Consider the following 287,826-nt stretch of genomic DNA (forward strand, 5'->3'; position numbering starts at 1 on the left):
AGTTCTTACTGCTCCTTGCAGTGCATGCTGCCATTCCGGTTACGGGCCTGCGCTCTGCACACTGGCCCATCCATCACCTGTCTGAAAACCTGAAGTCTCCATCCATTTTCATCTACTGCCACTAATACCAGAAGGCAGCTGCTGCACACACCCGTGTCCTGATCTGATCTCACTAGTCCCACTAAAATATGTCTCTCTCCAGTTACCTTTAGTGACTTACCCTATGACAAGTTTCACTTGTGTTTCCTACAAGTCCTCAGATGAAAGCTTCTGGCAACTTGGGTGTACCACCATGCTTAAATGTTGCAGGGTGGGCTGACAGTGAACTGGCCAATGTAAAAGAACCCAGCAAAATGACAGATACGTGGAGGAGCCCCATTTAAACAGCAGTTGACTATTAGCCTTCGGCATCTGGAGGCTCATATTTTAATGAATACTAGCACTACAGGCATTCCTGAATATGTCTGCCCATACATTGATTCCAGATGTTTTTATTGTATTTAACCTTGTCTTAATCCCAGTCAAAAGGCTGAATAACTGTTATCTGTAAGGGCTGGGAAATTGAGGAACCACAATGGAGCACAGAGAACGTTTCAGACAGAGACTGTCACATCAGTTCAGCACAAGCAGTTGTAGCAACCTTAAAAAGATAAGGTTTAAAAAGAAATGCCAGCTCTGGTTTGATCCAAGTGAAACCAGATGACAGCATTTCTCCTCTTTGGGCCCATTTTTCCAAGCTTAATACCTACAAATTCACATTCTCCATTTCCATCTCACAATCAGATACAAACGGGGACTTTCTTGTGATGGTTGTCAATGTTTTATTATAGAGTCTTATCAATAAATTACTTCTCTGAAAATCAATTTTTCAGAACTAAAATCTAATCTGGCAGGGTTCAATAAGTAACAAGACGAACTCAGCCATGCAAACAAAATATTACTAAGTTACTTTAATAAAATTTTATCACAACAACCTCAAAAAGAATAGCGAGCCCTGGAGACTTAGACAGTTAATCTTGGATTTTTATTAATATTTTGGATTCTTTTTGTTAGGCCCTAGCCTTTGGTACATAGCTGTCTTCATCTGGATGCTAGAACAGGACAGATCTTTGGGTGCCTTTATGCTTGTGATTGTCTTATTTTATAGCACTGTAATAAAAATAGCACCATCAGCGTTCAGTGCTCACCACAGTGCATTTAAGCAACTGGTCATTGCGCTGAAACAGAACTCCTGGAGAAATTGAGCTTACTCCTAGAGAGTAATTGCTCACAAAAGGTCTAGCTCCCAAGTCTTTTCAGTATGTGCCATTCATTTTCTGTTCAGCACCCCTTATGATGTTTATTAAAGTAACTTTATTGGGTTATGTTGCACACAACAGGACATTCAGAATTCCATCTTGACCTTCACAGCAATATCTAATACTGCCTGGAAGATAACCAACAAACATTTTCTTTGTATATACAATCAGTATTCTGAGCTTGCAGCTACTTGCTGACAAACGCTTACCAGTTTCAGATACATACAAGGAAACCTAAGAACATTGAAACATTTGAAAATAAGCATTACTGTATTTTTAATGCATTCTGGATTGTTTAGTTCAACTTATTAATTACTCTTGATTTCCAGGGCTTAATTACACACAATTTTTACAAAAGCAACATCATGTCTTAACATTAATTAAACATAACATTTAAGATTATTTTTTATTGTGCAAAACTTAAGCAATAAGTCTTGTTAGTACAGTAAGATGAAAAAGCAAGGGATATTTAAAATAATATTCACATTCAGTGCACAATTTTTATCCCTACTTCCACCTTTTGCTGTGGAATCTAGAGTTCCCATCAGTAAGTGCTATCTGAAAATACCAATAGTTCATTTCATCTTTTGTTATTTGAAGGAGACTCTGAATCTATTTTTACATTAGGCTTTTACACACAGTTAAAACAGCCGTTTCAGTTGATCAATACAAATTAACACACTGAAAAGGGCGAAAAAATACATACCGAAGGCATCCACCTAAATGGTGGCATGACTGATAATTTATAGCTTATATTAAAAAATATAACTGATATTCTGATTTTGGATTTTGAACTCAAGATTTTAGCAATTAACCAAAAATTTTCTTTAAAAATTCTGGCATCTGCTAATTGAAAAAGTAATTTAATTTAATAGTTAATTTTAATTAAAATCCTTAGCTTGTTAGATATTAAGTGCTACCAGTCAAAGCAGTCACAAGACTGTTTGATGTTTACATAGCACGATATAGATAAATATCTCCTTCAGAGAGAGATTATGTTCGGCTGGGAACATAATCGGAGTATTTCCTGAATATTTTAGGTATTTTTGCTTTCTACATCATAAATATGTGCAACAATTCCTTAATTTGAGGAAAAAATGCAGAGAATTCCACTCAAGTTTAAAGACGGTGCAATCATTAATTCAAATTCTCTATGTATAAAAGTATCAAGAACTCTTCAGTAGTCAATTTAATATTCAAAAGAAGATCAATAGTTTTACGTAAACTTGTTAAAAAACAAGCCACCACATAATCTGGCTTTAAAGTGACAATGTATTTTGCTTAATATGATTTATAAGAATGTGAAGAACTAATTTCATACTACGATTTCAAAAAGATGCAGAGACTGGATTATCTCTGATATTGAAATACTCAGTTAAAATATATAATTATATAAAGAATCTCCAAAACATATAATTTGTTACAGTGGTATTGTTCATTCCAGTAATTATCCTTCCTATAAGGAGGCTACATGTTAACGAAAATACATTAACCTGTGGGAGTTCCCAATTAGAGAACATCAGTATTCTCCTTCTGCCTCTCCTCCACCCTAAACTGACTAAAAAGCAGACTAGGTTTTCTACCTAAAAAAAAGGGAATTACGCTCCAGATGGTCATTCCCTAGCCCTAATCAAAATCCTGTCAACTTATCTACAATTGTTAGGTTTAGGCTAGTGACAAATCTTCCAGTAAAGTGTTAAAAATAGATGGAGTAACTAACAAGCCATCTTCTGTATTTTAGATCACTGAAATCTACACATCAAAATATTTATGGAAGCATGAGTGCTGGTGACATCATTAACTCTTACAAACTGAGCCTTTCATAAAAGTTGCACAGATGGAAAAAGATGCCTTGAGATAAATGGAAATAAAATCCAACTGAAGAAAGATTTCCTAATATTGAGCCCCACTTCCTTACAAACACACATATTTCAGTGACAGACACTGCTCATTATTTTGGCCCAGTGCCTCTCCAAAAATCAGCTTCATAAGCTGTTTGCTATATCTTCAATAAAGAAAAAAATCCACACCCTCTTAAAAAATGGTATATGGAGTTCTGGATTCCAAAATTAAAATGCATAAGCATTTTCATATTCTTGCTATGAAATATCAACTAAAAATATGAATGCTTATAAAGAAACAAAATTGCATTTTATACATTGTATCTATATCGATACAGTTCTCTGTGTTAGTGGAGAATTCAGCATCTTTAGAAGTTCAACACGTGCAAAATTCAATTACATTTTGAAGAAAATTCCAGTCTAAAAAGTTGTATGTAATTACATGTATGACAGGCCAATAATCTAAAGACCAATCTCAAACAAAGCTGTACAAAGTTTGCTTCACATCTCCCTATTACCCCCTCAAAAAAGGCACTAAGTGGTTTAAGTGTGCAAATGGCTCTTAGAAGAAAGTGTGTAAACAGAGCCTGTTCCAGTAGCTCTGCATTCTTTAATGATTTCCTATAGTGTATTGCTATTAAATGCTATTTACAGTACGATTTGCTAAAGAACAGAAGACAGTCAGTCCACAGAATCACAGATATCCTTCACTTTCTGATTGAAGTCTTCAGGTTGATCAGCATACACATAATGGCCTGCACCAAGGATAGCCTAGAGGAAAAAAGGTGAAGACACAAGTCAAAAATCACAGGAACGTAATAAACAAATAAATAAATACTGGGATATGTGAAGAACCTGACTTTTACACGTTAACTACTTGACACATTATTACTTGAAAAGACAAATTTCAAAACTGAAACTGATCTCTTGCACCCAGCCTGTGCTAATGCAGTTAGTGCAATTGCTGCCAGGAGGTGGTATCATGCAGCCACAAAGGACTGTAAATGTAAGGAAAAACAAAAGCTTGTTTCATCTGATGAAGGCACTTCGCTACACAGGAAAAGAGGGAAAAACTACCACTTATTCAACTGCACACCTTGTTGAAAAAAAAACACCATTTTTTTTGTCACTGGGGTGACAGTCACTGGAAAGCAAACTTAGGAGAATGTGCTTTACACAAACTTCCGATTCATCTTCATCCCCTTCCTTCTCCACTCATATAGTTCTGCCAGGCTGCTCTTTAGTTCTGTAAGTGTTTTCATTACAGAGAGCATCAAACCATTTGTATTCTCTTATTATAAAAATGATATGGAAGAGACTAAAGAAGGTACTAGGATAAATGATTAAGAATTCAGAAGCTTAAATTGCTGGGGATTTTCTTGTGGAAGCAGATTTCAGCCCTCTGAATTAACAACTGTGTTAAGCAGGGACAAGTAAAATTCAAATGATGTGATTTCTGGGGGGAAAACCCCACATTTGTGACCTATATTATTTCACAGCCACTATGTAACAAAATTAAGGGTTTAAATAACCACACACAGGGCAATTACCCTTTTTCTAAAATTTATCATTCTGTGTCAAAACTGGTACAAGCAAGCCATCACCATAGTGTACAGCAAAGGTACTTGACCTATTTTCTTTCCATTTTATAATCAGGTTAATTTGTATTTAAATCTATTCTCCCCCTCCCCCCATTAAAATACTCCCTCTTAAATCTCTAATTGAAGCCCAGAAAAGTACAGCTATGTTATTGTGTTGAGAAACCCCACAAAGTAAAAATTAATTAGAAATAAACACACAAATGAAACCCCAGAACTTCTGTGGATGGCACTGCCAGTCCATATCTCAGCCTCAGACTCATGAGAACCCTTTCCCTCCTACATTTTTTTTAAATGTCCCTATAATTTCTATCACTCCAATTTACCTTTTAGAATCCTACTTGGCTTGACAAAATTTTAACCTGGAAATAAACTTTTCCACAATCCCTTCTAAAAGTCACTGACCAGAATGGAAAAATCTGCCTGCATGGTAAATGCTTATCCTAGCAATATATCGTACACTTCTTAACGGTGACTTTTTGTTACAACTTTGTCTCAGGTTAAGCAGTTAAGTGACACTTTCAGTCTGGATGTCAACATTTATGAAATGTATTTGTGGTCTTTAAACACATGTAAACAGTTCAGTAACAATGTATTTTCTTTGAGTTCCAGCTCTGATGTCAGCTATATCAAGATTATAAAATCTCATTTGAATGACTTGTCACAGTATACCATCAACATCACATACTACACACTTCTGTCCAGATAGATCTAGACATCAATAAAACGACAGCTGGTGTATTCACATATTTTAGCACCTCGTAGCATTGTAACATATATGCATATTCAATTATCATGGCTGACTGATGTGACAATGCATGAAGAATACTTTTAAATTATTTTTTTTTTTATGGAAATCAACAAAAAATGCAGTGTGCACATTCGCATCAGGATGCAAGTACACATATTTTAAATGATAACGCCATACCTCTGAACAAGAATGTATTAGCTAGGAAGACGTTAAGTATTTTTTTAATGACTTAAAGATGCTTACAAGAACCTAAGAGAGTGGTTTGTACCTGGTGCTTATCAGAGAAACAAAAGCATTATAGACAGATTAGAACAGTTTATGACAGCCTCCTCACTATGTCATACATACGTGCAAGTATCAAGACTGCTGTGGTTTAAAACACAGAGGAAAACCTCAGATACTTACAGTGACCACAAACCTATTTGTGTTAGCATACTGTAGAGCAGATTATTTTGTAGAGCAGAAGAATGACCTTGCCCAAAGATCTAATTCAGCTTCTAGTGCTACAGTAAGTTTCCTTCTTACTCTGGGAACTCAATAATCTTTTGTCTAGGTTTTCTCTGATCTAACACTTGTCATCTCTCCCTCTGTTACAGAAATCACAAGTTATTACCCCAGGCTTTAAATCAAAGGGACAGCATTTCCACAGTTGGTATAAAACCCATATATACCATTTAAACCAATCCACACAAAGAAATAACTGATTTAAAAGCCAACTTACTATTGTCTTCACATATGAATTTGGTCTCAGAGACTGGATAGTGCTGCCAGAATTGCCATCTATACATGAACGCGCTCCATAGACCACAGTGATAGGAATGTCTTGATCCATTTGCGGAATCCGTTGCAGCATTGGCCTTTTTGCCCATCCGTAAGGAATAGTCATGTTCTTGAAAGCTGTTTCCCCACTTTAAGTCATTCAAAAGGATAAAAACAATTACATTTCCATTGGATCTGACTGTTCTCTAAATCAGAGTATCTGTGCATTTTGGTCCCACAAAGTGCAATAGTACATGAGGCTGGAATTTTTTACTATTAAGAAAAATAAATTTTCAAGGCTTGCATGTAATTTTCAACAGAAAGAGCCTATGTTTTTACAGTACTGGTGATAACACAAGAATGAAATGTCTTATTTTTAAAGTTTATTAAGAAATTCTTTACAAATTAAAACTCCTGTAACAATTTTTTAATTAAAAAATTAGTTCCCAAACTCACTCAGAATTACCACACAGTTAGTTTAGAAGAAATATATAATTAGGATAGCTTTTACATTTATAATTTCTGGAATTAAGAAAAAGTGCAATGCTACCTTTTTCTTCAATTAATACAACAAATGTTATGATTTTTTTTAAAAAGCATGCACACTGTTGCCATGGCCATTGGAGGGAGTAACAGACTCTCAGTACATGAAAGAGACTTCAAAACTCACACTGGGAAACTCATACTCACCTGGGTGACTGTACATTGCAGTGATAGATATATTCAGCCACAGTGTTATCATCAAACATTGATGAATATTTTCGCTTGAAATCTGGTCTTAAACGCTGAACAAGGCTTAATCCTGTTAAAACAGAAAACACTATTAGAGGAGGAATTAGTATAGATGACTTTAGCAGATTGCCTAATGCTTTTCATTACAATCCTCCAAAGGCGTTCCTTGGAACTTGTGGCTAAACTTGATGGCTTCCTAAACCAATGTTTTTGTTTCACCACTTGTATGTCTTAGGAAAACATGATGGCATTACAGCAAACAAGAATGAAACATGAATAATCTAAAGGATTTTATGCTGCACCAGAAAAGGAGTAATTCAATCCCTCTGAATATATATGGGGAACATTTGAGAAGGGCCACTGCAGCAATAGAAGAGACATGCAAAGGGGACGAGCAAAAGGACTGAGCAGCGTATCTTCTTGCCACCGGTTTAGTTTCACATGATATCAACACTGTCTTTCTTGCTCTGGCAGCACTGGGTAGGCCAAAAGCATCCCACCTTTCAGAACCAGAAGGCACTGCTGAAAAAGTTGGGCTGTTTTTCTTCCTTAGACATAAGTCTGTGCAATCCTTTCACAAAACAGTCATCTTCTGAAGCTAGTTCATCTAACTAGTATTTAGTGGAGAGAACAGAATTCTATACTGAAAAACAGGTGTAGAAATCTTGACACTGAGTACAAGATACAGGAACTGCTGTAGGTTAAGAGATTTAACCTGTGAAAGCTATTGTCCCTATGCTCTCTTAACAGCCATAATGGAGAAGCAGGTCCCTTCAGGAACCAGTTCAGCCTTTTTAAAGTTAAGATCCTATTCTGACTCACTTCTTCCAGGAAGAAGCCTCTTCAAGTTGACCAGATGGATCTTTGAGACAAGAGCCTCACCAAAGACTAAGTCTAAGAATACTATTCATCCCTGAAGAGCTAGGCTCGCAGTTTACCACTTGGGTTTATCAAATGAAAATACTGTTGTTAATGTGCCATTATGATGATGTCACTTCTTCCCACCTGTCTCTGGACAAAGGCGTGGTACTATTTATGTAGACCTTGCCACACTGATCTATGCTTTTCTAACCTTGAGATCAGACTATTGCAACACACCTTTAAGTATGCTTTAAACCAATTTAGAAAACTAGTACAGTGCAAGAGAAAATAATTCCATTATAAAACAGCGATTTCAGTCCTGAAGCGATGAAGATTTTGCAAACATTCTGCAATTTACTCTGCTGCTTGTATTTTCTCTATAGAGAGTTCAGTTGCTGGACCTCTATCTTTTTCTATCTGTCTGGGGAGTAAGAGTACCTGGAAAAAGAGATTATGCGTCTTCCCCTGCTATCAGCATAGAGGCGACAGCATCCCCATTTCCAATCACTAGTACTGACAACAGTGTTGACATTACAGGGATGTTTCAGTTATTGCTGAGTAGTGCTTGCACAGAGTCAAGGCCTTTTCCACTTCTTACCCTACCCCACTCGTGAGCAGGCTTGGGCTGCACAAGAAGTTGGGCAGGGACACAGCTGGGACAGACCCCCAACGGACCAAACGGATAATCCATCCCATATGACCTCATGCTCAGCATACAAAGCTGGGGGAAGAAGGAAGAAGGGGGGCGACATTCAGAGTGATGGTGTTTGTCTTCCCAAGTCACCGTTCCACATGATGGAGCCCTGCTTTCCTGGAGATGGCTGAACACCTGCCTGTTGATGGGAAGTAGTGAATGAGTTCCTTGTTTTGCTTTGCATGTGCACACCACTTTTGCTTTATTTATCAATTGTCTTTATCTCAAGCCACGAGTTTTCTCACTTTTACCCTTCTGATTCTCTCCCCCATCACACCAGGGCAACTGAGCAAGCGGCTGTGTGGTGCTTCGTTGCTGGCTGGGGTTAAACCATGACAATGCTAAAAGAAATACTAACACTGAGGACTGTGAGTTCCACAAGAGGGGTGCGATCACAGTGACATTACTGTTGTCCTGAGGAATTTTTAGGCATTCAGCTCTAGGAATGAAATTCAGAAATCCAACCTAATCACTGAAGCTCCTATACTGTTGAGCCTCCTGGGTGACTGCTCCAGTTAAGTGAAGGAAAAGTTACAAATCAACTACCTGGAAACTACTCAAAGAAAAAGATGTCTCTTGATTCTGCCTCCCTCCCAGGTTTAAGTATCTGCCTGCGGGTCTTGTTAGGCATCCATGTGATACCATCATGATAGCCCAAAGAACCTGGCTCACATTTAAGTGCCTAACTCATACCTTTGGCCAAGAGCAATTGACTTTATAGTGAGGATCAGGCAGCTATGCCTACCCAGCAGCTTAAGCACATGTGCACGTAGAAGGAAACCTAGGTTTGGTTCAGTGCCTTCATCAGGTTGGGTTTGATGTCTACCTTGCAGCACAGTGTTTAACTTACCCTTCTCTAAGAACTATGCATTGTCAAGAACTGTGCATTAAGTTGATTATGGAAAACTTTTTCAACACGTGGAATGAGAAATGGATGAAAAATTTTGAAAAGCAGTGCCCTCCACAGCACCCTATAAGTGAGGCTAGGTTGGGGATACCTTGCCAAGACAAGGTCTGTTTCTGCAACATGGTTTTGACTGCACTTCCTTGCTAAGGGAGACAACTTCAGCTTTGAACTCTTCCACATGGATTGATTTATGCATGCATTTGTTCTTGGATAAAAGGCATTAAATCAGTGCTTAACACTCAATATGCTCCAGGATATTTTGTTAACCAAATTAGCATTTTACTTTAAAAAAAAAAAAAAAAAATCTGTTCATACAAAACATGTTGCTTGTCCGAAAAGCTAATTTTGTCACACTCCTGAAGACAATCAAATAGATCAGCATATTAAAATATATATTCTATAGAAAGATATTTAGGAAATGGACATGCTTTAAATGTAAACGAAGCCTACAAATGTCACTAGTTTATTTTCAGATTGAATACTAAAAATGATGAAGAGATGAGTTAATTTTAACGTGTGAGAGGCCTGAAGGATATCTTTTTTGAAGCCTCTCCAGCAGATACTCCTGTAGTAGTGAGTGTAACACACAGATAACTTCTTTCCCCTCTAGAAGGAATACATATGATGAATTGATGAGTTGATCACACCCTTCTCCCCACTCCCCACATAAACTAAAACTGCAGTATTTTTGGTCATCCCTACCTAACCTAGTGTTAGGGTACATACAGTTTTATCTAACATCTCATCAGTGTTGTTGAAGAAATGCAGAAACATGAAGGACAGAATGCCACTGTAACACAGGACACCAATGAGACCCACAAAATTTTCTATAGTAGTAAGAAAATGTCTAATGGAAAGAACCCAGTTTCAATGTAACTCCTCTAAACTCAGGCCAAAGACAAATGAGTTTATGAGAGACTGCCTTCTAATGTTAATCAAATTCGGAAATCCTGTTTGGCCATCAAATTGCAGTTGAAGGGAAACTAAATGGACTGTGACTGCAGGCAACCAGAAAAAAATCTTTTCACATTCATGCCTCTGTCAGGCTTCCCCAACAGATGTCCACATCATCTGACTCACTATAATTGTAGTTTACAATAGTATAATGTAGCTTGCTATAAACTATGATACCAGTATTTCTAACAGAAAGAACTTGCCCTCTTGTGCTAAAGAGTTCAAATCCTCTCACCTTCTCCTCCAACTTTTCTCTGTGGGTGATATGGGCTTGCAACAAAGCTTATCTTAACGGGGTATCTGCCCCATGGTTATGTTTAACAAAAACAGAAATGGTATTTAAGAGCAGCTAAAACTCACCAAAGGGTCCTGCTATCCTCAGTCCAGCTAATGGATTAAATGGACTCAATATAGCTCCCAGTGCTTTGATCCAGATTGGAATTGGTCTCTCATGTTCAGCATTGTCAGGCCTCTCTGGAAAACCCCATGGCTCCACTAAGATAAGATGTTTAACCCTGTTGGCAAAAAAGGTTCAGAGGTTTAGACTACATCAATTTTTCTTCGACTGAGTATGGTGGAAATATGCTATCTCTGGACTATGCAACCTGGTTTAGTCATTTATATCATAGTGACTTATTACCTGGTTTCTGATTCATCAATGGTTTTGCTTTCAGTTGCTAATTAGGGATAGATTGAATTGCAACTAATCATGCATATGAAAACCAGAAACTCAGAAGCTTATGTCATTAAAAGAAACTTACTGTTCAACAGATACCCACTGTCACACACATATGAGATAAAGGCCAGTCTTGTTTTTATTTTTAAAAACTGCCTCATATATATGCTCAGTCAATATTATTTGCAGGAGCAGTTTAATTTGAGAGAAAATAAGATAACTGCATGTTTCATTTAAATAAACTTGCTAAAAGTCTTTCTTTTCAAGTAATCTAAGATCTCTGTTGTAAGAAGAGATGCAATTTACCTGAAAAATCATCAAAGTAAAATTTGAACTGAGAGAGGCAGAGAAAAATTAGCAGATGTTTTCTAAATTTATTGATTTTAGGTCATGAAATAAACATCAGATATACAATTTATAAAACTATTACTCAAAGGAACCTCAGCACAGAGAGTATAGTAGGAGTCTCCAGCAGATGCAACTATCAATCAGTTCATGCTGCGAGTCCCCCTCAAATAAAAAAAAAAAAAAAAAAAAATCTATTTCATCTTGGTAGACTGGAATCGTACATTTCTGTTTAATCCCATAATAACACCTACTCTAACTGTCCTAGATACTTCCAATTTCTGAAAAAGTGACTGTTAACCACAGTTTTGCATGTTTAAGGTGATTTTCCATGCAAGCTTCATCTTCTTTACTTTCTTCTTCATGACTTTCTTCTCTTTCAAAACCATGAGACTAAATATTTTATACAGCAGAGTTCTTAGCAACTAAAATGATGTCAGAGGTGATTCCGAAGGCTATTTCTGGATTATAATCAGTTGAGAAACCAAAAATCTGTGCTTGAAATGAGGGGTTGAAAAGGATTAAGCTGACAAAGATGTTCCTTGGCTGTCAGCTCAGCCATGAGTGCATTTGCACACAGCTGCAAACACCAACGGTAAGAGAGGACTGGGTAGAATTTAACTACACAAACCAAGCAGGAGAGATTACAGGCTAAGGATTGCAAGCAATGAAGAGCCGTTCGGGACAGCCACGCATTCTGTGCACAAACTAGGGCATTAAACATAATACAGCAAACACATGTGCAGAGTTAGCTTTTTTTCATGTTCTCTTTCTTAATACTTTCTTTCCTATTTGGCATTTCTCCTTTTGGTAATCAAGCCTACAACATAATCCAGGATAACAGGAAGTTGACCATGAGAATCACTTCAAAAGCAGTAGTCCAGAAGTTGCAGTATTTGAAAATTATGACCCACCACCACCCGGAAATATTCTAAATGAGAATCTTTTTGGACTAGTAGCCTCAGTTGTCCCATGAATTACTTTGGTGCGACATAATAAATTAACAGATCATCTAAGCTTGGAGAAAGAGATCTACTTTCCTCACAATATGTATCCAGAATCTCTTAAGCCTCTAATGCATTGTTAGATAATCTGGCTGAAAGCCGTGCTATATTTATCACTTGATTCAATGTGGTCTTAATATCCTACCAGTCAATTCGCTAATTTGATGGTGTTAGTTTTATTTCCGAGAAACATTAGTAATGTGACAGCACAAACTGAAACACCCCTAAACTAATTAACCTCAATATAAGCACAGTGAGGCATGAAAACAAAGTGTCACTTCCAACATAAATCAGCAGGGGGCAGAAACAATATCCCATCACACAGGGATAGAAACAGCACCATTTACAGATACTTCAGAAAAAGGGGTAAGGAATTTGTAAGTGATCCCTGCAAGAAACTAACTACAGTTAGCTAGAAGTTGTTTTATGCCCAAAAGGACACTAGAGCAGAGAGCTGCATTTCTTCATTGCAATTCTGGATTTAGACACACACCTACTTTCACACATCACTTTCAGCTGCACATACCAGCTGTCGTCCACTTGGAAAGAAAGAGGCAAAGTGTTTTAGGAAAAAATAATGTATGAATTCATTTCAAAATCTCCAAATGAGAGACAAATAAATGTATATGGTATAAATTGGTGTGAATATAGAAGAATAAGATATGTTTTGTATAATACAGAATCTGCCATATGATGTGGAAAGCTAAACTTACATTCACAATTTTACACAGGAGTCCACTATGACTATCTAAACAAAAGCAATGTAATTTCTTGATACAGAATAACCTCACTTGGTGGAATCCTAGCTCACCAGAGGCTATATAACCACACTATATATATATAAAAAAAGGAGACAAATTATTAGTTTAAGGGAAAGAACAATGGATTAGCTGTTGGCCACAATGCAGTGGAGAAAATGCTGATGAAATACAATTACAGGACTGCTACAGCTGGGTTGTTTTGCAAAGAAGAAATATGAAATGGCATGCAGACAATTTAAATGAAACTTTCTAAATAATTTTTACATCATCATGCTGGCACCAGGCTGACTGCTAGCATATTGGCATAAATTACCTAGGGGAATTATATTCAGAAGTTTCAATGTTATCCATAATAATGGGAAGTTTGGCAGAAACAGGCCTATTTTCCTGTCACAAATGTATTTTTGATCAGAAATATCACAAAACATTCATCCATAAATACAATCTTTGCTATTTATGCCAAAGTGGTACTGAGCAAAACCAAAGAGGTACAGAAAAGTACATAGAAAACCATGTTTACCGTATCTAGTTATTTCTATTCACCTGGAAATAAACCATACAATTAATACTTTGGGCTTAAAATTTAGTCTTAAGTTTCTTTAAATCAGCATGGTCATTTACTTAAAGTTAATTTATGAAGAGCCTGATTAAATAAAATATGTTAAAATCACTACCCAAATACAGGAAATTCCTTCATTCTTTTATTTTCACATACCTTGATGGGTATTTTAATGAGTAAGCAGCAGCCAGGAATCCACCTAGGTTGTGTCCAAGTAAAATCATTTTTTCTAATCCCACCTCCTTTCTCCATTCTTCTATGGATTCCACAAACTGATTTTCTGCTTCCTGAGCATCAGTGTCGAAGTGTGGTCTACTGCTGTGTCCAAATCCCAAGAGGTCAAAAGCATGAACGGTCCTGTTCTCACAGAGATCTTCAAAATTGAGAGCCCACAGTCCAACACCTCCTCCAAATCCATGCAGAAGAACAAGTGGAGTTTTATGTGAAAGGTCCGGAGAGAATGTCAGGGTCCATATTTTATTTCCATTAGATATATACACATATCGTTTACTGTATGTGCTTGCAATACCTGAAGAAAGAGTTGGAAAAAAAATTATGTTACTAGACATGCCTGATAAAATATGAAGTACATTATGTGCAAACCACTGTTTTAAATAGGAGTTCCCTTTCAAAGGAGGGAGCCTACAATCAAATATCTAAATAAGGGAGCAATGAAAATCTAATTATAAACTTGTTTATTTCTTCACAGTGTAATGGCCATATTAAAAAACTTCTTTCATTATATTTAATGTAAATTTATAGAAGATCTAGTTGTATGTATAAATCTTATTAAAAACCAGACTTACATTTTAGCATTTTGTCCTCAGCCTCTTTAAGGTGTAGCAGTGATGTGGGACACCAGGCAGGAAGCCAGCTGAATAACCATCCTAACCTACAACAACAATGCAGAATAAAAATTTCCTGAGAAATACAGTGAGTTTTTGCACTGTCGGATGCTTTGAAGACATTTCTTTTGCTGCTCTTCATAAAAGAACCCATACAAACTACAGAATATGTAGGACAGGAGTGCGCAGTGATAGGGAATTCCCTTTCTCCCGACTTTTATAAAGCGGTGTCCTGATCGGGGGCAGTCTTCAAACAGCATGCTGTTGCTCCACTGTGTCTTCCTTATCAATGAGTGTACTGCTAGAGCAGGTTTCTTCTGAGAACCTGGAGACATTAGCCTACACACTGACCTGACAAACCTGGTAGCATATATAACAGAATCATTGGGATTTCCAGTCTCCTCTCAAGTTCCCTTGGAAATCTGCCTGCACACACATTACCCTGCATGAACCTACTGCTTCCAAAAAAGCAATAAACTGTGTGCTCGCCAGCCTAACCTGAACTGACTCATATCCTAGATAAATATAAAACTGAAAAATAAGCAGGTTTATTCTAACAAAGCAAAACCCTAGAGCCTGCATTACCAACTTAGAAACAAAGTCCCAGAGGAAAACAAACCAGCAATTTCAACAGAAGCTGCTTTTCCAGCTGTCAATTACTATCTCAGTAGTACTAGCTTGACTGTGAGAGCAGGGAGAATGACTCAGCTAGCAGCATTGACTCATGGACAGTGCTTCAAAGGACACAGCACTTGGATACAGCTCTTCCTGGGTGCTAATTTATCCCTTGTTTTCAAGAAGTAATCCTCTTTTTCACTCCCTCACTTGTTTCTGAAGTGGCTCAGTCTATCAGTGTAAGGCTGCTACTGTAGGACCCCAGACCATTCCTTATAGGGAAGAGGGTAAGGTCATCAAATTCACAATCAGCTGTCTTCAGCACTTTTTTTTATGCTGAAATGCTTTCCAGTGTGTTAGAGCATTTTCAGGACTGAATGCCGCAAGTATTAGTTGTACAAAAATTAATGTTAAAAGACTATAAGGTTACTAATGTTCGTTTTTTTCAGTGTATGCAACACATTGATAACAAATTACAGATATGCCACCCTGAGTTCTTATTCCAAAAGACCTTCTCCCCACCTTTTTAAGGGGCTGAGCTACTCCAGCTGCATAGCTACTTAAATTTATGGTACAACATGGAAGGTTTTCTGGGGATGCACACTGCAATCTAAGCAGCACTGTTCAGATTCATAGACACATATTAGGGGATAACAAGAAAAAAATCCCCAAACCACACATGATCAAAACGGATTAATCAACCAATCACCCATGCCCACTGCTATTCAGTATTATTTACTCCTCTGAGAAACACGCTGATGTCTGGCTGTTCTGTAAATAACCTTCCTAAACCACCAGACCGTGGGAATTGTTATAATGGTGCATTGAGGGACTGGGAAGGGATGGTTTTATGTCCTTCCATGCCATGTCCTCATGCAATCTAAGAAATTAAGGAACTCAGCATCTTAGAGGAATGGCCATCCAACTGGTTTGCTTCCACATTAATCTATGCATTTATTTAAAAGTAAGATTTTGAAGAGGTTAAAGCTGGCACCAGCCAAAAGCAATTTCACCAGCAAGTAACTGAAATCTGAGTTTAACAATATCACTAGTTGTGTCCAATGTTATGAATTAGTCTGGTAAATTATTAAACAATAGCTATGTTGCCACCTTTCTGAGCCAAACCTTCTGCTAGTTTTATGCTTAACTAGGCACTGTCATTCATAACTCATAGGTCAGCGGCACAGAACCCAATCATTATGTCTACTAAGCCAAAACTATATGAAAACTTTCCTCTTGGCAAAACCACTGATTTAGCAAAGAAACTTCTTTCAAGATTTTTTTTTTTTACAGAAATGTACAGCTGCAACATGTTAACATTAAGACAGTGCAAAGATATGACCACAATGAAATAAAAAAGAAATCTACAGTTCACAGTCCCAGCATTTTATTTCCCAGTCTTAGGGAGACACCTGGATACTCAGGAAAAATATTTAGAAAACTGTATCAGAACGGGAAAGTTGTAACATAGATGTTCACTCTTTCTTTTGTTAGTTATCAGTACTGTTTATAAATACTGAGATTTTCATTCAGAAGAGACATTACATTACACACAGCTTGATAAATACAGTCAGCAAGCTGAAATGCTTAAAATAAAAATTATGTTTGCAATTCAGTCATTCTGTACTTGCTGAACTAGAAGAACAAGTAAAGAAGCTTTCTGTCAAAAAAAGCAATCACTTTCTAGAAAAGTTATTTTAGAAAGAAAATATTTAGTTACTATATTCAACTTAATCCTTTGGTTTTCCCCCCACTCCTTCCAAAGATGGTTTACCACATTGCTAGATGCTTCCCACATGTGCACAACAAACTATTTAACCTATTTGAATCATTTCTGCGACAGCTTTGGAAGACTGGAGAGTGGCTGTATCATTTCTTTTGTACATCTGTGCTAAACGTGTCTTCTTGCACACAAGAATGTCAATTGCTTACATGGCCTATCATTTTTATTTCTGTGATATCAAGTTAAAAGAGCTACGTAATGTCAAAAACAAAGCAATGGACCTTTCAAGAGAGTGTGCTCGCCAGAAATAGAGATAAAATATGAAAGAAAACTAAAGATTCCAGCAGTAGCTTCACACTGTGAGCAACCTGCTGCCAGAAGAGACAGACCACACTCTGCTCTCATCACCCACCACTTCCCAGACACTGCTTCCATCCATACAGGCTCTTTAGGAAGGACAGGCAGGGGAGACGAGGAGGGGCTGTTGCCCTCTATGTCACTGACCAGCTGGGGTGCATGGAGCTCTGCCTGGGGATGAATGAGGAGCCAAACGAGCTTATGGGTCAGGACTAAAGGTAAGGCAGGGACAGTTATAGTGGGGGTCTGCTACAGGCCACCCGACCAGGAAAACCAAGCGGGTGAGGCCCTCTATAGACAGATAGGAGCAGCCTCACATTCACAAGCCCTGGTCCTCATGGGGGACTTAAAAAACCCCCTATCTGTTGGAGGGACAACGCAGCAATGCATACGCAATCCAGGAGGTTCCTGGGGATGGCCTTTAAGGTCCCTTCCAACCCAAACCATTCTATGATCCTTCTTTTTACAAAAAGAAAACTTAAATGTGGAATCTGAGTAGTTAAGAAAGCTATTTGGCTTACATGCTTGCTATATCAAAAAGTATGAAATAAATCTGGCAACTGACAACCCCAAATTCTATCTCTTTTACACTGATCGTACATATGGGAATTACAGGTGAAATTACGAAGGCATATGACTAGTGAAATTTAACCTCTATTTGTCTGTGGCCATGTAGTAACATAAACGACTGTGCACATCCATGCTAAAAGAAGCAATAATCAGCAGGGCAGAGCATGCCATAGGATGCTCCCTTGCATCTTCTATTTGGGGTCAGTTACACTTTCCACAGCCACCTGAAAAATTCTGAAGCACTGGAGGCCAGAAAATCTGAGGCCAGCAGATGGGGAGCTGTTGACCTGCTGGGCATTCAGAGAAATCACTCTCTCTGCCAGCTGACCTCCACACTTCTTGTAACATGTCTAGAGCAGGAGACCAGAAGCTAAGAGAAAGCCCCAGAGACACCCACTGAATGGCATTAGAAATTGAGAAAGTCACAGTGTTTGTATGAGCCTGGACGATTAGTGGGACCATCAGTAGCCTATGCTGATGACTAATAAATAATGAAAACAAAAGGGACAGAGACATAAACATCTGACAACATGGAGGTGCAGCTGCTATGCACAGGGGCCAAGCTGTCCACCAGGACCTAACACATTGGCTGGTTGAAGTGTCCTGTTTCCCTGGGTCCAAGCATAAGGAAGAATAAAAATAAATAAATTATTACTATCTTTGGCCATCTAAGGAGTAAAGAATAGTTGAATATTGTATAAAATGTAGCTAAGGATAATACTGCTTTTCCTTAGCTGCTTGAATAATCTGAATCAAGAACTTGCTGTCACAGCACAGTTTAAATTGCCTGAGGCTAACTTTCAAAAGAACTGAGAATCAAGTAGAGGCAGAGGCATAGCGAACCTGACCCACCCATCCACCTCCTCTAATTAGGTCAAATTGGATGAAGAACATGGCAAATAGGTAACTCTAGTACTACCATTCTGTGAGTTAGATTAATCCTCTTTAGCTTGGTAAAATTGATTACATGCAAGACAACTGATGGATCTGTAGCCGGTTACAAATTTGACATACACCACAAAAAGCTCATGAAAGCTCAGACAATAACTGAAAAATTGAAAACATCTCTTGTAACACTGAAGTATGCACTCAAACAGCATAAGTCTTATCTACCATATAAGGATGTTCAACAAATGTTCAGCAGAAGTTGCTTATAACTATAGGAGTTAAAGATATACATACATGGAGCTCATTATCTCACTTTCCAAGCTTACAAAATCATAGAATAGTCTGGGTTGGAAGAGATCTTAAAGACCACCCAGTTCCAGCCCTCTGCCATGGGAAGGGACACCTTCCACTAGCCCAGGTTGCTCAAAGCCCCGTCCAACCTGGCCTTGAACACTGCCAGGGAGGGGGCAGCCACAGCATCTCTGGGAAACCTGTGCCAGGGCCTCACCACCCTCACAGTAGAGAATTTCTTCCTGATACCTAATCTAAATCTACCATCTTTCAGTTTAAAACCATTACCCATTGTCCTATCACTATGTGCCCTTATAAAAAGTCCCTCTTCAGCTTTCGTCTAGGCCCCCTTTAAATACTGGAAGGCCACTGTAAGGTTTCCCCAGAGCCTTCCCTTCTCCAGGCTGAATGACCCCAACTCTCTCAGCCTGTCCTCATAAGGGAGGTGCTCCAGCCCCCTGATCATCTTTGTTGCCTCCTCTGGACCTGCTCAAGCAGGTCCATGTCCTTCTTATGTTGGGGGACCCAGAGCTGAACACAGTACTGCAGGTGGGGTCTCACGAGAGTGGAGTAGATGGGGAGAATCCCCTCCCTCCACCTGCTGGCGACACTTCTCTTGATGCTGTCTGGGACATGGTTGGCTTTCTGGGCTGCGAGCGCACATTGCTGGTTCATACTTAGTCTTCCATCCACTACCACTCCCATGTCCTTCTCCCCAGGGCTGCTCTCAATCCACTTATTGCCCAGCCTGTATTTGTGCTTGGGATTGCCCTGACCCATGTGCAGGACCTTGCACCTGGCCTTGCTGAGCTCCATGAGGTTTGCATGATCCCACCTCTCTAGCCTGTCCAGGTCCCTCTGGATGGCACATCCCTTCCTCCAGCCTGTCGACCACCCCACACAGCTTGGTGTTGTCGAGAGACTTGCTGAGGGTGCCCTCAATCCCACTGTCCATGTCCCCGACAAAGATGTTAAACAGCACCGGTCCCAACACTGACCCCTGAGGAACAACATTTGTCACTGCTCTCCACCTGGACATCAAGTCATTGACCACAACTCTTTGAGTGCGACCATACAGCCAATTCCTTATCCACCAAGCTGTCTATCTGTCAAATCCATGTCTCTCCAATTTAAAGACAAGGATGTCTAGTGGGACAGTGTCAACAGCTCTCTACAATTCCAGTTGCTCTTCCCTTACCCACCAACACTGTAAGCTCACCACAGAAGGCCAGGAAATTTATCAGGTACGATCTGTCCTCAGTAAAGCCATGTTGGCCACCACCAGTCACCTCCTTATTTCCCATGTGCTCTAGCATAGTTTCCAGGAGGATGTGCTCCATGATCTTACCAGGCACAGAGGTGAGACTGACTGGCCTGTAGTTCCCTGGATCTTCTTTTTTTTTTCCCTTTTTAAAAATAGGGGTTACGTTTCCCCTTTTCCAGTCAACAGGGTCTTTGCTGGACTGCCATGACTTCTCAAATAGGATGGATAGTGGCTTGGCCACTTCATCCACCAGTGCCCTCAGGACCCACAGCAAGAATTACTGCTTCTTCATTATCATTTACCAGCAACAATACCATTACAAAAAACCAACTATTTAAGTAAAGGGAAATGTTTTTCTTTCCAGCATTCACTATATCCTACTTTGTTCTCTATTTACTCCCAGGAGAATTTTGAATGTACGTTAACAAATCACTGGGAAAAAATACTTTGGAGAAAATTGCGAAGTAGTTTGTGGAAGAACAAGAAAACATATTTCTAAAACTCTAGTAAATTGAAAAGTAAACTTGAAAAGATACAGAAGTGGCAACTATTTTCAACTCAAGAAAGTTTTAAGATTATGATATATTGGAACTGCATATGTCTGAATCAAATTTGATAACATTTTTCTGTTTGGCAACACAATATTAAATGACCAAGTGTTAAGAAATATAAAATGCGAAAGGTAGTACCACTAAAATTAGGATGTCACTTAATCACTGTGGATTTAATTTTATGAACAGGTTTGAGTTCTCTATACGGTTCCAGACAAGTCAGTGGTCTCTTTAGCATTTTAACTAATGTAATAATTTAAAATCCAATAAAATTACACATTCAAGCTTGGTACTAGTTTAATGCAGAAATCTTGCTATGAGAGGGAAAGTTGGGGTGGAGAAAGTTTTAATTTAAAGAAGTAAATAAAATATATTCTTAAAGACCAAGATAAATGCTCCCTGTCTGTTCAAAGACTATGTAAGCATATAATGGTGAGATTTTATTAATTACAAAATGAAGTAAAAACTACAAAGCAAAGCACATTTAATTGAAAATGACAGAATGCATTACTGATTAGCATGAAAGAGGACTCAAATTTCCTAATTAAACTGGGAATGTTTAGGAAATTAAAAAAAATGTTTATTATGTGAAAGCAACACACTCTGCATGTAACTGAGAGCAAGATGCAGAAAATAAATATATATTAGACTCAAACCTCTGACAGAAGTACATGACTGCAGTTAATATTCTGTGTTAGCCTGTTAAGTCAAGGAAAGCCAATTTTTAAAATAAGAAAGATAAAACACACAGAGAAGTCCACGTGTTAGTCCAACTCTGAGAAGCACCCTACTTCTGCATTTTTATTCCTGCTGGAGCCAGTCTGCAGTAAATTGGGTGATGTAATGCCTGAATCTCAGGCCATCTTCACTACCAGCAGGTCAGGTCAGATCAGATCAGATCTAAGAGGTTACTCTTCCCTCCATTTTGCCAATTCAACTATTTAGCAGCTGCTCTCTCCATCAGATACGTGAAATGATTCAGCTTTAAAAGAAACCATGTTTTGAACAGGATAATTATGGAGACCCAGCCACAAAGAAGTCAAACAGTTAACCGGCAGACCTATTGGGCTTACAAGGTGGAAAAAAAAAGAAAGGACTAGTGAGGCAAGGTGGAAGATGTCAAGCTTTAAGTCAGAGCTGTCACTGACAGACAGTAACATATAATCATGACCTCAGTCAGTCTGAATTTAACTGGACAGGGATGTCTCAGAAACAAGGCTCAGGATATGGTTTCATGAGAACTGTAAGAGCATAAACAATTTTAGGAGTCCTTGTAGTCCTTCATTCCTGTCCCCAAAGTGCAGCATGTTCCTTGGTGCTTCAGTTTTCTGAGAATAATGAATACAGTCAGAATCATTCAAGTATACAGAATCTATGTACAGTAACTGTTATTGCAAAGGCTGTATATCCAGGGGTAGAGTTGCTGTATGTACAGTAGAAGTCAGATTTAGTAACAACAACAACAATTTGAACAAAATGTTCCTAGGACAAAAATCAGGCTCTGGCAGTCACAGACAAACATCAGGAGAAGAAAAATATTCCATGTTCCACTTCATGACCATTACATGAAAAGACCAAAAGTGTTGTAATCCTCAGGAAAAGACCATGAAGAGCACATTAAAGAGGTAAGACCCCAAACTAAAAATTAGGAATATGGTATGGGAACGTAAAACCTTTAGCAAATGTCTGTTTACCATTTTCATGAGGGGCCAAAAAAATGTATGAAATTGCTGTGAATGGGTTAAAAAGAAAACCAATTTTTTTCCCCAGATGACATTATAATCCTGCCTATAAAGTTCTGTTTGGATGAGTTTCGAGCCAAGATGTTCCATGCAATGAGATGTTGTAAAACTCTTGGATACTTCAGTAACATTAAAATAGAATGTTTTGAAAACCTCTGCATAATATTTCTAGGAAGTGTAATGTACATCAGCCCCATTCCAACAAAAAGCCTGACAGGTTGTTGCAGAATATTGCCACACTAGGGCAGAGGTAAAACCAATGCATTCCTCATGTACTTACTGCATCTTGAACTCTGTATTCAGAACATTCAACATCAGAATTAATGTAAAAATTCAGAAGCAAATTTTGTTACTGTCTATATTAACACCGCTACACAGGACTATCGCTTATCAAAATTAACCTGAGAATGTAAATAATGAATGTGAATCCATAACCAGTGAGCATTTTTTGGCTGTTTTAGTGATACTGAAGTTTACCATGTTATTTGAATTCATTTGAGCAACCTGAGCATTCAGGCAGTGGAGATGACCTACAATTTTGCTTCCTCTCATGTTGAACCTCAGCTTTTGGTACGCCTTGCTGTGTACCTTGCATTACTGTGGCCCCCTCCCAATTTTCTTCTCTGTTCCCCAGTACTGCCTTTCATTTTTTTAAATTCATGTGTATTGTTTTTATACATTTTTGTAATTTCTTCCATCCTCTTCCTAGCTATACCCAAAGGTGTCTGTTTCAGGGCATGTGCTTTTCCAGTACATATCACAATAATGAAGTTTATCCCTCGACTGCCACCCAAGCCTGACACCTGTAACACTCATACTGCTTACAAAGTAACTGTGTTAGCACCCAATGCAAGAAACCATCAAGCATGATGTGTGCAATAACGAAGAAACCGTGCGTGTGGTCATACAGCTATTACTTATTCCTATTACTATTCACTGCTATATAGGTTCCAAATCTACAAACAATGGCTGTGTCCTTCAATACGCCACAGTCAGGTTAAAGGCAGGCCACAATTATACTACAGACCTGAGAACTTTTAATTCTAATAAGCTTTCAGAAACACTGTTCCTCCCTAACTCACACCACACTCTCTAACATATAGGCATTTCCCCTTAAAATATTTATGGTCCACTAACTGCCAATAGTAACCAGCTAAGCAAGCCCTCCGTTATTTCATTCTATCTCTTCTAAGGACCTGTTATTTTATATTTTGATTTAAAAGCTAAAAATCAAACACAATCTACATAAAAGTCATACTAGCAACTACAGACCAAGTATGGAAGAATACAGAAATAAAGATGTAGATGCAGAGGAGATGAAAGGGGGGAGCTGCACAGTCCCACTAAAACTACTCAACCTTGTGACAGAGACCACGTATCTAACACACAGGTTAGGTACCACTAAGAACCTACATCCCTCTGCCTCTAAACTCACATCTGAGAGAACTTGGCATTGCCAAGCTGTTAAGTGTTTTTACAAACAACACCTTGCACACTGCATTAAGAATTTATGAAGAAAAGCATAATTAAAGAAAAATAAAATTTCCTCTTGATACCCTTCAGATGTTACATAACTTTCTACTGCTTTCATTTTATTCATCCACCTAGTGATGCACTTCTGCTGCCCTTCAGGCATTGCATAACTTCAACCTCACTGAAACCTTATTTGTCAGCCTTCTCATACCTACCATGACAGAAGCCCACATTTCATACTGTCCCCGAGTTCCATCAAACAGGACAAGAACAAAACACACAAGTAACAGGCACCTCTCATAAGTCTGCACCACTGCCCATCCACACTCCACCTTGCTTATCTTTTGTTTATATTCCACAGTGTCTTATGCACAATTCAGATCACAACTTAAACAGGAGATGGATGTTTTCATTTTGCCATAAGGAGCCATATAAGAACATAGATATAAGACTATCTAAAGTACATGATTATTTCCCTTAGCTCCAAACACACTATACACAAACCACACTCATATTCAAGTGTAAATACACAATGAAAATGGGTTGTTTTACTGCAGATCATTAGAACAGCATCTACACTGTGTTCCTTTATCACCGTCACCTATGGTGACTAACAGTTACCTATGTCAAACTTCAGGAACTGGTATTCAACGTTCTGGGTTACCTAGTCTCATTTCCACTTCCTGGAAAACCTAAGAAACGCACAACCCTTTACATAAGAGACTGTTTTGTGTACATGCCTAACCTACAAATACTTGAGATGTCAAGGAAGTGTAAGTAGTCTTAAAAATAGTTAAGAAGTTAAATGGGTCTAAAAAGCCATTGCATCAAGTGTCCCCTTATGGAAAGTTATGATATAATTAATAAGCCTTTAGTGTCAATATGACACTTACTAAATGTAATAAAAAAAAAAATCTGCAATAGTCTGCTAGCAACCCACATTTTTTTTTTCCTCATTGCCATACCCTTCTATTCCTCCCTTCAACATATGAGCAGACTTTCTCAATGGCAATAGGTGCTCTTGCATCTTTTGTTACAGAATGCATTTTGACACCTGTATCTTCCCCTTCATTCTGTTGTCTCCTATGATCCTCATTCAGAGCACCTTCCTCCTCTAACTTTCCTCACCATGTTTTTTTGGTGTCACTTAAAATCCTCCTCTTTTACCCTCTTAACCTTATTCCAGACTGACCTCCTTCCCTTACACAGCTTCACTGACTCATAATCTCTCTTCTCCAGTGACCTCTCTCCTGCTGCCTCCTGCTGTTCAACTTCTCATCTGGATCTTTCAGAGCCAATGCAAATGCAGACACTCACCTTTCCTCCCATGCCCTCTCCTCTCTGTCTGTCCATATAAATCATGTACAAAAACCTATCCTGAAAGAACGTCAGAGCTGCAAGTAAACACTCAAAGGTTATGAAACATGAGAATCAACATTTCCTCAAGAAGCAATCTTAATAAATTGCTATGTAAGAGAGAAAAGACACTTTAATAGTTTATCAGTTGACAAAGTTGTTCAGATTCTCCCATAAAAGTTCAGAAAAGTCAGGGATCCTCCTGGAACAGATACTAGGTAGTATAGAGGGGTAGGTCTCTATCTGGGCCTACCAGCCCCCTAGCAGGCTCTGAAAAACTTTGAATATACCCAAATGCAAGGCAACACGGGCTAAAGTTTGCATTGCCCAATGACCGACAGTCACCAATATTATGGCAACCCCTCAGCTAGTCGCCTCTCTGGATTTATGACTCCACTTTAACTCCCACTGGGGCTACAACCTTTCCTCACTCACAGGTACCCTAATCTGACTTTGACAACTTCTGTAGCGGAGTCTTTGCTTGATACTTGGAAAGTTTCAACCTGACCCACACAATTAGTAGCAGACTTTCTAATGCTGCCTCTTTAACCTGCCTTACCCCCCACCAGTAACTTCCTAAATGTAAATTAAAAGCTACTAAATAATTACTGTCCTCCTCCCCCTGCTTCTCATATTTTTCTTTAAAGACTTGAGCCAGATGGCTGATAAATCTAGTCAGATTTTTTTAATGGGGGATTCCTGTCATAGCACATGACTTGGTCAGATAATCAGTGAAAGACAGCAAGATCTTCTACAGGATGGAGTGAAAACTCTCTGGTCAGACACTGGAAGTGTTTGTTCTCTAGTGACAGTATCTGTAAAAATGTATGTCTACTGCATACACAAAGCACACATAGCATGGGATCACCTGCAAGCCCCAGCAGTGGCGGTGGAAACCACGCATCTGAATACTGCTTCACTGAAAGCAGCAACCAGTGTTACCACAGGTCACTGGAAAGGAGCAACTGAGAGGATGTCCTGCTGCTCAAAGAGAGGGTGAGACCTTCCTACTGCTCACTGGAACATATTGATGTGGTCTTTCCTCCTATTGACTAATATAAGAAGTTTCAGAAAGAGTGGAGAAGACCTCTCAGCCTAGACCTGTGGTATTCAAACCTCTGGATGTTTCCTAAGGCAGTCTCCCTTAGGAACCATGAAGAACTACAAGAACTAAAGAATTATCTGAAAAATATCACAAATGCATTTGTTGAATTATTAATTAAATGTATGGGATGCCCTAATTTTACTTTGTTTGTTTTTAAACTGTGAAAGACAGTCCAGGGGCCTCACTGTCACCTCATGAACAGATCCTGATGAAGGCTGTGGTCAATTCTGTCATCTAATTTCCCTCTAAACTGAGGGAGCTTGAAGAGTTGTGGGTAAATGTATAAATGGGTCTACCTGAAATGTAAAAATCCCTTTCACAAAGGTAAGTACATCACATATAACCATGGAGGACCAGTGTGAAATGGGTGAAGCAAATGAAAAAAAATTAACAAACAGGAAAGTCTTCTCTAATCTCTGTGCTAAGCCTAGAATACCCATAAGCAAGGGGATCCAAAGAGTAGTCAAAAACAAGTAAAAAGAGCTGAACAGATCATCTGCTATATACTCACATTTTTTTTTACCTTTTTCTATAGTGTTTGCCTATGGTTGCCAGCCAGGAAAAGCTGAACATTACTGTTCTGTCTCCTATACTGTTTTATCAAGCCTCTCACAGGGATATTTAGATGAGATTTTTCCTTGTCCAGGGACAGGGCCATGACCATCTTTCTCCTGCCACTGGAACGAGAAGATAGCACCTATTATATTTTGCCATCTTTCCCCTCTCTCCCTTGAGATTATGTTTGGGGAAAAGAAAGATCTTCCTGATCAGCACAGACTTTCCCTTTCCAAATTATACAAGGACAGAAAACCTGTTTGAAACAATCCAATAAATGCCTGAAAACTTGATCATACCTATACTTTCAGATGAGCGCACAAACGTAATGTAAAAGGCATTAAGCACTGAAGCCATGAATGACACAACCCTGCCAGTGAAAAAGACAGAATCAGAAAAGAGGAAGGAAACATCCTTTAACCTTTTCCCACATGTGCTTGCCACACTGCACTTGTGTCTCACTCGCTCTTTAAAAATGCAAGTAGTAGAATCAAGCCCTGCTGTCGCCTGTGCTATAGGAAAGGCCCTTAGTCTCCTTCCACAAAGTAAGCAGCACCTTGCTTTCAGCAGTCTATCCACACTTTGCTTTAAAATCCGGATGATGTAACAAGCAAAAAAATCAAGCAAAAATTTCGAGTGTTCCTTCATGCTGTAATATTATGCTTTAACATACCACTATGATATCCCTGTGAATTGACCTTGTCACAGGCAGACATAGGCTCTATTACTCCTAATAAACTATTCCTCTTTTATCAGTCAAACATCTCACTTCAAAATTATAAAAAGAATTCCGCAATACAAACAAGCTTGAAGGATAATACAAAAATACTTGTGATTATTGGTGTTGTGGTGTATGTTTTTACCTATTACTCCAAGCCATTATTTTGTGAGACTACAGGCCACTTACAAGCAATCTGATGTAGGCTTGTAAATGCAGATCCCTTTAAATTTTTTTTTTTTAAATGAAAGCTATTCCACTTATCTCAGAGGGGGAAAACCCAGCATTCTGGTTTGGGGATTTTTTCCATATATATACACATGCATTTAGTAGCTGCTATTGCTAGTTACATTACAAGACATAAGCAGTCCTGCTGAATCCAGAGCAAGTGTAGGTGAATTCAACACTGGTAAAAGGCTTATGCTAGGCTGTTTGCCTCACAGGAAGAAGTCTACATCTAAAATTTATGCAGTGAAGGTCCAAGGCTGCGAAGAGGTTTGGAAATTGTTAGCTGAGAACTAACATTTCAACGCTCATGTAATTTATGAATTAATGGAAAAGAAGGATGAGATTTTGTTCTTAGAAGTTTTTAGTGAATTGAGGGGGCTTACTCTGAAAGCTTTCACATCAAATGGCCTGATTGTTCAGAAGGGGGACACTGACAACGTCCTGAAAATCAACCCCCTTTAAAAGTTATCCAGCTGAGTAAACCATGATGAGGAACTTGCCATAATCCGTTAAAAAATTTAGCCTGTGATTCCTAACACGATGTCCAGATCATCTAGTGTTATGATCTTGCAGTCCTGACAGTCTACTGAAGTTGAGGGCGCTTGGCACCGTCTCAGCAGCACTCAGCACTCTGTGTGATCAAACTAGTCAGCTAATAAGAGTTCAGGCTACGCACTGAATGAACATAGAAACAAAACAGGTTGAGGCACAGCTATTTTAAGACTCTTAGTTAGAAAACGCACTAATCGTCAACAAGAGGCTTTGCAAATGATGTATATTTTATGTATGTGAATGGGTCAGAAAGAACACAGAACCAAGAAAGGGACTGTAGTTTCAAATGGGTAATGTTGCAGAAGGGGCGGGGGGAGAGTTTATTTTGAAAAGCTATTTTAAGTTTGAGGAAAGGACGAGAGCACAGAGTTACAGAGTAGACAAAACTGCGCAGTGCTTTGAAAGGGAAACCTTTGAAGTTTATACTTGAAAAGAGAATGCTGTGTATATACGGTGATAAAGGCATAACAGGGAGTTTGGAAAAGATGGACTGAGCTGCAAAATACATAAGATGGAATACCAAAGCCAGAAGTTAGAAAAAGGACTAAAAAGTGAACAAGACTGAGAATGCAGGTAGCTTTGAAAGAGAACAAAACACACACATAACACGACAACATGCAAATAGTAACTTCCTTGATATGCATAAATGCACAACATGATTTTCATGCTAGTAGCTAAAGAATTTAAACTGGAATTTCTCAAAATAACACAAGACGTAACTATGAGAGAAGGGAGATGGAGGAGAAAAGGCAAGAAAAGAGCTTTTGAGGGCCAGGCAATCAGCAACGAGATACTCACCTGACGTTTAAAGGATGGAGAAACTGGAAAAATTCCTGTAAACAGTGCCTACAAAGCACACTTACATATCCCATGGAGGGGATAAAGCACATGTATGACTAGAGCACAGCCAGCTATCTTCTGATTGTGACTGTTTGTTTGTAGTTTTTTTTTACTAGAACCATAAAATATGATGGAACAAACTGGGAGGTAAGTGACCAGCAGATATATTAAGTATGTCTGGTGAGCAGACTCAAGGATAGGATGACTGTATTATTCTATAGAGGGATAGAGGAGGGCAGACAATATAGGTGAGGGCAATGGAAGGGTATAAGGACAGGTCTGTACTGGAAGCTGAAGTGTACAAGGGGAAATATATACTGAAAGACAGGGTATGAGAAGGCACAGACGAGTAAAGAATATGTGAAATGGAAGAAGAGCTGACCACTCTTCACAACTTCATTATTATGGAACTATTTGAATGTACACAGACAAAAGACGCTAGTGTGGAACTACATAATTTCAGGCAGAATAGACATAATGAAGACATGTACTGACACTGTCAGTAGTTACAAACAAGTATTAGGGATGTACGATAAGAACAGGGGCAGGATAACTTATGCCAGAAGAGTTATTTTGGAAGATGTGAATGCCTTGGGATAGCGAAAGGAAAGGTTAGCAGGGATAGCTGGAGATGAGGGAGGCACACAGTACTAGAAAAGGGAGAAGTTAGAGAATACATGTTTGTAACTGAAAGATGTGCTCTCATTTCCTACTTGCATCAAGCATTACACAGAAGAATGATGAAACAGCTGCAGAGAGGCTGACAAGCCTTCCTGTCTGTTCTACATCTAAGCGAACATACAGAATAGACGGAATGAGGACGCAGGGTATTTGTGTATACACAGAAGCACGGGGCGACAGTACATACAGACGCGTGCACGCTGGGCTCTGGGGTGCCAAGGAGCGGTGGGTGACAAGAGTGCGTCCACACGCCAGAGTAAAGAGAACGAAGTGTACGCGCACATGTGGGCAGGTGTGCGATTACGGCGGCGGGGCCGGGGACCGCGCAGCTCCCGAGCCTGCGGCGAAGGGCAGGGCCCGGGGTCGCACGGCGCTGCTGCCAACGCCTCCCGGGAGCGGGAGCAAGGCCCGGCAGAAGGCGCTCTGCGCGGCACCACAACATGGCAGGCGGCCCACAGAGCACACGGGAGGCGATGCGGGAGCGCAGAGGACAGGCGGGGCGGGGAGGCCGCAGCCCACCGCGGCCTCGACCCCCGCGCCGAGGGACCGGCCTCCGCTGGCAGGGGCGGTGGCGAGACAGGCCAGCGGCGGGAGGGGGCGGGCAAGACAAAGCCCGTAGCGGCGGGGTACGGCCGGGACGCCCCTAGGGGCTCCCTCCCCCCACCGAGGAGCACCTGCGGGGGGGACGAGGCTCCCCGCGGGCCCGTTCCACTCACCCTTCGCTGGAGGTCTCCTCCTCGGCCATGGCGGCGGCGCGGCGGCCGGGAGCCGGCAGCGGAGGAGCGGCCGCGGCGGCGGCGGCCGGCAACGCAGCGAGGGACAGCGCGACGGCGGCGGCACCGGCCATCACGGGCTCCTCCTCCTCCCACCCCCCGCCTGCCCGCCCGTCGCCTGCGTCATCCCCGCGGCGGCCGCCCACAGCGTTGAGCGGGGCGGCCGCCGGCGGCCAGCGCGGGCCCCGGTGCCAACAGACCTCGGCGGGGCGGGGCGGCCCCGCGCGCCCCCGCGCGGCCGTTGCGGGTGGCGCGGGCGGGGTGGGGGCCGCGGTCGCCTGGGTCGGCGGCTGCGGCGTCGTCTGGGCGCGGGTCGGGGTCCCCCTCGGCGGGGAGGGCTCGGGTCCGGTTCCCGGGCGCTTCCCAGCCGGCAGCGGCCTTGCCGCAGCACGGATGCCGTTTGTAGGCCCCGTGTCGCCCCGCCTGATCCCGAGACAGCGGCCCAGGCCGGGAGCGCCCGCCCGTGAAGGGCAGCGGCTTGCCGGGCGGGCAGAGGGCGAAGCCTCGCCGGGGTTCGCGTTCTGTGGTGCTCGGCCGGGTCAGCCCCGAGGCTCAGCGCCTCTGCGCTGAGACCGGCGTCTGGGGCACGGGCGCGTACGCGTCTACCGCGGAGTGTGGTTCCCGCTGCCGTGTGAGGTACGGCCCAGCACCGGGCCGTTATCGCGGAGGGGGCAGCGAACGCCCGCGCCAGCACGCAGCTGATAAGTAAAGCGGGAGAAGTAGCAGAACCCAAACAAAAGGCTCGGCCTTTGCACAAACAGCGGGAGTTTGCCAGCTCGCTTAGCAGGGCCCGCAGAGGTGGCAGCTATGGTAGTTAGCACTGGGTTTTCAGGTTGGTAGTTTGCGTTTGTTTTTACGTATAAGAAGCAAATGAGAAGCTCTGGAGGGAACTTAAATATCATCTGTCCTCGAAACGATTACCAGCAGAATGCCTATGTGATTTTCATTTTCAAGTGTTTTGAAAGACTTAAAGTGCAGACATGCTTGTGGGTAGGAGAATGCTGGGGGAAAGGGATGCGCTTGTTTTAGACAGCATTTAGCCTTAGTATAGGTTGCATTATTATTCAGCTGTGTAAGAACAGCATTCCTACTGAACAATCAACAAACAATTGAAATAAAGCAGCAAGGTGCAGTGAGTGGAAGGGGTGGCAAGAAGTTTAAGTCTTGTGTTTCTTCTGATGTGTGCCATTGAGCTGAAGCACTTTAGACAAACAGATGGAAGATGGATTACTGTTTCTTTTGGTTTCTGAAATCCTTTGATAAAAGGCATAAGGTTAATTTGGTAATAGCTGAAATTATTCTCAGCTAAAACCATTCTGCAATTTTAACAACAGGGATTGCGTAATCTCAACAATGTCAGATAAAGTTTGTTTGGCTGTGTCACAACGGTTTGGCAATCTGACATTGTTTATTTTTTCTTACTGCTCGGAAAGATTTTATTTACGAGAAATGTGAATATCGATAAGTGCAGAAGTATATGATCACTGGCAAACATTGGTAACGATGCTCTCTAGAATATGCAAACAGCCTGAAACAATAGCTCTGAATGCTAGGATTTTTTTCTTCTTAATTTCAATTGAATAGTAAGTTTAAAACCTCATAAACAAGATTTACTCCCTACTCATGGAACATGCAAGTGTTCAGACACCATTATATCTGTGATTTTAAATCAGTCGTGTTCACACAAGCACTAATTGGTTACACTTGTTTAAGAATAAATATACCAAAAGCCTGCTCCCACTTAGCAGCCCTTCTTTCTCTTACTGAGAAATGACTCAGTTTCTTTAGAGCTGATTTGATTATGTGGATAAATCAGGTATACTTCTGTGTATGAAGAAATGCCTGCGATAATGCTGATAGAAGAAAGAGGGTCATGTGTCGGTTGACTGATGTTGCAGTGTAAATGAGCGAAGGACAGCTGTATTATAATAAGCAAATAGTTCAGACGAGTTTTTCTATTTTTGTATTTCAGAGAAATTTCTGGATGCTGCAGATGTCTCTGACTAAGGGAATGGTCCCTGCCACTGTTTAATCTCTCACTTCTCTGGGGTTTTTTAGTGGGACTTGTATCTCACCCTCTTTATTGAATTAGTTTAATGTCATTCTCTTTAATAATAGGTATGTTACCCAATGTTGCTATTATAAACCAGAATATTATTTTCAGATCCCATTGTCTAACGTAGATAAGGTCAAAATAGAAAGACTTTCCTCTCTCACAGTGATAAAATAGTTAAAAAAACCAACAGATGGCCACTTGCATTGTCGTTATCCTTACAGCTTCCTTTTAGTATACTTTTTTCAGGGCAAACATCTTTTCCTGCTAGCATCAGAAGCAGCAAGTTCCCTTTGCTGGGAGAAGAAAAGCAATCCAGTTGACCTCACAGATCCCCCTTGTCCTGGACTAACATTAAAACAAATCAATCTCCATGCTAGAGAAAGACTTCAGATGACGTTACAGAAGTTTGATGGTAAGCCACCTTGCTTACTCTGGATTTCACATAATAACTTGGAGACTCTCTATGTTAGAAGCTTGTTGACAGTAACTGTCATTGCTTTTAGCTGTTTAACATTTGGGTTGTACTATTGTCAGAATTTCTGTATTATTTGTATTATGCTCGTGATCCTACTCAATCCAACGGAAGTAGCTACTTGTCAGCTAGAGCTTGTGATTTAATAACGCATGAAAAGAGAGCGATAGTGTTTATCACCCACATTTATAGTGACACCCTTAGTAAGTTGCTTCTCCAAACTGCATCACAAATAGCTTGCTAAAATCATTCTGAGCAAAAACCATAGGGAAGGTTGACCTGACCAAGCATGTACAGACTGAGGGGAAAAGGTTGTTTATGCTTGTTATTTATATGAAAGTGATGAAAAAGGCAGCTTGATGAAAGTAACATCTTGTAGTATGCCTATGCTGGTTTGGTAGCAACAACAAAGATGGCACCCCAGCTCATGAGCAAAGGTGCTCACACCAGTTGCATCCTTGTGGTGTTTCAGCAAGCATGACTTGACTACCATACAGATGCTGTAGGCCCTTAGTCGCTTGCTTCCACAGATGCTCCTCCTCTTGAGTTTCTACTCTACACATGCTTTGTCTTTTAGTTCAGGCATAACTTCCACCTGAAAATTTGAGCCTTGCCCTGGTTGAAAAGGAGAGCCACCTTATTTTGACATTTTGTGGGGACTCAGGATAACAGGGAAAAAGCAGAATAAAATTGATTTCTGCAAATGAACCTGTTCATGATGGCAAGAGGACTTTGAAGCTGTCAGAGGATGTTCCTTGGAGTTCCTATCCATGTCTTGCTGTCACTGGAGGACTGCCACGCTGCTTGGGGAGAAGCCTAACTTTTGTCAGCTGTCTCAGGGATGGGAGCTGCAGGTGTTGGAGCTAGCTGTGGCTAAACCTAAGCGGAAGCTCGAAGGGGGCTGGAGGACTGAAGATTTACACAGCTTTCAGGCTGTGTACGTGAGGAAATTTGCCCAGAGTCCTATTGTCTGTGTTTCTCTGGGAAGAGCTCTTGTTGCTGAGGTGGGGGAGGAATCTGGACATCGACTGAGTCTCTGCTGCTTGGTTCTGGACCTCAGTATTATGGATGTCTGGCAGCTGGTTGTTTCAGCCTTGGATAAGTCAGTGGAGAAAGGAAAAGTCATAACCAGATCAGTCTTTGGTAGTCTGGAGACTCATATTACTGGGCACTCTAAGACCCCAGTGGCCTACAGGAGCACTGCAGCCCACAGGCAGCTTGCTCAATTTATTTGTCTTAAGGCTTTGCAGACTGTCTAGTGCTCTCCTGCAAACTGGAGTGGCGTTTTGAGACCAATGGCAGCATGCTTGGTATGTTCCTAGTGGGACTGCTCCACGTTATCCTGTTTCCTAGGCATGCATGTGTGTGTGGGAAAAGGAGTTTAAAATCAGTGTAGGTTGAACAGGAAGCATTCAACTACTTTGAGGTCTTCCTTCATGTTAATTTTGCCAACATCTTCCAACCAACATGTCTGTGCCTCTGGTGAGCGTAAGGAGGCTATTTCTACAGATACCCAGATTTCTGGAAGCTGTGAGGGATGTTGGTGACATGGGAGACCCTCCTTGAAGCAAGGCTAGTGTTTTGCCATGGTCCTTCTGCCTGAGGCCTACCCTGCATAGGGAAATAATCTGTTGCAGCTTCTTGACCTTTCACATTCTTGCTGTGCGGGATGGCAACCTTTCTTGTGCCCCTTTCAAGACTCATGTCTGATCCTGCTCTAGGAGTGGGCTGGCTGTGGACTGGGAAACCTATGACACTGTGGCCATGACTGTGAGGGGACTGAGTCCTGGAGGGAATGGCTGGGGCAAACTAGAGTCTTTGTGAGCCTGGCGCTTGAACAAAAGAGGTGCAGCTGAGGAGAGTTGTAAGAAAAGTTTTGTTGATTACTTCACCAGGGTCATGTCATGTAAGCTGAGTAAATAGTCCTGACTGAGTTGCTGTTTACAACATCTCAGAGTGGGTTTGCATTCAGAGCCCCTATAGCACTATTTTGAAATCGTGCCTACAGCAGTTGTGGTAGGAAGTTGAGTAACGGTGTGCAAGAGTCAGCTATGGGGAGGCCAAGAGAAGTGCTTCAAGAAGCGAATGAACTCCAAAGAGGGGTGCCTAGATACATCTTTATTAATATATCAGTATCGGCAACAGCTGAGGCCATGACAGGCTGTGTTGCTAGCCAGAACTTCCATCTTGTCATACTTGGCTATTCCAGAGTATGTGACTCACATGTGATTAACCTGAAATTCCCTCCCAGATACAGGAGTGGCTGGGGAGAGACAAGGTCTCATGTTTTCAGGTGGGTGGAAGGGTGCTCCCATCAAGGGTACTGTGACTGTGTCTGCCTGGGTCACAGGCGCTAGCTGTGAGAACCCATGCCGATGAGACATTCAGCAGCATGAGACAGGGCGGGGAAACTAAGCAGTGTCCCTGTGCCACAACCTTCTGTTTTCTCTTCCTCAGCTGTGAATGTGGATACCTACATGAAGACACAAGCTGGAGACAGGTGAGCCTTCCAGGCTTTCTGGAGAACTCCACGCAGAGCAGTGAGGCTATTCAAGTTTTGATTACAACCAGTAAGAACCAACTAGCCGAAAAGGTCAGGGTAAACATTAGACGAGACTGTCCATGAAATAGCAGAGTGAGCTAGTGATCTGCAGGACCAGAACAAGGAGTAGGATCAACATGAACGCCATGAAAGTCAGGAAGGCAACCTTCAATGAACTTGGAGAAGAGGAAGGCAGGGCTCCCCTGGGAAGGTTGTATGAGAGGTAAATGGCAAAGAAAGAGTGAATTCGCAGGAGCTTCTAATATTAAGAGTACAGATACAGGTTTTCCTTGTGAAGTCAGCAACTGTAGTTAGGAAGCCAGCTTGGCTAAATCACTCAAACTGAAGAAACAAACCTATAGGGAAGGAGAAAGCAGGTTAGGCTATTAAGGCTGAGAATAAAAGTATATTGGAAGCATGTAGGGACAAAATCAGAAAGACACAAGCATGAAATGAAATGCAGCTAGCAAGCAAAATAAAAACCCCCACATCACTGTAGAAGCCCACTAATTGTTTGAAGTAGGAAGGTCTCTGACTGTAAAGTGGGAAAACTAAAAGGTGTCAAGAAGTCAGTACCTTCTAGACTTCCCTACAGAAGATCAGTAAAATAAGAAAACTAATACATTATTCTCAGTTAAGAAAAGAGTAGAATATTTAAGTCAGGTATTTTCAAATGGACCTCAAGTCTCTATTTAACCTCATCCTAGTGTATTTAAAGATCTTGCTAACAGAATCTCAGTGTCAATAATCAATGTCTGAGAAGTTATGGATGTTTGGTAGGACAGAGGGAGGCTGTAAAGTGACAGGCATGGTGGAAGGGAGGGAGGAGAAAAAGAGAAGGTATGAAATTATTGATTAAGCAAACTAATTTCAATACATAGTGAAAAATATATTTGTACCTCCCTGAAGAATAACATAGGAATGAGTAACTGTCAGCAAGAAATCACATCTCAAAAATCTGATTGCCTTTACAACAACAAGATGTATCTTATGGATAGAGAAGAGCTATAGATGCAGTATGTCTTGATTTTCAAGTAACTTTTTATGTGATTCCCGTAATCAAATTAATAAAGTGTGTTCTACGTTGATCTGCAGTTGGGTACGCACAAAGCTTGTTGAAAAAACAGAGTTATGGGTGGTTCTCTATCAAATTGGAAATGTGTATCAAATTGGATTGCACAGATCCAGAATCTGGTGATCTGGATGAATGCTTATAAAGGGGAAAATGTTTATTGAATTCACATATGTACCAGGCTGGGAAGAAGTAAGTATGGTGGAGGACAGGGACAGAATAAAAAACTATCTTCAATTAGAAATACGAAAAAAATGGGAAGCCTGTCAACCAAAACAGCTGTAGACCTAGGCAACAATAGTCAACTGGTAGGGAAAACTGGTTAGGTAGCAGTTTTGTACAATAGTAACTTGGGCTTTGAGTGGTCACAGACTGGGTGTGAGTCAACTGCGGCTTGTTATTGCAAAAAAAGATAAATGTACTGCTGGGATGTATTATGAAGATTAGAGTTTGCAAGACTTGGCAAGGAATTCTGCTTTGCTTAGCAGTTGTAAAGCAAGTTTTGGATGTTGCACATGAAGAAGGATGTGGACCACCTGGAGAGCAACTAGAATGTCAAGGGGCCTAGAGGAAACAGTGAATTATTTCAGATTGGCTAATTGGGGAAGAATAAGAATGACAACAGTCCACAAATACGTGAGAAGTTACCTATGAGATGGGAATAACCTGTTTTCCGTGTCCATCGGGGCAGAAATTGCAACCAGCTTATTTTAAGTTAAGCATTAGGACAAACATTTTTCAAGGGCAGATGTACTAGAAAAGAGATTGCCAGTGGTTTGGTCAGGGTCTGTCATTGGGTTGTTCAAGAACAGGCTATCTACATATCCTCCCTAAATAGAAGTTTAGTAGGTGTAGCGGGGCTGCCTGGAGGCAGGGAGGTTGTCAGTATGACTTTCTGAGGGCCTTTCAGCCCTATGTTTCTATTGTTGCTAATGTCATAGAATCATAGAATGGTTTGGTTTGGAAGGGACCTTTAAAGATCATCTAGTCCAACCACCCTGCAGTCAGCAGGGGCATCTTTCACTAGATCAGATAGCTTAAAGCCCCATCCATCCTGGCCTTGAACACTTCTAATGATGGGGCATTGCTTCTCTGGGCAACTTGTTCCAATGTCTCACCATCCTCATTGTAAAAAATTTCTTCCTTGTATCAAATCTAAATCTACCCTTTTTCACTTTGAAACCGTTGCCCCCTGTCCTATCACTACAGGCTCTGGTAAAAAGTGGATCCTGTCTGCCAGTACACCCATTGTCCCATCTCATGTCCTGGAGTCCATGCCACTGATACTAGTTAAAGGTTTCAGCCCCCAAAAATCCTCTCATAATCCTGCTCCTAGTTAAGTTAATTTACTGATGAAACACAGTGCAACTTCTCAGGTGTAATCCTGATCTCATCCTAACCCTATTGCTTTTAAACAATGTGCAATGTTTTGGAGTTTTCATAAACCTACATCTCTTTTTTTAACTGTAAGACTTACGTTGTAATCACAACTGGTCAACATTCCCCAAATATCTGCCATGGGTAAATACAGGAAGTGTCTTATGGGTATTTTACTTGCTATCTGGTAAGCTTTGAAACTGAGTCTTTCCAGTCATTACTCTTGAGAAATAATTTCCTACTGCTGGCTTTATTTGTTAAAAAAATATGATTGTTAATACTTCTCTAGACTTGAAATAAAAGAATAAATTCTTAATGTTTTCAACCAGATTCATAAAATAGTTTTCCAGCCATGTTGAGTTTAGTTATTTATGTATACAACAGGAGTAAAGAATAATGAACTTTACTTGTGAAATCTTTTGCTTTGTGTGTGTGAAGAGAAAATTGAAAGGAATATTTAAAGTCAGTAACCATGTTTGGTTACAATTTTTTAATTGTTGTTTCTTTTGAGAAAAATTGTTCTTTTGTTCTTTTTTTTTTTATAATAAATCGTTAGGGCTCAGTAAGGCAAAACATATTTGTTATTTGTACTGATTCTAGCTGGTAGAAAATAGTAGCAGTAAGTAGTAGTAGAGTAGAAAATACTTCTCTCCTAGGAGTCTGGCCTTTTTAACATAAAGATTGCTTTTGTAAGGCAATGTCAAGATGAGTAACTGCTTAAACTTAGGGTAAAAGTACTTTTTTTTTTTTTCTTCCACTTCGAAGCCTCTGTTGCTGGCCAGATTCAGCCTTGCAAGGTGTTTTTTTTAATTAGGGAATGCAGTGACAGAGAACCCAGTTATGTCTGTGGTGCACTATTTTTATTTACAAGAAATGTACACAAAATCCTATCTATCTGAAAAGAGGAAGAATCAAACACCACCACACAGATTGTCTCCTTACAGTTTGTTCTTTTGACTTTCCTTTGGTGACATGCAGCTGTTGCTTCTCTTGCTCTCTGTGACTTGTTTTCTGTTTGCTTGCTGGGTGCTGATGACACACAGATACACCCTGTCCTTCCAAACCACAGTCAACCTTTGCATTTGCATTCAAACCACAGTGCTATCCTTTATACCACTTATCTTAGTTCCTACCCCAGCCTTGTCATGCTTGTCTGGATTTCAGACAGTTTGTTTTACTGAGTCAGTTACTGATAAATAAAGGCAAATTTAGCATGGTTAGATAATTCTGTTCTACCCACTGTTTTCAGCAGTGCCCACAGAGCAAAGTCAATGGCTACTCTCAGAAATAGCAAAACTACAGGATGAAGTTATATTAAAAGTTAAATATGTATTTATGTAATCTTAGTGTTCAAAGTGCTGTGGTATATGGCACCATGTATACTGCGTTTGTGTCTCTGTCTTCTGGATGAAAATACACTATCATTTCTGAGGGAAAAGGGCTCTTTCTCCCACTGGTATTTCCCACAGGACTTCAGGAGAGGGCTGGCTTTGGAAGTGCTGCTTCCCATAGCACCAGAATGGTGCTGAACTGTCGCTGTGAGAGGCAGGGACGCCCAGAGCACAGCTCCTGCTGGGTCTTTAAGCTAAGTAGGAGGAAAGGACAAGAGACCCTGCTGCTCATGGAGGCAGCCCTTCCCTTCCCTGGATGCTGTGAATCTCTTAGTTCCAGCTGAGGTCCTAATTCAGCTGTCCTGCAGCTACTATCTATCGTGGCTGCGTGATCTGCCTCTGTGTTGGGCTGGGAGCTCACGGCGTTCAGAGCTTGGCCAGAGGCGGGAAAACCTGCAGTTTGGCAGTGGAAGAAATGGCTCCTGTGAATGGCAGAGTTGGTGCATCTGAAGTGGCAGAAACTCCACTTTTACAACAAATGCCATCCATGAGCATTCAAGGATTTAACAAGACAGTCTCTGAAATGGAGTAAAAATCTTTTAGGAGGAAGAGAGTACACTTTTTTTCCCTAACTGGCTGCAGAACAGAGTTATTCTTTCAGTGTTACCACATCTGCGCCTCAGGACAGCTAGCCATCACTCACGCCTCCTGGTAAGCTCCTCGGTGAACAAGTTCTTCAGCTGAACTGATTAGATCCAGATGGGATGCCAACAGTAGCTGTGGTCACACCTTGTCATTAAATCAAGCATATGATTCTGTGTGATGTAGGGGAGTTTTGTCATTGACCTAATTAGGATCAAAAGCACATCCTAATGGCTGCCTGCAAGACCCTGTAAAAGTTTTGCCATTGTACTTTTGTACCAACTGCTTAACACATCATGACTCCCATCTGCATGTGCACAGAGACCAAATCAACTAGAGCTCTTATCAAGCTTCTGGGGTAAAGCTGATCAAAAATAAAATACCGAACCAAAATCTGTTTTGAGTTATTTTATATTTCATACAAATTTAACTCCATTAATTGTCATGGAATTTCTCTTCAGTTGCACTGTTGGAACCAAGTGCAGAGCTTTTGCTTCAGTTGCCTCCCAGCTTCAGAAAATGTTCTGATCAGGAATCTTTTAATTTCTTTCATTTTTCTTGATGTTGAAGTTATTTCACTAACCCTTCTTTATCTTTGCTGCTGAATATACATTTGATTACTAAATTTAGTGCTTCTCTTCACATGACCTATTTCTTTTGAGTCTTAATGCTGTTGCTTGGATACGCTTCTGTCTTCTAAGTGAGGCACTTGGTTTCATCTTGCTTTTTTCTATGCTTTGGTCGATGCAAATTGATTGTTACTGAATATTTTTTCAGGTATTTAAATGTATTTGGTTTATCTGGCACCTTGCTTTCAGCAGAACTTTTGTCTTTGCAGGTCTGTGGTTTTATGTGTAGTATATCCTGTGTAACATTGAATAGCTTGCTATTCTTGCTTTTCTTTATAATCAATTACAAAAATGACACCACTATGCCAAGTAAAGGCCAATCACTACATAACTTATGGGAATACTAAGATTTATAGATAAATTTCCTTTTTTTATGTGTACTGTAGCTGCAAGTTAATTCCTGGAGCACCTTACACAAATTTATCTTTTTGTTTTAGTCCTGGGCTCGTAAAAGTATACAACAGGAATAAAATAAAGCATTTCAGTTTGAGCTGAAGTATTCTTACTCCTGTATGGAGTTTTGCTTATACCATTTTGAAATAGATATAGTAGACTAGAAAAAGAAAAAATTGAAGGAAGGGCAGCAGAGAATAGTTACCATGTGTGGAGAAGGTAAATAGGTTCAAATTCTTGGTTTAGAGGAGTGATGATGGAACGCAGCACAAGTAAAACCTTTAAAGCAATGGATGGTGTGGAAAGGTGAACAAGAAGAAAGCATTCACATAACCTCACAATACAAGAATTAGGAGCATCCTGTGAATCATAACAGATGAAAAAAAAATCAGAAGGAAGTAGGTTTTTATGTGACAGAAATAGTGGAATGTGATGCTGTTGGAGACTGAGGAGGCAGTACTAAAGGGAATAGGTAGGGTGATGGAAGGTGTCTGCTGGTTGCCATTGAAGATAGTGGCCAGATACAGACCCCGTCTCAATCCTTTGGTCACTGTGTGCTGGAAGCTGAAAAAGTATACAAGAAGAAGGTTCAGAGTGTGTTGCTAGATTTTTGTACGGGTTGTATTCTGATTTATATAATGTGCTGTCTGGCTTATGCTGCTGTATCTTCACTGCTACTTGTAACTATGCTAACTGGATTAAAGATAGCACATGTATACCTCCCTATGCTCCAGGCACATCTTGACTTTTCTGTGTGGGGTGTTTTGGACGTGTAGAGCAATTTCGAGAAGAAAGGGGATACTTCTGAAGTTTACCCTTGTCAAAACATTCCATATGTTCACTGGTATGTCGCTAAGTAATCACACTGACGTGCGTGTTTAATACTGTGTATTTTATTTGTAGGCACACCCAAGGTTTCGTTATGGTTTGTACTGCTGGAGAAATAATAGAAATCAAAGAGATAGAATTCTGTGAAGAGGGCAGTAATTGATGGTGATGTGTTGTGGAAACACATGCCTGAAATAAGTACTTGGACATCCCATTTATTAAGACTATTACCAAATGTTACTTTTATGAAGATGTTACTGTAGGCTGCATGAAAGAAAATGAATGCATATGCTTGTTAACAGTCAAAATGAGAATAACATATATAGTCATGCTCTTGATGGGTAACTTCTAGTGTAATTGTTGGCTTTTGAGGCTGATGCAGAATGCTGCTCTCAAGAAAAACAATGAAGTGCCCACCTAACTAGAGAAGCAAAAAGCTAAATAAGCTGCTTACACATAGCTGTCTAGTACCATTTTAGTTGTTGTGTGATATATCTCTCCTGTCCTCCAGCTGTTGCTTCTGAAAGCTGCAGATCTATCATCAGTCTTGTGGTGTATCTGCCAGCCCTCTGCAGATATCTTTGATACCCAGGGGTGTGTCAGGTCGCACTGGATGGCACAGAGATGCAGATATCTCTGTGAGTGGCAGCTGAAAGGTCACCCAGGGGAGTCTCGCTGACACTCCTTCAGGTAACAGAAGTGTGGAGGAACCTATCTGGGGAATCAATTCCTTACCTAGGTGTCTCAGAGCACTGATGTACAGCCCCCAGAAGATAGAAGTTTATACTTCAGTTACATGAGCTGAACTTAGTGGAGTTAATACAAATAAGTAACATTAAAAATCATGTATATGTGAGTTATGCAATAGCAGCTTGGTTCCACACGTATGCAGTACAGTACTGGGTACCTTACTTTGATTTTTACTTGATTTTGGTATCTAGTATGGAAGAAACTTTAATAAAGGTCAGTTAAATGCTAAGGTACTTTTTCTTTTGGTCTTTTAAGGAATTATAATTTCTTTACCATTTTGCTCCTTGTTCAGATGGTGTTGGAATTGTCCTATACCAAACATGTATATTTAAAATAGCAAATACATGTATATGGCTTTTGAAATTAAAAAACCTAATTGGTGAACTAGCTTTATTACCCCCTTTATCCATCAGAGAGTTGAATAATGACACATAGTGAATAAATCAACAATTAAACGTAACTACCCTATGACAAACAAATACCAAAAAAAATAACAAAACAACGATTACAGGCTTAGATAAAATCAAGGTATATATTAATATCTAGAATAATCTGAAAAAATTACATCAATCAAAAATCATTAAAACAATCTTACACAAATAGTACTACATCTTACTGTAAGAGCTTTGCATTTTTTAAATCAATGTTAACATTTTTGGCAAACTTACATTGTTTTTCTTTAGTATTTATCACACAACATTATTTTGGTCATACAACAAGGTACATTGAGACCTCCTGAAAGACCATTTAATTAAATGAGTCCCAGCTGTTGTCTGCTGTTGAATTTCACCTTTTAATCTTAAAGTCCTCTTTAAAACTGTCAGAAAGGGATGTGTGTTTGATTACTTTGCTAATGATTAAGGAAAAAATCCAATGTATCTGATAACTCAATATTGCTTCTTATTAACAGTTGCCTAAGCAACGGATATGGAAAACCTAAGTGTATTCCCAACACGTCTTCTGGCTAGGTGATGCTGATATCTATAGTCTTAACAGCATGCTATGTCAGCGTTGCCAAGTGGATCATTACCTCCAGTGTGAGGTACTGTAATTACATCATCTAATACTGTCAGCATTTATCCTAATTCTGCCATTTACCAATCTCCCTGTTTTTAAGAATGTTAACTGCCCAGAATGTTTTAGATTGGAGTATTTCAAACCTAGGTTAGTGTGAATTTCAAACTTCTCTGATTTGATAAAGCTCTGCAGCTGCGTATGTTCTCAGTGGTTTCAGAGTAGACAACTGCATTAAGCAGGAACAGGCCCAGAATAGCCTGTTCTACCAGTTGTTGCATACATCCATATTTCCAGATACACAAAGATTGTAATTTCCAGCAGCTGCTACCTATCTGGCATATGAACTATCTCTCCAAACACCGTTGCCATATAGCACTAAGGGCAGCCTTTCAGCCCTCACCACCAGCCACTTGTAAGGGCCTGAGGGGAGTGTCTTGACTGTGTGTGTTACTTGTGTGCTTACACAGGTGTGTGAATGCTACCTGTGGACACCTGAAACCATCTCACTTAGTCTGGAGGTGGGATTTCAATTCAGACAAGCTGGCTCAGCTGGGATGCAAGACCAGCCCTGCTTCTCACTCTCACTTTTGTTAGTAAGCTGCCAGCTTCAGAGTGACAACATAAATGAGTGCTGACAGTCACCCAGTATTTCCCAGCATTTCCAGAGTGACCAGAAGAACAGACAAGTTCTCTTACAGTTAAATGAGAAAGAATCATAGATACTGTTGCAGGTGTGGATTTAATAAAACAATAGAGGATTTAATCCTCCCACACCTCAGCATTAGCCTTCACCACCTAGTTCCCTGCTGTCATAGAGGGAACTGGTGCTATTAGTATAGTGCCGAGGCTCCTCTCAGAGTCTGCAGTCCCATGCGACTGGGAAGAAGCTGTGGCTGTCTCTAACAGCCAAGAAAGGTACGTCTCTGCCTGCGCCGCTGGTCCACGCTCTTGTGTGTCTCAGCCCAGGGGGCCTGCCTACCTTACGTGACCTCTGGGGGAGTGTGTTCTTGCCACGTTGTCCCATATGGCCAAGGTGTGCACCTCCAGTGCGTGGCCCTGCGCGGAAGAGAGAAGCCTTCATCCATTCCAATGCTGCGGTAACATAGAAAGCTTTATGTTCCCATGAGTTCTAGGCCCTCACATGCAATACTAGTAGGACTCATTGCAACTCACATACAGCTTTAAATACACCCACTCACACCCAGGCTGGACTAACTGAGATTGTCTGTCTGTACCCAAACACCTGTCACTCTCATTAAATCTGGAGTGAACACAGACTCTTAGTTATATAACGTAATACCAAAACACAATTTTATTTTTCCTGAAAAAAGAAATAAACCCCTAACGGAACTTGCATTCTATACTCTGTTTTCAGTACATGACTTCACATCCCCCAGGAAAATGATATTTAGGGGCAATATTAATTGTTAATCTTTACTTGATTTTCACTTGACTTGACACTTGGTACTAAGAATGGAGAATCCTTTTTTAATTTAATGTTTTGCTTAGCTTATTTCACTGTGGTACTAGCATGAAGCAGCAGTCCCTTCTGTGGCTTAAAATGGGGCAAATACTACACTCTTCTGCCATTCCATCTTGACAAACACTAGACATCTGCTTTAGAAGGAACTAAATGAGGAGAACAGAAATAGGATTCCTGTTTTCTACCACATTGCATTTCTAATTGCTGATTGGAGATGATTGTCACTAAAATAAAGACTTTTTAAAATTAGGTTTGATACATCTGAGTGTGCAAATCAGATTATTGAATTATACACTACAGAAATAAAAGACAAATTCAATGACCTTGATAAAATCAAAGTTTTTCTGTACAGATTTATAGTACTAAATTTTAAGTTAACCCCTTCCTACTAATAAAGATAATATACTAGTCTCTAATTAGTTAGAATTTGCAGAAAATTTATTTAATTTTACAAACATTACATCTCGGGGATTTCTGAATGTATATTTATAGCCGACAGGTCAGGTTAAACATTTTTTCAGTTTTACTCAGAGTGGCTCATGTTCCCTTGAACTGTTGGAATATACCATGTATCTTTCTTACTCCATGCTCTGAACATTTGATGGCAGCACTGGGACCCATGGGGACTCAGATGGTGAAAAACAGCACCAGACTTTGCATTCAAGGAACAACTAGATACCAAAAGCACATGTTGAACTAGATCAGCATGTGCAGTCTTCTAACAACAGTATATTCACTCCTCCTTGTTCTGTCAGTACTTTGCTTGCTGGCCCTGTAGAAGAGATCACAGCAAAAGTCTTTCTCTTTTGACTTCTCCAATTTTTCTTTAATAGCTAGTATCACTTTAGTGATTGATTTACATTGTTTCAGTGATTATTTCAAATGGTACTTTTTTCATTATTTCAATATTTTGTTCTTGGTGGTGTTGGTTTCTGAGGGGACAAGTTCCATAATTTTGCAAAGTCCAGTATCACATTTATATTTTGCTCAAAAATTTAAGAGTGGTTTATTCAATGCTTGCAACTTTTATTTCTGTTTTGGAGTCTTGGATGAGTAGACACCTGTATGCATCTGTTGGGGGTGATCTGAAAAAGAAGGAGAAGCTGTGTTTCTGAGTATGTAGATGTAGTATGTAAACTAGACTGACATCAGTAATAATGACAAGTTTGGGCCCTTAGAAATAGTGCTTAACAGAAATAGGATATCTGTAGTTTAACAGATTTAACTAGTTTTGTCATTTTCCAAGCAATGGTGAGAACAGTCAGATGAACAGATGTACAGTTCAGGGGATAGTAAGTAAACAAAGAAATTGTAGGCAGACTTGCAAATGTACCATACAATACAACAGTGTATGAAAGGAAAACAGATCTCAGAGTCTTTTGATTTAAAACTGCTGGGCAGCTGTCAAATCTATGATTGTTTTGCCAGCAGTATGCCAGTGCTACAGCCCTTGCCTAACTGTATAAGCCAATGTATTTCCTTAGAGAAATCAATTTATGACGGTTTGAAGAATCAGCTAGAAAGACTTACACAACTCATCTTTTCATAATCAAGAGCTCCATAAAAGACCAGTCCCCCAGTTATGCTTCAAGTTACTTAAAACTGAAGAGTAAAAGGGACGGTTTGAAGTAAAGATGTGGTATCTACATTTTACATAGCTACTTTTGTGAAGTTGTCTATAAGAACACATGAAATATTTCATGAAGCATGGGCACATCTGATGTAGTTTGGAATAGCTGATAGTATTCCTGCTCTCTGGGTTTGGTTTGCCTTAAAGCCTCATGCTGTGGTTGTCCAGCAGCTGAACAGCAGCTGAATTCAGGCACAAGGGGTGAAACAACTGGAACCATTAACTGCACCAGCCCTCCTACGACCATTCCTGTTCATAATTCAGAGCCCTCAGAGTCGGGCTGTAAGGAGATTTATCACGTTGTTATCTCTGGTGAGTGTTACTTTGAAGGTAGTGGCTGGAAGGACTTTTAATGAATACTAAATTCCTGAACTGATCTCTCCCAGACCTTGATTAAGCTCTTTTTGCTATGATCATAATTTAGCAGCCTAGTTAAGAGTTAGCATAATCTTCCTTCAGTTCCTAAATCCAGGCAGAAATATTATTAAAACAGCTATTTGAAAAATCCAGTCTACTGAAATGCTGCATCAGATGGTGCAGTCAGGGACCTCTGTGAGGCACAGCCCCAGTCATAGCACCATGGCTACTGATGAATCCAGTTTCTGCACGTTTTTTTAGAACATGTTAAATTTTACTATCTAATAACTCATAGCAATTGACCAGTTGACTGCGCAGTGCTGTTTCTAGCTATGGACTAACAAATAAACCAAGTATGTTCTGCCAAGGTGGAATGAACTTTGAATCTTAGAATCATAGAATCGTTTAGGTTGGAAAAGACCTTTAAGATCATCATGTCCAACTTCTAACCTAATACTGCCAAGTCCTATGAAACCCTGTCCCTAAGTGCCACATCTACACGTTTTTTAAGTACCTTCAGGGATGGTGACTCAACCACTTCCCTGGGCAGCCTGTTCCAGTGCTTGACAAACCTTTCAGTGAAGAAATGTTTCCTAATATCCAATCTAAACCTCCCCTGGTGCAACTTGAGGCCATTTTCTCTCGTCATATCCCTTGTTACTTGGGAGAAGGGACCAACACCCACCTCGCTACAACCTCCTTTCAGGTGGTTGTAGAGAGCCATAAGGTCTCCCCTCAGCCTCCTTTTCTCCAGGCTGAACAACCACCATTCCCTCAGCTGCTCCTCATAAAATTTGTGCTCTCGACCCTTCACCAGCTTCGTTGCCCTTTTTAAGACACACTCCAGCACATCACTGTCTTTCTGGTAGTGACGGGCCCAACACTGAGCATGGTATTTGAGGTGTAGCCTCACCAGCGATGAGTACAGGGGGAAAATCACTTCCCCAGCCCTGCTGGCCTCACTGTTTCTGATACAAGCCAGGATGCTATTGGCCTGGACGACTTTTAATTCACTTTCCTTCAATTCATGTAGAAATGATGTTTAACATCTTATGCTGATGTTTTACCTTTTACCTTCTCCTTCTGGGTAATAATTTGAGAGTGGTTTCTCTCACCTCTTTCAGGCTTAGGCAGGCTAATCTTTTTATGCTGTTTCCATTTTAATTGACAGAACAGGGTTTTCTGTTCTTTGATGACCTAATTTGGAAATAGGTACCTAAGATAAAGTAGATGTTTCTAATCAGCTAGACACAGTGTGAAATAGAAGAGATATGTCTTCCTTGTACATTACATATTAAAATTGATCAGCTTCATCACTCAGGGTTTATGAATCAAAGCTTCCACACTTTGACCCTAACAATTTTCACTTATGTGAAAATTCCTGGCAGGATGTAAAAATTGTGCCAGATGTGACTCAAAAAAATAATTTCCCCTTCATCTGCAGGAAGGTAAAAACATTTTAGTAATGTTTATTACAGTGTTGGAAAGATCCTGTATAATCTGACCAACCACCGCTGAAGATGGGAGAATGTCACTGTATTTTACTCTGACAAATACATCAATTTAAATGTAATTGCTAAAATGTTAATGTAATTACCGTGTTAGCCTTAAACTTTAGGTGTCCGATCATCCACTTTACACTCAAACCGATATGTCCTTAGCTTGTGAATATAAAGTATATTTTACTGTTAATTGCTTCTTACTTTTACGAAAACAGGTAAATCTTAAGAGAATGATTGCTACTATGTGTGACTTCAGCTCAGAGCCAATATTAATCTCATTTACACCACTATATAATGTAGGGTTGTCACACCATACCTGTGTCTGTGTGCATTTGAATTAATAAGGTTTAATGTATGGAAATGTGCTTACCTTGTGCCAGCTCTTGATCTTATCTAGCCTTTCTCTGAGTTTATTTAAATCACTCAAATAGAACAAAGCAAAACCAGCCGAAAGGGTGTAGTTTTCTGGGGAGCTGGTAAACTGAATGGGCTCAGGGAAGGGTCTGGCGAATGCCATAGTTAGTGCAAGTATGGGGCAGACTCTTAGAGCAATGAGGGCACAGGGAGGAGGAAATGGTTATGGTGGACTGGGAGTGAGATCTCACCCTTTTAGTAGCAGTGAAATGCTGGATGGGCTCAGGTAGCCATTGGATTATACCCAGAATGCGAGCAGAGTTTCAACCAGGTGTAAAAGAGAATTTCACTTCACAGTAGGTTAATGGCTTGTTAATTTAGCTAAGTACTGTGGTAGTTATTAGTCCAGGGAGAAGAGGGTTAACCACAGAATAAAAAAATACTCTGCTCTTAAATTTTGATGGATTCTTTTTTGTCTCTCTCTTTCCCCTCGGCCCCCTGCCTTACTACAGCTCTTCCATTATACTCTGGCTACAGTCTGCATTATGACTGACAGAGACAGACCATGAAAATGCTATAATCAGCTAACAGAATCACAGGACTGGACTACAGTCACAAACGGATATGAGCTTGGGATTTATATTTAGCTATAGTGATAGTGCAGTTTGCAATTTAGGGTGGGTATACCTGATCCATCTTTAAATTAGCTAATCCTCCTAATGGAAAATTTCTAGTCACTACAACACTGTGCTTGGCACAAGCTAATTTACTTTCTGCCATTGTGGTGAGACTGTGTCAGCTGCCCTAGCAGTGTATGTGTATGCAGGTTACTTTTTAGATGCATCCACCATCTATTTATGAATTCTATTTTTCTTCTGTGAACATGGGATTATGTGCTAACCTTTATACGTGGCTAGCAAAACACGAACCTTTTAGAAATGGAGTTAACAGTTAAGGATTCATTGCATAGCAAGAATGTGACACCTAGTGGATAGATGACATTGAGGAAATGTGACAGTCCCATCAAGGAATATTGACATTAAATGACCCTATCCAGTAGAACAATTAATTTGATTATCAGAGAAGACATTGATCTTGAATGACTCTTTGTACCAGGCCCAGGTAATTGGATAATGGCATGTCCCCACTGAAAGCTCAGAAGTGAAGAGGGTGTCAGAGATTGTTTTAAAAGGATTTTTTGTAAACCACTAGCAGAATGGTTTACATTCTGTCTAAAAGACAGAGACCAAAGCCCATGAGGACTTTGTGGATACTTACAAGATACATCATAACTGGAGACTTCCAACATGCGAAAGACAAGAATAAAGTGTGTCTAAAACCCCCTTTTGTTAAACTCATGTCTCTGTTCTTGCCATATTATCTCTTCAGGAAGTGGGAGTTCTCACAGTCAGAGATACTCAGTGGTGAATAACTTGTTATTCACTGCTGTTCAGACACCATTTAAAAAGTCTGACTGATACATTCTGCCCAAACTAGCTGATACAGACTGCCTCTGTCTGCTACTCCCCACTGCATTCTGTAGTACCTGAATTTCAAGTATTCACATATCTCCATTTTCCTGTGTGCCCTAGACCCTCACTGCTTCACTGGCTATAAATAATAGAAAAACTTATCACCAGAAAGTGCTATCTTATAGTGGGTGCGGAATACAAATCAACTGTAAACTGTAAAATTTACAAATCTTAAATCTGTGTGTATTTCCAAATATGCTGAAAAGTGCATGTTGAATAATAGCCATATGCTGGAGGAAGGATGATACCCTCTGGCAGTTACTGTATAGGGTCTATACATTAGCTCTAAAACCTCTCTACACTGGGGGCTTTTTCCTGCAGTCAGTCCCTGACTCCAGTGGATAAGCCAAAACGAAGTTGCTTTGTAGCCAGCTGGTTTGCACCAGTCTCATTTACCTGGTGAACTGTTATGAATCCACTCGTAGTGGCTCCGAGCCATTTGCTGTTAAGCAGTGTGGTGTGTGGTGTGTGCCTGCTTGATGCAAACCACAGAGGCCAACGCTGTGCCACTCCTAACCAGTGCCTTTCAAAGTGTGAGGGACGGTTTCTGTAATCGCTCTAGATCTGTCTGCACTGTTCACATCTATAGGTTGACCTAATTTGCAAGAAAACCTGAAGGCTGTAATATCATCCAAACCAAAAAATATTCTGGGGACCTGGTTTAAAACATACACAAACCCAGCCGGGCTTTGCTTTCTAGCTTCTTCTGCTGCCGTCCCTCCTCTGCAGTCGCACTTTGCTCTTCTCGGCTACAAATGGATGCGTGGAATTATTTTCTCTACAAAAATCTCAGTATCAGAATGTAAACGTGGCCTCTTTTGCCTGTAGAAAACGATATTTAGAAGTAAAACTAACGCAGCTGAAGTGCAGGGCTTTTAGCTCGAGCTCCAGAAGGAGGTTTGGCCTGACAGGAGACCGCACAGGAACGGTGCAAAAGAAAAGGAGGGTGAAGCGAGAGCTCACGCTCCGTGCGAGTGTTGATATAACACTGTAATAAGAGTGTCTTCAAAGCATTATGGCTCACGGGACAGAGGGGGCGGGGCCGACAACCGCCACCGCCGGGAGGCCCCAGCCGCGGCCAAGACCCGGGGCCTCGCCTCAGAGCTCCCGCGCTTGCCCCGTGAGCACGAGGACGGGGCGGGGTAGCGCCGCCTTCGGCCAATGGGAGGAGGGGAGCCGCCGGCGGCGGGCGGGGCCTCGGGGCCAGGGGCGTGGCCAGCGGCAGCGGCGGCATGTTGGGCCGCCCCGGCGCCCCTCCCGCCAGCGCCGGCCGCCTGCGGCCGCCTCCCGCCTCCCGCCCTGCCCTGCGGATGTGGAGCCGGCAGCCGGCGGTGAGTGGGGAGGGGGCTCTCGCTGCCTGCGCCGCCGCCGCGAGGGGAGGGGCCTCCCTCCTGCCCGCCCACCCCGGCCTTCCCCGCCGTGGCTCGGGGCCAGCGCCGAGCCGCCCCTAATCGCTCCGGCACGCTCGCCCGGCGGCGTTTACGGGAGCTGGGAGGATGCCGGGCCCGGGGGCTCTGGGCCCGTCGCGGTGCCCGTCGCAGCTGTAGGCACCCCTCTTCCCCCATCCCCCCGCCGCTTCGGGCGGCGCTCGGGCGCCGACCCCGGTGGGCTGCGGGCGGCGGCGGGGAGAGGGCAGGGGCGCGGCCGCTGGCGGAGGGCGGCCTGGCGGGAGGGAGTGAGTCACCGGCCGCGCCGGCGGGGGGGGCCGGCCCGGCCTCGCCTCTCTCCTCCCGGTCGTCCGGTTCCTGTAAGAGGAGAGCGAGGCGCAGTCTGGCAGCGGGAGGACGTCGCCTCAAAGCGGCGGCGGTGGCGGCGGCGAGGGGCGCTGCCAGTTCTGGCTGCCTAGGGTCTCCGGGCCGGTGTCGGGGCTGCTGGGCAGCGGGGCTGCCGCTGCCTCTGCACGGCCACCGTGCGAGCCGCCCCGGAGAGCGGCCGCAGCTCCCTCGGCCCTGCGGGGTGCGCTTGGCTTGGAGACCGCCGCGGGCGGCCACCCAGCGGCTTCGTGCCTGGGAGGTGGACTGAGGGGTCAGGGGTGCTTTTGTCGCTGTTCCCCAGGCTTCTGGGTCTGTCGTAAGTTGGGCTGTAAGTAGGTGTGGGAGAAGAGGCCGAGTTACATCTCACAGGGCCTGTGCTGGGCATTGAACTAGCTCCTCTGTGGCACAGGACATCACAAACGCAAGTTGGCAGAGTGCTTCAGCCCTGTTCTAGTTTTCAGTAGTAATATGCCTAAAAATAACAAATCTTAGTCACCACGCCAAGCACAGTGATTCTGAATAAATGGTAGGAGCCAAGTTTACCGAGTGGCATGCTGTTTATACAAAGGCTGTTTTCAGAAGGTAACGGTGCTGTGAAGTTATATTCTTAACTAGTAATATTTAATGATGATGTAGTGCATTTAATTTTTAAAATTCTTTAGAAATTGCACTATGCACAATGTGGCAGGCATTACCTTTTTTAAAAAAAAACTGATTATGGAAAGTGATGCAGTAAGGTGGAGTGACTTGTCAAGACAGTATAGTCAGTCATTGACAATCACAGTTACAGTGCCTTATCCCTGTTTATGTTTTCTTTTGTCTGATTCTGCTTGTGCAGATATAAAAACATCTAAACTGTTTTAAAATATTTTATTAATCTAGTGTATTTCTTTTGTAGACATACATACTTGGGTTCAGAGCTTGTAAATCTGAATGCTGCAGAATTGTGTGCATGTGAACTGGCAAGTGAAACTAACTGAAAACCCATTGACGTTTGGCTTGAAAGCTTTGCCAGACAAAAGCAAATAGACTTGTTTATTATAATATGTGTATGTTTACAGTATCACTGTGTTTTGTGGGATAATTCATATGAAGTACTGGAGATTGTGATTTCTCTGTGAATCACACAAGTGTAGCTGTCATAAAAGCTGAACTGCATCCTTATAGCAACTTAGAAATTAAGTAATTTTAGTCTTTGAACAGGAGGAGGGAAACTGCTTAAACACAGTGGGTAAAATAATTTCTTTTCTTCTTAATCGTGAAGTTAATAGCAAAAGAAACCCCAAAGCACCAAACCTTCTCTTCAGTTTTAAATTTGGTAAATTCAGTCTCTGATAGGTTTTTTGGTTGAGTTTCTTAAATTTTAACTGAGTAGGTTAACTACCAGATTATCTTTTTCTATCAACACCTTTAAGCATGATACAATGTTCTCTCTAGAATCATATATATAAAAATTGAAGGAAAAATGTCAACAAGGCTGAAGAGAAACAGCTGAGGGAACTGAGGTTGTTTAGCCTGGAGAAAAGGAGGCTGAGGGGAGACCTCATCGCTCTCTACAGCTACCTGAAAGGAGGTTGTAGCAAGGTGGGTGTTGGTCTCTTCTCTCAAGCAAAAAGTGATAGGATAAGAGGAAACAGCCTCAAGTTGCGCCAGAGGAGGCTTAGATTGGATATTAGGAGAAATTTCTTGACCAAAAGGGTTGTCAAGCATTGGAACAGGCTGCCCAGGGAAGTGGTTGAGTCACCATCCCTGAAGGTACTTAAAAAACGTGTAGGCATGGTGCTTAGGGACATGGTTTTGTGAGACTTGTCAGTGTTAGGTTAATGGTTGGACTTGATGATCTTAAAGGTTTTTTACAACCTAAATCATTCTGTGGTTCTATAAAGGTTCACTTGGATTATTTACATGTAAAGCTGTGCTGATACTCAATACTATGCAGCTGGACTTTGTCACAGAACATGTGGTTTATATCTTTTGACAAGTCATTTAATTGCTTTGTGCGTAATTTGCCTATCTGTATGATAGGTGTCCTACTCACCTACCCAAGGTGGTATGTTTCCTTGGTGTGGTTAAAGCTTCACAAGATTAACTGAAAGGTTCCTCCTTTAACGTGTTTAACTCCTTTAACACATATAATGTGTTTGCACACTCTTACCAGGAGAACCATACTGGTTTTAGATATCTGTTTGACTAATGTTTCCTTCTGTTAATGTTTTCATTTGCTAACAAATACACTGTAGAAAGTTGCAAGCTGTTGTTTTTGATGATAGTTTCTCCTTATTACTTTGTTTGAATTTATTTGCTTTCTCATCACTACTACTTTGCTATACATAGCAACAACAGTTTTCCTACTTGCAGAGTAGTACATAAATGCCACCAAAGTCTGGTAGCATCTTGTCAAGTGACAGTTGGAGAGGTTATTCAAACTGCTCTTCCCAGTAGGTCCACAGAAGTGGGCACCTGCCACTTAACTATAGTGAGTTATGTATATCTGTGCTTAGTAAAGTTTTGTGGTTTTTAGATTGATACCAAATATTTTTTTAACACTGGCATTTTTGTTTTATTTTTGTACTTAGCAAGCTCTCAAAAGATGGCGGAAAGCTGGTCTTTCTTGGATACTTTTGAGTCTAACTTCAGGCCTCTGGTAGTAATTGAGCTTGCAAAAGGCACCAAAGAGGAAACCATAAAATGGTTCACTAAACGAATTGTGGACAAAAAAGCAAATGGAGGTGAGTACAGTATGATTTTCTGTAACACTTTGAAATCAGAATGGCTGTTGTTGTAATCTGAAGGCATACAAAAAATTAGTTTTCAGGTAATTTATGGTTTAATTATTGTTTAGCCAATCCCACTCCATTTTGAATCGCAGGGCATTTTTGAAGCCGTATAATTTTATGTGAGAGTAGAGCTTTATGCTGGTGTCATGAAGGTGTAATAATTGAACACTGTTAACCCAGTTATTAATGAAAATTTTAGCTTAAGGTCAGATGCCTGTTGAGCTCTAGAATCTTGCAATTTTTTGCGGTGAAACCTTTCTTTCAACATAGTTTTGATACTAGTTTTTATATTAATTGTCTAGAGCATGTTTCTCTGCTTGCTTATGAGAACATTGTAAACCTTGCCAGAATGAAGATGCATCGCATCTACTGACCTGTCCACAAGACTTGGTACCATGTTGTAGAACAAAAGTTGAGTTAGTAGGAAGCAATTTAATCTTAATAAATTCATGTTGGATTTTAATTTTCTCTTTGATAGCTTGTAGGCTGTTACAAAGACAGTATTTCATTACTTGTTTTAGTATACTTACAGGAATTGAAGTTGGCTAATTAATTTGTAATTTCTTAGACTTTTTTTTCTTTACATTTTTTAGCAAGGCATTATTTATGGCTGTTGTAGCTTATATTTTATGGTCAGTAATATTTCTGTGACTACTGGATTTGTGACTAGAAACTTGCTGTCAGGCCTCTGTTGGATAAGTCAGGTGTGTTTCTTTTTCAAAAGTGTAGTCTCCTTAAAAGGATAGAGACTGTTCGCAGAAGCAGTGGTTGCTTACATGGTGTGAGCATTAGGGGAGTAGATCCAAACTCTTGCAATTGTTCCAGTTCACTGTGAGCACTTCTACAGAAACAGGGCTAAATCAGGGGGTGACCCTGCAAGATTCTGAATACCAAACGTCAGGTGCTGTTGAAGCCTTAAGTCTTTCTGCCCTTAAAAAGATGCCACTTCAGTGCTCCTGATACCGAGGTCCAATATGATGGATGCTAAAATACTAGGTTTTTGAGAGGTAAATTTTATGTATTTTCTTCCTTATTTTGCCTTTCTTTACTTTAAAGGTGCACAACTGCTGGTTAAACCATTGGTCACAGAAAAGGGAGAAGAAAATATTTATCTAGTTGGAGCTTCCCACTTAAGGCTGTTGCTGGGCGCTGAAACTGTGGGTTTGGTGAAGGAATGTAATGATAACTCAATGAGAACTTTTACGTACAGCAGTAGAAAAACTTTCAGAGATTTTGCAGGTAAGCAATTTTAGGCGTCTTTGTCATTGCAAAGCTGTGGCTAAAGATTATAAGCAGTTACACTGTTAAATCTTTCATGGTCTTTCTGTTCCTTGGCGTGGTAACAGTGAACAGGAATAGGAAGAACGAGCCATGAAAAAGAGTCATTTTTACCTACTCAGATCATATAATAAAATTACATTTTTTTTCTTTCACATGATTCTTACTTTTTGATTGTGTTTAACTTTATGCTTTTGTATGCTCCAAATAGTCTTGTATTTGTATGAAATATTTTGGTTGTAAATAAGAGAAGAAGAAATGGTCAATGAACATGAGTGCAGGATTATCAATGTTACGAATTAACATAGCAATTTAATTTCTCTGAGCCAGTTTTGAGGCTTATTATTTTATAATTAGCTGGAGAAAATAGAAACATTTAGCTTTATTATATTTACACATCAAACTAAATAGTTAAATAATACTGCAGAGCCATTCAATGGCATTTGGGCATGATTAGCAAAATCATTTCTTATTGTCTTTTTTTTTGAGGAGGTGCCAACAAAGTAACATTTTTATTTAAATGTACTACCTATAAGGTATTTAACCCCCTTACAATAGCATAATTCATTTTGCTCTCTAGGCAAACGTTGGAGTTCAGTTTAGACTTGCTAATACTTCTTATGTGCCTATTTTGGTGATGCGTTTTACAGTTTCAATACAAATGTTCTTGGGTCTGTCTGAAACAATAATAGAGTTGAGTTTTGGGGTTTTTTTTAGTGCCAGTTTATTCAACAGTGCTGCTGTGTGCAGTAACTGTTGCCGTGCCTTTTCTTTTGTGACCTTGCTTTCCTGAAATTAGGAAGCCTTGAGAAGAATTGTCAGTTGCAAAGGTGACATTTCCATTTCTTTTAGGCACTTACATTCTTAATGCTAATCTGTCATTGCTAACAGATTCTCTAGTAGCAGCTGGAACTCCAACTACTGTAAATCTAAAAGATAATTTTTGCTGTATCTCCTGTTCTTTTTTCTTCTTTTAAAACCCTAATATTAAGTTTTTTTCCAGATCTGATCAGTGGATAAAATAGTTGACCATGCTGAGATGAGGTGAAATAAGTGTTATCTACAAGAAACCCTTCAGCCTGTCTTGTCTTACTATTATTTCTAGTTCTCCAGTTTCACTGATACTGTATTCTTATTTTTGTATTAGAGATTTGTTGCTGGTTTAGTTTCTTAGTGTATTTAGGGCTGTTCCTATAGTTTTTTATTCCTAAGGGGGGGGGGGGGGGGGGGGGGGGATCAATTTGTTGTTATCTCAAGGAAATCAGACTGTTTCCTTCATGATAAATTGATGGGACTGATGATAAATTTGTTGCTGTAGCTCTTGGAAATTCCAAATCCCTCTTCTGGGATTTTTGGAAAAGTTTCTTATTGTTTTACCTTATTTCTGTATTTTTATTAGAGTTAATTGTCACGATTGTCTTATCATTGTGTCGTACGGGAAATAAAGAACAAGGTTCTGTGATACTTGGTGTGAAATGCTTACTGAAAAGGAGATTTGTCCTGACATCTTACTGGTTTTCGTTCTGAAAAAACTTCAGGAACTGTATGGCAGAAAGGGGTATGGAGATTCCAAGATTTGCAAATAGCGGATGCCTATGTAGGTGTCTTTCAGCAGGGCAAGAGCATGTAGTACTTGCTAGTATACTGTCCCAGCCTCCAGTAATTAGTACTTCAGGGGTATATCTGTCTCTTGAGTAAGATTTGTTCTCTTAGTTCACCTGGGTAGTCAGAAACGCAGTGGCCAACACGTGCCAGTTAGAGAAAACTTCTGCCCAAGATATTTATTTCAAAATGTGGAGGTTTTGGTAATGGATGTTGATTGGCAGTAGTTGTTACATAATGTAATATTTTTTTCTGATTCTGGTCATTTTTATAGTTATTTGCTGCCAGGGTTGTCTCCCTATGCTGCTCAACTTCATACTACTTTCTTTTTGATTTAGATGACAATCACAATTTCCTTACGATGGCAGAATGTCAGTACATCATCAAACATGAACTCGAAAATTTGAGAGCTAAAGATGAAAAAATGATCCCTGGATATCCTCAGGCAAAGCTGTATCCAGGAAAATCAATTGGTAAGCAATGCAGTTTGTTGCTTGTAACTCACTGTGTAGGATAGTGTTGATGTAAGATGGTGAAAGAAACTTAATTTTCCTGCAGTGAAGACAAATCCTTAAGACATTAAAGTCCTACTATTTTTAATCAACTTTGTTTTCTCACCAATCCACAGCAGTGATAGGACAAGAGGCAATGGATGCACAGTGCAACAAGAGTAATTCTGAATAGCTGATGAGCAAATGTTTCATGATGAAGGTAAAACACTAGAACAGGGCTTCAGATAGCTTGTGGTAACTCTCTCATGGGAGACTTTAAGTCTTCACTAGACAAGGCCCTGAGCAGCCCAATTTAAGCTGGACCCACTTTGAGCAGGAAGTTGAACCAGGTGACTTCCAGAGGGCCTTCCATCCTGAGTCTTTCTGTGAGGCTGAGGCTTGGGCCTTATGCTTTTTTCAGTTGGATAATTTTCACGTATATTGATGTCATACATTATTTTTATAATTAGTACCCCAAATAATTGTTTTCTAAAAAATTACATAATGATATACTTGGTTTGTCTTGTATAAAAATACTGGAATGAGTAACAGTGTTCTAGAGCTATACATTTCACAATACGAAGCAAGTTTTATTTCATTCGATTCCATTTATCCTCCTATTTGTTCAAAAGCTCTTCCTTTTCATGAGAGAAAAAAGCAATGAGAACGAGTGCTATTTTTATGGTAGCTGAAACTGGTCCACTGGCAGAGACACTACATTTTCTTAAGAGGATATATCTTAATGTTTGTATGTCCTTTTAATAACAGTGTCTTTATTCATTAGTGTTGATCATCAAAAAAAGACATCTGTGCATATCAGTGGTTCAAGAATAAATAAAAGTAGATGTCAGATGAGTTTACATTGGTAATTTTTATATAGATAAGGTATTTTTTCTAGTTATGTCAAGTAGATGCTGATGGGAAATGGTAAAAAAACTATCTCAAAACTTCCAGAGCCCCCCCTCTCCTGTTCTTGAATTTATTTTCTTTTTTAATATTTCTGTGGTTGTAACTTCCAGAACAGTTTGTTAATTGTTTTCCTGCACAGGTAGTGTTGCTTTCCACAACAAAGTTAAATACAAATTATGGAGTATTTGATTTGTTTGCAATGAAGATGTGTTGTAATTTATGAATTAGTGTAAATTAATAGTTCAAAAATGGGTTTAGTATGTTTTCCACAACTAATACAACAATGACTCTGAAATTTAGTGTTTTGGTTTGGTTCTGCTATGTCAGTTTGATTTTGTTATGCCTTTCTTTGCTCAAATGCAAGAGCTAGACCATCCCCACAAAGCTATACATGGCATTTCAGTTCTGACCTGTAGCACTTTTTATTATTCAAGCTGCAACTGATTATATTGCAAACCTATGATATAGTTAATAGATGTAAGAAGTTTACTCTTTCTCTTCCAGTGGACAGCACAGTCTTTGTAGGAATAGGTAGAACTACTTTCTGTAATGAATAATTTTTAACTAACGTGCAGACAATTTATTTGGTTTTAGGGTTTGAATGCTAGATTTATTTCAAAGGAACTTTAGGCTTGCTAAGTACATAATGTAACCTGTTTGCTTGTATCATCTTCACTGTCCTTTGAAGGGAGTACTAGGTACCTCTCTTCTTTTTTTTAATTTTTTCCTTCTAGTGAGAAGATTATTGACTAGTGGTATTCTAGTTCAGATTTTCCCACTGCATGATAGAGAAGAGTTAAAAAAGCTCCGTCATAGCTGGTATGGCCGAGTGAAAGTTGGCTATCAACCTTTAGGTATGTGAACACTTACTCCACTACAAATAATGTGCAGGGTTTCTTCTGGAGAAGTTTTCTTTTCAGTTTGTTGAGAAGACCAAGGGTCTTTCCTAACTTCTACTCCAGCATTTAGCCTCTATAGAAGTGAAACTCCTGTGTGGAAGGTGAGTATTATACCAAAAAGTCTGTTGTTTCACTAAGAGTTTGCCTTTTCCCATCCCCAATTACCCATTGTAGTTCACCTCCTCTAACGTTGCCTTTTTGCCCCACTTGCTTTGTTGGCCATTGTGAACCAAACTCCTTGTTTTAGCCAGCCTTGCTTTTACTGGTCTTGGAATCAACAGAGTGTCTTAGGCTCTGGTGAAGGAAGCATCTGCATTTCCAGACATCTTGACATGCACAGCTGAGGTCATTTCTTTGAATTCTCTTTGATTCTAAGGTGTCTGTAGGATAATCTTCTGCTATAATGACTTGCAGTACAACTGTTCTGGAGTGAAGCAGGCTGCTGTCTCCTGATTTTCTTTCTCATGGCTGCAGGAGTTCTGTATGTAGGCCTTTGGTCATGGTTTCCAAGTTGGAGCTGGAGGGCAGTTCAGAGGCTCAGTAATTGCACCGTGATCATCTAGCATAGTCTTTAAATTAGACCATTGCTCTTTTACCAGTTGGACAAGTTTTTCCTCTTCAGTGATTCCTGTGTAACCTCCTGAAACCGTTCAAGACTTGGTTAAGTGGTGGCTCAGAGTCTGCAAACTTCCGTGTTACAACAGGCTGCGCATCACAAGTTCTCCCTACCCACTAGTAAAAAAGAACTAATGGACTAAGCCAAGACTGTTTTCTCAAACTGACTCTTGGCAGGAAAGCTCCTCAACGTTTGAAATTCCCCAAGTTATTTTGAGTTGTAGGCATGTCAAGAGTGTGTTTACAACTGTTTGTTTTAAATTCATTATCTTTATGAAGACTGTATGTTGTTACATGCCAATGTCACTTAAGTATATTTTACATACTGAATAAGCTTAAAATTATTTTTAGTCTGTCAGTGTTGAAAGTTACATTCTGGATTCTAAACCTGCAAACTTTACTTAAAAATAAGAAAATAAACATTTGAGAGTTTGCCTGATTATTAACCTCTGAGTTTTGCAGATTCTTTACTGAGCTACAGGAAGTTCAGGATCTGGCTCGATAATGCCTGCCTCTGGAGTATTGTGTTAGGGGCCTTACTGTGTGCTTGTCTTTTGTTTATGCAGGAGAGGGGCTTTTTTTGACTGATACTTAATATACACAGAATTTCAAAGTAAATCCCAGGAACCCTGTTATGTATGTACTAATTTAGGGATGTCTTTCATGTTGTGTGTTTGGAGTGTGAAATGATGCTCATGACCTACACTTGAACTTACTTGTGAAGAAAGTTTTGATTGAGAGGGATGTTGGAGTGCTGATTCTTCTCTTTCTTTCAGAGTCTTATCTGATTGGCAGTTGTGAATTTCTGCTGTAGTGTTTTGTAAACTATAAGCCATAAGAATATTCTGGTATTGCACATTAGGTTTTGATGTGCTAGTTTATCATGGAGAGTACATTTACAGTGTCAGTTCTGAGGTGGTGATGTCGTGGCTGTTTTGTTAAGCTGGTGAAGACATAGCAGTGGCATACAAGCAATCTGGTCTTCCAAACAGGCAAAGATAAAACAGATTTCAGCATTCTAAACTTGGTTTGCTAGGCATTTCTGTATCTTATTATGTGGTGCCATTTCTAGATTATGTTGAATAATACTCCTACATTCTTTTTGTTAGTAGTCAGATAAGTGAGATCTTGTCCTTCCTTGGAGGCAATACATCTGTCATGAAATATATCCATTAGTAGAGCACTTTTCAGGTCTTTTAACACCTGAGCAGACAATCTTGATGAGTACAGCACTTATTTCATGTATCGGTTTTCTGCTGAAGGAGGTGTCTCAGCCTGGATGTGCTATCTGACATGGTTAAAATACCTTTCCATCTATTCCTTTAGTTCCTTGAGGACTGGCACAACACAACTAGTCTTTTTCTGGCCCTGAGCAGGCTGTAACAAATTTATTTCCCAGATATATGCCAGGAAGAAGCTGCAGAAGTTAGGTGTCACTTGCTGTTAAAGTTTGTTTTTTATTATACTGAATGTCTTCTATGCCATCCTAGCCATTCATTGATAGATTATGTTTTCAAGAATGCCAGTCGTTTTGTTTTGGGTTTGTTGTTTTGTTTTTTTTTCCTCTGGGTGTCTGATATTAAGTATTGAGGTACTTGACTTCCCTACCATCTGAATAGATGTATATATGTTTATGTGTGTGTATATATGTAACATTCAAAAAAAATTCAAACAACATTCTTAAGTTCTGAACATGGGAGAAAGGGGAACAAAGAAGCAGTAATATTAATTATGCTATTTAGAAAAAAAATTTGGGCGAAGGGTTTCATGTAAAGTCAAGTTTGATATTATACTAACATCTGTGTTAAGTCCAGTCTTAACTGATTAATTTTTCTCTGCAGATGAGATACGGTGCTATTTTGGTGAAACCATTGCTCTCTACTTTGGCTTCTTAGAGTACTTCACATTTGCTTTGATTCCAATGGCTGTCATTGGGATTCCTTATTATGTGTTTGCATGGGAAGACTATGACAAATACGTCATGTTTGCCACATTCAATCTGCTCTGGTCCACTGTGATATTGGAAGTTTGGAAGCGGATTTGTGCCATCATGACATATCGTTGGGGGACGCTGTTGATGAAACGGCAGTTTGAAGAACCAAGACCAGGCTTCCATGGTGTACTTGGTATCAATCCCATCACTGGGAGGGAGGAACCGGTGTACTCAAGTATTAAGAGACAGATACGGATTTATCTGGTGTCCTTACCATTTGTGTGCCTTTGTCTCTACTTCTCACTGTATGTGATGATGATTTACTTTGACTTGGAACAGTGGGCTCTGGATTATCATGAAGAGAATGAGTCTAACTTCAGCAGCTTGATGCTGTTTGTACCCAGTATCATTTATGCTGTTGTGATTGAAATTATGAACCGTATCTATCGGTTTGCTGCTGAATTCTTAACTTCATGGGGTAAGAAAGTTTATTCTTCTTCCTTAAAGTTAGAATTCCAGATGTTTAGAATTTGTTTCTTTGTCGACTACATTACTGTGAATCCTTGTTCAGTGGAATGCTAACAAAATTTCCTGAAGTAGATTTTTACTGTGGGGTAAAAGGGGTGGCCATTTTAACTTCTTACATTTATTTTGAGTGTTCTGATACTGCAGTTTCATGTTTGGTTTAATTTGGTCTGAGTTTAGCATGCTGTCAGAAGGGATGATCTGGTCTTCTTCCTCAGTCTCTCTCTGCCTTTGGTGCGGAAGTCCCCTTTTCCTGATTTAGCTCTTTGTTTGGCTGTATTGGCGCTAGTGCTGGCAAAAAGGATGAGGTGAGATCATGAGGATGGGATCTTGGAGATGGATGGCAGGAGGGACTGTCCTGGCAGGCTGCACCCACAACTTAGGTTTGCTAAGTATGTCTTACTTTACAGATATATCTGTGCACAGGACAGAGACAATGAGATAATGGAATAAAATCTAAAAAACACCAACTAAATGTCATATGAGAGTGTTTGTGTATGCTATATTTATAACGAAGACTGAGATTTCACATCCCTATCAAAATATTTTCCTCTGGGCACACTCAGAGGAGGAGGAATGTTATAATAGATTGCCTTTTTTTTCCCTCGTGCATGTGATTTAACAGATTGGGTCTTATGTTTTGTAACCTAACATAAGGATAGTGAAATGTTAGTGCTTATTTTGAATTTTAACACTTCTACGAACATGTGCAATGACTTTCAGACAAAGTTAATAGATGAAACTAATGAGGAGTTAACTGGTTTGTGTAGCTCAATATGACATACATTTATAGGACAGAATCCTTATTACTAAAGCTGGAGAACCAGAAGATTAACTAAGAAAGATTAAGCAAAAGGGAGATCGATGCAGAAGATGGAATAAAAAGAGGTGTTGAAAGGGGGGTTGGTTATGCATGCCAAAATGATTTGCTCAGCAAATTCAACTTGACAGCAGCAGTAGTAAAAGCAAGCAATTTCTTGATTTGTTTATCACTGTTCAAGGATTTTATTTAAATAATATCTTTTAAATTCACATCTAGGTTTCAGTTGACTGTTCTGTTTCATTTTTTTCCACTGTACTGTAAGAAAAAGCCTTTGTGCAAAGTGTCCATTTGTGTTGATCAGGTAGACTAAAATGTCTTTAACAGGTAACCCAGTTTTTTTAACCCAATTTTTTTGGTTTTAAGATGATGATTCATATTCAACAGCAACAGTTTTTATGTAACTCACTACACTGACAGCTTGTGCCTTTTCTGTGCTAACAAATGTGTTTATGCTGCCATGCTGCAAATAGGTATTTTTTTGTCATGATATATTCCAGTTAGCTTTGCGTTTGTTTTCAGCCAAAGAAAAATCAATAACTAGGCACATTTTATTAAGTGTTAAGAATGATGGATGTTTTTTGTGTTACAAAACAGCTCTTCTGAGAAAGATGTAAAAGGAAAAACCTCTGAAGTAGAAAAAAATACCAGAATTGTAGCCAAAAATATGTATGTCAATATTGTGCATCCGATCAGCTTCATAGGTTAAGCGAGGTACTGGTACAGTATAAATTCTTTTTCCCATAGAGTTTGAAGAATTATTCCCCATAAACTAATAGTTAAGTAATTTTTAGGTGGAGGAAAAAGATCTGTTTATTCTTTGTATAACAATGTCTAGCATATGATAAGTGTTTCTGCTGTTTGCTAATCAATAATTTGTTGGTATTTTAGAAAATCACAGGCTGGAATCTTCTTATCAGAATCATTTAATTCTGAAGGTCTTAGTGGTAAGTATGTAGTATAAGCAGCTTTTAAGATTATTTAGAAAGAGAACTTGTCATGTGTTTTATCAGTGCTTTGCTAGCATTACCTCACTTACCTTTTGTTCAGGGCCAAATACTAGCACAAGTGTCAGAGTAAACAGGATTTCTGTTGTGGTTGCAGTAACTGCTGGACTGTTTTAGATGCCTTCTTTTACAGCGGAGAGTTGGGTTTTTATTTGTATTGATTTGTTCTTTTATTAGAATTCTGTATATTTAAGTTTCTCTGTTAATTGATGTGGTCCTGTCTTCAACTGGGAGCTATTCCCTTCACTTTTTGCAAGACTTTATGGTAAATCACATTTTAAAAATTCATGTATTAACTTCCACCTGTACTAACATTCAGACAACTAGTCAGAGGATGCTGGAGATACATGTTCATCAATCTGTTCTATGCAGTTTATAGTATATACTGATCTATTTCCTTTGTGGCTCTGAACAAGTAGCTTGTGTGTGTGTGTGTGTATGTATATGTGTTTGGTTGCTCTTTTAGGTGTATATCCAGATGCAACACTGTACTTAAGCGACAATTCTAAGCAACTCTACTCTAAAATCTTGAATTACTGTATAAGATATTCAGTAAAAGCAGTTGTAAAGATTGGCTGGTTTTGCGACTTAATCTTATGTTTCCTTTTTGAAAAGATCATTTAAGTCTCTTCTAGAGTTCCTTTTTTTTCTCTGCATGCTTTTTAAAAAAAATCTGCTTGTTATCCCTTTGTTACTGGTAACCTTTCGAGCTGAAACTCTTGTATGTATCCTTTATAGCTTTGTCTCTGCCTTTCTCAAAAAATAGCACCATCTCTGTTTTCCCCATAGGAAATTTACTTAAAGTAATTAAAAAAAAAAAAAGAAATGTCAAGTGTAAGTTCCCCCCCAGCTTTCACTTTCACCCTGTGAGTGGCTCTCTGCGTTCCCAATATTATCTATGTTGCTCCAAAAAAGGAGCTCCAGCACTGATGGGAAGTAGGAAACTTCAGAGGTTATGATTTTTCAGGTATAATACTGTGATTATGTCTCATTTTAGAAGTAGGGAATATTTCTCTTTGTCATAAAACCTCTTGAAGTGATTAAACATAATTCTTAACTAACATATATTGAGAAAACAGTTGTATGTATTGAGATTTGTGTTGGATGACATGTATTTTGATAAAGTATTCATTTGAAAAAATAATTTCCCTAAATTAAGATCAATATGTCCCTTCAATTGCGTTACCTATGGGAAGACTGCCAAGAAGAGAAAATTAAGTAGAAAGTGACGTGCTTTTATTGTCTAAATTTCATAAATGAATTGTAGTTTTCTTTGTATACCCTGCTTTAGGAAAGCATTAAACTTGTCAAATGAAAATCTGAATGAGACCCATATTGAAAACAGGGTTTTTCTGACCTAAGTTTCAAAAATGGTAAAGAAAATCTTAATGAATAGTTTACATCTGTATGGAAGCTATTTAGTCAAGGTAACTTAAATTAGATGATATTTTGCATTTGAACTTTTGCCTGAGTATTAATAACAAATACTTCTATTTGCAGTTCAACTTCTTAAACTGTTTTGCATCTCTCTTCTACATTGCCTTTGTGCTGTTTGATATGAAGCTTTTGAGGCAGGTGAGTTCCAAGAATATCTTAAAAATGTTGAAGAATCTAGGAAAATAAAGGGTTGGTTGAAACAGGACTTTAGTTTTTAATTGTTTTTCTATAATATTTAGTTGACAGTAAATATATTTCATATATATTTTCTTAGAAATCCAGCTTCCATATTTCAGTTCCTCTAGCACAGTTGCAGAATCATAAGAGTGAAGCAATTCTGTCCCTCCATATAAATGAGGAACTGTTTTTCAAATAAATTGATTATTCCCTCACACAGATGGGGCTGGAGAATTTTAATTTCCTCCTTCTTTTCCTTTATGTTAGAAAATGGTTTTCTCTGTAGTATTCTTAATGAGAGACTCTTGAGGATAGGAGTATGATTAAGTTTACAACTACAATGAGGAGCTGAGAATAAATAAAAGGAAAAATAATTCCAAAAATTGTAGTTGGTATTTTAAATTGGCTTTCTGTTGTTAACATCTTTCATACTCAAATGCATGAAAATTGTGTATAAGGAAAATATAGTGAACAACCCAACAAGAACTTCAACTCAAGATCTCTGTTCCTCCCTAGCGAAACACTTGAGATATCTATACCAAGACATGACATTTGTGGCATTTCCTATACTTTAAGGTAAAAAGCAAGAAGAAAAAAAATAGGAAAAAGTGAATTGTTTAGCTCTGTGATTGGACTTGGCACATGTTAAGTGTGTGTCTTTACCCTTCATTGTATACTGTCTTCAAGATACATTCAGATCCACAATATGTTTAGACATCTGAGTTCTATTTTGTCCTTTTCAGCACGTAGCAAAGAATGGGAACTAGACCACCTATACCTTCCATATGCTATTGCTAGTTTTGTTAGGCTGGCCTTCTTTTGTCCCAGTATAACAACTTACAGTGTTACTAGAACACAGAAAATTGGGAATTATCATTGGTTTATCACAGTTTTATTAATTTTTCTTTCTTTACATTTAAGAGCTTGGCCACTTTGCTGATAACTTCGCAGATCCTTAACCAGTTTGCAGAATCCTTGCTTCCTTACTGGCTCCAAAAGAGACATAAGAAGAAGATGAAGAAACGCATGAGTTCTCTGAAAACGGATACAGACCTGACATTAGTCGAACAAATCAACTTGGAGAAAGAAATGGGCACTTATTTTGTACGTTTTACTACTGTAAAAAGAGTTCAAAGTTTTCTAGGCTGTAGTTGACAGAGACATCAGCCATTGCAACCTAAGATTTCTGGCTGCCTGGCCTGGCAGTTTATTTCCAGCTTCATCAATTTTAGCTGTTAGTCTTGTTTATACAGCTATGTGGTGCAGTGGATCAAGAAACTGATACAGTGCAGGGTCCAGTTACACCAGAACAAAGGGGTAGGAATGAAAACTGAATCTGGAGCTATCTTACCCTGTATCACTGGAAGAAGTATTTGTGTAATATGCCCTTAATCTCCAAGGGTAGCCTGGCAGCTAACAGGATGGGTAGCCTGGCATAGGAAAGGGGAAGGCTGTTTCTGTTTTAGTTTGGTTTTGCAGCAATGCTGGTTTAAACTGTTAGTTAAGCTGTAGTCTGAGAGAATGTGCTCATCTGGCTGGGGCCAGAGATGGAGAGGGTGGAAGAGACCAACTCTTCAAACTAATACTATTGCTGGAATCTTTTGCCTCTTGAAACTACAGCTTTGGCATTTGCTGTCTTCCTAGTTCTGTTCCTGACCACCTCCTACCCAGTACAATTTTTAATTGTATTTAACAGGCTTTGTGCAGTTAATTACTTGCAGTTCTAAAGGAATTGACAAAGTAGACATCAGTGTGTATGCTAAGGCCTTACAGACTGGCTGACAACTTGCTTGATCAGATGCTGCAAGTGTAGTCATAAGAGTGTTAATACTGTATGATTTATACTTTTACAGAATAAGAATTATATGTAGATAGTGTATCTTTTAGGTAAAAGGTAGAGAATAGCAGTTAGAAATTTGATATTAATACTGTATCAGATTGCTCTCTTCCTGCATAAAGTGCTGTGAAATAAGAAGAGGCAAAAGAAATACTACCTTTGCAATTGAAAAACTATATAAATGTTAATGCTTGCGTTCTTTTGGGAAGGTTGGTATTTCCCACATTTTATATGAAGGGAGATAGATTTAGAGAACATTTTTCTTTTACAATGGTGGTCACAGCAGAAATCACCAAGTTAGTGTCTGAACTGGTAAATCAGCACAGTCTACTGCTGTGTCTGCAGATAGGCCAGCACTGCTCCAAAAGCTGTGTATCGACATCAGCCGTTGATACGCCTGACCGAATAAGCTCTACTTCTTAGACCTGAGCTGACTTCTGATTCTCAGCTGGCACATACAAAGCCAGTGTGGTGTCTCTGAGTCACGTTGCCCGGTGCTGCTTGTTCAGGGTGGGATCAAATGTATCTGCACCTGTTGTACCATTCTGCCCTGAATAATTTTCCACGGAGACCCAACAGGTCAATTGTAGAGTTCTGACTTTTCCTAGGAGGTGTCCACTGCTGGCCTCAGTTTCAGTTCAAGGTACTATGTACTCAAGGCCTTAATTTTATTTTCAGTCTAGAGATTTTAATTGTGCTGTGTTTGTGAATACATGGTATCAGACCACTGATTCGTTAGCAAGCGGTGAGCTGTCAGCAGGCAAGAGTATTTCTAAAATTAAATCTGTCACAAGGGGGAAGCATTTGACTATGTTTAGTAACTGAAGAGTTTAGCAGCAGTCTTGACAGAATTCTGTTTCGGGTGCTTCTCTTTTGTTTTCCTTCCTTCACTTTGTAACATTTGTTTGTTTGTCGTCTTTCTCTCTCACTTTTCAAGTCTCCATCCCTTAACCCAGTTTAAGATTAAAAACATGCTGAATTTTTAAAAAAAATTTCTACTTCTGTCCGCTAGTTCATTTTCTTCCTGAATTTGTTGATTCTATTTTCTTGATGCTGTAGTTCATTTGCTGACTTTAAAGTTTCTTTAACATTGTATCAGACTCTTATTTTCCCGCACAAATTGTCATGAATTGACTAGGAGAAAAATATATACTCCTTTTCTTTTCATACTCTGCTGTTCTAAAAGTCAATAGGTACTGGACAAGGAAATGAGAAGAAAGGAGTGAGGAAGCAGTGGGAATACTGTGCAGTTACCAGAAGGAGTAGCACAAAGGGAAGTGCTGCTCCCTGTCTGCAGCAATTGTTTGAGAAAGTGATAGCAGGGACAGATGATGTGACTGCCACTCCAGTGAATGATCCTGCAAAAACGTCCCTAAGGAAGACATTACCAAAATTCAGAGTTTGTAGAAAATGTTTCTGTGGAAAAATTTCAATGGTTTTAAAAGTTAGGTAGCTCCTCATGGCCTGGCCTTTAGATCAGTTTGTCAGACTGTGCAACTTGAAAATAAGCTCAAGTGAAAAATGTGGGTAATTATCACCCCATGCTGATTTCTGAGCTTGCAGGCTTCTACTGCCTCTCTCTGTTTGATAGAAAAAAAAAAAAAAAAGGCCCTAGGTGCTGGAGAGGGCAGTCAATTTAACAACTATAATCAGCAAAAAAGATTAGAGAACCATGTGGCTGATGCATGGAGCCAAAACCAATTTTATGTGGCTTCTGTAATAATCTCTGTTATTGTCGTCTTTTATTATTTCATTTTTGAGAGACAATCTGGGCAAATATAAGATAGCTAGATCCCAGTTTAACTTGGTATGTCACCATCCTTTGTTCACTAAACTCTTTTTCTTTATAAATGTTTGGTTCTTTCATAAATAATTGCTGTAATCATAGAAAACTATTATTAATGCTACAAAAGTAATATGCAAATATATATGATAACCTACGTGCAAATATTTAATCAGCATTTAAGTACGCACGTTCTTGGTTTAAAGATCAGGTGACAGATGTGTTGCAGATTTGCCAGAATGGGACTTTTTGTTTGCATTAATTGTTCCTTTCAGATGTCAGTGCTTCATTCTGTCATTTCAGCCTTCAAGTGGGCCACTAATTCTGAGTTACCCATTTTGAAATAAACAACGAGAAATAGCAGAAGAGTTGCCTGTGTACCAACCTACCTTTCTGGTTAGGTCTTTCATGGACAGTCTGAAATACTAGGACTTTTCTTGTCACAGTGCTCTTAGGAGATGTTCTGCCAGTTTAAATGCTGGGTGCCTTTTACCTGTACCCCACTGTTTCTTCTGTAACTGTTCCACAGAGATAGTCAGGAACTTGAATGGGATGAATGCATTTATACAGTTACTTCATGTAGTAATGACAGGAAGTGTGACTTGCAGAAAATGCATTAGGCAAAAGGAAGAGCCTTGGCCTCCCCTTATTAAGAAGTTTTGAGTAATTGAATAATTCCAGATTAAGTAGATGGGGTCAGTGTTTGTTGTTGGTTTCTGTCACCAGTCATTCCTAAACAGCTGATTTTAGGATGAGTAAGTGTGTTTACAGCTCTATTGTTAATTCTGTGTTTCTTCATATATTTTTATGTGGGTTAAAGTTGTTCTTATTTTTGCTGTGTTTTTCAGGGTACTTTTGATGACTACCTGGAGTTGTTCTTACAGTTTGGCTATGTGAGTCTTTTCTCGTGTGTTTATCCACTGGCAGCTGTCTTTGCAGTGTTAAACAACATCACAGAGATATATTCTGATGCCTTAAAGATGTGTAGAGTTTACAAGCGTCCGTTTGCAGAACCCACAGCAAATATTGGTGTTTGGCAGGTAATTTTTTTGTCTGTCTTTTTCTATTCACTTGTTTTGAAAGAGGTTTCAACAAATGTATCTAAACTTTGTGTTTGACCCATCAGCCACTTTAAAGTTTAGTGGGTACTTTGTTATCTTCAAGTGCCTTCAGATAGTATCTATCCAACTATATATCCAAGGTGATTTTTTTGTAGAGTTTTTGACCATGTCTTTCAGTTGCCTTTGAAAAGAAAACAAATCCTTCCTTTAGTCCTTGTATATGTCTGTATTTGTACTCTGTTGCAACTGAACAAAGCAAAGCTGCTAGATACTGCCCAGTACTTTTTACAGCCAACATATTTTAGAAATGATAACATCTGATGCAATCTCAGAAGCGTAGAACTCAGCAAGGGTTTCAAAAAAATTAGTGATAGATAAATACTTGGATTTCTAATCTGTGTCTGGCTGTGTGCCCTTGTGGTTACTGGTGCTCAAGATGACTAATTTTAAACTAACTTGGTCCTGTGAGCAGGAGCTGGACCTTTCTGCACAGCTTGAACATTGTAGTCTGTCTAAACAATTTCATGCTACTAGTACTGGGTTAAGGATTTTCTGTCCTCGTTTGTTTGCCCGTGCAGTCATGCTAGCACCAGCTAGTTTGGAGCCTGCTGAGTACACTGAGTCAGTGAGCTGATTCTGACTAAAAATAACCCTGTAAAACTTCTCCAAAACCAGAGGTTTTTATGGAAAGAAAGGCTATTAAGTTGCATCCAGAGACTAGCATTCTGTAATAGCAGTGGCCTGGTAAGGAATGTGAAGTAGGTTGGAGGAAATTTCTAGTGGGCGATCCATATTCTAGTTTTATTTAACAAGTTTTCCAATATGTAATGGAGACAAAGGGCACAATAAACAAGTGGATTGTTTCATTTGGTGGGGTTGTAAATGTCGGTACCAAATGAAACAAATGGGAGATGAGAAATGAAATCAGCAAACCTCAAATGAAACATACTCTGAAAACATGCAAAGCAAATATTCTGAGCAATGTTTGTTAGAAATGTACATAGGTATTAATGAAGTCAATTTAAGAGAATTTTAAGTCATTAAAGTGTGTAAATTATAATCTGATTATGTTTTAACATTCGTGCATTTTCTCAGTCCAAATCCATGCTGCCAACATCTTGATGGCATAGTTCCATTGACCAGTGGTGTGACCATCAGATAAGTGAGGCTGTGGTCATAAGTCTCAAGCATAGCTGCAGCTATATTAATAGCATTTGGGTTTGCTAGAATAATTTGTTTCAATCTAGGGAGTAGGCTGAAGAACCGTATGTACTAATGGTACAGTCATGTTGGAATTTTTATAGTGTAGGTTTTTAATTGTAGAAATGCGTTTGCTTTGTGAATTAACTACATTTTTAAGTTGTTATTTTTATCTGTTTCATGAGGGAAGTTAGAGCATTGGCTGAAAGATTTCTGTTAAAGGATTACTGGAATTATTTTATCAGGTGAGCTGAGTCACCAGCTTGTTGTCAAGGAGAAAGTTACTTCTGCTAATTCATTGTGACAATTACTACAATTCAATGTCAGTCTTTCTCATTCCAGAGAGGACCTTGGAATAAGTAGCCATTATATTGCAAAAGTAATTGTCCCGCTCTAGTAATATTTTCAGACCTTTTGTGGGAGCTCTGTAGGCAAGAGCTTCTTAGACTTGTGCAATTGCATGCATTTAAAGGTAAATTTTTTTCTTTCAATAAATTTCAGCTTGTATAACTGGTAGTGATTTTAAAAAGGCATTCTGAACCATTCTTATGTTTTCCTGTTACTTAACATTCAGACAAAACCTTTAAAACCAGAGTGTTCTGACTATTAGTTCCCCTAGGAATTTTGCATTTTTTCCTTTATCCTGAAAGAAATTGATGTTTGGGAGTACAACTGTAAATGAGTGCATACTCTTTTATGTGTTTAGCTTGTGAGTCCTAAAGATACCAGGGGTAAGGCTGCTTTCCTGTCTGCTTTTCTCCTTTAGGATTATTCCAAATTTTTCAGGAGGTGATCTGGCATTACCTACATCTAGTAGCATGGTCTCTGAATAACTTCTCAAGCTCTTTACAGCGCTATGGTATTGTGGAAGAATATTGTTTAACTTATTCACAGCAGACACACATACGTGCCCATGGAGAAATCAAATTAGAGAAAAATTCAGGGTTGCCGGGTGGTCTTAGTGATATTACAAACCTTGAAGTCTTGTCCTTGCCTGTTCTTAAAGCTGATGAAATCTAGACTGCTTGCCAAACAAGTTCTTCTTGTAGAATTCAAAAGACGAAGGAAAATAAAAAGTTAAAATAATGGGTCTTATGAGGGTTTAATGAAGAGAGAGGTATTGTCCAGAGTAATTTAGGGATTGGTAAATTAGAGGTATTTGTCATAACTATAAATATATATGTGTTTTATTTCAGTTGGCTTTTGAAACTATGAGTGTAATATCAGTTGTTACTAATTGCATACTGATTGGAATGTCTCCACAAGTGAATGCCCTTTTCCCAGATTCAAAAATGGACCTTATTCTGACTGTGGCATTGGTAGAGGTAAGTCTGTCTTCAAACAGTGCATGTGCAAATAACATGAAGAACAGTGGAAATGATACCAGGAAGTAGACTTCCCCCCCACATACTGAAAGGAAATCAAGATTTCCCAATCAAAGTAGTGTTTCAAAGTCTTGCTTTTTGATTTTTTTTCTTTTCTGTGTTTTCATGTACTGTGGATGTTGGCATACTTCTCCATATGTTCCCAAGAGACCATGTAGTTGTTGCTTCAACGTATTTCAGGAATTTAATAGTGCTATTTCAAGAAGCAAAATAACATAATTTTTGTGATCTGGTTATTTCTCCACTTGGTTTTTGACCCCAGCATATCTTATAAAGACCTCCTATACCTATATAATCTTTATGGATGTTTCCTGTAAGCTTATCTGAAACAAGTATGTATGGTCACTGTAAATACTAGTGATTGTAACAGCATTTGGGTTTCATCTTTTCTTAATTCTATGTAATAAGCACTTGAGTATCCTTCCTTTTCAGACAAGGAGAGATGATTATGGGCATTTTATATAATAACTGAGATTGTAGGACTTTGCCTTAACTTTCATCATTATGCTATTTTAGCCTTTCGGAACTGGATTACTTGTGGCAAAAAAGTCTGAGTTGTCTCTGTGTATTTGTTAAACTGCATTGCCTTACAGAGGTGCAGCAGGAGCATGTACTACTTTGTTGTTGTTTTTATAGGTGTGAAGCATTATGAAATGAATTAATAGCTTGCTTTGAGTTTTATTTTCCAAGCCTTGAGGTTTGCAGAGTTTAAATATGAATCGTGTCAACTGGTTTACTGAAGTTCGAGTCTACAGACAGCCTGATATATTCTGTTATGCGTGTGGGAACGTTTGCATTAACCTTAGTGAGGTATTTTAATGTAAAACTAATTTGACAATTTAAATGTAATGCTGTAGTGCATTACTAGACATCATATCCAGAGAGATTGTATACGGAAACTGTACAACTAAATGTAAGCAGTATGGATTTGTGGCAGCTTAAAGAGATGGGGCTGTTTTTGCCTTTGCTTCCTGGGTATTTATTCCTATCTTACCTGTTTTAATGTGAAGCCGGCTATGTGGTCTCTAGGCAGACGTCTGTTTCTCAGTAGGCCATAGGAGAATGCCAGTATTTTTCTCTCTAAAATGAAATTCTGCTTATATGCAATCATTTAGATGGCGGGAATTGCAGCATGGTAATGAGGCAGCTGTTGGAATTCCTTTTTAACAGTGTATCTCAAATTATCTATAATACTGCGGAAAGGGAGATTAAGAAAACAAAGGGAAGAAAGTTTGAAGAGAAAAGGTAAATTACTGCTGAGGGGAATAAAGACAAAAATGTTGCCTTATACCAAGAAGCAACTTTGGCGAAAACCACTGATCTATAATTAACTGCACTGTATGAAGAGACCGATGGAGGCTAATGCTGTATGAGCCAGAGGAGGGGAAAGGCAACCATGTGGTTAAAGAAAAGTTAAGTTTTCTCTTATTGTTGTTGTTCTTACTTTAAAAAACAACAAAAAAACCAAGGCATAATGTACTTGTCAGAAAAAGTATATTTAAAAAATAGTTTTAATCACAAGTATCCAGTATGCTGGATACTTTTAAGTATGCTGGTCTGAATATTTTTTTTTTGGCTGTTTTTGTGTTATTACAAACTATTGTCTGAGAAAACAAAGACAAAAAGTCAACATATGAATCTTTTCTAGTACTTTTCTGCAGCATTACAAGCCATGTGATTTTTGGGCTATTGTTGGTTATAAACAATTCCAAAAGTGTTCAATGTAAAATATAAAACTTTTGCAGTCTCCTGAGGGACAGTCTTTTAGTACATTTTGAACAATATTTAACAACTTCGTGGGTATGGATTTGGTGGGTTTTTTTAAAGTCAGAGAATAGCTCAGGTCATATAATCCAGCAAGAAGTTTTGTAACACAAATGATGAAGTTTCTGGAGTCCAAAAGAGTTCTCCAAAGGGAAACACACTTTGTATATGAATTTTATTTGAAAACCCATATGAAAATGAACTCAACTAACATGACTTTCACTTCCATTGAAGACAGTTTCCATTCTGTTGATAGTCAAACATATTCTCAGTTACAGAATTTCTTTTTAATCAGTAGTTATGTTTACTTATTTGAGGTTAAAACATTGATTACAAAAAGTAGAAAGAAGGGAGAATTACTAGGTGCTGTGGAACTATGAACAGCAGCAGTATGGATTTATGGCAGCTTAAAGAGATGGGGTTATTTTTGCCTTTGCTTCCTGGGTATTTATTCCTCTTACTTGTAACACTAGCACTTTCTTTTATCTGGTGCATCATGAATCAGATTAGGGAACTGATCTGGGAGAAGCTGTCTGACTCAGTTTGCTAGTGAAAGGGAGCAGGGCAGAAGCAACTGTGTGTAGAAGACACACAGTAGTGTTGTATGTTTGTGCTGGATTGAATTTGTGGGACTTCTGCACCGCTGAGTCTCTCCTGTAAGTATTACTACTTCTGCAGGAAAGATCTCTGAACTACGAGAGGAGCACAAATCTCATGTATTGGCAGTATTCTCATACACCTTTACTATATTTATTTATGATTAAACTGTGCATTTCAGTTGTAAAGAAAGAGTCAGGAACAGATTATATCACATTAAACCTCTAAGATAAACCTGGTGCATCTGAAGTACATAAGTGTCAAGGTAGGAGAAAATTCTGTTGGATGTGTCAGGGTGTTCATAGAAAAGCATTTTAGATCACCTAGTAGAGATCCAGAAGCACACGATACAGGTGAGTTATTTTACTTTCTGGGGTTTGGTACAGGTGTAGATGAGAATTTTATGGTGTGTTTATGGTATTTTGGCAGCAGCTTGGCAGGCCGTGAGAAAATGTTAAGGAACACAAGCAATTTCTTTTAGTAGGCTTTGTATGCTTTCACATGTTCAATTGATGGGGTAACCTACTTAAATCTTAGCTCTCATTAAATATATTTATCAGGTAGAAGTAATTGAGAATCCAGTTGAATGTTTATGTATCTGTTTGATGCAAAGCTAAACAGAAAAAGCACTGTTCTTACGAAAGCCAAGCATGGGTATTAGCAATGTCCTGTTTTTTTTCAAAAGAAGTTAATGCTTATTAATAATAATACTAATACTTTTCAAATGGAAACATGTTTACATGGCAACATTTGACATCACTCCGTCCAAATGTAATGAACTACTGTGTGTGATATTCTCCTAAGCATTCTATACCCAGCCCCTAGAGATTTATGCAAAACAATTAGTTTTTTTCATTAATGACACTCTTGTGCTGTCTATATTTTTGGTGGGAATACGTGTTGTATCAGCAAAGTAAATGCTGATTAAATAGAATAAAATATTAAGCATTTCAGTATAAATAATGGTAAGCATTAAAATAAGAGTATTTAGTAATAATTTTAAAGTATTAAAACAGTGCTTTTTTTTTGAACAGTTGACCTATTTTCATCAATCCAACATCTGCTTCCATGGCAACATGATTTGAACTAGGAGCAGAACCATGAAACTCCCCTCTCTTACTTATGGATGGATGCTAACTGAGTGCAGCAAGTGCAGTTTTCAGACAAAGAAGCAGGTGAATGTCCTTAAAGCAGGAAACAATAAGCCCTTATTAGCATAATTTAAAAATAGTTATATCCAATAGTGTGTTTAGTTTTCCAGGCTTTACCATAGACACATACTTCTGGTATGAAGTACAGGTGCAAAGTAAGACATTCCAAGCAAGCGTCTGTGCTCATGTGAAACTGTTCCCGGTCACCTCTGACTTTGCACTGGTTTGGGGGGGGAAAAAAAAAGGAAATTACTCTGAGGAACTTTGGTGAATAGTTGGAGGAGTGTGTTAAAGTACACACTATTACAAGATGTAATCTTAATTCTGCAGTGCTTTCTTATTTTTCTTTAAAAACTATTGATAAAGAGTTTTGTTCCTGAAAACTCTTTCTTTTTAATGTAGACTCTCATAACTTCAAAGAATGCTAACTAAATCAGGACTACTCTGAAAGTTGAGTCCAAGAAATCAGTTGTATGTACAAGTCTTAGTGATTTTGTATTTTTTTTTAAACAGTACATCTATAGGGGTGTTTTGAAGCAATGGCTGTAAAGTACAGCGTAACATGAAAGTATCCTAATCTCCAAAAGTAACTCGTTGTGTATTCAGCACTCAAGTGTAGTAAACTAACGGAGAGCATTTATGCAGAGGTGCACATAGCCTGGATGTTCTACATCACATAGAGGCATTTGGGCATTAGCTTGTGTCGTGGTTTAACCCCAACTGGCAACTAAGCACTATGCAGCCGCTCACTCACTCTTCCTTCCTTCATACCTCACTCCCCACAATGGGATGGGGAGGAGAATTGAAAAGGAATAAGTAAAGCCTATGGGTTGAGATAAGAACAGTTTACTAATTAAAATATAATAATAATAGTAATAATAACAACTGTAATGAAAAGACAAAAAGAGAGTGAAATAATACCCAAGAAAGACAAGTGATGCACACTGCAGTTGCTAACCACCCACTGACTGATGCTCAGCCAGTCTCTGAGCAACAACCTGCTCCTCCTGCTCCCAGTTTATATACTGGGCATGATGTCATATGGGATGGAACATTCCTTTGGCCACTTTGGGTCAACTGTCCTGGCTGTGTCCCCTCCCATCTTCTTGTGTACCTGCAGCCTGCTTGCTGGTAGGGTGTGAGAAGCTGAAAAATTCTTGACTTAGTTGTTGCTAAGTAGTGTTTATACTAAAAATATCAGTGTGTTATCAACATTATTCTCATACTAAATCCAAAACACAACACTATACCAGCTACTAGGAAGAAAATTGACTCTGTGCCAGCCAAAACTAGGACAAATTCAAAATACTAAGTAATAATGGAGAGCCCTCTTGATAGCCATAGTGTAAAATCTGACCTTACAGTCTACAAATACAATTTTGGGAAGAATGTAATCACCTTTGGTATAGATGAAATGAGGACCTTAGTGTAAGGGCAGTACTAGCATTTTTGTAGTAAATATAGCAAAATAACAATTGAGCCATGTGGATTTGATTTCATGGAGTCCTCAAAAGGATTTGAAATAGATCTTTATGAGCTTCATAAGAAAATATTTAAAAGTCAGCTCTGTAAGAGGTATGGAGTGGAATAAGGGAAGTAACCATTTCTTAAGATTTGTTTTTTCTGGTTGAGGAGGAACTGACAGTCTATCAAAGGCTGGAAAGCAGGGATCATAGCTTGTTAATAAAGCTGAAAAGTTGGTGTTATGTTTAAAAGTGTTAGCTGATCCAAAATCAGAGTGGTTGAGAGTTGCCTAGTACATCTGCTTCTCTCTAGAGTTCCATTTTATTAAGTGTATTTCTTCATCAAAGGTCTCCTCGTGTACAGTAGAAGCTCTTTGAGCTTCTGCTGAGCACTCTTAATGTAGTAGCCCCAACACTTAGCTCAGAAGTGAACTTGACAGTTTTTTCTGAAATGATGTGCTGAAGAAACTGGGAAACACTACCAGAGTTGAGCAGTTTGGGTTCTAGTAGATGAGAAGGTATATTTATCGTCTAGTTCTAGGCATCATCATACTTCGCTTCCTAGAGAAAAATGAGTAAGATTTCTAGCTAGATGTTGGTAAACATTGCATCCTGAGTGCAGTGGAAGATCTTTTGAATTCACTTCCTGGGCAAAAGCAATTTTAGGTGGCTTGTTAGGTCAAAATTAAAGTCTTTTCCCTTTATTTTCTTTAAAAAACCCCCTTAAATGTTTTGCAACAGATTTCAGTGCTATCTGTTTTTTCCTGATAAAGCTGTTTTTTAAATTTTTTTTAATAAACAGTAATAGTTGGCTTATTTCTTATCAATAATGTACATGAATCCATTCTGGCAGAGTAGAGGTGAGACATGGTTCTGCATGGTACAGTGTTCTGTATGTGTGGAGCAAACAGCTTTATTAGCATAGAATTCAGGAGTTTGTGGTTTAGCAGATACATGAAGTACAATTACGTACTTACATTAAAGAAACTGGAAAATTGCACAAAAATAGGCTGCATCAGCATGCACACATATAAATCCATTGACACTAATGGAGTTATAACAGTGCAAAGTTGAAGCAAAACAGTTGTGCATAAAGCAATATTTTGCTAAATTACTTCTGTGGTTTTGACAGTTATTAATTTAAAATACAGTAGCTGCGGAGTTTCACATTCAGAATCGGAGAGAAGTCTAGGTTGCAAGGGACCCCTGAAGTTTATTTGGTCCAACCTTCTGCTCAAAGTAGGACCCTAGATTAGGTTGTCCATGTCCTTGTCAAGCTAAACAAAGACTTGAATACTTCCAGCAAGGGAAAGTTCACTGCTGCTCTGGGCAACCTACTCCATTGTTGAATTGTTCTTATGGCAAGAAAAAATTTCCCTGAAGGAACTTGTGGCTGATGACCTCTTGTCCTTTCACTGTGCATCCTTGTGAGAAGGGCATCTCCGTCTTCTCTGACACTACCCGTTAGGCATTGGAAGACTGTGATTAGATCCTCCCCACCTTCCAGAGCTGCTTTCTAAGTAGAGCAAACCCAGTTCCTTCAGCCTTTCTTCATATATCAGGTTCTTCAACCCTGTAGTCTCAGTGGCCCTCCAACAGGCCCCTTCCAAGTTTTCAATGTCTGTTTTACAAGTTGACAGTGCCACTTTTAAAGAAACAAGGAGTGCTTTTCATGTGGATTTACCACCTTATATCTTTCTGCTAGTTGCAGTGTGTATTCTTTCTTTGTCCTCAGTCTATTTGCTCTTTAATCAGAGAAAGTAATCTCTGGGAGCAGTTGTGCAACTCTTAACTTTCTTACTACTGAAATTTTTTGGCAACAGTCTCCAAGTATCTGTCTTTCCATATGCTAACTCTTTCCTGTGGCAGAGTGTTTTTTCCATACTAATATGCCTACTTATATGCATGCATGTATACTACATGAAGGTGTTTCATTTATAACCTGAGTAGTTTGCCAGTTTTCAGGTATAAATGTAAGGAGTAGTATTTACTGGTAAATATTTGATGTGTGGTTTAAATTTCTGTCTAATAGGTAAATATACAGGAAAAAATAATAGATTATTTAGCTATAATGAATAAGTATTGATTAGGAATTTATACATAAGGCTCTTTTTCTGAAACGTTTCATGATAATCAGGTACAAACTTTCTGACAGCCTTACAGCTCTTTTTTGAGAAAAAACTTAGGAAGCTTATTCATCAGGTGTTTTATTTTAGTGAAGCAGGTATCCTAACCAATACCTATCTGTGCTTGCACTTGTAATGAAAATAGGAAAATGCAGAAAGATAAATGGAAAAATGCACTTTGTGTAATCATTTGGTTCATTGATGTATACATACATAAAATAAGTCTGCAGCATTACTAATTCTGAATGTTAAAAAAGGTTAATCCAAGCTACCAGTGATTTCATTTAACATATAGTTCCTGTTCAAGCATACCTCTACCTCAGCTGTGAACATATATGTAATATATATACATAAGAAATAATATCTAAAAGTCTTCCTTTAAAAAATCTGTTGTCTATTTTCGTTTTTAATATTGTACAAAGTAGTAATTTCATTTTTCTATTCTATGCTAGACAGGTAAGCCATTGCAGTTTGGTTTATTCCTAGAATTGCAATTGTGAGCCACAAAAATAATTTGATTTTTTAATTTCAGGCTGCAACCCTGGCAGAAATTACCAGAATATGCTGAATTTTGTTTGTATAACACTTAGTAGAAGTTTCTAAAGGTTACTGTAGTATAAAGACTTAACATAAGTTTACTGATTCTTTAGTTTACTGTTTGATGTTTTAAGAATAAAAATGAACTCAAATTTTTATACGCATTGTACTTCACAAAGGATTTTTGAAATTGTAGGTTGTTTGAACATATACCTGTTATTCTTCTGAGTAACAGGAGAACAGATTGTTCTCAGGGTTGGTTTTTTTTTCTCACCACGGTGAGAATTTTAACCTTTCAGATGGGGGGAGGATTTATGGATTTGTCTGTGTAAAATTTTATAAATGCTTGGTGCTGAACCAGACTGGGGGCCATGTCAATGAGGATTAAAAAAAAAAAGACAGTTTTGCTGGTTGTACATTAATACAGTTTATGTTTATTTCCAAAATGAAAATTTATCACAGATCTTTTTTTGCCATCTACTGGTTCTTTTGAGATATTCATTCTGATTTAGTGTAGAATCTTGCTCACTTTGAATAGTAAAGATTAATGACAAAAGCTTGTCAGAATGAAACCAAACATTAAAAAATTCAAAGATCTAAGTAAGTTTGTAGTTGCTGGTTGTATTCTGTAGCTTTCTGCTAGCATAGAAATGAAAATGCATATTAACATCTGTCTATTCTTGAATAGTCCAATGTTTTTTTTAAAGTCTCAGAACTTAATACAGTATTTGTGTTTTCCTATATGAGTCACTTTAATTTGTTTGTCCTTACTGTCTGTTCTCAAACCGTTTTTCTGGTTCTCAATTTGCTATGTTGAAAATGGAAAAAATAATCACACAGGTGAATGAATTTTGCTGTTAAAACTGTGTACAAATGCTGAAATGTGTTAATATGGGTATGTGTAGGACAGCAAGAAATCACTGTATTGCATCAGCTTTTTCAACTCTGATATCTGAAATGTGTTGATATATTTTGCTGTTATGTCTATCCCAACTGAAGCATTGTATTTTGACAGTAATTTTCATTCCTCACTTTAGAGTGATGCAATTCAGAATGTGATTTTTATCTTTAAATAAATACAAGTCTTGGTTGTAAAGGTCAGATTTGGTATATGAAATACAGTTTTACTTTTTTTTTTTTTAAATAGGATTTTTTGATTCAGTTGAACTAGAAGTATGTGCAAAGGAATGGCTGAGCTAGGTCAGATCATGGGTCTGTCTAGGCCAGAATCCTTCCTGCAGCAGAGGCCAAGGGAAGAGTATATTAGTATACCTGACTATGTAGTCATGCTTCCTCCAAATTAATTCCCAGGATCTGGTGATTCGCAGTGTAAACGTTTTCAATTAATTGTCTTACTACTCAAAATGAGCTGGCCAGAGCTGCATATGAAAGTGTGCAGTGCTTTTATACAATGACATACCACTTTTTCAAAATAACTTGTATTATTTTATAGTAAAGATCTAGTTAGGCAATTAGTGTTAATATACTCAATAAGGAATCGTTGTGTGTATTAGTTCTACCCTGGATTTTTCTAGCTTTTCTTTGTTTTATTTTCAGTTGTCTTTTCTGTGTAAGAAAGACCTTTAATTCTAAATTGGATGCTGCCAGTGTGGGTGTGACATTATAGTGGAGGTTAAGAAGTTGGTGGTACAGGAAGACCTCTCATTGGGAAGGAAAACCTGTGAAGTGTCTTTGGAGAAACAATGACAGCAAAAAGGGAATACTGTCATCTTGCCATCAGCCAAGTGGTGATAGGAACGGGGAGCTACAAAGGTATCAGGTGATACTTAGCTGAAAGACTTGAACTTTCAAGAAGGATCATGGCAGAGCTTTAGCTCGTGTTGAAGTCTGTTCAGTGAGAGGCAGAAAGGGGTGTGTCTTCTGGGATTGTGCCGTTCCTCACGAATTCAACATTATCTGGTAGATACTACTGTATTTTTAAACCATGTGTATACTAGTAAGGTTGGATGGGGGAGATACCTTAGGAATTCTTCCTGAAAGAGAGTGTATTTCTTAACTATGCAACTAAGTGCTTCAGAAGTATCAACCTGGAAAAACAGGAGAAGACTAAAAATATTTTTTTGTGTGTGTTTGGGATTGTGCAAGGCTTACAAAATGACAAGACTTCAGAAGGGAAGATGAAGAGAGAACAGATCTTTGGAGACAATTACAAGATATTTTAAAGAACTTTGTAAGAATCAGACTTTCAGATCTCTCTAAAACCCACTTAGCTTAAATACTTGTTTTAATGTATAAATATGGTATTTCCAACTCAAGCCTGATCAGGATGTACAGCTTCCTTGCTTGCAGTTGGAAGCTGAATGGCCAGACAAAAGCCAAATTAATGCCTATTAATAGTCATTGTTCACCTTCTAGTTGACTAAGATTAGTAACTGCTTAATGACAAGATAGGGTATGAACATTCAAAGCCTCCTGGCTTCACAACTGTTCCAAGGTTGGCTTAGCATTTCATGGAACTGAATTGTTTTGTTTTGTAAATAACATATTAGTTTATTCTGTTAAATTATTAGTTTTTTGCAAATGTGGTATTGATAGCTGCCAGTACAAGCTTGAATAATGGCATTTCCTAGAGAATAGGTAGAGGATTCAAATACCATATTTCCATATATCTCTGCAGTTTGCAGTAGCATTTCTGTGTATCATTCTTACTAGAAGCCTTTCTTCTCAGGGACTGTGATGTTCTTCTTGTCTGCAAAACTTTATATAACTTCTTTGTTTAAGGTGGTATATTTTGGTTGGTTTTTAAACTGTCTATAGCACTGGAGGATAAGTCCAATTCATCATTTGTATCCTCATGACTGAAAGTGAAAATGGCTCTGAGCAGGTAAGGGAATCCAAAGGTAGAAAATGTGGGGTTTCCAGCTGCAGCTGGGTAAAAGATGGAGAACAGGAGGTCAAAAACTAGCTAAATTTGTTGCTATATTTTTTCCTCTCCTGACCCTCTATAGGAAAAGTTTGAAAGCATCGTTTACTTCTTAAAATCTGGGTTTATAAAAAAAAACCACCAAACACCTTTGTTTTTTGTTTGCTTGCTTTGTTTTGTTTTTTTGTTTTTAAGTGTTGAGAACCACCTGGCACACTTAAATGAAAACTGACTTTGGAACTTAAGTTGTGCACGAAAATGCAGTACTGGACTGAAAGACTGTAGTGTAATTTTTTTTTAATAATCTCTGTGAAAACATTAAATACAGGCTGAAGATGGTCATGAGTCATGCTGTAAAGTAAATGTCAAAAGAAGTGGGGCTTAATTACTTCATTTTTGCACTGAATTTTTACCTTGTACTGGAAGGAAGTGTCAATCCAGAATTTCACTCTTCTGATCAGAAGAAATTAGTGGAATGATGTGTAATTTTCAAAGGGATTTTTCATTAACTGTAGCAGTGTGCAAGCTGCCTAGTATGCTGCTGCTTTCTAGTCTAATACCTTGAACAGTCCTTTTGAAGTCATGGGAGATTTCTAATGCATGCCTATAATCGGCTAAACCTCTACAATGAATAATACAAAGGAGATACAGTTAGAAGCTGCTGCAAATTCATAAACCATAGTATGTTTGATCAAGGGTAGTTTTAGTCAGAGGATTTGTCGTAAGATAAAAATTGTGTGTCTGCGCAAGAGTGTGTGTGCGCGCTGTATAGGCATTACAGATAATATCAAATATAAGGGTATTTTTTATTACACTTGAAATAGAGTTTTCAATACTTGAGTTTATCTGCATCTCTGTATTTTTTTTAGAAGTTCATAACCCTTGCAAATTCTGAGTGAAACTTCATTTCAAATCTGGTGAAATGGGAATAAACAGTTTACTAAAGGAAATGTTTAAATTTTTACTGTTAGAACTTAACAAAGTTATTGAATTCAAGTACTTCTTTATTCTTCTAGCTTCTAAAAGGCTGCGTTTTAAGAAAAGGTGGCTATACTAGTAGTTTGTAACAGATGAATTATTAATGCATCTTGAAGTATTGGTTGCATTTGGTAGTCCTGCTTTATTTCTTGTGTAATTATAGGACCTGCAGGAGGAAGCAGGAGAAATATAATGAGTATTAGTGTGACATCTTTCCAGTGGTTTTCATGTCAGTTTAACAAAGTAGTTCTGGGGAAAGTGTATTACATTCTTTTAAAAGCATAAAATGTATATATAGGGAGAATTTGGTGGTTAGCTCCTTGCATGTGAGTAAGGATCCACAACCCAGGCTGTAGAGTCTTCCTGTAAATGCTTTTGGTTCTGTTTCACTCCCTGTAATTACAGGAGACCAAAATTACTTTTAAATTCTGACTGCAAGCTGTCCTTTGAGTCAAAAGCACAGCCAGTAGTGAGAATGGAATGTGGCCATATTGCTCCCTGTGGAGACAGCAGGTTGAAGAGTAACACTGGTATCATTACGTTAATAGGGTCATGGTTTGGTCTTCCTTGAACTTGGATGGTCTTGTCAAATAAAACTAACTTTGGATATGTCAGAAGGAATGAGTGAGTGACTCTTTAGGACTTCTAGTATTTTGGTGTATACCTTAAGTCACATGTACCACAAAACCTAACCGCTAATTTCCTAGGTACTATTGAGACTGCGGTTCTTTCACCACTGCAAGGTCTTTCTATCAGTGTGATTGGAATTGCAAGTCCTGAATTTGCTGAGGATAGGTAGACCCTTCTATCATTTTCTTTTCCTAGTTTTATTAATCTTTCCAGTTGCTCGGGCTTTCCAAGCAACCTCTGCTGTGCTGTGCTTGTTACATTTAGACCTTAACTACCCAGAGAAGTTAACATTAACAGTTACTGAAGAAGAAATGTTAGGGGTGCACCTCTTCATATGGATGCTCTGTTATAGTATTACAATGATTTATTCTGGTATAAATCTTTACAATGAGAGGTTCCAAGTCTGCTGAGATTTTAGTCTGTTTTCCATGTCTCCTCCCCTCCCTTCCTAAGTGTTTTTGAAGGTGGAGTGAATAACAGTAAGGGCAGCTTGCTCTTCCATTCTGCCCTCCCAGTGTCGATTAAACTTTTGAGATCTGTAGTTACACAGTTTAAATACAAATAATGTGTACAGCAATGGATCAAAAGCTGTACATTGTAAAATGTCTTCTGAAGCTGAAGTGTGAGAGTACATACAGCTGTGTGATATATTTCTCAAATTTTAGATAGGGAAGCTATATGCAAGGATTGTCTTTCTAATAGAAACACCTAATAAAAAGAGGGAGGGAATCCAACTTCCTTTGCAATGTCACATTGTATTAATAACTGCAGCTGCATCTTTGCTCAGCTTCCCTCTGAAGATGTCTGAGCTGCAGAGATAAAGCAAGTGATAGGAGCATAATTTTAGAAGCCATAAGAAGAGACAGATGCTTTTTTTTGATCCCACAAAGTAATTGTGGCTAATATGTAAAGTTGTATTGTGGCTGCTTTTTAAAGTTTGGGAGAAGTCTTACAACTTTGACTATTTCAAACAAAATAAGTCTTTTTTATTTTTTTTTTTTTTTCTGTTAGTGCATTATCTAGAGATACTGCCTTGGTACAATAATACTGATGTGTTTCTGCCAGTGCAAACATATTCTTAAGCATGTGTATACATTTATAACACACAGTGATAGCTTAGAATTTTTTTTTCGCAAAAAGTCAAGACTTAAAGATAAATTTGCATTAGATTCTTTGTGCATACTACCATCTATAGCTGTAAACTGTCTCTTTGTCATATGTACCTTTCTAATGTGCTTTATATTACAGAATTATAACTACATCTGGAAAACCACGGTTGAAACTTTGGAGGCCCTGAGGAGGCTACCTAGTGTTTGGGTGTCTACCTCGGGCAAAGCTTGACTTTGTCAAGATGGGACTGAAGTGTGTGTTGTTCTCCCTCTGTTCCCATCTGTCCTGTGTTTTCATCAGGAGAAAACATGGGTGGCTGTTTGAGAGCAGAGGAGCTACAGTACAGTATAACAGCTCTCCCAGTCTGGCTGATTGGGAAATGAAGATTCGAAGTGGTGTGGACCCTGCCCTTCAGTTTAGTTTACCTAACTTTTCTCTCCCTGCTCTGAACCAGGATCATGTATTTTAACTAACTCCAGGATATATGAGGTTCCTGGCATGAGGGTTTTCAGCCTTCTGAAGTAACCTATTCATGAACTTTCTATTCTTGCAGTTAGAAAGCTTTTAACCAAAATCTTCCCAGTGCAGATTAAGCTGACTACTATTTGTAGTATGAAAAAATAATTGGTCACTGTTCCCTTCATGATGACTTTCCAGCTGCTATGGTGTTCCTGTCTTCTCTTTTCTAAACCTCATGGGCTCATATCTTTCAGCTCTTCCTCACAGGTCAATTATTTCAAAATCCTTGTTTTTGTTCTTACAGGCTTGTCTCTACTTTTAAATTATAATACCTGAAACCAGATACAAGTGCATAAATTCTACTACTTCTGAGTATAAAAAAATTTCATGTACATCTTATGTTGTGTGTAATGCTTTTTAGCATGTCAGAAGGCTTTTTTTTTTCATTTTCTGTGATAACCTTGTACCAAATCTTTCTTTTTTTCTGAATTGGTTCTATATATCTTTCAGTGTGTAGCTGTTTGTTTTTACTCAATTTCGTCTTGTTCATTAGGACTATTTAGTTTTTCAGGGTTACTGAGTTCTAATCCTGCTCTTCAGAGCACTTGGATTTCCCCTTGCTTGATATCATATGTGCAGTTCTTAAGCAGATTTTCCTGTTCAGTCACTAAAATTGTTACTGAAGCTATTGAACTAGTGTCTGATCCTCCACAGATCTTTGTAGGTCGCCACAGAGGTTGACAGTTGCTAACGATTACAGTTGGAGGGCTTTTCTTTTCCAGTCAGTTGTGTGCTTCCCTATTCAGTTATTTGATTTAGAGTGTTTTGAGAGTGACACAACTCCTATCAATCTTGTTAGAGTAGTTACATTTACTTTATTGCTGCTTCTGACCTCGCATTTGAGGTTGTATGCATTTCTGCAGTATGGTTTCATTTGTGAATGTTTTTTCAAGGACTTTCAGAAATATACATTGATTTTTAGAAATTGGTTTCTAACTATAAAATTATAACAAAATGTGTTATTCATCCTCTGCCACTGTCCTTTGAATTATAACCAATTAGTGTTATAACAAGGGATGGGCATGCCTGTGTTAAACGTGCACGATAGGCAAAAATCACACAAAAAGGTTTATGTAGGCCAAAAAGTTAACAGTTTTTTGTGTTGATGGAGTTTGGCAGTTGCATTTCCAAATAAGTAGTCTTGTTAAATTCTGCCTGATAGGCTACAGGTTTGTCCTGGTGAGAAAAGACAGGAGTCTGTGCTGTGAACTGATGGTGTGCCGTGGTTTCCTATGCTTCCCTCTCCTCAGAACAGAAAGTCTGAGGTGTTCTTAGGTGAGCAGTGTTTTGTGGAAGGTGATCAGTGACCTCTCCCAGCATAGTGTCCTTCATTATAACACCATGTGAGATTGCAAATGCACCAAGGTACTGTCAGTGAGCTCGAGTCTTTAAAAATAATGTGAAAGCTCTGATCTGGCAAAACACCAGATAATTGTTTCATTAGAACTGCTGAATATGTGGAAATATGTACCAATTCAGAATGACTGTCCCTTTGGACCATTGTTCATGTAATAACAGTTTGCTGGATTGCTGTGTTAAAGAGGACAACTATGCGGATGGGAGGTTTTTACACATACTTGCTAATCTAAAATACAGCTATTTTATTTTAAAACTAGATAGTGTGCTAGTCTTCTGTTAAGAAAAGATAGTGTAATATTTAGGAATATTTGACTGTGTGAAGTCTTGGCAGTGCTTGAAGCTGAGTTGCTACTGACAAAATATCTGATGCTTTGGCAACATTTTGCCAATCAAAATGCAGATTGCTGCCACAGACATAGGTCAGGGTTGGTGGTGTTTCTGTTTTCAGTTCACTGACTAGTATTTAAAAGTAGAGAATAAATATACTTAAGGAAGAGGGAGGAAATGCAGTAGCTTAGAATGAAAGGAACACAAGCATTCATTTATGATTCTGGTAATCAAAGGGTTTAAGTGCTGGTGCATGGTGGAGCCTATTATCTACGTATTAGTATACTTAAAAATTTGCAAAATCTGGAGAATTTGGTGACATTATGCTAAATTGGCTTTGTACCTTTGTTGGCAGTTCTGTTCTTTGATTATTACATTTTTATCCCTGGATTTAATAACCAAGCCACACACTCATTCTTAAGATAACATAAGATTGTCATCTTCAATGAATAGCTTTCAAAAAATGTTGTAGATAGGCCATTGGTGGCTCAACTTTTAGTTAGGAGATATGAGATTTTTTTTTTTTTTTTACCGTGGAGAGGAGGTGCATAGAAACTCCGAATACGGTAGGTCTCTCGGCTCTTTCACCACTAGAGGGCTTATTTGTATAAGAGTGAAAAGTGTGCTTGAGAAGGTTGCCTTGAGACAGCTTTCTGATATTTCATATGGTCCAAGAAAAAGAGAAAAAGCATACATGCAAGTGTGGCATTGAGGAGATGGATATCAGACTACAAAGTTAAGAATATTATGACCTATCTAGTCCTTCTAAACTCAGAAAATGAAATCAGAGATTGTATCTTAGTTTGCTAGTCATAAGGCTGATTAAAAAAATCAGAGAAAATGAATTAAACTAGCCTGTCAAATTACGGTTTTTATGGGTTTTGCTTTTTATTTGACCTATGCTTAAAGCACTTCTTTGACAGAGCTAATGCATTTTTTGATATCAGTTGCATTATCTTGGTTTCTACTTTTCTTTTGTTTTTCATCACAGCTTGAACCCTTCTTCATTTTTACAGTCCACACTAGCATGCATGATATTTCCTTGGGAATCTGTTTAGTACGGAATGTGCCTCATTCACAGTGCCAGTGAGAATCCTGGTACGAGCATCCTCTCTTTCCTGTTCATAAAGCCTGAGTTGTAATGGCAGAATCTAACATCTCTTCTGGCACTTTCCAAGAGCCTCTCTTTTGTTTTGAAACATTGTTTGGCAGTTGCTTGGCTCGTCAGCACAGAATCTGTGGAGACAGCTTTCGCAAAAACTGCTACTAGCTTTGAGGTTTTGCATGCATATGCAGTTAAAATTAATTTTTGGAAAACAAGCATTGTTGGTCAGATTCTATTCTTTTGTTTAGAGATCCTGCAGATTCTATTTAATGAGTCTTAAAATGTGCAGTTATTCTGAGTTTTGTATCTGTCATTAGCAAGCATGGAATCCCTTATGCAGACAGCACAGCTTCATATTTTCTCAGTAAACTCTAAATATATTGGTTTGGGGTTTTTTTTAATTTTTGGAGTTTTTTTATAAAAAGTACTTACAACTTGGCAACATAGCTGTTGATTATATACCAGAGTTCTTGCTGGTTCTGGGGAGTTTAAAGGAAAGTTTGACAGAATATCCCCCTTTAAGAAAAAAAAAAAAAAGAGCAAAATTTTGTATTTTAAAACACACACAAAAAGAGTAGTTGTCTAGTTTTTATTTCCATCTAGTATGCTGATACTTCTTTTCTAGAAGAAACCATCTCTTTGAAAGTAACATTCCACACCACTACAAAACTGTTTCTGTGCAGGTAGTATTTTTTCTCATTTGGTGTAGAGGCTTGGTATCACAATGCTGTGATGAAAACAGATGGTGGCATGTATCGCCTTTCCGTGCTAAGCTGGCTCTTTAATAGTGGTAGATAAAGATTTGGGGGTGTTTTCCTCTTCCTGTTTCCGAACTGTTTCCAAAAACTGTAGACAACAGTGACTTCTCTCATGAGTGTCCTTGACAGCTGTAAGACCCGGATGCCAAGTTCTGGCTCCCAAGACTTGACCTCTTCTTTGGCTTCTTTTCTGGTCTCTTGGCTGGCTCCTCTGCTTGTTGCTGTGGCAGCTGCGGTGTCGTCTCTGGAGCTGATCAATGCAAAGCTAGCTTGTTTGGATTCTGCTTTATTGGTGATGCCACTTCTGTTAGACTTAGACCAGTGAGAATTACCTGTATCTTTTAAAATATATTCTAAGAGTGAGAATTCTTAAAAATCTCAAATTGCTGGGATTACAAATACTGAATTTTTTAAAAAAATTCTTACTGTAAATAGAAAGTGTTTGGTTCTACTTTACTTGGAAGTAAAACCAGTCTGAATATAAATAAATGGCACAAAGAACAGTAATCCTTCATCCCTGACATTTTTGTTTGGCACTAGCTTTCTGGATAGAAAGACAGACAGTACTTTCATTGTATGAAATATTTCAGCAACTTTGTAAAGAGCAAGTATGTCTGAGACATGGTTAAAATGGATTAAACGGGATGTGCTTATAATTTGAAGGCCAGTGCGTATTGAATGTGTTACCTATTCATGCATTTAATATCGGTAGCTATGAATGAAGAGTATAATCTGGTTTGAAAGAGGTTCAGTAGATTTATTAGCGGGAAGATGAGAAGCAAACGTGTGAGTGCAGGGCTGATGGTGTGTCTAAACCTTGTTTTAGATAACTGATTTATGAAAAGGAAACAGTTACAATATCCTCTTTCTTGTATCTCAGCAAAAAGTGAAATTCTAGTGCCCAACAAAACTGTCTATTGAAATGCAGTATCATTAAAATCTGATGTCATTTATTGGTATATTCTCACTGTACTAATGATGTTAGAGGTGAAGCACTACCCATGTCTTCAGCAAAACTATAAAGCAGGATCAAAATCAGTCCTTCAGTGAGGATTACATGGTTGTACACTGGCAGAGGATGTGAGGCGTTTTGAGAAAAGCTGCTGTAACTAGATAACTTCTTGGTATGTTTATTGCAATGCCTGTGGTTGTATTTCAGAGCAGAAGAGACAGTTAGAAATGCTAAGTAGAGGAATGTAAACTTTTTCTGAGCATTTCAGTAAAAAGATGATGGGTGGAAAAAACAGGTTTGACCCTAACTACTCACAGTATATTATATCACCATTCTTCCTCAAACCAATCCAAAATAGCTGTGAAATAAACATGAAGATTTAGAAGGGCCAATACCCCATTCTGCTGCAGGAAACACAAAGAACAAATACTCCTTGTATCGAGGATCATCCATATAAATGACAGTTTGGGTACTGATTACAAACTGGATTTGGGAAATTCTATGTGTTCTCATAATTTTAGGGACTCACAGTATTTTGGGGTAGTCAGGTGTTGGTTGCATCCACCAAAATATGTAAAATGCCAGATCCTTCTGTCTTACTGCCACCTTGCATCCCACAGGTTTGGCCACTGTTGTTTAGCAACCTGATCTGATTCCTGAGTAGAGTTGCCCCATCTGAAGGCTCATCTATTTGTCCAGGAGAAGAAAAGTGCAGAACAGTGCCATAGTGGTTTGCAGGAGAAAATGTAGAGCTGTAGGAATGTATAAGAATCCAAACCAGCTCCAGTCTGCAGAAATACTAGCTCAGGAGGAACCAGGTTCTGTTTAGTTGAGGTTTTCATTCTCACAACAGTTCCTGAGTTAATATTCCTTGCTTCCATGAAATGGAGAGAGACAGCTTGTCATGCTCTTGGCCTCAGCTGTTTGGGGAGAGAGAGAAAATTAAAGAGAAGTTCAAAATGAAATGTGTGTGTGAGTCATTTCAATACTTGGGAGCTTTTTGTAGATAAGGAACATGAGCTGCATGATGGTACAAAGGGTAGGAGAAAGAAAGGACTAGACCAAAGCCCTTCTGGTTGGAATTAATATTTGCATAACAGTTAATAATGTGCTGTAATTTTTAAGGTATTTATTAACTCTCTAAATCTCTCCAGAAGATATCCAGTAATTTACACACGTAAATTAATTCCATCCTGTAGCCACTTTTTAATTTTTACCATTTACACTTTAAACATTAGTAACCAAAATAAAAATAAATTCGATTTTGTAAATGTGAAGGCTAAGATTTTACTCTTAAGTGCAAAGTATATCCAGATCTGATTTAGTGTTACTTAATTGTGTCTCCTAATGAGTATACAGTTTTGTGAGACGTTGAGTGTTAATTTCTAACACAGTGATAGTTTTATTTTTACTAGCCAGTTGTAAATATATGTTCCCAGCTTAAAATTCTGTCCAGACGCACCTCCAGATCCAAGACATTCCCTTAATAGCTTAAATCTCCATCCTCTGACTTTTGGAAATCTTTTAATGTGGTTTCAAGTTCTGAATCTCTGTGTTGGTGCATATTTGAATCTAGGTTTCAGCTCTGTCTATGAAGACATGTAGCAGAACACTGCCTTTGTTTTGCACAGGAGAGGCCTTTTTAATGTTGGATGCCGTGAATGCTGGGCATTCTTTGAAGACTTCTCTTGTATATGAGATATGAGGGGATTGTTATGTTGCTTAAAGGTTTTTCTTATATTTGTGCTTTTTCATCCCGCTGTTATTGCCTCCCGCTGCCTGCCACAGAGTATTGGCAACCACTTCCAAACGTATGCTTTCCTAACTTTATATAACCTCTTCTGCCATTCTGTGTGTGTGTGCTTTCTGTAGGTTTTTTTGGTCAGTGCTCATTCAAGCCCTCAGCTTGAAGCCATCCTGGCTGTGTGCTCATCTATTTTTATCTGATAATTGGTTTTCCTGCTTGAGGGATTCACACATTATAAATGAAGGTACTGATTTGCCTTGTCCCTGCATGATCTTTTTGTTTCCTGGTGAATTGTCATGTTGCTTGGTAAAACTGGTTTATTTTAGAATACTAACTGCAGATACCTTGAATCAACTGAAGTGTAACTGAAGGAAAAAAAATTATATAAGCATGGAATTTGATAATCACGAAGTTTGTTAATTACAGTATGCTTTTTTGTGTGCATACAGAGGAGAATGTTCACTATAAGGACTTATCTATTTTTTTAATACAAAAATAATCAATTGATATATGTATTCTTAAAATTGTTTTAAACCAAAATTAAATTTCAGTATTTGTGAGTTAGGAAACTGGAACTGAGGGATGGGGTTGTTTTTACCAGAACTAAGCATTTGTCCTTATATTGGTGGAAGGAAAATGAGGAATTGAAATTCCTCATTTATCTAGCTTACATAATGGAATAAATATAAATATCTTATTTGGGACTTGGTCAGTTTACTGCAGCTAATGCTATCTTCTTCCCATAGAACAGAAACCCTGCCCAAGGCAATTGACATTATTGACTCGTAGCTCAGGCTCACTTCCCATAGCAATAAGTCTATAGGCAGATTTTTTTTTCTGGATCTAGCTGCATGTTTCCACTCAATGTTTTCTACTCCTTTGTCAGAGGCAACATCCCTGCTAATCTGTTGTGAGAGAACTCCTATATCCATATCAGTCAAAAGGAGTCATTGTAAATCATACATGCTTGTTTATCTAACTTGAAATGGATCAGGGGCACATGACCTTCAAATTCTGTAAATGTCATGGAATAAGTAGCTTAAAAATATCCCAATACACTTAGGAAATTACTATAAGAAAAAGTTGAAGAAGGCTAGAATGCTGAAATACATAGAAAATGTATAGTTATTAAATGAGGCACTGTGCAGTGCATGAACCAGGTAATTTGCATGACATTAATGACTGTAGGAGTTGCTGAACAGGAACAGTATAGTGAATTTAGTTAGCTGAACTATCTTTTAAATGTGAGAATTGAAGTTTCTTGCTGGATGGAAATAATTTATTAAAATACCCTTTCATAGGTAACATTGTTTTGTAACTTTGTGTCAGATCTTCATAAGCAGCACTTTGACAGTGTATTTATTAGAGATGTAGTTTGATTGTTGTACATTAAATTGAAACCTCCATACGTTCACTAAAAGATATTTCAAGTGTTAGGTCAAACTAATAATTGCTAAAGCGTTCTGTAGTAGCACTTTCAGTATCATGATGATACCGACATTGATAAAAATCTGTTTGTGAAAACTTCTGCACAGATAGAACAGGATCATATTTATGGTGAACAAAATAGAAAAAAGTTCATACCGTTTTGTATATTAGTGGTTTTTCAGCCAATTTTTCCCTAAATGATAAGTTTTTATTTGCCTTTTAAAATTGTGAGCATTATGTTAAAACTCTGGCTAACTCAGTTGCGTAACAATTATTCCAAAGTAGCATGCTAATGTTAGTTTCTTTAAACTGCAAAAAAATCTGTAAGATAGATGTATATATTTTCAAGCTCATAGTTAATTAGCCAAGGTTAATAAAAAGGAGAGGTAGTATGTTTACAGCCTGTTAGCAAAGTGAAAATATAGCAAGTGGGATTGAAGAGCCACTTTATGGGACAGAGCTAATTATGAAAATGGAGTTTATAATGTGAAATATTATTTTATAGTCCATATGTGAGTTATCTCCCTAAAATGTAAATTGTCAGAATATTTTTAACTGTATCTTTAATCTTTTATTTTCTGAATGTGTTGATTCGGTAGATTTTTTTTTTACTTAAAATTTTCTCAGTAATGCACATCCATTACTGTTATGCTGAGTGGTGATTGCCTACACAAACACAGGACATCTCAGCAATAGGGTTAAAATAAAAAAAAAAGCTAATGAGTTCTCAATAGCAGCATGTTTGTTTTGGGGGGTCCTAAACAGGGGTTCTTCAAAAGAATTTTATTAACAAGTTTTTGAAGTTCTAGTCCATCATTTCACATTGATAACTTCTAACGTGTTACTGCATGAAAAAATGAGTCAGATTTTGTTTGAATGGGGCTCTTTACAAATTTTATTAAATATATGTTCTAATATATGTTATTTTGCTGTAGCAGTTGTTCCTTAACTGTTTCTCTTGTATGAGGAACTCTGACTTCTGCCTGGAACGCTTTTGGTTCTTTCTGAATAACTGCATATGCTTACAACTGTGATCCCCACTAGATAGCTAGAATATATATCAAGGAGTTAGTGACTTGGTTTTATGTTACACAGTTTGTTAGGGTACATCATTATCTTCACTTGCAATGTTAAGCTCTACAAGTATTGTTCATATTCTTTGCTCAGGAGAGGGTTATTTTTCCTTCTGGCTAGCGTTACCTCATACTACTTTCTCCAAAATAACTTTTTCAGATGCAGAATGTGTGAAAAATATAGAGTTAAGTTAAAGGAGCTTGTAGGATTAAGTTTGTTACAATGCTGCTTTTCAAATAGCTCCTAATATTGAGTAAGTCCAAATACTGCATATATCTATAGCTCCAATAAGAATCTTGAGAGAGAGATAAAGTTTGACTAGACAAATACCGTTACTCAGAATTTAGACAGCTATTTCATTTTTGGGTTTGATAATCCGTTTTTTTTTTTAAGTTTTAGCCCAATGAAATTAAAACGGTACCAGTATAATTATTTGGTGCATTAATTGTACCAGTATACTACATAAACTAAAATTCTAGCAGCCTTCCAAAGTGACATAATCTGCTCTTGTACTAGAATAAAAATATCTACAAGGAATTATACTGAAATAACCCTACTAGTATGAATGTATACATTATCCCATACTGGTGTCACTTCTTGATTAGGCAAGCTCTGAACACTTATAATATGCATTCTATTGTTTTGGAAGTTGCCCTTTCTACCTACTGATTTACCAAGGTACTCAGAACTCAAAACAGTTTCTGCTTGTTTAGTCTTACAGCTTTTAATTCTGTCTGTGTTAGCATTTTAACCATATTCAGGAACCAGATGGGTTTTAGGAGTTCCCTAGTATTGTTTTGGAGGTGAGGATTTTAGTCCAGATCAGCACTAAACTGGAAAATGTATTTGAATTCTGATAACAGATAATTTTTGGATAGTTTTATGGAACACACTAAATGGAGAAAAAAACCCAACCCAAAACAACCACCAAAAACTGTTTCAGTCTAGCAGAACTGTGGAACCAGTTTTCAGAAATACTTTAATTGTAGAATTTTTGTAAAACAAAGGCAAATTATTACTTTTTTTTATGCCTGCCCAGACATAATTGATAATTTGCATTCTTGCCTCCAGGTGTTTCCCTAGTGACAGGATGTTTGGACTGTGGAAAATAAACTCGGTGAAAGTTGACTTAAAATATTTTTAACAGGTATCCATTTGTGATCAGTGATAACATAGGTATGATGCCAGAATAAGCAAAATAATAATTTTGTTCAATGGAGAAGAATGAGTCTGTAATGACTTGAAATTAGAGTAATCTGAGCACTTAAACAGTTTTTCCCTCAATATTGAAAGCTTTTTGAATGGTGCACGCAGAACAAGACCTGTTTTATTGTTCTATAAGACAAGCTGTTTTGCAATACAGTACAACTAGGCTGCTGATCCTTTGAACCAATAATGCATTTTAAGTGAAGAAAAATGTTTTAATACTGGGTCAAAGTAGTGATCCCACGTACACTGCTGTATTATCACAGCAGTTGGGAAAATTGCCTAAGCACAAATAAATGGTCTGACAAAGGCCAGTGTTCTGTTTCATTTTCCATTTGCAGGCATGTTTTCTCCTGTTGATTTAAAGTAGGTGGAAAAATGTAATGATGGGTTCAGAATTTGGTACAGGGCAATTAATTTATTCCTTCTAATTATCTGAGACATACTCATTTTGTGGTAAATGATAAGGTTCTTGTGAACTTACAACTCTGCTTTTATAGTGCAGCTATATAGTGCAGTGATGCTATTTTAAATCCCAACTGTGGGAAGCAAACTTTGGAAAAATATTACTTAAGCAGACAGGATATCATTTGCTCTCCTTTTCCTCTGCTTGACACTAAACTGGCTCTGCAAGTCTCCTGTGTATACTCAGGAGTATTTTGAGCCAAATTTTTCAATATTTATATCACACACAAGCAAACAAAAACAAACAAAATGGGCAAAACAACAGAGCCAGGAACCCCAGTGGGGTTAATTTAGCTGCTCTCTTCCTCTGCAGTTCAGATTTAATGTATGTATTTATTAAAGCACAGATTGGTCGTTTTATCTTAACATCTAGAATATACTTTGAGAACAAAATCATTGTGCAAGTCCATCTCTTTTTAAAGGAAGGTAATGATGAAACAGAAAGGCTAGCTTTGATCAGTGCTGTCAGAGTTGTTTTGCAATAGTTGCTTAAAGTATATTTTTTTCAAGATGCCGTTTGGATGAATCCCACAGTCGGGGATGTACTTTAAGTATGGAGGAAATTTTAAGGTTAAAAAAAGGCTTTTGATTTAAACAGCTTGTTTTGGTCTGTTTCCCTCTAGCAGTGCTGCATGGTGATCAGGCTGCAAGGACTAATTTATGTGTTTTCAATTACATTTTTCAAAATGTTTTATGAATGAAAAGACTAACCTGAAGATAAAGATACGACCTCTGGCATGAGGAGTCCTGAAGCAGTAGTTCGTTTAGAGTACGCTGTGGGAAGTTATCATTATACACTTGTCTTTTCTTCTGCACTTTCTTCCGAGGACAGGATGTTGGATGTTTATATGTTCTGTTCTCAAGTAACACAATAGCATTTGTTTTCATAACCTTCTAAAAGCAACTTTCACATTTTTCAATTTTAAAACCACTGTCAAATTGGTAGGGCAAAGGAAGGGCTAGTTTGAGGAGACTCAGAAGGTGATGGTAAGGATAGAGCTTCTCCACCACGCATTTTTTGGGTAATCTGCAGTCTGATGCTGCTGTCAGCACTTAACTTCTTCAGAGTGTATTGTTTTAGCCAGGACAGGTGTTTTTCATGGAGAGCTGTGCAGGCAGAACTGAGAAGTTACACCTGTTTCAGTAAGCAGAAACAGTCAAAAGAAGAATGAACTTGGAATGAAGGACAAGAAACCAGGGGAACTGGCTGCCATGCTTCTGCAGGAGCGGCTGCCTTTCCCCAAGCAGTGCCACTGAGCAGAGACTGAGCACTATGGGTTTGAGAAAGCCTGAGCTCTGGTGCAAAGTGCATGATGGCAAGGGGAGAAGGGTACTGTACCCTTGCAGTGAGATGCAGGCAGAAGAGACTTTAGGCTCTCTGTGGAAGGGCTGGGGTTGCTCAGAGGATTGCAGTATCTGAGTAGTGTGGCATGCAGAAGTGTTGGGTAGGAGGCCATTCTGAAAAGATGTCGAGTTTGTTTGCATTTTTGTACATTTAATGCTGAATTCCTCAAAATGCATGAGATTCCTCCTGAGATCTCAGAAAACAGGCTTTCAAGCCATTTTCTTGATCTCTGGTATCTTTTTGTTGATTTTTGAACTTTGTTGGTGTGGTTTTGCTGTTGTTTCTTGTGACAAACAGTTGGTGGTTATCCACCCGGTCCATACAGTCAAAGGAAGTGATTCAAGAATATCTTGTAATAAACACTACACAAAGTGCTCAGAGGAATTGCTCAAAAAGTGTGTTCTGTGTTATGTCAGTATGTAATCAGGAGTAGGCATTGGCTGCTTTTTTTGGGAGTATTTATATGCATAAGGGAATGGATGCTAAAAAATTAAAAAGGATGTGCAAATAGTGATTTGAACAGTTACAAATTACTGTTTGGAAGACTTCTAGTAGTCTTTCCCACTTAGCTATCTGAAGCAACATTCAATAATAGAAAAATCAATTAATGGTTACGTGTGATAGCATAATTCCCTCTCACATCTTGAAGCTTAAAAAAAAAAAAAAGAAAAAAGCTGCTTGGTCTAAAAATTTTGAAGCATTAAATTGTGCTAGATACTGTCAAATGTCTACCTTACAGTTTGTTTTTCTCCTATAGTTTGATAATGATCTTAGAGAAGGGGGAACTTTCAAAAATACTACATAGTTACTAAGAAAACCTGTCTTAAACAGAATGGGCAAATGCTTATTGTGACCCAGTTTGGTAGCTTATGTCTGAAAGGACATGAAAGGAGATGATAAATACAGTGGAGTTATTCCTCTTTAGGTGTTACTCTGTAATAAATGATGTTCCTGTGTTTCTCATGTTACTAGTAACAACATAAGCATATCAGTTCATGAGTAGCCTTTGCTACCTAGGCAATCCAAGGCAATCCTAGGCCCTACGAAGGCAATCTTGGTTTGGTTTTGAAAGGGAAAATCCACATGTTATAGCGTTAGAAAAAATAAACTGCATTTTAGAATGCTTAATCATTCCTTCTGTACCAGCTCCTGTAGTCTCTGTAGCATGGAGTGAAATGTAAAGTAAGAAAATTCATGTTGCTTTCTTGGGCATGCAGTGAAGGCAGAAGGCTGGATCTGTATCAAGGTTTATTGCTAGGCTATTGCTAGTGCTGAAGAGAGTGCTATAAAATATTCTTTAGCCGGAAACATGGTGACCCTCTGCAAGGTCTGGAAAGTGAGATTGATATTGCTAAAACTTACACTCAGGTATATATACAAATTAATTCAGAAAAGAGATCTTTAACCTATTATTCAGACACCTAAAATACATTTTTGTTTAGGACAGGTACAAATGTTAAATAGAAATTCACGGTGCTTTCATATATAAACCAAAAACTTTCAACTCTACAGACAGCCCTGAAATTAATTTCATGCTTGTCTATTCTTACCAAAATTTTATTTACAATGATAACTCCCTCTAATTTTGTTTCATGATTTTTGTTGAACTTGTGTTTCCTTCTTCCTTCATTGTGGAGTTGGACTTCAAACTCCTCTCTACTTCCTTCCTTCCTTCCATCTGTTCCACAAGTGGCAGCTGCCTTTGTTTCTGTGGCTATTTTTGTGTACAATGCTTTTATATATCTTAGCCTTCATACCTTATCTGACACACAAGCTTGCTTTCATTAAGTCCATAGAGGGTTATTGTATATACTGCTTTCTTAGTATTAGATTATTCTGGTTAACACTTGCTCTGTATGGGAGTATTACAACAAGGGATCTGGTAGTTAGCAGGGCTCTGCAACAGCAGTGCTGGCTATTGCCATATCTTGCCTAAAACTCCTGTAGTACTGCCACAGACCTGCCTGAGTGCCTACTGAAAAAGGATGAAGAATGAGATTTGAAGTGGCAGTTTATGCTGTCTGTGGTGAATAGCAACAAGGGACAAGGCCTTACAGAGTGGTATAACTTACCACTTCAGAGTGCGTTAGTTACTTTTTTTGGCAGATACGCTACTGTCATACGGAATTTTCACATTATATATTTATCAGTGTGACATAATTCAGAGTACTCATTTGTATTTATATGTGAATTTTCAGTGGCTTATTTTTGCTCTAGAAATGTATTGCCTTTTTTCTTTGGAAGCTAAAAATTAAGATCTGAATGATATATTTATGGCATCTGTTGCTCAAGTAAACAGGCACAGGATATCAGGCGGAGACTCTTGTGTGATACTTGGCGGAACAGAGAACAAATGTATTGTTTGGTGTCTGTTTTGTGAACAATGCAGGGGCCAGTCTCTAAAAATTGCTTACTCTTCAAGTTACCAGTGAAATGGTTAAGTAGAAGTTTCCAGAAATGAGAAACTGTGAATTTGTTATTTCATTACTTCTTTTTTAAATAGAAAAATAGCGTTTTAATTTCCTTGTCTACTTGGTGTTGTGTGTTCTGACACACAGTATTTGGGGTTTTGTTTTGAAAAGGAGATTATTCAGGCAGGAAGTTGAACAAAATTAAAGACATTTATTTTAATTTGTGGAAGTGTTTATATGCTTCTTACTTAACACAGCCTGCGCTGTCAGCCTGGAACCTTTCTACCTTTAAGATGCGTTTGGACCATTGCAACTACTGTGAAACTACTGAATTGACAGATGTGGATTTTTTAGTTCAACTTATTTTAACCAAAACAGCAATAAAATTGAGTTTCAGTAACTACAAATGCAATTTAAACTTAATTCTGTGTGTTGGAGTGATGCTTTGTTGGGCTTCACATGCGTTTTGTCTTCGCAGATGATTATTATTTTTTGCTTTAACTGCCTATGCATTAATTCAAGAATAATTAAGAAAAGTTTATTGCGAGATGTGTATCTTTAGCATGAGGTCAATTGATTTAACATTCTTATCTAAATATACTACAGTGCTTATTAAAATATAATTTGGCATAAGAGCTAACTTATACCTTAAGAGCTGCATGGTTATTTTACAGCTAAGTATGATTGCTTCTTCCTGTTTAAGAAGATTATCTTCTTTCTGTTTTAAAACTGTATCATCTCTTCTGGCTAAAGATAGAAGGAGGACAATTTAAACTTCTGATGAGACAGTATAAGGACCGCTTGAGAGCTTAATAGAAATTTAGTTGGTTTTAATTAAAAGTCAATAGAATCAAGTGCACCTACCCATTTTAATGTTACTCCTTTACCATACTGATAATTCACAGATCTTATTTCAGTAGGAAAAAGTAACTAATGGAGGTGACAGGAATTTCATGGATTTTTTTAATGGATTGTGCTCTGCTTTTAAAAGCAGACCAGCATTGAACCTGTCAATCTTTGTAAAGATCTGAGCATCTGTCTTGTGCACACATAAATACAGTTACTGTGATTTAAAATCTGAATGTTTACCCTTAGCAGGATAAGGAACTATCAAATAGTTTTTCCCATTGTATATTTATCACATGCTGGGGGTTAAAAGGAGTGAACTGAATGAAAAGGCTTGGATAGCCTTGTTCATGTGTGGTGTTGGAATGGTCTGCCTATAGCTTGTGCCTGAGAGAGCAGTAGTCACTTATCACCCAGCAATGCAGTAAGAATTGCATATATTAGGCATTTTTGCATGAAAAATGCTGCTTTTAGTGAGTTCTGTCTCAAAAAATATATTTCAATCTCAAAAAAAGCTTTTGCTATAGTTAAACAGGATGTTTAAGATAGATAATAGGTAAGAAGTTTGGAAAAGGAAAATATGTAAATAAAGATTATGTATTTATTGGAATCATTTATGTCATGCATCCATTTTTGTTACTATTTGTTTCTTATTACCTAGGAATTTAAGGAAGTTATCCATAGGAAAGTTCAGCTAAGGTTTTGTGGTAAGTTTTAAAGAAGGAATAGGGAGTGTGGACAAATGTATGGATTGTCCTATAAGAAAATAGGGTCCTTCACCAGAAAAACTCCCTGGTTTGACTCAATATATAGGGGTGAGACTTTTGAGACACACACATTTTTATATCTGTACAACTCTTCAGTGTTTGTGACATTTAAAATATAGCTGGGGAGCTAAATTAAATGCCCTTGCTTTTATTTTCCTAGGCTTTGGTAGCTAATAAAATGTAATAGAGGATGGTGGTTTTAGGGGATGCTGGAAAAAAAAAAAAGTGTTGCTGCAGGAGGTCCCACTTTTTATTTAATAAAAATTTAATATTTTTATTTAATGTTGGTAGAGGCAGCAACTGTGTTTTGTGTCTAACTTTAAACTGCTTTTTTTTTTTTTTTTAACACTGGTAATGCTTATGACAGATCTTAAGAACCTCATACGTAAGTTCATGGCTTAGAAGAGAGGACAAATGGTTACTAGAAAATTTATATCCAGATCAAGACTTTTGTACTGCATACAGAAACCAAAGATGCACTGGAGCGTAGACAGTAATACTTAAACTGGTCAAGAGAAAGCAATTAATAAAAGGATTTTTGTTTATCAAAAATAAGTGCAGTTCCACTTCCAGATCTGCAGGCAGGTGATTTCTTGGAAGGAAATGGTACAGAAAATACCAAAGAGTCTTAGTGTTTTGTGACTTCAGTGCATCTTTCCAATGCGCTGCTGATCCAGGTAGTCCAGTGTAAACTTCTGGGGCTGTGTAACAAATTATTTATGCATGCATTAGACTGATTTCCTGCATTGCTAGTAGTTACATTTTATGAAATGGTAATAAAATAACTTTAAATTGTTCAAGGAAAAAATTAACATAAGGAAAATACTTGGAAGAAAAAACTGAACAGATACTTTATAACTTTTTATAGCTGTATAAGAAAAAGAGATTGAGTTCTAATCCAGATGGAAAAGTAATAATATTAGTCTATTTAAATATTGCATAATGACTACATGGGCTAACCTCTGGAAATCTGCAATAAAAGTTATCTCCAAAGGATTGAACAGTTCCAGATGTTAAATCATTTTGTGTGTGTCTCCTTTTACACTGTAATTTCTGTGACTGATTTATTCCATAAACAACTTCTTGAGTTCTGAGAGAAGTATAGAGGAAGAACAACACAGAATGGCATGAACCTGAAAGCGGAGGACTCCAGAGTGCCCAGGGTGAGAGACTTACCCCTATGGCTTAATTTTCTTACTGGGCAATTATCTTTACTTACCTCACAGGAATACTGTGATGCTTCATATATCTGATACCTTCAAGATGTTTGAATGATCCTCCTTCCACTAAACCAAGAAGAATAGAAGAGAAAAGCTAAAGCTATTCTTGTCTTAATTATTTACTGCCATGAAGGTTGTTGCCAGTTACTTTCCTGTTCTCAAAGTAAGCATGGCAAGCCTTTTATGGTTGTGTAATGCTACTTCTAATATAGAACCAAATGGATGACTCCAGTTTATCACCCGCTTCTGAAAGAAAAACGTAGCTGTTTCCCATAGCCATTATAAGGAGGGTCCTTGATAGCTTTATGCAAATTCCAGGTCTTTCACAAAAAGTTGTATCTACAGAGTAAACTGAAGCAGCATTTCCAAATTAGAATTTTCATTCACAGGTACTTTATTTCCTATTCTTAATTGCTGTCAGCATCTTCAATTAATCTATGACAACAGAGTCACATTTCATAAGTTAAAAATAAGATACCTGCACCAATTATAGCTGCGTGCATTACCACCTGAATTCTGGTAGGGAGTTCCACTATTTTTACTTTTCTTTTTTCCTCTCTGCGTATTGAGACACTTCTGTATGTCTCAGGAGTTGCTCTCACTCCAAAGCAGGGAGATGTTAGCATCCTTCTAAATTGTTAAATTTTCATTATTTTGCTTCTCAGGTCTCTTAAGCAGCTAGTTTGACCTGCTTGGCAATTAATCCTCGAATGGGAGTATATCACTTCTTTTCATTTGAGAACTGAAAGAAAGGATGTCTTGTTAATCTCATGCCTTTTAAAGCACCCTAGGTGCTTATCCCCATTATAGGTGTTTATCCACTTACATTTTCCTCCTCCTTGGAAACATCCTTTATTGCATATTTTACTAACAGAAGTACAGAAGCATACTGGGAAGTGTCAGATCCCTTTGCTTGTTAATGTGACTTTGGGGTACACCTAAATATTTATTACACACCAGCATATTAACTGCTTTAAGCTGTATGGTATGTTACTTGTTTTTCTATGTTATCCCCCTTAAACCCTACGTAAGCAATCCTTGATTTTTTTCTCAATGTATGTTAATGTTATATGAACAGGTGGAATTTGAATTTAGACCATGTTCTAAGCCCCTCCAGGATAACTGCATTTTACAAGGGCTGTATGATACCTGCTGGAGATTGACATCTTGAATGGTTTGATAAATTTGTCTTCCTTTGTAACTTTTTCTTGGTTTTCAGCCCCTCAGTAAAAGGTGTCTACCTATGCTCAAGTTCACAGTTCATCACATGAAGTGTTTTATCTTCCATATGAGTGCTCTTTGCAGATTTAATGTCCTTTCTTTGAAGTTCTTCTTTTCAAATGCGTTAAGAAGCTTGGTTCCTTTTAGGGAGTGATAAGCAGAAGCAAAACAGCAATAAAAAAAACCCACCACTTCCATTACTCAACAGCTGTCTATTTCAAAATAAATCTCTGAAATGTTGCTTTGGGTGCTGCTAAGATTTGAGTGAAAATATATTTCATCTGAGGAACTGGCTTCTCCCAAATTGGTGCAGTACAATCAGCTGTTTTTCTTCTCTGAACAGCAAACAGAATTTTTGCATCATCAGAATTAATTTCTGATAACAGGATTGCTAGGTCCCATATCTTACTGAAAAATTGATTATAGAACATAAGTGAAATACTAAACTTGTTTTGGAGTCATTTGCTAGGAGAGTCTTTGAATGTTTGGCCTGTCTGTTCATTTTGCTACTATTCCAGTGGCTCCTTTCTACTGCCATCATTTTCGGCCTGTTCTTACTGCTTCCCATGTCCATGTCAGAAAAAAGACAATTTATTTCAGTGTTAATTAGGTGATTTACGTGTCATTTGAAATGTAAGCAGTCTGGTTTCTAAGGGGGTTTTAAATTATTATTTTCATGATTTTTAACAGGTTTTTTTATTCTACACTTTGAAGTAAAGAAAACATAGGCTTTATACAGTTGGCTAATTCTTTAGTTAGTACAAAACATGCTGACCTGTCAAGACACTTTCAGCTCAAAATGAAGGAAAGTTCCTTTGCTAGTACAGAAAAACTGAAGATTTTTTTCACTAAAAATCTTTCCAGACAAAAATGCCTGGAAAAAGGGATTATGGAGCTTTGCGGATTTAATTTCATGTTGCTGCTGTTTGTAGAGTATATGTAGTGAATGAATATGCAGTATTTGGTATGTTGACATAATGGAGTTACGGTAGATTTCGAGTAAGTTAGAAGTAAAATGAAATTACTGGAGAGGAAATTGAATAATCATTGTTTTTCTTGGTTTAGTCCTTTGGGACTCAATTTTGTGTATAACATAACCTCTTGAATCTGACTTTCAGCTAAACAGAAATTCAGTGAGTATGTGATACACAGATGAACATTTTACTGGATGTTTTTCAAAATGTTAGTTAAAGTTCTGATGAAAGTGATCCTACTTTCTGAGTTATTCTTGTTGGTTTAAAATTAGTTCTTTGCCTTATGTTGGCCAGCTTCTGTAGAACATCTTTTACAAGTATTGTTTATAAAGCAACTCTATATAAACTTAATGATTTCAACTGTTTATCACATTATACACAGGGTAGACTGTAAGACTAGTGATAATAACATCTTAAATGGTATTAGGTTTCCTTGTCAACTACAAGACTGCCATGACATTTGCACTTGTGAAGGTACCGCGTATGAAGGTATAGGTGTACCTTGAAAATGGGTGTTTTGCATAGAATACTTTAGGCATTAAGAAATTATTGTTTAGGTAGCTGTAGTTTATTTGTATTCAATATTTCTAAAGATGCTAGGCTTTGAAGTCAGAAAACCACTCAAGTTCTCCTACCACTGTCATGACTTCTGTCATATGCTTTTAGTTCTTGCTTTTTAAGAATTTGAGCTTGTAGTAGATTTTCTTTTTTGAAAAAAAAAAAAAACAAAACCCACAACCAACCAATTGCTGAAAATTATGCATACCTGTACACAAGTTGCAAAAATTATGACCCTTGGTACTTTGTTATCATTGATATTTAAGGAAAGAAAATAACCTAGTTTGCATTTGACTATCTTCCATTTCTTGTCATTCATTCTTCTGTGCCTCCTTAAGTTTAGGACCCTTCTCTTCCCTTTGATATCTCATTTGCATACTTTAATGAAATTACCCTTTAATTTTCTTCCTGGTAAATAAAGGGTTCTTTACTCTGTCACTGTCATTCCTTAATCATTCATATGTTTTGTTTTCTGTGAGCTTTTCTTATTTTTTCATCGTTGATGTGGGGAACACTAGATTTCCTATGCTTTTCCAGTGCTACTCTCATCAGAGTAGCGAAGTAAATTTGTTTCCTATCTTCTCCAGAGTCCTTTGTTTACCAGATCAAGTATAATATTGCCATGCTGTCCAAGGAATAATGTTCAGCTGATGACTGATCGGTATCCAGGTCTCTCTTTTGAGTTCTTGTTTCTGAGGACAGTGATCCCCCGTTCTGTACCTGATCTTTGTGACCACTTGTAGATAGAGCATTTCTCACTTGCTTGCTCCAAGAAGTTTACTTATTGATTGTATGCAGTCAATGAAGAGATGTAGTATCTCTGCATCAACATCTTGGTTTCTTCAGAATTTATTGCTGATTAGGACCACAGATTTTTTCCAGAAATTATTTAACTTTTCTTTCAAATAATCAACAGCTGAATATTCTGATCAGTATCAACTGGTTATGAGATGGTTCATGTGTTGCTGCAGGAAAGGTACAGCCATAGTAGGATGGTATCCTTGAGATTTATCATGTCTTATTTTTAAGCCTGTTTAATTTATATCATGCCGGTGTATGTATTTAATCAAAATGTTGTGTAAAATCAACTCATGTTTTCAGAAGTTGTAAGTATACTACATCAGTTGTTGATTTTTATCAACCAATTTTTATAATGTCCTCAAGAACCAATATCCACTTAATGTGATACGTTTTATGCCAGCGCAAGTTGATTGGCAGTAATTGTTGATTGTTAGTAGTGACAAGAACTTATGACTCGGGCATAAAACAGGCGGTGACAGTGTAAACCTTCTGTGTTGCACTCTGTGTCTGTATATCAAATCCTTCTTGATGTAGTTTTATTTGTATACTCATTCTTTCTGATCTTTTATAGTTAGCATGATGTGTCAGGAAAACAAACGTTACTCAGGACTGAAGTTAGTTGTGATTTTGTAAATACACGAAAACCATAGCTCTGTTGCAGAAATAAGACCTGGTCTAATAATAGAGTCCACCATGATAGAGACAGTCTTTTCATCCTTTCTCTTGAGATTCATGAATTTGCATACAAGGCAGCTCAGACATGGGGTGTGGCATGTAGAGTGGGATTCTTTATTATCTGTAGGTACTTACCATTGTGATGGGTACTCCAAATTACCTTTATAATAGTGCTTTCCAATGACTGTAGGTCTCTGTTAAAAATTAACTGATGTAGTTACTGAATGAAGAGTATTGTTGACAAGTAGTGCTTGATTCCAGTTCAAATAGCTAAGCCTCTTTTAATATGCCATTGTGTAATCTATGGCAGTGGTTCTCAACCCGTGGTCCATGGACCCCTGGGGGGCCAGGATGTTGTCACAGGGGGTCTGCGAAGCCTTAAAGCAGGGGTGAGGAACATCCAGCTTAGAAACATTTAGTCTGGCCGGTGGCAAGCACTGTGCCTCCTTTTCCCACAGCCCCATGCCCTCACTGTTCCTCTCATACTCAAATAAAAATATATGGTAACTGAACACAGAAAAACAAGGGGGGAGGTGAGAAGAATTGTAAAAAATTTTCATCAGATTTTAATATAAAAATTGGCATCACATTTGGAGTTAGCATATTAAAATACCATAAAATGGGCCATCTGAGCAAGAAGAGTGTTGATGTCCATATTATTTTAAATACATATGGAATCACTGCAGTAAAGATATTGTAGGAGTCTGTACATTAATGGATTAGTTTATTTTCCCGTCTCTCCAAGTTTGAAGACCCTTCATGAGAAAATTGAAATAAATATTTGATACAGTCTAGTGCCTTAAATCTTGAATTAAGTCTTGGTGGTCCGCAGCCACAAAAGGTGTTTAAAGGGGGTCTGTGGTGAAGGAGAGGTTGAGAACCCCTGATCTATGGCATTTTTCTTTTTGTAATTTTGTATTTTATATTAACTTGGAAAGGTGCTAAAAACAAGACTACATTTGTATTGAAGTGTATTATTAGAAAGTCAGTAGAAACACAACAAAAACTGAAATGGAAGGATATTGTCAGCTTAAATTTTATCCATCACTGAGATCCTCTTATTTTCTCAGGGGCAATTGAAACAATTAGACTGGTGTGTGGGGCAGGGAAAGCTTACCCCAAAGCCCCAGAAAGCAAGCAAAAAACCTTCTGTAGTTTTATCATTGTCCAGCTACCAGAATGCTCACAGCTTCAATACACCATTATTTTGATACTCTATTTCTGTAACATGCTAAAATTTTTCAGTTTAGCTTCATGTTGGCAGGCTACAAGGACATGTTATTTACCTGTGTGAAGCCATGTCCTTTGGATGTGAATTAAGTGACTTTAACACGCAGGTGACTTGTAGATTGGCCTTTTGGCTTGTGTTTAGAAGAAGGAGGAAAAAAGCTATTTTTTCCTGTCTCTTAAAGGAAATAGCTTAAGCCATTTTCCTTTGTTGCATGATGGGCTTTTTGCAGTAGGAGGTATATTTGCCAAAATAACCAAACTCCTAGAAATGGTACAGACATTTCAGGATTTTTCAGAAGCTCTTATATAGTATTTTAAAACTACTAAAAATTTTAGAACTATTTTAATGGGCAACTTCTCAAGAAAGTTACTCTTTATATATTGTATGGTAGCTATGTTTGCTATCACTTTTTTCACTACAATTTCTTGTTAAAAAGATGACAAATACGACATTATCAATAGTTCTATTTATTCTGTACACACAAAGCAGGACTGTCTGGAGTTGACTATTTGGTTTCCCAGTAGGCTTAGAAAGCTTGGACTAGTCTCTCTTATGACAAGTGAGATCAGTGCTGCTGTTAAAGCTTCTGAGTGTGTTTAGGCTATAATAATGTCTGCAGCATTATTTACCAGAAGAATTCCAGAAGTACATTGTATGAGGCATTATTTGGTAAGACTTTACATGTTTGGTGTGTTGCTGAATGTAAGGAAAGGGAAGGAGGGAAGCACTTGCTAAATGAAATATCTAGACTCCTTGTCTGCAGGGATCAATTGACTCTTACCTATTTGTATATTCATAACGCATATCTCTAGCATCATCATTTTTCTCAGCTGTCACTTCACAGCAACAAAGCGACAGCAGCAATGCCTTAGACATGGCATTTATAACTACCACAGCAGCAAAACAAAACAAGAAGTCATTCCCTATTGTACTGACTTTCTTTTGTCTTTATGTAAGAAGAAAGGAATATTTAGCTTCTCAAATATTTTTCCAAGATTAAAGAAGTAGATGGTTCTGTTCTCCTTCAGTCTGGTATGTTTTCACTTATGATTTTACACACACTTCACTTGCTTTGTTGTTTTAAAAGCTGCTGCACTGTATTATTTTCCAAATACAGTAACTCTGTCCACACTGTTTGGTTATGAAATTCCTTTCATGACCTGTATGGCTGTCAGTCAGACTTGATTGACAGTATTACCTCTTAGACATGCTAGACGTGGCTATGCAGGAGGCACTCTTGCAAATTTAAAGTACCTTTTGACGCCAGCCTGAAATGCATTAAAAAAAAAAGTCACAATAGCATTAATACCATTCATAGTGAGGGGAAGTAAAACGGAAACAGTTTTGAGATGTGAACTTCTAAAATAGTTTGAGGTGGCTGACACCTGTATGCACAAATAAATTCCGAAAGAACTCAGTAGATAATGTTGTTTCCCCTTCTTTAATGTTAAGATTTGTATTGTGAAGCATCTGTAACACTTAATATGTAACACTTTATGTAATAATTCATAGAGGCTATTTTCTGTTAATAGCATGTCAAGGATTTATTTTCAGAAAAATCCTAGTATGTATATTACCTCTCCATTAGCAAAGAATGAAGTAAAAGGAGATGGTAGATGCTAAATCTTATGACGATTGCTGGTAAACACATGATAATGATTGTAATGCAGTTCTCCACTGGAGTTTCAAGGCCAGGTTGGACAGGGCTTTTGGCAACCTGGTCTAGTGGAAGGTGTCCCTGCTCATGGCAGGGGGATTGAAACCAGATGATCTTTAGGGTCCCTTCCAACCCAAACCATTCTGTGAATAAAAGCTCCTTTTCTTGCACCTTCCCTGAACAAAGCCTGGCCCCTGTTTTCAACCAAGACTATTCCAAGAGATTGTGTCATTAGCTTTTGAACTGTTTTTTTTTTAAAAAAAAAAAATTAAATAAAGGGTCATAATTTTGAGAGAGTTATACTTCTATGACTGAAGTAATTCTTTTGTGTAGATTTACTTTCATGAAAATCTATGAATTCTAGCTGGGCTTCATTAAAGGTTTTGATTCTGCTACCAAAAAATATCAGTGGACTGACTGCTGCATACCATACAGTTGTTACTAATTTCAAGGATTTGTTGTAACATGAAATCTGAAGATGTAGTTTGGGACTGCAGTAGAATTTCAAATGGAAATACAATGGAAAGAAGAATATATGTATATTAACATAGGGTATTTTATGGAGTATGCCTTGGAAAGACTCTTTTTTTTTTTCTTCTTTTTTTTCCTCTCTACTGTCCTTGAAATACAGAACTTCTTATTTAATGGACTGTAAAGTAGATGTGTCCTTCAGGGCATTTTTTTACCTGAGAGTACTGAGGAGAGCAGTAGGTCTTGTTTGTACTATGAACATTTCCCATCTAGTGAGTGCTTAACTAGAACACCTCATCTCCTGAGTGCTGGCCGTGAGTGTCTGGCCAGTTGACTTGTATTCAAATTGGTCATTACTTCTCTTGTTTAAAGTAAAGATTTAAAAAAAAAAAAAAAAAAGGTGTTAAGAAAATAAATAAATAAATTCTCATTACCGCCATTGGTGGGGTATTCATTTTTGTTTGGCTTTGCTAACTTGTAATTTTGTAAAATAGACCTAATAAATTGTGGTAATATATACCATGTCTAGTAGAGGTTAGTCTTTCAGTTTCTGCTGAAGTGGAATAATGACAGTTTAATTAGCCTGAGAGGAGCAGTGATTTATATGTTGCTTCCAGAGAGGGGAAGACAGCGACTTCATGAGAGGAACAGGAGGCAAAGTTGGTAAGGCGTATTAAATAACATAAGAAGTGACACCATTGCTTCAGGAGGGGCAGTGTCCTGGGTGCTGGCACCTAGGCTTAATCCTGTTACAGAAGCATATGAGATGAGACAAAGTGGATTACAAAAAATAATGTGCAAAATAATTGGGTCTCGGTCTTCACATGTATCAGTGTTGATCTGCTATACTAGGCAACCTTAGGAGGCCAGGACTCCCATCTTTCTTGATGCTTATCCTCTTCTTGAAAGGTGTCAATCACATAAACTAGCTCACTGCCCCAGTTTGTTGAACTGAAGAGTGCAGATAATGGTTGCAAAACACCTGAATCAATAGTGTGTATGTGTGGATGGGATGTACTGTGTTGGTATGTTGTGAGCTTGTGCTATAATGTTTTCTCATCATCTCCTGAGAAGGTTTTAAGATGAAGGTCTGGTCTTTGTGTAATTCAGGCGAGCTCATTCATTTTACCCTAAAGGACCAAAAGCTACTTTGTTTTCAGTAAGATGTCACCTTAGATTGATTTTCTTGAGCACAGGGAGTTGTTTTGTTTTGTGGGTTGTTTTTTTTTCTTCCTCCAGTGAAGACAAGGTCAAAGGTACTGAAGTAGCTTCTAGTTATGGTGTATGTAGTTCTGACTTGTGTGATATTCTTTTAAGATGTTTGCTTTTGGGATTTCCTTTATGATAAATCAGATCATAAATATCTGAAATTGTTTAAATAAATAATAAGAAAAAGGTCCTCTGTTCTCAGGTCTTCTGGAAGAGGATGAAAAAACTTTGCAGAATTCCCCACAGATTAACAGACTTGAAATACCAAAAAGCATTAATTTTACTGTCTCAAACTGGAAAATAATATTAAAATGGGCAATAGACAAAATGATTCATTCTGTAATACACAGTCAAATAACCTGAGTGACATATACTCTTCCTGCCCTCCCCTTTGCTTTTTCGAAAGAGGGAAAAAAAGGTTTAGACTGTACATGTGTTGGTACTGTGTTATCCAGGTTACAGTAACTTATAGCCCAGTTCAGAAGTTGCTTCACTGTCCTAAGATGGTTTCTTTTGTTAAGATTTGACACTACTGAGGGAACATGTTTAGCTTTAGCATTAAAGGGGATGTACCAGATAACAAACTGAGTTGCTTGTTTACCATTAAACACTAAGTCTGAACAACTTGGAAATAATGAAGCCTTATGGCTGTATTCGAATGACAAGTCAATGCTTCAAAAATTTTGTGAGTGAGAGCTTAAATTGCGTTTATCAAAGAAGTGAATGGCTAGAGCAGTGTAGTTGTGTATACTGTGCATGTATGATTTTTTTGAAATCTCTTACTGGACTGCTGCCATAGGGTGGAGTTGATTTCTGTGAAATTTTACAGTAAATTTAATCTGGAAAACCTGACTGTCATGGAGTTGTTTCTTGTTAACGGTGATAATGTGATTGGTGCATTATTATTGATACCAGATAAATTTCTTTACAGACACGTATTTCATATGCTCATCAACATTGTCGTAGAAAATTAACAAGTAAGGGACTTTTTGAAGGTGTTCAAGCAGTACAGTACTGAAATCTTGGTAGCATCACTAAATTTTCAAGTCAAAATATTCTGTTGTGTCTTCTTTTAAACTTCATGAAAAGCCCTTTTTAAACCACTTCATAAGCAACGCAGTGAATAAGACACAATGCTACACATTGCTATAGTTCTGATAAACCGGAAGGTCCATGTGTGTTAAATCTGCAGTTTCAATCTGCATTTGTATATACCTGGATATTTTATTTACTTTTTTAGCCTTGAGTGGTGATTGTTCAATGCTAGGTAAGTGTGGTGGGATAAAAATAGAAATATTTTTCAAGATAGAGTCTATATGTTAGAAGTTTGGTATGTAGCCAGTTGAGTTCAGACTGGAAAAAAGCTTTCATTTACAATATGGGAGTGTTCTGACTTGAAGCTACAGGAAGGCTGATCTTACCCCTTTGTTTTGCACCATCTCTTTTTCTGACAAAAGAATCACAGTTATCTTTTCAGAATTATGTGCCGTACTGTGTGAAGAGGAGAGCCTAGAATTATTGATTGGTGTTTATTGTAGAGATTAGGACAGACAGAAAGGTGTTTACTCATTAGAAGAGTGCGATGGTTCACTGAGCTCCTTCTATCATAGGAATTCTGTCACACTTGGATAAAGCCATGGTTTGATTCATTCATAGTCATTGTAAACAGTGTTACACCTCTGGATTTTATCATCACCTAATGATGTGCTCATATTCTTCTGAGAGCTACCTGTGTGTAGAAGAACTGAATATGTAGCCGTAGTAAAGAGCAAGATTTTCAAGTGGCTTTGTACTTTTTAAAGGGAGATGCCATTTGGATATTATATCCTTGAGGCTTGCCCTGAAGTCATGTAGAGTTGCTTGTATATATCTGTGACACTTGTATACATCTGTGACATGGGTAAGGCTGTGGTTACGTTTGGTTTTCTTATGGTAGGGCAGCTAGATCTTAAAAAAAAAAAAAGTGTATGCTTGGGACAGTGCATGGGTGAGAAAATGAGATGTGTACTTCTGTAAGCTTTACCTTGCATTTTTTTCTGTGCCTATAATTGAAAACTTTATTATTTTTTATTAGCTTGTGTGATTTTTTTTTGTCATACTGAAAAATGCATACTGAAATCTTAAAGTAACTTAACTAGAATTTTATTCTTCAATCATTTCTTAAAAGAAAAGCTGTAATGCTTTTTTTCTCTGATAAATTAATTCAGACCTGTAAATTTTTTTTTTTTCCCTCTGAACTTTTCAGGCCCATGAAATCTTTCTGTTTTTTCCTCCTATTTACAAATTTTCTCTATCTGTGAATCTTGGATTGTAAATGATAAATAACTTTGCAGTATCATATAAACTAGCTTAATAACTCCATTTATAGAAGCAGAATATATATAGCATTTCCAAATTTTGTGGAAATGGCTGAGCAGGTCTGAGCCTAGAATAAGTCTTTGCTTTGACTGCAAGATCCTTCTTTTCCTTCTTCATCACTGTATTTCTCCACCAGAGCACCCAACTGGAACTACTCAAAAAGATTGAACTTGAGTGGAGGCAACATTTTTACCTGTTATCTTCATTTTGTTATTCTATATTTCTTTTCATATTTTTAGATATTTTTGTTTGAACTCAAATACAATTACATTCTTGTAAGAAAGATCCTACTGTTGCTTTCTAATCCAGTGTTTATAACTTCAGTGCTCATAATCAGAAATTGAACTGTGATGGGAGAGAGGGGAAGTTTGGTCTAAATACACTGTCAAAACGTTTGCATAAGAAAATGAAGTGAGAAAATAAAGTACACCCATTTGAAACTATTTTACTATTTGTGTAGTGAGCTTGCTGTTTTTAATTTTGAATGAAAATTAATTCTAAATTCTGATTGTTGCGTTCTGCAAACAGTCAGTAAGACAGCAATGTAGAAGGAGCTTCATTTTCCAGTTGGATTTGTGTTCAGTTTTATTTGCCTAGAGTCTTCTAGACCACAATGATTTATATTTTTTTTTAAGTGGGATTTCTGTTGTTAGCTAAGACAAAGAGCATGAAAGGAATAATTTAATATTTCTGAAGTTACTGGTAAAACCTCATGAGAACTCCTGGCTTCATTTACAAGAGTGTGGTAATATTGGCTTATTGACCTGAAGCACTTGAAATAACTGTCTTAAACATCTCATGCAGAGGCTAGGTTCTCCAGCTGAACTACCTGGGCGCTGAAGTAATAATGTTATAGCTAATAATATACAAATGTTTAACAAAAAAACGTGATTTGCAGTCTCAAGAAGTAGAATAGTCCTAGAATTCTTAGGGCACGAGCCTGATGTGCTGGGGTAGTTGTGCATCCTCATTCTTGAAAAGATAATTTAGAGTTGTCATGAAATGGGGAACCTTAGATTTCAACATTTTAATGTAGCCTGCGCTTCCAATTTGCTGCACAGCATTGGGAAAGTAGATTAACCTCGATCTTTTTTTCAGCAATAGAGTGGGGAGAATAATTTTGCTCTTTTATAGCAGATGGTATAAATAGTTTATTTTATGATCCAAGTTCTGAGTGATTCTATAATACTGTAATCCCTCTTCTAGCTTAAGAGATATGGTATATAATGACCTGATCGGTAATCAAGAAACTGGTGTTTGGGATTTCTGAAGGCCAATATACCTTAAAACATTCACATTTGACTTGATGGAAAATACTAAAATGAAAATACGAATGTCCAGGGAGCTTTACCAGTAAATTGACCTAAATTTTCTGAAAAGGTATGAGACTCCTAATTTAATCTGCCATTTAAAAGCATATTTGACTGCATTAGTCTGCACTGGAAATTCGAAGAGTAAATAGACTAAAGGGAGGATAGGTGGAAGTGTGTGGACATGCTGCAAGTCACCTATTTTGCACATCTGACAAGAAAATTATCTCTGAACACCTACTCAGTGATTTCACAGTACTGCTTTTAACCCAGATTCCTTTGTCTCTTCATTGCTTTTAGTTAGAATGAATTTCTTATTATCTGGGCTTTGGTCCTGTGAAAGTGGAGTTTTGTTTTTGTGTTTGCTTTTCTGTAATTTGAGTGAGTTGGAGTATTCACGCAACCCAAGTTGACAAAGAAACTCTCACAGTTTACCTGATCTCAAAGTCTAAGTGTTTTTCTTGGAAGAATAATGATGCTAAAGACTATCTTACATCTTCAGAAGAATCCTGAGTGTCAGTGGTCCCCAAATGTTTTTTTTGAACCATATTACCTAATGCTTTTTGTATGTGTGAGAGAAGTTGGGCAAAAATAGTTAATGTAACATGGAAAGATGCAAAGTTACGTGAAACAAAGAAGTTCCTTCAAACAGTGGAAAACCTCCAAATTTCTAACAACCTGAGCCAGTATAAAAATACGGTGATATACATGTGTAATGTGTTTAATGATACAGTATTTGAAATGTGGTAACCGATTTTAAAAGATCAGGTAGGCAGCAAAAAACCCTCATTGCCTGCATGAACACATGAAACAAAACCAGAAGCAGTATAGCATTTGGTATTTCTCTAGTTTACATTTGGCATCCCTGCACATTCTGAACAGGATCCAGATGCTTTTCAGGTTTGAGGTGACAGGGTAATATGCTTGTTCCCATTGGAAGTGAGCAAAACAATAGAACTTCATCATATATGTCAGCTGACTAGTAAAGACATTGTTTCTGGCCTGAGAGAGGTAGGTATTGGTGATGCTAAAATGAGTCATTATAGAAATGGCTTTTAAATTGCTATATAGAGCAAAGTTATCTTGTCTAACCCAGTACCATTCAGTACTATCAAAGAAAGGTAATGATCTTCTGGGTTGAAAGGAAAATGTACTCATTTTTTTTCTCATAATACTTTTATGTCATGCTGGAAGGTCTTGCTTTTGATTACTGTTTGAAAAATTTTTCTCCTATGTTTGAGATTTCTTCTCCCAGTAAAAATGCTAGATGAGATGTTAGGATGAGCATGTAAAGTAGCAAACCTGATTTATGAGCCTGTTATCTGACATGACTTGAATCTTCTAGGATTTTTATGTGACAGTTTACTACATTAAAAAATAATTCTTTAATTGTTATGTCACAAAACCTCACATAACTTCAGGTACTGCCAGCTCTCTCCAACATTCCAGAACAAGTTCTCCCATTGTATTTTTTTGACCTTTTTGAGTATATGGGGAATATTCCTTCTATACATAAGGATGTGTGTATTTGGATTATCAAAGAACACTTAGTCAAGGAAAAAAAAAGATTGAATCTAGGCCAAGAGGTTTTAGGGATTTCTTCTCTCAAGTAACAGCTCTTAAAGGACTTCTAAGGGAAAAAGACAGGGTCGCAGCAAAGTAACATTTTGAACCCTGAAAATTTTGTTCATGTTTTACCTGTTCACTGTGCTATTAGTTTGTTTCTAGTTAAGATTCATGTGACTTTTGAGGGAGTGTGTGTTTGGATAAAAGATTTGCAGTGCTGTGATCTTCGATGATCCATCTCACTTCTATAAACAAGTATCTTTGTAAGACAGAAATTGCATTAATTTATCAGGACTGCCTGTCTTTAGAGGTGATCACCTGCCAGGACTCGTCAGTTTTGGAGACAGCAGGTCTTAGAGATGGTAAACTGGCTCGTGTTAGTCTTTGGGGGCAGTGAAGCTTACAGAGTGGTGGTGATGTATCACAGACAATTCCAAGACACACACTGCAGCAACAGCCATACCTGTGTGCACCAGGCTTGCCAGTCCTATATGTTGCATCCTTTCATCTTTCTCTGTATGCTTCCCTCATATTTCATGAAGAACTCTCCTTACCCACGTTTAGCATAAAAAAAGAAGCAGCATTTTGCTTCATCTAGAAGCTGAAGTAAAGGCACTGTAGAATAATTTCCAGCATTTCCTTAACTCAAAGAAGAAAGAGAATCACTTTTCAGTCTGCTCATAAGGAAAATGAATAAATACAAATGTTTCCCAGATTGAGGAAATAAATATCTGCTTTTCATTAGTCTATCTGTGCAGACCCAGGACTGGTTCAAGACTCAAGTTCTACAGGATACATACTTCGGTAATGCTCACCTCCTGGTTCACAGCTGGGCCAGATCGCTATTGCTAGAAGTTACCTCTATAGTGAGGTAATGCATCTTTACAGGTTTCTCTCATTCCCAGAATGAGTTTTGAAGCTGAAACAGTAATTTGTGGTATGTGTTACCCCTTTTGAGTAGCAGAGCAGTTGCAGGTACAGTTGATTTCTTCCTTTAGTCCCTGGACTTTTCAGATTCCTGTCATAGCACTGGTCAGCTCTGTTGAGATTCATGTGTGAAAAGTCTCAGCTTCCCACCTGTCTCTGCTTGCATGTTATATTATAGTTACTCAAGGACCTGTTCAGATTTAGTCACTGCTCCAAGATCTTGTCTGACATCTCAGCATTGCCCATTTGTGATGTTTAAGGCATCTTTCAGAGCCATGTTCAGAATTGTTACTTAATTCATTTCAAATTGAAAGTGGCCTTCTCAGCTGAGATCATTTCAGCCAGAGAACGAGTCAGCTGCAGGTTCTTATGCCTGATTATTCCTATGTGATAATGTTTCATAGCAACAAAGTGATGCTGAGCCCTTGCTGCAAGTTGAGACCAAATGGTCTTAAATTTCTAATTGAATTTGTAAGTAGTGCTTTTTTTTTTTTTTTTCTTATAGTCTTGTTCTTTGTAGGGAGATGAGAAGTTATGCTCACAGCGTGTTGCCAAAGCTGTTATACTGTTGAGATTAAACTGTTGGTTTTCTGTTCTGCCTGTAGTTTCAAAGGACAAACTACTAAGTCTCAGAAAAAAACCTAAGTATCTCTGGTAGTCCTTTTTCCTCATACGTCAGAATTCAACTGAGAACGTCTTCCTGATTCAAACGTGATGGTTTTTCAGGTGCCCAAGATGCCCACTGAATTTGTCAAGCAGGAAGCACTGGATTATGCTGGTGGAAGTCTAGTTTTAAAGAACAGTACTGCACTGATGGAGCTGTGTGTATCCCAGTGTATAGGAGTTACTGCTTTCTAGTGTTTATGTTGAGATTCACATTCAGACTTATATTCTCAGCTGATAGAATCACTTACTACCACTGTGGAGACAACATCTTGTTCTTCCTCTCTTCCATTCCCTGTTTCCTCCCACTTCTCTTCTGGAGTCTGTACCTTTTGATGGGCTTTGCATTCCTTAAGAATGTAAGCAGTTCTGGAAGTGTTCCATAGGCTGCTTTTATGTGAATGCGTGGAGAGCTAAAGCTGCGACCTGTGTTACTGCTGAAAAACTTGATGACATGCACTTGACCTACAAAGGATCTGTATTAACTGCAGTATTTTGTCTCAAAAGGGAATTTGGCTCACAGTTAAAGATTCTGTTTTTGTCAGTTTGAACAGACCATTTATATTCCCAACAAGTTAAAGCAGTTCAGCAGTGAAGGCTAAACTTTAGACTGTGCTGTGATGCAGAGATCTGCCATGGCCGTAGAAGTTGATGTGAGAATTGCATGGCTAGTTTCCAACAGCTTTGATGAAGAAATCTCTTATAGCAAGGGGTAGGTATTGGTCTTCCTAAACAGACAATTGTATGTAATTTTGTGAATACCCATTCATAGAAAAGACAGAGGGCTTGAGGATGTACAGATCGTTTGTTGGGGGTTTTTTTAAAGATACAGTTTTTATGCAAGCTTTTCAGGAGTTGGCAGCATATCCAAACACCTGCTGCAGTGTTTAATTAAAATGCTCCAGCTGAATGGAAAGCTTTTCTTCTGACCTTTATTGAAAAGCAAAGGATTGTTTGACTTTGCATAGTTCTGATAAAAAAAACCCTCTAGTTTTTACAGGAAAAATGCAGGTGATGAGTTTCCAGTATGAAAATTGTTGATTTAATTTTTCCCTACAGAATTGTTTCAAATTAGCTAGTTTTATTGGACCCATTTCAATTAATTTGTTTTGATTAAAATTGCACAGGAATAGAGACAAAAATTAATTTGCAGTTTACAGTGTGATATATCGCAATACCATTATTTTTCTCTGAGTCATGCCTGTGACATTTTGTTCATTATTTAACATTGCATGATTCACCTTTGAGTCCAGATTAAAAAATGTACCCTGTCCTACAGAATTTACTTACAGCTTTAAACAGAAGTAAAGTACTCCACTTACAGTAGGATGAATAGACAGAAGAAAGCTGTGCATTACATTAAAATTTTTAATCGTTCAATGAATGTGCATTTACAGTGTGGTGAAGTGTTTTGTTTTAAATGTGTTTATTCAGAGACAGTTCTTACCTTGGTGTTGAGGTGAACAGATTTTTCAAATAGGAATAATGTTATTCTGAATCTGATTTGAAAGCATCATAAGATGGTTGTGTGTAAAGCCTAGTAGTTGCAAGAGAAATAAGCAAGTATCTGTAAATATGCATCCAGTTGGAGAACTTGTTATTCACAGTTAAAGGTAAAAATTTAGGTGTGTATTGTCTTTGAAGAATAACTGGTTGAGACTTTGCACTTAAAACCAAATCCCAGTTACATTTGCTGTCAAGGCGACAGAGGGAAAACATCCATTTCAATGTTTAAAATAGTTTAAATTCTAATATAGATACATCACCTTTTCCTAGAATAAACTGAAGAAAAATGTCAGATTGACAGGTCTCTCAATCTCCAGAACCAACAGGCAGTTTTGGGAAAACCATCTGTAAGGCTTACTAAGGTGTAGTGGGTTTACTTTCATATGTGTACATTCTGAGTCTGTCCAAAACTCAACTGGGAGTTTTATACCTCTCCACTTCAGCTTGGACTAGGACAAAATGAGGTTTGATTGAGGCAGGAACAAAGCGTTCTGAAAATCTGTGATGCATACAGTAAGTGACAATTTCTGTTTGTTGTTGAATTGACTTCAGTAGTTTCAAACCCCTGGCAGAAACAATGCTTCATATCTCCTTACTAATTAATCCCAGGTCATCCAGTCATATCACCAAGGAGGAATTTTTGAGTCCTGACAAACAGAATTCCTTACAATGCATAATTAAAATGACATGTGCTATAATTTACTTTTTTCACAGAGAAAAATGTATGGCTTAAAGGTGGAGAGAAGTATAAATTTTGTGGATTAATAGAAAATAGTAAACTTTTTTTCCTTCCTTGATGTGGAATGTTAGGACATTTTGACAATAAACTATACCTGTCAGAATGGGAGCCAATATCTAATGTTAGCAATCAGCTAAGAGGCACTTCATAAGGCTTGGTATTAATCATACTGTCAGTTTTAATTCCATGGGCATCCTTCTTTCCACTTAGAATTTATTTCAGAGCGTGATCAGAGCTCTGCTGTTCATTACATTCAGCATTAGCTAATTTGGCTTTTGGCAACTCTTATCACAGTTTCTATTAAACTCTAGCCATAAATTGAGATAAGGGTTGTGCCAAAACATTTCAGGATTATCAGTTGGTGGCATAGAGATGGGTGCATTATCATGCTGCTTTCAAGACTGTTGGGTTATGGAAAAATTAACTGTTAGCAAATACTTACAAATACTAGCTCCAAGACAAATGTACACCTACAGTGCTTTTTTTTCATATCTTTTGAATTGACTACAGAATGAAATAAATGTGAGGAAAAATCCTTTCTTGTAACATTTCTGATACGTTCATTTGTGTACATTGTAATTTCACAGAGACTTTTGTAGAGACAATTTTGCAAGGTGCTGTATCATAAAATACTTTGGGTCACAGCATATGCTGTGTTCATAAAATGAGATTATTAGGGTAACTCTTTTTTTCCCAAGCTGCAGTCAGTTGGAAGTCTGTATACAAGATTGATATCAGAAGTTCTTTTATTTAGAATGTTTTCTTTCAGCAGGTGTTTCTAGAACCTGATGAATGTATGATTTCTAGTGATAGACACAAAAATGGCAATTTGCTTGAGAGAGGGGAAAGTGATCCTTGGGTATGTAAATAAAATACCCTACCTTATCAGCCCTTGCCCTTCTTTTTTCATACTTCAGTCCTGAGAAAAGTAATCTGAAAGTGGGTTTAAAAATTCCAGTGATCTATGAAAAGGCTTGAATAGATATGTAAATGATGAGAAAGAACTAGTGGCTTTTTTGCAGCATCAAATAAGTTGGTGACAGAATTTCTATAGATTTCTAGGCTGCCTCACATCTTAATTGTTACTGTTGGAGAAAATTATGGAGAACAGTTGAGTATCTTTCCAAAAGGACTAATAAACCCAGATAATTCTTCAGTTCATTTGTGACTGAATATGATGTATATAATCTTTGGTTTAAACGTTAGTAAGACATAATCTATAAATAATTAGAAAATTTGTTTTTAAAAAATATTAGATTACTAGGGAGTATATTGGTGCCTTAAGATGAAAAAATTGTCATGACTGTGCAATTGATCAGATTACTTGCACTTTAAAGTTTATTAGTATGTGCATTGGCAGAATAGTTAACAGATTGCCCCTGATGACTTATGTTTGAAGTTTTATCCGTATACTTCCTAAGGCTTTCCAGGAGCAGGACTGAGTTTCAGAAGTAGGACTGGCTTACTTCGCTTGCTTTCCAACTGGTCTTGTAGAGCTATTCTGGAAACAGAGGGACAGTACAAAAATATGTAAGGGCAGAAGAGACCAACTCCCTCACTAGGAGATGATGTTTGCAATATTTTACTCTATTTTTTGCTTTTCTTAACCCATTGCTTTTGCAGTAACTTCCTGGAAACATGAGCACAGAACCTGCTTCCTTAGAGATTATCTTTACTTTTCTTTTTTTTAAACTTTCATGTTGTCTTATTTTAGTCTCTTGCTCAGGAGCGCTGGTCTCAAATTGGCTTTTTTTCAATACTGATAGTATACAAAGCATTTGTAGTATTTAGAATAAATTTACTTCATCTGAAAGAAACCACTTCGGTAGCCTTGAGGCACGAGGCTGGTGCTGCTAACGTATGTGTAACAGTATTGAAACAAACCCCTATTCTCATGCTGTAGCTTAATACCTGTTTTCATGATTGAAATACACCTCAAACCAGTATATTAAAGCCTGGTACCTTGTTCAACATAGGTTTTACTTGTGAGGTTTTACAGTGGATTGGTAATAGAAATACAGATCAGGATTTCTGCACTAATTATAACCATTTCAGAAGTGTAAATGTAAGGAAACTCTGTACAAGCTGGCATTCATCTCGTCAGACAGGTGAATTTAGTACATGTCACATCCTACCGCCTCCAGGAAAAGAAAACACTGTGATTCAACCATTGAATTTTAAGACCCAGATTCAGCAAATGACTTGGGCATTAGTGCTTAATCTACTCTTAAGCCTGGGCTTAAATGTTTTTCTGAACATAAATATATTTATAGATATGCTTAAAACTAAACATAAGCTTAAATACTCTGAGCAGGGCTAGGTTTCACAAACGTGCTGGTGCAGTCAATAGGAGATTGACAATCTGCTTTTACCCTTCTGATAGTCTGCAAGTTGTTCTGTCAGAAATGTAGCTACCAGTTTTCCTTGGGCAGCCTTTGCGGGTTTGTGTGTGCATGCGTGTGTGTGCTCATAATCTAAGAGGAAGAAACGGATGTTCTGTTACAAATTATAAATGGACCGGATAATGATGTCTCTTCTTATGCTTTCTGACACATTTTGCAGTAAGCTTCTGTTTAGTTCTATCTATCTTGGTGACATTTTAATGGGGCAGGCTGAAATTCTCCTTGCTGGATGGTCTTTTTTTTTCAGTTTTGAGTTTTTGCATTTTTACATAAACATCTTCCTCCTTTTAAGAAAAGAGAAAATATATAAAATATTTATAAATACATAAAAATAAGATCGTTATTGTGTTGAGAAGATGCATTGTATCTGTGCTCTGAGAAGATGCATTGTATCTGTGCTCTGAGATAGCAATGCAAAGGTTGACAGAAGGCTTACTCCAATCTAAAAAATGTGCTTTGTGATGCTCCTATGAGAAAACTGCCCAAACTTGGCAAAGATAGAAGTCTCTGAAACATCTTTGGTTTATGTGCTTTGCAGAGACTTAAAGGAGCACAGCAGGTGTAAGTGCACGAACATTTCACCTGTACTGAGCATATTCCAGTTGAGAGCTGAGACAGACTTCATTGTGCTGGAGTGGCGAGACCCATTGGATCTGGGGCAGGAAGGCTCCACTTTGGTCCTAGTGTTTCCCAGGAGTTTTGGCAGAGAGGAGGAGAAAGCTGCTTCTGGCTGAAATGAAGGAGGGATGTGTTATGCTGATTTAGGGATAAATGGGGTAGATGGAGCATGCAGATTGTGGCAGGCATCTGTACTGTAAATGTGTGCATACGTATGTCTGTGGGAAGAGAAGACAAAGTCTCAAGCTGAATGGGAAATGTGAAGAGGCCTTGAAATAGGACCAACATGAAATAACAACTTCTTGTTCGTTCCCCAACCCCCCCAGAACTTGGACATGTCTGTGGATAAAACGAAATTTTGAGAGGAATATCAGAGATTTCTACTAAGGCAGATTCCGTTCCCTTTTTACAAAATATCCATCATAATATGTGGAATATGAGGTTTTAAAAGCAGCATTTATTAGAGTAGCAGAAGAAAGGCCCTTTTTAAAGTCCCTCAGCTGTGATGATTCTGCTCCATTAGTAAGACTCTGTAATGAAGCTGGTTCAGTCTAAAAGTGGGAAGGAAAGTTTGGTTGTGCTTTCTTTTTATGTATATTGCAGAAATATTTCTCATAGATTTATTTTATTGCTGTCTGTTAAAGACAATTTAATTTAATTAAACTTCCTGAGCTTTATGGAAATTTTTCTTTGCCTGTATTGCTCCCTTGACAGAATTATTTTTCACTTTCCTCTTGCCTTTTTTCTACTCTTGGAAAGATGCAAGACCCTCAAAGCTAAAAACTGTTGCCACAGAAAGACAGATTTTTTTTTTTTTTTTTTGGTCTGTTCTTAGTGTTTGATCTTTGCTTAGTTTAATGTCAGAATACTGTGATCTGGAGTCCTAGCAAAGAATCTAATGATCTCCCTGCCTTATGCTCTGACAGCAACATGATCTTGCAGTGATGCTTGCCTTTACATTTGCAAAGGCATTTTGTATATACCAGTAGAGAATAGAGGTTCAAAGTGATATGCCATCCTCAGGCATTGCCTTTTGTATAGAGTTTCTTGCCTACGCAGAGTTAGTAACCAGTGACCACCTTGTTTTGTAGTACGTACTGGTTCTAGGCTGGAATATGTCCAGATTTCTGATTTTAATTTAAAAGTTTTTATGAATATTAGATTCTAAAATAGGCCTTTGATACAAAATTTTATTAAAGTCTCTCGAAACTGATGTTTGGCGAGCACTGTGTCAGCTAACCAGCAACACAGCTACTGCCTATGTTGTTCTTTTTCTTTTCTTTTTTCAGTTGAGTAATTTTGATAGGAATTGCTGCAGCAAGACCACTATAGAAATCAAATTAGCTGTTCAAAATTCCAGGAATTTAACCCTAATTTGCATTTTCTGATTTAGAAGAGACGAGGTTGGGGACCTACTGCTGCAAAACACAGCTGCTGCTTCTACTCTTGTCGGTGGCTTTGGAGAACAGAATAGTTCTTCTGGCTCTCTAAGCACCTGGCACAAAACCACAGTTTGATGGCACTGCATTTATCAGGGGGGAGACTCATTGCAGTTTCTCTCTGCCTGTTTGGCAGATTGCAAAATAGGAGGGGGCTTTGCTGTTGACATTGGAGAACATACAGCTTGTGTGAATGTTATCCAGGGTTTTGCTCGCAGGGAAATAGTCCTGTTGTAATCATGAAGGGCATGTTCTTGGAAACACTACTTTTTAATGCTTGCAGATAGAAATAATGGTTGGGTTTGTAACCTGACTTAACAACAACAACAAAAAAACCAACACCAAAACCAACTCTGAAGAAATTTAGTATTGGACATATACAATTGCACTAGTTGTGTAGCAAATTGGATAAACTTTCATATATTTTTTTAATATATTCATACTGGTGTTAATGTAACTATACTATGAAAGAGAATTTTGCTGTCTGTTCTGGTGATCTATACTGTACTCTTAAGACGTTTCTTTCTTGAAAGCAGATGTCTCCTTTTTGTGGATCTGACTTGCAGGAGTGATACTAAAACAAGATTAAGAAATCAGTATGGCATATAAATGATATAATGAACATAACTACTCATCTCCCTACTTTTTCCTTCAATTTCTCTTGAATAATTACTTACATTTCCTTAGCCAAATAGCAATTCCAAAATGTGATATAAACTGTTAATAAAATGACATACATTTTCTTTTAAAGAGGTTTCATGAATCATATGACCCACATTCATCATTTCTGCCAGTTACCTTCCCAATTTTATTAATATTACTCCTAATTTGCAAATAGGAACAGCTGGAGAAGTTGTCCAAGGCATGCTGTTGCTCTGATGTCTTTTTTCAGGTTCACTGGGAGTTACGAAGTGGAACTGAACTGAATTTTCAGTCTGTTAAGTCCAATGTGTTTTTTGAGGTCAGAGTCTTGCGCACGGGGACATCCCACACAGTTCTGAGCACTTTGCCTGATAAAGCTTTGTTTTGATGGGAGAGAAAACATAAAAAAGCCATTCTGAGGGATAAACCAAAGGTCTACTTAAGCCAATCTTTTTTTATTTTTTTTTTTTTACAAGGGCCCATAGTGGATGCCTAGGAAAGAGGATGACAGTAGGGTGAGCAAAAGTACTGACTTTCCCCACCTGTACTCCAACTTTAGAGCCCCCTCTGGCTTGAAGGCTTTGCGTTGGAGGTTCTGCTTTTATGTTTAAGGCTGTATCTCCTTGTGTTTACAGGCAATGAGTTGTGCTAGCATGGAAACTGACTTTTCTGACAAACAGCTAGTTGGTGTCAAAGGCATTTTTCAATACACATGGGTAACAGGTAGCCTATTGCCAAAAAAACTGTCTCTGGAATACTGCTGAACTGTTGAGCTCTGGTTAGTTGATACAGCAATAAAGGTCTTCACATGGTGAAGTAGTTAAAACACGCTGTCCTTCTAAATCTATTTTTAAAATTACAGTGTTTTTTAAGATTAACTGCAGCATTTTTGTTGGTTTTATTTCTGGTTTCCCTAGATGTCTCCTTTATTCCTTCCTCACCCCTATCAAAAATGAGAAAAAAATTAGTCTCTGTCCTCCATAATATTATTTACATTTCCCTGAATTTATTTTGATTTATTTTCTTAAAAAATTGTTTGGATTTGCAACTATTTTGAGGTCTCTGTATACAGTTACTAGCTCGGTGTATGTTTTTGAGGCTTTTCAAGAGCCAGTGGCTGAACAATTACAGTTCCATAATTTGATTCTTTCTCTTTAATAGGACCAAAAAAAAAGGGGTTTTTTCTTCCTCTTTTGTTAGCAAAGTGAGATGAACCCCAGTCCAAAGGACTTCGAGCAGCTGGAAGCTACATTGTGTAATGCTGAATCTTTTTTCAGCTGAAACATTCACTGTAACTTTTCAAATATCCCTGTGCAAATCCCTCAGTTTCGCTAGTTCTGTCAGTCTTTTGCCTTAAATGTAAGATTTTGCTCTAATCCTGTTACCTGGTTTTGAGTTACTCCAAATTTGGTCATCTTATTTTCCTGTTTCCAAACTAAAATTTTATCTGTAAATTAGTTATTCCCCTTCAACCTGTGATTCCATATGACTTCTGTTAAACCAGTAATAAAAAAAATACTCCTTATACTCTGCATAGGAGTATATTTTTTTATTATTGTCTTCAATATTCTACCTTTTTCCATGTAAGAGATTCCTCCAATTCTAGTTGAAACATGTTTTGTTGTTACATATTTCTATCATAAACCAACATTGTTAGCTGTAATTTGGTTTTTTTTGCAAGTTCCTTACTAGCAAACACTAAGTTGAATGGGAAAATAAAATTTGTATGAGTGGAAGAATGTTTTACTGTTGACATTTTTTATAATAATGTGGTATTACCGATTGCATTACACAGCAGACATGCTAATTGCTTCATTAGCCTCTTAATCTGTGTTCAGGTTTTCATTGATGATGTATTAGCGTTGCATTAACTTTTAGCCTTCCTATCACCTCTTAAAGTATTATTCCTTGCACTGTTTGTTTCCTAGACCCACTAACTAGTTTTCTGTAATACATTTTAAAAAAATAATTTCATGTATGACTGTTTGTTCTCTTGTTGCTATTATCTGATTTCTTGCTTTAGCTCTTACTTATTGGAATTGGCTTATTTAGAGTTTCACCACCACTTCTGTGAAGTCTGTAGTGGTTTTGCTAGCTTCTTGTTCCCATAATTCCAGGATCTCAGGGGGTTTTGGTCTGTTACATTGTTCATGTGCCCAAGTGCATTAAGATCATACATTTCAGCAAAATATATTTCAGAAAGGAGTACTGATCTGTTCTATTTATTAAAAAAGTAAAGGAAATTTGATAAGTAGCTTGGACATACAAGCTAAATTTAAACATGTCTATGAGTATCATTGTGTCAGTGGAGCTCACACGTGCTTAAAGTTAAGCACATGCCTTATATTGATCAAGGTTTTCTCAGCTAGGAGCAAGTTCCTGCTTGCAAACATGCAGCATACTCTTAGCTCAGCCCTTGGTAAGATTTAATGATTCTTGTTTAGATTATAGTTATAGTTGACATAAATGCAGAAACAAAGCCGCTGATGCCACAGTTTCATACTTGGTTTTGTGAGATGAGGGGAATGGTGCACGTTTAAGTGAAATTTAAAGGCTGATTCAACAGAACTTCATGCTTGTTTTCTCTTTAAGATGATAATACTTTGTGATAAATTATGACTAATTTGGCATCTTATATGTGGAGTGATTCTCCATTTACTGGCAAGTTTCTGTTTATGAGTGTGCCTCTTCTTTAAAGGTCATATTTTATTTAGTTTTGTTCTCTCCTGATGCTTTCTCAGGAGTGCTTTCAGTTTTCAGTAACTTGTCCAATGCAGAAGTTCTGTGATAATGTTTTCCAATGTGCTTGTTTCATTTGTATCACTACATATGTATGTGTGTGCATGCACATATGTTGTTACAATTGAATCTATTTATGTGGAATTATATTTACATGTGTGTATATATATGTAAAAATTTCACTATGAAACTACACATGATGGGTGCTGTAATTAATTTTCTGTGCACCAGTGATATGTTTTAAAAGCTATTATGTTATCTGGAATCACAAATACAAAATTGAATTAGAAATTTATAGTACCTAGTAAAAATAGGGTTATTATGAAAATAAGCCAAACTAAATTCGAATTATGAATGGCTGTAAATAGAAAAAAGTATAGTGTAGCAGAGGCTCGGTGTGGTTATAGTATGCTGTGTTGTACATGTCACAAAAAAGAATTGCTTATACCTCTATTACTAACATTTGGAAATAGTATTATGCTGTTCTCTCCATGCTTCAAACTCTATAGAAACAATATTTTTCTTTTTACTTTTTTTCCAGCACTTGCTACTAGCAATAAAGTTTATCATGGCATTTGTAATTCCGGATAAACCAAGAGATATCCAGATAAAACTAGCCAAATTGGAATTTGAATCTCTAGAGGCTCTCAAACAACAGGTAAGAGCAACTGACATGTAGAACAGTGAAAAGCATTGATGGCCTGAAGGAAACTAGGGAGATTCAGCTTTTGTTTTAGCTGAATAAACACATAAATCCCAGGGTTTTGAAAGTCCTGTTTACACTGTATTAAGGTTAGCTAGCTAAAACTGTTCCATCTCTACCCCATAGGTTGTGGTGACAGAGTGGGGTGTTAAAGCGTCACTGGTAGTACAGTGTACAGCACAAGAGTATTAAATAAATAGAAAACAGCACTGGTTTACTTCTACATATTGAGCTGTAAACTGTAGCATTTCAGATACTGCTTCATTTTCTGTTAATCCATCACTGCTTAAGAAGTGGAGCAGAGAGCTGGAAGTTTTAACAGATCCGTCTGTCCTTTCAATCACCAATGTATGTGAGTCAACACCGGGAAAAATGGCCTTTCTTTTCAGACAGCCTGAAATTGCTGGTATGGCTAGTAATGTAGCAACTTATGTCTGTTGTGTTTGTGTGTGCAAACATACTTTGTTTATATTGTCACTTCTAAAGGACACTGGGCTTTATGAAACCTCATTTGATCCTCTGGAAGTGCTTATTGTTGCAACACTAGGATTTTTTTCATTGCTGAAATACCATCACAAATCAACAGTTAACTTGGTTCTAATATTAACAGAAATTATAAACAGTCTGAACATGTTTGAAATAATTGTGTTGAGAACTATGTGTGAGGGAATGGTAATGTTGCCTTATTTTACTGTCCATAAAATATTCTTATTTTATTGCATAAATAAGGTATATTTTACAATATAAGCAATTTAGGAAAATAAGGAACCAGATTTTTCTGCTGAAAATTTCTGTTTTAACAAATGATTCCATTGGTGATCGTAAGATGAAGAATCATATGGGATTAGTTTCAGTAGGATACAGAGATTCTACAGAGCTGGTTTTGCAGTGGCAGCAATCATTAGGAATTTTTGACTGTACCGTGCTAGATAGGATTTCTAAGCTAGCTTACATATCAAAAAAAAAAAAAACCAACCCAAAACCCAGCATGGAGCTGCAGAGACTGGTTCATCTGTTCAATGTTAGCTCAGATATTTTTCACACTGGTTTTTACATGAACATATTCTTTGTGTGCTCCACATACAGATATGTAGCCTCCTCTATGCTGTGTTTTTTGTGTAGAATGGGAGGTTACTTTTTAAAGCATCTGCTATAGCTGCATGTGAGAAAATGATCTTTTAATTCTGGACAAACAGCCTCTAAACAATACACTGCCTTTTCTAGTTTGAACTCCACAGTTTTGTGTGATACTGGAACATTGCTATTGAGGTCAGCACTGTCTTCCACAATCAGCCATAACAAACCAAATCCAAATTACAATTGAATTGAATGCCTGATAGTTTTATTTTACCTTCTTCTAGTATATCAGTGTGAAGTTACCAGGAGCTGGTCATGGATCTTGTGTACTTTTTAGATAATAATAAAAGGAACAGGACTAAATTTCTATTTTAGTTGTTCATTCTCTGTTTTCATTTTGTAGACAGGCAAAACTAGGTCATCCGCTGGAACCTGAAGCTCAGGTCAATATAGTCACCTTTGGTTATAATGTGCTAACCGGAATATAAACAGTCTTTCACTATGAGCGTGCATGTCAGTAGTTAGGACTTTATTTCCTATCCTTGCATCTGTGGATTCCCTATGATAATACATGCCTGATTCCTGGTTCTTCAGGGCTGTTTCATTAATTCAGTGGTGAAAACATTGAGTATGAATTTCAGTAAGAACTAGAAGCCTGGCAGTTCTCACCTAATACTTTCAGGCTTCCTGCAGGACCCAGGAAGAATATTGGCTGATCTTCAGGTGCCTTAGTAGGTACTTTAAATACCAAGTGTCTACCATCACCTTCTTAGATTTCCTCTGATTGATACTGTGCTTTGTATCCCATAGACATGTTGAAATTTGGGTGCTTTTTTCTGCTGCCTTAGTTATTTTGAGTGAAAAATACCTGCATTTAGAAGTAACACATTGGCAATGCAAAAACGTCCCAAAGCATTTATTTTAGAAGCACATTTTCTAGTTCTTTCTCTTGGTACCGAGAATTATAGTGGTAATTTATGCTGTATATCTTTCAAGAAAAAAACAGCAACAAAGTCCCTCAAAATGGACACTGAAGTCTGGGGCAAATGTGTTGTGGGATCACATGTTACAGAGAAACTGGTTTATATACATTTGTGCAAGTATGTATCACGTTCCCTTCTTGATGCTGTCCAGACACGCATGCTGTTGTATTTTACCATGAGCTTTTAGATAGAGTACTGCTGTCCTGGGATGTAGCTAGTAGAAGGGTATTAACACTATCTAAGATGCTGTAAGATGCCAAAATAGATTATTAGGCTCCATACATAGTTCATGGAGAGAAAATCTCCCAGTACAGCTGCTTTGAACAGTTGTATTGCTTATTGGGATCTTTAACTTCATACAGCATGAGCACCTTTACACTTTCATTAATGCTAAGCTAATTGGCTTTTAATCTAGTACAGTGGGACTGTGACTATTCTGTGTTCAAATCCATTTGAAGACTGAGTTAGTGTCTATTTGCAAGAGATGTTATGGAATACAGTGTCTCAGCTCCTAATAGAGATGAACGATCATCATTAGAGCTTGTTAAAATATCCTACAGGATGAAAAATGACGTAACTTAAAAAAAAAAAAATCGTTTTATATTGGAATGATAGTTTTGTTTTGAAGTTCTCAAACTTTAAAAAAAGTTTTTAGGAAGTTCTGAAATGTTTTTTTGAAACACTTCTTTACATAGTTTGTTAGGACTGTTGAAAGATTGTTGAATGTGTTGTAATAATTTGATCTGTTTTAAAAAGACTTGGTTATGATACACTCGAAGTATCATAACAAAGTTTGTTGACGTAACTCAAGACAAAATACCTTAATCTTTCTGGATCCAAACTGGGGAATGTGCTATATCTGTAGACTTTGCTTCAGGTTTCCCTGATGTCCTTCAGTATAAAGAATGGTAGAGGAGGCTGAGGGGTTGGGGTAGAGAATAAATTAATATGAACTCTTTAATAAAGAATTTAAGAGAATGTGGACCAAGATTTTTGGAAGAGGAGCAGGAACAATTCCATTCATGTTCCCTAAAGTATTGCCAGTTTGTTTGTCACCTGGAAGGAAGCCTGGATGCTGAGCAACTAGAAATGGGTACTGCCTGCTGTACACTTTGCTGGTGAACATCGTGATCCCTCTTAGGGAAGCAGCTAACTAGTAAAGGAGGGTTAGGTGCCTGAGACTCCCTTTGCTTCTTTGCAATACTCTGCTCTGTTGCATCTGTTTCTTGCAAGTGTGGAAGCATGCCATGCTCTTTGGTCTAGTTCCTATTTTAAGGAAGAGAGACACCAGGTATAGGTGTGCCTGCAAGCATCAAGAGCACAGTCAGTTAATTCTTCAGTGGTTCAGGAATTACGATAGGTGTAGGTGAGGACCATTGCTGTAAAGTGTGAGGACACTATCTAGTGTTTTGGGGGCAATGACAATGAAAACTACACTGATAAGCATTTTAGCTTCTGGACAGATCAAAGCTTAGTGAATAGGCAAAAGGCTCTCATGGTTGGAGATGGGTCAGCAGTCTATCCTTATAAAAAGGTCTATGTTCCAGAAGCACAAGATAACCACAGATTAAACAGCATAACTTGCATTTTGTGGATGAGATTAAAGTAATGTTTTCAGGTATTATGAGATCTTCCCAGTATTACCTTTGTCCAGTTGAGGCAAACATCAAATTAATACCTTCGTTCTGCACTCAAACTAGACCCAAGCAAGGCAAATTAGAGACAAATTGGGGGAAAATCACTATTCGTGCAATTATTTTCTGAATGTGAAATACAGAGAGTAGCAGCTCCAACATGATGTACAACTACTAGCCATTTTTCAAGGAAAATTCAAGTTTTAAATGCTGGGGAATCCTGTATCTTTTCACAATGTGCAACTACCCAGACAGCATCACTATGACCTCTGAAAACAAAAGCTTTTTGATATAAAAATGCTGGTGGTTTTTATGGTACTTTTGCATTAAAAAATCTGAATTATATAAACTGGATAAAGATTTTTTTTTTCCTTATAGCATCTCACTCACTATCTCAGCAGAATAAATGTAGCCCTGATAGCAACAATAGAGAAATAAATTTTAGTGCAAGAGTTTGCTTTTTCAGAGGAAATACAGAGGAAATAAACCTGTCCATAGCTGGAACAGAAATGCAGATGTGGAGGACTTTTTGTTCTGTCATCCCTTCCCAGCTCCCTCCCCACCCCTAACCCTTACCTCCAAGGGGACCTAGGCTATAAACATCTTGTCATCCCTGTGCTCTGGCTTGTTTTCTCAGTGTTCCAGTCATCGGTGGCCAGTATCTTTTAAGAGGAATGCCTTTTCCTTCTGATAAGTGAAGCCTTTCAGTGCTTGCTCTAAGTAAGTGTGTCCATCTGTTGGATATCTGGTGTTCATCTGTAAATGTTCCACCAGAAAGAGACTCCAGATAGATAACATGCTCATGAGCAAAGGGCATTGTCAGCTGATGGACAGTTGTTATCCTTTTTCAACTGCCATTAATGAAAAGGGTCAAGCTTATTGAACACCAGCCATGGAAATATGCCTCCTTTGTCCTCCCTGGTGTATTTCTTTTCAGAGTGAGATAGAGCAATGTAGTCATTCAGCCTGGGCCAAGTGGAGAAAGACCTTTTGATCTTCCATACAGTGTCTCCCATGGTGGTTGTACTATCTACGTACAACAGCTTAGTGACAGTGGTATAGGCTGAATATCCATAAACAACTGTTTCAGTTGCTTTAGAGTGACATTTAGGGGTTTGTAGGTCAGCACTGCTTCTTCTTAATGATTTCCAGCAGAATAACAAGTTTTCCAAAGCAACAGTAGGTGCAACATTCTCTAGGATCTCTACAGCAATGTCATCCATTTCCTGAAAAACAGGTCTGTTGCCTCAGTTCCCTCTGCAGGAAATGCAAGGAATGAAGAATGCTGTGACAGATCTCTGCATTGTCTTGATTGACCAAAAACTTATTCAAGACATGATAGTGCATTCATTAGTTTCTTTTTGAAGGGGGTGGTGACAATGACAGAAAGAGGCAGGTATCTGTTTGCCTAGGTGCAGTCATATGGAAAATTTAAACTCTTTCTCCCTCCTTCCACAGGTATTTTGGCATGTAAAAGTTGCTGTTCTCTCCAGTAAAAAAAGATCTGCTTCAAGTACTTTCAGTGCTTTAGCATTGCAATTCACTGCACTGCAGCAGCTCTAATAATGCAAAACTTTCTAGATTCTGACTATGAAAATGGCTGCACCTTGCTGTTTCCCCCTAGAATAATATCCACTAGCACTAATCATATGATTTCCAGAAGAAATGCACCAAGTTTGGGTGGCCCCTGTCCTGTTACAAGTGCTCAGCCTCACTGAGAAGAGCTCTCTGTAGCAAAACAAAGAGATTCTGCTAACTTAAGGGTCTTCTGCACTGGGCAGCATTTATGCTTGCTCCTTGCACCTCTTCAGGCTGTTGTTCCTGCAGAGATTTTCTATTTGCTAACATGCCATGTATCTCAGAATACAGTAATAGGTGTGATGGGCTGATAGAGCTGCTAGAACTAGTGAGCCTCAGAACGAACCCTTCTTTTTTGGCAGGGGAAGGAACAGAACAGGATCTTGGGGTTTTTTTAACCATTTAACATTGGGAGAGCACGAGTTGTTAGTTATTAACTCCGTGATTATTTATCTTGTGAAATGGGAACTGAAGACATTTTTTTTTGAGGCTGAAACAAACTTAGTGGATTTGTGCCTCATTCAGAGGGCTCAGAAAAGGACTATCTGTAGTTTCAGGACTACCCTCAAAACACCCAATAATGAAAGCAGAAGTTTGTTCTGTGCTTGTTGGCAATGCTGAGCAAAAACAAGGCTGTGGTCAGACAGGAGGAAAGTAGCTGAAATGAAAAAATTTCATTCAAATAATTAAAGATTTGCAAAACAACCTATAGAAAAGACTGGTGAAACTTGAGCTCAAACACTGAATTTAGGTTAAAACAGAATGAGTTTAAATAAAACACTTGCTTTATGTTTTGACCACAAAAAATCCTGAAAAATAGTATTGTTTCTAAAGAAAAAAAAAGTATTTTTAACAAAACCTCTTTTTTTTCAGCAAAAATGTGTCCCTGTGCTTTTTTGATAGGCTCTACTGGTTTGTGTAATCAGATATAACTCATGGGTGATGTTAAAACAGAACCAGTACTAATCATTGTTGTTTGCTGTAAGTTTTTTTTCAAGAATCCAAACCTGTTAATTCAACTTTACAGATGCAGTTTTTCCCTAGAGAATAGTCAGAATACTTTCAGACATGTCAATATAACATTTGCATGTGTTCGGTAGCTGCGGGAATACAGTGCAAGTAAGATTCATTATGTCTTCAAAACACAGTTTTTAAAGCATAGAAAGACTTGTACCCAGTCATAGGAGAAGAGATTGTGTTCAAACATAGTTTTGCCAGTGCATTTTAAACATGACGTCCTTTAATAATGGACCTTTCTTGGAAGTAGGTTTCTGAAAATGACTTTCAATATAAAAGTGTTAGCAAAACCAAATAAATGATGATCCTTTAAGAAAAAAAAAGTAAAATCACAAGCCCATTAATTTGGCAAAAAGGCATTTGTGTCCCCATTTGTGACTCTTCAACTGAAGGTGAGACGACAGCAAGTCTGCCTGGCTTGCAGAGAAGTTAAACATTTAAATACAGGACCCTTGCAAGCTAACAGTATAAATATAAACTTTTCAATATGTATGAGTATAATGTGATGGTAGCTGATACTTTTGCATGCTCTTAAGGGGAACAGAAACAAACAATGCACCAACTTTCCAGCAGGTGTAGTTTTCTTTTCCAACAATCCATTCATTCTCTGTGACTATTGCCAGGGGTAAAATTATCCATCAAGTTATGTTTCCATAACAGCTGAGTCTCTCTGGAAAGATAACCCATTTTACCTTTCTCAAATCCTCACCTAGAGCCTGGTGGTGGAATCAACATCAGTCAGTTCGGTGCTCTTTTTTTGCCAGACATCCCAGATCATTGACAAGATACGATCTCAACAAGGAAACCTGGAGTAAGGTGTTAGGATAAAAACTAGGTTTAAATTGTACTGCAGGAATACTGCAGGTACATCAGGTTTTCATACTTTCAGAACCCAGAGGGGATCCCAATTATATGTGCACTGGTTTGAATGCAAAGGAAGGGGCTATTCCACTTCCCATACAAATGAGAGTAAAGTGCACAGTGAGATTTGATTTCAGGAACTCTGGTAACCAGCTTTCAACAGGTCATTCATGTGTCTGTAGTTATAGACTTCTAAATGGTTTCACTTGTTAGTGAGGAGGGGAAGGACTAGAGGGAGACAAAAAATGAAATCTCTTGTCTTGTTAAAATTCTTTCAAATGAAAAGAGTCCCATAAGATTACACTTACCATTATTTGATAATGAAATTTTCTTTGTAGAACTGAATAGAACTTGGTGATAAAGTATTATTTGTTGCAAGCAGCTGTGGAGTCCTACAGGCCTCTCACATTTTAAATATCCTTTTCCCTATGACACCTCAAAAGATCCCAGTGAGAACAATAAGCCTTTAAAGGAAGTGCTAGCTTAATCAAAATAATTGAACTTGACTCTGGAAAGCTTTCTCTATGACCAGGAAGACAGCAAATAGGATATATCTCAACTTTTCAGAAATTATTTCAGTCAAATTTTAGATGTTTAAATATTACATGATTACTCCCCCACCCCCTTCAAGAAAATTTCTGTCATCTTGTCTTCAGGGAGGACTCTTTCTGAGGCTAACTGGAGATCAAAAAGCAGGAACCAACAGAGTTCCTGAAAAAGAGACAAAAATTTAAAATTCTGTTTTATCCCCATGTTGATAACACCTGCACCATGACTGAGTCTGCGCATGCTGTGCAGCCTGATCATGGTGATTCTATGAACAAGTATCTAATATATATATATGTTGCCTACATAGCCACTGAGGTTTTATTCATTTTGAACTTGAAAAAAATCTCTGTGCCTACTTATGCTGCCTTGAATATTCATGGTTTTTGTTGTATGAGAAATAGCACTCAGTGTATATGTGCGATTTCAGTGAGGTGGGTAAGACACGTGCCAAATAGGCAAGTCCTTGCTACATATATGGATTGATAATTTTTCTTCTGAAATGAGATGTAATTGCTTGTCTGAATAACCTAAAAATAAGTGGCTTATACATGTAAATTTTGTTTAAATTGCACAGTGTTCATGAATACTGTGATATTGTATATGACTTCAGTAGCACATGCTTTTGGTATGCTAGAATAGGCCTTACGCAAATAGTTTTCAAACTTTCATCATGGAGTACTTTGTAAAGGTGGTTTCACGGACCATTGCTTCTTGCATTTTCAAGTATCTAATTCTGTACTTCCCCCAGCATCTAAAGAGTTGCTATAATTGAAAGTGTATTGAGAAGAGTGATTTTTCATAACACTTTTAATGATCATTCTATGTTGTTTTCCCTATTTTTCAATTGTGTTGTTGGCCTGCGTGTGTAAGTTAGAGGTGCAGTATTTTCATGGGTAGGCCCCAGCTTTTTTTATAATCATAGCTATGTACAAATAAAACAGGCATAGTCAGTGCCACCAGTGTATACACAGATACAGAACATTTTTGCTTAACGTTTTGCTTCACAAGAGACAGCAAAATCCCTCAGCACAGTCATGGACTGCGTTGCAAAGTAAGAGACTGCTCTACAAACATTTTGATCTGTCCCCAACTGAATTCACTCCCAGCACTGCCTTTCCTTTCTGCTGCACGTATGGCTCAAGATTCAATCTGATAAGGGATTTTTTTATTGCAGAGAATATTCCCTCAACCATCACAGACTGGACCCTATCCTGCATGGCTTGGATCCCTGTCCCAGAAGTAGCAACAATTTGTGCAGTTAGGTCTACACTAGTAATGTCCATTAAGATGACTTTTTTTTTTCTGTAAAACCTTTCAGCGTTAGCAATGAATTATCTTAAAGCACTAACTTTCGACTCCCTCATCCTCTCATCTAATTGTAGTTGAGGATGAGTGAAATTGTTGCTCTTCATTCTCCCCAAAGCTAGGCAGAGAAAGGCTGCATTGCAGGAAGTTTTGGGCTTTGCATGCCTCTGGCACTTGAGCCATCTTAGTGAGGACACCTGCCTGGCAGGCAGTGCAAGTGATTGACTCTTAGTCAGATTACTGTCCCCTAGGAGCCACTGAGGTCTCACAAGCAGGACAACATATGGCAGCATTTGGGTTTTGGCTTGGGATTTTTGTGCCACTCATAATTTTCTAGAACAAATTAACAATTCATATTTCATTTACTTTCTTGCAATTTGTGCATGTTATTGGCAGATCACTTTTGTCCACTTGCTCTCTTTTGCTGCTTATCAACATCAGTGATAATTCACAAATTTGAATGTAGTAAAATTTGTGCTGAGGAAAACCTTCTAAGTAAACAGACAAATGTGAAGCAGCTTGGTCCAGCAAAGGTGGTTTTATTTGTTTTAACTTCAGTGCATTAGAAGCCTTCTTCAAACTCTTCATATGTTTATCTGTATTAGCTGAAAGGTAATCATGTCTGACATACGTATCTCTACTGTACCAGAATAGAAACCAGCCACTTATTCATAGATAATTAGAAAATGTGTTCTGTGTCAACACCCATTTTTTAAGACTTGCTGTATCCATAATATAAGGAGCTTTGCTATGATGTCTTAAATAACTTTGCCCTTTACCAACATCTGGACTGATACGTAGACTACATTTAAACATGACCTTTAAGAATTTGTGATTTCACAGAATCATAGACTGGCACAGTTTGGAAGGGACAGCTGGAAGTCATCTAGCCCAACATCCCCATGTTGAGCTGGTTGGTACAGCTGAAGCGCTTTGTGCACTAGGAAAGGTCATATTTTTAAGATAAACACTTTCTCCAGAGTGACAGTTTGTCAGAGAGCTTTTTGGGGTTTTCTTCCATTTGCTTTAGAAGATTAAAATAAACAAAACTCATTATTTGTATTCTGGAACATAGTGAACTGTATGTGAGACTTATGTTTGTGAAAACATTCCATGCATGTGTAAAAATCAGAAAGCCCCACTTCTGCTATTAGTAGAGAAGTAGGTTCTCTGACTCCAAATTGAATATACACGTGTGGCAAGGCAGCACCAGCAAAATCTAGTCTTTGTATTTCGTAGATATTGTAAAGAAAGTAATATTTTCACTAATTATTATATAACCATGGTGGAGATACGTTGTTTAGTGATGGGCACTACTTGACTGAAGTGAAAGTGGCAAATGATGAGAAATTTTGATCCCTTAACAGAGCATGACAGGTTGTCCAGTGTCTGAGGAAGGCGCAGAGATGGCCTCTGTGTGTGAAGGGAAAGGGAGATTGGGGCCCCTTCTCTACCCATGCCACATCAGGCAACAGAACCATGACCCTGTGTTGAGTCACTTAGAAGCAAGCATTGGGGTATCAGTCAGAAGTTTTAAGTTGATTTCCTTTCCATTTCATGTGTATGCCCCACCAAAGCAACCTGATAGCTTCCTTAGGAAGGGACTGGTAGCACTTGTATTCCCAGAGGAACTTGGTTTCAGCCTTTTTTAATCTGTTAAATGAGATTAGGAAATTAGAAAGGAGCTGTGATGCCATACCAAGAATGCAGAAGGTGAAGATGGGGAGGTCTGCAGAGATTAAGCTCTGATAGTTTTTCTGGCTAGTGCACATTTAAGATGTGTGTGGGAAGAAGTCTGTATCTACCATAGGTAGATTTATACACATTTTGTCTCAGTATCAGCAGTTCTTTTTAATACATGTACAGAGGATTCTCTTGAGTTATGTGACATTCTGAACCAGCAGTTTGTAACCTTTACTGCCGTGATATAGGGGAGATTATTTAGTGACGTGAGTCTTGTAAGACTCAATTTATTTAGCTTGTCAAGAAAAGGATTGAGAGATGCCTTGTTATGTACATATGTATTTACTAGTGCATGGAAGGATAGTGGAAGACTTTTTAACCTTCCTGATATAAGCGTAATGTGGCCCAGTGGCTGAAATTAGACGTTGCCTGAAGGAGGCACAATTTTGTATCTGTGAAAATAGGTGAATGTTGGTCCAGATTAGAAATTGAGTGTATCAGGGACAAAGCAAACTTTTATCAAAGATGGTATGTCATCTCTACCAGCAGCCACAAACAGATGTCTAAGAAAGAGCAGGAATGCATGGCAACTAGGTTTCTCCTAAAACTCTCCTACTTTTTCCACCTGACTTTTCAAAGCCAGATGCAGTTTCTTTGTATTTAGTTATCTTCAGTGATTTTCTGTTCCATGCTGGTCTGTCTACCTTTGAACCATTTTTAGCTTTAGGGTCCACAGTGTCCTTCATCAAGAAGTCCTACAACTCAATATTTTAGGTGCTTAGGACATGGGCTGATTATTTGCAGATGTCTTAATATATTCTAATCAGGTTTGGTGGAAAAATTCTTCAGCTTTTACATATGAGAAAAGGTATTTGGCTGAATTACCATGGAGGTAATGGTTTGGCTTCTGGAATCTGTGAATTTGTGTTGCCATAATTTTATTTCATGGACTTTGTGGAAAACACAATGGCCTGATTTGCTTCTAGGTTATTAATGATGCTTGCAAATTTGCTTTACGTCAATTAGTGTATGTGCTTCAGGGCTTTAGCTAACTCTTTTTTTCCCTCTATGTATAGACAGTCAAATAACGTGAATGGGTGCAGAGTGTCCTCTTTCATGGAGGCCAGGTGAACATTTTGCTAACACAATAAAAGCCAGACTGATTACCAGATTTGGAAAGATTGAAGTTGGCGAGGTTTTTGTAGTTTCTGGTCTTCCACTATGGTATGGTATGTGAATCAATTTACCTAATCTGTTCCTTGCCACCGTAGGGAGGATATTAGGCTCTCTGTGTACTTTCCTGTCCTTTTCTCATGGAAAATTGTTTAATCTGCCACAGACTGGAAAGTCTAAGAACTGTCAGTTTGGTAGTTGCCATTAGATGAGATGTGCAGGAGTTGGTGGTGGTTGATCTCATAGCCTGTTGTGTCTTTGAAGTGTATCAAGCAGTTATGACACGACATAGCAAGTGACATTTTTTAGTTTCTTAAAATAGCTAAGGTGACGTCTGTCACTTGGGACTGGGACACTTAGAAGTCCATCTTCTAAACTCTGTTAGCTTTATAGAAGAAGAAAATATCTCACTGATGAGGAATGGGTTTATATTGCTTAATAAATATCTAGTTATTTTCATGTGTGACACTTTTCTAGATACACAATACAATTTTATATAATTTTAATTTAATTATTATAAATTTAAAGTAACTATTACATTAGTAGTTAGCTATATTGGCTTTCTTACTAGAGGCATTTATGTGTAAAAGGGTCAAGCATTTGTTTCATGGTAGGAGTGCTCGGAAATACTAAGAGGTTGGATCTTTCTGCTGTTTTGGGTTCTCCTGTGTTTCAAGGGGGGCATTTTACTTAGGGAGTTCTGGTCAGCACCTCCATAGTGCATAGCCAGATTTCTGCACCCCATGCTTTCTGCCTAACAGTTGAGTTACATCTTTCCTTTGTAACTACTCTATGCCTTTATTTTCTTAAAGGCATCTTTATAGTCACAATAGGCAGTTTTAAAAAGTTCAGCTGAATGTAGGCAGATGCTTTCCCTGGAGTAGATGCATTTAAAAGTTCTTCCTACGCATATGTTGTGTGCATAACGTTTTCCAGCAAACATTAATCATGCTGGGTAGCTTTGAGGGCAAAACTGTTGCACTAAGATAAACATTTCAGAGTCTGCTTTAATGCCCAAAGCCTCTTAGCTTTTTTAGGTCAAATTATCTTGTATTCTCTGACTGTGTTTCTAGGCATGCTACTGCTAAATGCTACTTCTTAAACTCAAATTCTGTGTTGTATTTTTGTTGACAAGGTTAAAGAAAGGATATCTCACAATTAAGGTCCCAACTTCAGTGTCAAGAACAAGATAATGGTTCTACTTTCTTACAGCTGGCACTGAAGAAGAATGCTGGTTGTATTATACTTAAAATATTACTTATGCTTTTTGTATTCTGCCAGTGTCAGTATAATAGTACTGGTGCAAAATGAGGATGTTCCATTAAAACAGTGTGCCAGGACTTAAAATTTTTATTGACCAGAATGTATGAGTTCAAGTAATTTACATTTTTAGTTTTCTGCAAGATTTTTTACAAATACTGTTTTCTGTAAGCTATAAATAATTATAAGCAAACATGATTTTTTTTTAAAAAAAAAAGCATTATGCACTCTATAGCTATCCTAGAAAAGACAAATTGTGGGCATTATCTTCCAACAACAAACAGAACTTATTTTCTTAAAAGCAAAATGCCTTGGGTTTTGCATTGATGTCAGCTAAAAAAAACCCCTCAATTGATAAGAATTGTTTTTTCACAGCTATTTTCAAAAGTTGTAGCTTTGTTAAGTAGATGAGTATTGCACAACAGATTTCCTTTCCTCCTCAGTGAATGCCCTCAGCTAGTATTTGCCATCCAGTCAGCTAAAAGTCGGATTACTGAGTCCTGGGAAGAAACATTTGTAAAAACTCGGGTTTCTCCTGCTGTGAAACAGTGGCTGTAGTGTGTGCACAATGTGATTTTTCTAAAGTTAGGTTTCGTGGCAGGGGATATATGTGAAAGTGTCCACAAATCAGAGATCTCATCTGTTTCTGCTGGTAGGTAGCATGATGCCCTTAGTGTCTGTAACCTAGAGAGCTGGGGGAGGCAGGGGGAGTGAGACATGATTGTTAGTAGTTTTTTTTAAATAACTCCTTCAAAGCTGGATAGTGAGAGAGTTAGAGAGGAAGAGCTGTTGGATAGTCAAATATCTGGGAGTCGGTGTGGCTGTCAGAGTATATGAAAGTTTTATGTAAGGTGTATAAGCACAATACATAAGTGTTCCCTGGTGCTCCAGGTCACTGGCAGCTCTTCCAAAACTAACCACCATGCACCTGAAAGCAGCCCAGAAACACAGGCAGCACACTTGGAAAATAGACATCGACATTACTTCTACAGCAGTGGCAGCATGTTTGCATGAGATACACACATGAGTATGTTCAAGAATAATATATTGATTTGTAAGAAGAACAAAATCAAATATTTATCTGTAAGAAATGCATTGAATGTTGTGTTGATAAGTATCAGTTTAAAAGAACAGATCTCATACAAAAACTTGTATTGCAGTGGAATATAGTTCCATGCTGTGAAATGGTGGGGAGTTTTTAGGCCCAGCAGAAAGGATCTGTTGTTTATATACAGTCCAAACAAGCATTTTCTTGCATTTGGAAAAGAGAATTGCAGCTCAGCTTTTGCTAGCTTTTTTCACATTGCTGGTAAAATCTTCCTTAGATTTAACTGCAGTTCTGCAAAAAAGAGGTGTGGATATATATCCGGGGGGGGGGGGGGGGGGGGGGGCAGATGGTGGGGTGAAATCTGCTGAGCCTTCTTTAATCAATCGCTAATTTAAGATCAGGACTGAAAGGTGTTTGATGGTGATGAACCTTTTCCACCCTCTGAAACACATTTGAATTGTATTAGTAAGAGTTCAACTCCATGCTTCTGTCAGAGAGCTGTAGCACTTTCTTGACAGTGTGCCAGATTTAATTTATATTACAGGTTAAATGGTTGAAATCACTGTATTTAGTAACTGTAATAGATAACAAATGAGAGCTCTGCAAGATGATCTTTTCTCCTTAAGTTATTGGAAAGACTGAATTCAGCTTTGTGAAGGAGTACTCTCTTTCATCTGCCAGCATCCTCTCAAAAAAATCCCTCAGAGGTGGAGGAAATGGCAAAATATCTTCATACAGGTGGCATGGGGTGTTTGCAGGGAGCTTGTTTTCATCCAGATGTTCTGGAACACAGATGACATGTCCTCTCCATGGGTTCCAGACATCAAGTGCTGACAGAGCACTACAACAGTCACAAACCAGGAGGAGTATCAGTTCCCTCTGCCCAGAAACACTTTGCTTTGGACTTGGGATATTTGCCATTGAGCTGAAGCCTCTGTACCTGTCAGACATTTAACCAAACTAAACACGTTTAAAAGATATTTCTTGGATGTTGCATCCTGTAATCACACTTGTCTTGAAAATCCTAAGAAAAGAGGTTATGCCTAAGACTCCATTATCATGATGCAGACTGTACTAGTACTCTGCTAATATGTAAGTCCAACCCATAGCCTGATTACCTCTTCTGCCTGATAGTAATTCACAGAACTGCAGTCGGGATCTGTGTTTATATCCAGCATTGCTGCATCTGGCACGTTACAGTAGGGTTAATGACTCATTGCCAGAGGGTAGTTCAGCTGTAGGTCAGAACCTTCTTCTCAATAAAACAAAGAACAAAATTTTGTGTAGACTGACTTGCTGTGTAAAATGAAGGAAATTTTGTCTGTTGGCAGTCCAATGTTAATCACTAACTTCCTGCAGAAAGATTTCTGCTATTTCAGTCTGTTGGCTGGTCCTGGAGTAATCGCAGCTCTCCGTTAACCATACAAAGAAACATTTGGCAGAACTTGCTGCAGCCTGTTTTCCTATGTCAGTGCCATAAAACACATTTTGTCACCTCGGAATTGCTGGGATCTCATTGTCTAGTTTGTGAGCAACCGCTTTTTGCTTTGTTAGTGCAAACTGAGTTTTGTGTCTTCTTGAGGAACATCTCTTGTTCGGACTTGCCACGTCATAGGAAAATTGCCCCATGAAGTCATCCTGCAGTCCCTGTTCTGTTAAGTGGAACATTTCAGACACTCATCCTGTCCACATGGCAACTCAATGCTGGTCACTGGGAGTGAGATCTCTGTGGACAGTTTTTAAAATAAGAGTGATTATTTACGTGTTGTAGTAGGTAATAGGTTGTTCTTCGAGGTGTATGTTCAAGCCTATGTTCATCATGCTGTACTCTAATTCTTTGCCTCAAAAGAGTTTTAGATCTTCTTGATTCCTTATTGATAAAGAAATGGGGAGCTGGTTGTTCCTTCTCCATCTGGGACTTGAGGACAGCCAGACCACAACAATGGGTGTGTCAACTGTATCACCAGCAAAATCCATAAGACAATATAACTTAAATAACCAGTTAAAGTAAAACAATGTTTCTATAGCATTTAGCTTGTAGGTAAACAAGGGGTAAATGAGTTAGCTCAGTGTTCTAGTTCCGTAAATCAGTCAGCAGCCAGACTGTTACCTTTATTTGAGAAAGGGTCCCCTGACTATGAAGTAAATGTGGTTTGTGGGGATTGTTGTGTATAAAAATGGTCTCCTCCCCTTCCTGCCCTGTACTCTCAAATTTTGTACCTACTTTTCTTCTTATTCTGTCTTTTGTGCTTGCTTCTGAAAGAGTTTTTGTATTTATTAATTTTGGTGTGACGACTCTTCTAATCTTTTCAGTTTTGCATGTCTTTGTTTTACTTATCTTAGTGTTTATAACCTCCATGGGAGAGGCGTCATTAGGCTGTAATGCAGTGAGCTCCATGAACCTGATTTAGTAAATGTACTCTTTGCCTTGTTGCAGTTCACCCTGAACTCTAATCAGTTGTTAAGCATTTTAAAGTCCCTGTACAGTGACTATTTTGAAAACATCCATTTATTTGCCACTGAGTGTTCCATGGCTCTACACACAGTGACAATGGAATTAATCCGGGAAAAGAAATGAGCTGAAAAAAGTCATTTAAGTACTCATGCCAGCCTTGCTCCACTAGGCAGTTTGTTTATATTGATTTTATTAGGACACAAACAAAGAACTAAGGAAGAAAAGAATCTATTCTGAATCGTGCTGTTCACTCATCACAGTATTCAGCATTTGAACAAAATCTCCCAGCCTCTCAACTAGATTAAATTGCATTTAATTTACCCTCATTATACACATATTTTGGTTATAACACTCAAAATACTCAGTTCTTGAAGGCCTTCATTTCAATGAGAACAGAATGTTCTGGTTTGGAAAGAAAGCCTGGTGCAAACAAAAGTGAATACTGAAATCTGAAATTGGAAGTGGAGTGAGGTGGAGGAGTGGCAGGAAAGGTAGTTTTATATAGCGCACTCATAAGATATTCCTTTGTTTGATTTTTAATTTCACATTTATACCAAAATCAAGCAATTTCATTGTCTTCACGGTAGAAAAAATGAGTGATTCCTGCCTTCGTAATAATGTTGAAATCTATGTTAACTGTGAATTATCACATTTCTACTTGAAGTATATCTTTATTTTCCTAATACGCTAATTAGGCTCCGGAGGATGTGGGGGTAAAAAAGAAAGGCCAATATTTTGGCAGATCTAATCAGTTACATCTAATGAAGAACTCTTAGCCCCCCAGGAAGACATGATCATGGTGACTCATTAATGCCTGATCATGGTGCTATGAAACATTCTTTATATGTCAGTGTTTTTTTTTCAAGATACTTTTTACAGATGCTCATGTAGAGCTTTTCCATACCTGTGTGACAACATGAAAGAACAAACCATGACTGTTGACAGAGAAGCATCCTGGCAAGGAAACAGTGACAGCATTTCTTTGGCAAAGTGGTGATAAGACTTAGCTCTCCATGTCAGAGTTGAGCAAATGAATGAGTAGTAAATTATAAAATTCTGAAAGTCAGAATTTGGTAGTTTTATGCAAAGGAACAGTAAGCTGAAGAGAATGATAATAAAGCCAATGGTCAAATTAGAAAGATTATTTTAACAGTGATATTTATGGTGGATTTTTTTAGTAGAAGAGAGGGAGGGATTTGTGCAGGCATAAAGCCTCAGAGATTCAGTTGACATGGAGATGAAAGAATTTGGTGTTGGGGCAGGTTTCACATTTGCGAATGATTCTTCGCTCTCTAGTTACACGTTTTATTTCATGAATGCACAGATTAAAATTCTTAATGCATTTTGGAGATTTGTTTAGCTTGTTTGTGAAGTGAAAAGTAGATTTAGAAAATAATGATCTTGAGGCAATACTATTGGGGAGAAGCAGTTTACTGAATGTAAGTACTTCTGCAAATCCTTGGAGACAGAATTCTTGAATTACAGTATCTAACTCCATGGAAATATATTAACTTGAAATTGTAACCTATTTAATTCTCTTTATACAGAAAAGATTGGTTTGTTTTGGAGGCTTATTAATCAGCAGATACACTTCTCTGAGAGCTATCATTATAATGGTTGTGAAAGCCTCAACTGTTTTCTAAAACATAGATATTAAAACCTGTGCAGCTTTCCTGTTGGGTGAAATGTACAAATCTGTTTCACTTCATTATTTTTTACAAGAGTCAAGAAACACAAAAGTCTTCTGATGGAATAATCAGCCCAACTCTTATCTCCCAATCGAGATCTAGCTCATAGGGTTTTCGGTGATGTTTGATGCTTAAAACGCCTAATGTTTTGAAAGACATTCCAGAACAGCATTAATTATCAATATCAAAATGGGGACTGAAGGTTTGTTAATGAAACAATGGTTGTAAAGTGGGACTAAAGTGAGTAGTAAATTGAAGGGAACTTGCCAAACCACAGTTTTGCTCCTTATGCTCTGGATCATTATTCAAGGTTGCACTGCAGTTTTTATTCCCCGCAATATTCCTACCTCAGTCTGTGATAAATTAGGTGATGTTCAGTGAGTGAGGTTGCTTCACCTAAATTTAATTTTATTTTCACTGTTCAATGGCAAAGTGAATACTTTCTTCTCTGCTTAGAACCTAACCACTGTTCCGTGATTTACATCCTGTTTATTATTCAGGATACACAGTTCAACCTTACACAGTATAGAGCACAATCTATACTTAAGTAGTGTAAAATCAGAATTCTCTCGTTTGCAAATAAATGGTAGTTCCACATAAGTCTTGGATCTTCAAAATTGTAATTACTCTCACTACTTCTTGTTTCTCTGTTGCCTGCTGTATTCTGAGTTGTGAAGAAGGTAGGGATTTTGCAGAAGTAATCTATGATAATGTAATCAGAAGCCAAAGTGAGATTTTCAGAAATGGTGATGGATTAAGCATCTAATTTCGCCTGTCTATCACTACAAATTATGCGTGGCCTTTAGAAATTTTTGGAAAGTTCATCTTTCTTTCATTTCAGTTGCCAAATACAAAATGGAATCAATGCTATTTATAATCTTTAACCTCAAATAACTTTTATCAGACTGGCTAAGACTAATTTTTAGGTATACATCCTCCATAACAATCTGTGCAATTCAGGTGTTACTCGTAACTGCAAACAACTGGAAAATACAGCAAGTGAAGTACTGTGTCTTCAGCGTTGTTAGACTGTAGAGAAGAACTTGCAGTGGTCTCAGAAGAGACAACACAGGTTTCTGCTTTCCTAAATCTAGCTGACTAGCTCTTTTGTGCTGTAATCATTTATAAATGCATTTGCATTACAAATCTTGTTTTATTACAAGTTTCTTATGTTTTCCATGTTGTACAATATGATTGTTTGCAATATAAGGAAATCGGTAAACAAAATTCTAAATCACTTTTATCCTGGGAGGCAAGATTCCATAGTAATTTAGATTCTGATGAAGCAGCTAGATGTTTAATATACTCTTCTAAAATGTATTCTTGTCTTCACTTGTCTTCAATGAGCTGTCCAGGGGTCATCAAATGCTGCATTTGATGAAAAAAGTGGTTTGATACATATAAGTAGGAAGATGCATGATTATTTATTGAGGTACCTCATCACTTGAATTTACTGTAAATTCAAAATAGCATGAAATGCATTAAAAAATACTCTTAACACTCATTTAGGTGACAGTCCTTCTGCTCTCTGTTTATATACTATTTTGTAAATTTTTTGGTAGTTTTTTCAGTTTCATCATGTTTCAGAAATTTAAAAGTTGTATAGTAAAAAGACTTACAGTAGCTTCTAAATATAAACAAGCTTAAAAATAAATCCTGCAAAACTGCAACGATCCATTTAATAAAATCCCCATTTTTGTAAATGCCCTGAAAGGAGTGGGTGAAAATAGTGTGACACATCATGTGGGCTTAATCTGTTTCGTATAAATTTGCTGTGAAAGCTCTAGTTCGATATAGATAATGTGCAATCTGTTCTAAACATCCAGTTGTACAATAAGGGTAATTTGTGGGAGACAGTTATGGATCTCAAGAGCCCTTTCATCATTCAGAGTATTGAATTAATCTCCTCCTAAATGCTCATTCAGAAGGTGCCAGAAGACTGCTCTGTTTGGTTGCCATGGCAGATATTATTCTCCTGGCTCCTTGGAGAGCTAAATTTCTATAAACTGTGAGTGTTTTCAAGTTTATCAAAGCAATAAGCTGTAGTTACTCTGATTTTTGTTGTTGTTGACAGTTTGCTTCTGTCCTATGCTTGCATTAATTTTATTCTTTAAAAAATGTTCTAAAATTTCTTTACCTGCTTGCTCTCTCAAATAGAACAGTAACTTTCATTTAGAGACAAAAAGGACAAAAAAAGTATTTTGCATCTAGTCTTATAGTCTTTTTAAAATAAAAATAAGTCAGAAAGTTCAGTACCTGTATGCTGGGAGACTGGTGAAAATGACAGAACTCTGATAAATGCAGGTTGTAAGCAGGGAAGGGAATGAAAATACTTTTCTCAAGTCTGTACGGGGGCAGATACTGTGAAAGAGATTGGACCGATTTCTTATACAATGAACTTTTTTATTTGCATGTTCTCATGTTACACACAATCTGCTTATGAGTAGCAGAACTAATGAAGCCCGATTTCCTCAGGATTTATGTTTGTTCTATTCTGAACCTATCTACAACTGTGCACATGTCCTGATTAAACAACTGGCAACTACTTGCTGGGTGGTAGAAGGAATTGAGTTATAGTTGTGTTTTCAGTGATGGGGTGTTGGTTTGAATTTTCTTTCATGCCAAGCTACTAATTTTCATAAAATGAAGAGGCACTTCATATCCTTGAGACCTCTGCAAATTGCTAACTTTTGTTGAAATTGGCTGGTAGTTGGAAGATTACTTCGTGGTCCCTTCCTCCATGGCCGCGTCCCTTTAGATGTCTGATTCCGGTGATTCTGAAGAGACGTATTGTCACTATGAAAGTCACAGATTTTAGGAAACAGTTGTTGGCCACCACCGAAATTCAGAAACAAGCCTGAGCTTTAGAGAAGAATTATTTAATAATTATTCTGTAGTAATACATCCTGTCAATTCAAGATGTGTGGTTATGTTTGTTGTTTGCTTGTCTGGATGTCTGTTACAACGTGGATGCACATGAGCTTGAGATTTTAATTTTCTTTCTATGTTTTGGTTAGTCAAAATAATTGCACTCAATTTAAGCCTGTCACTAGGGAGACTAACTGGGTAACAAGTTATCAGAGTTTGCAATGAGATGCTTGCCTCACATGACCCAGGTACAGACATCAGTGTTCAAATTACACTGTTGACCTCACAGAAAATTCTGTGGTCCTGACACCTGAAAAGTAACCCCTCCTTGTTTTCTACTGTATTAGCAAACTTTTCCTTTTCAGAGACATCCAGAGGCAAAGCTGTTCTTGGCAGTCCTGTGATAGCTGTGCAGCTGAAAGACTCAAATCTTAACTCCTAATCAACTGTGAATATGTGGGAGGATATTGCTTTGAATTAGTGACAATGTGAATGATCCTATGGACAGTCATTGAAGGGAGGAAAGGAAGCTATCCATTAATAATTGGAGTTGTCAGAAGTGTTGTGTTTATATGCAAATTTACCATTTGCCTACTTCCAACTCCTTTTTAGTCTAGCATGAGGGGACAGGGCAGTTAGAGCTTTTCAGGTAATGGATAAGCAAAAAAGTATTCATGCTCTGCTTCATTATGAATATGCACCCACAGTGTGAAAATGCGTAAGGATAGCATGTGTTAGACTTCCTGGAAGGTGACATTTGGTGTGTGTACAACATGTGAAAATATTAAGAACAAACCCGAGGGTAAGGCAGATACTTGGAGAATTGAGAAACTCGGAGTAGGATAAAGAACTTGAAATGGATGTAGAAAATACATTAATTACCATTGCATTTCTCTTTAAATCAGATTTGTTTCTAGCACAAGATTGGGGAAAATGCCATTCTGGACAGAACCTATGTGTAGTTCAGACTGCCAGCAAATCTGTTACAGACCATCTCATTGAAACAACAGCTGAACTATGAAATTACTGAATTGTGAAGTGATTAAACAAAAATGAATATAAGAAGGTTAGTCACACTAACATGAGTGCTTCTTTCAATATGTAAGCAAAATAGATAGCACATAAGTGGAGCAAATGAGGCCTGACGTGTTCATGAAGCTTTTTTTTTTTTAACCTGAATGTCTGCAACAGTCAACATACAAGCATTGCCTGTTCTTTCATTCTCCTGTGGTGCATTATAAACACAGCATTTCTGCTGCATTTGAAGTATCATACGCTTCTGTGGAAAAGCAGCAAGACTTGACATTTGGGAAATGTGGGAGGGTTTGTGTTCAAAGAAAGATGGTTAGGGTCAAAGAGCATGTCCGTCTTTAATTAGCATGCAGCATCCTTTTCAGCTAGCATGGGGAATATTTTAGGTGCTTATTGCCAAGTGTGTAGTTAATTCATTACATGCTGTGCTGTAAAAACTGCAAGAAATGTGTATTTGCCAAGCTGAAAGTAACCATTTTTTATTATTCATACGGAGGACAGGATGTTGTACGTTTAAAAGATTATAAAATACTAAAACCTATTCTTAGGTAATTTAGAAAGTAGACAACAGTGGAGTTCCCTTAACCTCTTCTTCCTGAAGTAAGTATTAAACTGAAGGGTCTGATGTATATATTTTTGTCAACTCAATATAATATTCTGCTAGGGACTTTTTGAAATCATGGGGTATATGTTGAGGCTTTCTATAGACAGGCATGTATTCATCATTGCATATGTATCAGACTTGGTATTGCTGTGTTACAGAAGCAATATTATGTTGCTGCTCTGTGCTTATTTAATAAGAAACTGAAGTCTCCAATACTCAGAGGGAATTTTCATAAAACCCAAATTCATTTATATACATGGAAAGCATCATACCATTATATAAATAGCTGTATGATTAAACTAAAGAGTAAGTTTTCCTGTACTCTTAGCACTGGTTCTCTCTGAGGTGCAGTTATACAAATTACAGGTAACATGGCATGTGGTGAGAGGTAGCTCATATGCAAAAGAGAACACTGTTTAGAGCAGGTCTTTTGGTGAGATAATGTCTTTTTGCTTTTGAGAAGCAAGCTGTCAGGAGGTTTCAATGGTACTGTTAGGCTCTGCATACCAAACCATGCTTTCTAAGATGCCAGCTCATATAAAACTAATTAGAGAAGCCAGGAGGAAAATACCTGGCAAAAGAACTAAGTTCAGACAGATACTTTTCAAGGCTTTATTGTATTTTAAAGTTTTAGTAAAATAAATGAAAATTAAATGGAAAAGTAGGACTAGAAACAAATAGAATATTTTTTAAGGTACTATAGTACTCTCTGTCTTTTTTTTCTTTTCTATTGACAGCAAGTAAAACTTCAGAAATTATTTCAGAGCATTATGCTCCTCTTTAGTTTGCTAGGTTATTCACCCAGTAATAGGTGTAACGTGCACTGCTTATGGCTATATATCCTGTGAAATGGATTGTAAAGAGAAAGATTTTCTTTCCAAAGAAGCATTTGGAGAATCTGAAGTTTAATAGTTTAGTTGCCCTGTTTGTTTTTTTTTCTCATTTACAGGCTTTGCTACCTTTTATTTTTTTATTGCTTTAGTTCTTGAGTCTTTGTTAGGACTGCATAGCCAATCTGTGAATTTTTTTTGTCTGATTCCCTTCTTAGGCATATCTTTTTTTCTTTTTATCTGCTTCTTCAGATGATGATAATACTCATATTACAGCATATTCTTTTTTATTCTACTGCCTCAATTTTTGTTTCATGTGGAAGATCTAGTTGGAATGTGTATGGAGAAACAAGCATACGTGGTTGGTCATTTCTGTAGGGGTGTTGCCTTTTGCCCAGTCATAGCTGTACTATCTACCTTGTTAGCTTGGAGCAAGGCTGTCAAGAGCAACATATATTGCAGTAGTGCACATCTCAGTTGAAGAGTCTGCTGTAGTTCTGTGTCCTCTCTTTGGTCCCTCAGAGCAGAGGAGGAAACACTCAAAATATGTCCTTATTTGGGAAGAAATTCTTACCTTGTCAGACATTCAAAGTTTGGTAGAGTTTGGCTTATTCTGGATGAAGGGTACAAGTTATAAAGGAACATCTCCCAGTTAAAATTCTGGAATGAATTAATGGGGGAGTTGAGCAGAAAGGATGGAAGGGTGCAGAGAGTAACTATCTCCATTTAGGGGGAAAAAAAGAAAATAAACCCCACCCCAAAACCCCAGGGGAAAGCAACAGAGATACTCAAGATCACAAAGCAAGGATTCTTCCTTTCAAAGGTCAAAACCAGTTTTTGATACTAGAGCAAGTGTTTTCTTTAGAGATTTTACGTAAGGACAGAGGCCGATCAACATTTGATACCTAGGTAAATGGAGATAACGCTAAAACCATTCCAAAAAAAGCTAGGCAAAAAATATTTTGAGCGATATTGCTCTAATGGTTGATCAAACTTTCAAGAATGTGACCAATCATAGTTCCTTCACAGACATGGTAGGGGGTAAATTTCAGTGCAAAGAAAAGTATTTTGACAGTTTAGCAGACATGAGCATGCGTGATGACTCCACAGCTTTTGATAAAAAAGAAATAGGAGGAAGTTGCAGGATTTTAAGTCTTCATAACTATTTTGGTAATTCTCATGTAGGAGATAGTACATCTGCCAGAATGGCTCACCAAACCTAGGTTTTTAAGATTAAGGTCAGACACTGAGACAAAAGAACTGTGTGTGGTAGGTAACTATTTTTATTGCAGTGTTTATATAGCTGTAGCACTTAAAGGCCTTGCACACATTAGAAATTCTGTTGCCTTAGCTCTTTACAGAAATGCACAAGTGTTAAGTTCCCGCCCCAGAGGTCTTTTTGGACATCTGTGCTACATATACAGGTCACCGTCTGCTTGGCTGTGCAGGTTCCAAAAGCTTTGTACAGTTCTGCCTGTGAACTGCTTTTGGTTACCTAGGAGGAAAAAAAGACGACTTGAAAAACCTTGGGCGGGAACGCAGCCCTAGATGTTTAAGGACAATTTCACATGCTGTTGGAAGAGCAGGGCTGCCTGAAACAAAACAGGGATTGATGGATGTTTGTTGAAGAGAAGCTCTGTGCTGGTGCCTGATTTGCTTGAATAGTTTGAAATGAATTGAAAACCTAAGGAATTCTGTTTCCCTGAAGGGATGAGGTTTCTTATCAGCATCTTCTTAAGCTGATGGATTTTTTCAGAAGGTCAGAGTATTCATATATATATATATAGTAGTAAATTTGCTAAATAAAGTAAGTTTCTTGTGACTCTTGGTCCTTCCTGTTTCTGACGAGAGATGCTGTCAAATTAGTCAGTCTGTCTCTTGATGGAGCTTGGCGGAGCATCTTTAGGGAGATGGAGAGTTCTGTTCTTACCACATTGTAGCTAACATTTGGTAACTAATGGTGAAGTAAAATCTTAAAGAAATGAAAGACAGATTGGTCTGGGTTGGTGAAAGTACTGTTGAGCAAATCCAAAATTTAGCTGGTCTGCCAAGTTGAGAAACCCTAAGTGACTAAATTAGACTTATGTGTGGTAAGAAGCCTTTCTTCGGCAGGTGGGACACACCCAGTATTTCCTTACTTGTTTTTAACTCACTGATGTTGAAATGATCAGACCAAACCATTAATTAGTTCATCCAGTTAGTTCTTCTCTGGAGTGATCAGTCCTGTTGTTTCTATAAGAAGTGTACGAAAGTGTAGTGAACACAGTTAAAACTTTGGAATAACTATTAATGGGAGCAGTTGCTTACTTTCTGTATCAGTCAGTATTAAGCTTATCTCATGAATGGGAAGAATTTTCCTATCTCAAAACCAAGATTATTTTTAATGCCACTGTGGGGGTTACAGTTTGTTGAATAAACATCTAATACAAGAGCATTTATATGGATTTTAGTAATTCTGAGTTGTATATTCTTTTCTATTTTTTTCACTGAGCAGCAGAAATCAAGAAAAGAGTTTCACTCATGCACTAACACAGGACAAAGACTTCTTTTTAGTTGAACCCCTGCAGATTCCATAAGAGAGAAAATTTTGTTAAGGTGTTACATATTTTTCCCAATATTATTTGTGATTATTCCTCTGTCACAGAAAGATCAAGCAAAGTCAAGTTCAGCAGATGGCAGTTTCAATGGGATACATTTCTTTGATCAAAAGTTAATGATTCCAAAATCCAAATATAATTATTGGAAGTTTATTTATGTGTGAGATTAATGCTTAGTAATATTATAGAGTAACATATATATTTTAAATTAATGTTTAAAGGTAATTAGGCTATAGGGTATACTGTCTGCTGATCTGAAGTGTGAATTGCCCATAACATTATGGTAGCAGTATTGGCCAATTTTCAGATTTCACAGGTTACAAATGAGGAAGGCATAAGGAGGAGAATTTTCAAGGTGAGAACTTAAAAAACCAACACATGGAAACCAAACCTAACAGCCTCCTGTCAAAATTGTTGATAGTGCCCCTTTAAATACATGCTGATTTAAATACTGACACTGCTCATTCCTGTGAAAATAGCATCATTAAAATCATCTTTATTTGTTCTTCTCTGTGTGTATATGCATTTTTTAAATATTTTTTTTAATGTATGTATAGATGCAGTATACAGGTACAGGGAGAGAGAGAGAATGAGAATCCGTGTGTGTAGATGCTACTGAGTTCCTTTTGGAGATACACTTTTATAGTGGCTTATTATAAACCACAGCCTACAATTCAGTTTCTTTTTACTGGGCATACTCTTTTCCTTTGATGCATTTCCTTACACCGTATTAATAGGAATTAATTACTGTTATTTCTTATTAATATGGAAAATGATGCACACTGTTTGTATGAAAAGTGTTTGCCTTAGATTATTGAAGAAATCTTTTGCTACGGGTGAAAATTATTTTATGGAAGGATGTAACTGACTGCCACAGATTTTGCAGTTCTCTTGGTCCTATAATGGTATATGGAATTTTCACTCTGCTTTCTGATTGTTTCCAGTGCCAAAAAGGAAACATGAGTGTGTGAGCACTGACATATTATCAAGCTCAAAGTGCAGGAAATGGATTTCTGCAGCTTGTTAATATTTTGTAATTATTTGTCCTGTCCCAGCTTGCATATTTGATTTGCCCTGAAGGATCTGTGGGAAATGTGTGTTCACCTTCCATCTTATACCATCACATAAATTTACAGTGAATTAACTAGGTGACTCACTGGATAATATTAACTCACTTTACTGATGCAAAATCATATGATGTTTTAAACATTTATTTAGAGTCCTTTGACAGCACTTACTGGCATGTTTTTTAAAATCTGGTTTGACAGATGTAACAACCTATTTTATAAAGGTCTTACTATAAAATTTATAAGACAACATATATTTTCTGACAAATGGTAAGGTTGTACAATGTTTCTATAGCAATAGGACAGAGTTTTAATGTGCTACAGCTGACGTGTTGAAGAGAAATTACTTTAGATACTTGTGGTTGCATGTTAGATAATGTATTGTTATTGTTATATTGTAATATATATAAAATATATTATTGTTGTGGTAGATTAAAATCGAGAAATAGGAATGCTATGGTACTGGTAACCCAGGGTACCCAGTAAAAGGACTTTGCAATGTATAAGAAACATTTCAAAGCAAAGCCTTGAGGTTTGATAGAATTAAATTAGTGTGGCAGTTTAACATGAATCACAATAGCTAATCCCTCAGTGCATGCTGAAGCTGGCACCATTAGTTCTAATTTCCATTAAAGCAAAAGAAGGTCAGTCTGGAACAGTGGCTGGGCTGAAGCAGTTTATATCTGTTTGAAACATTTATTTCTAGGCTTCGATTTGTTGCCAGGCTTTATCCAGCCCCTCAGAGCAGAGCAGCAAAGTGGGGCTGTGCTAGTGGTACTTTGTTCTTCCTTTCCCTTCCTCCCCACTGCTCCTGAAAAGCGGAGCAGGGTGATGGGAGCGGGAGGAGTGCGGCTCTTCCCACCGGGGAGCTGCCAGCTCCAGGGCCAGCCGTCTTGGCGGTTTTTCTGCCAGAAAGTTTGACCCTTACCGACCAGTGAATTTAGATGCAGAAGGGAGCAATTCCTCAGTTTGAAGGAACTGGAAGTAAAAAATCTAAGGGAGAGGGTGCAACTAGGAGGGTAGAACACAGGACAGGGAATGGACAAGGAATAAACAAGGAAAGGGAGTAAAATGCTTTAATAAAGCAGAAATACTTGAAAGAAATGAAAAAGCAGGAAAAAAAGGAGTATTACCAAGGCGTATGAAAATGGACTTACTCTGTTCATGAAAAGGTTGCATAGATAAAGGTTCATGTTGAAAAAGTTAAAGAATAATTTCAGTATGCTTACTCTTTTTTGCAATCATTCAAGTTTTGTTTAGAAGGCAACAGTTTTAATATAAAGTTCTAAACCTAAAAATTACAGTGTTACTAAAATAAATTCTAACAAATTCATATATATTTTTACATAATAGAAGTAATCTGCTTATGCCTTTATGCATTGTTTTGCATGACATTTAAATTAACAGAAACTGGGATTATAAGGTTGACGAGGTTTGAAAATAGTAAAATTAAGTAGTCAGGAATAATTCCAGTGTTTTTTCCAATCTGAAGCTCATCCTAAAATCTTTTTCTGTAATTGTTCAGTTATATGGTGTAGGGTGTTCCAAGGCACTAAAGCAGATCTCAGAAACAGAGTACATGCTAATATTCAGCATATCTACAGATTGTTGTCTTCATGTTACAAAGCTTCTTAAAAATTCGTATCTCTTCAGCCTGAAAATAGTAGCTATTATACAGCTTTAATTTTCCATAGCTTGCTCTTTATTGAAAAATAATTTCATAACACTTTGCAAAGAAATTGCTGACGGTATTAGAGGCAGAAAACCACAAAAAATTGTTAGGGTCTGTGATAGCAATACAGATAGGTCTGAAGAAGGGGGCTGCGGAGGAAGAGCACCTCGGGCACAGCAGTACTGCTAAGTACAGTAATTCGTTGACCTAAGGCAGGGGAATACTTCATTGTTCTAGTGAAAAAGCAAACAGAGACACAGAAGCTTTACCAATCCAGCACTACATCACTTCTGAACAAATGCAGTAAACAACCTGTAGCAAAAAGGTTTTCTTTCCATTAATTTGTTGGAAAAAGGGAAGAGTGTTTTGTTCACTTGTAACCTAGGAAGCACATAAAGGGCAAGTCTGGCTTCACTGCAGTAAATGAAAACTTTGCCATTGCCTTCAAGGAAACCAGACCTTTACCCTTTGCTTGGTTGTTTAAGATTATTGCAGACATAGCAGATTATAAGTGTTGGTATAACTATCATTTGATATACTTAGCTGTTACAACTTTACTCATTTTGTAGAAAAACAGAGTTTTTCTTCTACCAAACTACCAAACCAACCTTTTACTCATCTTCAAAATATCTGTGCAAGCTAATTCAAAGTTTTTACTGATTCTCCTACATGCTTATTAGGCAATCTTTTGTAGTTCTCCAATAATAATGCTTTGTATCCAGTTGTGCATCTTCAATGAAAAATGGCAAGTTTAATAAGCTGTATGTGTCCTTTGTGTGTGTATCTGCGTAAGGGTTGTGAGATTAAGGGTTTCTCTAGGCCAGACCCCAAAGTGGCAGTAAGCTGATGCCTAGGATAGAGCAAAGGGCAAGACCAACATATATAGCCCCATAATATTTTCCCATCCTCAGCCTGTGCTTAGTTCAAGAACTTTCTGAGCCAGATCACACCATAAATCCACCACAACTAACTTGAGAAATTGGAGTCTGAATAGGTATATGACTTTATTTGATCAGATAGATAGCAATTTAAATCTATTTTTAAAAGCCAATCAATACCTGTAACTGATCAATACTTATGCTTAGCCCAGTGTTTAACTACAGGAAAACAAGTTGCCTCTTTTTCCATGTGTGCATAGTCTTCCCACGGAGCAGGGTACTTGGCAGAAGGGGCATTTGCCTTGTCACAGGTGTCTTTGGTGGAAGAAGGAATTCTGTCAGTGATGCTGTTGCCATTCTGAAAGTATTTGTAAAGGGACCTTTGATAAAATTAGTAGAATGGATTTCTTCAAAATGTTTATAAAATTACGGTAACTAGCGATTGGTTACCAGCTTTATGTTGATTATTTTTCAGTGGGCTGTGCATAGGCAATAGCAGAGTGCCCACAGAAAGTAGAAGAAAGCTTGTCTTTGAAGAGGAAGACAAAAATGAAAATATTACCAGAAATTATATTTTAAGGACAAGTACTTGGATCAGAAGCGCCTCTACATGAGAGGAGAACAAATAAGATGGCCTAGCAGGTCCCTTCTGGTGCTGGTCTTCAATTCTTTGCCTATTAAACTCTTGAGTATAATTGAAAATGGTTCTTCTTCACCAAATACTTTAAAGATTGAATAGTTTTTCCAGTTTTAACTGCAGTGAAGTTTTTTAATACTGTGATAACAATAACTTTGGAATTAAACTTACTTTCCATGCTGATATGGCAGATAAACAGAGAGGCAAATTCCTTCTTAGGGAAAACTTCTTCAGAAGAGTAGTTGCTTTTGCTATGTGTCAGCCCAGCACTTAGTGTAGGAGTCTGATTTCTAAACATGTGGTTTATACTTCCAGTATATTTTAATATTTTCTACTTATACTGTTCAGTTGTTTGTTTTCTCTCGTGTCATCTGATGTATTTGTCAGGCTGAAGTTTCTTGCTGGCTGCAAGAGAGATGGAAAATTTGTACTTGCAGCATTGTGACTGGTGCGTGGTAGCAGGACAGAGCACAGCCATTCACCCTCCGTGTTTATCTGCTTTTTATATCAGATTTATGTCACAGATAAAAATTTCCAAAAATAGTGCCCGAAGTTGGGTTTTAGTTTCGTATCAGGAGTACAGTCTAGATTATTTAAATAATTCTCTGTATAGCAAAGTAACCTGTCGTTGTTACTAATTTTTTGGAAACCAAGCAGGCCTCTGTGCGGATCCACAAATTAATGAATTTGGAAAGAAATGTGAACCCGGGTTGCAACTCAGGCCAGCTGGTCTTGGGCTGGGCCTAGGCGTGACTTTGTGTCTGCTGGCAGAGCAGGACACGGTGCTAGGGCTTTGGGTGCTTAGGTGTCGAGCTTTGTGTGCCTGGGTTTCAGTGATGGCCAATTCTGTGGCCAGAAAGACGTGGGATTATGAGGTATGTTTTTGTTGTCTTCTGAGGGTTGGGCATAATTCATTTTGAGAGACCATCTCTGGTTTTCACAGTCTATTCCCTGCTGTTGCACAGATTACAAGGAGACATATTCATGCTCTTTGATTTTTTTCCTCTGTTCTTTTTATGGCATTAAATAGTTTAAACTAGTATTTTGCCTTTTGTACAATAGATTTTGTTAAAGGATTTTGGCAAAAACTGTGTGGGTTTTGGAACGTGTAATACTAGAATAGACGTTGTGTGGTCTCCTTTGGCTAAACCTCTACAACGTGGGTTTATGCACTCGAGGGAGGCTTGTGTCTATAACCCAGCAGGTCCCTTTCAGCCTTGAGCTGGAAAAAATGGAAGCACGGAGCTCACATATCTTTGCTTGTCTTAAAAGTGTTAGACCAAAACACATATTCTCTGAAGTTGAGTGAGCTGTGTATTTTTGACGTCACCTGAGCACTTTTATCATGTGAGGAGGAAGGACTGTTGGCTGTCTCACTGCAGTGCCACCGACTGCCTTAGAGTGTGTTGCTGCTGGTGCTCATGTTTTTTTCAGACACGGGTTTGCTGGTTTCGCTATTTCTCAGCTGTGCCTCCTGAATCATGAGTCAGGGTGAGTGCAAAGCATGTGAGTTTAAGGAGTAAATTAGCGTATACTGAGCAACCTGGTTCTTAGCCAAGCTGTTGCTGCTATTGCAGTTGGTATAAGGTTAAAACGCAGCTATGTCTGCAGTTACACTTAAGTGTCAGGCATATCCGTGTATTAGGGGTTTGTGTCCAGAGGCCTCCTTAAACTCTCAGAGTGCTGAGTATTTCTCTTCCAAAGGCTAAGTGCCTGCTCAGGGGCATCATGCTTCACACATAAGCTTGTTAAACTTCAGAGAGGAGGAATGGTTTGTTTCACCCATTTTCTCTTGATTGTAACTAGTAACTGCAAACTGGTAATTAACATTATCCAAAACTCATGATAAAATAAATTTTATCATAGCTCACCCTGAAATCATTAAAACATTGTTGACCTAGGGACAAACTACACCCTTAAACTGTAGTGAAATCTGTCTGACCCCGGTCACAAAATTAAAGCAATGTATGACAGACGGGTACAGATCTGGAAGGACTGTGCATTCCACCCCTCTACTCCCGTGTTCATGTTGATCAAGGTCATGTCACTTTGGATATTTTTGCATCATTGCTTTCATAGCTATTCAATAGTTTCTGACTCCAAATTCTATTGACAGGCTGTTTATTGGGTGAGAGGTAATTGCCTAAACTAAAGTGGAGAGCATCTGCTAGGCTGGTCTGGCATCCTGTGAGTGTGGCTAGAGCACACACTCTTTCTTCCTTAGGCATTCAGACATACTGTTTAACGTTGTGTATTTATTTTTTACTTTGCAACTATATGGTCAGTTATGGTGAAAGAAGTGAATTTTAAAAAATGTGAACTAAAGCTAAAAATAATTTAAATGTTCTGAGAGTTTCTGTCAGAATACGTAAGCTATACTTCTGAAGAAAATTTGATGATACTGTCTAATGTGGCTTCTATTATTATTTCTACATTTTTGTACTATCTACTGAACTAAAATGAGGTTCAGCAAAAGGTGACTAATACAGTAAGAATGGTGTAATAAGTATTAATTAATACTTTGCAATTTAAATCAGAGACAATATGAAGGAGATCAGGAAAAAACCTTGGAAAAAATCTACTACAAATGGGGCTGCTTTGTCTGCTGTGGCTCACAGCACTGTTAATCAGGCACAGTACTCCAAGGCACATATGTGATTCTGCAAGTTTTCCTGACTCTGCACTTACTAATTTTGCAAACTTACTGTTTCATTAACACTAGCTTTTTTTACTTGGCATTCTGTTATGAATTAGGCATACAAGAAAGGATAGATGAGAATTTTTTTTTTCTGTTACCTGCTATTTGTTGTAGCAGATTTCCAGTCTAGATCTGTAGAGTCCGGGCAAACTTCTCTGCCACAGTTCCTGTAGGAACAACTACAAAAATCTCTCAGGCTGGAAGGGACCTCAGAAGGTCTCTAGTCCTACCCCCTGCTCAAAGCAGGCTCAACACCAAATTCAGATCAGGTTGCTTGGGGCTTTTTCCAGACAAGTCTTGAAAACCTCCGAACACAGAGACTGCAAAACCTCCCTGGGCCCCTGCTGCAGTGCTTAGTTATCCTTGTAGTCAAATTTAATTTTTTTTCTTACTTTATGACCACTTTGTTTCTTGTTCTCTTGCTGTGCATCTCAGCAAAGAGCCTGTCTCCATTTTCTTGCTAACCTTCTTGTAGATATTGGCAGGTGTCTCAGCCTTTTCTCACAGGGCACGTGCATCCATGCCCATCTTGTGTCCCATGGCTAGACCTGGTGAAGGGTATCAGTATCCTTCTTATACTGGAGGCCTGAAAACTAGACACAATATTCCAGATACAGCCTAGAGGCAAGGAGGATAATAGTTGAAATGCTTGGTGACTTTTCAGTCATCAGAAAGTTATATTATTGTAATTGCTTACAGAGTCCTTTCCATGAGAGCTACACAGTTCAGCATTTGTTTCTTTGTTTGTTCTCTTCAGTCTAAAATTCTTCTCACCTCCTCATAAAAAAATCTGCATTTTGGCTGTTTAATGCTCATGTATGACTTTTCTTTATAGAGAGTTGTTTTCACTGGTTTGCAGCACCACAGGGCCCTTGGTCTTGGCTCTGGTAAATAAGGAGGCTGTGAAATTGTTCCTACAAGTCTTTTATCATATTACTTAAATAGGGGGCAAACTGTATGCTGGAAATCAATAGCTTTCAAGAACCGTTAAGGGTTATACTGGACGAGTTACTGAAAATAAGCACTCAGTGTTATATTGTGGCTGTATGGTATAACACAGAAGTTCTGGGATTTATAAACAGGAGTATACTAGTACAGAGGGTGTTTATTGTTACTGTAGACAAGCATCAGTTATCATCTCCCTGCATCAGTTATCATCTCCAGCTATGGCAACTAAGAGGCTGCTGAAATACTGGTCAGAGTCAGAAATGAGGCTTGAAGTTACCCCAGACCTGAAGTTCTTAAGCTCAGTTCCCTGCAGAGTTGTTCAGTGCCACGTGCAAAAACCTTGAGGGAAGGTTTGTGGTTCTAGATAATGAAGTTACCACAACTTTCCACCATTATAATCAGCGAGAACAAATTTCCATTAAATCGGTTTTTACAGTTTTATGCAGAATAAAATATTAGATGAGGAAGAGGCTTTATTGAGTTTTGAAGTGGGTGTTAATTTGCCTCTTCCCATATAGAACTGACTGGTACTTACAGGTTAAGCTGATACAGTTCTTGCAGTTGTCAGCAAACCACTCAAGGCCCAAGAAACTACCTTTGTTGGGAGTGTACACCACTAGGAAAGAATAATTTTAATATATATCCATATATCGTATTATAATTAATTTGAGAAAGTGGGAAAGATACCATGTAGCGCTACACCTTCTTTAAGCAGTAAACTGCAAATGAGCTGTTCTACATGGTGAATACAGGAAAAGCAGGAGATGGAGTTGCTGATTAGAAACATCTGCCTTTGTGTCTTGTATTTAACTATATGGCTGTTTACATGTCTGTTCTCCATATATACAAATATATGTGTACATTGAGTATGCATATGGAACAGCACCAAACCAGTGAATCATTAACTCCTGGTTTCATTGATTTTTCGCTTTTAAATACCTATTTTTTTTAATTGTTTTCCTCAGGTTGTTGCAGTTGAATTGTCAGTTGGTGCTAACACATGCAGTGATAAAATTAAGACTAGAGGCTGGCTTACCAAGGCCAAGCATAACTGGAAAATAACAACATTCTAAGCATTTGACACAGATCAGCAAGTGCAGGAAATCAACATTAAACAGACAACAAGAAGCGAGGAATGCAAAGACTGTTAGCCACCTGATAAAATGTTGGCTGTCCCACAGAAACCATATAGGAAAGTTGAGGGTGTTTGATTAGATTATGAGCATGTGTGAAAGGAGCACTGGTAACAGCACAAATGCTGGGTTATCTCTGCCATCCTCTCGTGCTGAAAGAAGGTCACAGATGGATTTGCGAGGTAGGGTTTGTGAAAGGCAGTGCACGTTTCTCAGCCACAGGGGCAGTGCAGAATGGAGCTTCACATCAGGGTGAACAGTGTCCTTGCTCAAAGCAGCCCTGCTGCACAAAGCGAGCTGCAAAGCTCATCGTCCGTGGGCTCTCTGCACAGGGTTTGGAAGCGAAGGTGGGCCACAGTCTTCCTCATGCCATGCAGAAGTGACTTGGATTTCCAGTGAGGCTGTGGCTTGAACAAAGCCTAGTGCTGCTAGTGGTAAATCCCTTGGCAACTCGACTGGTTTTGCTTTAGTCGAGGTCTCTGGTGTTACTGTGTATTTCTGTTAGTTCGTGTTTGTAGCTTTTTCTTTTACTCGCATATATTAAGTAGTATTATTCGTAGCACTAAATCATGAGATCAGACTTCCATAGACCCTCTAACTGGAGAGTTACCAGTCGTTTATAACTGTACTAAAATCTGTGTTTCTGGTTGTGAACACAAAATGTAAGTAGCCTAATTTCCAGGCTTGGTATACAACTGTATTTGTAGTGTGAAGTATCTGTTATGTTTTATTAAAATGCTTTCAGAAAACTTAATGTTGAAATGTAATAAAATCTAATTAATTGGTAATGCCTATTTGTAAACCACATTGAAGAATTTTTACTATTTCTATTGAAAGTACAGTCTAATTATATTGTGTGCTTTACAAAGAAATGGAAACTTAATAAAATGGAAATAGCAAATCTATTGAATTACAGCAGATAAATATTTAGAGCAATCCCTAACAGCAGAATGTTAGAATAAACTCCACTGTAGCCCTGCTACAATGAACTAATATTAGTTTAAACATATGTTTCCTATATATATTGCATGCATAGACTACCGTTGCTAAGTGTGCTGCGCAAAGCAGACCACTAAGGTGGTGCAGCCACACAGCGAGAGAGAGAGGTGGTGCTGAGTGCTGTGCAGAGCCAGGCCTAGCTTGCTAGGGAGCAGGACTGGGTGATCAGTTTTCATGCACCAGCCACCTGTTTTGCAAAACAGAAGCATAAACCTTTCACTAGCAATTCTCAGCTGATAATGAATGAAGAATGGTTTCTTGAGCCAACTCATTGCCGAATTACGCCTCTGGTTAGTTTACAGAGGCTTTTAATACCCCTCAACTGAGCATTGTTTTTCTTTGTCATTATGTATCCAGTAGGTTTGAAAAGTAGATTGAAAAGTTTTTAATACCTCTTTTTTTATATTTTTTTAAAATACTACTTAAAACTTACAAAGAAATGCCTCTTTGACGAAGATTAGTTGACTGGGTCCCACCGGTATGTCAATGAGCCTGTTGGGGCCATCAGAGGAAAGGTGATCTTAAAATGTACCTTGTCAGTTCCCTTTCTCTGTATCAGAAGAAAAATATACTCCCTTTCCCATTTGTTGTCCTAGAGAAATATTTTCTCAGTAAAAAGGAACATTTCCTTTCACAGTAAAAGATAATTTAAAAATTCTTCAACCTGAACCTGGAAAAGAATTTCACTGTCTAATGGTGCCACTACTCGTTGCTTGCCGAATTGATAGCTCTTAGGGGAGCTTGGTGCTGCCAGGTACTACAAAATATATTTTGGTATTAGAAATTATAAAGAAGAAATGAAACAAGCAGCTCTTGGGGTTCTCACGTTGCTTATGATTCATTTCCAGAAATATGTGAGTGACTGCATTTGGACTGGTTTTGCCCAGGCTGTGTGTGCTGTGGCAGCATGTGAAGCTATTTTAAGAGGTTTTTCTACTCACTGGCCCACTGAGGAAGCTGTGAAATTTGTTTGTTCATCATATATTTTAGATATAGTAGCATAAAATTGCCAGCATAAGAGAATACTAGCATAAGATTAGCTCAGTTAAAATTAAGAGTGCCTTCAAAAATAAATGACAGTAGTACCACTTGTATAGGATATTTTGACAGATTACTATCTAGTCATAATTATTAGTCATGTGCTTGGTTTTCTTCCAGACTTTGGCAAGCCCTGCAGAAATCAGAGAGTAAAAATACCTTTCTAGTTTTCTACCTTCCTCATCAATCCCTGTGTAGTTACAACAATGCTCAGAATTTAAGAAAATCATGCTAAAATATGAGAATTGGGTTTGAATTTGATGAATCATGAACTGAATTAAATTGCTGTCTTCTGTATCTTTTTAATATTTTTACAGTAGGGATAGAGGTCACTTTAAGATGCTGTAGTTTTATACAGACATTTAAATAAGCGAATCAGGATGCAGAAGAGGAATCTGTATTTCAGCATTTAGCTATGGTTTCTTTCTGCACTGTTGCTATGGAGAAGCATATAAATATTTGTATCACAAACTAATTTTACTTCCCTCGTAGATGGCATGGAAATACAGATAAAAATGGTAAAGAAGAGTTATTGTAGGTGGGTTTGATCATGCAGAGTAATGTTTTGGAATGAGCTCAGGCACAGACTAGCGGCAAAGGGAAGTTAGAAGGTGCTGTGTTAAAGCAATCTGACATCTTGATGTTACGGGATGGAAATTGAAGTGTCCGCTGTACTTGCAGTTTCCTCTTTTCCATTTTTTTAATAGCATTATTACATATTTGTCTTTTTAATAGTTCGTATGTACTAGGCCATTTGTATAAAATCAAGTACAAGCATGAAAGAAAGAACTTTAACTCAGAAGCACATGTCCAGCCACCGCTGAGTGGATGATACGGAAACTACACAGCTGCTTAGGAGTTAGAAGTTGCATAAATTATTTCTTCATATGTTCACTCACATTTTTTCATGTCCACACATTTTTTTTCTTTCTTTGTCTGCCAAATTGCCACGAAGGAGGCTGTTGTGCTAGACACCAGCCTATGGCCTCCTGAATTCCAGCAGTGCTGTGCATCTCCTTGCCTTTGCTTCTCACCCTGTCCTCTGGGCTGGTCTCCATCTAGTTTGCATCCTTTGACTGTTGTGTCTCAGTCTCTTTCTTTGGGGAGTTAAGTCACTGTAATTATTTCTTAGTTTATCAGGGTGTTTTTCAGCCTTCTAGATGTTGCCAGACCCTTAGTTGATAACCCCAGGTGATGGGTGAGAGGTGCCTTTGGCACAATTTAAACTCTGCTCATTGCCTCTGTAAATCTGTATTATGAAACATCCTCTTTAACAAGAAGCTTCCGAGTGGCTCTGGTTTCTCTTACTCAGCAGATACTTTTGACACTTGCAGTTGTTTTCACATTGAGATCTCTCTGGTGATGTCCTAAGATAATGAAAACAAAAACGGTTAACAGGATTGGAAATAACACATGTCACCATAGCAGGCTGCTACCTCTTCCTTATATTACAGGATGTTTTTGTTCAATTCAACAGAAAAAAAAAAAAAAAAGGGTAATACGGAAATACTGAATACAGTTACAGCTTAACATTAGTGCAGTGGCAGATTGGGGGCAACAGTGTGTCACTAGTTCATTGACCTTTTAAGAATCCTTTAAAATGTAAATATTTAAGGCTAAATGACTTATGAGTTTTCTAAAAATAAAAAAAACCAACCCTCTACAATATTGAAGACTTTGCAGTGAACTAAAATTTTACATCTGTAAAGAATGTACCTTAAAAATTGCATACCACATGGCCAGTAGGCAGGTTCTCCCACTGACTAAACAAATTGCATTTGTGTCTTCAGAATGAATATCTGCTATAACAAGGAATAATTTTGGTTTTTTTCAATTCCCTTTGTGTCTGAGATTCTGATATCCTAGTCCTTCACTGAGGTGAGCATTCTACTTATCTGAAGTTTATCTCAAAGAGTTATCATGTATTTTAATAAACAAACAAGTCATCTGTGATTCAGAGATAAGCATTCTGAATTCCAGTCTGGTATCGACGTAAGAGCGGATTTCTGGTGGAGTCCATCAGCTGAACCCATCTGTGCTTGCTGCCATTGTTTTAGGTAAACGCCAGTGCTGCCCAAGAAGAGATAAAGCGGCTGCCAGTGACCCTGCACGCAGGCGTCACCAGGGTTAGGGGCTGGGGATTTCCAGGCGCAGCGGTGGCGGTGCCGGCTCTCACAGTGCGCTGTCATGAACACAGCTATTGCCTGGGAGTGCTAGAAGACAGTTCCAGTACAACAGTCATTTCCCCTGGCTTTTTGTTTGGTGGTTCTTACAGCAGTTCCCCCTGTCATAAGTCTGAGGGAGAAGGTTTTTTCCTGTGTCTGTTAGGCCCGGTAATTTCAGCGTAAGGCATTATTCATCACAAAAAGAATTAATTAACATACAAATTGCATCATAATTTGCTGAGTCTTCCGGTGGGAAAAGCAATACTTCTGTTAAAATTGTGTCGTTTCTAAAAGACAGGAATAACAGACTTGCGTTTTTAACTACCAAAGCTCGAGTTAATTTTTTTGTGTGGTTTTATTATTCAATTGGATTCAGAAGTGTCCTGCTTTCATATTTTGCTGTGTTGTGTAATTCGTCATGCCATTGCTGCACTTAGCATACCTTTTCTTTTTCCCCTTCTCTCACAGCAAATGAAGCTTGCGGCTGAATCACTGAAGGAATAAACATCAAGGAAGGAGGATGACTAAAGCAGTCACATGTGGATGTGGGCACTTCTTGAGTGTTTGTTTATGATGATGTGTAGCTCTCAGATTGTGCACTTTACCATCTATTCAGTAGGTGGCACCTACTTATATGATACTTGGTAAATAATTTTTGCCTGACACCGTAAAAAAAATTTTTTTCTCCTGCTCTCTTTGTTTCTTATATGCAACCTTTGTGAATTTAACAGCAAATAAAGCACTACAGCTTATACTAGGTCTGGTTGAAATCTGGCAGGCTCGCTGTGCTTCACGTGATTGAAAACAGGTCCTGTGAGTAAGCATCCAGAAGCTAACTAGAGTTTTCAGCTGCAGCTTTGTAAAAGAAAAAAAAAAAAGGTAGACAGGTATTTAATTCAGTGTACTGTCCCTTTGGGGTTATTGTCCCGTTTGTTCCTTTATTACGATAGCTAAGAGATCCTGTATGATTTCAAAGACTTGCTTATTAGCTACTGTTTGCACATAGCAAATTAACTTAAATATTTTATACATTGCATAATGAAATATATAATTGTTCCCTGTATGATATGAGAAATATTTGAACATAAATACTATAAAGTATGCATTATATACTCCTGTGTGCTAGTTATCTTAACCCCAGTTCACATATTTTCAAAAGCTGGTTAAAAAGCATTCAGCAGGAAACAGATTGCTGATCAGTAATTTATGAAGTGTATTTATTTTTTAATTTACACTAGATTTTGGTGTTACTTCCCTGGATCTTGAACTGCAGTATCCTATGAATGGATCTTCTGGTTAAATGAACTGATAGTAACAGATCAATTAAACTTGATACTTGATATACCAGTACTTGTGTATGTAGTGAGTATGTGATCTTTTTCTTGCATTTCACAGAATGGTAATTTTCCTAATGTTTCATTATTTTCTGACAGTAATAGCATGAAAATTTACAGCATTTGCTCCTGTGACCTTGAGACAGTTTATTTTCTCCTGCTTTGACCTTCATCTTTGATAGATGTAACTTACCTGTATGTGATACTTCTGGAATCCTGATGGGAAAAATCTGCTGTTAAAATAATTAAGGTGTTTGCCTACTTTGCATTTTTCAGATTTCTGCCACAGGGGCCCCACAGCAGCGTAACATAACTAAGCCAAAATAATGTATTCTGTCTGGAATTTAAAATTAGCATTTCTCAAACTCTGCAAGCGTGACCCAGTAAGAAACAGCTCTGTTCCCTTGGGAAGAGGAGCAAAACCGTGCTGCAGCTGCTGTCTCTGTTCTTGCTTCTCCCACTGTGCATCCCCCACGCTGCTGCTATTTCAGGGGTATCTCAGGGGCTGCTGCCATTTCACAGCCTGTTCCTGAAGCCGTGGAAGGGTTGTGGCTGCACAGGCTCTGCCCTGAGCAACCAGCAGGCATCTCTGAGGGGAGCATGTCTCCCACCCTGTAGCAATTCCCAAACTGCAGCTTTTTTTGAGGGGGGGGCAGTGTGTTTTCCATGAAAGCTCCGCAGGTTTGCAGTTTATTGTCCACTTCGATCTGAAGTAGCTCACGTTTGTTCAGGTTTCACTCATGCTGGCTGTCAGTGGTTTTGAGTGGACAGTTCAGGAGAAGAAAAATCTGTGGGATGGGTTCCTGGTGGAATATGTTTTTCTAAGCTTGTCATAGCCATTTTGAAGGGATTCTGCTGATCTGCTATTTAGTGCTGGTTTATGAGCATAAAGTTGGTGTGTTTTGCTGATGACAACTCTACCAGGTGTCTGGAATGACTTTCTAAGATGGGTTAGAAAAGGCATCAAGTTGTGTCTCAACTGTGATCATGTGAAGAAAATGAGACTGCTGCAAAACTGACTTTGTGGTTGTCCTTGTGGTCCTTCCATTCTCCTGTTTTCTATAGGCTAACAGGAAAATCTCTCGTAAGGTTTAAGTACCTGGTGACCTAAGTAACATCAGCTGTTGCCCTTGCCTGGGCAAATCCCTTTACTTCTGCTGAGTTTCCTTATCTATAAACAGGGATAATACTGATCTTTAGGTGGATTCTCCACCTAAAGCTAGTAGGTGTGGAGGAATTGTAACCTTCCATAGTGTGAGGGAGGGACAAATATGGAAATCCTTTATTTTATAGGGATTAGAGTTTGTTCTAGATACTGAAAGAACTCATTTGAGCACCACAGCTGCTACCCAGTCATGAGAAGGTGTTTCTGTCCTAAACAGCATACACTTTAGCTTGCTGAGAAATGGTACCTGTGATGGTACCAAGTAGTATTTTGTCACTGAACTGAAATTTAACTCCTGTTTCTCTGTAGGCTGTACCAGGGGTTTGCTGTGTTTCATACTGTTTGATATGGGGTTTTGGTTTGTGGTTTTGGGGATTTTTACATTCATAATGTCATCTGGTTTTGCCTTTGAGAGGAAAAAATGTTTCTGTCCTTCTGAAAAAATGTGTCTTTTTTTTTTTTTTGCTATAGGTGCATTTGTAAAAATGGTGGAATGCTAGGATTTAAATTTACTGACAAAAATCTGTTGTCAGATGTAAATATTAGAAAGAAAACTGCCACTCACAAGATATGTAATCTGTACATCTGTTTCTAGGCTGGGTAACTGTGTCCCCAGGAGTGAAGACTTTTACTTTCCCATCCTGCTCAGGCCATTCCCTGGTGCAGAGCTGATACATGAGGCCACAGGTCTGGTTTTCTCAGCGTGCAACAGAAAAGGGCACACTGGGGGAAAGGGGAGCATGCACTGAATTGAAAGGAGATGAAGCCACCTCAGTCAGAGGTGTCTGGTTCCTGGTAAGCGTCTTCTGTGGTCTGCCTTGGGGCCATCGAGCAGTCTGCGTACAGCGATAGCTGAAGCTCAGGCCCTTCATGCAAATAGTGGTGGCTTCATGCAGGGGTTGTGGAAAGCGTGCTCGGAGCGGCTGCCTCGGGGCAGGGCAGGGCCCACCTGACGTGCTGGCGCGGGTCATGGTGGGTGGTGATGGTCAGGGCACAGTCTGTTACCCACCTGGAGCTGGAGTCACCCTGCAGAGGCAGCCTTGGCCATGGAGTGCAGGCAGCAGATTGGGTGTGAGGCAGGTCTAATGCCTTCGTCTAAGAAAGAAAACAAGTTCATCTCTGGTCTCAAGCTTTAGCAAGAAACCTAGGATGAGTCTGGAGGCATCCTGTTTGGGAAGACGACTGTGTGGGAGCAGCCTGTACCTATTCATAAGGCTTGAATTTGACGTGGCTCTTTAGCAGCAGCAGTAAAAACTAAGAAAGCTGTTTTTAAGGAAAAGGGCAGTCAAATAATACAGAAGTTCTCTCATCGGGTACGTTGTTGGCCACAGGTCTAATGGAATGGCCCGGAGGGATCTGCTGACTCGCGATCACTGCTGTACTTGCTGGACTGCAGCACCTCCTGTGAACTTGAGGACAGTGGAAAATACTGGCATTGTTACATGAGGAAGGGTTCCTCTGGAATCAGGCAAGCAATTCTGAGTATTTTAGCCTACCTTGACCTGAGGGAATTGATATTGAATCTCATTCAGAGAGACTTGTACCAACTGAGAGGTTACTTCCTTACTCAAATAAGCAAAGCCGGGGGAACCACGCCTGCTGCTGCCATGTGCTTTCTTCAGGAAAGCTCTCCCTTGCCTCATCCAAGAGTTGGAGGGGTGAGTGCCAGCATCAGGCTGGAGCTGACAGCAGAGCCTTGTGACTAACCTGTCAGCCCTGATGACTGATGCCTGTCATCAGAGAGATCCCTCCTCTCTGCACCCTGCTGCTTGGTATAAAACAGTGGCGATGGCATCTGTCATCATGGGTGTGATGAGGAGGGTGATCTGGGCACGATGTAAGAGCTCACCAGCCCTTCTGCCAGCTCCGGTCTGCAGTGCCGAGCTGAACCGCTCCCAGGCCTTGGGCACTCAAGCTGAGTGCATGGGGCACACAGAGAGAAACAGATCCTTCCCTCCTGCCTCCCCCAGCCCTGCATTTCTCAAGAGAAAGGAGTGAGAGAGAAGAAAGGGGAAGAAGGTATTACACAAGGGTTTTCTGAAATTAATTGCTTAAGGAGATCTGATGTGACATGTCTGAGCACCCAGTGAAGTCCTTACAGAAACCCCATCCCTTTCAAGTCCTCCAAAGTATCAAGCATACTTGCATTTTTCATACGGCATAATTCTTCTACCATCTGGGAGAGTAAATAGAGATATTTTTTTTTTCTTAGTATAATAGACTGTACTGTGTCACTAATTTAGAGTTTTTGACTTCTAGAAACTGATCACATTTGTAATACACACAGATAGGCCAAACTGAATCAACTTGTTACAAGTCGTTACAGTTTGAAGCTCAAAAAAAAAAAAAATAGCTGGAGCCTCTGCTTCAAGAGGGGAGCAGGCTAAATCGGCTACACCACCATTGCTCCAGAGGAGGGTGATCCAGCTGTCCCTTGAAACACTGCACCTACGTGACTTCAGTGAGGGAGCTGCGCTGGCTTCACTCAGTAGGCAACTAAACAAGTGAGTCACTATTATGCATTCTCAAGTACAGTCACATCAAGGTGTTATTGCTGAAACACCTTTTATTGAAAGCAAGTCATAATCTGGAATTAGTGACAGACAGATCTGTTCTGATTTATCCACATAAACTTAGCCAGGGGAAAGGCTGTCGAGGTGGCTTGGTTGTCTCTAATGTTTGGGATGCTCCAGTTTGTTGTCAGCCAGCCATGCTGGGATTTCTCTACAACTGCCTAGCACGTTTATTTGCTAATGAAAAATTAATTTTAAAAAAATCTGACCAGCATGTTATTGCTTGTTGTCTTAAAAAAAAAAAAAAAAGGAGGGTAGTATAAGATGTGTTAGGCCTCTCCTTGCTCAGGCATGGTCAGAGCCCTGCACATTCCTTGGCTGCTCACCCCGGGCAGTCCCCAGGCAGGAGGCTCAGCAGGGAGGGCAGGGTCCCAGCTGCAAGGCCTGGGGGTTCAGCTCCGCCCAGCCAGCCAGCCATAAAGCAATTGTACATTAATGGCAGATAATTACATAACCTGTTAAATGCCATTAATCCTGGTAAAGAAGTGTGCCAAATGCCCTGTGTTGGTGCCATCTTGGGCTGGCCGCAGCTTGTGTTTCATGAGCTGTTAAATCGCAGGCCCTGGGTTAACTAAGTCAGTACAGAGGAGCAGGTTGTGCTGAACTGCTCCAGCCAGGGGCCTCGGAGACATCGCTAAGGGCAACGCACAGGAGAGGCACCAGCAGTGCGGGCCCTGTACGGGAACAGGTGCTGGTGGGGCAGAAGCTGCTCCAGAAGTGCTGGCAGCGCTCCTACCCCCTCTCCAACCCCTACTGTACCTTAGAAAATACACAGGAGGGAGAAGCAGCATCACAGCATCACTCTCCCAGCTACACGTTAGGGCACAGCAGTTTGTAAGCGATGACAGGGAGAGCACACGTCTGGATTTGAGCTTTGGTGTTTCAGTTCTTCTCTCCCTTCTGTACTGACACACTTAATTTTAGACTAAATGTTCAGGAGCAGATGTTTTCCAGCACACGGCAGTCTAAACACGGCAACGTGGGGCAGAGCTGTAAAATGTACACTGTGAAGCACTTGCAGTAAATAAGTGGAATTAACTCCCAGGATCCTGTTACATGCGACAGCAGAAACAGAGCAGGGCCGCATGCAGCCAGAGCTGGGCCTCACACCATGGTTTCAGATCTGGGGCAGTTGGGGTGACGGGCTTTGTCCTATCCATTTCTGGGTGAGTGAGCCTGCCCTGCTACTCACTTCTGATGCCTGTCAGTGATTTTTTTACTATTACCCATTTTACACTGCAAAGAATAGTACAGGATTAGGTCTGGACTAAAATCATTCAGTTGAAACTGGTGAAACCCACTCGCATACATCTTCACCAGAGGAAAAAACCAAACCACCAGTTTACACACCACATGCAGAGATTTGGCAAACTGGCACACAACCAATCACTGCATCTAACAAGAAAAACCTGAGACAAGTGAAGCCCCCAGCCTTCCCCACATGCACGTTAGGGCAGGGGCAGGCAGGTGTCCCTCCCGTGGCTGTACAGACATGCCTGTGCCCGAGAGGAGTCTCACCCAGGTACACACACAGCAGCTGCTACAACCAAGATTTTGAAACCCCTTGTGTTCTGCACCCCACCCCAGAGCTGCCAGAACAGCTCTGCTTTGCTAAGCTGGGCAGCTGGGGCAAGTGCCTCCAGCACATTCTCTAGCTGAACAGCAGCTTGTGAAGTTTGCTAAACCCTTTAAATCACTCTGAAGTTCTGCCTAAGAAACAGCAGCCTCAACCCCTTTAAACAAAATGCCATTTCCACAGATGCCAACAGGTGACAACTTTTGGGCCCGAATGAACAAGTTTAATCTACGCAAGAGAATAACTGCAAGTTTGCAAGTTAACCTGCATCCACACACAAAGTTGTATTTTTTGAAGGCAACCAAGCTCACACTTCTGCTGCTTTGTTTCAATTCACTGCTCTCGGTGGATTTGACCAGCGAGGATCCCGCTCCCAGCAAGTGCATCTCTGCGGGGTCTGGCCCCCGCTGCAGCGCAGGGACAGGGTCAGGAGCTTGTGGCACCCTTATACCGTCACCACCAGGAGGAACAAACCGCATTGACATGCAAATCATAGGTTATGCATCAATCAAGGTATCACTTTTATTAACGGGATTTTCCATTTCTGTCGCACACCGTGAATGTTTATACAATGAAAAAGCCAAACATTGCTGGAAGCAATAAGATCAGCTGATACTTCTGTACCCTCTTAACACACACACACAGATTCTGTCTTGGTGAGAAATTTTTATATTTCTGTTCATTAATTCTGCTTATTTATACTGCTACTCTTAAAATTCTGTGTCAAGATTGTCACATCTTAAATACAGATTAAGTTGCTAGAGGTACATTATTTTTTATATATATATTTATATACACACATACAGAAAAATACAAGACTAATTGTTTTTCCACAATATTTAATTTATACACTACTGTAACTATATGCAACTTTTAAAGACACGTTAAGGGGTACAAGAAACTGTTTACTTGCTCTAAATAGTTTGGTCCAATATTATCTTAATGTAGTGGTTATTCTCGCCCTTCCTTTTACGTGACAACATAATACAACATACGCCACATGCACAGTCATTCACCTATCAACAAATGGATAAAGGACACCACTCAGACTAACATTTGTACACCCAAAGGTTCAACCAACCACACACAACTATAAGGCTATAATACAACTATGCAGCATAAATGGTCAACACTGCTGTCCTAAAGTGAGCACCATATATACAGTCGTATATAAAAACATTGGAAACAAAATACACCTGGGGTTAGTTAAAAGGTGCCATTCCAAGGCTGTACATAGTATCAGGAAAGTGTATTTACAATACTTGGAAAAAAGCTGCAACAAATAAGTTTATTGCCAATGCCCTTTATAAACTCATCTCCTACTTGGATGTTACGCTCACCGTCTGTGAACCACACATCTCATTTCTGGCCCTTGGTGCGATCCCTGCTCAAAAATTTCAAGCAAATATGTTCTATGGCTTCACCCACACATCTATTCTTGTAGCTTTTCATTTATAAGTATCACACTGACTAAACTGCAACTAGAGTTGAAAACTTAAAGCAGCAAAACGCTTATCCTTTGCCTTGTTTAGGAAGCAGAATGCAAAAGCCCTGGCTAGGCCAGCCAGGGAGAATACCCCATGCGATTTAGACTCCCTTAGTAAAGTCCGTTAGCGATCAAGAAGAGCTGTCATGAGCTGTAGAAGTTATGACCAAGCGTAACGCCGTTCTTTGGTGCTCTGCTCACTCTGCGGTGGACGTGAAATGCGTTGTATTTGACCATTCTGCAAGTGTTACAAGATGCTCAACAGTGTAAACTCCTCTCAGACACCCAACGTCTGCCCAGGGCGCTGCTACATCATACCACCAGTTTCACTAGCATTGCTTAGAAGACCCAGTGCACAGCATGAAAAAATAAAACATTCTTGCCCTTCCCAAAACTAGGAATCTGCAATATATTTTATTCTAGATAATAAAATTCCACAAAGTTAATTCATCTGGTCAAAAGTATCCTTTTGTACAGAAATACTCTAAATCAAGACCTTGCCATGGCAATGGGAAACCTGACAGAAAGGCTAAGAGCTGTAAAATAAATACTTTCCTATATGCTATTTTAAATTGACTTTATGAGAAAGCGTTGTTACTGAGGAAAAATAAGTGATGTACATGTGGGGAACAGCAGTATTTTAAGTCTTAATAAGAGTAATAATGAGGAAAAAAAAAAAGTAAATGACAGTAACAATTTCAATTTCAATCCAATTACCTAAAGGTTTTCCATCCCTTATTGCCTTTTGAACTCTCAGGGAGGGGAGGACAGGACAGGGGAGAAGGCTTACAAGGTAAAAACCTAAAATATTAACTGTCATGATATACTAATAACAAAAGTAATTCATACAAATACTTTATTTTTAATTAGCATGTAAAAACTCAGAAGTAGACTTAATAATTTACCTTTGTTATATTAAAAAAGAAGATTGTCTGCTTGTATTATTAACACATTTCTATGGGAGAAAGCTGCCTTACAAATCTACGTGCCTTTTTTTTTACCTAAAGAAAACTGCCTCTAGCAAAACAAGATCTTTTCAGTTTGATTTTTGAGCCACAACTTTATCCATATCATAGCTTAAGACAAATAGGTGTGGGTTTAAAAATCATATTTCAAGATCACTAATTTTCAGTGCATCTTTGCTTTGTACAAGCCTTGGAACATCTGAAAGCTCCCTGAAGAGTTTTCAGCATCAAAACATTATTGCTTTGGTTCTGTTTCAGACACATAGAAGTATGCCACATATCACATATTTTCTTTATCACAGAAGGTCAGAACAAGAATTAACATTTCACAAGCAAACAAAAGCTGCTCTCTCTAGTTTAAGTGCAGAACATGACACTTCTAAGTGCTCCATTTACATTAGGATCCAGATATTTATTTTAATCCAGATCTTCCATAGTAAAATTATAAATGTAAAAATTACACAATAAAATATTCTGTTTTGTTGAAAAAGAAAAACGTATCAGCTAGCAGCATGCAAAGACCATGCACTGTCATATCATCAAGCAAACACAAAATTAAAGTGTAATAAATAACTGCTCAAAGCCCGCTTAAAAATCTTAAGACAACGTAAGGGGGTCCGTGACAAGGTGTTCACAGCTCTGAACAGGAAGAATGATGCTGTCAAGTAGATCGAGCTATTAAAGTCAGGTCATTGTCAAATGACATGACAACAACTGGTTTGACTGGAGGTACACAGCAGCCCCTCCTTTGGGTTCCGCTGAATATTCACAGATATCGTCTTTTCACAGAGAGGTAGTTGTAGCACATTGTTTTTCAAGTTCCTGTTCTTTATCCGTTCCAATTCATTTGCAGTGTCTGACATTTGGTCAGAAAAAAATTTTAGGTTGCCCAACGATGAAGCCTGGTTTGTGCCTCCGCTGGAACTTATACACATTTTCCATGTTGATTTCTCCTGTACTTTTACACTGGAAAAGGACAGATTGTTTTGAGGATCAATAATGTATTTAGTGCTGCCATGAATCTGCGAACCTAGGCAAAGGCTCATTAACTTCAGGCTTTCTACCAGTTCCCCTGCACTTCTAGACGACAGCTGCATTGAGTTCCCAGATCCGGCACATCTCCGAGTGGAACCTGACGTGTTGTTGGTGCTACCGCTCGAGCTGCCGGAGGGGCTGCCCCCACCTTTGCTGTTATCGCCTGGGCTCGTTTTGTCTACCCCTCCGTTCCCGTTACTTGGTTTGCTTTGTCCACCACCATCTCCTTGGCTGCCAGGTGGCCCTTCGCTACTATCCCGCCGGTGCCAGGAGTAAGTAAACCCGCTATCTTTGTCTAGGCGTCTCCTACTTTCCGAGTCGTCATCGCTTGTTTCTGAGCTACTGCAACTGGAGCCCCGTCCCTGGCTTTTCCGCCTGTGGTAGCGTTTATGCACTGTGCTAGGTGAAGCGATGTTCATTTTTAACCTGCTGAGCTTTGGGGGTAAGTTCTCATCCATGTCAAACTCGTCGTCTGACTCACCCTCCTCAAAGATTTGATTGAGGACTGGTGCACTCTTCCTTGAAGTAAGACGATTTGTAACTGAAGGCTTACGGCGCAGAACAACTTGAGTAGACAGAGAAATAGGCTTCTTATCTTCTTCATCCTCCTCTTCATCTTCTTCTACTCTGAACAAGCACTTCCGGCCACTCGTAGTGGGTTTTAAGCTCACTGACGGGACTGCTGAAAGTGCTGGTCCAGCTAATTCAGGGATATCTTCTTTCTTGGCTGAATCGCCAAGGGCCTTGCTTCTGTGGCCATTGAGGACATTCTCAGCTGTGCGAGCTGGTGACTGAGGAACAGTTGCATGAGAGAGAGGAGAAGCTGTAAGGTCGTCCTCCAGATCTTGGGGTACATCGATTTTCGTTGGCCACGACTGCCTACATAAACAATTATAAAAGATAAAAGAAAGTTGAATTTTCAGCATTCTAGAAAGTATAAGACGACGTAAGAACTGCACAAGAGAAGCACAAGTGCTGCTACACAAACTGGTCTGATGAGTGGCATGTTTGTAAATAACAGTACTGAGCAAGGGAGGAAAAGGAAACACTCACAGAATGTGTATTCCTTTAAAAATGTTGTTATTTGAAAGGAATATCATATATACAAAAGTATAGTTTAGAAATTGTGTTGGTTACTGTCAAATGAAATCTTAAGATTTCACTGCTCTCAGAAACTGAATTAAGCAATAAAAAGCTTTAAATAACTATCTCTCAAAAGAAAATAACCTGAAGTAGGTATAGAACCACCAGTACCTAGAAGAAGATATGAATCAAGCACAACTTAAGTTAGTACTGCGAACTACTCTTAATCTGAAGCTTCTGCTATTTTTTTCCCCACCAGTATTCTTAATATAAAAATTAGGTTAGAATTAACAGGAGTGAGACTGAAAAGCTGAGTCAGAAGAAACATTCTCTCATTTTCAGTAAGTCTCATTCAGACCAAGCTCTAATCTACAAAAATCCCCTTTAGTTTTAAACACACATGAATTGAGAACATACATTTATTTATCCTTAGTTGAGCAACTGGAATAATACAGCTGCATGAGTTCAGGACTCAAGCTGCTGAAGAATATGACACTGGAATAAACTGTATGTCCAAGTTCAAACTGCATGACTGTTCCAGCATTAGCAAACATCAAAATGAAAGTAACACTTGAGTGTAACTCCATTGTACAGTTAGCAGCTGATGTCTTATCTCCATTATCTAAGGCTAGTATCTAATGATCTATATTTTACTTTAAATCCTAATATATATATTGTAATTTTGCCATAATGCATACAGAATAAATCAAGAATGAAGACTGTCAGTCCTTCCTGTCTCTTTGTATTTCAAAAGCCTAATCCAAAAGACCAACACCTACAGACCAACAGCGTAACACTGAGTAATTCTTCAAATGCCTCATTCAGCATAAGCCCCACATTTCTTGTGGAGACCAAAAAATTTGTTGTAACCTCTCAAACTAAGAGTTACCTTTAAGTTAAACAACTGGCAAGCTTTTTTAACTCTACATAACTAAAATACTCCAGCATATTGCAGGAAAAGCTGTAGTAGAGACCTCTGCTCACATATGGATAGCATATTACAAGACATTCCCAACCATGTTTTGGGTGTACCAAAAGAAAGGGCCGCATGACTTAGTAGCCCAGTTTAGAAGCAGAGTGAAGGAGGAAAGCAGGAGAGGAAGCAGAGAATGTTTTACACCAAGTGTGACCCCACATACGGACAGCCTGCATATGAACACAGAAGGCTTATACCAGCTTCCTCATCTGCTGTGTTACGAGGTCAAACTGAAGAAAAAAGGAAGACTCAGACACCTCTTTGCTATTCCTATTCTAAATGAGCTCTTTTAAAGTGTTTAAAGTTAATAGAAGCACCTGCACTAGGACTGCATTTGCTCAAGGCTCCCTCTGTAATGGCTGGACAGAAAAGGATCCTGAAGTGCGAGATGCCTGTCTACACAGGTAACAACTGACAACTATCTTCCCCACTGTATGAACTTTGAAGGAGAGTACTTCATTAAAGCCAGCATTAAACTCATCAAGCCTAACTGCAGACTTTGTTTTGAAGTGTTACCTTCAGTTTTGCTTAAACAAACCAGGGATACAAAAATCCACCGGGATCCTCTACCAGTAGGACCTGGCTGCCAACACACCCGGGCAAGCCTGTGTAGGCCACTCCCTGGGAGGAGCCACACAGGCTCCTTCCCATCTCCTTGGGCACTGGGAGCTGCTGGTGCCTTCCCACCAGTTTCCCTCCAGTGAGCAGCTCTGCCTGGAGGGAGGCCACACAACCAGCAGCTCCAACCCAAGCTGTCCAGACAAGAAGTGGAGCCTGGGCTGTGGTCCTTCTTGCTTTGACACTGGCATCCTCCCTGAGGCCCCAGCTGACTCCAGAAACGCTTGGAACCACTGACCTAGTTTTCTGATGTCTTGTGCTATGTTGGGTATTTTAAACACAAACAACTGTCTGTGATTAACAAATAGGACTTAAATAAATTCGAAACACAACTACAGAAGTGACATAAAATGAAGATCTAAATCTTTCAAGAATTTACCATGCTTTAAGAACAGACTGGTTTGTCAGCAAGAAAAGGAAAAGAGTTCTGTGGCTGTCACAATAAAGGGTAAATATAGTATCTAACAGTACTGTAGTTTCCAGGCAATAAACCTCCTCACTACAGAACATTTATCTCTCATAGCAGCCCATGTTTGCCTCCCTTCCCTTCCCCCCCTCCCTTATTCCCAGTAGGCCTGAGAGAGTGGGACAGAAGGGAAGCTCCACATTGCAACTAATTTTTATTTTTTTTTAATCTTTTGAAGTCTCAAAGTCATGCATTACTTTGTTGTCTTTTCCATTAAGTCACTACGTATAAATAGTTTGAATTTAGAACCATCGTGAAGACAAACACGGAACTGGAATTCCACCTGGAACCATTAAGGGCAACAGTTCCGTGTCATGAAAAGAAAATCCATACTCATATGGCAGGCTTCAGCTACTCCAACTTTACAAATTCGTATCAAGATTTAGAATCAACAAACTTGTTTGTTCAAGTTTCTCATATAACTGTGGCAGCTCCTTCTACTGAAAGAGTGGCACTGATGCAGAGAAAAAAACAAAACAACTTAAAAGCAGACTTTGTAGTTGTGGAGTTTTTCTTTCGAAGGTAAACTCAAATTTCTTCTCTAAAGTAATCTGTTTTATAACCAATACTTAGTATTAGACACATTTGATGCTCTGCTTGAATTTCTTTTTTAAAAGAAATTAACATAAAATAAGAGGATGATCCATTACCAGAGAACTGCGGAGTGAAATTATTACCCTTGAAGAGAAGCTCTAACACCATTTCGGTCCTGTAGGCAGCCCTCAGCTGCCTGCAACAATAACACTTCTGAAATAACCACCCAACAGAAGATAAAATTTCTTACAATAAATAACCATTGAGTGAATGACCTTCTGAGTGCAGCAACAAAATTTCAGCCTACCCTAGTACACTGCACAGGGTGCAGTCTCATCTGAAGATGACAAAGACATTGAGAATCACTCTAAGGTTCAGAGGGAAACAATTCATTATTCAGGTAGACAGAATGGTATTTAGAACAGACTCCTCTGAAAGCCTCCAAAATCTCAGCCTAAATCCAAGGTAACAACCAATGGAGGTTATGTATCTTTAACCTGTTTTCCAAAGCGTGTGCCCTTAATTTCTAACAAGTGTCCATTTTTTCTAGATGGAATTTGAGGTAGTAGTATCTGACTTCTAGTGATTAGGCCAAGGAGAACATGGATACACACCAGAAGGACACCATAGCATTTATGTCCCAATTAATAATTCCTGGTAAATGATTTTACAAGTTGCACCAAGAAACCTTTGGAACGAACAAGCTATTTTGTCTTTCTATCCGGAGGATTTAGAGAGATTAACAACAGTGAAGGTAGGCAACGACTCTAAACATCAGCACAAGAGCTTAATATTCTTCTCTCATTAAGAGATTGGCTACTAACAATTATTATTGCTAGTAATAGCTACCAATATTTTATCAAAACCTAAAAGACAACTTTTGAAGAGGCTGGAGGTTAGAGAACAAAAATTAATGGAAATGCCTCAGCACAACCTCCATCTTCACTAGGAAGATTGTCCAGATGGGCCAATGAAGTGGCGATTTTTTCAGTACCAACAGATCCCTAGTCATAGCTTTAACACTTAACTCAGGAAATTAAAAACACGATGTTTAAGAAAAATAACTGTTGAAAACTCGCATCCTCCGATACCAATGTACAGGTGGAAACTATACTATTCACCTTGTGTTATGTTTTGTTTGCTTTTTTAAAAGTATATGGTGCTGTAACTGAAAATATGGGATACTTTGATAACTGTTTGTAGAGCAAAATGGACTGGTTGAACATATCAATGCCAACTACATGCCAGAACCCCACTTGCCCCTTTAGTTTTACTGTGTCACAAACTGGAGCTTTGAAAATGTCAGGCAATCTTACTATATATGGCTTTTTAAAATCATGTTTTTGTCAAGTAGAAAAAAAATTTTAAATCTATTGCAATATCTTTAAATGGCTGATAAAAGCAATTAATTCAACAGTTTTCCTTAGACAACAGGCATATCAACTGACATTAAAAAGAACATAATCTACAGATGCTTGCTCAAAGCTTGATTTAGGGGATGTTTGGCCCATTAAAAATCAAAGCTAACAACTAAACCGTAACATCAAGTTCAGAGTGATTTCTCATTTATAACTAATTCCCCATCATCATCTTTATGGATTATGCAACTACGTTTTTTCCAGGGATATTACATACACAAATGGTAGGAGGAACTGAAGGGCGATGAACATGCCATTTCCTAGCAGGTGTGAAAACTTACTACTTCAGATACAGACTTCAAATTGATTAGTCATTTCCTGAAAGTGGTAGGAATTGAGAATACTATTGGTAACTGATTTCTGAACAGCATCTGAAGCATCCACATCACTTTAAAAGACATTTAAAATTTGCAATGAATAAGTATTTTACTGTTTTTAAGAAAACAGTACTTGAGTAATTCAATAATATTCTTATTTAGCCAAGTTAATATGCAAGAAACCATTTAGATTCCTAAATTCTCACCTGAACTGAGCTTTGATGTTGCTAGGGCTTGCAGATCTGGTCTGAATTTCTTTCTCTTGTTTTTCTCGTAGAATTCTTTCGGCTAGCAAGAAGTAAGTAGCAGTGATGTGATTGTATTTGTTAGTTTCCAATGCCCTAAGGAAAGTACAAAACATGAAATAAACCATACATCAATGGGTTTTAGAAAACTGGACATGGATCTTGCACACCTTGCTGTACTTCTCACAGCAGGAAGAGCACTTAAAAACAGAACTGGGTATTTCTGCTGTTTTGATAAGCATGTCTTGGATTTATTAAAAATAAAGAGCCACAAAGCCTAGTAATATCAACCATAGTTGGATGAGGATATCTTTAGAATATCACCCAAAAAATTAAATAATTTTTCCCTTATTGAACATCCTTTAAATGATAAAATTGTATTTCGTTAATGTCATGAAGCAATAATGGTCTTTCCCACTGGCACATACAACCACAAATATTTGTTTATGCAACAACTGGAGGAAAAACCTTTACTATTTTAGGGCTGTCACATTAAGTTTACAGTAAAATTAAGTTCATAAGTCAGTAAGCATCATTCATTGTAACAGAAAGGATGACACTGTTACACAGCTAAAACCTTAAGAAGCAAGACTGCTGCTTCCCCGCCCTACCCTCCAAATGTATAGTAACAGTTTTTCCAGCTTAAACACAAACAGAAAAAACAATTTTAAGTCCTCTCTTGACTTTAGGAATATTTTTGAGATTTGGGGGTTTTAATCTATTAGAAAAAACTATGTAGCCTTCTAGCAAGTTCACACACTGGCAATGACTATTTTGCATTATACAGATAAAAGGAATAACATTTTAAATTCACAAAGATTCAGGTATACTGGAAACATACTAAGGGACAAATGCTAGAATTTTATCACCTCCCAATATGCATGAGATATGAAGCACAAATAAAAGTATGGATTTCAGAGCCATCAGGTTTACCCAAGAGAGCAAACTACTGCAGGAATTGAACAGTGTTCCAACACATTTTCTTGAAGTTTCTCCTAAGATTTTGTCTACTTAAGTATTTCTCATCCTAGAGTATCTTATCACAGAGCAAGATTGTAATATTTTGTTTGTTAACCAAATGGCTTGATGTTTAAACACTGGAGTACCCAGATTCTCATGACATCCTTTTATCAAAAATAACATGCACAAAACGAGCTGCATATAGAAAACTGACAACTTACTCCACTATTGTATCTCGGTCTGCAATATCACCAAGAACCATGCGTTGTATTATACTGTTGTGTTCCTCCTCAGACAGATTTTTATATGACACAAGAGGAATATTGTACTTCGTTGCAGGAGACGGGTCAACTCCTTGGAGCCACGCATGGTTTTCAATCTCTTCCAAAGATGCCCTTCGCTTTGGGTCTCTCTGCAACATCCGTGTAATTAGACTGTGAATAAAAAATAAATCTAAAACAAAATGCACTCATGTGTTTAAAAAGCAGCCATTGTAAGAGCAACATTAGAAAGAAATTTCTGCTGTTGGTCCACATAAACCTTTAGAAGTCTCTACAGTAATCAGTGTGATGGGAAATAATTTATTCTCAAAGACATTCCAAATATTGCTGAGCTGAAACAATTTACTTATTAAAAACTATAAATATCATAAACACTGCAGTTTTCATTTACTATGCCTAGATTCTTAACCTGATTTTTCTGGTTTGTTTGTTTTTAATAGACCTTATAGGGCAACTGTCACAGATGGCCTACAAACTGGTCCATAAAGTAACAGAAATATAATTTTACATTATTGCTGCTGTCAACAAGATGATGGATCAGCAAGATAAGTAGAAATATTTTATTCTGAAATAGCTATCAGACATTTGATTCTCCAGTACCCCTGGAAGAACAGTGATCTGTTCTATCCATAGAGACAAAAACCAAAACAAAACACTATCTGGGATGATGAAGTGACGAACCTACTAATGGATTCAGACTGATGTTTACAAGTGCTGGAAAGCAAGTGCATAAATTCCCCAAACAAACAGAAAAAGAAGAAAATTAGCATAGCACATCTCTGTTCACTTACTAGACATGAAAAATTCTCAGTGAAGGTATTTTTGGCTTTGCACAACAAACAGAACATGGATATACAGTTTTGGTGCCAAGTTTTCAATGAAACTTTATTGCTCCAACATGTGGAATGAAAGTTCTGTGGTTCTCACATAAATGCTTTTTATCGTACTAACTATACTATGCCATGCAACTTCAAACCGCACAAATCAAAGCTATCACAACTTTTTTTGTTGTTTTTTTCTTTTTTTTTTTTTTTTTTTTTTTTTACTGTAAGATGATGTATAGAATTTAAAATGGAGATTAATTCAGACTTCTTAAAATTCTACTGTAAAAACAAGAATTGTCACACATATACTTAGTCACTGTGGTGTCTCCCTTGACCTAAAGGAAAGGCGGGGTGAGACATGGGAGCCTTTATTTTCTTTGCTTTTGTTAGTACTATGACAGAAAGGAAACAAACTCTACACTTCATTTGACTTTTTTTTTAAACCACACCTATAGTAAAACCACACAAATGGACTGCATGTGCCTCGTGCTTTAAGCTTGCTTATACATCCCAAACCAAGAATGCTTTCATTCCAAGCAGGAAGTTTAAGCATTCCCAGAGCCTTTTCCCTAAGAAAACCTAACTTACAGAGGACTTGACTTGGGTAACAGGTTATATACATTGTTGATGCGTTACACAGAGAAAGCAGATCTACTTAGGTCTTTAAGCAAATTAGCAGTAGCCAATATATTAAGCAAAAGGCTGCAAAAAACATTTCCTGGCCTCAGCACAGCATGCAGCATCTCAAGAGATTTATTCGATACAATTCACTGGTAAGAGTTCTCTTTTAAACCTCTTCCTGTATTGTATTTTAAACCTCCTCCTGTACGTAAAGCTCTTCAGGCTGCTGAGAGCACTGATAGCAGCTTTTGCATGCTACTGGAGATGCCAGACACTAATGAGAAGACATGAAAACCAGCTATGGCATCACATTATATATGAGATTCCTGGACCACACATATGACAGGTGAAGAGAGAAACAGTCATTATGACCACAGCTGTAAAATTTCATTCTGTGGCAAATAACAGAATCCTAGATGCTGCTCTGTTTTTTTGACTGGACGAAATGCATTTTTCAAGCATTTATAAAGTCATCTGGACTTCCACATTGAAAATGAAGAGATACTCTATTGCAAATTCAAGAACACGGCCAGACACTGTAAAATAGTTTAAGTGATGCAACTGGGATAATATATTAAAAGGACTGAAGAGGTCATTAACTGATAGGGAAATATGGGAAATATTGGAACATATAAAAAAAAAAAAGGTGCAGTGAACACTGCAGAAAAACAACACATCAAAATGAGTCATGATTCCCAAGTGGCATATGGTATTTGCAGACAGAATATTTTTCTCCCTTGATTGCCTAGAATGTTGATTTGGAGTTGCAATTTCAGTAGGAAATGAGACAAAACTTGCTGTGATATCCTTGGGTTTTGACAACTTGTATTTTGAACAGAAATCTATAGGAATCATTATTTTTTTTTAACCCCTGCCACAAAATACTCTTAGCAACACTCTTGTCCAGCAAGAGTGGTGGCCAAAGCCAGGCAAGTGGTGAGCAGCAGCTTCATTCATTTATAAAATGCATGACAACTGAGAGGCATAAAAGAAAGATACATTGTGTAAAACCAAAATTAAGTTTCACACAAGTATGGGAAAAAATCTATTGGCAAAAAATAGCATGGGATTAACCATCTAGAAAGAAGGGACACAAAGAATAAAAAACCGCAATACCGGTGCCCAAGAAACGACTGAATTGATGTGAGGAAATACTAGCAACTAAGCAAAAAACAGTAGGCACATATCATCTTATTAACAGGCATGGAATATTCCACATGCTGATAATACGGTATGGGGACCTCCCAAAGGTAATGAGAATCCACTTCTATGAACGCTTCCAAGTTTTTTAGTACTCTACTTACTCTTTACATTCTTTGGACACATGAGGTGGCACCGTGTATTTGCAGTCCATTATCATTGTCAGAGTTTCACTGTCATTTGCTTCTTGAAATGGTGGTTGTCCACAAACCAACATGAAGAGGATGACCCCTAAGCTCCATATATCTGTAAATATATAGGACATATTTTAAAGTAACTCTTAAGGAAACAGACATAATTATCATCAAAATATTCTTGAGATGTATACTGGGGTTATTACCACACTCTTGATTATGAGCATTACTTAAGGAATTTGCAGTTCTCCTGAAGTACAAAATACAGTACAGGTCCACTGACAACTTTTCACGACTTCAAGGATGTAACATTTGACAGCAAAGTGTTAGATAAAATTGAAGATAATCTGGTCTCTCAGAAGACAAGAATTCATTACTGTTTTCTTCACAGGTAGGCACAAACTATTAAAAGAGATTTGTATACAAAGGACATTCCTTTTTTAAGTACTAGCATAAACTGTTCTCAATATGGTTTACATTTTACTCTATGAAGTAGAGAAATTACAAAGAAAGTCACTTAATGAGACTGAACTAGATATGACTTTCCTTCAGTAGTGTTGCTTCAAAAAATTCTTTGCTACTTCTAATTGTAAATAACATAATTTAGGTAAAATTACTTACACCAATCATATTACAAAGTGTGGGATGTTTTGTTTTGGTTTTTAAAGTATCCATCAAACTAAGAATTAACAGTGATCTCTACTACACTCTGGGTATCATCTTGTTTCCTTCTAGTTCCTGCTTGTGTAAAATGTTCCCCAATGAAATGGCATACCAAAAGATGAAAAAGCAGCACTGCTGGGCATGAAGCCCTTTAGTTGGTTTCTACTTACTGTAAAAGCTACTATTTAGTTCAAATCTTTATTAAAAGTTTACCTAGAAGAAAATATTTCACAAGTCTCACTGCATTCAGTACAGGAAGCTTAATATTGAGAAATATTTAATATTGCATAAAAACAAATAACTCCAATATAAGCTTAGAGCTTCATCTTCAGCTTCCATGCTCTGGAAATTTCAGTGGCAATTTCGGGTGCTACACCCTAGCATTTCACAGATCTGTACCCAGTAAAACCAAACAGCTGAACTGAGAGAAAAGAGGAAAGAGGGGCCAGCAGCTGGCAGTGGTTGTAAGAAGCATAGCACACCAGCTCTGTCCTGGATGAGCTTCCAAGAGGGAACCACACTAAGTTACCTACCCAACTGCATCTTGCTTTCTGTGGCCTACTCAAAATACTTGACATGCATTTAAAGCTGAAGGATAGCTACAATTTGATTTAATAATGTAAATCACACACATTCATCCCTAGAACAATTACTCATTTTGCTAGTTACAACCCATTCTTCATATGCTTTAGCTGACAGAGGAACAGAAACACTACATGGTAATTTTCTTTAGAGCTCTAATTTGTACTAAATGTATGCTATTAACTTGGACAATTATATGATTTCTGTTACACTTACTAGGGCCTCAATCCTATAGGTACTGAGCATTTTGAGGCTGGTACATCATATCATGTAACCTGCAAATTCAACATGACTGTTCACATGTTTAAGATTCAATAAGTGCATTAATACTTTGATAGATTGATGCCAGAAAGCTGAATGTTCTGGAATGTAAGATTTTTTTAAAGCCTCACAAGACAGAGAGGTAATTTCACCTAGGAGGTACACCCTTAATTTCGTAAAGCTAGTTACTCTTTCTCCTACTGTTCAGTTGAAAAGTGGCCAAAAAGTTCTGGCACAATCTCTTTCACCACACAACAGATTATAAAATTTGCAAGCACATAAAACATGTGAATTCATGCATTTCTATTAACAGTCATCTTTTGGATATCAATGTCCTTCCCAGATTAACTTTGCCTAAAATCTATTTTGTGATACGATCTATCCTAGTATTCTCATCAATACTTCCCCCCATAATAAAATTCTTCATGTATTCTTTCAGCATTAAGTATTTTTTAAAATAGTCCACATAGCAGTGCATGGTAGGTGTTTATTTGAGAAACTGAAAGCATGACACAGCACAACAAGAACTAAAACAATGTTGATAGTGTGAACACACAGAACTTGAATGCTCCATTTAAAGCAGCACAAGGTTGTCTCAACTCAGCTATAAAACACAATTATTTTTCACTCCTCACACCAAACACAGTGTAAAAGACGGTAAGTGTAAAGGAAATAAGAAGCTGACAGAAAACAGGAAATATTAAACAAATTTTCAAAGTAACTTCATTCAAAATATACAAACCCTGAAAGAACAATGTAAAAATGGAACTAGTTTATAAGAACTGGATTATTCACTGGTATTTCAAACTACAATTATCCAGCCAATAGCCAAGTGCAATCCTAAACAAAATAAAACCAGTAACAACAGTATCTTGCCCTTCCCAACCTACCAAAAAAATTCACATTGGCACTTTTTCTAAGACACAACACTGACATAAAAATTAGTATTTTTATGGGCAGATGTCTCTACAAAAAAAAAAAGTTTCCAGAACAGACAACAGAAATCTCTATGGGTCTTGCATTATAATTTTTTTATTTTGCATGTTTTGAAGCCACTTATAGCTTGACATAGGTGATACTATCAAAAAGGGGAAATCTTCTCCTCTTTGCAAAAAGGATCCATAAACTTACTTTTGGTAAAGATTTCTTTGACATTTAAACAGGTGACCTACACTCCCCAAATGCAAGTAAGTTTAAACATGTTGGTTTGCTAGCCAAGGTTTAGAATCTAAAGTCTTCACAGCAGGTATTCCAAAATAATGAGTTGATACCCACACAGAATTTTGAAATATTTAAGATATCAAGAGTTAAATGACTATAAGATATATATACATATGTAAGAAATACTAATGCTTGTACCTGCTTTATTAGTTTTAAGCCATTTTATACATGCAAAAAATCAATCCTCTATCTGCCCTTTCTACTCTTCTCTACTGGAGATCCATAGCTGCACATTCTTCAGTCAAATTCAGAAAACATACTGCAAAAAAGATTGAAAGAAATGAAAATGCTTTCTTCCCTTTAAAGATACAGTTTTTGTTCACCTACTTAGTGTAATAACCACAGTACATTTTGGAAAACTCTTGGTTTCCAGAATAGTGCCATCTGGCTGACAGAGGCAAAATTCCAGATTTTTAAGCACAGCTGTCTAAGAAATTAGTAAAGGGGAATCAGAAATTATTTTATTATAGTGCTTATTTACCAGATTTTATTTTCCCAAACAATACACAATGCCACACAGATGAATGTTCTTTACCATACTGTTTTGTCATAATCAGCACTGCTCTGTTATTCTTTCCTATTAATAAAGAGAAACCTCATCTGTCCTCCAGATCCCAAGTAACCCAAGGAAGATAGAGATGGCTTGCACTCACCTGATTAAGTGCTTTGATCAACACTTGGTCAGTACATGCTGCCTGTTCTTGTGCCATACCCTGCTATTGCTGATTTCTGCTCACAAACTATGTGTAGCAAAAGGGGAATACCTGCTTCTGCTGGGAAGACCACTTCCACCAGCAGAGCAGATAATGACACCTTGATCTTTCACATCTAAATCCCAAAGAGCATTGATCTGGTCAAATGCACTAACTTTGACAAGAGAGCTTTGTGAGCAGACTAGAAAGATGTTGGAGCAGCAATGAAATAAGAGCCTGACATCTCAAAGTAAGGTTTCTAGATAGAAGTAGCATCTCTTTTTAGACCAGCTAATGAATGGGGGAAGAGTGAAGAAAAATAACTCAAAGTTATAAGGGAATAGAATTTTTTCTTTAGATCTCCAAACACCTGCAAAAACAAAAATATGGGGTTTTTTCAGCAAAGGCAGCCATTATACTATGTTCTTATTTTGATGTACCTTATGTCAACTCAGAGGAAAAATCCTAGCTGAGACAGTTTTCTGCTTTCATACATTATTAGAAGCTGTAGATATAAATTTAAAAACAAATATGACAATACCTGTTTACATTTTTATCCATTCACTGAATGGCACTGGTTCACTAAAGGGTTGCACAAGTGTCAGTGTAAAAAAAAGGCAAAAGAGTGCAGAACAATATAGGCAGGATTTGAATGCAGAGCAAGACTGCTTTTTCAAGACCTGTTAAATAGGCCATGCCATTTAAAAAAAAACCTCTCATCTTCAGTTCAATGCAAATATGGTTTGACATACAGTATTCACAGTAAAGAATTCTGTAGAGATCTGCCTCTCCTTCACCTTCACACCTCAGCATACCATTTTAAGATAATATATTGGCTATGGCACTATGTTAATGCTAAAAAAAAAAAAATAATCAGGTTTTAGACAAAACTTTTAGATATTGGAAAAAATTTACTACTGGGTAGTTTAACCAGATAAAGGAGCAGGTTTTAAAAGCAAAAGTCCTTGGCTTGGGCCAACGACTGAGCATGTATTTTCAGCTATATTCCCTTATCACAGCTCAGAACTTAGGTGCCAGTGACAACTCTGGATTTGAGACCCTTAACTGAAGGAACACAGAGAAGAAGAGGGTGTCAGAGACCCACCTTTAGAAGAGCAGATTTAAACAATAGTTTATTTTTCACAATTTCAAGGTTTTTACTACTCTTGGTAAAGAGTAGTTGAAGGCTTTATGGAAACTGCTTCTCCCGTCCAAGGGTCATCTAATTTGCTCTCTTCAGACAAATGATGGAAAAGTAGTATGTAGGCTGGAAATGCTGTATGCATTTAGCATGCTTATAACCTGTAAAACTTCAAATAAATATGGCAAGTGAAGGCACATTTGTGTACTTCAGTAGCCAAAATTAAGGTCTCTTTCAAAAGCACAGTGAAGGTCTCAAGGTGCAGTTTAAATTTAGTACTAGTAACTTGAAACTGCCATTGCTGTAACAAGAATAAAATAAGAGAGATTAGAACTTTAAAAACACTAGTAGCTAGCTGCAGTAGAGAATTTTATTGTTTTTTAAAGCCATTAAATAATGTTGATCAGGAAAGGGCTGTTCAAGCAGGATTCCCAGAACCATGACAACCAGGGCTGTGTATACGCAACTTCCTTACATAACATGAAGTCACTGCCATAGAAACCAAACAACGTCATTAGCTGTCTATGCTACGCCTGTCTTAAACACAGGGCAGTCAAACATCTGTTATGTTCAAGTTTGGACACTGCACAAAGGATATCCATATTCATCTGCTTAGCCACCAAGCTGGACTTCACCATTTCACTAGCCATTACTTGCCTTTTAAAGTTCCTGATATACTCCTAAAATAAGCACTACAAATTTCAGAAAGTTACAACTTATGTGACATAGGGGATCCTTAGAGCTTAAGATTTGCCCAAATTTCTACCATTCATCAGAAGTCACACTTCTGCTATGTGAATTTGTGATTTTAAGCAGCTAAAAATTCATACTCATTTTGGAATAGACACATTTGCATTTAACTACATAATGTAAATTGAATCTGCTTAGTAAAGTTGTTTATTTCAGACCTGAAGATTTTTTTTTCCCTCCTAACTTAAATGTAGAACTGCTTAACAGTTTACACAGCTTATATCAGTTGATAAGACTGATCTTTCTACAGAAAGTCATCTTATTCAGAAGTGATTTGTAATACTGAATGAATTTAGTCAGGTTTTATACATTTCTCATTGCACTGTTTACTATAACAGCTGATCATTATAGTCATCTTCAACTAAAAGCCACATAATAAGCAAAAAAGAAAACAACACAACTTCTATGGAGATGACAAATGTTTACATGTTCATTTTGCCACTGCAAAGATATCAATGGACTGTGGATAAATGATGAAAATGGACCCCAATTTCCAGCACCATGGGAATTATTCTAACGATTATCTTAAGACATTACAGATAATGTTATCACCACTGCTGCTACAACCTCTTCAGAGCAGATTTGTGGAAGAAAGCCCAATCCACAGAAACCTGTTGAATACAAGCCTTCAAAGACTTAACACATCAGTACTTCAATATCAAGTTCAGAGCTAAATAGGAAAATCTAATGTAAAGATTATCAGCATCTCTGCACTCTGGGTACATTCAGGGCTAGGCAGCAACTGCGCAATATCTTAAGACTGCTGTTATGAATTCAGACACAAAACCTCATCGTGAACTATTTTATTTGGATTGGAAGTTAGGGGTGGACCTTCAATGGACTCAGGAGTAGGTACAGGCTGATAACTCACAAGGGTAACAGTGGTAAGCACGCTTCTTACAAAATTAAAATTTAAGATCCTATTCATAGCATAGGCTATGGAAAACAGAACGAACATTCAGATTTATAGCATAGCTTCACATAATTGTCTGAAGAATTAAACAGTTTAAGAGTAAAAATTCATGACAAGTCAAACACTGCAGAAAATGAGACTTCTATCAGAAAGTGATGTAAAATTACATACTACAGTATAAAAGGATAAAAGCTGGTATCATACTACTGAATTGTTTGAATGGTGCCCATTATATTGTTGATATACTTGTGCTTCAAAAGAACAAGAAAATTATTTCCACACCCATTTAAGCCAAAAAGCTTTAAAAAGTTGCATCACTTGCATAAAAAGTCAGTAGCAAGATAGTAAAGAATAACTGTGTTAATGATTTCAGCATTTCTGTGTATCGCAAGTATTTTTACTCTGCCATGTGCACAGACTGCTGGCAAATCTGGAAGATGCTCAAACTGGACCAATTGTAAAATTTGAAGATGATGAGTAAAAAACAAAGATTACTTTTTCATAGATATTACATTTCTAGCTGATTGAACTATTCTTCCATTCCTCAACTTTTAACGAAAAAGGCCTTGAATAAAGTTGTGTACTGATCTCTAGTTTTCAGAGGTGCCACTGTCTGTTAATTCAACTTTTTTATCTTCGTAAAGTGGGATATATTTTTCCCTTGCAGAAGGCTGAGTAAGAGATCATCCGCAATCAATGCTAACATTTTCAAAATTAACAGGCAGAACTGGGTTTTCTCCTTGTTTTAAAGCACTACAAATCCAATTAAAATTACTATAAGAATAAACAGAGAAGAGAATTAGAAGTCTTTTCCTTCCCCATCCCTCCAAAAAAGAGCATAAATAGCAAATGGCATTTAGCAAATTATTTTCATAATTAGCTTATCTATCTGATGAAACAGTCTGTTCTATATATGTTATTTTATTTGACTAAGACATAATCATCAGTAACTAGTCTTATCTTTGGAAGCCATTCTTATTTTCATTCACTCTGGTAACTAGAACTTATTTTTTCCTGAAGACAATATAGCATGGGGTTTGCTGGCTGCATAAAACTATTAAAATACAGACAACAAACTTGTTCTTTACTTTTTAATAACTACTGCATCTCAAATTTCAGTAAGGGTATTTTAACAAAAATCACCAACATTGAAAGGTCTTATTGAAAACATGCCACTGCCTTTATTCCAAAATAGCCTGTTTTACTCTGATTCATCAATTCTGCATTTAGAAATGCATTCTTTCTCTTTTGGTTTCCGTTGCTTAGCCACATTTCAGAAGTTACTGAATCTACATTAAAAACACAAACAAAACCAACATTTTCAGTGTGAATCTCAATACTACTAGTCCAGAAAATAATTAGCCAGGATAAAACCCAGTATTAATTAGTTAAATGTAGAAGGATGTTTTTCTCTGTATAAAATATGTTCTCAAAATCACTGAACATATCAAAGTCTATACAGCACGTACAGTTTATATACCTGTTTCACTGCAATGTTTGGGGGTTTTCTTGTATATAAATACTAAAGTCAATTTGCTCCTGGTATGTAAGAAATCCTTCATATATTCTGATCCGCTATCTTTTCCTACAGGTTTTAGCTGTACAATGTACAATTTGTACTTTATAAAAATTAAGATCTTAGTACAGCTTTACGCATGAATGCAAAACTTGAGCATCTGGTTTATAACTAAGTAGTACACCACTGATTTAGGTCCCACCAGATCTGTGTTGCCAAATTAGTCAGCCTTGGGCTGAACATAAGTAATCTGAATATTTGTTTGCAAGATACATGAAATCAAGCTGCCTGGCTGAAGAGATGTATTTATCATAATGTAATCTTACTCCACAACAGCAGTTTGAAATATTATGAAAACAGTTCTCCCATGAACACAGGGAGATGACCAAGAAATATCCCTATACTTAAGCTACAGTTTAGCTGATGTGGTAGTAATGTAAGACTATCTTACCTTCTCTGTAGTTTCACTTGGATAAATTATTCTTTGCTTCACCCAGCAGTTTACTGACTTGTGCATAAAGTAATCCAGAATAGAACACAAATTATACTTCATAAATATTAGGCAGCACATTTACTGAGAAGTCGTTAGGATCACAGACTCTCGCCCTTCATTACAGCCCCATCGCATCATAACTTCACTTCTGAATACAAGGCTCTGATACCTGTACCATAACACCCTCAGTTTGAGGCATTAAAAGTATTTTCTTGTCAGTAAAGTAGATGGAGGGGGGGAAAAGTCAGAATCAAAGGATAGCATTTTACATAAAAACTCGACTTCCCCTTCCATTAAAAATAAATTTTACTACCTGCATACAAATTGCCACAGAACATTGAAAAAATTCTTTGTTAACATGACATGAATATCTTCAAGACTGAAACTTTCTAAAAGTATTCCACAACAAATTCCTTACATCTGCCCTTTCTAAAAGGTATAAAAAGGTCCTTTTGATAATTTTTCAAATTTGACTCAGTTTTTCCAGCAGTGTGAGATACACAGCACAGCATGAAGAAGGTAGAAAAGCGTGGCCACTAACACAAGTACACAGGAGGAGAGCAGCACAGAAATTCACAAGGTATTCACATCAATTCCTTCTGTTTTGCTTCAAAAAGCATTTGAAGGTGAAAAGTAGAGCACACAATTCTCCTAAAAATGCACTGGCAGTAATACTTGATGAATTTCAATCAAATGAGTTTCTCTTACATGGAAGGTGAAGATAAGTGAGCTAGGCTGATTTGATCTAACGTAAACTAGCTAACACAAAGGAGGTGCAGGTCCTGCCACTTCCCCCAGAACTCTAGTCAAAGCTGCATGCTCCTTTCACCTCCTTTGCACCAGCTCTTCCACTTAATGCAAAGGGAACAGCTCTGCTAACCCGGCAGAAGTTAAGCTAAAGAAAAACTAACAGTTTTCAGTCAACTTAGCTGATAAGTAAGTTCACCAAATGGTCAGCCATGCAACAGAGTACAGCACATGAGAATAGGTAGCTCTGCACTGACACAAGCAAAACAGAAGGGGAAGACCTCTTACGCTGGAAGCAGCTACATGTTACACTTTCAGCGTTCTTACATCTTCAAGTTCATTCTATAAGTATAATTCTTCTAAAGTATTGCAATACAACATTAAAAAGGGATATTTTCAAGACAAAAAAAAAATCAGCAAAAACCTTCTGTAGGACTTCTTGCTTTTCATTTCTGTCAAATTTGGGTATAATCTGATTTTGAGCATACTGAAACTCCAAATGTTGTTAGGTATGCTAAATGATTTAATAGTGTATATGGTTTGCAAGTATCTTACCCTTTTTCTAACTCAAGTCTGTCACATCTTATATTCAGCATTTTTATATTGTAAAAGGTCACTGTACATACCCACTGGCCATTATGCTTACATTAGTCACTCAGTTTGTGAATAAAGTACTATTCACATGCAGAAACATCAAACCTAGCTCCACACAGGCCAGACAGGGTCATTGGGGCTACTTAGCTACACTCAAGCACCAGGTAAATATGACTGAAAGTTTGAAAGACCAAAGTGCATTCCAGCACCACTCTATGCAAGTAAGAAGCCCTTGGAAATGCTTGAAGCAAAAAGGAAACAAAAGAATTTAGGATTCCTACAGAGACTGAGTATCATCATCTCAAGAAAGCAAAAGGTATGTATGACAAATCCTCTGTTTCCCTTAATAATCAAAAATGTGTGACTAGATAATCAATACATACGTTCATTATTATTTTACCACACTGGCAGAAGATATCCAGGTCTGAGTTGTGCAAGAAAGCCAGCATCTAACTGCTAAAGCAATGGATGTTATTCAAGTGGTTGGCCTCTGTAGCTTCCAAGAAGGCAGCAAGTTGGATTTGGACTACAAACTGCCAGTTGAATAGCACTTAGCTACAGTTATATTCCTGTTAGTCATATCTTTTATGAGGAACATCTTGCCACCATTCTCTTGGCGCTGTTGTGACGACAGACTGCAATGCTAATTGTGATGGTACCTACAATATTATTTGTGTATTAACAGTACCATTCTAGAGGCCTGTGCTCAACTGTTCTAAATAGATAGTCCCAATCTCACAATCCGTATTTGCCCATTTCTCATCCCCAGAAGGATGACTTTACTCTGCAAATGTTTGCATGCATCTGTGAAATCACATCAGAATACCCAACTACAATAATAAAAGCCTATCAGAAGTGTCAATGTCTTCCAGAATTACCGTAGCCTACACAGCACTTAATACTTTGTAGAGATGCCAAGTAGTTAAAATAGAACTTGCTCTCCTCTGAAAAAAAATCAACTGATCTGAAAAACTGTAATTAAACTTTATCACCTAGGAAAGAGGTAATTTATATTTATTTAATGATCCGATCTCTGTTGATGCTGGTAGAGCAAAAGGAAAAGTATTACCAGAAGCATGCTCTATTCGTTCTCATCTGTAGCTATCTGCTTTGGAATACTGCTGGAGTTTGCTGGATTACACCACTGCTCTAGACGGAACTCACTCTGATCTAAAATATGTCCATTTGATTTATGTAATGAACTTATGTGCAACAACAGTCCTCTCACTTTCTTCTGACTATAACAAATTTTAATTAAGTGTGAAAAAAACATGGGAAACTACAAGCAACAGAACTTCTCATTATCTAACTCAGTCAGCTTTTTGAAAAGCCCTGGGAACATATGATCATTGCCTAATATTCCTCTTGCATCATTTTAACTACAGCCTTAAACACAAAAGGAAATGAGAGACCTAAATTAACTAGTTTCTTTTCAAGTGTGAAAACTTTTAAGTAGCATCACAAAGGGGAGATTAATCCCTAAACTAGCTGAAACAGTTACGTTTTCAAAAGAGCAAGCTTTTTCATGATATTTATTAAGCATATAACTTAATAAAAGACTTGCCCTGAATATTTCAGCTCTTTGTAGCATGCAAGTGTAGACGCTGTTCCTTTATATACTTATTCTAATATCATTCGTAAGACATCAAAAAAAAAATATGTCTGTGACAAAGTTCTTTGGCAAAAAAACCCATCATATACCTTGATCAATTTTTCTTGCAATATTTTTTGCAAATAACAATTTTCCATAAACAAAAACAGGTGTGGGGTTTTTGAAATATATTGAATGCAAATATACCTTAACATGCACAGAGTGTAAACAGGGCAATCCTTTTTAATTTGGCATTTTAGTAAATTAAGTTGGTTTTCAAGTGGTCAGATGCTCACAAAGGGGCAGGACCATGTAGCTGCACTGGAGAAAGCATGACCTCCTTTCTCCTAAGCGACTAGCTTTTGGTTCAGCTATAATGTAATTCCTTCCTAACTGGCAAAAAAATCTTTGCCATTGTCAGTCATTATTATTGCAATATTAATAGCCCTATTCAGGCAACAGCTGAATGAGTTCACAGCACTTCACCACTATTTCAGGCTATATATACCTTGAACATTACAGGCATCAAAATGTAACTGATGTAATTTCTCTTCTTTTGAAAATGTCTACCTCTGAATCTACACATACTTCTAGTCCACAAGTATGACCTCATCTTAGCATGGAAATTTATCTTTAAAGGTTAAGAAAGGCTTGCACAAGCTGATTTCTCAGTTGCATAATTATATAGTTAGTGATAAATTTCCTAAACATAGAATCTTAAAAGAATATATGCTTAAGACTCCCTTTGGTGGAAAGGAGGGATTTAAAGAGAAGTCCCTAATATTTTTTTCCTTTCTCACAATCTTTGCATTTAAAATACACAAATAAGTCATATTTAGAAACCTTACATAGTATATTTGACCTTTTTACCCAGTTAGAAAAGGAAAATCCAGACTCTTCAAGGTCATTATCTTACTGGCAACTCATAGTAAATTTTGATATTTTTATTCTTTAACTATTGTTCTGAGAGTACTTTAGAAAATTTTTAGTGCATTACAAGGTGATGAAAACTGTGCTACTAAAGAAGTTAGGATACAAGTACTGCAATCTGTCAACTAGAAGTTCTAGTATCCAGTAACTGAGACAGTACACTGGGGAGTAAGTAAGCAAAAACTAACCATTGATGTGTATTTAAATATTCTCAGAAATGGAACTGAACTAGCATCCTTAAACATCAGCTAGAAGAAATTAATTTTCTTCTAGTTTTTCTACTGTTCACATCAACCCACTCTATATTAGCCAGATTTTCCTCTATGAATCCATTCAACCTTCTTTTTTTCCTAGTACTATTTGGAAGTTTACCTAGCTAATTGCTTACAAAGTCCTCTAAAAAGCATTTTGTGTGATGCCACCATTCTTCCACTTATCATTAAGAGGTCCAAAGTACACTTCGTTAACTATATAATTCAGTTTGGACCACCTGGTCATAATCCTCCTAATGATACCTTCCCCCCAGCCCTTAATCCCCATACACCTTTCTTCTAAGATTCTTCAGTTGGGCAGCAGTATCAAAACTTCATTTTTTGCTGATCCTCCAAAATTTCACTGCTACTCCATTTTTCAAGAAATATTTCACATAAGACACTGTGTAGAATATTTAATAAATGCACTTTTCCATCTAGTTTTTGAGGCCACTGCAATCAGTAACACTCATGCTTCAGGAAATTCTCAAAATAGAGACACAGAAGAACACAAAAGAACTCAGGAGTTAGGATCTCTAGTTTGCCACTAATAAAACCAAAACCAACTCATCTAAAACATTTGACTCTAAATAGAAATCATTTTGTCAAACATCACTGTAGCATCAACATGTATTTGCAAAACCACAAATAGCACAGACATCTAAAATTCCTAATTATAGCACACTTGAGAAAATACTTTCAAGTCCAGAAAACCCACAGTAAAATATCTGTTCAAAGTGAGAAGCCATGAAGTGGCATTCAAATGTTTAAGCAAAGACCGTAAGACCTACTAGCTAAAAATATTTATATTAAAAATAATGCAAGAATTTTAGTTCAACCATGTGCCAGAATACCATGTCAGCATACAAAATTAGTTGATTGTTTACCTCAGGTACATTAGCAAAAAATTGGACAAGTCAGTCTTGATTTAAACCATCAGTACAGCCACTACTATAACCACAGCAAAACACAGAGACATGTACAGAGTCCTAATGGGTGTTATTAAGACAGTAAAAGTGTCAGATACTGGGCACACAAGAACAAGAGGCATGTTGACTACAATAAGCTATTTCTGAAGCATCATTTAGAATTATATGTACCTACATTTGTTGGAGAAGTAGTAAGTTCTACTTCAAGGATACAAGCAATCTGTATGACTACAGGTCATTATTCAGTGATTCTATCAACATTTACAGCTATTTAAAAAAAAAAAACCCAACCTCTAAATTACTTCTAATAGCATATGCAGTAGACCTAACAGAGAGAGAATAAAGAGAATTGCCTAGCACACCCCACTTTCCAGCTAGAAACATGAAGACTGATTTACACATTACTATTTCTCTTACTTTTTAAACAATTGGGAGCAACTGAGAACTTACCTCCTACTTTCAGTTCTCAGAAAAAGGCAGAGAAAGGGAAGAGGGAGTTAAAGCTTTCCTTTATTTCCTGTCTCCTCTTTTGATAGCCAAGTTAGTACTTACTAAAAATGGATTCCTACCACCTTGAAGCAGAACATGTAAGCAGCCTGAGCTCACAATGACATTCTTATACGGCTGAAATGAGGGGGAAAAAAACCTCACTGGTTTGTTGGGTTTTTTTGCAGGGGGTGGGTGGGGAGTGGGTTGGGAAGGGATTGGAGGGTGGTGATGTTAAAAATATTTTAAAAACAGGAACTTTCCTGAAAAGGGGATGGGCCCTCTATCAAAGCAAGTACAAATATACACATTGTATTCATATTATTATTAATAGAGAAGTTAATTACAATGTATACAATTGCATAACTTCATACAAAAGGAACTTCTATGCATTTTTGAGAATGTTTGAGTTTCTCCTTCAAACAGAGCTGCTCTGGCATTAATTCATCCAATAACTAACTCATCCAGGTTATAATACTATTAGTTGCCAATTAGCTGGCTTCCACATACGGCACTATCTTGAAACAGAAAACAGAGTGGTACAACATCATGGTATTTAAAGTTTAGATTACTGGTTGAATTCGAAGAGGACATACCCACTGCTGGTGCATCATATTCATCCCCAAGTAAAATTTCAGGAGCAGAATATGCAAGAGATCCACAGCTTGTGGTGAGCTTCTTTCCAGGCTGAAATTTGTTGCTGAAGCCAAAATCAGTCAATTTCACAAGTCCTTGTTTTTCAAAGAAGACAACATTCTCTGGTTTTAGGTCTCTATGAACTACATGAAGTTTATGGCAGTAGGATATAGCATGAACTATTTGAGCAAAATATTTTTTTGCCAGATCCTCATTCAGACCTTCTTCATGTTTCATGATGTAATCAAACATATCTCCTCCATCACCTAGCTCTAAGATAAGATAAAGCTTAGTCTGGGTGTCAATCACTTCATACAGCCGTACTATATTGGGATGCTGCACTAGTTTCATGCATCTAACTTCTTGAAAAAGATGTCCAGTGGCTAGAGTGTCCAGTTTGGTCTTGTCAATTACTTTTACTGCTACTTTTTCACCTGTAAAGACATGCCGAGCAAGTTTGACCACAGCAAAATGGCCTCTGCCCAAAGTTTTATCCAAGTCATACAATCCTGCAATTTTTCCATCATATCCTCGTTTGAAGCCTGCCATTCTGTTTCAGAAGATGGAAATATATTTAAGCTCTTTGGAAATGTGATCTTTTCATATAAGAGTATCTGATGCAAATAAATAGTCCATTGTCACTGCCAAGCATACCTAAAAATAAAGAGACAAGATTATATATTTGTATAAAAATTAGCAAAATTATTACCCTGTAAATCTCCTTGAGTTAAATGGGCACATTACTACAGATGACTTATGAAATTCTTCAGGGGTTTTTGCAAAGGGTTTGATAAGCCATGCTATAGCGACCAACAGATTTTGGAAATCACATTAACAGTATGCTCAAAGAAAGTGAATTTCAACAGTGCAATAATTATAATTTCTCTGAAAATTTGGCGGTGTTCATGTTCTTGAGTTAGAAACCCTGCAAGCAACACTTGAAGAAGTCAGTGTTATAAGGACTCTTAAAACTGGCAAAGCCAAAATCTGTAATTTTTCTAGCTACGTTGGGAATCAACTGGGCAGCACAGAATATTGACAAGAGGAACACGCTTGATTTATCTTTTTTTTTTGGCATCTTTCTTCATGTTACAGCATGATACAGCTCTAATACAAAGTTCTGATGGCATGACATTGGACATTTACCTTATCCCTTTTAACAACTCCCTGTTTAGCAAAGCTCAGACAGACATACAAGACTTAATTTTGTTACTCTAATTAGTTTGAGCATTATCAATCCATACTGTAATAACAACAAATGAACAAAGCTTTACAGGCTAAAATGAAACATTTGGGTTGAATGTACTCTTAGTGCTAAATAAAATGTCTTGTTAAATATTTTGACTCGAGTTATAAAAACTGGTGATAAAAAGTTTGCATGTAGGCTGCATATGTTCAACAGTCCTGGGAATGAGTCAGGAGAAGGGGAAGAAGAGTGGGAAGGAAGGGGAGAGAACTCAAGAGTTCAGCTTATTTGTGTTGAACTCCTGCCTACCATTTAATTTGGCATTTAAGCAAAGAAGATCCAACTTACAAAACACACATATTCAAACCTGCTTTTGAAGGCCTTATGTCCCATTGCCTTTTTTTTCACACAGAGCCTTCCCAAAACTTTTCCTGCATCTTTAACTTAGGTTGAGGTTTAAATAAAAATATGTAGCTATCAAAAAGCTAACCATTTCTCCCACTTTGAGTGCAAAGTAGATTGAAATATGAAAATTAGATGGCTTATTGCCAACGCCATAAAATACAGAAAACATGGCTCTTTAGAATATATTTTCACAGTTTCAAAACTGAACTTCAAAAAGAAAATCTCTGAAAAGGAAGCTGGCAAACAAACAGCCCCTTACATAAGTTATTCTCAAGTCAAAATGTAAGCATTAGATTAAAAACACTCCCTGCTAAACAAGTTATTTCACAGGCAGTGAAACTAATGAACCTGGTTTCATATGGATTCAATTACAAGGTTGGGGGTCCTATGGGGATTCTCTAATGTTTAACAAGCTCACCTTACTGCTTCTCTCAGCTGGAGCCATGGTATATAACCTCTTCTCTATCCAGCTGTCTACTTCCACAAAGTCCGTGGGAATTCAGTTTGTGACCTCCAGCCCTGTAAAATTTGAATGAAATCAATCAACTTCTGAAACTTCATAACTTAGACAAGGAACAGGATCAGTGTAACAACCATATAAACATTGAGGGTTGTTTTTTTGTTTTTCTTTAAAGATAATAAATCAAGGTTAAAAAAAACTTCATTGGGTTTTATGTTACTGTACCCTTTCATTCTGCTACTAAACACTGTGCCTCAAATACTCTTCCAGAAACCAGTCCACTTCACTAGAAGATGCCACAGTATCAAATTTGGGGTTGGCACATCTGCTTCCCAGCACATCCTGTACTGCTTATCTTAGAATACTTCCCCTACCACTTCCAATTAACCATGTAATACCATCCCACCCTTATTCCAGAAAGTACAAAACTAGATTACAGCATGCTAAATTAAACCAAATGCCCCTGTCAAACACTCTCCTACCTGGTAAGTAACCATTAAGAGGATGCATAGGGAAGAACATAGTACAACGGCAAACGTAACAACAAATAATGAAACTCTCCTTATCTTTAAGAGATTCAAAAACTTCTTTACATCACAGAGCAGTGGTTTGTATTTAATAACGCTTGATGGATTCCACCACACCCCTCCCTGTGAAACTGGGCAGGTCCTTTATTAAAGCATGTGAATTTTTAGTATCAAGAACATCCTGCAACAAGGAGATTAATAGCTTAACTATGTGCTGTGAGAAGAACCACTTCCTCTTGTTTGTTTTTAATCTCCTAATAATTTGTGCATCTTCTCATTAACCGTCTGTTCCAAAACAAGAACTATCACACTCTATTTACCTTGCCTCAAGCAACTCACAGTTCTAGCTTCATCCCTTCCTAGCTTCAGTTCAATCTTTTCAAGTCCTAGTCTGTCACTCCTTTTACAGAGGTTATTCCACAGACTTTAGTATTCTTTTCACCTTACTCCACACATTTTCTGGTTTGTTCTATACTACTTTTAGGCCAATCTGGGTTTTTTTACTACTACGGAGCATTGAGAATGTTTCCATGTAATGCTTTATTATAGTTGGATAATGTTCCATCATACTGACCTAACCCCCAAAATGCAGGCTAATGAAAAATAGTCTGTGTACATATATAAATCACCTGACCTTAACCTGTATGAAGCAGTAGGGGAGATATTAACCAGCTGTGCCCCATATTGTTGTGTCACTCCAGTCTCAATCCTAAAAGGACTTCAGGCATTTAAAAAACAAAAAACCCACCCCACACAAACACACTTTATAGAACTGGTGTTTCCACAGCCCCCTAATCATTCTTCACTACTTTTAGATTAAAGAAATAAAATTTGAAAAAAGAGCACACAAGCTTGAAGACAACTTTTTAACTGCCACTAGGACATCACTCCCCCTTACAAATCTGTTTTACCCATAATGCATCCTACAGTCAATACCTTATGCTAAACTACTTAACAGTTTTGGAACTCTTAAACTTAAAAAACCATAAAACTTGCGTCAAAAAACAGACAGTCATTCCCTGTGCAATTGAAGTTACCAGCAATACAAACTCCAGTACTCAAGTTTTTACAGGCCATTTCTTTCTTGAATGTTAAGTCAAACCTCAAGATTTACATCTCTATTCACACAAATTCATCACATCCTACAAATCTGGCCTAGATTATGAAACACCTTTACTCTTTAAGGAGGAGACATGGCTTCAAGAGAGATTTTCTATTAAGTCTTGTATTCAAAAACAACACCTGCAGACAAGACAGAGCTTTCTCAGAGCATGGCAAAACCAAAGTTTTGTTACTGAAAGAGGTAAGGAAGATGGAAGTAAAAAGCCTCACTCCATTTTGATTTAGCTTTTCTTTCTTAAATTCAACAAGGTTCCATCCCTAGCAGAACAAAAGGGAGGGAGCAAACCCAGCCAGATGTAACAGAATGTAACTTGACTGAATCTAAGTGATTACAACACTCAGCAGTAAGTGAAGATTTATACTAATTATTTTGTTCAGTTAACCCATTTTCAACACATCTTTGTATAAGCTCAACGAGTGATTTATCTCTAAATTATATAAGACACATAAACATCTACCGGTCAACAAAATTCCAGCAAAAAATCAGTTACTCTTAAACCATGGAAATAACACATCAGACAGCAATCAACAGAATGAAAGGTTACAGAAATGGAAGATAAACTACACTTAGTAACATCGCAGCCCCATTAGCAGTTTAACAAAGCCTCCACAATAACAGAAAAACTAACTTTCTGTGGGTTTAAAAACGAATCTTTAGAGATAAAGCTCCCACAGCTAAACACAAGGATGCTAGACACATATATGGTTTGAAGGGAACATACCAAAATTGTTGTTCAGTGGTAGGAAAGGGATGCAAAACTATTGTAGTGCACATAGATACAAACCTTGATTACAATTTCAATAGGCTACCTAAAGGATCACAGTTGCTATGCCAATATTTTTTTCGAGAAGTAGTTTCTTTTTCGCAGATTCTCTCTAGAGTAAGAAAGCAGAATTTTGAAAGCACTTAAGGATCAGCTAACAATGCAGTTTCACAAGGTACCAGCTTTCCAGCTGAAGCCTCTTTGTGACCTTTTCTTTGCAGTTGTCTCTTTAGTTACATCAGTAAAACTTCTGTGCCTAACTCTAAATGGAATCACCCAAAACATCCACATTTAACACATCTACTACCACCAGCTCCAAAACAGGGTTAGTTTTAATGACAGATTATTTCAGTGATCCAGTTTACAATGTGACCTCTTGAACATTTTTACCAAATGAAGGAGCTGCAAACTGCAGCATGTGACAATCAAAATTTCAATCAGCCATAACTGGCCAGCAAGCCAAACCACAGCCTGAGGAAAAACATTTAAGAGAAAATTTATCACAGAAAATCTTTACCTGTGTTTCTTTTCATTCACCTTATCTAAAGTCCTTTATAAGTTTATTTTTCAGCATTAGAGAGTTTGAGTTTTCTAGCTGGTGAGCTTACTAAAACCATTAGCAGCATTTAAACGACGTGGCTAGTTATGCAGTTTTCCCTAACTATACCAGAATTCAGCTACACCCCCACTACTCATTTTATGCAATGTAGACATTTACCAGTAAATAGATTCAGAACAGATCTTTCCTTCCATAGAAGCTCATATATCCTATCCCACAAAACACTTGCAAACAGCCTCTGTAATGGAGATCTGCAGAAGCTGTTTTGTAATATCACATGCATTCTATTAAGAAGCTTAACAACAGTACTGTGATTCAACCATCTCTAAAAGATGGATGAATAGATCTCTTAATAGATCTGTTCAGAAAAACAGCATGTTTCAGAGACCCTAGCTTTTTTTCATGCAATTCATCCTGTCCAAAAAGTTTCACTAGATTATCTATTACATGTAAGACCAGCCTAGTTCATCTTACCTTAATGTGTGTTTTAGCTTCTTACTTTAGAAAGTGAAGATTCAAGGTCCCATTTCAACAAAGGGTTACAATACCACCAATGCAAAAACTCCCCTGCATTATCGAGCTAACAGACATGAAAGCTGAAGTAAGCTTCCTGGGACTGGTCCATCCACAGACAGCTAACTTCCCGTCTCCCTTCGCAATAAATGGAGATTCACTCAACACAGATAAGAGCCTATGATAAAACAAATTGTACCCTAAAGCAGATAGGTAAATAGATCAAATGAATCATTTCTTAAAAGCATATGTTTTCATTTTCTGTAACAGGAGTTTAGCATGCCTAGTTCAGTGGATACACACATTATAGACATCCACAAGATAAATTTTTACCCTGTTTCTCCTTTTGCTCTCTTTTGCCTCTGATGAATAACAGCATTTATACTATGTATTTACTACATAATTATGTTGAGAGTGAGATTGATGTTACTAGTCTTCCTAGAAGCTGTAAACTGAAATTTGACATAAACTGATCAGAGATCCAGAAGCTTTTTTTTTTACTCTGATAGCAATTTGTACAAATCATTAGAATCTGAGAGCAAACTGAAGGAAATACCAACTCAGTATACACACTGCACAAGTATAATTTTTCATATTTTTCCAATATTTCCTACCAATTTTTATCTACCATCCTACTACAAGACACCTTCACAGCCTAATGCATAAGCCTTTAAAAACTGCCTATCTTTCTTACTGTATGAGCCACTACTTACAGGTGATGATGTTAACACCTTCACCAGTGCGACGATCTGCTTTGCCCAGGTTTTCAATCACCTTTCCTTTTATATAAGGAAGAGTCAACACGCTAGAAACAGGTACAAAGTGTTGCAATAGCAACGTGTGAAGAACATACACACTTAATGCATACCATGCGCTCTGAAAACTAGTCATGACTCAATTCCTCCAGAGTATCTGAAACTTTTTAAGCCTCATACTTCCCAATATTCCTTGAATATTCAAGACCCAATATGAGACTTAAGATCCCAAGGACCTGTATTTTCCTCCTGTTTCCACACACAGGTGTCACAGCAATGCCCTCCCTCCTCCACCTTTCTATGACCCAAGCCTTCACAACTATCAAATGTACTCAGTACTCAAAGAACCGACACTAATCTATACTTGCCCTACAGCCAAACTTTGCAGATGCGGCATTGGGGGGGGGGGGGGGGGAAGGGCAGGAAGCCACAACACACAAGGGCAGTATTACAGCTCAGCTCTTATAAACACAATGCTAATTAATGCTTTAATTTCCACTTTGCATGACTGCACCACAGCATACACACATATCTTCCCCTTCATTGATGACCAACCCCGTAAGCCCTCCTGCTCTCACCAAGTTTCACAATAAAACACTACAGAAGATACAAGCACTTTTTTATTTTTGTATTAGTCCTCGTTGTCATCCCTCACAGCGTCAGCATCCAACTCATACTGAGTTAATAAAATGTCAAGATGTATCAGCAAATTCCTCTACCATTCAGCATGACTACACCTAAAATGATGAAGAGTTATCAAGTAGTTATATGTTCAAACATATAAAGAATTAACCCACACAATTTAATTGTATTCCTTAGTTTTAAATAGTCCTTGGAATGTTGCTCAGAAAAGATAGGAGAGCTGCCAAGTGCTGATGAAGTTTTGCCATTAAACATTTGGGAAGCTTGTAGTGGAATTTTAGCATTTTATTATTTTAGAATGTATTACAAGCAGTGGAGCTACTGATGCCTAGCCTTAACTCTTCTTAGAATCCAGAAATAAAAACAAAATGCTAATAAGAATGCTTCAACTCTAAGGTCCATTATTCAGCGAACAGCCAGCAGCAGAAATATTTGGCAGGCCAATAAACTTACTAAAACATTGCTTCTGGACCTATAAACAAAAGGTTGGGGGAGGGAGGGGTAGCATTACAGATCGGAGAAGAAATAGAAGTTACTAACGTTACTTTGTAACAGAAAATTATAAGTCTGCATGACCTGAGATCTAAGAACAAGACTTTGAGGCAGCTCTGATGTATGAGAAAAATTAAAGTTAAAAAATATGTGTGATTCAGGATATTGTCAACTAAAGAATACATTTATTTCTTAGACAAGAAATGCTTCTAGACCAACAGATTGCTGTCTACCATCCTATTTTCTTGAAGACTAGTACAGTCACATCAAGCATGGAAAGTTTAAGCTTTCCTCTTTCACACGGGTTTGCAAAGCTGTGGTGAGTGGTTTGCAGAACACTAACAAAGAGCAAACTAAAATTTGTGAACTGTGGTGTAGAAATCCCACTAGGCAGTTGCTATCTTTGTGAGAACCATCTTCAAGAGACAAATGAAAAAAGGGCCACTGCATCTGAATTGCTCCTTCAAGGCCCCCTACTTCAAAAGTCAAGAATGTATATTTCCTTTTTTCTTTCACAGTATGTGAATGAGGAAAAAAAAATACAGACAACACTGAAGTAGGTATGTATTGCAAAGCAATACCAAGCTGGTAGTAGTAATAGCAAGATTATGAATACAGACTAGACACCAAAGCTATTAAGAGGGCAGATGTGCTAAGCGTGATCAAACTATGATCCATTGACAAACCCATCATTAGTAGTCACTGTCATTGGTTCCAACTGCCTCCAGTTGTGAAACGTGTTAAAAGCCCATGATACTTTCTTAACCATGCTGATCATGACTGTAACTCACAAGGCACTTTCCATTTCTAAGAGAAGGCATTACTCAAGACAAATGCAATCTGCTCTATGGATTTGAGAACCTGGCAATAGCTTTACACTATTTAAAAGTCCTCACACCAGCCACAGATCCAAAAGTAATTAATTTCATGTTGTCTATTTTCCTCTTGTGCCTACTCTTAGTTCAGTGTGTAGCTAAACAAATAAAAAAAATAATAATACAGACAGGCACCACCACCCTGTTCACGTATCAGATGCTTCAGCAATACACTGCATAAGATCTAAAGCTGCTCTTAAAGCATTATTGCAGAGGAATAGAAGAATACCAGACCTTCTCACATGGCCATGTCCCCTAAATTACCTTCTGTAAAGTAGTACGTGATAACATCTTTTAAAAAGGACTCGCTCCAAATGTTGTGATATCTGCTAGTATTTTCTTTTTGTATCTGTAAACCAGTTATAAAATTCTGTTCAGACCCTGTGATGTCATGATACATGAAAAAATCTGTTTCAGCTGAAGTGACCACGTTTTGCAGTTCCCACTGAAAGAAAAATTTCTCCTCAGCTACAGGAAATTAGCATGTGTATCTTAGTTACAGACATTCATAAACCTAACCAATCGAGATCTAGTATCAAAGAAGCCTGAAGATCACAGACGCTAACAAGCTTTTCTGTCAACCATCTTGAAAGCAACAGGGGTAACTCATGGTAGTTGGGACTCCCTAGCCCAGAATTACACTTTTCCAAGCTTGATAAGCAATATCCAAGTAGCTTCTCATAGGCTTTAACATTCTAAATCTCAACACATTTTCCTTTTTTCTTTTTTTCCTCCTAAAATAACTAGGAACATTGAACTGATGAAGAAATACTTTGCATATCAGACAGAAATCACTATGGTATCACTATCTTTTAGACAGGACACTGTATCTTTATTTCCAGAAAACCTACTGCAGGAACTTTGCAAAAAAAAGACAGCTCAGATTTCTATTCCACCAATCTGGACTCTTTCCGAGGAATCACCTCCTCCACATTCATGAATTCTCAGAATTGTTTCACCTTTTTCAAATGTCTATTTATTAACATTACCACATAATTTTCTCATGCCAGACAGCGTAGCAAAGACCTTTAACAGGAGCTCTAAACATTTCACCATTAATCAGTGAACACTTAGGCCACTTCACTGTAGCTTAACGCTTTAATAAGTTACCACTGTTGAAATACCTATTATCATCTTTGTTGCATGAATTAAGAATGACAATTATTTTTATTCTGTGTCAAGGGAAGAGAAAATACAACACACACTCTCTCAAATATGAGTATTCAGATGCAAATCCGTGTACACAGTTAGTACCTATTACAAGCAACAATAATTTCTATTAAATTTCTTGAGAATGATCTCTGAGCTCAAACATCAGCTTCATTTGTTTAGCAATACATCTAGTAATGTAAAACTTAAGTACTGAAATGACTTGTTGCCTCTGAGATGCTGACATTTTCCATCTACTATACAAACTACTTAAACCTCAAGAAATGAATTGTCCCCAACCTACAGCTACTCAGTTTCAATACTTTATCTTCATTTACAGCATCTTAAATTAGTTCAAAACTGGCAGACACCTGAAATTCACCACGTTTCAACATGAACTAAAATTATAGAAGTCTAGGCTATCATCTTATCTCTCAAGTGAAGTTGGTTTATGTCCAGTCAGTAACCAGATAGGGGGCTGCTGCAGAAAACACAGAATGATATATGAAGATTAAAAACCAGCCTGTCGAATACTGTACAACATTCATGCCCCAACACTGCTGCTGAAGATCACTGTACAACTGAGAGATTCAGCTTTTCAGAAAGCAAACGTGCTCTGGTTTATATTTCCAAGTTTAAAAACCATACTGCACTTTTTCCTCATTAAGATCTTAACATTGGTGACTTAATTAACTTACATGTACTAGAACTCTGCCAGGGTAAGTTATCCTAGAATTCTAAGTGAATATACAGTTTTTCAAATCCTCTTAAGCTATTACATAATACTGTTATGTGTATTAAAACAACAGCCACTTTACATTATTACAGAAGCTGTAGCATTCCAGTTAAGTGCTTGAAAGTAGTCTGACAATGAAGATGAGCCTCACAGTAACCTCATAGGTTACTAAAGTTAAGAACTTATGCAATTTAATATCAGTATATTCATCATAAACTGCAGTTCAGCCCTATACACAAAAGGCAGCGTCCCTGATCTGAACCATGTTCCACTTACTCAAAGACATAACTAGAAAACACTATTAAGCAGGAACGGACAGAAGTTCATCCAGAAATTTTACAGCTACAGCATTCCAGCAGAATTTTGAAAGCAGAAAAAATGCACTTCTTTTCTTGGATTTTGTCGTGAGACACACACATTTGGAGGAAAAAAAAAAGCTAGCTGCATCAGGATACTGTGCCCTTGAAAGCAAGGCAGGCAACAAAGCAAGACACAGGCACTAGTTTGGCATTACAGTCGCTCGTGGGATAAAAAGGGCAATGACACACTGAAGGTGTAGCCTGCAAAAGAATTACTCAAATATGATATTGAAGACAGGGAGTTAGAGCCTTAGAAGAGATCGGTTGGTCAGAACAACACACAAGGAAGACGACTACTGCAAGTACAAGAATACCTTCAGCAGCATCTTAACGTGCAAACTCTTAACATGCTATTTGTTTAAAATAATCGGAAAGCAGACTATGTATCTACAGTGCTACCACCCACACCACATGGGAATATTAGTTCTCACAGCAAGATGATTCAAGGAACATCAGAAACCTGTACAGAAATTTCAGTATCCAAAACTCAATCGGTATTTTCTTGCTTCTCAATCATGTAAAAAGAGAAAAAACCAAAACCCCAAACCATTTTATCACTAAGTCCACTTAAGATGTCATCTTCCCTTCTCCCTGTTTTTGTTGGAAGCCTCAGGTATGGATCACACAGATTCCCTTAAAAGAGCCAGATGAATGTGCTGTCTTAGATGATACCTTGCATACCAGGCACTACTCCAGTATTCAGGTTAGCTTCTTTTCCCAATCACTTGAAAAATCATTCTGCTACTTTTCTGGTCATTTAGAATATTCAGGAAAAATGTGAAATAAGATCAGACTTTCTCCTCCTTAGACTTGATTGTTAAGACATCAAATCTGTTTTTTTTTAAATGCACTATTAGTAAAAGGGGCAAATATTAGTCTAAGTTAATATTTTAAAATGTTCCACAAGGTAAAATTTGACTGCATTATGCAGCAATGACTGTTAGTTTTTTTAAGTTTGTTTCAGATTCCTTCTTTCTAAGGATCAGCGATAGCACAAAAATAACTAGCAGGCAAATTCCCACTTTCTGTGATAAAGCTATGAAAAACCCCCCAACATTCATTAACCCAGTTCCTAATGGTGCATGCCTTGCAAGAACTGCTTAATTCTGACATAATAAACGTTTGCTTGTAAACACTTTTATATAGATTTCATTTTGCTGAGATTCATTACACTGGTCCTTCCCCAGAGCCTGAAGATCTAAATATATCCGTAATAAACAACTCCGAAAAACCAGCCTATATGACTAAGTAGTGACTGCACTACAGAGGGCAGGCGTAAGCAGATTTGCATGCAATCCATTCATGCTAGATGGCTGTAAATCATACAATACACTTCAGCTGCTCCAGGAACTGCAATGGTACCGTTGAGGAAACTACTTCTTTGCGTATCTACTCTTAAAAAAACTCGTGAAAGCAAGATGATCATTAAGAAGCTATCTGTGCATAAGCGAAAACCCAAAGCTTTTTCTATTTCCGTATCCCATGTAAAGCTCTCTCCTTCGCAGGTGTTCTAGCATCACTTACCAATAAAAATCTCCAATTTGAAAATAGGTCACATTTGTCACCAACCAGTCTCAGGCCAATATAGGCTTTTTCCCTAGCGGATGTTCTCTGATACTTTATTCGGTCTACTTAGTTAAAAAAAAAAAAAAAAAAAAAAAAAAAAAAAGAAAAAACCCACCACCAAAACCAACCACAAGTATCTGTCCTTCAGCTATTACTGAGACTGTGCATCAACCACAAACACCTTTAAAAGTAATCTTCCATAAATATAACCAGCGGAGTGCCACAGCCCACCCAGCGAAAAGCACAAAGACCTCTACCCCGGACTTATCGACTTCCCCGACCGATTTCTACAGTAATCTCAAGGCATTCCACTCAATGCAACATCAGCGTATCGACAGGCGCAATACGCGTATTGACAAAGAACACGGGAAACTTGCGCTTCCAGCCTCTGCCGGGGGCCCGCTCCAGCCCTGCATTCAGAGCAGACCTGTTGGCTGTGCCCCTGGCTCCGGGGGGCAAGATGCACCGTCATTCCCCCGACACGCACCCGTCACCGGACCGGCCCTCTAACCGGAGGGCTTTCGCCTCGCTTCTTTAGCCTCCCCCCGCCACCACCCCGAGCAACAGAAAATACGCGGCGGAGCCGGCGAGGCCAGCAGGGTGGCGGCGGGGCAAACTCGCCGCCACTTTTCCCGCGGTGCCCGTAACGCTGCTCCGGGGCGGGGGGGGGGGGGGGGGAGGAGGCGAGGCCACGCACGCGGGCGGGCACGGACACGCGCGGGGTCAGGTGTCACCCGCGCGAGCGGGACGCCCGGTCACCCGCGCGCCCGGCCGCACGCCACGGAAGGCGGGGGGGGGTAAGAGGTCTCGCGTGGGGCACCCCCGGCTCCGCCGCCCCAGGGGGCACAGGAGGCTCTCGCCGGGAGGCCGCCGTCCCCGCGGGAACACCCGCTCCTCCCGTCCCCGCCCCCGCCAAAATCCCTCTGCTCCAGCCCCGGGCGGCACCGACACACCGACCTTCGGCGGCCGGGAAACGTCCCCCCACCGCCTCCTCCTGGGCCGAGGCCGCCATTGGGCCGGCCGGGAGGAGCTCGGCGGGCGAGGCCGGCTCCGGGAGAAACGGAAAGGCGAAGGGAGGGGAGGAAGGGAACCCACCCCACCCCACCGAGCCGGCCCCGGTCTTCACCGGCCCAAGCCCAAGCCGAACCCGGCCCAACCCCACCGGCAACTTACTGCCTGCAGCGGCGGCGGCGTTTCCTCGGGCCGCCGCGCCCCGCGCCGCCCCCTGCATGGGCAGCACCCGCCGCGACTGCCCCCGGGAGCGGCGGCGGGGACGAGGAGCGGCGGCAGGAAGGGAGGGAGGGGAACGGCTCGGAGAGCTCAGCGGGAGACCCTCGGCCGGGCCGCGGAGCCTCGGAGCGTGAGGGGGGTGGGGGGGGGGGGAGCGGCGGCGGGTCCTGCCCCGCGCCTGGCGCGCGCTCCGCCGGGCCCTGCTGCTGCGGCGGCTCCGAAACGCAACTGACAACAACGGCCGCGGCGGCTCGCGGGGAGCCGCGGGGGGAGGGCGGGGCCACGGGCACCCGCGCGAGCCCGCGAGCCCAGCGGCAGCGCGCCTGCGCGGGGAGGGGGGGCCGCGCCATTGCCGTCACGGCGGGCCAATGGCGGGGCGGGGAGCGGGCAAAGGGGAGAGGAAGGGAGAGGAGAGGCGAGGCTGCCCGAGGGCAGGGCGAGAGGGGGCAGCTAAGGGGACAGGGCGGCAGGGTAGGCAGCCGGGCTGGTCGCCGCCGCCGGCGGCACCCGGGGAACGGGGCTTGATCCTGTTCCTGCCCGCCCCGGGCTCCGGCTTCCTAAAGGTCCCGGCTAATTCGCCCTGGAAATGGCAAAAATAAGCAGGGAGGGGAGGGCGAGCCGTGGAAGGTCTGAGGAGAGGGCGAAGCCCGCGGGCCCGCCGGCTGGGTGGCGGCCGTTCGCCTGCGAGTTCACCGCCCCTCTCACTCTCTTTCGGGGAGGGGGGATGCTGGGCCGGAGGGCTCATTAACGTGGCGAAATGGCCACGCCTGTGATTCCTGCCTGATCCGATCGCGAGTGAAAGGGGTAGGATAACGGTGTATTAATGAGAGTGTAGAGGTGGTGCCCCTTGGCCCCTGAGTAGCGATGGTGTTGGGGCAGCGAGGCACGCTGCCGTTGGATTCCCCTGTGGTGAGGAGGACGGGATTAAGATGGATGGTGGAGGTCGGCTGGAAATAGGAGCAGCGAAAGGAAAGGATGACATTGAGGCTAGTAGGAGAAAATAGGCCAGGGAATGAACCTGGCAGGTGTTTTGGAGGGAAACGGCTGCACGGGTAGTGAAGGAGAGGGAAAAACCTTGAACGATTGTGCTACAGAAGCGTTCATGCTCCTGCATGTTAAGGGGTATGAGCAAAGTGGTTGCTTGGAGCATCAGAAATCATGCAAGACTTTCCTCCCGAGGTCAAGGAAAGGAAATTCGAGTAACCAGGGAAAGACTTAAAAGCGGTACTTTGAAAAGTGCCCCCCCCCCCCTTTTTTTTTTTCAAATAGAAATGGTCAATCAGCATCCATAGAGAGAGAATACAAAACCTCAATATAGTGAAGCCCAATTTTATGAAAATGTTTGATAAACGCTTTTCGGTTTTCCCCATGCTTTGACAAAATTTAGATGCTGTTCCTTCATGAATAGCTTACATTACACTATACAGCAGGGGCTATTGAACTAACCAAACATTTGTAAATAAACTAGAAAATACAGTTCAGGAAATGATTAAACTGAAATAGTGTGAATCATATATAGTAAAAAAAGACCTTATGACTTCATACTTTAAGGTTTTAAAAGAGAAATGAGGAAAAAATACAAGATTTCAGTATATGTTGACTCTGATCACTGCTCCCTAACAAGAATGAGAAATGCTTGATTTTGTCATCATTTAGACCATTCAGCAGGCCTGGCTCTCCACTCTTACACCGATTTGACACCAGTAAAACACAACTGATTGCTGAATTTACAAGATGGATGTCCTGGCTTTGGCTGGAATAAGGTTAATTTTCTTCCTGATCTAAGAGATTGCAATAACCAGCCCATCACCACTGAATTCTCAAGTCTCAGTTTGCACCAGTTTGCAGCACACACCTCTTGGATTTCTGAGCCTTCTATGATCAGATGATGCCTAATGTTTATTGTTCTGTAAAACTTAAGTCTAGATCCTGCCTCTCACTTTCTCGTTAACAGTAGCTACGGTTTCCACCTGTTTTTCTGTTTGCGTTTCTTTTGCATGTTGGAGAAGGCACATCTTACAAAGACCGTATACATGCAAAAGTTGTTAATGATGCTTCAGTTTAGTGCTGCTAAGTCTCCCTTAGCAAAATATTCTGGCCTGAAGGACTTTTTTATATTTGCTAGAAATCACATTATCCGTTGTGCTGCCGCGCAGGCTATCATACTCAGATGTACTCAACTGCTCAGTGCATGTGTGTCTTTGCTTGCTTGTGCGGGACAACAAGTGGGTGGGAAAGGGAACATTTGCAGAAGAAACTCCAAGTGTTCTCACCTGCGATATTGCTGTTATGAGATACTATACTTTGGGTCACTTGTGTAAATCAGTAGTTCTTCTACTCAGTGTGATGAGTCTTTGTAGATTAATATGTGTGAGATTAAAAAGAACTAGAGGGTCAAGGATATGTGCAGCAATTAAGGGGAGGCAACAGCGGCTGGAAGGAATCTGACAATCAAAGGGGATTGTAACTCAGTACAGGCTGGTTTGCCTTTTTTCAGGCAGTTTTATTACTATTCACGCTAGATCGCACACTGCTGGGGTGAGACCGATGCTGTTTGTTTCTTCAACAGGCCAACGTAAATCTCCTGTCACATATACAGTTACTTGCATGGGGCTTTGTCTTCCGTGGGATAGGGCCTTGTTTTGTTTTTGTGAGGTCTTTCACAGTGAAAACAATTAATGTGGTAGCTATGTGCCTGTAAAATCAGACAAGCTGCAGCTAGGTTGCTAGGGGAGGTCAGCACTATGCTGCTGCTTTCGGATGGCCTCACCTGGCTTGCCTTGCAATAAAAGTGCGATGCCTGGTCTCCTACTTTTCGTTTTTAAAACAAGATAGCTGATATGCTTTAGCTATGCCACAGCAAAACACACCTCATCTTGTCAGTCATTAGTCTGAATGTATTTGTCTAGGAAAGGTGACAGCAACAGCCTCGTGCATCTATTTGGGAGGTTGCTCATGGCACATATGCATCCAAATCAGACCAGACGACATTCCTCTTTGTTAAATCCAAACTGAGTCTACTGTAGAAAGGAAATGGTAGATAATATTTATTTTTGCAGAAGTCTTGCTGTCTTACATTAGATACAACCTTATTTTATAAAAGATACTAAACGTGTAAGCCATCTGTGAAAAGTATGGAGTATATAAACACCTACAAAATTGTTACTCCGCAGTATTTGAGGAGGGATGTGTTTTTCAAAAGATGAATCATTACAGTTCACCTGTTTCAAAAATTAGGCTAATTGTTAATGTAAATTATTTTGCACCTTTCCAACAGAATGTGTTTGAAATGCAAAGTAGTGAAGATGTTGGAATGTTTCAAAGTGCACGAGGCTTAAATAGTGACTTTGGACCAGTCTGTCCATTCACCTTAGTAATTACCAAACCCACCGGTCAAATCTGAATTAAAGGGGTAGATATCTCCCGAATTACATGTTTTCGTAAGTGTCAGCTAGGTACTGGAGAATTTACCTGTACTCCCTGTACTGCAAAAGCTGCAGTGTGAGCTCACCCTTTATTAGTCACAGGAGAATCCACTTGGATGAGAGTGGCTTTTTCCCCTCAGGGTGGAAAAAGCTTCAGTCAAAATTCACACTTCATTAGGCACTGGATAATCTGAGCATGAGGCTCAAATCCATAGGCCTCATTAGTTCCCTTTCATTATTAAATTATTAACAGTATCCCTGACAAAGCAGAACAAAGCAGCTGCCTTTGGACAGATATAGAAGAGTACAATTTATACTGAAGCTTACGCAGGACATTCAGATATTACATTTCTTAATAGCCTTGGTGCTTGCATTTGAACGTTCTGTACATTTCCACCATCAGAGTAGCTAACTCAGGTTTCTGGGCTGATGCAGAAACGGCTGCAGGTGTTCAAAGGAATCACATACAGTCTGTTTTCTGAGGTCAAAGCTCAACTAGAGTTAAGATTTGCAAGGGATCTCATGGGCAACAAGGAGGGCTTCTGCCACAGCTCCAAGACCAAAAGACAAAAAAGGAAAAATGTGGGCATGTTCCTGAATGGGGCAACGATCTAGAAACAGTGGAAACAGATAAGGCTGTGGTACCTAGAGCCATCTTTGCCTCAGACCTACCCTCAGGGTCTCCCAGCTCTCTGTGCTTAGGATTCAAGGAGGAGAACTACCAGCAACGGGTAAGGATCAAGTCGCTGATTATGTGGAGGAGCTCAGCCCATAAACATGCATGGGATCAACCGAGCTGCATGCAAGGGTGCTGAGGGAGCTGGCTGGTGTCACTGCAAGGCCGCACTTTTATCTTTGAAAGGTTCTGGAGATTGGGGGAGGTCCCCAGTGACTGTAGAAAGGCAAATGTTGCGCCTGTCTTGGAAAAAAAAGCCCAAAGGGAAACTGTTGGCTGATCAGCCTCACTGCAGTCCAAGTGGAAGTCCATATCTTCTTGGGACACATTGCTGGACGCAGGGAGGAGGTGACTGGGAACAACCAGCATGCATTTACCAAGGGTGAATCATGCCTCAGCAACCTGATTGCCTTCTGCAGTAAAGTGACTAGATTTGTATATGAAGGAAGAGCAGTAGATATCATTTACTTTGACATTTTCAAAGCTTTTGACACTGTCTGCCAAAATCTTGTATCCAAACGAGGACATTATGGTTTGGATGAATGGACAACCACATGGGTGAAAAGCTGGTTTTGGATGATAGGGCTGAGAGGACAGCAGTTAATCAGTCATACTCTACCTGGAGACCAGTAAGAAGTGGAGTACTGTAAGGGTTTATCCTGGAACCTGACCTGTTTAATATCTTCATCAGTACCTAGAGGAGATGACAGAGTTCCCTCTCATCAAGCTTGCAGATGACAACAAATTGCTGGGACTAGCCAATATGGTCAAGAGTAGAACTGCCATTCAGAGGGACTCAGGCTGGAGGAATGGAATGACAAGAAACTCATGAAATTCAACCAGAGCAAATGGTATCTGGGACAGACTAACACCCTGCAGGGTACAGGGGGGAAAGCACCTTCATGGAGCAGGGCCTGGGGTCCTGGGGACAGCCGGGTCAGCACAAGCCAGCAGGTCCCTGGCAGCGATGAAGGCTGACAGTGCCCTGGGCTGTGTCAGCAGGAGCACAGCCGGGAGATGGGGGAAGTGATTACCACCCTCTGCTCAGCACTCAGATCACACCTGGAATCCTGTGCTTTTCCACCACCACATAGTTGCTCCGCTGTGTTGCAGGTCTTTCCAAAAGGTAGAGACCTCCCTTGAGGGAGCAAGAGGGGCACAAACACCCACCCGCAGCCTGTACCAGGGGAGGAGAGACACAAAGCAAAGCCAGGGGTGCTTTAATGCTGTGGAGGAAAAAGGTGTGTGCTTCCTGCTATGGGTGGAGAGCAGTGTTTCCCCGCTAGTGCCAAGGACAATTAGAGAGTTGCTGCCCACCGTGAAGGAAGCACGTATCACGTTGCCTAACTCCTCGCTTGCTTTTTAGTCAAAGCAACAAATCCAGCTGGTGACACAAATAGCAGAGGCAGTGATGCAAGGGACAGGGGATCCTTGTACTGACAGGAAACCTGGGATGTGGCCCAATCTGACTTACCCCAGGCGAGGGGGACAAAAATATCAGACTGAGACCCAGTGTGCAGCCTCTCCAAGTCCTGGTTAGCATAGAAGTAGTGCAGAAACTTCACCCTTTGCACAATAACTTTGTCCCACATCTAGTTCTAGTGAGGTGACGACACAGTTCACAAGCTCCCTCTTCACTCGGAAAGGAGTGGGACGTTAAAAGAACATCAGGCATAGAAATGAAGTCAGGTATGGTGTGGCCTCCTAATGCCTCAGTTTGAAAGGATAAAAATGTGTGAATCTGGAGGGGAAGGTAGAGGCACAAGGTCTGCAGACATGCCATTAATGTTTTAGGTGATAAACTAATTAAACAGTAAAGTTAGGAGTGGTTCTAAGGCTAGTGATTTGCATTCCTTTTCACTTATGGTTTTGGGCTTGGCCCAAGTTATTTAGGGATTCCTCGTAACAATTCTAGAAGAGTCAGGGTAGGAAAAAGTGAGTCAGTTCCAGAAAAAAGAATTTCTTAGTGCTAACGTGTTGCTTTATAGTAGTCAGGAGTTTAACTCTGTCTTTCTCTGTTCTGGGAAAGGTTGGGAGGCCTTTGTGTGGACAAAGTGCCAGGCTTCCTCATGTAGGTGTCACGGCAGCTCAGGAGGACTTTGCCTGAACTGGCTTCTCAAAATACCCCATCATATTGCCAGAGTAGAAGAATAAAGAATGCAGCATTGACCTGGGATGAAGAAGGGAAGGTAGAGTTTAGAAAAACGGTCCTTCTGAAGAACAAATCCATGGTGAGAGACCCTCTGAAAATAAATGGCAGAAAGGATTCTTTCGATTTCTCTGAAATACAGGTTTAAATACACTAAATGATAGGAAGTGTAGAATATCAGTCATATGTTTGCTGCCAATTAATTTGCATTAAAATCAAAATTAGAAATCTGATCATGTGACAGATTACTCAACCCCAGTGTTTGCTAATGAAGCGTAAGTGCTAATGGCTAGAATATGATTTATATTCCACCGTGCCACATTAACGAATGAAATAAGACCGTCATGTCCTAAAAACCTAATGTTTAAAAGCTTTTTACAGTATTATCACTAACTTATTTTTAGGTATGTTCAAACATATATTACCTAATGAAGGGTCCTTAGGAATACATACCCCTGATTTAACAGTAGTAGTTCCTTCCATGCACTTACATGAAAACTTAATTGTATACAGTGCACCACAGAAAATAACAAGGTGCAATGTGGAAACCTGTAGCTGAAGACCTGTAAAACCACATCTCAACGATGTAATGCCATGGATTTAAAAATAAGCAATTTCTTGGAAGGAAAGCTTGACAATTGCACCTTTGAGGGCAATTGTTGTCATGGAACAGCAGTAGTCATGTTTTACATGGTAAAATGTGTTTCCCTGGAATAACTGATGTTCACCCAAAAGGATAGTGTTGCCATTTTTACAAGTGCAATATTTTAGTTTTGAAATGAAACATTTCAAAAATTCTTGTCAACAAAGAATTTGGGGGTAGGGTTTTTTGTTTGATTTTTTTTTTTTTTAATTCTGATGGATGCCATGCTAAATACTTACACATTTGCTTGTAGTGCTGCAGCAAATGCAGTCAAAATGACCTCTGCTAGCGCAGTAAAAGCCAATGGCTAAAGCTGTGTTAGTTAAATTCACCCCCTGGAATGCAGAGCGAAGGGCAGAGCCGCTTTCCAGAGTTAGCAGATTTTAAGCTGCACATTCCCAAGAATTCACAGCTCCAGTCCTGGCTTGCGCTTCCCCACCAGCACTGCGGAAATTGTATGCACTTACACCTCATCTTCAATTTGGCCTGTGCCTTAAAGCCCAGGGGACGGTCTTTCTATTTTGTTGGGTCTTTTTCCTTTCACTCTGTCTTTCTTTCTGTACTCAGTCTTCCTTTTCTTTAGGTGGTCTGAGAAGAATGCTGTGTGTTTAATGTATCGGATTTCTGACTTACAAAGTTACTAGTGGATGTATAGAATTTCTCAATTCAGGCTGGAAAGAAAAAAAATGCCGTTTTCTTATAATGACTTTGCTTCTGACACTGAGTAGGTGCACCAGAAATTGAGGTCTCTGGGAGAGATAAAGAAAGGAAAAAACCATTTTCACAGAAAATGAATCTCAGAAGCAGGAAAGAGAAGAAATAGAAATGAGGCTTCAGAAACTTCTGGTTTATAAGATCTGTCTCATAATGTAGTGGTTGGAAACTCAAACAACACAAAATAGCTATGCTCACACAATGCATGATTATTTGAACAACCAAGAGGCTTACCATGTTTTATACAATCTTTGTGCTGTTACAGGCAGTTTGTGTATGTTCTTTGACATTCTTCCCGTTTGATGAAGAGAAACAATATTGGAGCCACATTTTTTTTACATCTCCAGGTTTAACTCCAAATGAAAGGCAACCCCAAACATAATTGAATGCAGAACTTTAAATTCCATTTTCATGCTTAAACAATGACATTCTCTTGCTCAACCACTGGTAAGTAACATTTGTTGTCCATTTACAACTAGGGTATTAAAAAAAGAAATAAGATGTTGTGGTTCCTAATTAGAACATTCATGTGGTAGGGTTGCCAGTCTTCAAGATAAATGCATGGATTTCTCTGTGTTCCTGCGGTAACTGTTTTACAGCTGAGATGGATTTGTCACTAACATCTCTGAAACTGTGTCGATGTTTTCTTGAAGTCCTACCAAGCCCTTTCCTGCAAACAGTCTGACTGAGAATCAAAGGGACCAGATTCTTTGAGGACTGAAACTGAGCAAGTTATGTCATGAAGCCACTGTTGTGCTTGTTCTCTGTTCCAGAGAAAGATCAGGATTAGTCTTTCTTTAGACCCAGAACAGGAAAATGTATGCTATTTCAGCTCCGTTCACTCCACCAGTCTGAGGACTGGAAACTCAAGGGGAAAAAAAAAAGGGTTGAACTTTTTTTCTCTCTGTTTGATCACGGCCTGCAAAGCAATATTTGTCCCATAGCTCTGTAACCACATTCATTGTGGGACTATTTTAGAAAATGATTGAGACTGTTTATTTAATACTGCTACAATGTATAAATGAGTCTATATTACTCACAATGAACATATGCTTTGCCGTATTTTACTCTCATGTCAATGCAACCTCATTATTATAAATCAAACTGAGGATTTGACAGACTACTTCAGTCACATCTTGCTCACTGCTCCCACTGTTCACTGTAACATACACAATGTGCCATTTGTAAAAAGAACAAACTCCAACAGATGATTTTACTTCATTTAACAGCTGAGCGCATCTCGGTGTAACATGAAAGATGTTTTACCTTTTTTGTTTTGACTAACAAACTTGCTAGCTAGCTCATGTAATATTTGTGAAATCATAGCGGATTGTTAGAAATGTGTTTAAAACAGTTATAATGCTCAAGCTCTTCAAAAGGCACTGCACAATCTTATCAGCAAGAACTAAATACTCTACTTTGAGAAATAAGAGGCACATTCCTTATCTGTTGTTTGAACAAAGAAAGGGTGGGGACATTTCTCAAGCAATCGCCCATTTAAAATGTTTCCAGATGGAATCACACCTGATGGTTTTATGCTGTAGAGTATAAATTACTGCAGTGAAGTGTATTTCATAATGGAGCAAAATAGAAGGGACCTAAATGTACATTTCTGTGACTGGTAATACCTTTGGTCATAATTTTTGGTCTTTCATGTTGATAAAAAATAATTGGGGTGCAGCTTGGAGAAGATTTCTTAAAAACACAAATTTCTTAACTTTTTTTTTTTTTTTAATTACTCATTGCATTTTTTAGTTTTTTTACTGCTTGTTTTAAATTACCGATCTGTTTGTTTTATCACGTCTCAAGGAAACACAAGCATGTACATGTAATAAAACTGTTATGATACTTGTTTGTGCACTTTGCATGCTAGCTGACTAGGCAAGCAATTATGCTAATCTAGCTGCTAAATGTATTTATTACTTGTGCTGGAGTTACAGCCACACCTGTCTGCCCTATCTCATACCAAGGCTTAGGAGTTCAGGAACAACACTGCTTCTTCATGGAAAACTCTGTAAGAAAGTTCATGGCAGACTCTTTCCACTCCAACATCCCAATCCTCAAATATTTGATCTTAAGGATATTTGATCCACAAACCATTGGGAAGGACTCACTGCTGAGTCATAGACAACATTTTGAAATCACTATGACTGCTTTTCAGTCTTTGGTGGATCCAGGGGCTTGTTCTAAGGGAGTTTAAGGGAGTCAGAGAAAGGGTATCTTGTCTCACATAGTTGTGTGGGAAATTCCAGTTCTGCTCTTACCAAAACGGTCTTCACTTCTTGTGGTAAAAGACAAAGGATCTGCAAAGGGTTGGGAATCGTGTTGCCGCAGAGGGCAAAAGTAATTGTTTTCTTCTCTTCACATTCCCCTTGTGGGTCACACATATGGTCTTAGCTCTCTCCTGAGAAAACCCAATGAGGGGTTGCAGGTGGTAGGACACAGAAGGAGAGCAAGGTTTAGGAGAGGCTGTAAATTGTATTTCCCAAGAGATGCTAAATTGGTTATTTGTCTAAAAGTCAGAGGAGGGAAAGTCAAGCTTTGGGTCTGCAGGCATTTTCCTCCATAAGCACCTTGGAGGTACTGTCTAATCCTAAGGCCCAGTTTTGTCAGGACTAGATTCCACGTAAATCTGACTACTTAGTATTGACCACGGGTAGCTCTGTGATCTGAGCCCTACTCACATCTCCGGAATAATTACTCAGAAGCATTTGAGGAGCCAGCCAATGGAAAACAGTAGGCATAGGGATTTAGATGGAATTTAGGCCAGCAGAATCTGGGACTAAGATCAATATTTAGATTAATTGAAGGTGTGATTCACCCCTCTCTCCCCCTCATTTCGGATAACTAGAAATCAGTCTTTCTTTCAGAGGTCTGAACGTTTATGCAACTGGGAACAAGTTTATCCCAACCTCCTCTAGGCTTTCCACAATTAGTCCTACCAACTACACTCCGGAGTTGAATCACATACCTTCTAGCAGCAATGTTCAGAGCACAACTGAGTGGCTGTCAGCTGGCCAAGCTTGCACATGCTTTGGAGTGCATCTCTGGTTTCCTAGGGAACCTTGCCCAGGTCCTTCTGTGATGTTCCAAGGCACCCAGGAGACATTTCATTACCACCACTGTTCATGGTTTTGTACATCCCTAAGTAATCAACACATCAAAGGTGCATTTGCATTTTTTATTCATAAGTTTCTAAAGCAGTAAAATGAATTGCTGACCATACAAAGCTGATTGTACTTCTAGCTGTAAAACTCAAGAGCCTTGCTCAGAAGTTTGAAACTGAAACTCTACCTTATTCGTCTCACCTACACCGCAGCATGGGGCTACTGGCCGGTATTGCTGTTTTCCTTATTATGTTGACTGGCATGCCACTGTTCACCCAAGCAGCTACCTGTGGCTTTGCTCTGATTTATTTATCTGCTATTGTTCAGGACTAGTTATTCTTCAAAGATCAAAATCTCTCTCACAGACCATATTTCTAGCATCATCCTGCAATTGTTAACAGCTTACCTCTTACCTTCCATGGTAGGCCAGCAGGCTGAACTTTCTCCAGGGAATCTTTAATGTATACACAGTATCTTTGCTCAAGAATAGGTTATTTATTTCTTAAAAGGAAAAGAAGAGGGGAAAAAAAAAAGCATTGAGTATTGAGAATATCGGTTAAAATCCTTTTGTGAGCTTTTCCTTCAAAACAAAAAATACTCTGTAGAGAGCAAATACTTCTGGGGAAAGCAAAGGTTTAATTAGAAGATTTTCAGTCAGTCTTCATATGCACTCATTCATCTGTCTAGAGACTCAGAGACCCCTGTCACAGATGTAGGCTTGATAGGTACCTTATCTTCTCTTGTCTACACATACTGGTCACAGATGTCTGAATACTACATTTTCCATGGCAGGCTGAGGCTTTAATGCTTTCCCCTGGAGGGGAGATAAGAGCCAGAACACGTGTAGACTGCATTACATTTTCATTTGTAATCAGCGATGTGTAAAGTTTCTAAAAGTTGTTGACACTCATATGATATATTCTATCTCCACTGGAGGGGTAGTGGACGAGGTTATGGTCAGATACCATTTTGTTTGCGAAGAACTCCTCTCCTTGTATCAACCCAGAATTGTTCTCCATCACTTCCATCTCATGTAATGAAATATACAGCCTTATCATTTTCCAGTCTTATTCCTCTTTCTTATCATTCATGTTTAATGTATTTCTATCTTCTATTTTGTAGCCGTTTACATTTTATTGATTCTTGGGTGCAGTTCACAAGTCAGTGATTTATTATCTTCCACTTGTCTTTATGCTGACAGGGAATGTTGCTATTTTTCTACTTCAGATATAGTGTGAGGTAAAAAAGCTTGTGGCTGGAACCCATGGAAATGTAACGTACACATTTAAACTGTGTTAATTGTTATTACATAGATTTTTAGAAAAAGATAGAAGGAAATTCATGGTTAAGGCTGACACCCCACTTTCTGCTCATGAAACTTGGTATTGCAGCATATGCAATGGATTAGCTGTCACTGGTTAGAGGGCCGTACAATGTCTGACACGAGAGAGGACATGAAGTATTCGGGCCAGATTTTTTAAAGTTAGGTGCCAGAAGGTGGGTATCCAAGATTTTTGAGCCAATGATGAATTTAAGAGCCTCTAAGTTTAAAAATTGGGTACGATGGCATGTGTGCATAAAAATAAATTGTTTAATTTAACAAGAACTGCTGAAAAATGAGCCAGAATATCTCCTGCACAGGGTGGGGTCTGGAGCAGCACCATGGGCTGTATCACTTTCCAAGTGCAGATGCTGTGGAGGGGCAGCAGCATGAATAAAACCATGGGAGGACACAGGGGCAGCAGCATGAATAAAACCATGGGAGGACACAGGACACAGGATAGGGACCAGCCGCAGCCACAGAGCACTGCTCAGTTCCCTGGTGGCAGCAGCGGGAAGGACTGGTGTTAGAGGTTTGCCACTCTTTCCACACCAGGCATTTCCAGAGCAAGGGTCAGATCCTGCCGGGTGCAGTGCCATTTGTCCTGCCCTTTGCTCCTCCCTGCTTTGTAAATAAGGGGGTTTGGGGCCAGAATAGGAAAAATTGGCTGCGGTACTGCAACTGTGTTGACAATAATAAATCCCTTTCTCTGGCTCACCTGACAAGGTTGGTGCTGCTGAAAACCTCACAGATTGGTGGTGGGGGACTGAGTTCATGATGAAATGTCTTGGCAGAAATTACACCTGGCAAAAGTGACTTATTTGCTTACAAAAACTAGCCTTCTCCACTCCTTGTGGAAGATGTGTGCCTGCCATTTGTTGGTTTGCACATGGAGTCTCTAGGTGGGTTCCCATTGCACAATCACAAATCAGCAGTTTCTAGGAAGTTTCTCATTTTTGTCTGGCCAGGATGTTGCGACAGCGTATTTTTTCCCCATAGTGAGTCTTGCTATTGCAAGTCAGTTGCTTATTGCTTCACAGCTAAATTGCTGCAACGTGCTCGTCTTTGGGCTACATCTACAGTCAGTCCAGGACCTGTAGGCAGCTACTCTCTTCCTAAACAAGGTATTTTACCATGAGCAGCAATCCTACAAGATCAGCTGTTGGTTTTGATGTGAGCAGCTTGCACGGGATTTATTTGCCACATCGTTTTTTTGCTGTCAAAGAAAAGGATAGAGCACAGATTGGAGCTCAGGATAACGGAAGGACACTTTCTGTGAGGAGCTCTCAGCTTTGGCATTTGCTCGAGGCTGTTTGGGGGCTGTGGGGAGTGGGGTGTTAATGATCAGGACAGGCTGTGAGTCTCTTCTGTTTTCCCAAGATTTCAGAAAGGACAGGGTTAGACCTGACAGCATTCCCCAAATTTCTTGTGTTTGGAAAGATTTTTAATAACGTGACGAAAATACAATCCTGTGATCTCCCGTTGCTCATCATAAACACTGGCATGGCTCTCACCAGGATTTTATGCCTTGTACCCACTACGCTGAGTCTACAGGAGGCTCTTCAGGTGCTCTATACACCTAAGCACATTGCAGCACTTGCCTTTCTCTCAGCCTCTCTCACATATTGCTTGGCCACAGGATCTCTCTGTCTTTCCCCTAGAAGAAATGGGACTTTGTGTAGAAATCGTATGTCCCAGGCCCACAGCTGCCCAATTTGGGCTGCTCAGCAGCTTAAGCAAATTCCTGCCTTGAGCTCCAGTGCTGCGAGTACTTGAGGGTTCCCAGCTCACCTCTCTGGCCACCCAGGACAGGGAAAAAAGGCAGATTTTGTGACTAATTAAACGAGCACTCTTTCCTGGATGGTGTTTCCTACTGCCATAGTCAGGGGCAGAATATGAGTCTGAGCAAGGCATTTCTGGTGTTATTAGGTTCTACATCTGGCAAAGGATATATACTGCTCTAGAAAAAATCCAAAACCTACATAATGCCAATAAGCAGCTCTACATATTTCCCTTTTTACACTGCGTTGCCACTTGTTAGCGTTCTTTGGGTTTAAGTCTAAGGATTCCTGAGTACATAGGATCCTCCTCTCTCACTCCTCCCCACAGAGTTCTGCATCCCTTTCTCAGCTGGTTCAGCAGCTAAACTAAATTGTTCTGCTCTTCCTGTTTCCTGTCAAGTTCCTCCACATTTCTGTAAATCTCGTTAAGTCTCACAAATTTTGCAGTATTTAAGATACCAGGTTAATACCTAATCACTTTGTCCTCCTCCCAGTGGAAGTCTCCTCTTTCAAAGAGCCTCACTGCAAACAAACTTTGCAAGGTCCAGCTCGATGACTACATCAAAGGAGAAGAAAGCTATAGATGTCACTGCACCTGACCTAGAAATCTTAAAATGCATTGCCAGTGCTGTATTTCTAACCAGTGGATAAAGAGGGGAAAGAAGGGGGTTTTGATGAGTTGCCCAGAACCCTCAATGAAAAGGAACAAACAGAACCCACTAGAAACGAGTTTGTACAGATCATATGCAATTATTTAAAATAAAAAGAAATGTTCCTCCTGGTGTAGCAACCTGAAGACCTTGCCCAAATCCTGCTATTGATTTCACACTCTGAACTGACAGCTGTTGAAAGTCAATATTGCTCCAGTTCTAGAAAGGGAAGGAATCTTTTTGTCATTTAACAATGCCCAGTTAAATCAAATACATTTAGCTACAGACACTTTAAATAGGGTCCATGTGTCTATTTGTTGAGGTCCTAGATAGCATGGAAAATGTGGAATTTTGAATGAGATGGGGAAAAAAACAGAAGATTCCTTAGGGCATCTCAAGATGGAAAAAAAAAAAAAAAAGAAGAAAATAAATTCAAGGCACTGCTGCTCTGTTGCTGAATGAGGCCACACTTCATGCTGTATGTGGATAAAAGACAAGACAATTTCCCACTTCCCATTTCTGTTCTGTATTGCCAGGTTAATTGTTGTCATTGTATTCCCCACAAGAGAAGCTTCAGCAGTGGTGCCAAATAAACCAGATTAGTGTTCAGGGGCATTTGCTGGAAGTGATGCCAAATCCATTCTTGATCCTAATTATATGAAATATGCTCCAATAATTTTCCACAAGGTGAATAAAAATAATGCCAGAACTGCCGCTTTCACTAAAGCTCAATTAGGAGCATTCACTAATCCCAAGACATATCATAGCTTCTTCTGTGCAATTATATTCTACTTTTTATAAAGTGATGTTTACCTAGAGAAGATGAATATTTTAATTCCTGGCACCAATACGAGAGTGATATCGGGAAAGAGAGAAAAACATAGACAAGACCTGGCCCATATCCCAGCGTTAGGCAAACCGACCTTTGGTTTCGATCTCCGCAGACAAGCTGTTGCGTCTGTACAATTTCGATCAGTACACACAGGAGATAAACACTCAAATACAATGTTCATTCCTGAATCTAAAAGAAGAAATGAAAAGCCACTTAACTTAAAAATAAAATCAGATTAAACATATTATCCTTTGTTAGTCACGGAACATTTCCCACAGTGTACAATACCTTGTTCTGCAATGAATTTCCGATTTCATGATGACTGATTTGCAGCAGCTGACTAAGAAAAAGGTATGTGTCAAGACCAGGCAGTCACTACCAGCAGTGGCAAATTCGGACGTCCGCTCAAACTATTGAAAATTCATTGTAAAATCTAGAGGTGCTCTGCTATTATATAAGCACAATGAAATAAGTTTTGATTGCATTTGGAAAAAAATGTAATTTCAATACAGCTAGGGTTGAAAGTGGATGGACAAACACATTCACCAAAACAATATGGTAACAAATCATGTTCATAGTCTGTAGTTGGCTTATATAATAGTATCATCTTGCGGTATTCTCAAAGCACAAAACATCCTTTTTTTTTCATTTAATAAAAACCCCAGCTGTCTTGGTTTAGAGGATTTTACTAATATGTAACCTTTGTGTTCTTCCTTCATGCCTTTGTTTTCATGGGAAGTCTCATGAACACCAAAGCTAATATTACAGAAATAGATATTATATTTCATGACTTCATTTACCCTCTTTCCATTTTTGAAGTTTTTTCCACCTCTGAAACTGCTGGGGAAACCATACTTATTGATTGTCTGATACAGAATCATAGAATTTCTCAAGTTGAGACTCATAAATACCATCGAGTCCAATTCCCTGCTTCTCACAGGACTAACTTAAAACTAAACCGTATGACTAGGAGCATTGTCCAGATGCTTCTTGAACTCTGACAGGCTTGGTGCCATGACCACTTCCCTGGGAAGCCTGTTCCAGTGAGCGACCATCTTCTCAGTGAAGAACTTTTTCCTAATGTCCAAGCTGAACTTCCCCTGATGCAGCTTCATACCATATGTTTGCTAGCCCAAGTTCTGACTCAACTGTGGAATCATATACTGGTTAGTGTACGACAGAGTGAAACCTGACATTTAAAGATGACAACAAAATTGTTCAGGTGGGTTAGTGACTTCATGGTCAATGCATTCATATGCTCATGGCATACTCTCTGCTGCTGTCAGAATTGATCACTCAACTTCAGCCGATAGTCACAACTGTATCTCTGTAGCTCTATCCACCCCAGTGGGATAATAGAGTACATTGGGATTAAGGAAAAAGCAGATATGCATTTCTCTTTTCTCCACGTATGCTGAATTCTGATCATACTTCCCCACCACAGCTCTCGCAGGATTTGACTAAGCAGATGATGCACGGTAGCTCACATCCATTCAGGCTGAAGTGCTTGAGCAGGCTATTGTTTTCCCCTTGGAAAATATCAAAAAAATATTTCATTAGCAGTTGCTTATCAGGAATAGGGACAGGAAATTGATGCATCTCTGCTTGGAGACCAGTCCCTAAAATCCAGCATGTCAGGCAAGCCCTTATGGATGTACTGCAGAGGTTTACAGCTGCGGTGTCTCCTCATATTCAAAGTGTGAAGGCTTTTAGGATTGCTGCTGCTGGACGGTGTAATGGGTTTTGTTCCACTGACTGCATTATCTCCTAATACAAACTAGAACCCTTTTTTCCAGGAGCTCTGGAAACTTGCCAGCAACTTGGCAAAGCTAAAGCGGTGATAAAGAGGGTTTAAAAGGCCTCCTGGGTGAAGTCTGAAGGAGATGCACAAGAAAGCCAGAGCATGAGGGGAAGGGGCTAAACTTGGCTTTAGGCCAAGGGATGCATATCTCACAGTCAGTACCCCCTGAGCTGCCCCTTTTCCTTCCTTGCCACAGGTGCCTGTGCCACAAGCCCCCATGCCCAGGGACTTGTGAGGCAGGACAGGGTTAAACAGAGGGAAGCTGCATTTCAGAAAGGGCTTGTGGTTTGGGGAGCTCTCTTGTTTGTTTGCTTTTAATGAGCTGTTTTAGGATGCCGCGTAAAATCTAGCTGTGTCTCTGTATTTCCTCAGTTTTTCTCACAAAATGTTATCTGGAACGTGGGAGATAGGGGATATTTATAATCTGTGGGCTGAGTCTGAGGAATCAATACTAGATCTTGAGGGAAATGCAGGTTTCAGGGTGGAAGCTGACAGTGAGAGGGTTTATGGGGAGGCTGTAGGATTAATGGGCTGTACCTCACTTCTATTCAGGGGCTTGTAACACCTGGAACATACTGCTGGGACTCCTGACATAGTAATCCAGTGCATGTCCAAGGCAGGTATGTTCCTAGCCCCTGTTTTAATGTATGTATAGAACACATCAACATACAGAAGAAGGCCAATGGAAGTGTAACCTTGGAAACAGGTCCATGGCAATCTAGTAGCAAGACTAGTTGCATGTGTTGAGAAATATTCACCATGGGTTAAGTCTTGCATCCCATCAATATTCTGTCTAGTTAGTTAATGATGGTAAAGCTGTTCCCGGAATTTGAAAAACATACATGCATAAGAAGCAGTATCAGTATGCTGTGTGATGATATTAAGCAGCGTTGTTGTGTGCCTCTGCGAATTGCATGATGTAACTTGCCTGCACTGGCAGAGTTTACTGGAGGCTATACTAGAATCAGGATATGAAAATGTATGCAGGCCTGAGACAAAGCAGTTTCAGTAAGCATGTTCTCCATTGGAGCAAATGCAGGTGATTAATGGAGCTGTAAAATGACCTGGGATGAGGAGAATGTTGTCTCTTCCCGGTGCCAGGAACAAACATTTTCTAGTGGCTGAGATGGAGTGTATATGTCAATTAATTACCATTTTTCAATTAATTGTTATTGCGATGTACCTTTCCCTAAAGAAATTACTGAGCAATACAACCAGAACTCAAAGTAGATCTGTCACACCTGAGAAGGTAACTGACTGCATTTGCAATTCCTGCTTCCCAGATGCCCCACATTTCTTTAGGTGATGGACAGAAGCACAAAAAGGGTAATTAGAGACAGACATCTCTGTTCCCAGTCTCATTGACTGACACTCAGATTTCTTCTTACTTTGTCAAATTTGCTCAGTGTGATGCTGATGGTTTTGTTAGCCAGTGGTCTCAGTGGAGCTTGGAAAAACCCCAAATGTTTTCATGGGCTGTGTATTTGCAGTGTGATGGGAACTAATGGAGGCTGTCTTTACAGAGCCTTCAGTGGTCACTGGTTGTGATTAAAACACTCCTAATGAGCAGCTCTTGCAGGCCCATTAGAGAAATGGCGTGCCAAGAGTAAGCCACTTTTTCATGTTGCAATCACTCTGTATTCATTTTTCTATGCCGAAAACAGTGCTTTATTTCTCCCATCAACAGGTGAAGCCTCAGCTTGGATGTTCTGTCATATAAATGCAGTATTAATAATTGCTGTAAAGACACTTTCTCCCTGGAACTTTTTGAGCTACAAATGCATTCAGTGGAACAAAATCATGCTCTCTTATTGTGCCATGTTCTATGTATTCACAACCCGACTCACAGCACCAGAATTTAGCTTTCTGTACCTTATTCTATTTACCTGGTCACCCATCTAATGAGTGGGAGCAAATAACTAGTAGATTTAAGTTCCTTGCAGGATACCTGGTAGAAATAACATTTACCTCCTTCTAATAAGCAGCAAAAGTTGTTGGAAGAAAATTAAAGCCTGAAGCACTCCTGGTTTGGTGTTGCTGTTTCAAAGTATTTTTGACTCTCCACTAACCTTGGAAGTCTTCTCAGAGGAGCGATTGCCTAAATTAGAATATCTATTTCACATGAAATATTGGGAAAGGAGAGGAAGGGTTATATTAGCTATTTCATTAGAACTAACTCTCAGGGTCTGTATCCCAGCCTGCAGCAGAAATGTCAAGAGGAGCAGCTGCTACAGCACACAAGCCAGCAGAATATTTCCATCTCTGAACAAGGCAAAGAGAGGTGGGGGGGGGAAGCTGAGTGAATTGCATAAGATGTGAACATTGTAAAGTAGCGATGAAGGACTGTATGTCAGTAGAGATTGAGCTGAACCCTTTATCTGTCCATTTCCAGAGATTAAGCGCTGTTTTCTTTGTGAAACATGCAGACCTTTGATAGTGCAAATGTGCCATTGCTTTTGGGCTTTAGTGTGCTTCCAGCAGAGTACACTGTCCACCTCAGCCCTTTGTAATACAAGTCATTATTGGCATAGCTTTTTCTTACCTCTCTGTCTTCACTAGATGCCAAATAAGCAAACCTCTTACCCTATTATGCTACTTAGTGTTACCAAACAACTCTTGCTAGCACAAAACTGGAGCAAATGAACTGCAAAGAACAAAGAGGACAGTCATTCATGGGTCATTTCTTGCACTTCAACTTACATTTCACTTCAACTTACAACTGCTCCCTGACTAGGTGGGCCATCAGCAATGTCTTTAGGGTTTATCTTTTCTGTCATATATTTCTCTACCTGCATGAAGTCCGAATCCAGGTCTTCCTGGGAACTATTGTGCCTAGTATTTCTTCAAATATTGCTTAACACTAACACATTGTACTCGTAAAGTATGTGAAAGGGCTGGGTTGTTGCTATGCCTTTTTAGTTGATGTCAGCATGTTGGACTGGTGTCTCACTGTAAAGCTGTCATGGTAATATGCCAGGCTTTTGAAAAAAAATTAAGAAGAAAAACATTGGCACTTAGAAATGCATGCAAAGCATATAACAAACCATGGTGCATACTCACTGCCAGTACATACTTTGTCTCATCCCAGTGTCATTCCCCCAGACTTGTAGAAGGATTCATTAATAAACATCTAAAGGGGAGAAGGCAGAGCAGTATGTGAATTTGGGTATTTTCACATACTTCCATGTGACTGAGCTACTGCTTTTTGACAAGCTGGGTTATGGGTGCATGTCTTCTTTTGGTTAGCTTGAGAGGTCGCTGCCTGTAGCTCCTTGTTACTCACCACATCTCCTCTACCCATCTACTCTGCTTGCTGAGCTGGTAGTCTGGGCATTTCATAACCTCTTTGGGACTATTTAAACTGATTAGGCGAGTCTCTTTGGTGGGAGAATTTAGCAACTGTTTGCCTGAGCACCATACCGAGAGGCGTGAACAGTGGACACCAGCAGGGAGGCTCTGGCAGATCTGGGGCTGGAAATTTTTTTTCTTCAGCTCGGTGGTAGTAAGAGGTGGCATGGGAGCGGTATTTTGAGCTGAGCCGCGCTCAGCTCCTAGACCTTTGCAACTGAGAAACAGAACATTACTAGAGGGTCATAATTGCCATGGGCAATTAAACTGTACCATAGCCACTTACCACAGCTTAGGCGGGTTTGTGGTGACTCTGTCATGATCAGACAATCTTACTTACTGGTTTTCATTTCCTATTAGGTCTTGGGCCACTTTCTAGGTACATTGACCCCTGCCTATTCCATTTGTATTAAATATCCTTCCTGAGCTGCCAGGAATCCACTGTTACCCATTCAAATGTGCAAGAGCAACATCATGTAGGAACTTTTCATTTTACAGAGACTAAGAAATCATACTGCAATTCAGACTTGCTGTACCATATGCAACATTACAGCAAACCTTCCCTGCAGCATGTTGTAAAAAGTCTTGGTGATTCATGGTTGGATGACTGTAGAAAGACTTTTATTTTTTATCTAAATTGGAGATACCTGTATTATATCTTCTCTGATCAATAAATTAATTACTTTACACTCAGAACAAATATAAAACTGGGAGGGCCACCTGGGTTCTTTGACTGGTTCCACGCAGTCTTGGGCAACCAGGTGATAGACATTTATGGTCCAGAAAGGTCCATAGAGCATTTGCTTTTCCTATGCGTTATCTGCCTTTCGTATAGATCAAATTGTTTGTTACTGTAAAATGACTACCTAAATAGACATTACGGCTTAGAGATGACAATCATTTAGCCTGACTTCCTCATAATGCTCATCCTAATGCTCATTCCTGCAGTGGAGGAAATTAATCTTTGCTATTAATATTGTCTATTAAAGCTAGAATTCAGATCGGTCCATTTGCAGTCCTTATTAAATAAGGACCCCTGCTGGTCCTTATTAGATAGATGAAGGACCAGAGTGAAGTTCCTTGTTACTTAAATGAAACCCATGTTTAGCAAAGCTGTTAAATCACAGCTGAAGGCAGACATCTTGATGAATAAATCAGCATTCATGAATAAATAATTGACATGAGTGCTAAAATGGGATTCTCATTTTCATGCTGTTTCTGTCCTTGGCCAAAAATTGAGACAGTCTGTGTGAGTGGCAGCGGTGGCCCTTGTGCTGGAGACAAGTAAGGTCAGGTTTCCAAAGGTGTAGATAAAATTCTGGTAGGACCAGCAGAAGCATTTCAGTCTGTTGGAGTCTCCAGCTCCTTCGGTTTCAATGGTTCTGATGAGTTAGGGAGCGGGAATGAGTCTTACTAGCATTTTTCCCATAGGACATCAAATAATGTGAGTCAGTGCTGCTCTGGGACACATTCACACTTTGATCTAGCAGTTAAAGGCTCAGTGTCCCATTACCAGTTTGTTGAAGACGGCTGCCTTTCCCTGTAATTGTGCTGGTTATTCACACCAGTGGAACTTTCATCAGCCAGCTGCTTCCTGGGGACAATTATATCCCACTTTGCATTACCAACCTTAAGTAGGTTATGAGTCTTGCAGCGTTTTGTGTACAAGGACATGAAAAGTTTCAAGAAGAATAATGCTTATGGAAGATTCCTTGTGGTTTTGTGAATGTCTGCATCCTGCCTGAGAAAGGGAAGTGCTAGTGCTAGTCTCGCACAGAGCCAACTCTGGTATTTTTTTGTCTCCTGCCTAAGTGCTACATGGGACACAGAAGAACCACTCCAGTGTGCCATCTTATTTTGCTAAATATTTAAAATACCTGTGGCTATGGGGAAATGCCAGTTCTGAAATCTGCCACTTTAATAATACAAGTGGTTTTCAGATGCTGGGGATAAGGATGCAGCTGCTCCAAGAGCCCAAAGTACTGGTATTCTTAAGAACTGCAGCCAGGCACTTACAATGCACTTGTGTCTTAAAGCCACAGCAAAGGGCAGGAGCCAGAGCCACCCGGGAATCAAAGGCTGCCATTCGTGCCTGCGCAGAGCAAGTAGGCAGAGCCTCTGGAATACCCCCAGTATCAAAACAGGGCTCAAATGGGACTAAAGTGGTGCCAGGTTCTTGTTGTTGCTGTGGTTTTCTCCCTCTCACCTCATGCAATGCTTTTGATAAACATCAGTGCCAGTTGCTGTGTGTGAAGGACTGGCACGTGGCATAACATGCGATCATTTGCAAATATGCAGTGCTAGTACACTTGCAGAGAGAAAAAGCAGGATGGTGCCTTATTATGGGCCATTTTGGGGTTGTCTCCAGTCACATGAGCGCCTCACCTAGCATAAACCCACCCAACTCCATCCAAATCAGTGGAGCTATGCTGATTTACACGCGATGGAGGTGTGCTTTGGATTTGTGCAGTATAAAGCTATTCACTCTCAATTTCACTGGCTCATAACTTCATGAAGTTACCAAAACAATGAGCAAATATTTGCATATTATGAAACCAACAAGTATGTCCTGGAAACAGAGACATTCCTGGAGTCCTGGGGCATGCGTCTGCCCAAGCATGTAGCAAGCCAACTGTTTGAGGCATATAAAAGCCACTCACTAGCATCAGACTGTGAAATACATTAAACAGATCTCATTGTATCGTGGCATGTAAAAGGGGGAGGTACACAGCATCAGCCTCATGAAGAGGAAGTTACTTAAAATTGATAAGGAAAATTCTAAAAATCCAGTGTTCAGGTGAGGTGGGGAGCTATAAATTTGGACCCTGAGCCAGTCTTCTGAAGCTAGCAGTGTGCTCCATGGCCTCCGTTATCTTACAGGCTCTTCCTCTTCACAACTGTTGCAGCAGCAGAACTTCCCTTGACAGCTTCTGATTCCCCCACCAAATCTTGTCTCTTGCCAAGTGTCCCTGTTTTATTTTGGGTATGAAGCACCTCCCCAGGATAGAACCTGTTATTTGGTAGTGTATCTAGGACACATATATTCCAGCTCTCTTAGAAGAAGAAATTATGCCTGGGATTCCCACATTGTGGATGAAGCTTCTTGCTGTAAAAGCAAGAAGCAGAGTGAGAGTAAATTGTTTTACCTATTTCATATTTGGCAAGGGTGGGGGGGAATTAATTGGCTATATGTGTGGTGAGAACATTTCCTAAATGAGATTTAGCAGATGACCTGGGCAGAGGATCCCCTAATTTTAGGCTCCATGAGCCCTCCTGTCCTTAGCACTGTCTGGGTTCCTAGCAGAGCTAGGTGTGCGATGCTTAGCAGCTCATGGACTTTTGCTGTCTTCTGCATGTGGCAGCTCCCCTGGCAAGGTTTTGAGAATCTGAACAAGTCTGTGCTGGGACCTGGCTCACCAATTACACAAACTGGTGTTGTGGCACACAGGCCTGTGCTAAAATCTGAGCAGAAGCAAAGGATGTAAGGGCACACTATGCCATAAATGTTTTTTGCATCTAAGCTCAGTCTTCCCTAAGGATGCTTCCCTATTTATATTCACATCCAAGCTACTGTCTGGCAGTAGACAAGCAGAATCCAACAACATGGACAGTCTGCAGACAAGATATGGGCCCTGGATCGCCTCTGTCCTTGCGCTTTCAGCACAGAAGTGCCTAAATACTGAAACTGGGGCATCTGCACAGGAAATATGGTAGTAGAGATGTTGCATGGGGAACCTATGGTCCAGCGTATCAGTGTCTTCTTTTATATATCCTCACCCATGGGTTTGCTGTAGATGACACTAAAATACACGTGAATGTGGCTTCATTGTGCTCTGTACCTAAGGGATGCTAGAGCTGGCTCCAGGCTTGCCACATCCTGTGCTGTTAACTTAGAGGCTTTTATCAGCTATGCAAGGCTCAGGAAGGTTGGTTTAGATTTTCTTCAACCTTGAGAAGCCAAATTTAACGGAGAAGTCTTGTGAAGTCTGTACTACCTGTAAATGCTCCTTGTCAGCTTTTAAAGTTCTTTTTTTTCTCTTGCCTAGCTCACCTGGAAATGCTGTTGTTTTGAAGTTGCCTATAGGACTTCTTATAACTTCCTTCAGTTGTTCTAGGACTTTAAAACTGTGATGTATTTTTTTCCCTCATCCATTTATTGCCCTGAAGTTTTTTTGTTTCCCCCCCTACTTCATGGTACCTGCATCTCTGACCTACAGATCAGACATTCTCAACTCTTGTAGGCCAGATTTCAAGGGGGTTATAAAACCTGGCAAAAGCTGAAAGAGTACAGGACAAAAAATATATTGGTATTTTTGCAGACACCCCAAAAAAGCCAGTATTTTGCAGTGGAGGCCCAGAAGAAGATCATGCTTGTCCAAAAATTCTTGTGGGAAATGCTGTTGTTCCCCGCAAACTTAAAAAGGGAGAAAAATTTTCCTGCTTTTAATAAAGTACATACCCCCTGGTACCTCAGTGATTGGTAACAGCAGATAATGAGGTTGTAATATGACTGCTTGAGAGAGAGGTAAGCTAGAACAGAAGTGGAGTTCACCTGAATCAGCTATACAAAACTCCCTCTGACCCAGCTCAGAGGCTGACATGCTGGAGTGGCACAAGGTGCTGTGCACAGTGGGTAATAGGTTTTGCTCAGGTAATCTTGCTGCCCTGAGCATTTTCAGGAGCACACAGCCACAACTGATTTCAGAATATAATACAGAAAGCCTATGGCTGGATAGGTTTTACTTTGAAATGTTTAAAAAATGTTTTTGAATTTTTTTACATATTCTAACATTTTAACATATTCTAGTCAAAACTGTGCTTTTATAAAACATTTCTAAGGCTTTTTTCCAAGACTTCCATTGACTGCAGCAGGCTTTTGGCACAGACTCTAACTGTACAAAGCCTAGGACTATAAATATAGATTCCCAAGGACTTGACTGGAGGGAGTGACAGATGTATAGCTTGACTCTGAGATCTGCCAGGGCAACATTTTCCAGAAGCAAAAAATGAGAATCATCTGTGTTAAATTTATCCACACTTGGACTTCTTTGGTACGTGCGGGAGGAAATCGCTAGGGAGCAGATGACTTTTTAATCTGCCAGTAGTGTAAAGTTTGTGCGCTGTCTTTGCAGCAATACTGTTTATTACATTCCTTGGGTAAATTTTAACTCTGATGCAAAGTATATAAAACATCTTCACAAGGTAGAAGGGAGGATCAATAGCATATGGTGAATAACTCTCTCTTCAGTGCCGGCTCAAAGTGTTGCCGTATGCTCTTATGACACAGTTTAGATCTCAGATCCATATGGCCGGTCTTGCTGTTGATGATACGTGTTCCCTGAGGACATGATCTGGACCCTGCTGAAAAGCTCCTCTTGTCCTCAGTGGCTTTGGAACCAGGCTGAAATGCATGGATCTCCCATTGATGCCCCGCCATCTACCAGAGACCTTCTTGCTCTTGGGATTGGAGAGGAATCTTTTGTTTGGTCTGGCTAACAGTTTGAGAGCAGGGTTATATTTTTTCCTCTGTTTCTGGTGACGTTTGGGGCTGGAAGCACATTTTGGACATGAGCTCTCGGATAGCAGAGTGCTGTGTTTGCTCCTGCCATGGCAGGGACGGAAATCTGTGTTTAGAGGGAAGTTCTGATTAAGATCATCAAAGTATTTCCTTTCTTCAACTCAAACAGACCTGCACAATGCAAGCGCTGCAAGCCAAAAAGCATGATTCAATGCTTTAATCGTTATGAGAGGTGATGAGGACAGAAAGGAATCACTTATTTTTCAATGCATACTGAGAGGGAGATGCTCCATGCCAACCTTGTTGGCATAGCCTTTCTGCCAGCACCCACCCATGTCCTTTACCAGAGATGGGATACAGGGGGAGATGGGACCTTGGCTTGACCAATACTGATGCATTTATGTTTTTGTCAGTGGTTTGCAGCAACAAGTACTGAAGGCAATTCGAGCCGACTGGCTAGAGCGCAGGGCTGAGTAATTCATGCATTTGCAGCGCAGGTTAGCAGGAAGGCCCTGGGCAAATCTCGCCACTGCACCTCCTCTCAGTTTTCCCATCTGTCAGAGAGAATAACACTGACCCTGCCTGCCTCGCAAGGGCACCCTTGCAGGGCCTGAGTCATCTGGGAGGGGGACAGGCTCTGCTTGCTGCCACTGGTCCCAGCACAGTTGCCTGATGGTTACTGAGAGGAGACCATGGCCAGCCAACAGAGAAGAGCTTCAAAGATGAAAAGAGCCAGTGCTAACTGATTAAATCACAGGGGTTGACACACCTTCACAGAGCTTGTACTTTAGTGTTTCCTGACAAGTGACAGAAAATTAATGCCTCTCTGTAGGGTCCAAGCTCAAATCCCTCCTCCCCCATCCCCGAACCAGCTCCTCTCTTTTGCACTGATGGGAGGGAGAGGCTGGAGTCTGGCGGAGGCCGGCCATCTGGGAGTTGTTCCAGCAGCGGGGAGCACTCAGCTGGCAGCATGCTGACAGTTCGGAGCTGGAGGACCATCCCCCAGGGACCACTGCCATATGGCTGGGATTAGAGTATCTGCTGGGCGGTTTCAGCCCCTGCCGGAGCATGGAGTGAGCTTGGGGCCGGAGCTGAGCAGGACAAAGATGCTTTGCACTGGTTTAGCTGGGAGGCTTTGGGATGGGAGGGAATGTCACCCACTGTGTTCCTGTAGCTGTTAGATAGGCTGAGATATGGGAATAGCTACCTAGGCAGAGGAAGGGCCATTTCTGTTGGATACTGAATTAATACTGAGTTTGAAATATTGTGTGTGGAAATGTTATTCTTGGATTGGTGATGACTGGCCCTGGAATGCATCACAGCAAAGCCATTTTTAAAAGCATTGGAGATTCATTTAGCAAACATAAGGGTGGTCTAATGAAAAGGTACATGCTGAAATATCTCCTCTGCTAGCCTCCACTGGTTTTACATGGACGGAGAAGTTGCTGGGCTGCTTACTGCTCCTTCTGTGCTGAGAGTTAGCCCCAGTTTGCTGGATCTTTGTATGAGGAGGGTGATGGAGCTGCCTGCCAGGGCCTTACCCCTGTCTTTCCCCTACCTTGGCCCCACAGGCTCTGGGCTCCAGCATAACTTCATCGCTCCCATACTCAAAAGCCGTGTCCCACAAAAGATGTCCTCTTTTATGAGGCAGCCTGCAGACATACTCTCCTTAGAGGTGAAGGCAGCTCCCCAGTTGCTGTAGTGGAGCTCGGTGCACAACCTAGTGCAAGGTCTGTCTCACAGACAACTACAATCAAAATAGATGTGCAAAACATTTTGGACACATACCTATGTGATGGATGTCCAGAAGGAAAGGGCTGGTTTTGGGACTGGGGCCCTGGGTTGGCATCCAGAAATCGTTCCACTGAAGCCTTGCTCTGTAGTGTCAAGCACACTGTTTACCTGCTGAGCATCCTCTGCCCATCTGCTTTGGTGTGGGGGGTGGAGAATCTGCTGTTGAAACTCTGGGCTCCTACACAGGATTACAGTTTTTAGATATATACAGTGTGATGTGATGATAAGTATGGATCTGCTAGTGGAGGGAGGAAGGTGGACTAACAGGGCTGAAGTCATACCCCTCCCAGTGACACCAGCATGGCCATCTCGTTTGTGACAGCTCAGTCTCAACTATGACCACTGTGTTGGGGACTATTATGTTTCTGGACAGAGAGAGGCAAGAAGATGGGCTTACGGAAAATGTCACCGTTCTTGGCAAAGTACCCTGACCTTTTATAACCAACACTGATGTGGTGAGTGAAGAAATTTCTTTGCTGGAGCAATACAAGTTTTAGAGAAGGGTTTAGGAGAGCTGTCAGAAGCAGCCTCACACAGAGAAGAAAAAGAGGGCTTCCAGATACAAAAGGCACAAAGAAGAGAGTGGGACAACAAAAGAATGTGGTGGCTGAGTGACAGGTTTCACAGAGCAAGGAGAGCTTGAGGTGTTGGGAAGGTGGAAGGGTTGAAGAGTACAATTTATTCCCGACTGGATGTGTTCAGACCCTGTTGTAGTGCCTCATACTGTCTGAGTATCAATGTACCAAGGGCTTGAAGCTACTCGGGGAAAATAAGTGCTGCATAAACGTAGGATCATTATTCACTCAGCTTGTCGACTTGTTTAAATTTCTGTGAGGAGAGCAAGTATATTATGGTATTGTTATACTATGTGGAGAGTTGTTCATTTTTAATTATAGTTCGTGAGAAATACAGACTCTTACAATGTGTCATCTGTTCAAACAGATATATACATCTTAGGGAAAAAAATAATAGTGCTATTAAATACTGTTCTTATAAAGTGTCAGAACAAAGCACGTGTACACATCTCCTCATATCCAGCAATAAAATAAATGTAGAGGACTAAACATAGAAATGTATCCTACAAATATGTATAGCAGCTAACTGTGACTCAAAGGGACTGATCTGTGCAAATCGCTCAGGTACCTGTACGTAAATATATAACCCCACACCCCAAGGTTGAAATTCATGAAAAAGGCAATGTCTCATATTTCCTGATTTGCTTCCTCATTCTTCAGAAATCACTATTCCTGCATTTGTCAGAAGACAATTTAGGGATAAACTGGGAACCAACTACCCGACGTGATTCAGGGGGGCTCTTCCTGCCCACCATAGATGTTATTCATATCACCTCGCTGCTGACTGCTGAGAACTGCAGAAAATGAAGTGTTGCCATCATCCTTTGTCCTGCAGGCAGCAATTTTCTGCTTGCCTGTGGGAAATAATCCTCTTTTAATTTAATTATTCATTTTTCAATTATTTAATGCAGTACTCTGGGGTAGCAGCAAGGCTTTTGGTTAGTTTTCAAATCGCTGCCACCTCAGACAGTAGAGCACTGGGGTACGGCTCCGTGGGAGAAGGGATTCATTGTCTTTGAGCTGCTGCTTTCATTAGGAGGGATATGTCGTCTCCTTTCTCTGGCACATCCCTCGGGAAGTTTCCGTGTATTCTGCCAACCTGCTTAGGTCCCATGGAGGCTTGATCCTGCCTGGCCAAAGTCAATGGCTCTCGAAGAGGACAGCTGAATGGGGCACCATCAGGGGTCTGTCAGTGTTTCTCTTGCCAGCAAGGAGGTTCCTTGGAGAGCCCCATGAGCACCCTCCCTGCTGGCAGTGCCTGAGCTGTGCTTTAACATTTTCTAGCGTAGGAAAAGTAAATGCTGACCCTCCATGGAGAGACTTTACATTGCTCTGCACTGGCCCCTCGAGCAGGCACGGGGATCACTTCTGGTATGGCTAGGGTCTTCACCAAGACCAGTTTTCCACTCTGAACTGTATCTGTGTTAGTTCCTGAATGCCATCAGCTCTGACCTGAGGGGCAAGAGTCAGCCCTAAAAGATTACTGCATCAAATATAAAAGGTGTTTATACAGTACCAAGTAGGAGGAAATTAAAAGAAAAGAGGTCAGTTCCGCTGCCACTTGTGCAGTTTTTGATAGATGTAACTCCATTCATTTCTGTGTAGCTAATTTTATTTTATGCAGCATAAGTGAGAGCAGAGTCGGGCCTTCCTCCTGCAGCAGCTAAAGTGAAAAACATTTCTATTTTTAAAGCTGAAAACATTTCTTATTTTTATTTATCATGTGTCACTTTGTTGGCAGTGGTGGTGTAAATGGCACAGAAAAGTTAAATGAGCTATTTATGGCACTGCTTATGACCCTAGTGCTCACTATCACAACAGTCACCAGGCATTGCTAGGGCAGCAGAACCAAGGAAGCCTGGGTTTTCGGGGCAAAGCTAAGGCTGATGCTGTTCACCACGTCCACCCTAAAGCCGGTAAAAGGGTCTCTTTCTTCCTTATGGATGTCTGGTTTTGCACTGCTTCTGGATGCTTAATATCTCTAAGCTCTCTAGACCTCTGTAAAACTTGGTCAAAACTGGGCAAAGGATTCAAAAGCAGTTACAGGAGTAAGAGGGGTAGAACAAGGAGGAGAAATGGAGTGATTGCCCGAGTCTCTGTTTCCCCAGTAAATACACATTAGAAAGGTGGCAGGTGTTTGGTGGGACAGTCTGCAGGACAAGTCCTGACTCAAATAAACGCCTACCCATGTTTGGAAACCTGCAGAGACATCACCCAAGCTGGTAGACAGTTGTCTGAATGAGAAGGGAAAGACCAGAGCAGCTCATAGCAGCTTTTCAAGGGGACTCCAAGGCCTGGGTTGCTCTCCTGGAACAGCGCACGCCACACCACACCAGCGTGGGATAAAGACTTTCCTTTATTTTGTCTTCATTCATCGTTCTAATGCCTCACCTGTGACACAGGAGGGAAGGATTGAGGCCAGGAGAGAGGGCTGCTGATTCTGGCATCCCTTTTGCAGGTGGAGACACTGAAAGGGTGAGAGGAGATCAGCAATGCTTGCAGCTGACCCTCCATCCTCAGGGGTGACGGTGGACTCTTCCCTGGTAAATTTGAAGGCTTATTGGAATACAAGATTATACTTCTTCCCCTCTGTGCTGTAGTAAATCCATTGGTAAGGTGTCTCACAGAGGCATTTTGTCCCCTCTCACGGGAAGATATTTCCCTCCAGCTAGGAAATTTATTCCCTGTAAAATTGAAGAGGAGAATAAAATTTCCAGAGAGGGCCTGTGGCTGTAATAAAGGATTATTGCCAATTTCTTAGGCTGTGCACACAGATCTTTGCACTTAGGTAGCAAATTTTCTACGTCCAAAACTCCATGACTGGGGGTACACAAACGTCTGGGTGCAAAGCCCTCACCGGGCAATGACTGGTGATTTCAAGGATGCTCATCTCCAGATGAAGATTTCCTTAGAGGTCCTGCGAGGCTTTGCCACACAGACTTACGAAGCAAGCCAGTTGTACGATGTTAACAGACCACTGTGCTGTTCCCCGAATTTCCTAGGAGACTGGTGGCCAAACAGCTCACCTCCCTGAGCTGCAGGGCAGAGAAAGGGGCCTTTTTTGTCTCTTCACAGGGGGGTCATTACACCATTAAGTGCATTAAAGATTGCAACACACAGCAAGTGCTAGGGGAGCCATACAAGTACCATGGGCTGAGATAAATATAAAATGCTATAATTTAAAGGCTCTTGTCTTTCAGTTGCTAATGGCTTAATTAAACAATAACATTTAACAGATGTGCTTTTTCTCCTCCAATAATTCACTCCATCTGTGTCAACATAACTAGGCCCAAATTAGTGCATCAAAATGTAGATGTTAATGTCTTATTTCAGTTTTGATGTATCAATGCACATTTACATATATATTGTTTCATCTTCTGAGGAGATGAATGCTTCCTTAGAAGGAGGTATTGCACACTATGGAGGTTAAAGAGCCTATCTTAGTTTGTAGAGTAAGAACAAAAAAGCAAAAATCCAGACACAAATACAGATACCTTGAAATGGAGATAAAATTGGGCACATGTATATTAAGGGTGTTACATATGGAACTACAGGATCTGTGGCTCTGTGCTCTTTAAGATAGTGAATATTTTATGACCCTTTGTTTCTGAAACAATTTTTTCCTAACTTCACATGCTGAGAAAAAAAAGCTTGCCTTGCTGCATATGAAAGCAGATGACCATCTGAATCCCTAGGTTGGAGGAATGGGTAACCTAGGCATATCTGTGGAGAGCTTTGCTGTTTTATGAAATAGCTTTAATAGCATTAGAGAAGAATATAGCTTTTCTGATTGATATTATTATTACTATAAAACACCCTCATTTGTGCTAAGTGCTTTCTCAGAGATGCTTGGGAGTCCTTGAAGACCTTGCGGGCTGTGACGCAGATCTTGCAAACCCTCCTGTGTGACGGATGCTACGCGTGGAAGTGGTCGCACTGCTGAGGCCACGTGGATGAAGGGAAGGAGTACAGTAATACCGGTTGGCTCCGTGTTGCCCTGCTTTCTAACACGTACCACCTCCTGCATGCTGTGGTCTCAGCTTGCCCGGGAGCTGGGATGGGATGCTGCGGGGCACCGGGCACAGCCTGTGGCCTCCTGCACAGCTGTGTGACAGGTCCCGTCACCAGGCACTCCCAGCCACGCTGTCCCCTGGGGAGTCCGCAGGCTGTCCCAGAGCTACCTAGGCTTACGGCAGGGCTGATGAGCAAGCACGGCGTGTTCCTGGCTGCTCCTGGGACTGGTCTTACAAGCCATGCGAACTCCACAGCTGAATCCAGCTGGGTGATGCCTGGGCAAGAACGCCCCCAGGTCCAGATCCTTTGTTTACTTACAGTCTGAACGGCTTCTTTTTATCACTTTTGCTATGAATTCTTATGAACTGACTGGGTTACTTGATTTTCCCCTAATTTAATTTGGATTAATTCAATTTTAATCAGTCTGTTATCTCAGCATCCTATTAACCTTCCAGTGAACTCTTCCTATAAGGGGATTGTGGAAGGAGGCAGTCTACATCTGTTAAAATATCAGCCTGCTCTTTGGGTTGCAAAGCATTAGACAGCAGAAAAAGAGTTGATGGGCGTAGCACATAGTCAGAGGGGTTGGTGGGTGATGACCCACCCTATTCTCATCGGAGACCCCAGCAAAACTGATTTAGTGTCTCCTTGGGTGCCTTTGGCCCATATCACCCTGGCAGCGGTGTGGAAAGCAGCTAGAACTGTCTCTGCCATGAGACTACCAGGTCCTGGTTCAAGAGCATCAGACTTTGGTGATTCTGTCCTTGCCACTCTCAACCCAAGGGGACATTGCAGATCCAGAGAAACAAGAGGTCCTTAGTAAGTATAGCCTATATATAAAGATTAGCGTTGTATCTGCCTGGTTTTCCCTCCTGTTATACTGCCCAGTTTTCAATCTTCTTAATCAAATTCAGTTATATACATACATATGATAGATTGTCCTTAGTGTTAGCACCTGCCCAGGTAAATTTTGCTGACAATCAACCATGAAATCTTCACAGCATTTCCTCAAAGAAGGAGAGCTGAACTGTGCTGAGATTGGCAAGGTGGCAGCAAGACTCCTCTCTGAGCCACCCCCAAGTTTAGTATTTTTTCAAAGGAAACAGGATAGGTAATAAGGCAGTTTAGCTAAGAAAGGTCTGGGGAAAATGTGATTATTTTGCATTTTTTGTGGTCTGTGTGTAATTCCTTATCACCAGGAAGAGAGTAAGGTGGCTAACAGTATGACAGCAATCAAACATTGCAGCCTTTGCCTCATTCTGACATGGGAAAATTCCCAGCAACTGCATCCAGGTTTTGTCTGCTAAGGACTAACATGTTGGTGTCTTCAGTTATTCAGTCTATTTCATCTCTTTAAAAATAGGTATCCAATGAATGTGTCCATTGGCTATTAAAAGAATAGATATTTCTGAAAATCAGTGGGGCTCTGCCAGTGGTCTCTGGAAAACTCGTATGCTATTTGGCTTAGCTAAATTTGCATTCAGCCTTGCCAGGATTTCTCTTCTGCATAAGCAGCTGATGCATTTGCCACTACGGCTGTTACGCAGACACGAACAGGAGGAGAAGGACTTTGCATTATCTCAAATAGGATGGAGAGTCCTTTACGAAACAGCCTTTTTACTAGGATGCAATCTGCAATCTGAAGCGGGGCGTGGAGAGATGGGTGGTGGATGCATGCCAGTGACGTAGCCCAATGCAGTGGGCTGTGGAGACATCTGCATGGGGTCCAGGAGCTGACAGGCTCAGGCTGAGAACTCTGGGCAGAGCCCTGTGGGGACATACCATCAGCTCAGCAGGACCACAGCCCCAGGACACACTGTGTGATGGAGGCAGCCCCTGCATGAGATGTTCAAGGCTTGTCCCACGTCCATCTTACAGCCAGGGCTTAAACACCCAACTGCAGGCACCTGCCTGCACTGCAAGGCCAACCTTAATCTCAAAAGTAAAGTCGTCTTCTGCTTACTAAGGATAGTCAGCTCTGATCCAGCTAACACCCAGGCCTCTGACAGATGGGGTCTTGTGGACTTAGCAGTGGGGCTGAGGGTGTTGCAACCCCCCTGTTTCCCTGTGCCAGGGTGCTCCTGGGCTGCTATGGCAGCTTTGCTGGGTGATGTGCAAGGGCAGTGCCTTAAAACACTGCCAGCAATGCTAGCAGAGCCTGCCACCCCTCGCTGGAGTCACTCCAGGCTCAAGTGGCATTTCACCCACAAGTGGACATCTTCAGGAGGGGGCCCGGAGAACATGGTGAAGGCATTGCACAAGAACGGCCACCCCTTTTGCTAATGACTCATCTAATACCTGCTCCAGTTCTGCCTGGCGTTGTGATTTCTGTACTGGTTTGTGTGCAGAGTTCTCTGACATGAATCAACTGGCACTGTACTGCTCTTGCAGGATTAGAGTTCAGTCAAGAAAACGGTGCTGGCAGACCATCATCGCAAAGTCAGCCCCTCAGAATTTAAGAGCTGTTAAAAAGGACATGGGTTGTGCAACTTTAATTGAACAGCCCCTACAATACACAGACTTTAATTACTAATGTAATTGAATGCGTGTTAATCCAAATCTAATTTTTCTATGGGACTCTTGCCATCCTTGGTGCACAGGATAGAAATTCCACTTAATAGCCACTGCTGAATACAGTATTTTCTTATTTCCCCATCTTGTATCTCCCTTACCTTTCAGTCCAATTTCATTGTTTTCTGCCCAAGCAATCCCAATTGTCATTCAGTTCCTCATCATCTTTCCCTCCATCACTGCCTGTCTGCCACCTACACCCTCCTCAGTCACTGCTGGCATTCATGACTGTGACCAGCTTTCCCAGGTCCCTCGGGGATCAGGTGTGCCCACGTTAATCTGCTTCAGGCCGAGTAATCCCCCTGGCTAAACCCGGTCACTGGGTGTCTCTTCTTCCACCCACCAGTCCGCATCATCCACTCCCGGGGTGGCCCAGGCAGGTCAGCGGGACACACGGTGCCAGAGGAGAAGCAAGCTGGAGCCTGGAGGGGTGGAGGACCTCAAAGCTCATCCTATGCCTCAAAATCACCCACCCTTAAACCAAGCCCACATAAATTAGGAGTAAACAAAAAGCACTTGTTTGCTGTCTGTGGAAGCGTCTTTCACTCAGGTGGGAGTCATCAAACCACCTTCTGCCATTGCTTGCCCCTCCGGTTCAGTGAGGTAGATATCCCATGGGCACGGCTCAAAGCCACTCTTACCTGTCCAGCCAGAAAACAGTGTCAGCCAACAATTTCTCAGAGGGTTAGTTAAACCATAAACAAATGACTAATCTATTGCCAAGCAAAACACTCTCTTCCTTGTTATGGCCACACAGGCAGATCTCAGACTGAGACCTTCCCTCCCCATGACCGTGTGCTTAAAAAACCCCATGTAATTAGGATTATTTTGCTCACATACTTGCATGCTGGAGATTAATGCATGGGGCGCATACACAGATTGTGTCTGAGAGCAAACACAGTGGCAAGCCCTCCCTCTCCAAGTGGGAATGGGTTTGGAAGGCTGTCCACTGGCATGGCCTTTTGTGGGGTGTAGTGACTCAGGGCCACATTGGTCCACCATCTGCTCTGTGTCCTCGTCCCTTCACATGGTCCCTCTGAGCATCCTCTGGCTCAATGGTTGTTAGCAGGGTGAGAACACGAAGCTCTGAAGAAACTGTGCCCCTGCTTTCAGTCCCGGTATTCATACTGGGACCCAGAGATGTCTGAATGGAAATCCCTGAGCCAGGCAGTAGCACAGAATGGGAAAGTAGCACGAGACTTGGGGAGGATGAAATTATTGGGGAATTCCACGGAATCACTGAAGTTCTTCATGTATCTTGACATATGGTCATGTTTCCCAAAAGCTTATACCTAGCCCAAATTTGGGAAGATTTTCACAGGAACAGCAGAAGGCACACCCCGAAGGCCTCTTGCACCTGCCAAATTTCACAACTCTGCTCCAAAACATGGAAAAATAGAGCTCGGAAAGGTCACTGATATTTTTAGCCTTACTTCGTAAGGAAATACAGCTATGCAATGACGCTGCTGCTCGCTCCCTTTGCATTCCCCGCTATTACGTTGGAATCGTTGGCCGGCCTCAGCCAATTTTGAGAGAGGAACGGAAGGTGCAAAGATATTAAGTTCCTACAGGCTCCATGAAAATAGGAGCTGGGCGAAGCAGAGATCCCAATAACACCAGCAATGAGAGGGAAGAAGCAGGCGCTCAGCCTTTACTGAACAACAGATTAAATATCCTTCCTCTGCTTTGGCAGTCGGTTCCCTCTAGAATCTCATGGTCTCTGAGGCCAGAGCTGATGGGCTCGTGAGGAGGGGTCAGTGCCTCTTCGTTCCCCTTATGAGATGTAGCAGCCAGAAGAGTCCCTATAGCAACGCCCTTAGTGCAGCTTTGCAGATGGTGTTCGGGTGATCTCCTCTTGCCTGGTGATGATGTTACCTGGGTGTAGTCAAATATTTGGGTGAGTTTGTGTTAAATAAAATGTCTTCTGTTATCTCTAGGACCTGAGGATTTTGCTAGAATATTAGCCATTATTTTAAAAGGGATGCCTGGTATTTGAGTAACAATTTATTTGAATCCCTCAGTGTAAATATGGGCTAATTACTTTCTCACTTTAACTTTAATGACCTCTCACATTTTATGTGGCATGTAACATCTTGAGAGGACATAAAAGATGGCACACAAATATGAGGATATTAAGGCAAAGATTTATTTGTAACATTTGAAGGAAGGATGTTTTGTGCCTGAAAGCAAATCCACTAGACATCCCAAATCAGCAGCAGCCCAAAGACAGCAGGACTCTGCCCTTGGCCCCTGGGGATGAGCCAGGTGAGCACCCATGTCCCTTGTCCCTGAGGGGCAGTCTGTGTGCTGCAAGCCTGCTGGGAGGCCCCGTCTCAAGATGGAAAGAACTTCAGTCCTACATCCATAGGGTGTGCAGTGCCTCAAAACCAGGAGTAAAGAGAGCTCTGCAGCTACAAGGAGCCTTTAATAGAGCAACAGGCAGGTCAACAAACAGGAAGAGGAAAATCTCGGGGGGGGGACACGACATATCTGGCTGTTGAGCTGGTCCAGGCTGACTGATGCAAATGCCCGTGGGGCTCTGCCAGGATCTTCTAGGGTATTAAATTACAAATAAGGCTCTTACTGGAGTAGTTAACCTCACAGGCCGGATGTGAGCATGGGTCACTTGCCTTGTCAACATTTTCTGGTCCTCAGATGTATGGGTTTTTGCTTGGCTCTGCTCAACCAAGTGATTTTTGCTCAGGTGCAGGTCACCAGGTGATGCTGATCTGTGATATTCTTTCTTTGTTACTGCTGTATCTGCCAGTATCTGTGTCACCCACAAGCATTATCAGTGGTGATATTAAGTTTTCTTCCAAGAAGTTATGAAAGATATTACTTGTAATGGAGACAAAATAAGTAATCCCTGAAGTGACCCACATGCAATGCACATAAGAAAAGATGATTCCTATTCACAATTTATTTTAAGATGTAGACATTAAGCAGCTTGTAGTTGGTTAATTTAATATTGACACATTGATTTCATGCCATTCTATTTTCTAAGCCAGTGGCATGCAGTACCAAGTCCGAGGCTTTTTACCTCTTTCAGAGAAATATATAATCTCATCAAAAACATCTTAGTTTAAGAAAGTACTTTTTATCTAATCCAGTGTGAATTGCCATCATTTTAAGTCACCCCCTTTAGTTCTTAAAGCACTGTGCCAGCTGTTGAATTATTTGGCGTGTATCTTATCTCACTCTATTAGCCTGAATCTTAATCCTGTCCTGCAATAGAACCCCGAAGCAGTTAATGCGAGAGTCATGTCAGCTTATATAGAAAAGACTTAGATAATTTCCATTCTTGTAGTTTCCTCATTTCATTCCATTCCTAATCCAAAAGTGAATAACAAATTTTGAAATATCCCCTGGAATTAAAATTTACTTTTTAAAGTGTATTTTGATTTAATTGAAAGATTTTGAATGAAACAATGGATTTGTGATGTTTTGATAAGATCAGGACACTTTGCTTAAACAAACAAAAGTGCAGGGCTTTTTCAAAATCAGTACACAGGGCATTTTAATTTGTGTAAAGAGGCAACCTCTAATAGAAAAATGTTTGGCCAGAACATTTTTGATCAGCTCTGCATGGGATGAGTGAGAAGATACACAGCGATGCTTCCCAAATTATTACCTACCCATGTCTGATGCCATATGAAGCCCTGGCACTTAGCATGGTGCCCGCTAGCTCTTTTCCCACTTTGGTTGCAGTAAGTCCCACCAAAATGAAGACTGACCTGCTGTGTGTGCTTTCCCTGTGAGCAACTGATCGAGCTGTGCACTGCGGGCATCCTGCAGCAGGTCTGCCGGTACGCATACCTGGTGCTTGGAAGAAAGGAAAGACCTTTTCGAGGGGATTAATGATAATTAGGAAAGGAGATGAGCCTGCGTATGTGGTGTTCATAACAACTGGGGAAATGTCAGTCTTTCTGTCCAAAGGGGAAGGGGGAAAAATGGTGACTTGGTTTTCCTGAGCTGACCTCAGTTTATGCCACTGTTTTTTACAGCCCGCAGAAGAAAGAAATCAACTTCTTAATCTGAGCTGTAGCAGTTTATACATTTAAATCTGGCAGCCAGGGCTCAGCTCCCTGCGTTGCCTGCAATAGCAGCAGCAATACAGGCTCAGCGGAGGTGGTGATGTCCTGCAGTGGTGAAGAGATCTCAACAGAGCAACATCTATGTTCAGGTATCAACTATTCCACAAGGAAAAAAAATTCTTAGCAAACGCTGTTTTACCCTCCTTAGCCAAAGGGTAACAGTTTTGTTGCCATAGCTCATGCTGCCTCCCTGGAAGACTGGAAGACTTTTGAGGAACATCCCTGGACCAGATGTGGAACTCCAGGGCCCAAATCCTGATGACATTTTGCTCATCTGGTGGTTTCTGCCCATGACTGCCACGTCCTCACTGTGAGTAGGGATTACTTTCTATAATCAGATATCATGAATGGAGAGTACTTAATTGGGCTTTTTGTGGCTGTTTTTCTTATGACAGAGGAAATATTCTCCCATCATGTGTTTATTAACATTTTATATGGAGGTATCACGTCTCAATCTGCATCTCTGTTACAGCCAAATGCAAACACTGCTGTTTTGTGTTCTTATCAGCCCTCTAAGTAAGGGAGGCAAAATCCCTCTGTCTACTATGGAAGATTTCTGATTATTTTTTCTTAAAAGCTGCATGTATTTCATTGAATGTCTATCGTATTATCGCTTGACCTGATAATCTAGATACTTTGTCTCCTTGACGACAGACAACATTCAGCATGGAGTATCCCATTGTCGCCAGATGCTGCGGGAATCTCACCGCCCCAGCGGGCAGGAGGGCTCAGCCCGGAGTGGGAGGTAAGGAGAGGAACCTGTTAGCAGGGTGCCTTCAAGGAGAGGGAGGCAGTCGGTAGCCAGCCTGCCTTCATCCTTGCTGTGCTTAGCCCCAGGTAAATCTGAAAAGCCACAAACCACAACAAAATTAACTTTTCTGCTTTTCAAAAATGTAAAAACTCAGTGTGATGGAATAATTAATGCAGCTGATTAAAGGCAAAGATTACACATTAACAAAGGAAGATAAGCATTTAATTTCCAACCTTATTGCATTTCAGACTTGAATATTGGTTCCAAAGGTAGCTGCAGACTTATTTGCCTTTCTATATATGTATGTCCATAATATACATACATACAATTAGAATCTTCTGCCCTGCTTTAATAATATACTTAATTGCTTTCTGGCCCCACCTCAAGCTGCCTAAATTCATTTCACAGGGAAAAGATTATTTGCTGTTGGCCTTTAGCAAATAAATTGCCTGCCATCCTTAATCTGGGTAATAAGAGGTACTGCATCAGTCTGCTCGCAGTTCTGCACGTTGCATCTGCTTCCTCACAAAGTATTACTGACAGCTATTTTCCTTGTGCCGTCCCCAGCAAATGGAGTGAGTGTGTAATGTAAAATATAAACCCAACACATTTGCTGAGAGTCAGATTCCTTGTCTTCCATTACTTTTGCTGTGACACTAAATAAATTATTTGCATATGACATTTGCATTACATATTACATCTACTGTGCTATCTTTTTTAATTCCATGCATTATAATAAATGATATACAGGTGCAATACTTTGATCAAATTGCGTGTTTGCATATACACATACTTACACATGAAAGCACACATGTGCACACAACATACACCCATATATCCACACATCTGCAACCACAGAAACCATGGCTATGGTTCACACTGTTCATGTCAGTAGGCTTTTCCCCCAAAGTATTATACAACAGAACACAAACTGGAAAGGAGAGAACACACATAAAAGAGAAAGACAGACTAGTGTTTAGGTAGGATTTTTCCATCTGAGAAGGAGTTGCTGATGTGATATTTTTCATTACAGGAGGGCAGCAGGAGGCAGGATTGACCAAGAATGGGGGGAGGGGGTGGGGGGTGGGGGAAACACATAGCCCATCATTCTTATTACTTTCACGTGGGGGACTGTGGGGATGTAAAAGGTCCACAGTGGACAAACAGCATGGACAAGCAATTCCCAGAACATCGGGTGTGAGGCTGCAAAGATGAGAAGCAAGTCACGTCCTTTAAAAGTAATCCAGTGGGAGGAAGGAGGTCCTGAAGATACCATAATCTACTCCTTGGGATGCACACTGCGCACCTCTGCTAAACTGTTTAGGTTATGTGTGCAGCTATGTGTGTCTTTGGGGTAAAAATACAGGACAGTGAAAGCTTCCACACTGCTTTTTTTTTTTATATATATATATCAGGAGGAAGGGGTAGGAGGTGACATTTTTTCTCAGATAAATATCAGACACCTTCCACATTCAACTTACCAGAAAATAAGAGCAATGCCAGCAAATGTCAGCACAAATTTTGACATAGCCTCTTTTTGTACTGGTTTTGTTTGGCTCCCCATCAAGTGAACAGTCAGAAAAGGCATGAAATTGCTGGAGGCGAGGACTGGGACACAACATGCAGCAGAAAAAATTGATCAAGGTCAGTCCCCAATGTTGGCAGACAAAGAGAAGTACAGCATAGATAGTGTATGGGTTTGGTCCTCAACGTACTTCACATCTGGTCCCCATTTAAAGCCAGGCAGATATGAAAACATATGGGATATTGCCAGCCTGACTGGTTTAATGATGGTAAAACATCATTTCTCACTCAAGCAGTAGGGGGTGGGCAACTTCTCAAAGGCAGTAATTAAAGTAAATTGAAATACGCTGATGAACTTGGGAACGGAAGAGCAAGAGGGAAGGTGTGTACCCAGCAGGGAAGTGCTCCCTCCACTCATGAGAGGGAAGAGCTGCACCTGCCCCACTCCAGCCTGTTTCATCTCCCTGGGAAAAGCATCCTTTGCCCAGGATGTGAAGTAAAACATTTCTTCTGTGGTTACTCCTGAGCCTTCCTCACATACCAGCTCTATGTTTGCCTTCTGGGTGCTCCTGGGCACGGGCTGAGAAATTGAAGTGGTCATGCTGTTCCTTCTTCACCTGTGCTTTTTTTCCAAGATGGGACAAGTGATGCTCAGCTGCATCCCTGCTGTACCTGCACTGTGGTTGTTTGGTCATGCCAGGAGCTGGACCTGGACAGTCTGGAGTTGCCAACATACTCACAGTCACGTCCAGCAGCATCATCCCCATGGCTGAACACGCATCCAAAGGAAAACAGTGAGACTTCCCATGTATGGGGCAATGCTGTGCATGACATGATAACCTCAGACAGCACCCCACCGATGTGGGTCTTCTACTTGTACCTCCATTGTGAGATGCCTCAGGTAGATCAACATGGCTAGCACTGCATTGCTGGGCAAAAGAAAAGGCAGGCAGAAGTAAGAAAGGCTGCTGCAGGAGGATGGGCTGGATAGGCTAGGATGTATTGGCCTGGAAGAGAGATGGCTGCAGGGCAAGGGTGAGTATACAAGAGGTCTGTGAAAGAAAAGGAAACAGGAAGGAACTTTAATTCTTTCTCACCAGACTTAAAGTAATAATGTAAATGTATTAGGCAGCAGGTTTAAAAGAAGCAGAGGAAAAAACGGTATTTCAGCACTTAGTTGCCCTTTGAGATTGTTGGCACAGGGTGGTGTGGGTGCCAGGAGCTTTGTAAAGGGTCAGAAAGCAGTTAGACAAATTCAAGAAAGCAAAATCCTTCAAGGGCCGCTAAACACACGGATGTCACCTCAAGCAGGTGAAGTCCCTGAGCCACCAGGTGGGATTGCCCTGGGCACACTCCTTGCATCCTGCACTTCCCTTACGGCCTCCTGAGACATCTGCTTGGGCCACTGGGTAGGGGCTAGCAGGGGCTGGCTGCCAAGGACGGCTGTTTTCTGTTCTTGCGGCCTGCTGCACTGTTTTAACATTCCTCCTGAGTGAATCACCTCAGCCAGCTTTGCCTCATGGAAGTGGAATTAAACATTGCAAGGGCAGAAGCTGAGTGGACCCCGGCGGGCTCAGCCCATCAGCTGAGCAGCAAAGTTCCCTGTCAGCTACGAGTCCCATGCTCCGGGGAGTCCCCACTGTATTTGCATCCATGCCACACATGAAGGCTGCAGTGAGTAGTTGCATGCTAATGAACGGGCTGCTTTGTAGATTGCAAGATACTCTAGAATACATTGCACACATTTGTCACAGGGCTCCTAACTTGCTCTGCCCCCTTTTTTTCCCATTTCAGGAGTAAGGCGGTCTCTGTTTTGCAATGGACTGTTTTTCTCCTTGTGAGTATCATAAGCAGCAATGATTAATGGCAGATTTTTAAAAAAACCAAATTAAATATTAATTTCAGAGTTTCTTATCTGGCATCTTTCAACACCATTTCATTGTGCAGTTTGATGACACTTTAAAAAAAAAAAGTTTCATGAAAACTTTCTGGCATTGCTGCAGCTCCCCATTCCTGTAGCTCTGGGCTGAGAAACACTAAGGCTACAAGGAACCCTGAACTTGGCTAAGCTCACAGGGACATACATCAAAATAGAAAACTTCATAGCTTGGTGCTTAGACCTACTGCCTGCTAACAGCAAGGAAGCTGGTTTTAATTTGAGAGGTGCAAATTAAACCATAAAGGAACAAATTGCAAACAAAAAACTAAACCACACAGGTGAAACTCCTAAAAATTAAAGTGTAGGAAAGGAGAGGCAAGGCAATCTGTGCTGTCTGGGAAGAGGCTCCCCAGAGCCTTTGCTGCAAGAGCCCCTGGAGGTTGCCCCTAGGGAGGTCCCCGAGGATGTTGGTGGGCCAGCCGGGGGCTGCCTGGCTCATCAGGTTCCCGGAGGCTTTAATTGTGCTGCACCTTGGATCTTCCTCCTTCCTCCCCCTCTTTCTCACAAAGCAAGTCCCTGGGGACACAGAAGGGGTCACGAGGTGAGGCATGCTGCCTTGGCAAGCCCTTGGGGAGCCCTGTGGAGCGGAGGTGGACGAGTGAATCTCTGGACTTTATCTTTCCAGGTATAGAAGCCATGTCTGGCCAAGAGCTGGCTGAGGCCATCGTTTCAAAATCATGCTGGAAAAGTAAAGGTGCTGTGACATAGCCCTTGCCCAGGGCTCAGCTGTCTCCATCAGCTGTTGGCTCCATGTCTGGGCTAGCAGAGCAGGGCTCAGCAGAAGATGGTGGAGAGGCTGTGCATGCTCCCAACAGGCAGAGGAGACCCAAGGAATCACCACTGGCTTTGGGAGGGGGAGAGGAAGAAGAAGTGGCAGGCAGAAAGCCTGGGCAGCCTCACCAAGGCAACCCACATGAGGAGTGGCAGCGGGAGTGGGCTGGGGTGTACCTGTGAGTGGTCACACCATCCCCGCTATCACCCCTGTCCTTGACTCGGAGCCTTCGGGACCTCCTGTGGGAGGGGGCTGGAGATGCTGAATGCAACACTGGCCTATCCACGCTGGGTAACAGGGCCATCCTCCTGCCCAGGGACCACCGCCACAGGGCAGGTGAAAGGGGCCAGATTTGTCCTTACCAACTTCACTGAGTGCATGGGAGGCTTGGGGGCTGCTGGCAAGGCAGCTGTGCCTGGGGCACGTCAAGAGTTGCTGGGCTTTCGAGGGAAGATCATCTGCAGCACTTAGAACTGGGGCTCAGCTTCAACTTCAAAATCTCAAAATCTAAGAAAACCATTTTTTCCTTCAGTTTCTGTTGGAGATGGGCTTAGGCTGAAGCTCTGGGTGCGTACTCTGGCTCAAAATCCACCTATAAATGCATATCTGGGATTTCCAGGGTCCAGCATTTCCTGAGGCTGCAGCAGCATCCTGGGTGCAGGCATCAACGATGCTGGGAGCGTCTGGAGCTGGAGAGCTGCTTGCATTTTGGGTGTCTTTACTTAATTTATTCTTAATGAGAGCTGTAGTTGCCTGTGTATGTAAATCATTCTGATTATTGTAGTTTTACTACAGCACCATCTGCTTTCATGGGACTTTGTGGCCATAAAGATAGTTGTTGCCACTAGTGTACATGCGTATATTTACACAGGGTGTATGGGTCAGGCATCCTCAGCTGTCCGTAGGCAGCAACCCTGCTGGAGACTATAAAATAATCCAAGAAACTCTGAATTTGGAGGCAGTGTGCCTCCACACACAAAGCAGGTGAGAGACCTGAATTTTTTCAAGACAGTGACTGGAGTATTTGTTAAAAGGATTATCTGTTTCCTGACACTCCTTGCTCATAATGAAACCACTTTCAGGCCTCGGTAGCCTGATGCCAGAAATTTTTCTGTCCTGAAAGCCTTATATTTTAATGCTTTTCAAAGTTTTCAAAGCATAAAAGAAGGGATGGGTATTCTTTGCCCCAGTTTAGGACAGCTTTTTCTAAAGAAAAACATTGCTCCAGCCCAGCCAAGCAGGTTTCTTCTCCTGAAACTGGCATTTTCACTGGAGCAGCAGTGGGTGACTGGTGGAAACATTGGGTGCACTCAGGACTTAGAGCGTCCTGAGCAGAGGAGGGCAACATTGGCCCTGGTGAGACGAGTGAGCCCCAGACTTTGGAGACAAAGCACAAAGACTTGGTTTTGGAGACAAGTATGAGAGGAGTGAAGGAATACATTTGTTAAAAGAGCAAGGTTTTGTGGATCTAACAGAAATAACATTTCAGACCTGCAATAACACACAGCATTGAACTGAGCAGAGTGTTTGAGCTGCTAATATATCTAGCTGTCATGTTTCCTCTAGGTTTACTTTGTGCTGAAGGGATGCTGTCAGAGAACTTAAGCCAAAACCTTCAGGTTTATAAAACAAAGGTGTCTTTTAAATTTTTTTTCATTATTTCAATAAAATAAAATGTCTGTTGCTTGTTTAAATGTCTGTGACTGGTCTTGGGAAGAGAAACAAAGCAGGGCTCGCTGACGCAGGAGGAACGGAAAGCACCAATGGCAGCAGCTCCTTGTCCTGGCCAAGCAGGACATGAAGCATGAGCCCATCGCTTGAGTCCTGGAAAAAACATTGCATCCTGAAATGTGCTCGGACAAAACCACACCCCAGGTCCAAAAGAGCAGCTCAGGTGAGAACAGAGAAAAGGACTTAGGGGGCTTTCATAACCTCCTCAGCTTTAGCAGGAGGCCTCAGTGTTTGATAAAATTCTACGTATCTCAAAATATAACTGCCTTGATGAAGAAGTTCAGGGTTATTTTTAAGTGTTTAGGATTGTTTTTTTGTACCCAAAAGCTCTCTCTAGGACTACAAACAAGCAGTCAGCTGGAAAGATCACATTTTAGGTTTGCTTTGGACAGTGAGTGCTTCCCAGAGAGCTGGGAAGGGTTTGCCCCAGCCCCTGGTCCCCCAGCAGGACTGTGGCACCAGCAACAGGGGTGCTGGCCATGCAGGCACCCCGCATCGTGAGGACAGGACATGGGGTCACTGCTGGCTCCAGGGTTTGGAGAGGGAGTGGAAATGATGCCCTGGAGCACCATACCTCAGGTCACGTCAGCATGTCAGCCACGCCAGCTGCATTGTGCTTTGGGATGGTGAGCTGCTGCTTTCCTCCGTCTCCAAAAGGACCAGGATAGAAACATCCTGATCCGACCTTCTGGGGCTTTTTGCTGATTTGTTTTCTGTGTTGAAAGGTGTGGTGTCTGTCATGGGGGCTAGCATGCATTTGCCAGGGCCGTGCATGCAGCCTGCACAGCAGCTGAGAGTGATGGCTGCAGTGCTGCGGCTGTGCCCCATGTGAGGGTGGGGGGGTAGAAAGCCCTGTTTCTCATCTGCATTTCTCACAGTGCTTATTTACAGCATTTTGAAGAGATTCCAAAGGTTTTTGTAAAAAATGTTCAAAGTCTTTGAACTGGGGCCAGGCCCTGGAAAGCCAGGTGCTACCTCTAGCAGGAACTGTGAACTCAGTGTAAGAATTGCCTGGGTGAAGCTTTACAGCTGAGTTGCAAGGAGATAAAACCAGATTATGAGGATGGTCTCTTCTGGCCTGAATATGGATTGGTCAGCAAGTGAAAGACTGAGTGCCAGGCTTTGCAGGTAGCAGAATGGAGCCTGGCTTGGTAACACTGGGGCATGGGGGAGGCTGTGCTGCCCTGCAAGGTGGAAACAAGGCTGTCCCTAAAGCAGCACCTCCTCTCAAGGACCCTCCACCAGTTTTGACATCCAGATGGGGATCCACAGATGACACTGGAGATGGGAGCTGTGGGATGTCATCCAGCATGTCCCTCCTTCGCTCTCCTCCTCCTCCGCTGAGCTCAGAGCCATGCTTTGCCTGTCCTACTCGGCTGACCTAGGGCATGCAAGGAGATGGGCAGGAGGGAGGAGCTCTGAAAGTCTGTTGCTTTGGCCTCGCTTTTACAGCTAATTAATAATGAATCACATTTGAGCAGGCTGCAAACTGAAGGTTATAGCATTGCCAGAGGAGGAAAACCCAGCGGGAGCAGGTGGCAGGAGAGCTGACTCCAGGTACTGTCAGCTACGCCGGCTTGTAAGCAGATGGCACGGAGAAGCGGAGGCTCTGAATTAGCGAGTTTGGGGTTTATTTTAAACAGGGGGCAAAAAACACTATGGTAAATCGACCCAAGGTGCATGCCCGTAGTTATGATTTTTCCCCCTGTGTTTCTAAAGGGCTGCACTAGGTTGTCACCTCAGGTGTGGTGCAGGTTCCAGCTCTATATTTATCACACAGGGAGATTAGCTCTGTGCTGCTTGTGTGTTATGCCTTCTGCTTTGTGGTTACTACCTGCCAACGACAAGCAGGATGTTTGTTATAAAATAGAGCCAGTTTTAGAACAGGAGACTGATTGCTGGCTGCCTTCTGGTTATCTCCTCAGAGGCAGGCAGCCGCACACCGAACCCTTCCCTGACTTCCAGGGCAGGCAGTGGGAAGGCGAAGATGACTTTTCACCTTTAAACTTTTCCATGAAGTGTGCCCAGGTGACTTGCAGCAGTAAAAGCTATTCCCAGCATGGGCCGGGTGAGGATGGTGCTGGCAGCCCATAGCTGGCATAGCTTGGCCCCATGAGGGGTGTGCTGCTCCAGCCCTGGCTCCTGCACCAAGCATGCTGACCCGTGCTTCTCCTCACAGCGTCTGTTTTGTCTACAGGCTAATACTTTCCGTTCAGTGCATCCAAAAAAAATACAGCCCAGCTGAGACGGACAGTGCTCTGCACCCTGACACCCTGGGGCTGCAAATATCCCCCCCTCCAGAAAAGACCTGCAGCCAGGGCTCTGTGCTGCCCACCACCCTGGGAGGAAGTTCCAACAGCTGGTGATGGAATTTTTGCCTTCTGCCCCAAACCCCCAACACTGGCTCCTCAGGGTCGTTGGGTGCAGGGAGGAGGGATTGTGCTTTGCCCATCTCTGGGTGCATGGCTGAGATCTGGGACAAATTGATGCCCCGGCTGGCTGTGGAGCTGTCAGGCCTCTGCACTGACAACCAGGAAAGGCAGGAGAGGATGCAGGCTCCATCCCTCCTGTGTGTTAAAGTACAAACCGTCTGACTGGGATTGTGGGCTTCTCTTTAAAATGGCTGGTGGAAAGGAAAGCCATAATCTGAGGCTGGCTTTGGGTTGTTCTGCCTCCTCAGGGCTGTATTCCGCGGTGCATTTTTGGAAAGCATGGTTTTACATGAGAGGAGGTTTTCTAACAGGTTCTCCCTCACTGTCAGGTAGGAGGAATGGTTCAAGGTGCCAGACAAAACCATCATGGCAGTGTTGGCCTTGCCAAGTGGGAAGGCTGCAGGTGTGCAGCGGCATAGCACAGAAAGCAGTTTAATAAGCTATCCATCCCTCACAGCGAGCTCAGCTAGCCACCCAAAAGTGGCAGGGGGTGGGGGGGTGGTGATGGCAACCCATGGCTCCTACATGAGAGCAATCACACTTGTACCGACCCAGCAGGCAGCCTGCCCCGGCACGAGGGCATTTGACCTGGCAGGGCTGATGGCTGGCTGAAGCAAAAGGCAGCGGGTGTGAAACTCATGGTCCCACAATGTACTGAGAAGAGTGGAGGAACAAAAATGAGTATGCGCCAGGGAAGCAAAAACTACAGTGGGGGAGGGATGTTTGTATAAATAAAACTAATTGCCCAGCATGGCAGTGGCTCTAGATTTGTTGTTTATATCTTTTCTTTCCAGGTTCTGCCTATCCCAGATTGCAGGTGCAGTACAGCTTCCTGAAAAAAGCTGCAAAGCAGACCAGCAACAATGAGAAAACTTCCCTGCCTGCCTCTCCCATGCGTCTGGAAGAGCTGCACAGCACAACCTTGACAGGTACTGCAAAGAGAGCAGCCTTGCAGCATGGCAGGGGAGCCGGCAAGTGCAGTAACAGCACCCGCTCCTCCCCAAAGGCTCATGAAGAAATTCAAGCCCTGATTCTGCAAAGGATGTGAGGGATCCTGATTACACCTTGCGTAATCATGACTGGGAAATCGCCCTGTCACATGGGAGAAAGCATGGTGAACCAGAGATGGAGGCAGAAAATAAGGAGCTGAGATCATTTTCGTCAGGATCGCTGTAGGAGTTATTCGCAAATTCAGTGTGTTTAATGCATGCCTTAATGATCTGGAAAAAGAGGCGAGCAGTGAGGTGGCAAATCTGCAGATGGCCCCAAATTGTTGTAGCTGCTTGGGATGAGACTGTGAAGAGCATTTTTATGGCGAGGCCCCTGCCCAGGAACTTGGCCCTCAGTTCAGAATGGCGGGGAGGTCCCACTCATTCAGGGCTTGCTGGTGGCACCCTTTGTATTCTGACTATAGCACACAAGGCAGCAGGGCTTCAACTGCCCCATCTTTCCAATGAATTCCAAAATAAAGCATGTGATAGCATGTTTTGGAGTCCCCCACCAGTCAGAGATCATGCACCCTGGGGTGTAGTTCAAGCAGAGTAAGAGGCATGGGGGGCAGCTGTGCAGGCAGACAGGAAGCCAGGGAGGAAGAGATGGGGAATATTTTCCTAAGGCACAGCCTCTCAACTGAAGTCTGAACAAGGGGGGGCTCCCATGCCCTTATCTCCTTAACTCTGCCCCCATAAATCCACCCCTCACTCATCAAAACCAAACGAGGCTGCTACTCTTCTTTAAAAATCAGGGAGGCTCTCGCCTGAGGCTGAACTTTGATGGAATCAGGAATCAAAATGTCCAGAAATGCCTGCTTTCTCTGTTCCCTGTACAGTTGAGTGGTGGCTGAGGAGGGGTAGGACAGCACTCGGGTCAGGCTGCATCCCACCACCCATGTACCCATGGTGGTCCTCAGCAGGGCCCTGGGCTCTGTCTGTGCTGTGTGCGTGCCCCACTCACTGACAGAGAGATGCTGCGTGTTGCACATTGCCAAGTCCAAGGAATGCAAAAAGTCATGTGGAAATACAATGCATAATCAGACCTTAGTCACATATATATATGTAGTTGTAACTAATATATTTATATGGAATAGGTATAAGAAAGTCATGAAACATAGGAGAGAGGAATCAGACACTCTATGTCACAATATTTTCTTTGATTTTTCAAAGCCTGTGTATAAAATGGAGATAGTGCTTTACACAGGGGTGACTTGCTCATCAGTGTTTGTAAGATGCTTGGACATTGACAAGGTTGCAACCACAGAAGTATGCAATAGAGTGGCACTGTGCTCCTTTTAATAAGAGAAATTAAATTAATCTAGAAATTAAATATAAGGTGTTTGAGATTTACTAAGAATGGAATGGAATGGAATGGAATGGAATGGAATGGAAAAGAAGAAGGAGAGGAGAGGAGAGGAGAGGAGAGGAGAGGAGAGGAGAGGAGAGGAGAGGAGAGGAGAGGAGAGGAGAGGAGAGGAGAGGAGAGGAGAGGAGAGGAGAGGAGAGAATTTCTGCCAACAACAGATGCCAGAGCCTCCCTGTGGAATAGTCACAAATCCTGAGGAAGACTGCGTCATAAACCACTTCCTCTTGGACCAGAAAACAACAGCTGTGTGCTAAGCCTCTACTGCATCCAGGCACAGGCTTAAATGAGCTCCGCTGAACGGCAAGACACCATAATCCCCACATTTCCTAAAGATTTTGGTCAACCTACCTTAAATTCAGGACTTGCCTCAGTGAGATGGGAAATTTACACTGACTGAAATCCCAGTTTCAATGGGCTTAAATATGTGCTCAGCAGGACGTGAGCCTGATGGACCAGACTGTTTAACGCAGCAGTCTATGAAGCTATGGAAAACACTAAAGCTAGGTCTCATTGCACTTTCAACTTGCTTAAAGATGTTAGTGTGTGTGTGTGCTAAGATGCTGTGCTGAATCAAACCTGAGAAAAGCACCTTGTAATGCCGTGGTTGGTGTGTTAGATGGCATTATCTTGTACATGGGGGGAGCTGTCAAAACTCAAGAAGACAAATTGTGTATAGCTTCAGAAAGCATGTCTTACCTTCACATTTTCACATATATAATAGTGTTGTGGCAGCAGTAGTGAAGTGATAAAGTTGAGTCTTGAGGTAGCTCAGCAGGAATGAATAAATCTTCATAATTGACAGGCTGTAATAATAATAAATATGTGAAGAGTTTATTTCTCCCTCTATCTAGTTAGAAAATGACTGCATGGGAACCCTCGCCAGCAATTGGGACTCTTCTAAATAATTATCAAGTCAATCCACTCTGCAGCCTCTGCCAGCTTCAGCATCTCAATAATTAAAAAGGTACCACTTGTAGCTAATGGTAAAAAGAACAGATGTTTCCCCTCAGAAGCTTTTTCCTTCTTCTTTCCCATCATTTCCACTGCCTTAATCCACACTCTGTCTGAGTATCTCCCAGTTACGCTGGCATGCCTGTTCCAGCAGGTCACAGAGGCAAAGCCCAGTGCACTCCTGCACCCTGGAGCACGTGAAGGATGTATCTGCAGAAGCAAAGCTGAGTTTATTGTAGTGAAGGTGGTTGCTGTCATTAGCTGGAGAGTGAAGTAGCAGCATGTTCTCAGTGAGCTGGCTTAACACCCTTATCCATATTCCCACTGGCATCCAGTCACCTGAATGCCAGGCAGGATGAAACACACAGCCATGGGCACAGGCTGGCCAGAGGAGGAACCTTCAAAGCTTATCCCACCTCTGCATGGATGTGGCTCATGCACAAAACTGAGAGTCGTTGTCTGCTAAAGTTCTGTACAGCACCCTCAGCCCAGGCACCAGTCTGGGCTGTGCCCAGCCTCTGCATTCTCTGAGTGTGAATTTTGAAGGTTGCTCTTCCAGAAGTGGAATCATCTGCTCAGTGGTGCCGTTTTACTTTCCTCTGACATTAGAGCTCTTCTGTAGCCCAGTTTGCTTTGGTTGTTACTACAACCACACAGTATGTTATCAGCACTCAAATAAATGCCACATCCTTCTCAAGGTGAGATAAAAGATATGAATGCATCACTGGTTTTTTAGTTTGGGGCTTACAATATGCCTCATCAATCTATCATAGCATCTCAAAAAGTGGCAAGATTTCTTCTGTTTAAAATTTGTGTTTTACCCTGTGAAAGGGGATTGTTGCCATTTGCTAGCATTTGACATAGTAAAAATGACTACTGGAATGCTACAGGCCACTAAAGGATGTTGGCAATAAAACTGCAAACATTTGCCACCTTTAAAAGGAGTTTTTCTATTTGAAGCTTAAGATTTATGATACCATAGTATTCTGGATTTGCAAAGAAGATAAAAACAGTCGCTGGTTTTGGTATCAACAAAGCTCAGTCCTCGTGCACCTGATAGACAGCAGCATGGTAGTGACATTGACACAGTTTTATGCTTGGTTGAGCTATTGGTGGCTCTGATCTCTCCGTTCCTGCATGGTGCCCAAAGTGACCTATCTGCTCCCCTTCTAGGGGCAAATATGAGCACGTTCAAATATAAACTGTCCTAAGTCAATCAAAGCCTAACTGGCTCGTTGAGCTAGAGTAGTTAAAGCACATAAGATGGTGTGACTGACTTTATCCTTAACTTTAACCTTTGACTCTATAGGTCAGATACACATTTATAGAGGGGCGGGCAGGGGAAGTAAAGGCACAGATGGAGCACAGCAGTTGAAAGCCCATCTGCAGACCATAAAACCTGTCATGAACCTCTCTATACAAATATTGCAGTCCATAGGTGAAAGCAGTGGAGCTGCAAGGATGTCACCCAGCCAAAGATCCCAAAGTAGTCAAACTTCCGGCAGCTACAGCCAAAATGTCATGTTGCTCTGAACATGCAATTGCTCAAGGTCCCTTTGGGGTGAGCAGTGATTAAAGAGACAGCAATGGCAGCCCAGTGACACACCTTGGGCCATGAAGGGTGGCCAGACATGGAATGGGATCTGGCAGAAATTACAGCAGAAAGGCAGTAACTGACAACGTGAGGGGAGGGAAGGGAGTTGATGGGCACAGGGAAACAGAAAGGGGACACAGCAACCTCTCCCCCCATAGCAACTGCCAACCACAGACAGTTGGCAGTAACCACATCAGGCTGTCTGGCTGTGTGACACAAGGGATACCAAAGCTGGGGAGCAACCCCTCTGCCTGGACCCAGCCTATGGCAGAGGAGAAATGAGTGACCCCAGGATCCTCATCCTCAGCGTATGAGACCTGACAGTTTAGCTGGGCTTCCTTCCATGGACTCTGGCCTGATCAGGTCCCATTCCACCTCCAAGTAAAGCTGTACAGACCCTTGCATCCTTCCCAAGGTAATGAAGGGCTGGGTGAGGCAGGAATATCCTCATTTCCCTTTCATTGTCCAAATATCCTTTGCCCTGGAAGATTGCACAACGTCTGCCTGCCAAGACAGCTGGACAATATCCATCAGCCTGCCTTGGTTATGTTGCAGGGAGTATTTCCAAAAGCAGCTGAGTGACACAGATGCTCCTATCCTCTTGCAAGTCAACAGGACTTGCACTCCTTTGAAAACTTTCAGTCTGCATGAACAAAGGTCTTTAAATATTTTTAAAGCCACTGGAGAGGCATATAAATATTTGGGTATGGTCAGCCCTATTTTAGACAAATAAAACTACCTACAGGGACCCTCAAAGATGCTCACATCTTGCCAAGGATCAGTGTGGGGCTGATGTCTCCTCTGAAGGTTGCTTGTTTGATCTGTTTGCTGTTCTGATCCCTCTTTCCTCTTCCTCTTCAGCCCCTGCAGAGAAAAGTGGTGACATGATTTATAGATGTATTCCAAGGTATTTGAATATTTCTAGCCAGCTACCTTGTTCCTGCTACCTACTCCAATGGCTGTTGTGCTGAGGGCTCCCTGAACAAAGGCTCAGGACAAATGAATCCTTGTCTTCACTCCCAAGAAAGGTTTAAAAAGAATCACCTCCTTCTTCTATTATTTCCTTGTCTTGTTATTTTAATTTTTTCCCCTGTGCAGACAGCAGCATTAAGCCTACTAAAGAATGAATGAATATCAATGAGACAGGGCAAAGATGGAATATGCAGCAGTTCTTTCCCAAAGTTATAATGAAAATGTCTACAGGGAGGTGGCATTGCAGCAGATAATACACACCCACACCCACACCCCCCATTTTTGAGAAACATCCACATTTACTGAAAAATACTTCTTACATGGACAAGTTTCTAAATGTCCATTTAAGTTCATGGTGCACAAGCTTTTCTAGCAATTTCATAGAGTGATTGTCTCCTTTCTATTACAAACGGAGATGCAGCCAGAGCCCAGGGATGCAACAGGCTGGGAACACTAGAAAGTTAGACACAGGCTTTGCTGTGAACTCCCAAATCAAGGACTATTTCCAAGTATAAAATGCGTTACTCAGGTATTAAAGGAATTGATTCCTTGCTGGCAAGGAAAAGAAAGAGGGATGTGTTTTTAACAGAGGACAGAGACAGAGAGACAGTGTCTATCCCATCATAAACACTGCACCAGCTAAACCCTCCCTTCAAAACTTTCTGCTTGCAGTCTGTCTGAGCCCAGGCATTAGCCCAGGATGCCTTTCAGCCACATCCCCTCCTGCTGCAGCTGCAGGGATGCCCTCACAGCTCTCCAGTTTTATTAAAAATCAGGAGGGAACCAAGTATCTAGTGAAACAGGGACTCAAGCCCAAAGATGGAGCACGAGACTGCCGTGCGCAGCAGGAGCTGGTGGCTCCCCAGATATTTTCTCTGCCCCTGCCCCGTACCCCTATTTTCTGTAGTCTCCCATAACAGGGGAACAATAACTGAGAGTTACAGGACATGTTTCCCTTACAAGGCTGCCCAGGTACTACCCAGCTCCAGAGGCTTTCATGGCCTTGGTAAAGGAGCGCCATGGCCTTGGCAAGGGGCAGATCAGAAAGCAGAATCTTCCATTAAGCTGTGAGCAAAGAAACCCTGCTCCGCCCTCCCCTGCCAAATACCCATGTTTAAAAGGAAATTTTAGTTAAAAGATAGTTGATAACACAGTTTTTGAAAAATGTGAGTGCTAGGCTTTTCACTGCAAAGAAATGTCTCACAGCAGAGTAAATATTTTGCAAGCAATACGAGCATTCCTTGTGATGGAAAAAACATTTCCCATGGAAATTTCTGATGGTGAAAACAGGCCTTTCTGACAGGGAAGCATAAACAGAACTGGCTTCTGGTTTCAGTTCTTCGCAATCTGCTCTCTGCTTACCGAAGCACAGGGGCAGGGCAGCTCCCATGAGGGCTCTGCGAGGGCTCATCAGCCCAAAGCTCTGCGCAGCCGCCTCCTGAAAGCCACTGTGGGATGGAAGGGACAGAAGTGGTGGTACAGCGCATCCCATTCTGGCAATGCTATGTATGCATTTCACAGAGTCGTGGGTACCATAGGCACATAGGCTTTGAGGATGCGATGGGAAGAGAGGGCTGGGCATCTGTGGGCAGCCAGTTGCAGACAGCAATGAGCTGGACAACCAAGAGGGGCAAAAATATTGGGAGCCGTGAAGCATGACACAAAAGCTTGCCAGTGACTGGTGCAAGGGGTCAGAATCCTCTTAAAAGAGTAAAAGAGCTGCTGGGAGAGAGAGGGCCAGTAAAGGAGCCTGGGGAAGGATGAAGGAGGCTCTGGCAGGGCAGCAGCACACACAGATGCTCCTGCCAGCTGGTCGTGCCACTTCTCTCATCCAAATGCTTGCTGTCGTCACATCTGCTTTAAGTGCAAGGCCGGCTGTGAGTGTAAATGCAGCTTATTCGTGTGGCTCGGAGCAGAGACAGAGGAGCCTGTGAGAGAGCGGCAGTGGGCTGGGGGAACACAGGAGTGTGGGCAGGAGATGGTCGCTCTCTTGCAAACCAGTTCTCATATTAACTCAACAAGGCTGATAATCAAACAGCAAGAGGTTGCCAAGTTTTTGCAGAAAGCACAACTAAGCAATGTTGGTTGGCTTGTGCTTTGTATGTAAATGCTTCCCCTTCTCTGACTACAGTGGGAGCCCTGCTTCGGGGTCATCTGCACCTAGAGCATCACTAGTAGCAAACAGCAATATAATTGTTGCCTCTGTTGTGACCAAAAACCATTTTCCCTTCATCTTCTGTCTGAACTGCATAATCACCCGAGAGCCAAGTGGTTGGGGTTTTTTTGGTTTTGTTTTTTTTTTTTTTTTTGTATGATAAAAAACTCAATGCTGCCCTCTGTCAGAAATGCAGCAGTACTGGTCTTAAATTGCTTGTCCTTAATTAACAAGTACTATGTGTTCTTTCCATGGCAGAGCTTTTAACCATAAATCCCCCTCATCACATCCGAGCCCGCTCATAAAGGTGAGGAGGCGATCCAATTGCTTTCCACCACGCTGTTTCATGTGCTAAACATCTGATGGTGATTAACAACGCAACTCAACTGCTCAGCTAGTTAGAGTGACGGCTAACGTAAGGATGACTTAATGAAAAGAAGATACATGATTGCCCAGGTTAAAAAAAAAAAAAAAGGAAATAATGCTGTTACTGCTTCTGTTTAGTGCAGCTTAAGTGGAAGAATACATGGGCGGTCTGTTAAATGCTGATTAACCTAGTGTGCAGGGTAACTTGCCATTTCATGAAGGCCAAGTTGAGGGCAAGCCCCCAGGTATAGTGGCAGAAAGACAGCCAACCCCCACCCCAGTCTGACACAGCCCCCCCAGCTGGTCTAGCTCAGTCCCATGCAGCGTGGCTGTAAAATGTGCGTGTCGTGGTGGTGTCCGGGTTTGTGCTGTCTGGGCTTCTGCCCAGGGTGGCTTTAACACACCAGGAGAAGTGATTGCCTTTAAAGGGATAAATTACAGCTCTTAGCAATGTATCTATCAAATAAATGGCTACATCCAGAGCTGTTTGGTCCCAGTACACTGCGCCATAGTAAAGCAATCAAAAAAAAGAGTGCCTTTACAGGAGATGCTGCCTGGCTAAGTCACCTCTCAGTGGGGTCTGGCAACATTTACACACTTCAGACTTATGGATTGCTGCCCACAACCCCCAGTGAGCCAGGATGCATGTGCCAGGCACCCCACAGCTGCCCCCGGAACACATCTGAGACACCTTTTCTCCAGCAACATGTCCCGCAGGCACATGAGTCTCTCTGAAAGTGCAGGACAGCCGTGGAGGGGATCAAATGGCCAAGAGGGTGATGAGACCCTCCCGTCTCCTTGCACCCCAACACTCATTGCCTTTGCAGTGCAGCTGGGGTCACGAGTAAGCAGTCCTCTCACCTCCCTATGGTGAGATGTTACAGGGGAGCCCATCTTGCAGGCAACCAGCCCGCAGCCAAAGCAGGACTGTCCTCAGGGGCCACTTCGGACAGAATGGCCACGCTCTCCAGTGCAGGCTGGCAGGGCCAGCAGCCAAGGGAAGGAAAGCTGTGCTTGTAAAACACCACATTTGGTCTGGAGCCACAAGCACAAAGCACCAGGATGCGTCGCTTTTCAGGTAGGTGTTGCCCTTGAGAAGGCACAGAGGTCTGGGATGAATTTTCCCGAACACTGACTGAAGACACCGCAGATATCACTTGGTTTCACAATGAGTCACTGAAACTCGAGAAAGGCAATTCACCGGGGAAATCAAAAGGAGTAATTAAGAGAACATAGTAATTAAAAATGTATCCTAAGAGATCCTGTACGTGACATCCGCACCAGACGGAGAAGCATGCCTTTACCCACCGCAGGTTACACGAAGTCTGGGGAAAGCTGCATTCACAAAGTCACCATGGTTACAGATGCACAAAACTGAGAGCAATGAGACGTCCTGCTCTGCTATGACCACAGCATGCATCTCCAACTATTAAATCTCAACTATTTAATTGACCCTGGATTATGCAATTTAAAAAGAAAGAATCTCAGAAAGTCCTAATATATCCAGGGTTATAACAGTAGACAGATTAGAGAAGAGATTTTTATATGTGCACACTGTACAGGGCGTGGGGAGGAATACATATGATGTTATTGAACTGTAAATTGAGGCACTCATTATGCAGTCCTCATTCCATGTCCAAAACTTCTGCTTAGATTTGTTTATATCACCTTCTGTCCCAGAGATGCCTGCATTTGTTAAATATATATTTATATGTGTATTTGTGTACATGTATATTAAGATGTAGTTGTAATACATCATAAATCCTACATACTAATTATCATATAGTTAATATGTTAGTTTTCATCAAAAGCAGATTTCCTTTGCATACAGGGTACCAGATACAACCTCATGTGGCCTGATCAGACTGGAAATGTCGGGTGCATAATAACCACTTGAATACACTTTCCATACTATTTTGCTGACATCAATCCTAGTGATAAAAGCATAAGAAACCACCAAGGGTTTTAACATCACACTCTTTACTGCACATGATAAGGAAAACAGATTTTACTGTCTGAATTCATTCCCAAGGGCACACTGGTTCACAGACATGTTTTTAGGGTAGTGGTAGTAAAATCCAACCTCACTTTTCAGATTTCTTAAAGTGTCTTGCTATTTTTCCAAAACCTATCTTCATCTGGTGCTGAAGGGCTGCCACAGCAAACTTAGAGGGCAGCATCTTGACCCTATAAGCAAGTCTACAGCTTGAAAAAGCTGTCTGGAAGCACAGGCTGTGTCTACAGTAGGAAATAACTCACATAAGGGTAAGACCAGAACCAGATCCTGTATCTTGCCCTGAGGTTCCCAGTCCATAGAACTGTATTAACCCACCATGCTTGTCTTGGTCACCAGAGAGCAAAAAGCTTTTCTGTGGCAGTGAGGAGGCTGTTTCTTCCTCTGTGAGTATAGATACATGTGGGACAAACAAATTATGTGCTAATACTCACACTTTTTGCACAGATGTCGCTCCTAGCTATGATTTAAAGCTTGCTGAAGGTGCGTGGAAAGAGGTACTGCAGCTTTCACTGAGTCACAGAGCCTATTGCATCTCTATTGCAAACTGGTAGTTTACAGGAGTGCTCTTCTGAGTTGAGGCTGGCTCTCAGCAGAGGCAACAGAATAGCTGGCCTTATTTCTGGGAAGAGTAGGACACTAAACAGCAGCCTTTTTGCTCAGAAATCTGAGCTTTCTTTTTTTTTTTTTTTTTCAAAATACAGGTCTGTAATTCCTAAATCGTGGATACAGTATAAAAGGTAAAATGGTTTTCCTTGGAAACGCCTGCTCTATAGATAATCATGCATCATAACACAGAGCAACATGTGTTTCAGACACTGAATTTCAGTAAAGTTGTTACAAGTAGTGGTTTGTAGGCAATGAAATTACTGGCAACAATTGGCTGTAAAGGATTATAACTGCTCGGCTGGTAATAGGACTCAGGCATTACATAAACCCTAATTAGAAAGGGAGTCATTTGCTTACCCGTACATGATTACACCTTAGTCCTGCCACACTGCCACTCGGCTCAATTTCCCTGGAAGTAAGGTGACTAGAGCCTGTAATATCTACCGCGACGCGTGTCTGCAAGTGTTTCGGTGTGAGCTGTACTGCGTGGTGCCCCTGCAAGCTCCCACGCAGCCTGTGCACACAATTCCCTTGGCCTGCACAGAACAGTCCATGGGCTTCTGTGGCAGCTGAAATGGGTCCTGAAAGTTTAACTTTCAGTTACTGGGGCTTCTTCACCCTAAAAAACAAGGTCTTTTCTCAAAATCTGAATTTTCTGAGCAGTTGCTTTCCTCTGTGCTACCCAGACATTTAACTGTATGCAGCGTCAAGCTGCCTGTCTGTGCTCCTCACACAGGTTCTTGCTGCTTTTATTGGCCTCACTGCCAATTGCTGGTTATTTGAGACATCGCTTTCCCCTTGACTTGTTCAAATATCAGTAGGGGGCATTATTGTCTGTGGCTGCCTAGTCTCAGAGCGCTGCCTGTGATGCCTTATTTCATTCTAACAAAGACTCTGAACAGAATCTGTGGCAACTAGAGACCTAAATCTGCTTTGGTGGGTAATCCTACCAGGAGTTAACAATCCTAGTACCAAAGCCACAGTTGAAAGACTGGGACCATACTGTCATACTCACACATTAAATCTATTATTTGAAGAAATGATCTGTAGCATAAATTTGTCTATAATAGTCCCATCAGCAGAGTCAGATGAGTTTTGCATACACCTTCTTTGCTAGACTAAATATCACTATGTGTCATAAGCAGGAATAGAAGAGGAAGAATATAGTCTACTGCAAGTTAGATTCAAAGATAGGAACACATCCCAAAGTTTCCACACAGAAGAGTGCTATTTTGCGATTTTACTTTTGTAACACTTAGATTTTTAAAAGAGTCCTGATCCCATTCACCTTCAAATTTTCACAATGTGTCAGCACTCAGTGTCTCTCCTCTGGTCATATTTTCTTTTGGTATTCTTTGACTTTGGAACTAATAAAGTTGTCTTCAAACATGACCTACAGCAGTGCTCTGACATGAGCGTGTACTTGTGCCTTGGATCCATTTCTTTCATGTACATAGGAACTAGCAGAGGGATCTATGTGCCACTAACACCCTGAAAATAGGACTTACAGAGTGTCTTTGCATACTTTAGCCTTGAGACCACTAAGGTGGGTGAATTTCAACTCAAAATTGGACATCATCTTCAAGCTAAAATGGGATTTTCACGGCTTGGCTTTACTTACTAAAGATTTCTATTACAGCCCCAGGACAAAAATGCTAATCCAATAGCTTTCATCTTTCTACACTCTCTCCCACCTCATTCCCCAGCCATATTCTGGGGTCTGCTCTGAGTAGAAGGATATGTGGCAACAAAGGATGAACAGATGGCTCGGGATTCTTTAACAGCTGGATATTTAGCCACTAGCCACTGTGAAAGAGTTGGAATTATTCTTACTGAATAGCCTTCTCTATGAAATAGCTCAGTCATTTGCTCCAAGAAGAAGCAAGACTCCTCCTCTCCTCCATCCCCGCTCCAGTACTCAGGTGAGACCCATCAGATCTGCACCATGCACAGTGAAGTAGGGCAGAGGACTATTCTGTCCCTTAAACAGGAACTTAGTTGGGGATGTCAGCCTCATCTAGGGCAGCTGTGCTGGGTTTGTGTGTGTGATGGAGGTTTTCCAATAGAGAGGGAGGGGCAGTGGTAGCCTCATGTGAGAAGCTTCTTGAAGGTCCCCAGGCTCCAAGTTGGACCCATCTCTGGCCAAGGCCAAGCCAATTATCAATGGTGGTTGTGCCTCTGCAATAACATACTAAAGAAGGTGAACCTGGGAGGAGGAGTTGGAGTTGTGAGGAAGAGTTTTGAGGAGGAGACCTATGTGAACACTGAGGTCAGTGGAAGAAAGGAGGAGGAAGGGGTGGGGTGGTCTGCTGGAATGGAGATTCCCCTGCAGCCCATGGTGAGAGGACAGGCCACCCCCCTGCCACGATGGAGGTGGCCAGTGAAGCAGAGACTCACCTGCAGCCCGTGGAGGTCCCCACACCAGAGCAAGTAACTGCACCCAAAGAAGGCCAAGACTCTGGGGGAAGAAGCCCCCACCGTTGTAGTTGTAGTCTGTCTTTTGCCCATGACTATAATGGGTGGATCGCCCCTCTGTGTCCTTATCTCAATTCCTGAGATTTTTTCTTTATTTTTTCCTTTCCATTGCTGAGGGGGGAAGGGGTGAGTGAGCATCTGCATGGTGCTCAGTTGTGCTCTGGGCTCAAACCACCACTGCAGCACAAGAATTGCCATCAGGAGTAACCACTCAGGCCATCTCATCTTCCCAGAAAAGAGACCAACCCCATCTGACTTGGAAAAAGAAGCAAGAAAAACTAATAGTGCTGCTACAAAGGTTAGCTTTGGTCTGGGACCATGAGGACTGGCATCTTCTAAACTCTTTGAGTGGTACATTGTTGGTGAATGCAACTCTTGGCTGTTCCAGCTCGCCTTATGTCAGTGGCTTCTTTCAGACTAATAATAAAGCAAGCCAATGATAAAGACTGGGTAATACTAGAAAGCTGCAAACAATTCACACATTTAAATCAGGCTCAAGTGAAAGAAGCTTTTTCCAAAGTATTGGTTTGCATGTTTACTGTACTATATGTATCCCATACCAAGAATTACTCACTCCTGGCAGCATCCTTGCCTGTGAAGCACAGTAATTGCAATTACACTTCCTAAATAAGTCCAACACTTTACCTTAAACAACCCAAACGCTTTTTGCCAAACTCACCTGCAAGGAGCTATTTTTGATTAAATGTTTGAGAAGCCATGACAGCCGTCAGGTCTGACTTCAGTGTAAGCATTCCTTCACGTGATGCGTCATTTTTGTGTGTGGAAGGGAAGATTAAAGCCCTTTCACCACTGGGTGCACTAATTGCTACGCTAATGTGCAGATGTTCTTTTGCTACAACCTTTTTTATACTCCACACAGTGGGCTGTTTAGGTTTTCTGTGAAGAAAATGGAAAGAGACCCAGTGGGTGCCTGAAGTACTGTGTGTTTGTTATGATCCACCTCACTCATCATAACATCGTATGTGCCTGTGAGTTCTTTTTTTTTTTCGAACATCTAATGCAGTCACTAGGAGTTGCCACTGTAGCAGTGCTCTCTGTGGAAAATAAAAGGATTGAGGAGAGAGGACAGGTTTAAAATCTACAATTTAAATCCAAACGGCACAAAAGGAAGATAACACTTAATTTTCGATATCATTTCAGGCGTGAAGCAGAAGGTGACCCCATGGAAATCATTTTAATAACATAAATGAGGTGGGATGTGTCATCTGTAAGTGAAGGAGAAGGGGAAAGGCAGCCGTGGTTCACAGAGGGCTGTAGCTGCAGGGAGATAAAGCAGCTTCAGCTGGAGTCGATTTTTCTGTCAGCATAAAGTGCAGGAGGGGAGAGCCAGGGCACGCTTACAGACAGTGGTGCTCTGAGGGAGGAGGGAAATGCACAGACAAATATTATGTGTTTTTGGCTACAAGAAAAAGAAAATTAAAGAAAAACAAAGGAAAAAAAGAAAGGAAAAAATAATGTGCAAGGAGCTGTTGCCCTGGAGACTCCCCATCCATCCTGTATATAAATTCTCCTGTAAACAGACAGGTGCTCAATTCGTGTTACAACCTTGAGGTCCTGTGCTCCCAGCAGAGCGGAGCCTTATTTTTTGTCTTGTTTTCATTTATTTTGCTGTGTTAGTTAACAATTGAGCTGCTAGCAATGTACTTTCTGGGGCAGGCAGGCTCCAACAAGGGGAACCAGCTTTAATAACAGAAACGAGTGTTAACTGGCCGTAGCTCTCCCAGTTCACTATTCTCTTCAACTTCTGCAACACCCAGGGCTGCTACTGAGGAGGGCACAGTTCTTGTAAATTGTGTGCAAGTTCACAGGGGCCAAATATTCCCACTTCAAAGCAATGTTACACAAGGGTTGGCAGTGGGCATGCTCACCTTCTGGCTGGCCTGGATCAGGGTCACCTAGAAAAGCGGGACAGCCAGTTTCCCTTCTCAGTCATGGTCCAGCCCTCAGAAGAGGAGACAAAGAGACCATTTCCCTCATGGTCACTTTGGGCACCTGAGAAGAAAGATCTGAACCCTTTCAGGCTGGAGCCAGCTGGTCCAGCCCCCTCCATGGATGAGACCAGCTGGAAGAGTGGTGGGAGAAGGGTGGATCTACCAGCACTTCCCCAGGAGGTGGGCAGTGGGCATCACTGAGCAGAAGAATTGCCCGTAACTCATCCCGGCACAGTTTTGCCAGCCACAATATTTGTACTTGCACGAGAACAGTTAACAGATTGCCGAGAATGGAAGTAATCTGTCTGAAGAAAGACTAGGGTGAAAAGAGAAGGGAGTTTTAGCATTAGATTTGATGTTTCCTATTGTTTTCCAGGATGGACACAGCTCTCAGCTGCAGTCAGTGGGAAGCTGCAGTCTTGGAAGGGGGTATAATGCCTCCTCATTTCATATCCATGTGTCATTAAACGAAGGTGACAAAAGGCTGTGCTACGCTGGGACAAAGCTCACATCATACCAAAACCAGGTACAAAGATAAACAGGTGCTCGAGCAGGTACATAGGAGAGCCATGAAGATGACTGGGGGGAGCTGAAGCACCTCCCTTATGAGGACAGGCTGAGAGAGTTGGGATTGTTCAGCCTGGAGAAGATTCCAGGGAGACCTTATACTTAAAGGGGGCCTGCAGAAAACGTGGGGAGGCATTCTTTATCAGGGGGTGTAAGGATAGGATCAGGGGTAATGGTTTTAAATGAAAGAAGGTAGATTTAGATTAGATACAAGGAAGAAATTCTCTACTGTGAGGGTGGTGAGGCCCTGGCACAGGTTTCCCAGAGAAGCTGTGGCTGCCGCCTCCCTGGCAGTGTTCAAGGCCAGGTTGGACGGGGCTTTGAGCAACCTGGGCTAGTGAAAGGTGTCCCTGCCCATGGCAGGGGTTTGGAACTGGATGGTCTTTAAGGTCCCTTCCAACCCAAACTATTCTGTGATTCTATCATTGCTGTCACATTTCAACCATCAGGTGAAGCAGGAATGGTTATCTTCTATGTCCAGACCTCAAACTTTTGCTATGGAGGTGTAAGACATAAAGCTGTTTTCCTTAATCCACCCCCTTGTAACTACAGACTGAATCAGACTTTACACATGCGTGTTTACAGGAAGAGGCAGAAGGAATAGATGGGGCATATTATTTTTAAAAAAAGTGACTTGATAAATTATAATTCATGATATATAAATAAGAAGGTAAGACCAGCTGTACCAGGCCACATCAAAGGTACAAATTTATGTAGTCACAGTTCAGGTTGCAACAGTCTGGTGAATACACAGATACGTTGCACATTTTTAGTAATGTCTCTTACCAACAGTTATTCTCACAGAAGCAGGACAGAGTCACATGTTAGAGAAATTCCTGCCAGCAGGGATGGGAGGATGAGACAAGTTGTGGTGACAGGAGCCCCTCTTGATGGAGGGCAGCAGATGTGAGAGGGTAGGTCAAGGCACACAGGGCTGAGGAAACTGAGTCAGACAACTAAGAGGCAGGAATGTCATTAGTAAGGGGGTCATTCTCAATGACAGGAGCACCAGGAGAAGAAGTTGGAGGACTTGTAATGACAAGACGTGGTTAGCAGGTCTCATATCCATCCTGGATGGAAGAAGAGTGATTAAATGCGTTGCATTCCTTCTGCGTTCAAGTGATCCCCCCTCTCACACCCTGCCAGTGGCAATGGCCAGTGTTGCTCCTGCCACTTCCAAAACTACCTCTGGGCTGAACACTGCTCAGTGCAGAAGGAAACTGGTCTCTTATGACCTGTGTGATGCTTCTCACCCAATCCAGGCCCATTTTCTGCCAGACAGGTCTCCACCTCAGCAGTTGTACGTGTGACAGCGTTGTCATCTTAAACGGGCAGATTACAGAATACCAGAAATAGCAGAGCATCATGAATTCAGTTGCTGAATGACATGAGGTACTAAGAGTGATGAATCTTTCCTACTCGGACAAGAAATGATTGATTTGAATAATTGCCCGAGAATATTCACATGACACTCGAACACAGTCGCTGTCATGATTACCAATGCCTTTCTTCCTTACAGCAAGTCTATAATTGGCATGACTGTCTCAGATAATTTATACACCAACAAGATTTTCACACTTTCCCAGTTCTGGACAGTTGCTAATATTTCATAAGACAGTCACTTTAACATACAAGGGAACTTTCATGAGTTTTTGGCACTTCTATTGATGTCAACTGTCACTGAATTTCTACATTTTCCTGTCTTTTTTATTCACTGTCACTAGTAACTACCTATTTTTTCTTTGTATTGTGGAGGTTTGTATTTAGACATGGTATTAGATTAGTGCAGGACTTTTTCTGTATTTAAGAGGAACATCTACTTAAAGTCTATATATGAATCTCTCTACAGTTCTGTTACAAGGGAGGATTCCTTATTTCTCACATCCCTCAGCAGCTTGCCTGTACCATGTTGTTAAATAAATGAATGGCTAAATAAATAAGGTGTTTTCTTATCTAACTGTCCTGCATTCCAAATGAAGCAGACCACTCCAAAACCAAGCAGAAGTTCCTACTGCTCCACGAGGAGCTAGAAAAGAGCTACTCTCTTCGTCGCTTTGCTGCCATGCTAGCACAGATTGTCACATGCTGCTCACTTCTGCAGTCAGTGGGATCCGATTGCTAGTGGCAGAAAGCAGGGGTCAGTGCCCTGGTTGTGGGACTCTAACTCTTTTTGTTCTCTTAATACCACCACAAAACTACTGAATATCTTTAATTGACATATTTAAAAGTTTTTTCAGTATCTCTTTCTATAGAACAGTCATGTTTGGTTACCTGTTTAGCAGCACACGTGCTCATTTCACCTAATTTTACCTGCAAGAAGAGAAAAAAAGCCTTAATCTTCCCTGGCAATGCCAGCAATTACCCAGCCCTTGGGCTCAAAGAGCACGACACTGGGACCAGAGCTACGCTTTCAGAACACCAGGTGCCCTCATCACCTCGTAGTCACGAGACACTTCAGAGCCAGAGTTGCTCAGAAGAAGATTTTTTTGTTTCCTTTTTTACTCTTGCATGTGTTCGACATCAGCATGTGAAAAATTGATACCAGGGGATAGGTACCGATCATGATACAGCTACTACTGTCTTTCGGGTACTCCAGAGAGTGGGCCACTGCTTGTGTTTTCCAAATGAGAGACAGTTTAATGAAATCTTGCTCTTCAGAGGCAACAAAACGTCTATCCCCTCCAAACAAATTCATACACCTGAGGCAGAATGATATGAATATGTATAATTTCTTTAGTGAATTAGATGAATTCGTAAGAGAGGTTTGAGGCACTTTCAAAATCCCTCGTTCAGCTCTCTCTGCTGCCTGCATTTAGAATACACTGAGCTGATGTGCAGAGAGTTACATGCTACCCTAGTCCCAAATGGCTTCTCTGACGTTTTTGGCTGAAACGGTGCTCTTTGGCAGGATGATTAGACAGCAGCACACTCCATGGGTGTTGCTTATTACCTTTTATAGATCTTGAATCACTGGTGCTCATCCAGTTTTACATACTGGCTGGTCAGCCCACAAGCTCTGTTGAGATGTGACTACCACAGGAAGACTGCCACATCCCTTGGACTTGTGTGTCACCCTATACCCACCTAACAAAATTTACAAAGCTGACATTTTAAAAAATCTGGGTGTCTCAATCCCAGCAAAATCCTGCCAACAACTTGTGTAGATGCTCTGTCCTGGTGCAGAAAGGTTAACAGTGCCAGTGTCCAACAAGTATTCATTTGTGCAGCACACACAGACACAGTGAGAACCCTGGGAGAGCAGAGGCATTAAGTAAATGGACAAAACATCTGAGGCAACACTGCACAGAAACACACAACAAAGAAGTGGTTGGATCTAGTTGACTTCAGCGGAGCAAGTCTTGGAGTGCTGCAGTGTTGATGCTCATGAGCAGGTACATCAGTGGCTCTGCTGGACCGGGGCAGCTTCCAGGATCAAGCCCTCAGATACTTCCTCATTCAAAGAGGCTGCACATACTAAGGGAGCTATAACCCAAGTGCAGAAGATGAGGGAGGATGTATGAGGTGGAAGCATTTCAAAGTTTGTTTGAGGTTGGAGATACTTATTCCCTGAACAGTGACATTGGAAGTGATTCGGGCAATGTAAGTGTGTGGTACCATGTTGAAACTCAAGTTTGGGCCAGGCCTCTAGCTGCCGTTACACTGGTTAAGAGTGTCTTATAGGCCCCATGTCGTATCTACCAGCCTTGTGCAGACATCTTGGGCAACATAAACTGTCTAAAATGGCACCAGGCACCTGTGTCCGGGTACCTAAAGTGACTGTCTCTGCCATTAGCATATTCACACTGCTTTCACTAGCTATCTCCTGTAAAACCTTGTATTAAGGAAAACACTTCCCTACCCCTTAGAGGCAGTAGATTTAAACAGATGTGGGTCTACAAACTTGTTACTCCGGGAATAACGAATGAACTATTTTGCATGAAAAGTTTATCAGATTATGCTTTTTTCCCATTACAGGTTATTCCAAAGCAGACATGACAATAAATCACTGCAATCCTATGAATATTTCATAGAAACACATTTCAGCTTATGGGTATTCTTTTTTTTCTTGAATGATTATGTCTGTGTCTTTGGCCATTCATCGTCTGTGATACGTGACTGGCCACTTAATTCAAATTACTGTAATGTCTGGCTTTTTGACTTGTTCATTAAATATTTCATAACAAGGAGGAAAAGTAGCACTGCAGATGACATTTATGTGAATATGCAAACAGGTATTTGTGACATTTTAGTCAAGATTTCTACTCACAAATGCTTTGGGAAAATTAATAGAGCTCTCTAAACATTTTTGAAATAAATAGTGACTTTTTATTCCCACAAACATTAATGAAAATGGTGACAATGATGATTATTTTGCAATGTTGCTCTAGTTATAAGGATGCAGGTCCAGCATTCTGAAGTCTCTCTAAGACTGGAGTATAACTCACAAACCTAATGAGAAACTGAGTAGATGGGATCTCTTGCAAGAGATTTCATTAGTGTAATAGTTCTTAAGCAAACTCTGGAAAATGAATCTCAGCAGCCTGACATTTACCTTATCAGTCTATGGGAGTTCAACACTAAAATTCAGAGACCGTAATGAAATTAAATTTAGAGTAGCAACAAGCATTTCTGAAAACCCTCAGTTCTTATGTGTACTTCTTATAACACAAGTCGGATCTTTAGCTACAAAATCTGCAAGATGGAAAAGGAAGCTGGAGGAAGGAGTACTAAGCTATTAAATTTGATTTCCCGCAAATGTCTATCAGCTTTTCAGGGGCAAGCATTTCAACTGTTAAAATTTCACATAATTTCCTGCATACGTGTTTACCAAGCCTGTCGCTCTGGGAGCATTTAATTATGCATACAAACACCAGCTAATGTGAAAGATGCTACCAAACCATTATTTGTCCTTCTCGCTGACCAAGAGCACTTCATGGGTGAGGAAATGGAAAGTTCCCATGGGAAATCAAAAGCCCCTGTGAAGTGAATGAGAAAATCTCCCTTGGGTTTGGGAGAGACTGGTTCAAGCAGAGGTGCTCAGCTGATTCGACCTCATGTGTCAGATTCATCACGTTCTTGGTGGTTAATTCAAGCTGTAAGAGTCTTGGTGCTGCCCTGGTGCCAA

At 39.8% G+C, this 287,826-nt stretch overlaps 3 protein-coding genes and 1 long non-coding RNA gene across 7 annotated transcripts; 2 read left to right on the forward strand and 2 right to left on the reverse strand.

Annotated features, from left to right (window-relative positions):
• Window positions 1–935: 935 nt before the first annotated feature.
• On the reverse strand, window positions 936–30,959 carry ABHD5 (abhydrolase domain containing 5, lysophosphatidic acid acyltransferase). Its single transcript, XM_074900602.1, has 7 exons — window positions 30,811–30,959; window positions 14,547–14,632; window positions 13,897–14,269; window positions 10,756–10,910; window positions 6,938–7,049; window positions 6,210–6,396; window positions 936–3,910 (listed from the first exon to the last, which is right to left on the reverse strand). The coding sequence occupies exons 1-7, from the start codon at window positions 30,939–30,941 to the stop codon at window positions 3,821–3,823; spliced, it is 1,134 nt and encodes a 377-aa protein (XP_074756703.1). The 5' UTR covers window positions 30,942–30,959; the 3' UTR covers window positions 936–3,820.
• A 2,209-nt stretch (window positions 30,960–33,168) lies between these two features.
• On the forward strand, window positions 33,169–42,086 carry LOC141957121 (uncharacterized). The gene is made up of 3 exons (XR_012633064.1): window positions 33,169–33,335; window positions 35,853–35,895; window positions 39,856–42,086. It is a non-coding gene; the product is annotated as an uncharacterized LOC141957121 (long non-coding RNA).
• A 9,975-nt stretch (window positions 42,087–52,061) lies between these two features.
• On the forward strand, window positions 52,062–172,323 carry ANO10 (anoctamin 10). Of its 4 annotated transcripts, none has more exons than XM_074898108.1 (14): window positions 52,869–53,176; window positions 54,026–54,172; window positions 55,165–55,317; window positions 56,422–56,604; window positions 58,584–58,718; window positions 60,380–60,499; window positions 63,001–63,570; window positions 65,329–65,384; window positions 66,945–67,019; window positions 67,980–68,162; window positions 71,527–71,718; window positions 74,136–74,264; window positions 131,341–131,457; window positions 171,448–172,323. In XM_074898108.1, exons 3-14 carry the CDS (start codon window positions 55,179–55,181, stop codon window positions 171,481–171,483), a joined length of 1,935 nt encoding a protein of 644 aa, XP_074754209.1. In that variant the 5' UTR covers window positions 52,869–53,176; window positions 54,026–54,172; window positions 55,165–55,178; the 3' UTR covers window positions 171,484–172,323. The 4 variants fall into 4 exon arrangements, 3 of the variants coding, with proteins under 3 accessions (XP_074754207.1, XP_074754209.1, XP_074754208.1); XM_074898107.1 differs by having other exon boundaries at window positions 52,869–53,170; XR_012633065.1 differs by lacking the exons at window positions 52,869–53,176; window positions 54,026–54,172; window positions 171,448–172,323 and adding exons at window positions 52,062–52,165; window positions 77,720–77,860 and having other exon boundaries at window positions 131,341–131,427.
• Window positions 172,324–178,128: 5,805 nt separating this feature from the next.
• On the reverse strand, window positions 178,129–218,699 carry SNRK (SNF related kinase). The gene is made up of 7 exons (XM_074900603.1): window positions 218,470–218,699; window positions 207,196–207,296; window positions 205,147–205,840; window positions 190,761–190,902; window positions 187,952–188,164; window positions 186,732–186,866; window positions 178,129–181,992 (listed from the first exon to the last, which is right to left on the reverse strand). The coding sequence occupies exons 3-7, from the start codon at window positions 205,733–205,735 to the stop codon at window positions 180,774–180,776; spliced, it is 2,298 nt and encodes a 765-aa protein (XP_074756704.1). The 5' UTR covers window positions 205,736–205,840; window positions 207,196–207,296; window positions 218,470–218,699; the 3' UTR covers window positions 178,129–180,773.
• Window positions 218,700–287,826: the final 69,127 nt, after the last annotated feature.

The sequence above is a fragment of the Athene noctua genome, chromosome 2, assembly GCF_965140245.1.
Source record: "Athene noctua chromosome 2, bAthNoc1.hap1.1, whole genome shotgun sequence".
NCBI classification, from domain to species: Eukaryota; Metazoa; Chordata; class Aves; order Strigiformes; family Strigidae; genus Athene; species Athene noctua.

What these genes read in the sequence shown, in the direction of transcription:
- ABHD5 (XM_074900602.1), bottom strand. Translation starts at nt 30,941, where the DNA reads ATGGCCGGTGCCGCCGCCGTCGCGCTGTCCCTCGCTGCGTTGCCGGCC. An exon ending in TCATTAAAATACCCATCAAG is followed by an intron (nt 10,911 to 13,896) that starts GTATGTGAAAAT and finishes TTTTGCCAACAG; the next exon opens with GGTTAAACATCTTATCTTAG. An exon ending in TGCAATGTACAGTCACCCAG is followed by an intron (nt 6,397 to 6,937) that starts GTGAGTATGAGT and finishes AATGACTTAAAG; the next exon opens with TGGGGAAACAGCTTTCAAGA.
- SNRK (XM_074900603.1), bottom strand. Translation starts at nt 205,735, where the DNA reads ATGGCAGGCTTCAAACGAGGATATGATGGAAAAATTGCAGGATTGTAT. An exon ending in ATATGATGCACCAGCAGTGG is followed by an intron (nt 190,903 to 205,146) that starts GTATGTCCTCTT and finishes ATATATTTACAG; the next exon opens with ATATATGGAGCTTAGGGGTC. An exon ending in AACATCAAAGCTCAGTTCAG is followed by an intron (nt 181,993 to 186,731) that starts GTGAGAATTTAG and finishes TTGTTTATGTAG; the next exon opens with GCAGTCGTGGCCAACGAAAA.
- ANO10 (XM_074898106.1), top strand. Translation starts at nt 55,179, where the DNA reads ATGGCGGAAAGCTGGTCTTTCTTGGATACTTTTGAGTCTAACTTCAGG. An exon ending in AGTTGGCTATCAACCTTTAG is followed by an intron (nt 60,500 to 63,000) that starts GTATGTGAACAC and finishes TTTTCTCTGCAG; the next exon opens with ATGAGATACGGTGCTATTTT. An exon ending in ATATGAAGCTTTTGAGGCAG is followed by an intron (nt 67,020 to 67,979) that starts GTGAGTTCCAAG and finishes TTTACATTTAAG; the next exon opens with AGCTTGGCCACTTTGCTGAT.